Below are 288358 nucleotides of genomic sequence, written 5' to 3' on the forward strand. Positions count from 1 at the left end.
ACCCTGGGAGTGTTAGCCAGCGCCCCCACTCACAGACCTTGGCGGCGGACGTGGAACGTCCTTTTTGCCGCAGGCGTCACGAGAACGTGATCTTTTCGGGTGAAGGCAACTGTTTCGGTTCCCACCTGCGGCAAGTCGTTTTTTCATCCACTTTAATTTCCATTAATTTATCATTACTTTATTTCATTTATTAAGCACATGCAATTTCCGCTATGTTGTACTTGGTGTCAATGTTTGTTGGCTTCTCATTATATGACTAATAAATATCGGGCCCCTCGGTTAACCCCCTTTCTTCTCCTTTATATATATATATATATAGATATGCGTGTGTGTGAGTGTGTGTGTGTGTGCGCGCGCTTATGTCGTTTGCGCAGCATTTGCACATCAAATGGCGTGACAAGCAGGCAGGGTAGTTTTTCAATTAGTATAGCCGAGCCAGTCCTTGTAGCACGTGCGTGAGGGCCCTCCAGATGAAGGTATTAGCTTCTGTGACTATTCTTATTATTTTATCTTTGCTTACATAATGATAAAAGACTTTATAATTGTTGCCCCGCTAACAACTGGCAGTTTTTTTTTTCTATCTGAAAGCGGCACCGCTCAGCATACGTAGAAGCGACGGTTCTTAATAGACTAAAGATATCCAGACTCTCGAGCGATCCCAGCACGGGCGTGAAGTACTCACTGTGTGGGGGTTGCGTGTTTTTCAAAGAACACTACAGTGGAGAGGATATCACTGATAACGGGAGGGGCTCAGAATATTTCGTCATATTGTTGTTACAGAGTCGGGCATTTACTTCCCAACCGGTTGAATCCGCACTGCGGATACCAAGCCACGCGTGCTGAAATCGCCAGAGCTTTCGGCCTCGATAAGACGACTCCGCTGTGTCGTTTCGAACGGCAAGTGGAACATCATCGCTTGGCGGAGAAGCACGAGTCTCTGTTACTGCATATCTGAAGGGACATAATCGTGCCCACACTTGGTTCGGGCGCTACCGAAGGAGGCGAAGAGATGAGAGTCGCGCCGATGAAACAGGAGATGCCCGGTATCGGCTTACGCTTACGTGTTGGAGAGAAGGAGCTTCCCATCAGAAGGAGGGCCGGGAGGGGGATACAACTGCACGATGCGGAGAGCCTGGATTGAGGCAGCAAGGCAGCTTGTCAGTCAAACTGTGATCGCCTCTGCTCTGTACAGTGCAGAAACACACGGGACGGCTGAAGCAGGAACCTTCAAGAATGCGGACGAAAAGTTGGACTCTGGTAAGCGTCTCGCACTCACCGCATTCCTTTTGGCGTTGGCTTTCTCCAAGTGCATTCTTTATTCAGGATGGCCGCGCTGTAGCGGAAATGATTCCTGGTAGACTGGAAAATTATTATTAGGAATCTAATCCCACTTCTACATAAAATATTTCTGCAAAAGGCGTCGCCAAAGGAGCTGCGATGGAAGAGAGACATATTTTCGTTTATGTACGGCAGTTTTAGTAAGAATGCAACATGCTACATATTTCGCTCATACGGCGTTTATTTTCAGTATGAGTTTTAATATTCGAACATGTCTCTTTTGTTTTGGAATCCAGGCACATCATACTCTTTCACAATGCAGGCCCACACAAAAGCGAGATTCTAGCTTAGAAAGATTCTAACAAACAAAGTATCTATTCACAAAAGCACACTTGTTTTACAACAGTTCTTTTTTCAGCAACGGTAGTTGACCACAGGCGAACAGCTTCTAGAAATATATATAAAAAAAAAGTTGAATTTAGTATCAGCATTTTGACCAGCTTGTATATTTTCTGTTTAACCGGTTCCACATTCAGTGAGATTAGTTTAGGATACAGACCACTAAGGAGATGTAGTGCTCACTACATTTCGCATATTTCTTTGAAGCTTTCTTATTTATGAATTTTCCAGGAAGCAAAATAAGATTGAGAAGTAATAAAGTGGCACAGTTAAACGTGACTTAAGTTTTATCCGCTTCTTCTCGGCAAAGGTTCAGACACATTCTGCCTTTATGAATTTGTATCGAGCGTATTACGGAAAGAAATTCTTGTCGCCGTACTCGTATGTCCTTACGGTCAATTCCGTGATTCAAAGCTATCGCGGTTGTTTGCGCAAAACAGGCAGAAATCAGGCCAATGAATCAATTTATCTCTTAGCAGTGGAAACTTTCACCTTTTCTTTTTAAAGGTTACTCTATGGAAATATGCAAAGTGAATTTTGGCGTTGCTATCATTCAAACCTTTGTGGCATGGGACGCAGTTAGTATTTAGATGACAACTCTTCAATTTCCTATGTAGCGGTGACAACCTAAGAACAAAACGTTATCTGTATGCTGTGACACTGAAACACAATTTCCATAGATGCGCCATTCAACTAGCGTTGCTTGCTTCCGTCACGTCAAGGAGTTTCGCCTGTTTAAAACTCGTCATTTCTCCATGAAGATCTGATTTGTAGCACTAGTTTTTGGATGAAACCTGAACATTTCAGCAAATGGTTCTTTTCTATCGCAGCTTTGTGGCTTCGAACAACGAGGTTTCATCTTCCAATCGGCCTAGCGTGTACGTTAGCAGAGCAACGTCATTAAGCAGTGAGCGAACTCCAGCTGGCTCCGCTCTCTTTCGGAAGGGAAAGTGCACAGCGTACAACGCTGAGTTCGTACTGCATTCTTAGGCTGTCGCCGACTACATATCAATTGATCGCCATGATGGAGAGGAATCAAAACTGTGGACATCCAACGCACAGGGTGCAATCGATGCGAAGCGAAGCTTTCATGAATGGGCAATTAAATGGCGTAAAACTAAAAGCGAAGCCTACAATTGTCTTTATTCGCATCCTATAGGGTATTTAATTATTTGCAATGTTTATATTTATGCACCGCGATTGCGCAGCTTTAATGTCATGCCGTGTTTATTTATACCTGCTGCTTGCAAGAAAAGTTTAATGAATATTTGAAAAAAAAATTTCAGTAAGCACAGTTGCAATAGAGATGTGTTGTGAGTACTGGGAACCTTCCTTTGACGGTTGATACGAGGGGAATCGGTCGCGCATTAACAAAATAATTTACTTTCGACCTTTTACTTTCGTCAGAGTCATCGTAAGAGCCACAAATAAATTTTTCGACCAGGAAAAATGCTACCGCCCGCGGAACTGTGGCACGACGAACTTCGAATATCAGAACACCCGAAACAGAACCTGCAAAGTCGTAGCGCCCTCTTGGAACTCCACCCAGCGGCGAGAAGCCAGCGCGCTGCGACAGCGTGGAGCACGGAACCGGAACGTGCTCGCTGCCCGCCGCTGGGTGACGTAAGCAGAAAGTCGACTCGACAGTAATGGCGAGGAACTCTATTAGATGTGCAGCTATTGGGCTTTTTGCGCTAGAGAAGTGGTGGGTATTTGCTGGGCTATATTAAGGAATGCTCCTTTTTTGACGCGATATGGTTAGATAAAGGTTGGATTCAACTTCTATAAGGTTTGCTTATGAAACGCGTTAAGGCACTGAAAAGGTAAGGAGGGCAAAAATATCAGTATTAGATTGCTTTGTGAATACGTGCCTAAGAAGGCAGTGTCTTTAAAATGCGTTTCTCGCGTTCACAACGCATTCAGTAATAACCCAACTTGAAAAACGTTTGTGTACATTGGCTTTCTTTACGCGTCAGCAAGATCTTCGCAGTATCCAACGTGCAATGACTTGCTCGGCAACCGACGCAGGAATGTGAAGACGAACAGAAGTGTACGGACTATACTGAGATTCGAACAAATGACCCTTGGGCACACGGCGCTTGAGAGCTAGACGCGCTGGCCGCGGCGGTATCACGCAGCTATGGTACCTGATAATTTGTGAGGGTTATTGCATGCAACTAATATAATTCTAGTGGAGGCGTCTGTAAATGGACTTGAGGTGCCAGAGCAGGAAATACTGTAGCGTAGAAACATGACTGTGTGCGTATCCCACAGAGATGTTCGTGAGAAAATGGTGGTGTTGGCAGTCGGTCATTTGTGTCGACTAAGCGGTAATTTTCGCTGAAGTCATCTGATCGCTTTTATTTTTTTCTTTCTCGTGACACGTGGCATTCGATGCTTATGATGGTTTGGCGAATAAACAGCCGGAATCAGAGCGATGACCGTCGCATTCAACCTGTAAACTTGTTGAGGAGGGAATACGTGGAGGATGCCGTCCAGTATTGCGTAATGCGTACACTTCTTAGCAATCTAACACTGAAAACGCCGGTGCTCGAGTTTAAGTGAATCTGCTTATTCCAGGCCTGCATACAGTGAACTCCGGCTTAATGCGAAATACGATTTTGTAATCACATAAATGTACACTTACGGGACCGTAGGGATCTGTGGGTGGTCAGGCTGACAATGTTCGCGAATAACGCACCTTAGGTAACGCTGCCGCCATGACTTATCCCCAGAAAGACGCTTCAAGTATCCACTTGTACTGAATCAACGTTGTAGCTGTGCTGCATTCTTTCCGTCGTAGCGGCAACGCGTTGATGCGATTAGCTGCGAGTAGTATAGCCCCCGAAAACGCTGCTTACTCGTAGATGGTGGCATTGTGATCGAAAGGCTGGGAAGCTCGTGTCGTACGACCACTACCTTTTTACCACTGCGGTTCCGGTGCCGGTCGTGGCAGGTGAGTGACCGCCGCACGGAGAAGCCGGTGCACGTGATGTCACATGCATGCTATCTATGGCGGGTCAGAACTTTGATTCAAGCGCACCACCCAGTTGTTTTTATTGGTCTCTTCCGTGGCTCAGCGTGCGTACCCACGCTTTCATTTTCAGCGCCTAACCCAAGGTGAGAGTTTGTGAGTCGTCGCTTTCATTGGTCGCAGGAGCCTTGGGACGAGCCCTTGAAGAGCGTAGCCAAGAGCGATGAGTCGGCGGAGAAAAAGGAGGAGGCAGCGGATGCCGGAAGTTCTGCGCATGTCGCGCCCTCTGCCTGCCCCGACGGTGGCCTAAGCTGGTTCATCGCTGCGCTCTGCTTCCTGGTGAACCTGCTGTTCTCCTCCTTCTTCCGCTGCGGCGGTCTCTTCTTCACCTCGATCATGAGCACGTACGAGGCAACACGCGGCTATGCTTCTCTTCCGTTGAGCATGTACAGCGGATTCACCAACCTATCCGGTGAGACGGAGTTTTGGCCGCATTAAAGGACCGCCAAGGGGAGATTGTCTCTGATTAACACTCCTCTATCTCTCTCGGTGTCCTTCAGTTAGCTCTCTTTGCCTACAGGATGAAATATTATCTTAGAGGTCATTGTGCTCTATAGTTGCAAGAAACTGTTATGTGTAACACACGCCCGTGTGTGTGGCGGGGGGCGGGGGAGTGGAGCGTTGGCTGATACTGCTGTTGAGTGTGAGTGTAGGTGGCAGTTTGTGTTCCTCCGACCTGAAGACACGCTTAAGTCCTACGTTTCTAATAGAAAGCCGCAAAAAGGCTCTGGCGCTAATGCTATCGCTAAAGCTGTGTTAGCTAGTGTCCAATGATGCCGTGCGGAGCCTTCATAAATATATGGCAGCTAAACTTGCGTACAAGACGCCTCAGAGATTCGTATTGCTCTAATAACGTTTTGTTACAGTTCGAAAGCACTCGTACAGGCATAGCATCTCCGCTCTTCGCAATCGTGGCGCTGACAAAGATGGAAGGCTGTCAGAACTGCTGGGAAAAAGAGAAATCAACAGTTAAAATAAGCTTTGTCGTGTACTTCAGCTAATTGCAAGGTTGGTCAATTTCTGGAACCGCTTCAGTGTGCTTTTAAACCTTTTAACAAAACAACGCGCCACAGGAAATGCCTCAGCACCATGTTAGGGGCTTTATGCAAGCCAGCCGTTCATAACATTTAACAATGATAAATTCATGTATGCTTTGGACTGTGAGTTACGATTACTCTGCCCTGCTGTGAATACAGCTTATTTCCTGTGCGCCTGTCACGTGACCAATTAGGTCGCGTGTGTATGCTCACCAAAAAATTGCATATGTATCTATATTGACACGTGTACTTATCTTTATCTGGCAACCACGTTTCGCCGCCTAACAACTGTACTCGCAGAGCGAGGGACGCGCCTGCATGTATCCGACGTTTCTGGAAAGTTATCGACGCTTCTATCCGCGTGTCTGTTGTCGCCGAACCTTGTGTTATCAGATTTCATCGCGTGACACGAATGGTGTAGAGCTTTGTGGAAGACACGCGGGTCCCATCAGTTAATCTGGAACATTCGACGACTGAGCTATAAAAGCCGACGCGCTTGACTCGCTGATCAGATTTTCGACGATCGCCGAGCGTGTTCGCCGCTTTCGTTGTGCTATAAGTGTAGCCTGTTTTGTGGGCACAGGTTCGCCCAATAAAAGCTAGTTTTGTATTCCACCGTACTGCTTCTTTCTTCACCGTCACTACCACGTGACAATATGTCCGTGTCTATGCTTCACGCAAAATGAGTGGTCTGCATGTGTATTCTGTTTTAGCGCAAGTGGCATACACCTGCCATGGATTCCGCCAAGAGTTATTTGTGCAAAATTGTTTCAAGAGGTTCACAATATAGGAAGACTGATTTGCTGAGGAAAGACGTATTCTTGAACAGATAGCTCATTCTCAAATATTTTACTTCCAGCCAACTGAAATGTAATAGATATCAAAATGAGATAACAAATTAATTTTTCTAAGGAAGATGAGCCATGTGAGTCAAGAAATAAATATCTGATAGCCTTACAAGACATTCCGATACCTTTTCCCCAACCTGATTTTTCCAATGTAAAGCCGCACAGGAATTAATACTGATGAGCTCTGCACTATTTTCTGGTTCACGAATATGAATGAACTGCAACCCTTGCTGCCAACCTGTGATGCACAGGACAGTGCTGGAAAAATGATAACTTATAAAAATGGACTAGTTGGTATACCTTATCGAAGTGATTGCAGCGCAGAAATGAAGGACGAATAACAAGTGGGCTAGCATCTCTTAATGCTATTCGTCCTTCATCTGTTTCTGCGCTGTACTCCTTCAGTAATCGGTGCATCGGCTGACCTTACCTCCAGGTATTAAACCGACGTCACAGAGCTGCTTTTCTGATGCTTCCATGCCCCACCACTGTTGCATATTGTGTGCCGCTCCCAAGAGCTTATTACGGCACCGGATGATTTTTCGAATCAAAATATTTAGAGACGCGGTCAGGTAATCGCTTGCTAGCGCAAGAGTCTAAGCGGTACGAAGGAAACTTTGGCAAAATGGGTAAGTGTTCATTATTATACCTTGCAAAAAAGACGAGGACAGAGGCTAGTTAAGAGCATATATTTGTTAACCTGCCTCTGTCCTCGTCATTGCTGCGTGCTGCTGTGCGATAAGGAGCTTCAGCGGTGGAAGAAATCGCATGGCAGAGCAGAGAAGCTGGACGCGCTAATTTGGGCGATTGTGGCGCGCTTTCAAGGCTGTCCTTTGTATCGCAGGTCTCATTGCGGGGCCACTAATCCACTGGTTTGGTGTGCGGGCGGCGGCCGTGCTGGGCGGCTTCGTGATGGCCATGGGCTGCATGATTTCCTACTTTGCTACCGGCATACCTTTTCTCGTCGGTTCCCTGGGAGTTCTTGCTGGTGAGAACGTTTCCATTCGAGCTCGTGAAAAGAATATTTATTGCTTTATTAAGAAGCCTTTGACGTTATACTATATACTCATCCTTATAAGTTATACTGAAGTGGGAGGTAAATAATCAAGACAGCCAGTAGGTAAGCTATACCCAGTAACAAGGGACCTAATAAAGAAACGACAAATCATGAAAGTGTCCTACTCAGATAGAATTCGCTGAACTGCCAGAACAGATCAACAAAAATAAACGATGTTCGAAATTATAACGTGGGAATGAGAGAGCAAGCAGTGAAAAATGGCCGGAGCATGGAATCAGTGAGAAGAAAACTCGGCATAGGTCAAGGCGAGATGTATACACTGAAATATAAGCAAGGTAGTGTCATCAACAAATTCAATGATAGAGTAAAAGTAGCAGAATTCTATATTGACCTATACAGCACCCACAGTAACTAGCTGCCTTCATCCGACGTAGTGATGAACAGGATGTAGTGGCTCCTTCATTAAGTAGCGATGAAGTTAGGAAAGCCTTACAAGGCATGACCCAGAAACAGTCAGCATGACGAGATCGAATAACTGCAGATTTAATCAAAGATGGAGGATATATTATGGCTGAAATTTTTGAAGCGATTTCTACACAATGTCTCAGGGCATTAAGTGTACCACACAGCTCGAAGAATGTCAACATTGGCTCATTAGCGTGCTCTCAGTATCACATAAAATATTCACCAAGGTAATTTGCAAGAGAATTAAGGCAACACTTCACTTAAGCAACCTAGAGAACAGGATGGCTTGAGAAAAGTGATATTCTACAATGGATCAAACTCATGTCATCAATCAAGTAATCAAGAAACTGTGCAGCACAATCAACCTCTCTATGTGACTTTTATAAATTATGAAAAGGAATTTGATTCAGTAGGGATACCAGCAGTGATAGACACATTACCTAATCAAGGAGTACAATACACCTAAGTGAATATCTTGGGAAATATCTACAAATATACTGCAGCTACATTGGTTGACCAGAAGAAAAGTAGAAATTTACCAATCAAGAACGGGTGAGGCAAGAAGACCCAATCTCTCCCATGCTATTCAATCCATGCTTAGAATATTAGCGCCATTAGAGCGGGGAGGCTTAGGAGTGAGGATCAACGGCGAATATCTCAGCAGCCTTCGATTTGCAGATACAACGATTGATTGAGGACCTTAACAGAGAAAGTGTAAGAGTGGACTTAAAGATTATCATGCAGAAGACAAAGACATAGGCACTAACTCCGGGGGGGGGGGGAGCGTTTGAGGGCTTCTTGCGCCCCTCACCCCCCCGGAGATTAGCGATGGCGTCAAGGGTCATCGTGTATTCTTTTGCACGTTTTTGGACAAATTGACAGAACTACCGTTGCCTAAGTATTGAAAGAACAGTACAGCCTTAAGTTACCGCGGCTATATAAATTTATCTCGCATCAGCACAGGAGAAGGATGACAACACCATGAGGTTTGATGCAGTTCATCATCAGAGATTCCCACTGGCACCGGCAGCTATGCGATCGTCTACAGTTCGAAGACTGTGCGGAATCATATGAACGGCCACTAATTAAATGCAGGTGTTTGTATCGTTCACATTCCCTTCTAAGACCTCGAACCTTTCCCGAACACCTAAATCAACACTACTCAAAGCACTAACTATTAACCTACCTTTAAGAGTAAGCCCAGTGGAGACTACACGTCATCCTTGGGAATATAAATAAAATGTTTATAGAAAAATGAATCGGACTCAGAGATTCATAACAAACTCCGCAGCATTATACCCACCTTGAGCGAAAGGCGGAGGGCCATACTTTGGGAACGCTTCTACGAGTTGGTCTTGTGCCTTACTGGAAGTGGCCACACACACACATAAACCACAGGCACCACACAAGAAAGTGGGACCTAGTGGTCTGTGAAGAGTATTCGGACAGCTTATCATTGATACATTCCGGCGAGTTTTTCCCACAGTCTCTATGAGCTACAAGTCAGTTTTGGTAGCTGTGTGTGAAGCTTATGTTACTTCTGTTTGTAGTTACTGTTCTGTTTTTGAAGTCATATAAATCAAGTTCTGTTTCTCCGTGTGTCGTCCGTCGATCGTCTGCAAGTGTGTTTGTGGCATGTTCCACGCCAAATCAGTGTACACTTTGAGGTAGGTGCTCAAGTGAAGAATGAAGAACCTTGAACTTTATTCGACCTATTTGTTCTTTGCGTGTAAAGACTGCAACACTCTTAGTACGCACAAACAATTGGCCTTTTTGTTTTGTTTCCACATCGAAGCTGTTTACCTCTAGCCAGGCACGTACTCAGGGGGGGGGGGGCCCGGGGGGGCCCGGGCCCCCCCCCCGAAATCAAGTGGCATACCTCCCCCCCCCTCCCCACCCACGCTACCACTCCTCGCACATTCCTAAAGCGCCGCCAGATCAATGTTGAGACTTCGCAGCTGTTCATCGGTCAGCATTATGCTGCCTTTTTCACTCCTTTTAGATGGCGATAGTTATCGGCATCTCTTGTAATGTGAAGGACAGTTTTCTAGTAGATTCCGCACCCGCGCGATTAACTCGAGATGCGTTCAGTTGTCAACATCTATTCAACCGTCACGCGCATAGCTGTTGGTTTTGTTAGTTCAACCTTCTTTGTTTAGGCTCATCCTGGGACCAGGAGAGGGATGCGGCTGTTACTCAGCTGGTATGTACTCTCATGGAACGAGTTGCGGCCGGAGAAAACACCAATTGCGTTTAACTTATCCCTTTGCTTCATTGTTTCCTTGAGTTACGGCTCGCCCCGACGCTGACAGATGCCCGGAACCATATACACGTGATATTGGTTAGATAAGGTGGGAAATAAGACAATGTGAAAGAGCGTTCATCATGAAACTCTGCAATAACCCTTAAACCCATAAGCAAGATGACTGTCGCCCGTTACCTCGTCTGTTTTTCCCTAACTGTATAGCACTTTTCGTGCAAAATTGGCAACTGGAAACAAAAATCGCAAGGAGTTGAGAAAATAAACGATCTACTAAAGGAGAGAGCCAAGGCAACAACCAAACTGCAAGCAAAAGCGAATAATAAAAAAGGTTAACCGTTGTTTGTGAGGATATTTATGGATCAACATCTTTTTATTTAAAAAGGAAGTAGAGAAAAGGCCGCCGAAAGTGGAGAACAATTACTTGTTTTGAATAACGCTTCTACAGTTATCGGTCGAACCGCCTCACGTAGCCACTTCTCTGCTGTGCTTATGTGGGTGTTTTTTTAACCTTTCGCAGTGAACGCAGTACGTCTAGAATCGCAGAGTCCTGCGCTCTACGCGGTTGTATGGGACTGGCGGCCGCACAGCGTTATGCAATTGGCGGGACTGTCAAAACTGATCAACAAGGCGAAAATAACTGATATTCGACACTATAGCATGAGAAAGACTGAAGAAGCCGTAAAAAATGAACGCAGCCTGAAATCAGTAAAAAAGAAACCTGGAATAGGACAAACCATGATGTATGCACTAAAAGATAAGAAGGATAATATCATCAGCAATCTTGAAGATATAGTAAAAGCAGTGGAAAAATTCTAAGCTGACCTGTATACAGTACCCAGAGGAGTCACGATAGTTCACTTAGAAACATTAATGAACAGGATACAGAAACTCTCCTATAACTAGTGATGAGGTCAGAAGAGCCCTGCAAGACATGAAACGATGAAGAGCGGCAGGATAAGGTGGAATAACAGTCGATTTAATCAAAGATGGAGGAGACATAATGCTTGGAAAATTGGCGGCTCTTTATACGAAGTGTCTATCGACTGCAAGGGTCCCAGAAAACTGGAAGAATGCAGACATTATACTAATCCACAAAAAAAGGAGACGTTAAAGAATTCAACAATTATGAGACCATTACCTTGTTCCCAGTACTATATAAAATATTTACCAAAATAATCTCCAATAGAATAAAGTTGACACTGGATTTTGTCAGCCAAGGGAACAGGCTGCCTTCAGGAAGAGATACTTTACAATGGATCACATCCATGTCATCAACCAGGTTATCGCGAAATCTGCAGAGTACAATAAGCCTCTATATGTGGCTTATATAGATTACGAAAAGGTATTTGATTCAGTAGAGATACCAGCAATCGTAGAGGCACTACGTAATCAAGGCGTACAGAACGCTTACGTACAAAGCTTGGAAAATATTGTGGTGGTGGTGGTGGTGAATTGTAGCAACAGGCGGGTTTAGCCTGGCGAACAAGTTGGAAAATATTGCTACATGCGTGAGGTATCTGTTTGTTTGAACGAGGCGCGTAGGCGCCATCACTCCAGAAAAGAGGAAGAACGAACTGGGCTCGCGCTGTGAATCTAACCGGTCAGCGCTGCAACCGTTGTTGTAAATATAATCTGTAAATAGTTTCTCGTCTTACTGACTCGTCTTTCGCGTTAGAATATCTACGAGGTTCTACAGCTACCATAATTCTACACAAGAAAAGCAGGGAGATACCTATAGAGAAAGGGGTCAGACAGGGAGACACAATTTATCCAAAGCTATTTTCTGCGTGCTTAGAAGAATTCAAGCTATTAAACTGGGAAGGCTTAGCAGTAAAGATTCACGGCAAATATCTGAGTAACCTTCAGTTTGCCGATGACATTGTTCTATTCAACAACAATGCAGACGAGTTACAACAAATGATTGGAGACCTTAACAGAGAGAGTGTAAGAGTGGGGTTGAATATTATTATGAAGAAGATGAAGATAATGATAAATAGCCGGGCAAAGGAACAAGAGATCAGGATGGCCAGTCGGCCACTAGAGACTGTGAAGGAGCACGTTTACCTAGGTCAATTAATCAGAGGAACCCTGATCATGAGAAGGAAATTCACAGAAGAATAAAAATATGTTGGATCGCATACGGCGGACATTTCCAGCTCCTGACTGGAAGCTTACCATTATTATTGAAAAGTAAGGTGTGCAATCAGTGCATTTTGCCAGTGCAATATGTCCAGTTCCAATGCATTTGCCAGTGCATTTCCCAGTGCATTTTGCCAGTGCATATGGGGCGAGACTTGAGAGCAAGTTAAGGACCACGCAAAGAGCGATCGAACGAAGATTGCTAGGCATAACGTTAAGAGAGAAAGAGAGTGGTTTGGATCAGAGATCGAACGGCTATAGATGATATTCTAATTGACATCAAGAGGAAAAAATGTACCTGGGCAGGTCATGTAATGCGCCGGTTAGATAACCGTTGGACCATTAGGGTTACAGAATGGGTACCAAGAGAAGGGAAACGCAATCGAGGACGACAAAACACTAGGTGGAGCCATGAAATTAGGAAATTCGCGGGCGCTAGTTGGAATCGGTTGGCGCAGGACAGGGGTAATTGGAGATCGCAGGGAGAGGCCTTCGTCCTGCAGTGGACATAAAACGGGCTGATGATGATGATGATAATGATAGTGGGGGTGGTGGTGGGCACCCCCCGAAAAAAAATCCTGGGTACGTGCCTGCCTCTAGCCCTGGTATGAATGAGCCGCATGTGCGCTGTCGAAAGGCGGGAGGGATATCTGGTCTGGCAAAGCCAACATCCTCGTGAATGCTCTGCAGAACACGGCCGTAACTCTTTTTTATTAAGACTATCCCCACAAAATTATATGACAATTAGCCGCTAAGACGACTCTATCATTACGACGAGTTTTATTTAGTTCCCATAATTAGGTGAAGTCGTAAAGTTGTGGAACTCCCGTCTGCCTTCAGTACATGGGCTACTGTGGGATGGAGCCGGACAGCCCCACGTTTGTCTGCTGGGATAAAACTTTAGTCCTTCCATGTTTCATTAAGATAATTCACTAAAAAGTAAGCTTAGTGGTAAATTACCAAAGAACGTGTTTTGTTTCGTTAACCCCTTTAGACTGTATCCCGGTTAATCGTATTTTGTTTCGTGCACTCGTTCGGTTTTGCTGTCCTACCAGTTCACACCGTCGACTGTTGCCTAATTCGGGAGCACAAAGACAGCTTCGCTAGCATTACATCTTAACAGAGTGGATTGGCCCCCAAATTTTACAGCGAACTTTCTATGTCTAGGATCTGAAAAAAAAAAGCTCTCCTAGATGTTTACAAAAAGCAATGCGCCGGAGTGATCAGGCGTCCGCTTCCGCGTGATATTAACAGTCGCGGTGGTCGCTCTGAATGTAGTACTTTCTTAAGGCGGGCAAGTGGAGAGGGAGGGACAAGGAGGAAGGGGAGCGCACGAATTGTCGATTGTTATCTCGCTCGCTCGTTCGTCGCGGGGAGTGTTGGGAAAGGGCTTGTGCACTTGGACAAAGGCCCTCTGCCAGCCTTTCCCGCGATGACGGCAAATGGATTGTATCCTTTCTTCTGGAACGGTGTGTAATTGAGTGCTACATGGACGTCAATGTGCCGGCCACACGTGACCGGCCATTTATAGATTTGTTGGGAGCGCGGTTTAGCGGACAGAAGGAATATACCTTTCGACAGCCTGAGAACGGTGGGTCAACTGGACTTTATTGAAAAGCAAAAGTAGGTTTGCCGAGATGCTGCAGTGGCGTCTTACTCCGGGTAGCGGCTTCAGTTACAAGAAAGAGCAGGGGGTAATGACTCCCAAGGCGAGAGACACCGGCTTTCCGAGAAGCGTGAAGACAGATGGGAAGGACAGTCGTTACAACACCCTCCCCCTCCCCATCTAGAATGCCGGAAGTTTAGGGATGGATGGAGAAGGAAATGAAGAGGCAATGTTCAAGATAGGCTGGTTTCACGCGGTCGCACGACACTGTCTCTTCTTTGCCGCGAACGTCAATCTTCAAGGTCTTGTCTGAACGCGAAACCGCACGAAAGGAGCCTTCATAAGAAGGATTCAAGGGTGGCTTGACAGAGTCGCGTTTCAGGAAGACTAAAGTCCCTTGAAATTTGAAAGTAGCGACACTCTTTGAACTCTGCCGCCGCCGCACGACCTCCTCGCCTCCTCCTCGCCCCTTGCGCGTTCCCCACGCGGCAACCAGTTTTGACCCCGTTTTTCTGCACGACGATTGGTCTCCCTGCCGCTGCCCTTGAAAACGCGCGGATCTTGAGTTTTGCTTGTGTTTTTCTTTTTTGTTCGCGCCATTTTCCTCCTTAGCACGGCTGGCTCGGCGCTTTAAGGGCCGTTTATAGTCCGACGTAACGCGCGCGCGCGCGCACGCTACGTCACGTCGGCGAAAATGACCCCTCTATAGTCGGGCGCACCGGCGTAGCCAACGTAACCGGCGGCTTCCAACGCGCCCCGACGGGCCCGGCGCCGATATGGCTCCGGAGCCATTCGCGCGTCGAAGTCGGCGGAACTCTCGCACCACCATGCATTGCGCGCGAAGAAAAAGGCGCCAACTCCGTAGACGGCTCCGTAGACGACTATAAAACGGGCCCGTTTATAGTCCGACGTTATCGGCGCACGGGCGAGCGTCGTTCGCGGTCAGTCACGCCACGTCGGCTACGCTCCGCCAGCCGAGATACCATCCCCTCTATACTTCAACGCGCGCGCCGTAGGCTGCTATCTTCGGAGCATGCGCAGAAGGTTCGGCAAGTCGCGCGCCGTCCGCAAAAGCCGTCTGCGGAGTTGGCGCTTCTTCCTTCGCGCGCAATGCATTGTTGTGCCAGAGTTCCGCCGACTTCGACGCGCGAATGGCTCAGGAGCCATATCGGCGCCGGGCCCGTCGGGGCGCGTCGGAAGCCGCCGGTTACGTTGGCTGCGCCGGTGCGCCGGACTATCGGGAACCAGCGCTGGAGTTCTCACGACGCCTGCAGCGTCGCCCTGGCGGTCAGAACGTGCACAATGCAGCCTCCCCTGTGGTCGAAAATTGCGTTGCGTGCCCTTAAAGTCGAAGGAAAACAAAAGGGCGCCGACGATACTGTTGCGTATACAAGTGCCACAACTAAGTCGGGATGAGGGAGGATGTATCCTTCTGCGTCTTTCCATCTAAACCCTACGAACAAGAACGGAGACGGCGTTGGATCCAAGCAGTCAGGCGAGCGGAGTAAGCTCCCATCTTGTCGCCCTGTCAAGCGGTGTCGGGCTGGTTTCTAAATCAAATTTCGCGTGTATCCTTGGTTTATTCGATAGTGAAGACGGTCAGCCATGGCAGACAGTACCAAACAGCAGAATCTGCAGTCGGTATTTCGTCGGAAACAAAATGAGCAATAGCATGCACCATCCGGCATATGTACGATTTTTCCTTCCCAATGCCACCGCCAAGCCCCAATCCAACGCCACCGCACCAAGTGAACGATACGAAAGGTAAAAATTATCCATTCATTGCCAAGAATTATGTGGGAGGGAAGCTGCCTTGTAATACGAGTTGTACGCGCATAGAGCTGGCGCACGCGCGACTAAGCCACCTAAGTGTTTATAAAAATGCGCATGCGGATGAGGACTCGGCGCTGAGATGCATCCGGCAAATTTATGTAATTAGTGCTAAATGTAGCCAGGATTGTTACGAATCAAGCAGCGGAGCACTCAAAGATTTGCTTGCGCGAGTCAGCTGATGCGATAAAGCTTTCTTCTCCATTGACTGCTGTGGCGAAGTAACATCAGAATTTTTTATGTCTAGCCACAGAAATATGGAATATCTTCAGGCCAACTAATACTTACGAAACCATAGCGCAGCACGACCGGAGCCATAACTGCTAGATTTGCGAGGCAGGCAGCCACGCAAGCATGGCATCGATACACGATGCAACCGTTAAAGAAACACACGTGCTCGCCGCGACGCACTGTGAAAAATATATAGAGCTTAGAAAGCTTTTTTCGTCATTTCTTCACTTGATGGCGCTAGCTTCTTTACAAAAACTTCACTTGAAGCGGCGCGAAAACGGAAACATACGAACTATAATACGGCTGCGTGTGTGTGTGTGTCGTCTGGTTGTGTGGCTGCAATATACCGCGTTTCGTCGCCAGGGCGGCGTGCAACGCACTCTTTTCGACGCGCCGCCTATCCAGCGCTGGTTCCCCATAGAGGGGTCGTTTTCGCCGACGTGAGGTAGCGTGCGCGCACGCGCACGCTATGTCGGACGTAGCGTGCACGCGAGCGCGCACACTACGTCGGACTATAAACGGCCCTTGAACGGCCCTTTAGATAGGCGTAGCGAACGTTGTACGCTGTGTTTCCTGCTCAATGTGTTAGCGATATGCCGGGCTGTTGCGCATATAACTGCAGCAAGAAGCCTGAAGATGGTTCTGCCGTTTCTATGATACCGCAAGGAAAGCGTGAGGGCTTGCGCAGGAAGCAGCGGCTGCATGACATTGGCCGATATAACTTTGTTCCGAGATAGAACAGCGTTGTTTGCGAGCTGAGGCGTCTTTCTTATAGCTCGTAGCAAAGCATCCGGTAATGCTGCATTTTTTTTCATTATTCCGGCCTGCTCAACAGCGTTTTTGCTGCGGTTGTCCTCAGTATGCTTAATATTCTGGGATGGCTCCATCACCTCGCACGTCGCTAACTGTTGTTGTTCAGTCTGAAGTGCAGCATTAAAGATTCTCCTTTGCGCCCTGGAAAACTTAGTGGCAATTATACCCGTGGTATTGCAGGTGATGAGCGTTGGCTAGTCAACATCGAGTTTTTTTTAAGTTTTAAGGCGAAATGTTTAAATCTCTGTTTCAAATCGCGTTGTAAACTCTATCACGTGACCCAGGGAAGGCCAGAGGTGATCCAAAGCATGTCCACGCCTGTATAAGAGAATGATTACCCAATTTAATTAATGAATCATTAGTGATTGACATAAGGTGGATTAGGGAGGATTACGGTTGATAAGAGTGTAATAAACAAGATTAAGGTGGAATAGAGTGCATTAAGAAGGATTAAGATGCATGAACAAATATTAAGGTGGGTGGAGGAGGATTAAGGCGAATTATGGGGGATTAGGGGGAAGGGATGATGAAAGGGTATTAAGAGAGATTAGGGTAGATTAGGGTGCATTGACAAGAATTAGGGAGGATTAAGGTCGAATATAGTAGATTAAGGTGAATTAGGATTGATAAAGGAGGATTAAGACCGATTAGAATGGATTAGGGTATATAGAGGTGGATTAGGGACCATCGAGCTGGATTAGGTCTGGTAGAGGTAGATTAGGGTGAATTAAGGTAGATTGGGACTATTAGGCAGTATTAAGGTGGATTAAGGTGCATGAATAAGGATTAAGGTGGCTGAAGGAGGATTAAGGCGCGTCATGATGGATTAGGGTTGATAAAGGAGGATTAGGACCGTATAGGGTAGGCTAACGTGCATTAGGGGCGATGTAGGTTGATTATGTTGTATTAAGGTAGATAGGGAGCACTAAGCTGGATTAACGTGGATGAAGGAGCATTAAGGTGGATTAGGGTGGACTCAGGTGAATTAGGGTTCATTAAGTATTAAGACCGATTAGTCTGCCATAATCCTCCTAATGCACATTAATCCACCGAATCCGCATTCATCGACCTTAATACTCCTTCATTCATAATCCACGAAAGTACTCTTTAACGCACCCTCATCCACCTTCATCGACCTTAATCTACTCTAATCCTCCTTAATGCACTTTGGTCCTCCTTAATCAACCCTAATACTCCCTGATTCAATTTAATCCACGACAATCGTTCCTGATTCATCTTAATCCACCCGAATCCACATTCATCTACTTCTTGTCCACCCTAATCCTCCTTCATTCACTTTAATTCACCCTAGCCCACCATAATCCTCCTTAATGCACTTTAATCCACCCTTATCCTTCTTCATGCACTTTAATCCATTATAATTGTCCTTAATGCACCTCAACGCACCGTCATTCACCCTAATTCACCTTCATTAACCTTAATACAACCTAGTCCTCTTTATGTACGTTAATCCACCCTAATGCACATTCATCGACTTTATTCCACCTTAATCCTACCTAATACACCCGAACTCATCTTAATCCAACCACTAATCAACAATTACTTTAATAGTCATTAATCATCTCTTAACGCGGCTGCACATGCTTTAGTTCGCTTCCCGCCTTCCTTCGGTCACGTGATATTTTCTGTAGCTCACAACGGGACCTTGAAACAGAGGTCTAAGGCTTTCGCTTAATAAGCCACACACAAAGGGATGTGTCACGAGCAATACTAGATCAGACGCACGAAGTAAAGCATCGGGTCATGTGGCAGAAAAATTGTCTAGAGTATAGAACTCGCCTTAAAGCTCCCTTTACATCGGTATACCCCGTTCATATGGCTTTAACAAAAAACCAACCTCCTCATAAACGTTGCCTCCAGCATTATCGATGCTGTTATTAGCATTTCTCAAAATTTTCAACCCCATTCAGCCGCACAACTGGCCACAAATAACACGCCTACAAAGAATCCTGCGGCCCGTCCGCGGGAGCCCAGGAGGAAAAGCGCGCCGTGCGCAGCCGGCGGGCGAGGAGAATTGAGGAGGAAAGCGCCATGAGGAGGAGAGTGTCGCTACTTTCAAATTATCAAGGGGCTTTAAGGAAGACATGCGTTATTGTGTCCGTTGTCGGGAAACTAAACACATGCTGCCTGCGGGCGATAGGTAGGGCTGTAAGCCGAAGCTGGTCGAGTCAGGATGTAGCCTCTATAAGTGTGTGCGCCCGCTGGTGGAGTGCCCTGGTGGGTGTCGAAAAAGTGGCTTGGAACGCGGATTGATGATCCATAGAGCATCTAGAATGCGCTGACTCTGAGGTCATCCTTGATTGTTGTTCGCAGCCACAGTAGTATTAGGGGTAGCCTTTCCACCTAGTATTATCTTTTGTGCGTAGCATTTAGTGACGCCTTCATTTGTCGGCCAAGACACTAGACCATGCTGTTTCTCTGTGGGTGTTAAGCCATGGCGTTATGAAGGTGCGTGCCGAGCAATCTCGTCAGGGGAGAAAAAAACGAGCTTTAGAATTGCCTTGCTCGGTCAGTAGTTATACGCAAAGGACAAAGGTACCGCGACACCCAGGTAGCAACAAATCATTCCACCACTGTTTCGGCCGTGATGTCTTGTAGAGGGGTCCCCTTAGGTCACCTTAAGTACTCGTCGACACACGTGAGAAGGTACTTGAATGCTTGGCAGGGCGGAAGTGGCTCCACGGCTCTCTGGTGGTCGAAACGGCTGCACCGCTGAACACGCGTGCCGGATCACTTTCACGGCGTGGCAGGCTTGGCAGCTTCTTGCTTAGCTTCAAATATATTTGTTGATCCCTGTCCAGACAAATCGTCCGGGTTAAGCCTCTGCGTTGTTCTGATGCCGGGGCGGCTTAGCCCGTGCGGCCCGAATATTGGCTGCCGAAACGGACGGGGCAGGAACGGGCGAGGAGCTGCCTGCGATGTGTCGCACGTGACCAGTATTGTAGTGCAGGGAAGCGGCACCTCCGCAAGCTTGAGCCACGAGCCTTCTTCCCGCAAATGGCGCAGCTTGATGTAGTTTTGGTGGTCGGCGGCTAGAGCTCGAAAATCCCCATGACTAGCAGGCACAGCACCGATGCGCGGCAGTGTGTCCGCTGCCTGATTTTCGCTCCCAGAAATATGGCGGGTGTCCGTAGAAAATTTGTAAATAACGGAAAGTTCCAGAAGCTCATGTTCTGAGTACGAGGAGGTGCTGTTCTTGAAAACGGAAGTTAACGGCTTGTGCTCAGTCAAAATGTAAAAGCTACAGCCTTCAAGAAAGAAACGCAAATGCTTGACAGCGCAATAGATGGCCAAAATATCTCTTCCAAAGGGGCTGTAGTGTGCCTCTGTAGCTTTCAGCGGCTTTCAGAAGAAGCGCAGTGGCTTCTAGTCTATGTCATCGTGCCGTTAGAGTACTGCACCCATTGGTGTGTTCGACGTGTCTACCAGAAGGCGAGTTGGCGCGTCGGGCAACGGATGAGTCAGCAACACTGCAATCGCCAACCGCATTTAGTCTCCTGGAAGGAGTGTTCGTGCTCCGATGACCAATGGAAGGTAGTCGGTTTATTGGAGTCACGAAGCAACTGGTCGGTAAGCGGCTGAAGAACTTGCGCACGATGATATAAAGCACCTGGTAAAATTTATGGGCTGCATAAGCTCGCGAAACTTTCGGAAGGAGGTTGAAGAAGGGTAGTCCTCGATTGCCTGCACCAGTGATTCCGGTGGCCTGATGCCTTGGGGTGAAATGTGACGGCCAACGTAAACCATGGCTTGAACTACAAACGTGCATTTCTGGGGCTTTAGGACCAGGCCATGTGTCATCCGGTCGCTCAAATAGAAGGCGAATGTGCTGTTTCTGCTCTTCCTGTGTGCGACTTGCAACGCGAATGTCTTTAAGGTACACGAAAATGAAAGGGAGTGCGCACTTCACCTCTTCCAGGAACTTTTGAAAAGTTTGCGCCTCATTCTGCAAACCGTAAGGCATACGGCCGAACTCAAGTCGGCCAAATGGAGTAGTGATTGCTGCCTTTAGAGCATCGCTGGGTTCGACGGAAGTTTGGCCGTCAGCGGTAATCAAATCGATCTTTCTCTATACTTTCGTTCCTGCAAGATGACCGCCGAAGTCGTGTATGTAGGGAAGGGGATATTGATCCGGACTAGGTAGTGGAGGCATTGAAAGCTCGGTAACCAACAGAAAGCCGCCAGTCGCCACGCTCTTGCTTTGGAACCTGATGGAGAGGTGAGGACGAATTGTTGGAGGCAGGCCGAATAACGCTGAGGGAGACTTCCAACCGGCGTCCAGCAAGCCTCCCTGGCTGTGCGGCGACAAGTGGGCCGGTGGTAGTGACATTATGCGTCACCGTGTGTTTCGCGGGCAGCGTATCGTTTCAGGGCTTCCTTTCGTGCTACCTTTCCTTCTTGCCGTACATTGAGGCCTGCAGAAATCTACATATGCCAGATGAGGTGAGGTTGGACTGCAGGCCAAACACATTGAGGGACGTCGCATTATCCTTTAGGCGTTGATCACGAACACTCATATCTAGGTTAAAATAACTGAGTAAGAGCGCTCCCAGTATGGAAAAGCTAACATCGGTGATCACAAACAGCCATCTGTGCAAGCGCTGGTGTCCGTTGACTGGCGTCTTTGTCCGGAGCTCACACGACGCGATGGCCGTGAGCGTGGGCCTGTACTCGCCACGTTGGCGATATGCTGCCGTGGCGGGAACGATGGATAATTCGGCTTCGGTGTCGACGAGGAGGCGGGGGCTGATGATGCCGTCGACTACGAAGAATAGGTGGCTTACTCGAGGGCCGATGTCGCATGCCACCGTTAGCGACTGGCTGGTGCGTTTCCCGTTCATGAACAGGGCTGAGTGCAGTGAGTTGCTTGCTTGCGAATGCGATGGTGGTACCAGCACAACTGCCGCAGCGCGTTTCTAGGTGCGCTGTGCAACTGTGCAGCTGAATGGTTGCGGAAAAGTTGGTAATGAGCGTCGCCGCCTGTTGTCAACTTCTGAAGTGCACTTGTAAGGCGGTGGACTGTTTCTCCTGACGCCAGAGTCAGTCTCCTGGCTCTGAGACCCTCGCAGTACCGATAGGTAGCCGTGCCGAAGACGAGCCGTCGCAGATGCGGACAGCGAGTGCAGCTAGCCGATCCAGACACATATCGTCGAAACCCGCTAATACCTTGCGTAAAGACTGTGGGAGGCGTTCCAAGAACAACTTGGGCATAATTGGAAGCTGGCTCTCGTATGCGGGGTCCTCACCAAGTAGCTGAGGCAACAGGTGCAGCAGTTGTGATGGTCGTCGGTCCCAGAGTTCCTCGAAGAAGACCTGCTGGAGCCTACTCCGTTACGATGGCTCGAAGCGCTGCAAGACCGTGCGTTTCATGTATGCTGTGGCCGAAGGCGTAGACGCCAGCAAGTCGTCTACTGCATCGCCGTTGTCGGAGGGTAGCGCGGCAACGACGTGCTGGTACTTTGCTGTCCGTGAAGTGATGCACCGGAGTTAAAAACAGGCCTTTACTTGCATATACCGAACTAGGGGATTCTTGGGCCAAAAGCGGAGAAGTTGAAACCTTGCGTCGATGACAAGGGACGCAATCATGGCGTCGTCTCTTTCAGCACGAGTACTAGCAGCGTCTTTCATGGCTAGTGTTCGAACAAAAACGTACATGTCTTTAGACACCAATTGTTGACAGCTCGGTTTAGTGGAAGCAAGGAATACACGTTTTGACAACTTGAGAACGGAGAGTCAAGTGCCTTTTATTCAAAAGTAAAAGCAGCTTTGCCGAGTAGCTATGATGGTGTTTTAGTTAGTCCGTGGAGCTCCCTCGATTCCAAGAAAGAGCAGGAATAATCACCCCCAAGACGAGGGACACCGGCTTCCCGAGAAGCGTGGAGAAGGAAGGGAGGGATGGTCGCTACAGATTTAATCTTTTGCAAGAAGGTATCTGTCATAGAAGTACAACCGATCACGGTGTACCACAGCGATCACAAATCTATGGTCACTATGGTAACGAATGAGAGAAAATAAAGACGATAATAACCACAAACTTACGTGTATGTGTCTGTAGACAATCAATATAGCAATGAGCATTTAAGTAAATGTAGTTATCATATAGTCATCCCTATAAAGTGTCGCTGGTTATCCTTATTCACAGAGTGAAATGGCATCAAATTTTCTTCTCTTAAAGCCGGTACACGCTTGCGGCACTCAATTCTTTGGTGGTTTTACCTTCCTTATATTGTATTGCAGGAAACCGCGAAAAACGATGGACGGATATCTCGCGATGAACAGACTTCACAAAAATGATGACGAAAGTACACGCGATCCACCTGATATGGGACCATCAGCGTCCGCTTCGGAACCTACCGATGTTTGCCTTACCGGCACAAGCTGTAACCAGTGCCTCCGCACACGTACGAATTGTTTGTGAAGACCCAGTTCCTAGCGGTAAAGCGCAAAAGGGACATTACCGACCAGCTTGAAAACATGCGTACGAATGGCTTCTGTATGATGCGTCAGTGGTCAAAGTATTTTGCGAGACTTGTCGCCCTGCTTGTGAGGAGAACATTTACCTTCCAAATACTTCCAGGGATAAGGAATCTCGCGTGACGTTTGTGAAAAATGTTTTTTTAACTGTATTGAAGCTCTATTAGGATTTAAAATCATGGGGCCTCGAATCTACACAGTGTTTCCATGAGAGGAACCGCAGATGTGGAAACGGGGGTGAGTGCAGCAATTATTGTGTAACTGGGAAGCAAAAAGAAGCGGAAGACACAAGCTAAAGCACTGATGGCGACATCATCTTCATTTCAGTACCTAACGCACCAGGGATTGGCAGTGCGTGATCATGATAATGCAGAAAGCAACCTAAGACTACGTCTGGAACTTCGCACCAATGACATTCCATAACTGCAATCATGGCTTTCTCGAACCAAGGACAAGTGTCTCTTGAGAATATGTGGTTTTAGGTGCCAGTACCACGATAGGGTTATGAGGCACGCCGTAGCGTGGGACTCAGGAGTAATTTTCACCATCCGGGGTTGCTTAACGTTCATTTATATCAAAGTACAAGGGTGTTTTTGCATTTGGCCCCATGGAAATGTGGCCGTCCTGGCCGGGATTTTTTCCCGCCCCCTCGTGGTTAGCAGCGAAACACCAAAGCCACTAAGGAAGCACCGCAGGTCAACAAATGGCTCTCCTACGATATTTTAAACGAAATGTTAAACATTTTGGCTCATGATACTCTCTGCTCAGCAGTAAATGAGGTTCGTCAAGCGGAGCCTTATGCCTTGATCATGGATGAGACAGCGGACATATGGGCGAAGGAGCAAGTGTCAATCCGATTTCGTATTTTCCAAAACAACTTCGAAACACATCAGCTGTTCTGTGGATTTTATAGAATTGCGGACACGAGAGCGGCCTAACGTTCTGCCCTTCTAAAGGAAGTCCTCTGCCGTTTTAGTCTTACATTGACAATTGCTATGGGCAATGTTATGACGGCGCTGGAAATATGAGAGGGCAGCATGGTGGGCTGTAAACCCTGGTACAACAGGAGGAGACGCGAACACTGTACGTACCATGTCTTAGCCTGATGCTGCAGGACTGGGTCAGGAAGTGGAAATTTGTCGCTATCTCTTGGGCATGATATCAGAAATTATCAACTTTGTTACGTGCTGCCCAAAAGAGCCTGGAGATGGTCCAGACATATCAGAATGAGGAGAGCGTAAACTACCGGAAATTTTGTGCCGCAAGGTATGCGCCAAGGGCCACTTCTCTAAAGTCACTTGTTCAGAACTATAACGTAGTGTTTTAGACATGTTGGTATGACAACTATAGCCACCTGATCTCGTATCTTCATGGCATAGCACCAGAAAAACGTAACGATGTCGTACCCAAATCCAGTGAATCTTCACAATTTCACAATTTATTTGTTTATTAGTAAAAATACAGATAATTGCATGTGCGTAGTATACATAAGGAGTTCCCAAAGTCAAAGACTGTATTGGGACCTCCTGCTAAAGACACTTATGATGAAAAGCACTGTCAAAATTCGACACATACTTCATGCTCAAGCTCCTGACATTCGTGTTTTCTCGATTAAAAACAGTAAGTACTGCGTTGCAGAAAGGAGCACTGAGATTTCATGAAGAAGAAAAAATGATCATGGCAGTTAGGGAGACTCCTAGCGGACTTGGGAAGGAAGGATTTTGCCGATTTCGGAACGACACACACGCACAGACGCGTGAATTGGAAAGGAATGTTAAAGAAAAAGAAGTTCCTTCAAAGGAAGACTGCATGATGGTAGGATGAGGGATCTGTACCTAACGGATTTCATTCGGCCGAGCACATGTAACACCAGTGGTTGTACGAGGTATTGCACAGAGTAGATTCCTCGCTGGACGAAAGGTGTCCACCAGAAATGTGGCAGCAAATGACACAGATTGAGGAAATGTTAATTGGTGATGGAGAGAGCACGCACCCTTTGATGCTTTACGGGCAAGATATAGAACCTAAACGGCTCAACGTTCATCGCAGTGCGCTCATAGATATAGCAAGGCAGCGTAGTACACCCTTGAAAACGTTTCAGGACGTTGTAGAGATGCTTTCGTCTGTGAGGAGCTGCGAGATCTTTTGCCCGAAGTGGCTAAGCTTGTCAAAATTGCTTTGACCATTCCAGTCACGCCATGCACATATGAGAGATCGTTTTCATGCCTTCTTAGCGTCAAAGTCTAGCTGATGACAATAACAGGACAAACACGGTTAAATCACATGGCAGTTCTCCATGGCCACAAAGAGCTCGTCCGCAAAACAAAACTCAGGAACATCGTGGCTAAGATGGCGATGCATTCCTGTGAAGAGGGAACGACTCCGGCAGATGAAGCCATCCTTATGCAAAATAAAGATGTTTTCTCTCTCTCTCTCTCTCCCGTGAAGGAGTTAATTCAGAGATCAAATGTTCGTAGAAGACATTCTCGGTTCTGCGGTAGCCTTCGTATAAAAACGCAGTGAACTTTATCGGAGTATATTGCACCAGCTTTATTCAAGCTGTCACAGCCCCTTACTCTATTTATCCCTTCCTATAAAATCTCCATTTCGCCGCTTCCTTATTACAACCTCTGCCCTATGAGTATTGTTCTTGTCTTTTTGTTTCGTATCAAGTTTGGTACATCATTTACTGTTTTGAAAGGCGAAGATTTGTTCATCATTTTTTGTACAATACTGCCAGCTTCCTTATGGCAGCTAGGGAAGGAGTGGTTAACATTGAAGCAATAGCCTTAAATTAGGTACAGGTATGTACATTTCAGAGCAAAAGAGCAAAAAAGATTTTATGATCTGTCTTAATATTTTATATTGTAAGCTTATCTTGGACTTAGTTGTACTATCTAGTGTTTCTTAGACACGAAGAGTTTAATATCTCTTCTTAAAGTCTCTTCTTAAAATCTCTTAAAGTCTCTTCAAAATTTTTGAATTGTTAGCTTATTGTGGAAATCTTTGCATTGTCCAGTGGTTCTTTCAAACAAAGGGTTTGTAGTAAGTTTGCAATATTTGAATTGGAATTTGTTGAGGAAATTTTCCTGTTTCCCAGTGTTTTCTCTCAATTTGAATAAGGGCAGTATGAATTCCTACCAAGAGCTAACGTGTTTTTCAGTTCCTTTTTCATTTATTTACTAAGTACCTTAAGAAGCATATGGTCATACTTTATAGCATAATCGCTAAGCTTTAGAAACAAATAAAAATTATGTTTACATATATTAACCTCTCGGCCTCTGTATATCTCTTGCCAAGGAGCATGTGCGGGGTAGATAGAACGACTGCAAAAGAGAGGGTGCAAATTGGGCCGCAGTCCCTCCCCAACCCCGCACATTTAAAACTACGCGCCTATGGACAGTGATACTGTTCAATAGCCTGGCAAGGGAATCAGAATTCAATATGGCCAGTTAGCCTCTAGAGTCTGTGAATGAGTACATTCATCTAGTACAATTACTCACAGGGGACCCTCATCATGAGAAGGAAATTTACAGTAGAATCAAATTGGCTTGGAGTGCATAGGGCAGGCATTACCAAATCCTTACTGGGAGCTTACCACTGTCGTTGAAAAATGTACAATGACTGCATTCTACCGGCGCTAACGTAAGGGGAAGAAATTTGCAGGTTAACAAAGAAGCTCGAAGACAAATTAATGACTGCGCGAAGTTCGAAATAGCGAGAAACGTTAGGCATAACGCTAAGGAACAGTAAGAGAGTGGTGTAGATCAAAGAGAAAACAGGGATAGCTAGTATTTTAGCTGAGATTAAGACCAAAAAATAGAACTGGGCCGGCCGTGTAACGCGTAGGGCAGATAATTGGCGGACTAGAGAATGGGTAAAGAGGGGAGAAAAGCGGTCGATTACTGCAGAAAGTTAGGTGGGGTGATGAAACCAGGACATTTCCAGGCGCAAGATGGAATCAGGAAGCCAGGGGTAATCCGAGATCGAAGGAGGAAGCCTTCTTCGTGCAGTGTACTTAAAGATAGGCTGACGATGATTATTGTGATGATGCTTTACTAATAATCGGAGGCGTTTGGATTCATCTCTGCCAAGCGGAAGTCGAGTGCGAGTGGAATTGTGATAGCAGAAATGTCTGATTTGCCAGCAGCTTTGTTTCGTAAAAATGCATATTATTACTATTTTTCGCTTGCATACTGGGAGAGGACGTTGGGAGGAAAGAAACGGGCGAACAGTGCTCCGCAACCCTATTCTGCTGCCGCAGGAAATGGTAATGTCAATGTACTTTGTGGGCATTGACTTGTGGGTATTCATATTTAAAAAAAAAATGAGAGTATGCCGACTCACTGAGTGCCGCCTTCTAGGCTACGCAATTTATTTTTCGTGCACGCACACACTGTTGTTAGGCTGAATGTCACGGGACGCCCTATGTCATGGCTTGTGCGTTCTCTGAATAGGGCCAAGCTTCGATTTTGTTGGTTCGGGCTAGGTGGACGCTCGCTGCTTGCCTTTTTAAGCCAGTTTTATATGTCGACTTGCCAGGAAGTAGAATTGCTCACTGTACCGAAAACAGCACTGCAATATTTTAGAGAGCGATGTGAAGGAAGTGTCGACTTGTATGAAGCCCTATTCAGTCCACGCATGTTTTCATGTTTTTAACCATCTTTAATCTTTATTAGAAGTGCCTAGGATCGCACAATGTAAACCAATGTCGTTTCGATTTTATTGCCATCTCCTGACGTCAAATTTACGTAACCGTTGACACAAGTATTGGACTGTGATCCGCTGCGGAATCAAACTCTGGTTCACATCAAGTAATTAAATATCTAACATATTTTTATTAACTATGCATTGAAGTGATTGTCAGATGTTCTCAATTAGTCTCGTATTGGACAAAGTGGTGCATATTCATTCCTACCTTGAAACAGATACACAATTCAAAAGAAGTACAATAACAAAATAAAAAATGAGGACCTAACTTGCTTCAGCCCGTGCAAAGTTTTGAGGAAACGCCTGACTGGACGTGCAGGACAGCACCTTCACGCGGACGGCATCAGAGGCTCACAATAGTGCTCATGTCAGTCGCCTGTTCTTGTACTGGTCGCCTAATGACGAGTCACCAAGAAGTCCACCTTTTTACTGTCTAAGAAAGATGTCTTCCTGATAACCATGTGGAATGTGTTGGTTGACGTAGCCATACTATCAAGCGACAGGACTATGCTTCCTGCCGCAATCTATAGGTACCAGCTGTCACAAGTATGCTTTTCCATATATCTCCTTTATAGGTTCTGGTCATGGAATACTATACGGCTGCGTCATCGTCGCCATCAACGAGTACTTCGACAAACGGCGAGGTGTAGCTTTGGGCATCAACTTGACTGGTGCAACGGCAGCGTCCTTCGTCTTTCCAAGTATTTTCGATCTGCTCCTGTCAGAATATGGCTTGCATGGAACTTTGGCTATTACAGGAGCCCTGTTACTCAACATTCCCGTGCTAGGCTTCCTTTTTCGGAAACCGCCGTGGCACGAATCTGTGATTGATACAAGCGAGGCAGTTAAAAAGTGTGCACAGAAATTTAGCGCTGAACAGATTACGACATGTTCTCTCAAGAATCTCCACGCTGAAGATGGAAAGCCGTCCACCGTAGTTGCCCATCACACTATGTTATTAAAGCGCAGAGGGACACTTATGACCGTACCGGACGAGGAGGCAATAATTCAGAAGAGACTTACCTTATCCAGTCAGCCGGAAGGTTTGACTAAGAGAAAACCCACGGTCGAAAATGCTCTTCATGACACAACAACTGAAGATGCAATGAACATGGCGTGGTCGAGGAGAGGGACGCTTTTGAGCGTTGCTGGATCCTTGCTTGAAGAGGACAAAACCTTGTCTTCTTCGAGGCGAGGAACAGTTATAAGCCTAACACGAACGGGTTCTGCCATCGGCGATCTCGACCTTAGAAAAATCGCCCTTCTTCAAGAGGCGGTAGAGCACCTGACTTCTGTGAACACAGCTCCAACCGCGTTCGAGGAAAACGCAGCATTCCTCGGCAGCGCACAGATCCCAGAAGAGAGGGCTAGGGTTGGAAGCGAGCCAAGTTTTGTGGGAGACTGTGGTGGTGCCAGTCGCGCGGTCGCTTCAAGGCGTAGCACGGTCACAAGCCTAGCATCTCGATGTCAGATAGAATTGCCCTGCAAGACGGACGAGCCTATCCACATAGTCATCCATGCAGAGCAAGGCCGCTCATCCGATTCGGCTCTCATTAGCGCCAAAGAAGTCTTGCGACTACCACGTTTCTACTGCCACATGTTGAGCTATTTCTCCTACGTCTTCTTCCTGGACACATTCCTTGCCGTTGCAGTAGACTATGCTGTCGACGTCGGTATTGACAGTGCGAGTGCCGTGTTCGTGCTCACCTTCTTTTCGGTGACAGACACCATTGGCCGTCTATTCGTTCCCTTGCTCACGGACTATAAGCTCGTGTCACCGCTTAGCCTGATGTGCCTGTCGTACCTAGCGATGGCTGTCATAGCGCACTCGATGCCCTACGCGCAGAACCTCGTCCCTTTCTGGGCGTGCATGATTACCCTGGGATTGCCCGTCGGCTACATACTGGTGGCTGTCTCCGAAGCCATTGCCGTAGAAGTTGGCCTTCGCAACTTACCCATCGCATACGGCTTTGTGGCTGGATTGACTGGTGTCGGAGCCTTCTTTAGGCCAGTGGTCATAGGTAAGTGTACCAAAAAAATGAATTACTGTCATGAAACTCATGATTCACGTACGTGTGCTTACAACGCGTTATCAGCAAACCTTTAGTTCAACAACTGTTTTCGCTGTAAAATATTCAGCGGAAGTGCGGCCTGCCAGTAAAATTTCAAGTGTAATCGGTCCTCCAATATCCTTAGTTTATCTTTGCAACTGAGACTTGAGGGGCCAATATGGTAATCCACTACACAAGAAACTGAGTTTTCAGTGCACATTCGAAATCGAAATTTCAATTTCAAATCGCTGCCGCTAAGCCTCTCCCACCGATAGCGACTGCTGTTTTGGATTGACTGCGTGGCAAGAAAGTGCGCGTCATCATTCTGTTGCCTTTGAAACTGTCTGAAACCGCATGAGTCGTCTTGCTCTGTACTCTCTGGCGCCGAATGGCACAGCAAGGGCGTCGCCATTGCATTGGGCCCTCAATTCTTTCACTCGCATGATGAAGGCAGGATAAACCTGACAATACTTGCAGAAAATGTCTCGGCCTTCGCAGCGAAAGGGACACGAGAAAACAAAACCTATGGCGACCACGACGTATTTCCGGATTTTGCTGTCAATTTCGGTGCTTCCAGTGCACCGTAAGCAGCATTTGAGATTGACTTCTGTTACACCGAGAGAGCTTTACCTGGGTGTGTGATTCCTCTATTCATCAGTTAGTGTAGCCAGCCTGCTGTGTGCTGCAAGTACGCAAAAAAAATTCGAATGCAAATTTTCTACCTCTCCGAATGTGTTCAAATTTTACCATCTTGCTCCGGAACCGGTACGGCTTATCATGAAACGCGCAATTTAATCTCCAAAATTTGGTGTGAAGGCCCGTGAACAAACGTACGTTTTCAGTTTATCAGAGTTGAAGAAGCTCATCTGAGGAAAGGCGGTGTATGTCGATAATATTACCTGCACTGCTTAGTTTTCTGGACTGGCCCTTGTGTGTTTTGAGAAAAGGAATTAACTGCTAGTAGAAAAGGTAAATGTTGTCAGGTAAGCAGACTTGGAATGACACTATCTGGAATAAATATATAGTAGAAGAACAGCCGTGCTATCGTGCTGCACTTGCCTATAAAATTGAAGCGCACAAGAAGAGCATATCTATTTTTCCTAGCATTATTGTTCTCACTCTAGAAGTCTTCGCATGTGCTTTTTTTGTAGCAGAGATCATGAATATTAGTTCTTGCTACGGCTTGCTCAAAATGTTTTATCAGTAAGAAGTAGTGTATCAGTGCTTAATAAGACGCGTTTTTTGAACAGCGATACGTGTGATAAAGTGCTGTTATAATATAACTAAACATAGCTATACCCGCCGCGGTTGCTCAGTGGCTATGGTGTTCGGCTGCTGAGCACGAGGTCACGGGATCGAATCCCGGCCACGGCGGCGGCATTTCGATGGGGGCGAAATGCGAAAACACCCGTGTACTTAGATTTAGGTGCACGTTAAAGAACCCCAGGTGGTCAAAATTTCCGGAGACCCCACTACGGCGTGCGTCATAATCAGAAAGTGGTTTTGGCACGTAAAACCCGATATATTAAAAAAAAACATTGCTATAGTGTTTCAAGGCTTTCAATTTTCTAACGCGCCATCTAGAAAAGGCTAAAACAATGTGTTGAAACTGCAACTAAGAAGAAATGACTTTTCGGCTATGCGTTCTTGTAATGGTTCCCGTCATCCTTACTTAATATACACGCACTTATCACCCATTTAATTAAGTAACTGCTCACTGATCAATGTTCATATTAGGTCGCAACCGCATAATTCAAAGAAGCGATTGCTTAAAGCATGTCGATCAGTTGATTTCTTTATTCTAGCGCTACTTCTGGCGCGTTCATCTTACGCTACACAGTGAAAGAAGACTTTGTTGCCCTTAATATTTACTCTGAAATTATGGCCTTAAGCAATGAAACATGGACAGCTTACTAATTTCTGTGTTTGCGCCAGGACTGAATTATGTTCTCTAAAGCACCTTGGAACATCGTTTTTCCGGATTGTGAAATTCTGGTGACTCGTAAGTGAAATATGTCTATCGTGGCACCTATATATTGACTTTTCAAGAACAGTCACCCTTTACGCAGTACAGCGCTTTCTTCTGAAAGAGAGTCAATCCTCGTAACGTTTCTCAAGGTTTTTCCAAATAATATGCTTAGTTCACACAACGAAAGCTAGTCGCAGGCAACGCGTCGAGAATTAGTCTTTCCTTAAGCATACAGAACCAAAGATTCTTAGTACCGCGTACGATTCGACAGGGTAGCTGTAATCTGATTACTAACAGTCGAACACATCACAAGCTCGGACTCAAGGCGTGTTATTGAAATAAATATTTGAAGAAAGTTACTGAATAATGCACAATTAAGAAAGTAATATTAAATACACCGATAAATTCGGCAACACACATTTGCTTCACCTATAGCGCCTATATATGAAACATTGTGTGGCATATGTATGACTCATACCTCTGTTATCAGAAAGATGACTGCTTATGATTTCATTGCAATGTTCGAAAGGCTATTGCTGTCTGAATAAGATGCGACACTAGAACAAGAAAAGACAACATAGTTAATAAAAAGAACGCTGAAACTACACCAAGTAGCCACAATATAGTTTATTGTCTTCTTTACTGAAACGCTCTGTATGCACTGGAACATCTGCGCGCGTTCGATACGATTCTCGTGGAAATAAGTAGAATTTACATGGAATAATTAGAGAGGTTTAGCTTGGCCGGCATTCCGGTAAGACGTAGGCGGACAGGACGTTGGGGCATGGGGGCGGAGGCGTAAACGTGAGCGGTCTGCATGGAGCAGCCACCTCGTGGCGCAGTGCTCAGAGAGACAGAAACAACTAATGGTGCATTCACCGAGCGTGCTTCTTCGCTGCTGGTGTAAATTTGCAGGACTGGCGTAATCGTGTTGCTGCCAAAAATACCGGACAAACTAAACGCCTCTAATGTAGATTCCGTAAGAATTATGCGGTAAGCACACACACACACACACACACACACACACACACGCACGCACACACACACACACACACACACACACACACACACACACACACACACACACACACACACATATATATATATATATATCATACAATTAAATCTGCTACTGATCATATTTTCTTTAACGATTATTTGGCTGACTTCTGTAACTGGTCAAAGCATGGCGAATAAATATCAACTTTTCCAAGACGGTCTCCATAGATATTACACGACGCTCATGCCCGTCCTTCTTTGTCTACGCCTTTAGCAATATTACTTTAAATAGGGTCTTCGAATTAAAATGTTTAGGTATCCTGCTAACACACGATTTGTCACGGTCGAAACACATTGATGTCACCTGTAAAAAGATTCTTAAAAGACTAGGTTGCTGACATCGTACGCTGCGTCTTGCTCCTCAAGAAAGTAAACTACTTACGCATAAAAACTTCATTCGTCCCATCTTCGAATATGGCTGCGTTGTATGGAATCCATACAAACACTGTGACGTCAAAAAACTACAATCAGTGCAAAAAAACGTGGTGCGTTTTCTTTTTTTGCAAGAGATATGACAAGGAATTTTCACCGTCTAACTCTCTTCCCCTATTGGTCTCACTCCTCTTGCAGAGCGTCGCAAACTCGAATGCCTAAAATTATTTCACTCGTTAATCAATGCTCCTCGCCTCTCCTCTCTAGATAACTATTAAACTTTTTCCACACCCTCATGTATGAGGAGTCACCGTGCGCTAAATATCTCAACCTTTTTTGCCCACACTGGTTCCGTTAGAAACAGTTTTCTTCCATCAACAACTGAAGTCTGGAATCCATTACCGGACGACATCCGTTCACTACCACTGAAACAATTCACGCAAGCTTGTTTATAAATGTTAGTATGTTTGTTGTTCATCCCACTCCCGCAATAGCCTTATTGAGACTACAGTATGTGTAGATAAATAAATAAATAAATAAATAAATATAGTTGAAGCAAAAGTGAAATTTATATTGATAGCATGGCATCAAAGTTAAAACCGTTAATTAAATTATGGGGTTTACGTGCGAATACTACGATCTGATTATGAGGCACGCCGTAGTGGGGGACTCCGGATTGAATTTGACCACCTGGGGTTCTTTGCCGCGCACCGAAAGCTAAGTACACGGGGGTGTTCGCGTTTCCCCGCCATTGAAATGTGGCCCCCGTGGCCAGGACTAGATGCCGCTACCTTGTGCATACTAATGTAACACCAAAGCAGCTCAGCAACTACGTCGGGTGGCTACTTATTGTTTAGTGTAAATATATGAGTCGTTTTCATTGCCGCTAAATATGCACAGGTTCTGCTTGGACGGTTTGTCAACTCTTTGAAATTAGCAACTTCGAAGCATATTCGATGTCTGAATGCTTTCTCTCGTTTCTCCAGTAACGGTTGTTTATAAATTCTGACAGGATTTATTCGATACGTGTTTCCAAGAGTCGCCCGATTCTTTCGCCCTCGGAAATGGTTGATGCTGAGACCTCGCGAGATCGTCACAGTTTTTTCGCACGAAATAGGCCTTGCTGAGAAGGTTATAGTTTTAGTACCTAACCAGTGGTGCAAAGTCTGAAGTGGCTATCTGGATAAGCCTTTATTTTTGCTTCATTGCTGTTTTATGAGATAACAAGTGCTACAAAATATGTAACAAGCAAGCATACGATAACAAAGAGCAGACAAGTTCTGCAATATTTCATGGCCTACTGCCCTTCCAGAAGTATGGCAAAAGGTCATCGTTGCCGTTCCCCGATATTTATCGGCGCACTCGCGGACGCACTGCGTGCTCGAACGGCTATCGTTTGAACAACTTTGAAGTGTGGAGTGGACCCAGCCCGATAAGTGCAATCCCGAACCATATCAGCCTGAACACCTTACTGCCGCGTGTCCAGATAAATGCAGCTCTCGTGGTTTCTTGTTTGTTGTGCAGACGACTTGTCTTAATGTGTAATGTTTTCGTGAATACTAATGTTTTCATCGGGGCGTTTGTTTCGATATTGTTTCATTGTGTTTACTCTTCTCGTTCTGTTGCTTTTTAGCTGAATTATGAGAATAACCGGCCCATTCAGTGCCCCCCTTTCATAGCTAATAAATAAGTGGGTGTAGCGCAGAGACTTCTTCAAGCCGGCTGTCAAGATTGCGCGGACACTCTGGGAAGGACTTGTATTGCTATGAAGTATGCGATAGTGTTACTGGAATAAATGTTAGATATTGACGCTGCTAACTACCGAAGCACTGGCGAGTTGTCACAGGAGGGCTATAGCTTGTGACAACCCACACCGTACGAAACCACCGCTTTCCGAATGATTGTGAGACACGTCCGAGTGGCCACGCATGTCTACGGCTGCATTTATTATTACGACATGGTATATTGAAACGCTCGAGGCACTCTGGCGCGGCCGGCGCCGTGATGTCTCGGCGTCCGCGGTGCCAGTGTGGTTCATGCGTGAAGGGCCAAGTGTCCAGACAGGCCAGAGAAGCTCATTGCGTTTGCCTGCAAGAACAACGAACCCAAGTGGACGCACCCTGACACTTCGCTGACGGCTCGCGTCAGCGAAGTTGCGGTGCGTATAGTGAACTGAGCGAAACAGGTAGCGTTACTCCAGCTACAAACGCTCTCTTTTTTCCCCGTTTCATCTCATGCGACAGTGTGAGTGCCGCGCCTGCAGCACCGGTGGCGGCATTCCTCATCGTGCCACCATTGCGAGACGCCTGTTAGGTCTCAGTGCGCTGTTTCTGCTGCGCGAAAGCAGTTGCACCGCGTGCTTCATTGCGCCAACATGGGGCCCTTGCATATTCCAAAAGCAGCGTATTCGGAGCTTGAGCACAACGCTAAATCTTGGTATCACTTTGAACGCTTCGCCAAATTTTACTTTCAATTATTCTAGTTGTCAGTTTTAATAAATGTTTTCTGATAAGACCTACGCGCATTTCTTTTTTTTTCTTTTTTAACAGTTCACTTATCCTGTACTTATCGGGTCTCGCACGTTCGGACGGTAGTTAGCTTTCACCTTTTTAGACTGTTTCATTTGAATTTTTCGGCCCGCTCCGCTCAGCCGATGAGCGGGAGCACATGCGGCGTGCGCTTAGTAGCAAGCGAGCTGGCCGAGCGGTGAACGCGGTCCGCTTACAAGTTGCCTAAGCGGAGCGTCACCACTGTGTTCCGCTGGCGATCTCGATGCAAGATGGCTGCTGTCAGTGCTGCCGTGCCTTAGACTACTTTAAGTGCAGCTTCGTTTTCTACTACGCAGCGCGAGCCTCGGCTCACTTTCGCATAGACAAAGGCCTATCTCTGGTGCGAGAAATTGTGATTCTAACCCATTAGAACACCGCGCAGCGCGGGAAGACGACTTGCGGGATTTGATGCGCGCATTGCATTCGAGCACTTCGATGGAAAGCAGGCTTTCTATTTCTGGCTACTTCCACTTGAACATAAGAAAATAGTCATCTGTCGCACATCTCACTGGCTTCGCTTTTCGTTCGGGTGCGAATCACTGAACCAAATAGCCGCGCTAGAACAAAAACGTCACCAGCGAATTGGCACCAGGGCTACTCTGTAAGCGTCCACCTAGTTAACATGTCTATTTCGTCTGTTGCTGAAGCTCTGATTGGCTGGGCTGGGGTACGCCTGAGAAGAATATAGGCCTCACCAGTCAATCAGCACTTCGGCCGCAGATATAACGGACAAGTCCACTAGGTGGGCACCTACGTAATATTTCCCGCCTCTCTCTCTCTCTCGGCCACCACGGACTGGATTGAAAATGGAAGGCCCTCGTTGGCTATCACCAAGTCGATGCTTTATTTTCCATTTGGTAGAACGCACCATAAACGCGTTACAAGACCACGTCCACATGTTTTATAAGCAAATAGGTCCTGCATATTTTTTCACTTAGTGCAATTGACAAAACTGGTTCTCTTTTTGGTTTACTGCGCCGATTTCTACCAGAGGGCGCTGCAAATAAGAACGGCCTGGCTCCGCTAAGCTGAATGCATAGCTAAAACATGAAAGTTGCCCCGCTTCTCCGCTTTGGCTCTGCGGAGAAACATGGAGCGAAACGCCACGACGTTTATAGTCGGACGTTATCGGCGCGCGGGCGAGCGTCGTTCGCGGTCAGTCACGCTACGTAGGTTGCGCTGCGCCAGCCGAGATGCCATCCCCTCTAGACCTCAGACTCTGCCCAGGCGGCGCTGCGGAAAAACCCGTCACCAGCGCCCCCATCACAGCCTTGGCGTGAACTGAGTAGTGCAAGAAGAGCTGTCTGGCCAGCGAAGGTGCATATGCAACAATGGACCCTCCTCTTCCGGTTGTGTTGAGGCACGGTTTCCTCATAATCAAGGACCTGGAAAGCTTCTTCTGCCCATCCACGCTTTGGGAAGGGAGGAAGCTCTGCAGCGTGAAGTATGTGTACAATATAAAGAAAGTCTCAGGTGTTTTTTCGGCGTTCTGCAACTCGCAAGTACAGAGAGCATCAGGCTTGTTTATAGGCATATCAGCATAAAATCTAAGCATTTCAAATTGGGCAGCAAACAGCGTGTGAACATAGCGAAAGTAAGCTTCCTGCAGTGCCGGCGCGCCGCATCTTTCTGCCTCGCAGGAGCTATACAGCATCGCTCAGTACCTTTGAACTTTTCGCAGACGCTTCAAGCAACACGCGCGCACAAATAAATGTAAATAAACGCAACTTTTTTGTTACACACGTGCGTTACTTCGCAATTGTTCACCCAGTTTTCCTACAGCAACTTTATTATTCACATTTGAAAAACGTAGTCGAGCAGGCTCAGCCGATCGCGGAACGTGCTTGTTGTATCGGCGCAGGACATATAAAATACCGAAACTAGAAATGAGCTCGCGATACAACGATGCTCTAGATCAGGATTTTGAATTCATAAACGAACCGAATGTTTGGTTAAACTGACCTGTCAAATATCTCTGCTCTACCTGTTGAGTCAAGTGGAGGCGGACGTCTGTTAACAGGTGGAAATATCGACGGCACATACGCAGGGTGGTTCGCAACGTTGTTTTTTCTGCTGCCAACGAAGTGGCGGCTCCAGATTCTTGAGTTTCGCTTGGTCGCCACGGTCCTACGTCAGGGCTACGCACGTAGCACAATTACAGCAGAACAACATTATCGCACATTCTCATGCGACTCGCTGTGTTGTAGGGAATACAAGTAATTTGATTACCCAACACGTTGAACGGCCCGTATCCAGCGCTCTCGCCTTTCCCCTTCATACGATCGCGTTGGAAATCAGTAAAACTGAACGTTGTTGTTCAGTCCTTCACGTTCATGGCAATTTACAACACAACAGTGGCGTCGATTGCGGCGTTTCTTCGTAGCGCGCGGAGCTATTGAGGTTGCAGTCGTTTCCGCGATCAGTCTGACGAGTAAGCCAGCAAGTGGTTTATGGCAGTTCGGCGACGCGTCTGAGTAGCGGAGAAATTCAGAGCTCTCTGTCTGGGTGTGAAATGCGCAAAACACTGAAATATGGACCAAAATCTAGTTAAATCCTTGTTTCGCAGTCGCTAGCTGCATAGGCAACTTAGCAAGGGAGTCAGGCTTGGCACTACTCAATTACTGCCTCTTCACACTGGCAGGTGGCGCTAGGCGTCTTGCAAAACTCCTTAGAGACTCAGAAGAGCCACCAGTTATTGACAATTTTGTTTGGGAAGGGTGCAACAGAACTAAGTCGGAAAGAAAGGGAGGGGGAGTCGGTACGCTCATCCATCAGGGAGCCAAGTGGAAAAGAGTAAATTCACAATGTCAAGAGCATCTTTGGTTATCAGGTACAATGAGTGGGAAAGGAACTTGGCTGGGCGTTACGTATTTGTGGACCTGAAAAAAATGCACAGAGAAGAATAAAGAGTTAGTGGAATGCATAAGCGCTGATATTAAGGGTTTCGGGAGTGGTGCTGAAATTGTCCTATTAGGTGACATGAATGCCCACATACAGGATTTAGATGGCTATACCGACAATAACGGGAAGTCAATGCTGGACCTTTGTGAGCAAAATAACCTCGTGATCGTGAATACAGGGCCTAAGTGTGAAGGACAGATCACGTGGGAAGTGGGAAACCGGCAATCAACCATTGATTACTGTCTGATGACAGAAGGAATTCATGATAAGTTGAGAGAAATGATCATCGATGAGGAAGGGTTTAACAGCATAGGGAGTGGTCATAAACGCATCATATTGAAAATGGGATATGTAGTTGGGAAAGAGAGCAAGGAGAGCAAAATGGCCAGTCCAAATTTGAACGCTCAACAAATAGCAAATACAGTCACTAGAGTTGAGGAAGAACTTAACAAATGGCCAAGTAAAGAGTGGGAATATGGTGAGCTTATAAGTGTAATAAAGACAGAAATACGGAAAGAGAACCAAAATGTTCGTTGGAAAGGAAAAAAGAAACCGAAAAGCTGGTGGAACAAGGAGATACGAGAAGCGATCGCCGAGCGACAGAAAGCACCTCGAGAGCACAGGCAGGCAAAGAAGGCGCAGTTGCCACAGGATGAAGTAACTAGTAAATAGGAAATATACCGGGAGAAAAAGTCTATAGTTCAAATACTGGTGCAAGCAAAATTAAAAGGTGAAAGTGAACGTTGGTTGTCAGAAATACGTGAGAAACAGAAGGCCGCACCTAGAATATTTTGGAACCACATAAAATTATTGGGCAGGAGGTCAGCAACAATACAACAACATATCCTAGACGAAGATGAAAACAGACTCGAAGGAGAAGCGACAATAAATTACATCCGAAAAGCAACAGCCGAATCTTTCCAAGGCAATGACGAGGTTATACATGTTGAAAAAAAAGAACATGAAAGAGACCCAAGGGGAAAAGCAGCTGGTGCTGGCAAATTTAAACTGGAAGAAAGCGGAAGAGAAACTTCCTAAGCGTACAGCCACAGGGCTAGACGAGGTTCGCGTTAGGCTGATAAATGAACTAGGACCAAAAAGTAAGGAAGCTCTGGTGAAAGCAGTGGAAAGAACATTAAAAGACAGACGAATACCAGACAGTTGGCGACAAAGTAGAATGAATTTAATTTATAAAGGAAAGGGGGAGAAAGACAGAATTCACTCATATAGACCGTTGACCATTACATGGGTAATATACAGGCTAGCAATGCAGGCAATCAAATCAAAGCTTCAAGCATGGGCAGAGAATAATGGCATTTTGGGAGAGCTTCAGAATGGCTTTAGAATAGGTAGGCGTCCATCCATCCATCCAACCATCCATCCACTCCAGAGTCTGACGTCCATACTTCAACGCGCGCGCCGTCGGGTGCTATCTTCGGAGCATGCGCAGAACGTTCGCCAAGTCGCGCGCCGTCCGCAAAGGCCGTCTACCGAGTTGTGTTGGCGCCTTTTTCTTCGCGCGCAATGCATTGTGGTGCGAAAGTTCCGCCGACTCCGACGCGCGAATGGCTCAGCAGCCATAGAGGCGCCGGGCCCGTCGGGGCGCGTCGGAACCTGCCGGTTACGTTAGCTGCGCCGGTGCACCCGACTATGGAGGGGTCGTTTTCGACGACGTGACGTAGCATGCGCGCGCGCGGGCGTTACGTCGGACTATAAACGGCCCTTAAAACACTCTTCAATGCCGTTGTCGATGAGTGGGCGCAAGGTCGATCCAAACAGGCCGCGAAGCTTCGGGCGAAAAGCGGTTCAGTACAGATTGTCACCGACATCAGCACGGGCATTATGGGAGCAGCGATTGAAGCGCGACTATGTTTGCAGGGAACAAACATTGGGAAAGAAAGAAGCGTTTTTAATTCAAGCGAGACACAGTTAGATTCATTGAACGAAAATAAAATTCCTGTCAAATTTACATATTCGTGACGAGTTAAGAAAATGCAGTTTTATTAAATTTTATGATTATTAATAAATGTATTTATTTTCGGCGCCCATAGTTACGGGGGCGTTGACGCCACTATATCTCGCAATGCAATGCACACCTTGAAATGGGCAGAAAGGCACACTCGTAAAGTTCACCTGTTGAAATAGGGCCCCCTCACAGTTTGTGCTTTCTTGCTTGTCGAAGTTTGTCTGAATTTGGTGACGCGGGTAGCTTCATCGCTTCTTAATCTGTTCAGTCAAAAGCAGTGAGTTACGACCGCTAGATAATTGTGTAGTTGTTTTCGTGCGACTGCGCCGGCCAACAAGCTTGGCGTCCGACGATAGGATCAGCACTCTACACCTAAAGCTTTCGTTGGCCTCCAAAGAAAGTATGTTCTGTGCAGGGGTGCGATTTCGACAGCCGTACGGCTGTCTTTTCCTGCATCGCTTTCCGCGCTGAAAGCTCAAAACGCCTATAAAGTCGAATGGCGGGGCATTTGAATATATAGCTCCAATAGTAGGCCAACAAAACAAATTTCGCGCCTTCGTAAACAAAATGACGTCAGTTGTGCTTTTAACGGACATGGCGTCACATTATTTCTTTTTCCGCCGGAAGTGTTCCCACCACATACAGATGGCGCTAAGCCCCATGAACCGCCGATGGACCGCCATGTTTTGAACGTATGGGCTCGTATGGAAGTTTCGCTACCATGTATATTTACCTTGGTGGGCGTTCCCGATTCCCCCTCGTCTCGTTTGTTTAGCGCAGCGTAGCTGACGCAGCACGTCGCTTTGTTCGCCCTTCCAAAGGCTCATCGCCGGCATGAGTGAGAACGCAGAGCCTGGTAAACCCTCGATTCACCGCCGTTGCCGCGAACCTTGTGGTCGAGGACGTGGTCGAGGCGCGCCGATATGCGTGCAGGGCAACACTGGCAGGCGGTTTTTCAGGCAACTAACCCAGTGGGGGGAAACTCCCCGGTTTAGGTGGCAGAGGTAATTGGCGCCATCTCTGTATTGGGCGAACGCAAAAATCCATTTCCCTTGCATGGCATCGTAGATCGTCGCGCGCACGTGCGCCGATCCAGGTGGCCGAGCCCTTCCCCCTCCCCAACTCCTCTCCAATCGCCTTCCCTCGTTACCCCCTCGCAACTCCCTGACCTTCGATTGTCTCCGTGCGGCCCGCCGGCCTGGAGCCAGCTCAGCCCGCTGCATGACGTTTCATGTTGCCTTATCTGCTGTTATCGCGAAGCGTGCGCTGCTGTGCGTTGACCGGCGTGGCTAGCGTCGTCACTTTCGTGGTCCTCGGTAGCTGTGTGCTTGTGCTCCGCGATGTTTCACCCGTTTCACGACTCGCACCACTCGTGCATCGTGCAGTGGTGCACAAATACCTCAAAACAAGCCTTTCAAGGTTGTTCCGGGTGCCTAAATAAAGACAACAGGTGAGCGCTCAGACCCAAGGACATCAAAAGGCGCATGTACACGAACACAGCCCTGTCCATTTGTGTGCTCCATGAGGCTCCGGACGTCGTTGCGCCTTGATTATGCTACACTTGCCTCTTCCCGGCAGAGAAAGCTGACAAATAGATGTTCCTCCTCATTTTCACCTGGTCTATGACTTGTGGTTATCTGTGCGAAGTCTCATGCTGCAACTTCAGTAACTTGCCCAGCTTTCCATACTGCTCTCAGTGCTTTTCTGTGTATCACGTTTTACAAACGTACTAACAGCTGAAAAATTACTGTTAGTGTTTGTGCACTATTTCAGTAACCCCAGATGGGAAAACCGCGCGAACAACCTTCATGTAGGCATGATACACATTTTTTTTTCCTTCTGGAAAGCGTGAGCATTGCAAGTGTCCTACATGCAGATTTTTGCAGTTAGTGTTTATTATACAGAGGAGAGCGCAGTAGGTACGACTTAGGTACGACATGCTGACTTATGTATGCCTTAAGTGACGTAATTTTGTTGCTAAGCATTGCATTCGCGTCGAAAGAAAAGTCGTTTTCTTGGCTCATTTTACCTGGTCTTTGATTAAGGAATAAGCCTTTCTGCGAATGTTTTGTATGTGCTGCTGCAAAAGCCGACTACCTTCTGTTCCCCTTGCCACCGTTACTCAAGTTTTGGCCAAGTGCAAAATAATGTGATAATGTGTGTTTCAGTTTTTAGGACAATGTTATTTTTTTGTCCCATGTTTTCCCAACTTGTTCAGGAGTGATGAATATGTCACGCATTTCATGTACTTTCGTGCAGATTTATAAGTAAGCTCTATCTTTTGGTATGGCTCTCAATGAAACAATGTTAGCATTTAATTCTGTTTTTTGGGGTAATTTGGGTGTCATTGTTTTTGCCATTACCAGTGAGTTTTCCCTTTTTATAGTTGTCATGACTATGTCATACAAGTCGTCCAGTTTTGTGCAATATCTTAGTGCATATATCACAAGCTCGTCTACATTTCGGTCTTGAGGACGTTATATAAAAATGTTGTTTTATGTGTGTGTACATGAAATGGCCTTCGCGTTTTCTAGCGCTTTCTTTCGTTATTTCATCGTCTGTGAACATTTGGGCTCAGTACTCTTGTATATGTCATGCACCTTTCACTTTTGCTCATTTTTGGAGCGTGTATCACCACCACGTTATAAGAAAAATCTGTTTTCGGAAACGAAGTCAATAAGGCGAGACTAAACATCTGTTGTGTTGGAAGTGAAATTTTTTTTATGTCCAGGCACATGCTCGTATAATATAAGTATGGGCAAGACTGCGTGCGTGCCAACGCATAGCCCATGGCGCACCACGCGCCAGCTCGCAAGCAATGCCAATGCGCGGCGTAGCGCGCGCATTGCTTGCGAGCTGGCGCGTGGCGCGCCGTAACAAGCGCGCTATAAAAAAAAAAAAACACTCCGCTTAAAGGGCCCCTGAAACGGTTCGGTCAAATTTTGTTGACGCGTAGGGTACAGATTAAGTAGAACATTCGCACCACAATTTAGGTGAAGCGTTACGTATTAATGGAGTTACAAGCAATTAGAAGTTACCCTCCTCCCTAAGCATGCTTTTCCTCCTCAACTCGTTCGCCTAGCGAGCGGGGCTAAGCTCCGCCTTCACCGGTACTGCGTCACGATGCGAAGTCATATCGTCCACTTCCGGTTGTTTTGGCGCCCGCCCCCCGCCCGCGCGAGACCTCTCCGCAAGCCGCTTGGCCGTCGACCGAGAGCTATCAAAGCAGCGTGCGTTGCGAGCATTCTGTCGTAGCGCCGAACGTGTCTGGTATTCTGGTAACCACAGGCAAACTGGTCATTGCGGCAAATGACTGGAGGCATAAACTCAAGCTGATGAAGGAATTTTAGCGTAGACGTACGTGAGCGGCCTGATCGGTTTGCACGGTCCAGACACTTGTTGGCGCAGCGCTTAACCAGCCAAACAAAGCGCTAATTTGCTCTAACCGAGTGTGAAACATTTTAAACATTTTAAAAACAATGTGTTGATGATTACACTCCTGCGAAAAATACACACCAGCAGCAAAGAATACACTTCGCTGCTGCTACTGTGTATGGTTGAGCTCTGTGCCACCAGGTGGCTGCACCGTGCAGACCGTTCACATTTGCCCTTCTGCTCATCTCATGGCTCACCCCGTTATGGCACAGTCAAGCGGCCAGACCCTGTCCCCTTGTGCTTGCGTTTGCCCTAATACCGGGCTCGCGAAACGCTATTGCGTTATTGATCTTCCGGTATAAAGCGACGGCAACAAACGCGCAAATCCTGGCGCCGATCGGATAGCGGCAGTCTGATGCGCAGCAGCCAGTTCGCTCGTATGCTGCCTTGCAGGGGCACACGATGTCGCAGCTTGACATATTGGCAGTCGCTACGTTTGCAATCCACAAGGCAACAACGTCGAATCATAGTGTTCGCGAAAAGACTGATACCGAATCTGACCGCGGAGTTCTCGTCAAAATGGAGTACGTTGTAACACAAGCAGACGACGCTTGCTGTGTGCCGGAAGTGCTTAAGTGTACTCAAAAATTGTTCTTGTGCATTTTCTTTATGTTACTTTCTTTTTATAAAAACAAATGAACTAACATTCCAAGTATTACGAAGATCATTTGTTTACCATAAAGTTCGAAAAATTATCAATCACGCGCCCTGGTCAGCCAATCGGATAGCTCGCCCCACTGACGTCGTATGGGTCATTTCGCTCGCATGGGTAGGGGCGGCTAAAAATTCCGCCGAGCAGTGCGCTGCGATCAGCAGCGATGTGTATTTTTAAAACCTTATAATAAATTACACGCTTTACGCGGAGCACTTAGATGTGTCAACTAATGATCAGAAGGACCTACTCTAACAACTCAGTATGTTTGTAGAAAATCGTCAAAATCGTTTCAGGGTACTTTTAAGGGTAAAAAAAAAGAGCGGCGCGCGCGGCATGGGGGAAAGGGAGAAAGGGAGTGGAACGGGTCGGCATAATAAAAACAAAAAGGAAAGAAAAACGTTTAGGAAAGGAGGCGCTGCGCGGCTGCTATTCCTGTTGCCATAACAACGTAAACAATCGTGTGCGCCGCCATTTTGCTTCTGCGTTGCCCATTGGTTAGGGCCGTAACTGAAGGGGACCTTGGCGCTAGCGTCGAAAGAGCGTCTGCCATGGCGTCTGCTCAAAAACGGCCAATGGCAGCCATGCGGAGATTCGGTCCCCTGACTAACCTTCGCTTAAATTGACAGCGCCCTCCCGTGGCGTTGGTGGAAACTCGCCGGGGTTTTCTCCTTTCGGCCGCCTGTCGGCGTGGTACGGTGACCCGTGCGAGACAGACAGATGCCGCAAAACCACTGGGAGCATGAACGAAATAAATAATCTGTCAGGGAGCACGACGTAGAGCAGTCAGGTTTCGTAAGGGAACTCTTTATGAAGCCACCCCTTTAGCTTTTAAGGTTACCATTACAGCGATCATGCTAACGAAATTCAGTATGTCGGCCTGTGTCGCGCGAGAGCAAAATAAAAGTCCAGGTTTCCATCAGGTGGTTCCCGGCTTAGTAAAAACGCTTTCACGTAAAACGACACCTGAAGGAAGGGTGTCTTTCTATTGCTATTGTTCTTTCATGTGACGCTGTTAGCTTATCTGTGAGCCGCGGTATCTGTGATCCGAGGCCAATTCAGGATCAGACGCATTCTTTCACAGCTGCATTAAGTTTTTTCTTGCCCATTGCGAGGCAATACACTTGGCTGTGTTATAATTGGCGCAATTGTCGAATGCAGATGAAATGCAAAATTTTGAATTTTATCAATGTAACTGGCTTCACGTGACTCCTAAACGTGCAATGACGCCAGGAACGAAAACTGTACGGCCATCCTTTTGCATTTCACAATTCCTTGCTACCTAGTCGCCCAGCACACACTGAATTTAATTAGGCCAATATGTAATTGTATGAATGTGAAAAACGTCTTTTTGCGGTACTTTTATTCCACAATATGCACCTTACGATGCTAAACGTGTAATCATCGGAAAGCCAGTTTTAATGCTACTTGTAAATAGATGAAAAAACATTGAACGCTCACTAAGAATGTTTTGCAACGTTTGCTGAAGAACAACTTCCTTTGTTCCAAAGGATTCCTGCAGATTGTCTCTAGCGTTCCTTGCGAGATTGTTTTTCGGCGCCTTTTTACACTGTTGCTGCACCTTTTCAGACCTGCAGAAATGTTAGTAATTCGAGACCTATCAGGTGCCTTCGTATTATCGCAGTACACGAACTGCAAATTTCAGAGCAAGATGTAGCGTCGATGTTTTTTGGTGAACCAAATGACAACTTTCATAAACGGAAGTAGTTGTCACGAAAAAACTAAACTCTACTTACCCACCGTATGTTTCTGACGTCAATATTGAAGAAGTGTAGCAAAAAAAGAAGCAAACGATATGCAGAACATTTCTTTCGAACTTGCCGCCAGGGGCAACGCACTTGCGTTGGCCAATTGTATGCAGTGTGGCTCACATGTTCTCACTGCGACGTTTTCTTTCCTCGCCCCTCAGGTTTCTTCCGGGATAAGTACGGATCATACGACGGTCTTTTTCGAACGATGGGATCGATGGTGCTGTGCTCTTTCCTGCTCACTGCTCCACTCTGGGTCCTGGATCGACGGAGGACATCGTCGCCAGCCACCAGCAAAGCCATGGACTCGGACGACATCGTCACTGATGTTGGCTCCGCTCCGTCTGCAGACCACCATTCGTAACGAGCGAACCATGATTGCCCATGAATAACGACGATGAGGGCACAGAGCAAAGTGCCTTGCAAAATACAAGCGCATTCGAGCACGGCACTCAGGTTCTCCGAAATGGGAGTAGGCGAGCAGCAGTGTGAGGAAACGTCTCCACCGGCACCATCGAAATGAGGCGGGAAACAACTCCGCCCTCCCTCACCATGTGTTGAGGGCATAACCTATTCTTCTAATATAACAAATTATAATAAGAGCGCTTTTCATAATAGCGAAAATGTATGTGTAGCCCAAATAAACGAGTCAGCTCATACACCCCCCCCCCCCTTCCACTTCAGTTCAGTTCAGTTCAGTTCAGTTTATTCAGACATACATTGCCTGGGTTGAAAGGACTAAAAGGCAGATGAGCTCGTCATCGTCTTACCTTCGTCTTACTTACCTTACCTTTCGTCAGGAGCACAGGCTGCTGAGTTTTTTTAGCACAGGATGCCAATCACCGGTCAAGTGAGTTTTTTGTCACTCGGTCCATCTGGCCGAAGGAAGTAAGGTTGATAATCGCTGACGACTTGCCAGGCGGAACATTCCAGGTAATGCAAGAATGTTTTTTTTATTTATTACTTTTCTGTGTGTGTGCGGCCGTGTGCCAAATAAATATTGTCAGTGGGGATGACATCCTTGGGTTCGTGACATAGGCACTATGCCGTGCTACTACAGACAGTAAGGATATCCGGTTGGACTGTTCTACTTTCATCCATCACATTGAAATAAATGAGACCAAACACGGGTCCTACTAAAATTTTAATTATATTGCGGAGTTACGAAGTGCACAATGCAAACTTCGGTAAAATGTTCCTCGCACATCTCAGAAGCCCTCGCAAAATGTGTGCACCATTATGACGAGCCATGCCTATATTTAAGCTACAGCTCTCGTGGCCGAAATGCCCTCAGTGCACCGAGCGCATTTGAACGTAAGTTTACCAATTGTTTAATTCAGTACTGGGCACCTATGCATGCGTTTCGTCAGGAGCTAGCGCATAATGAAGCAACGTCTGCAAAATAACTAACACGTCCAATTTGAGAAGCTAACAGGAAGTTGTAGTAGAACATGATTATTACGCGCTGGGGACATATTGTTGCACCATGCTACCTAGCGTTGCCAGAAGGTGTGACAAAACACAAGGAGTTGCTTCAAATTGCTAATATTTTATTCGTAGAGATCAGTATTGCGCCAGGGCACTGCGCTTTTCACCGACGTTTCGACAAATTATTCACTTCAACTTTGTCATTAATGCAAGTCCTTGAAACGGCGTTCAGTTTGCACGATGATGGCGTGCAGATATTTTTCACGAAGAGGAACACTATGCACACCATAGAGCGCTCAGCAAATGAATACTGCACACGACGGAGCAAAAGAAATGTCGGCTCTAATGGTTTGCCAACCAGCCGCAAGGGAAATACAGCGCTTTTGATCTCTTGCATACAGTATTCAGCGATGACAAAGTGCAAATAGCAAAAAAAGACAGAAGAAAAGAAAATGAAACGACACTGCATATATTGAACGAGCACTGCTTGGGCACGGACGTAAACACGTTTAGTTCTCGCACGCCAATCGACTCAAAGCCGCAAGTATATCTAGATGACAAACACAAACTGTGTGTTAGGACTTGGCATCAGTGATGCTATTTCGCAACATTATCTGAATTCCAACCTACCGGATCCAAAATTGCCGGAATTTGAAATGATGGTGATGATGAAATACACTTTAGTTAAACATATAGAGCCGGAGATCTTGGGTGTGTCGCCCTCAGGTGGGTGGCCTTAGCCCGGGATGCCATGTCCCTCGGCTGTCCGCTTTGCTCGCTCCACCAGTCGTCGCTGGTGGCTTGAGTCAGCGCGGGTGAGCAGGTCCTCCCACTACTCTTCAGTTGGCGCTCCATTTGATGGCACCTACGTGACACCATTGCACCCCAAAACCATATGATAGAGCGTGTTGGGCATTCCGCGGAGCTGACAGATGTATTTCTATAGTTAGAGATCTATCTTATGCAATAATGTGGCGTGTGGGAAGGAATTTGTTTACAATATTCGTAGGTACATGGCCTCCTCAATCATTAGCGTGGGAAGAGGTGGTGGGTATTTCCTTCCGTGTAATCTGTAATGTTTCAGCATGTCTCTGTATCGTTTTGGGATGGGTACTCAACTACGACACCCTCTCGGAGATGCCTGGTTGGTGTGACCTCTGAATGCAGCATCAGCCGCTAAATTCCACGCAAGACAATCGTGTCCACACATCCACGCAATTTGAATATCTGGTGGGTTGTGTAGCTTGATTAGTACAATAAAAACCAGTGAGGAGATACTGCCCTTCTGAAAATTTCTGCATGCTGCTTGCGAGTCTTGAAAAACTGTAAATTGTCCCTGACAGATTGCTGTGGCGAGCGCAATCTCTTCTGCGGAGTCGGTGTCGCTCAGAATGAATGTTGCTGCACTAAGCTCTTTTCTGTTCTGTCTGTGACGCTTGCCGCGTGCGTCGTTTGCTCGGGTATTGAGCGGCGTCGCATATCATGTGGCGGCATCTTTCTCGTACGCCTTGAGTGCTTTGATTCTCCCGTCTGCCCCTGTGGTGCACTATATCTAGGTTGCGATGTGTGTTAGCAACTGTAACACGCTCTCTCAGTTGGAGAGGTATGCGTTTGTGTTCATTGCATTGCCCTAGCCCTTGTCTGCATCGAAGTCGGCGCAGATTGGCTCTAGCAGGTCCCGTAAGTTTGCGTCGCTCGATTTCGTTGACTCTGTGAGCTTCCGCTAACTCCTCCCAGGTGTTGTTGGAACAATCAGTTGGAGTAGCTTTTCGGTTGACGATTTTGCCGGGAGCGCCGACGCATTCTTATGCACTTGGCGGATGACAATGTTAAACTTCGTTTCTGCGGTCTTCAACCGGAGTTCCGTAGATGATGCGGCTGGTAGCTAGGGCTTGTGTTAGATTTAGGGCGTTTTCTTCCTTGAGCCCGTGTCGTTTGCTCGCCACTCATTTCATCAGGTGTGTGACCTACGTGATAGAACTTTGAACCTTCTGTAGGGTGACCGATCCCGCCCCCTCATTCTGGAGAACTAGCCCTAGTATGCGCAGAGTATCAACCGATGGGGCGATGGTACCACTAAGTTCGGTGTCAGAGTCAGCCGTTGAAGGTGGTGGTCGACCTCTTCTTCTTCTGCGCAGTACACGTGGTTCTGATTTTCCAGGGGCACACGAGTGGCCGCACGCATTTAGGTATGTCTCCGTGCAATCAATGCCGTCCTGTACGGCGTCTTGTCGTACCCCCCCTCTTTAGAGCCTTAGAGCGTCCTGTGGCACAGGATGTAATATGGCTGCGTTGCAGAAGTCACATGTACAGATGCATTTACAGTATTTACAGGACAGACAATGGCGCATAAACAAGAGAGCTATCGAGGCTGAAGCGACTTCTCACCTCAAGTCGTCTTCTCACTGGCGACACTCTCGGTCGCGCCGTAACATAACCCCCGCCAGTAAAGGCGCCGTCTCGGCGCTAGCTATAAGGGGGGTGAACTCGCGCCAAAATAAGGCTTCAGCTCGGACACATGCACAACGTCCGTGGGGACACGCGAGTCCAGCGGAGCGATCTCGTAGTTGACATCGCCAAGCTGACGCAATATCATGTAGGGCCATGTGTAGCGCGACAGCAGCTTTTCAGACAAACCGACGCGCGACATGGTGTCCATAGGAAGACAACGGAGCCAGGAGGAAATCGAACGTCCCGATGTCGGCTGTCGCACCGGAACATCCGCGCGGCCTGAAACTCAGTATAAGCCGAAAGCCGGCAATCTGACGTGTGCCGTGCGAGCCCAGGCGAACATGTCTTTAGCGCAGTCAGTGGGGGTGTTCTTCGAGGAAGGAAGCAGTGTGTCAAAGCGCAAAGAAGGGCGGGGCCGAACAGAAGGCTGAAAGCCCACGGCATCGTGACAAGACAAATCATAGGCGAAAGTGACTAATGGTAACGTCTTGCTTCAATCACTACGGTCGTCGGAAACGTACATAGACAGCATTTCTGTCAGCCTGTGATTGAGCCGCTCCGTCAGTCCGTTTGTCTGCGTGTGGTAGGCGATGGAAAGCGTGTGCTGGGAAGAACAGGAGCGAAGTAGGTCTTCAACTACTCGGGACAAGAAGGTGCTACCGCTATGAGTGAGGAGCTGGCGGGGTACGCGGTGATGGAGGATGACGTTATGTAAAATTAAATCTGCCACCTTAACCGCACAGTTTGTGTGCAGAGCTCGCGAGATCGCGTACCGGGTCGCGTAATCAGTCGCGACAACGATCGACTTATTGCCAAATTTCGACGTAGGAAAAGGGCCAAGGAGATTGAGACCGGCGCGAATGAATGGTTCTGAGGACGCATCGATGTGGTGAAGGTGTCCAGTGGGCAGGACGGCAGATTTTTTTGCGGCGCAGACAGAGCGGTACAGGTCTGGCAAGTAAAAGCGGCGCCGTACGCGGTCGTAAGCACGCGAAACGCCGAGGTTGCCTGCAGTAGGGGATCATGCAAGTGCTCAAAAACTGATTGATGTCCGGAAATGGCGTGGTACAAGAAGTGAAATTCTCGTCCTTCAGTGCGTAAGCTGGCATGGTAGAGAATGTCGTCGAGGAGCAGAAACATGCTGTGCGTGGTCTCCAAATGTCCAGAATTGAGACGGTTGATGAGAACGCGTAAGTAGATATCACGCCGTTGTTCAGTGTGGATGCCGTGCAGATCAGAATTGGCCAAGACGTAAGAATTGGTGTCATGCTTGTCGTATTCAGGGCAGTTGACAGGATGGCGGGAGAGGCAGTCGGTGTCCTTGTGCAAACAGCCTGAGTTGTATAAAATGGCAACTGACTATTTTTAGAGCCGTATAACCCATCTATCCAATGGTCCAGTGGTATCTTTAGGTGAGGAGAGCCAGCACAAGGCGTGGCGATTGATTACCTCGGAAAATGTGCGGCCGTACAGGTAGGGGCCGAATTTGGCAACTGCCCATACTAACGCCAGGCACTCGCATTTGGTATTTGAAAAAGTCCTGTCGGCAGTTGAAAGCAGGCGGCTGGGGTATGCAATTACGCGCTCTGCGTTGCGCTGCCATTGAACAAGTACAGCTCTTGGTTGCCCCGTAACAATATTGTCTGCATAAATGGCATGATTGAGTCCCGACATACCGCAAAGTAATCTCAGGTAGCTTCATCACTGCAAATTTGAAAAGTAATGAAGATACCAATGATCCCTCAGGAGTGCCCTTTGAGGGGCCTGCGAACTTGCCACTGCGCAATCTTCGAAGCCGTATGTGGTTGCTGTTCGGTTAGAGAGGCAGTCTCTGCCGTATCGGTAGACCCTTTTCCTGCAGTTTGTGTTGTGCGTGTTCAACACGGCCGTGTGCACTTTGTCCAAATGCGGTTTTAACGTCAAGAATAGCACTGTGTCGGGTAGCACTCATGTTGTCAATAAGGCGTTCTTTCATTTGCAGGAAGACATCTTGTGCCGGCAAGCCCGGTTGGGATCCAAACATGGTGTTTGCGATCTTTTGGTTATCTTCCAAGTACGAAGAGAGTCGATCGGGAGCCGCGTGCTCGAAAAGCTTTCTGGCGCACGACGTCGGTGAGCTGGGTCGAAGATTTTTATTGCGATGACTTTGTTTGATTTAGGAAACACCGTAATGTTGATGTACCTCACTAGCTCAGGTGTTATGCCGCTTTCGCAGCTTTCATTCACGGGACTTGGGAGACTCTCGTTGGCAGTGTCGGTGAAATTTCGAAGTGTTTTATTATTTAACCTATTTCTTCGGTGGAGTATTGTAGACCGTCTTTATCTTAGCTCGATTGCTTCTGTGCGATCAATGACCATTCGGGTAAACAATGAAAATGGACTATCTATGATGGGGGCTGCTCCTGGCGTTTTATTAATGCATGCAGACCAGCTGGAATGGAATGGAATGGAGAAACTTTAATTCTCTATATCTCAGAGAGATTGGCGGTGGGCCGGTGTCTTCATGTTTTGAGTCCTGGCCGCTTCACAAGGTCGGCGCCCCTATTCCAGGGCACCGCTGAGTCTTGCTGCTTCACAGGCGTGCTGCACAATTGCCCGTTGGGCTGCGAGCTCGCTGCTGATGAGCAGACCCTCCCATTGTTCCGCACTTGGGTTATTTACTTTATGGAATGCGAAATTACGCTTGCATTCCCACGTGATGTGATATAACGTGGGGGTTGTTCCGCACCACGGACATGTATCCCTGTACTGGGTAGGGAACATTTTGTGTAATGTGTGCAGGTTGAAGAACGTACCTGCTTGCAGTCTTCGCCAGCTTACTGCCTCATGTTGTGTGAGCGATGTGTGGGGTGGGGGGTATTTAAGTCTCCTTCCTCTGTAATGGTTAAGTATTTCTGCATACGTCGGCTCCACCGTTAAGGGGGCCTCTAGGGTTTCCGACTGCCCTGCTCGGTGCGTGAGTTCGCGAACTAGGTGGTCCACCCTTGAGTTGCCCTCTATACCGGTGTGTGCCGGTATCCAGAAGATCCTATGTTTTATCTTTTTGTTAGGAGGCTCTGTTTTGAGGAGGATTCTCAGTGCTTCCTTACTAACTCTGCCTTGTGTGTAGTTCCTGCATGTTGCTTTGGAGTCCGTTAGAATTATCAGAGATTTGATCCTGCGGTAACCTTCAGCCGCCGCTAGAGCTACGGCGACTTCCTCCCCCTCCGTTACAGTGCAGTTTCTCAGGGTCGCGCAGCTTATTGGTTCTCCCGTGTGGTTTACCACTGCTGCCGCGACTCTAAACATTCTAGTGTTGCGGTCCCATGGGTATACGGCCGCGTCTGTGTATACGGTGTTTTCTAGTGCGGCTAGGTTTCGTTCCACGAAATCTGCTCGTGCCTGCCTTCTGGCGGCGTGGAGATTCGGGTCCATGTTTCTAGGTAGGGGGCTAACCTCCAGTGTCTGGCGAACGCTGTCTGGGATGCTAGCAGCTCGATCCTCTAGTCCGTCTGTGTTATGCCCTATTCTTTTTAGGAGCTTGCGGCCGGTGGCAGTCTGCTGGAGCCTGGCGATCTGTGCAACGAGCTGCGCTTCCGCGAGTTCTTCGAAGGTGTTGCTCAGGCCCATCTGTAACAGTTTATCGTTGGGCGTGTTTCTAGGCAGATGTAGCGCCGTCTTATACGCTTTCCTTAGTAGCGTTTCCGTCTGTTCTTTTTCGTGCTTGGTCATGTTGTGGTACGGGAGCGAGTACGTGACTCTGCTGACCACTAGGCTTCTGACCAGCTTGATTGTGTCTTCTTCTCTCATTCCGCTTCTTCTATGAGACACCCTCGTTATCATTCGGCTTACTTGTTCTGTCGATTTTTGTAGTAAGCTGATTGTGTCGCTGCATTTCTTGCTTCCTTGAATCCACATGCCTAGGACGCGTATCATGCTCCTTTCAGGTATGTTTTGTCCCTCTAGCTTTACTATTAGTGCTTCCTTGGTGGGGTTTCTTCCCACTCTCAGGATTTCTGATTTTTCGGTAGAGCACGCCAGGCCCCTTTCTCTGACGTATTCTGCCACGCACTCGGCCGCTTCCTGCAATTTTTCTTGCTTCTGTCCCAGGGAGCCTCGATTGACCCAGACCGTGATGTCGTCAGCATATATTGCATGCTGGATGCCATCAATCTTGCTGAGTCTTCGAGCTAGTCCAATCATTGCGATGTTGAAGAGTATTGGTGAGATCACGGAGCCCTGCGGCGTGCCTTTGCGTTGGGTGGTAAAGATGTCGCTTCGCAGATCCCCCAATCCCACCGTTGCCGTGCGTTTGGTCAGAAAGGCCCTCACGTAGTCGTGGATTCTCTTGCCGCAGTTGGCGTTGTTCAGTCCTTCCATGATGGCTTCGTGGCTAACGTTGTCGGAGGCCCCTTTGATATCTAGGGCCATGATAACGTTTTCGCCTGCTCTGGGTGAGGTGTTTATGATTTCTTCTTTTATCTGTAGCAGGACGTCCTGTGTTGACAGGTGCGCCCGGAAGCCAAACATGCTGTGCGGGTATAGCTCCTTGTCCTCCAGGTGGTGTTGGATTCTTCTGGTGACTATCCTTTCGTAGAGTTTACCGAGGCACGAGGTGAGGGAGATGGGCCTCAGGTTTTCAATCTGAAGCTTTTTGCCGGGTTTAGGTATCATCACCACGACAGCGTGCTTCCATTCCTTCGGTATCGTGCCCTCTGCCCACAGTGTGTTGAGGTATGCTGTGAGCTGATCTATCGTCTCGTCGCTGAGGTTGCGTATTAGGGAGTTTCTGATCAGACCAGCTGGAACTTCTCTAGGTGGAACCTCGCTAGCTGGAACCTCTGTCAATATTACGAAGAAGTTACGTACACAAATTAAGTGCCGTTCGTTTTACTACTCACGGGATACGAATGTCACTTACGTAAAACTAACAATCCGTCCATCAAGACTGAAGTCCCGCCGCATCATATCGCGCATTTTCTATAGCCTCAGTCTGTCTAAATCAACGCTCATGGGACCGCTTGCTTAAAGCGTCATCCCAAACTTTCTGTGGCCTTCATCACAGCACTGAAACACCCCGTACTCCAGGCCACAAAATACAACATACAAAATTGCGTTTTTCTTCCCTGATGCAATAATACTTAGGAGTACGCTTACGAAAGACACTGATTCCTGCACTGAGCGCAATAACCGTGTAGCGCAACGCATTCCATGAAGGCCTAACAAAACGCCTTTTTAATGCGAATAATAACGTAGGTACGTTACATACTCGCGTCGTGTTGGGTTACCTTAAAAATAAAAATAAATCAAGTGTTCGGTCGTGAGCTCCCACCTCGGCCCCCAGCAGACCCGCCCCTTATGCCCTAAGCAATAGGTGACAGTTTATTGCTGCCTGATTTGCAATATAGTAGCATCTCTCAAATATATACATATTTCTTCAGTCTTTCGGCCATACTAGCACGCATGCTTCTTTCGTGCCAACAACACCTAGCTCTTTGAGGCGACTGGCTTGCGAGAGAAGTAGCACAGGACGAGCGACAGCATGGGAGCGCGCACGCCATTGTTTAGTCGGCTTTCTATCCGGACGTCACTTCGCATAGAAGCAAGCTTCTTGTAAAACCAAGTGGCAGCTAATGCCTTGAGACGCGGTGTCCAATGGCACTGCATTCAGGATCCGCCCACGTTTCTCAGTCCTTTCCAGTAGCAGCTAGTGCTATGCATAGACGCTGTGCGACATTGTAGCGCCTTCGCGTTCGGCCCAGCTCGTTGCGCAACAGGTTTCAAATTTAATTGGCCGGAGTGCAAAAAAAAAGAAAAAAAGAAATCCCCGCCCCTACCATTCCATGAACAGGCTTTCAAGAAGAGGTCATTACTATGCTAAGAAAAGTGAGCATTCCAGAAGACCTTGAAAGGGAGGACCCAGCGCCACAGTGAGTGTAAATACGTGTAAAAAGAGAGGAAAGATAGTAATGAAAGCTTACTGCTCGGCCCATTTCATTCGTTGTGGATTGCGAGATTGCTTATTTCCTCGGCTACAAACTATGACTTGTCATTCATTTTTAATATTTCTGCATCCATATTCATCCACACCCTTTCTAACTTATTCGCTTGTTTTTTCCAGTTTCTTTTTCTTTCTCTTGACGTTATATATTTCGGGACATGGGAGGGAGCGGGGGCTGTTTTCTCCACCACAACACATGTTATGTTCGTCTATAATTGTCCGTCCGTCCGTCCAACCGAGCGACTGACTGGATAAAGAAAGCAGAGACACTCAATTATACACTGTGAAGGAACTAGACGCACGCTTTGCCTACCCTAGGCTATTGCGCGAGTTTGACGCGCGGCTCATCTTGGCGTGTGGGCGTCAAATTACTGCTGCGTCGTAGCTACCCGTTTAGCCTCTGTAGGCAACAGTTCATCACATGTATACGCAATGAGTGAACACAAAGTTATTGAGAACCGTGGCGCCAGCGGTGCCACGAAAGTATCGACCATCTCGAAGAAGGCGTCATGACAAGAGAACATTTCCTGCGCTGCGTTTCTCGTGGATAACGAAAGGGTGAAACAACCCAAACGAAGGTACGAAAGCGATACCTACCAATTATTTTTTACAGGGCAAAAATGTGTTTCACAACTCCTGTTTTTCCTGTCTTTTCTTTCAGTTCGAAAACACGAGATCATGGGATCAAATCTCTGCCACGGCGCCCGCTTTTCCGTAGGAGCGAAATGCGAAAACAGTCATGTACTCAGGTTTAGGTGCACGTTAAAGAACCCCAGTGGTCAAAATTAAAGCGGAGTCCCCCCCTCAACCCCCCCCCCACCCTCCCGTATGGCGTGCCTCATAATTAGGTCGTGGGTTTGGCACGTAAAACCCCAGGCTTTAAACATTTTTTTTTGCAGTTCGAAAAAAAAATTATACGGTATTGCCTGACAAAGATAGCATCATTCGTCTTCTTGAACGAATTGCACGAGGACGTTACTTGCACGAGAAATCACAATATCCGTGTGGCTAATCCTACATGTTCACTAGTTATTATTTCATTATTCGGTTTGATTCATACATGTTTCAATAGCGAATTTGAAGCAGAGCGGTATTGAAGTCACGTTTCCCTATAGCAGGAATCGTAATACAAGCACCACTTTCGAGATATCCGGCATTGAAGCGTGCTTCGAAGTACGTTGCTGTTCCAATTGACGGTTTAGGAAAAAGGCGCGTCAAGGAATCCTGGATCATCTTAAATGTAACAGGGATTTTTTCTTCAGCAGAATTTCGGGACGGATATCTCCAATGTGCTGTTAGTTTAAGGGCTTCTGTGAAGCACGCAGGCATGACTTCAGTACTGCTCGTCTTCAAATTTGAAGCCGGCTTGTGTGCACCAAAATGATTAATTACGCGAATTACGATGCGCGCTACATTTCGATTCATCTACATTTGTTCGAACCAGAAACATCCCGCCGTGGTTGCATAATGGCGATGGTGTCGGGCTCCTAAGCTTGAGGTCGCGGGATCGAATCATTTCGGTGGGAGCGAAATGTGAACACACCCGTGTACTTGGATTTAGGTGCACGTCAATGAACCCCAGGTGGCTCAGATTCACAGAGAACCCCACTACGGCGTGCCTCGTAATCACATCGTAGTTTTGGCACATAGAACCTCATAATGATTTTTTTAAATATAAGAAAACGCAGCATATGGGCGTAAGCAGGTGGTGTGAGTAGCTTTTTGAACATTATAGGCCAAGGTAAATTTCGACAAGAACTTGTGAGGACTGGCAAGAAGGAAGGGCCAAATAACAGCACAAACACCTATCGGCAACAAAGTTACCTGTCTCTGCTGCATGGTTCATGGCATATGCAAATTTTTGTAAGCTCTATCTCGACGTCAGTAGCTTCGATAGTGCGCTTACGCATTCGTCTGTATGCAGTTGGCTGTTTTCGCTTTCATGCCATTGTTTACGTCTTTCCATGCTCTTGCCTTCTTGTGACACGGATCGCAAGATGGCTATAAATGTGCATCGACTACAGACCCGTTTTTTGCATTGCATAATCAGGATAGTGTCCTGCTTACTTGTTCCCCCCTTGGTTGTCGTCTTTACTTCCCACTCATTAATCTTGGTCAGTAAACACTCTGCTTGCTGCTTACAATACGCGTACAGAAAAGTGACTTGACAACAACGTACGTGGCTGTACTGTAGGCCTGGCCATATACGTTGTGGGCTTCGAGTCGGTTGCAGAGCGTGATTGAAACAGCCGTGATTGAAACTGCCCGGCACTGCAATAACATTTCCAATGACGCCGGGTACTATTCCGATACGCATTATTTCGAGGCTGCCATAGAGTCCGCACTTCACTGAAGTAATTACACATCCCTCATGTGATACGCCACACGGGGCCTTTCAGGTACTAATAAATAAATATAAAGTAAATAAATGCAAGCAGTCGCCAACAGTTATCTGCTCCTCTTTCTGAATAGTTGCAACTGTAAAGCGCACGGATAGATTGCTTCTTCCTTTTTTTCTTCTTGTTCTGTTGACTGTGTATTTACGTTTCTTGATTACTGTTCTCCCACTCGTCTTGTTCCTGGCCTTGACCAACAATACTGGTAAATAAATAATAAACAAAAATAAAGCAACTCCTTTTGCTTGCGTCTGAGGTTGAAGGCATGATGTCATATGGAATGGAAGCCTTATATCTCGTGTTACTCCTTTTTTTAGCTATTTTGAGTGCATTTCGCGCCAAGGAAGTTGCTTCCCGACCCTGTCTGCGCATTCGAAGGAGGTCGTACATCGTGTCCGGCTGGAAGAGACAACATTTATATATTGTGCGAGTTGCCCACACTTAACAAGTAGCAGCAAGGGAGATATCAAAGCCCACTCGGACTAATTACTAAAACTGGCCGCTTCCGTAATGTTGCGTATGTTGTGCCAAGATAAATGTCACGTGCCTTAGCACATTTACGTCATAGCGTGGGGTACGCTCGTAGTATCATGATGTTCGAGCATCACGAATGTTGTAGCTAGATTTAGCTATCAGTATCAGAGGGCCGTCTTGTCCGAGAGTTAGCCGGTCTACCAGGTGGCCAGCACCCGTCACTACTGCGGCATATATTTTGTGCTAGATGGAACAATTTACAATATATTCGGAAGAAGGACTTGTGCACTGAATATGCGTCACGTGTGTTTTATTCAGCAATTTAGCTTGGTGCAAGGACAACGCGTTCAACTGGCATTGTGCGCCGTGTGCATCAGGCTATCGGGGGGAGAGCTTCGTTCGAATATTTTTAGCACCCTAATTAAAGATTCCTATCTCCAGTATCTTTGCATGAATGCAACTCCGCACGCTCGTGCTCAGAGTCCTTACCGCCCGTTGTTGGTCCGTTAAGTGTCAGTGACATTTGCTCCTCGCCCGTAGGCAGAGGTCAGGCACGTGGCGGCGGCGGCGGCTGAGCCGGACGCGCGTGTACATCGCCGTCGTTCGCAATCGGGCATCCGTCATGCAAGCCGCCTCAGGAAAGCCCCGGCGCGAGTAGATATTCCAATGGCGAGCGCTTCCGAAGGCGAACCGACTTCCGCGTGCACGTACGCGATATTCTCAGCGAAACCCGGGGGCGCCGGTTGCGCTCGAAGCGTGCAACCTACCCGCTCGCCTGGGATGTCTAGCCGAGGTGGGTGCAGTTGCCGATGAGGCAAACAGCCCGAGATCTTTCGAGGCATAAATAGGGGCGAGCTACGGCACCTTCCGTCGTCGTCCGCATCTGCCATTTCCTTCCCCCTTGCGTTGCTTTACGGCCTCTACTAGTCAAGCATAGGAGATGTCTCGCCTTTGCCTCGTGCTCTTGATCGCCTTTGCCGGTAAGTGTGTAAACCAGCTTGTTGTGGCAGCCCGGTTGTGGGGCACCTGTGCCGAGCCCAGAAATTGATTAGGAACGGTTGAACTGTTCATCGGTGTAACGCTAAGTTTTTAGAGTGAAAACACTGGCGGTATCGCCCGACAAAGATTTGTCCAAGTGGCTACGGTAGTAAATAAGCCGTTTCTATGGATCCTTAGTGGCTATCACGATGCCTTTCTGCGCACGATATCATAGGTTCAATTGCCGACCGCGACCATTTTCCGAAGGTGGTCGAATGCCAAAGCGCTCGTGTCGCGAAACTTTGATGTCACATTACAGACTCCAAGTTGTCGCCATATGGAACGCTCAGCTTACCTCCCTTATCAACAACTTCTTTTTTTTTCTTTTAACTTAACAATGCTATATTGAAGAGCCGTTGTTATTAGTGGAAACGTTACAACCAGAGAATACCAGCAATAACCAAGGATGGCGTCGCATAGGCTTAGTAACGGTACATGCAAAATAGTGACAGGAATGCTGTGCAATAAACAACATGCAGAAAGCACATATACGACCAGGAATTCACTCTGCTTAAAGCCTTTATTGTGCACATAAAAATAGCAAATTCTAATAATGTACTTTTGCATACAAATGTTGCATAGGGGCTGCGAGATAAGCCTATATGAACGGCTCCGGTTTGATATTGACCGCCACGTATTCACTTTAATAACAGTCACATCCTTAGGAGCCACATAAAATAATAGTTATCCATATTGCGTCATCTACATTTATTCACCCCGCGCTTAGTATTAAGGCTACGCGCGTTATGAGCCTGACACAGTACTCTGAACAGAAAAGTTTCGAGCGAAGAATTTTCAATAAAGGATAGGATATTAAGACAGATTACGATCAATAATGTGTGAAAAAAAATGCGGTTTAAAGGTTTCAAGCTTTTTTAGAGTGTTGTCATATGCGAGTAGTCGAGCAAGCACATGGCTTCGTTGGTTTGATTTTGCTGTCGATTACCTCTGATTACTCCGATTACCTCTGTCTTTCGCCAGCTGGGCGTATATTATGCCTGAAAGTATCATAATTCCATCACGTGACCCAGTGCTATGCCATTGTCGGCCGCACTTGCTTTCTTGGAACCCATTCTGTAATTCTGACATGCCATCGCTTATCTGCCCCAGTACCCGCAGTGGTTGCCTAATGTATCTGGCATGGTGCTGCTAAAAACCAGGTCATGGGCTCAAATGCCGGCCGCGGCGGTCGCACTTCGATAGGGGCAACATACAAGAACGACCACATACCCATCGTTGCGTCCATGTTACAGAACACTAGGGGGTAGAAATTGTTTTGGATGCTTCCCCATACTACTGCATGCCTCATAATGAGATCGTGCTGTCCCGCACTTAAAACCCCAGAATATACTTTAATTTGGTTTCATCTGCCCGGTGCATTGCAAGCCCTGACCATCTTTAGCATTAACGCGGTAGCGTTAAGGGCCAGAAAAACCGGCGTCGTCGTCGACCGCGATGTCCGTATGAGAAAAATCCCGGTCCACGCAGGCCCTACGCGTGGAAGCAGGAGTTACTGAACTAATTAAATTTCTGAAATTAAAATGCGCGAGAAAATTCGTAAAGTACGACTTACACCTAGAAACGCCGCCAGCGTTTCCAGGAAAAAATTGCGGTTACATAAGCTGCAGTTGCTGGGAAGCATAAATGGTCAGGGGTCTTGGATTATAAAGGCGAAGCTTAAGCGTCCCCTAAAGTTTTTCTCTCCTAATGTCAACCATAATATCCGCTATACATGCGTTTTCTCGATAATCGACACTGCCCTCTGCCTTTCTCTTAAATATGCGTCTCGTTTTTTGGTCCATTGCATTTGTTTGCACACCAATAAATTACCCCCATCACTACAGCTTCCATTCACATAGATAAAAGCATGTGCGTTGAATACGCATTACTTGCTTCCGCAAATATTCTTTTCATAAGCCAAGTCTCCCGGGACTGATTGGAGTACTGTATGCATGTGCTCTTGGAGAGCCTCTAAAGGCTTACTGCCAAGTACAAATTCTTGACAGCATTAAATTACCCGCTTCACTATAGCTTTCATTTACATAGATAACAGCATGTGCGTTGAATCTGCACAACTTGCTTCTGTAAATATCTTTCTCATGACCCAAGTCTTGGAGAGCTCTCGGAGAGCTCCTAGGCTTACTGCCAAGAAGAAATTCTCGTTTTCTTACCATGCTCTTAAACCTTACTTTAGTCGGCTTTACGTTAATATTGAATTATGGTCCCAGTAGTTATTGCGTAATGCCTTTAATTAGTTGTTCATGGCATCTCAAGTGCGGCAGTAAAGGAAACTGTCCTCCACGAACCGCTTTGTGATGAATTTTTCTCCAAATACTAATGATCTCAATAATGAAACAGCTGTCGACATGGCGTGGGCTTCTTTAAATTTAGATTGCCATATCTGCACAGAGCGCACATATACTGAATTATTATTATGGCGCTAGGTGGCACGTATTTGAGATAACTAACTGAATTATTCTTCAAGGACCAGCTTAAAAGGTAGAGGCAGCACACACACGATACACCCCATGTACTTCCATGTACTTGTCGAACAATAGGTCAAAGGGTTCGCGATAGATAATAGTTTATAACTGTAAGCATGGCAAGTTAATTTACGTATTTGAATTAGTGTAACTGACTTTTATTCTTGTTAACTTCCCTGCCTTCTGCTTTTCTCTTTCCCTCCCTATAACTGACTTTACTCCGTTACCGACAGGAGTAGCATATTCACAAGTTATAGATAGTAGCTTTGAACGAAAAAGAATCTGGGTTACTAGTACAAGAGGCTGGAAAGTGATTCGATTCATGCAATGGCTTTTGGCATAAAGAAATAAAAAAAAGGAAGCGCCTTTGGCAACAGTGCTAATACAGTCTAAATTCTTGGTCAACATATAATGAAATACAGACAGCTGCACCAAGAACGGTGCGCACAGCTGAGTGTGGCTGAAGATTGTATGTAACAAAATATGGCGCAGTTCTTTTTTCTGCATGATGCATTAGGCAAGATGTGAGAATGCGAATGATTGGAAAGCTGCGTACAAAGGTAACGTATCATTTGTTTGTTTCGTTGGACACTTTAGTAACAATAGGGGTTGCAGTTCTTATTTACAGAGGCATTACCTTTATTTCAAAGGCAGCTTTTCAAGGGTGAAGGATGAAAGAGACTTCTCTATTGGAGATAATGTGTCTGTTGTGTTGAGTATTTCCCGCACTAGCAACACTTGATAGTAACCTCGCTTGGGGCACCGATGTCAGCAATAAACACGCTAATGCTGTAATCCCCGACATGAGTTCTTACGAATTTCGTTAAATGCTAAATCATAGTAAGAGTTCAGCGAAATAATGTTAAGAAAACAGGAGGAGGAGGAGGAGTAAAAAACTTTATTCTTGTCCTGTACAAGGTGTTGCCACCTGCCTGGCTTGTCCCGTGTTGGGACCGGGAGGTCAAGCCTCCTATACCTATCAAGGGGATACTGGACAGCCAGAACTTGAGGGATAGGATCTGGAGATCTGATCATTCCTAAAACCCGATTCCGGGAAATGCCAGGGCCGAGCAACCCACACTCCCAGAGCAGATGTTCAAGCGTGCATATCTCCTTTTTGCATGCTTTGCATATAATATTCATGTCTGCAATGTCATACCATTCCTTTATTTGTGCACGTGAATAATAAGACTCTGTTTGTAATTGCCTAATTGCAACTGCTTCTGCTCTGTTTAGCCTATAGTGAGGGGGTGGAAACTCCCTCCTTCCTATATAGTAATGTTTTGTAATTTCATTGTATGTAATGAGCGTATCTCTCTGTAAGTTCTCCAATCCAGCAGAATCAAAACCATATGTAAAAGCAGCCCGGTCTGTAAGGTGACGCTGTTGGCCGATTCAGTTGGATTGACAGGAATACCATCAAATGAACCAAGGTGCGCCGGGAACCAATAAATGTAACGTGTAACTTTGTTTGCCTTTTGTTAATTATTCTCGCAGCCTGTGGGGAAGTTTTTCCGCTATTGAAAGCTCAATTAGCTGTTATCGAGTCGCTATATATTTCTGTGAATCTATCGTCTGTTAGTGCCAATGCAATGGCAACTTGTTCAGCGACTTCAGGTTTGCTAGTGTAGACCGTGGCGCAGTTGGCGCAATTGCCCTGATGATCCACTGCCGCCGCCGCGAACTTAGTTCGATCCTTGTATGCAGCCGAATCAACAAAGCAGGCTCCTCTGCCCCCTTTATCCACTTTCTTGATTAACGCCCTGGCTCGTGCAACTCTCCTGTTGATGTTATGTTTTGGGCGCATATTCCTGGGTAGCAGTGCGACAATTACGTTGTTTGCGAAACACCCGTAGCCGCGCACACGTCATCTAGTAATAATTATTTCCCCGTATAAGTGAGCACTGCTACTCAGCGCAACAAATCCAAACTGCAAGAAAATGCACAGGTTGAAAAAAACAATGTTCTACTTCGTCAATGAAGCAGGACGGTGCAACAAGACATTTATTCGAAAACTAATATTCGTAAATGAATCACACTTTCGTATGCGAAGGCTACCTCAAACTTCGCAGCGCGCTTCAGCAACAAAGCTTGCCAGCTGCCATCAACTACAAAATATGACTGCCGAGTCAACTTTGCATCTAGACCATGTTTTTGATGTGAGCCACGCCAGTCCTGTCTTCATTCTTCACGCTGCCTGATGCTATGTGCATTCTGAAAAACATCAGTTTCCCCATAGCGTATTCAGCCTATCGCTTGCGAGACAAATACTGCTTTCGTCGAACCATCTACCCTGTGAATTTCGCGATAACTCATTCCGCCAAAGAAGCGAGAGCAAACAAAAAATAATAAGCGAGAGGGAGAGGGAAAGGAAACGTCCGACCCCAGGACGTCGTCAGCAATCACCGACTGCCACGCCTCGCCATACACAGCGGTTCCTCAGCACGTGTCGGGGAAGCCGTGCAGACATTCGCGAGCCATCATTTAGTCTTTTGCTTACCGCTTCGTTCATGCGTCGTGTCGTCGGTCATTCACGGGGGCCCCGGTGATCCGTCCGGAACTCGCGAGCGTCAGACGGCGTCCTTGGAGCTGGCTGCGCCGCAACCTCAACAACCCGCCATTTTCACTCAACCATAACATTCTCGTCTGCCCGATGCTACCTCGGCAGATTGTAAATAGAAAATTTTGCAGTTACGAACATAAATGTCTAGCTGTTGCAGGGCCGCCCTATTTTGGCAGAGTAAGGCGACGATACACGCTGGCATTGAAATGCCCGTGCGCTGACCTGAATACCTGCACTCTCAAGAGCTGTCCTGGAGCTTCGATTTAGGAGGCTGTTTTCGCCGTCCGTGATGCTGACAGGGGACTTCCAGGGTCGGAGCTCGCACGCGTGTTCGTGGGGGGTTTAGTAATGCTGCCTTAGGCAACTTCTTTTGTCGCACCTTTGCACGATCCTAAGAGTAGCGGGCGCAAAATCTGCGGAACGTTGAGCGACGTTAAAGGCCGTCGGCGGTAGTTCAATATTTATGTGCGCGCGCCTGTACAATGTCCACGAAACAAGCGTCACGTCTCGCCGAAGGAGTTTAATGAAAAGAAATTATTAGTGGATCAAAAGTTCGCTGGTAGGGGTTTTTCTCGAATACATTTTTTTTTGTATTTTAGCATGTGCATACAACATGTGCAGATACACGCTGCTTCCATGCGCACAGTTTTTTTTTCTTTTTTTATATATATGTTAAGCGTGAACCACTTTTTCCGTTTTTAAACAGAAGCCACAAAATGATTTCTGCTTGTTTAATTGGCTTGTGGCAGCCATTTCTTCATGTCTGTCCTGGTCAACCCCTGACAAACTTCCTTTTTTTTTACAGCTGCGGCGGTAATCAGCGCACAGGTAAGTCCTCTAAGAGGAGTTTTCCCTTTTTTTACTCTTATCGATTAAAGAGAGAACCAGGTAATTGCTACTCCTAATGCTGCTGTTGAAGTTATCCACATATAGCAAGAACAGTCGATCAAGCTTATGGTTTCCCAACATTCTTTCTGTTTAAAAATGTTTTGCCACCAGCAAGTAATAAAAAAAGCATGCTTGCAAGCTTCTCTGACAAAAACGCACTGGATCTTTCGCTTCGGTAGTCCTTTTGTGTGGTAGCCGTAGTAGTTGTACTACAAGTACTAACAACTACAGTAATAATAATGAAAGTAATCTTAACTTCAAATAAGCAATTAGTACAGGTTTCCTTTCTGTGCCTGCTCAAACCTTCAGTGGGCTTCTGTGGCATTATGGAAATAATAACATTAATGATGGTAATTCAATGTCAGCAACGACTTCTGTCTCAACCTCTGACTTCTTCTGTAGACTTTTCTATCTATGAATCCTTCATGGAGGAAGGAGGGGGGGATATCAAAAGCGGGAGCGCCATGTCTACTACTACGAAAATTTCGGGACACGTGCTGCTTGGATATTTACAATGAAGAATTACCTAAAATTTCAGTGGGCCGCAGCACTACAAGTCCATTGAAACAACACTAGACTACAGGTATTGAAAAAATTCCAGCATTTCGTGGAACTTGAGTGCCACCAAAACATAAATAAGATTTTAAACTTCGTTCCTGTCACCCCATTTTCTAATTGCGAGAGCACCCCAAAACAAGTTTTCGCCAGGTTACAGGCTTCCGCGTAATTTTTATTTTCGGCGTGTGAGTATCTGAAGCGATAACGAGAAAAGCGAAAGTAAGAACTTGACGACTGGTACGAACGCCCTCGTTTGAATTGGCAGCGTGATTTGGTAGTTACAGGTAAGTGTGACGCCGACGAGTAATCCACCTACCCGTAGCCGACGGTATTTCTCATCACGTAAAAAAAAATACATAGTTCAGTGCATTCACTGGTGTTATATTGTTTTGCGTGTAAACCCCTCTCGTTGTTTGATGGCCAATACATTTTATTCACCAAGAAAATGCACTTATTTTCTAGTAAATGCGTATTTCGCTCAATATTAGTAAATGTGAATATTAATAATAAGTAAATAAATAAAAAAATGTGATAAACAAAGGTAGCCTATGTAGCTTATTGTTTTTTGGTGTGTGATTAGTGGATATTCGACCGCTAAGAACTATAGCCAAGGATTCATTGAGAAAAAAAAAGTGGAGTATACCTACATTTGAAATGTTTTAATATCTGCACTAACTCTAAGAAAAGGAAGTTCTTTCTAGGTGTCATCCTTGTGAGAACTGTGAAGTCCGGACTCTAATCTGTTCACGCTGTGGTTTGTGGGTGTTGTATGCCCTGCCTTCGAAACAGGGTTCACTAACATTGATCTTACATAGAAAAAGATGTGCACAAAGAGGCTATGTACTAACGCCATTCATGGGTTAAAATGTTGAAAGTCCTGAATGCCGAGCCGAGAAAGTTAACGCGTCGGGGATGTAGCATATTTCAGAACAGTGGAATTCAGGTCTCCTTAGGCATGCCTTGCTCACTGATCCCTTTTGTCCTGGCTTCCAGAGGAGACTGCCCAAGTTCAACTTCAGACCGCAGCCCAGCCGTGTAAGTACCCGCTTTTATTGGCAAACATAACTTCCAGTCAATTAGATAACGTTTGACGGTAAGAACGAATAGCGGATTTTATTTGATACTGTAAAAGAAATAGCATCATTCACATAGTCAAAGAAATGTCGACATTTGCAAGACCCGTTCATATTTAATTCCGTGCTATCTCTTCTCAGCCGCCTCGGTACTGGTAAGACAAAGGCACCGTGTTGACTTGTCTGCCTTCTCAGAAATAGCGAAAGCATCTCAGAGTACAAAGGCTATTTAATATATTATTACGACGACAGAACCTAGCTCCGATAAGATGTGCAAAGGAGCAAATAAAAGAATTACACAATCCGGTATATTTGAAATTCTGCAAATGCGCTTTCCTACGCAACTAGCTTGACTCACATGAAATGGTGAACGTCGCCCTAGAAGTAGCAATAATGCAGGAGCGCATGTGCAGATGCCGCTATCCTTGCCACCATCTCTTCCTTGCTACATCCTGGCTGTTTGAAAACCTCCCCGGGCCTCATTGGCGTCATAAGCCGGTTGCCGGCCTTCCTATGTAGGGCAACCTAATAGCGCGGAAAAGCGTACTTAGTGTGTTTCGCATATCTCCTATTAAGCGAGGTATTTGAGAAAGCGAAAGGTGGCGTCTAGCAGAGTGTAACCTGAAGCCACAAAGTTCATCGGGCACTTGGCTTGAAGCTTACGCGCCATTGCGCCCTGCCTTGAGCGTACGCGAAATCATAAATGTGTGTCGCACACTATTTACAACAGTTGAAAAAGCAGCCTTATGCTCACACTGAACATTCATCCATGACTGAATGTTGCAGGAGCACTGAAGCGGAGGAGCACCTTACGAGTCACGAAATTTAACATCCATGACTGACATCCATTGAGCTAACATGTGTTCTTGGCCCGGGGCCTAACGCTGCCTGCGCACCTCACGCAATTAGCGGTCTTTTGACCCTTAATTGCATGGGGTGGAATTAACCTTTGTTTGTTGAGTGGTGTGATGTGCTTCGTGTATGTTGTGCATCTGTGTTCTACACTGTGCGCATGACTTCGCTTTGCATCATATTTATCTGGAGTCCGAGAAGCCAGGAAAGCCTCTCCAAAGCTCATTAAATAGATCTACTCTCGGTCTCTCTCTATCCTTTCATCATGTGGGCTTCCGCAGAAGTCATGTCCTGAAATGATAGTTCACGAGACCGCGCCTCTGGATGAATCCGCAGGGAACCGTTTGTACATGCAGGAAGAAAAAAGAGGTCTCATAAGTACTCCGAAAGGGAGGAATAAACACAGCCCCGTAAATAGTGCACAGGCCTGGTGACATATGCGTTAGTGGCTTGTATATGAGAAAGGTTGCAGACAGATGGGTTATCAGAAAAACAAACAGTACTTTTTTCATGATGGACTATGATTGTATAATATATATGAATGCATATTCTGGGCTTGATATATAAAGGCTACCATTCTTCAAATAAAATTTCAGGTGGCAGTCCGCGCTTCTTCTGTGGTGTACTTGGGTCTCTCTGTGTCCTTGTTGCAGTCCCGCTATTTGAATATATTGCTACCCATAATGTCGTTTCTCCTTATTCCGTTCATCATGCAGTGCCGACGAGCGTTGTTGAAATAAGCAAACTCGGTGTGCTTTTTGATAGCGCGTTGAGCTTCGATGCCCACTCTAAGGTCGTAGCATCACGAGGCCAGCGTGCGCCCAGTTCCGTCTGCTGACTTACAAGAAATTTCCACACCTTGATGCCCTCCCTCGAATTGTTTACGTCCGCCTACCTCCTATTACTCAAATATGCCTCAGTGATTTAGAATGGCACAAGCAAGTGAAACGGCATTCTATTTGGGCGTATGCATAAAAAGCTCGTGACTATATCCGAACATCATTTTCTCACTTCATGTACCAAGAATCTTTCAAATGTTAATAGTTATTCTGCACTTCCTTCGCATAGCTGGAGACGTAGTCGTACACACGTCCTCTACTTACATAAAAGCATTCGTAGAATTATCACTTGCACGTGTCTACTAGCTTCTGTTGCACTACAGGTTCCGCAGAAGGCTACCAAGGGGGAGGATTAAAGTTTACCAAGGAATTTCCTCAGCGACGCGTAATTCAGTTTCTTGACATTTCCTTGATCTTCGAACAAAATCATGTTTGTTGGCAGTACTCCCCAAGATCTTCGAAGCCGTTGCTAAACTTTCAATCCAAGCATTCTAAATTAGTAAAAAACGGAATTGCCATGTCGTGCATTAAGTCTTCCCTCACAAGATCTTGCATGCACAAAATGAGCGCCAGTTTTAATGCGCAGGTCCGGCGCCTATTAGAAGCAGGTTATCCTAGTGTAGCGGTGGCCACTGTAGCTGAGCGCCTAAAGAAGTCGGTTTCGAGAGGGACGGACGTAATTACAGAAAGCAGTAATCGCAAAAAAAGAGTAGTGGCTATTCCGTATATTCATTCAGTGTCGCACAGGTTTAAAAAAGTTGCTAGTAGATATGATGTTAATGTTGCTTTCACTGCTCCCAATAAGCTAGGTAAGATATGCGCTGCCGTACAGAATAAAAAGGAGCGGGTTAAAGGCAAAAAACGAACAGATATTTGTCCAGTGAAGCACAATAAGAACAACAGTTTTACTGAATGTTGTATGGGTGTGGTTTATCAAATTCCCCTTAGCTGTGGCCAGTTCTACGTAGGGCAAACGGGACGGTGTATCAATCAGAGGCTAATGGAGCATAAAAGGTCGTTAACTGGTGGATCGCCTTCTAATCTTTCGCTACATTGCCGAGATTGTAACTGCAAGCCAGAGTTAGATGAATGCGCGATATTGTACAGGCATAAGAATGAAGATACGCGTCTTATCGTAGAGGCATGGCATATCTATAATGGTGGAAGTGCATGCGTGAGTCAGCCTTCGATTACTTTACATAAGGAAGAGATTAAGTGCCTTAACAGTTATCTCTCACGTAGACCAGCACGTGTACCCGATTGACACGTGGTGTTACCATTCCTGAGCATGCGCAGATGAGTTTTGTGTCTTTCATTTTTTCGCCTCAGTGCTCCATTCAGTTGATAGTCGGCGTTCGTGTTGTCCACTTCTCTACTCTTGTGTCCTGTCTGCACGCCTCACTTCTATTTTGCATAATGAATCCTTACCAACTAGCTCAGCTTTCTGTCGTTCCAAGGACCACAGGCCCTTAAATGTTCCTGCCTTTCTTTAGCAGACACTCACTTCTAGACATAATGCGAATTTTATACAACGGTCATTTCCTCCATCGTGATATCTTTGAATGCGTGTATTCTTTCTGTTGGGAACTTCGCACTTTCTCTTGAGCCTTCTGTCTACCGACAGCCTTCTATTTATCCTCTCCTGTATTCTCGTAGTTTCGCTCTACATCCATGCATGTACTCTGGCTCTCAGTTGTGTTATGTTGTATTGTTAGCGATTGTGAAGCTGTTGATCCGTTTCCTTCTTCTGTTTCCATTCCATTGTTGTCGCGTAACGTTTAGTCGTAGTTGTGTTACCTACTGTGTTGTTTATCTGTGCGCCAGGATGTAGACCTCCGATTGTTCGTGACCACTTAAAATAAAGCTAATTGATTCATCCATTATCGCTTCTACCCAATGTCGCAAGGGCGAAAGCCAAGGTCTCACAACAACCATTTCTATGTTTTATTGCAGTTCCGCTATGACGTAAATGCGCAAGCTGGAGGTCGCAACCTGCGCAACTTCGCAGGCGGCGCCGAAGTGCGTGGAGAGTACGACGTCTACCGTGCCAATAACGGCGCCAAAGTTGTTCTGGGCGGCGGCGTCTCCCAGGACGTGCTGCGGCACGAAGGAAAGACGTACAAGGGCAAGCCAGAGGCTAACGTTGGCGTCGGAGTAGAGATACCCATTGGGAAATGAAGCACAGCTGTCTTGATCAAGTAATAACACCACCGCGCCAACGCTATTACTCAGTCAGCGAGACATTGTGGCTGTATAGGTTCTATGACAGTTTAATAAATTATATGGTCAAATAAAATGCGTGCGCCGCATATTGCTTTTTTATTGTTATAGGTAAGTGTTGCACTGTGAACAGAAGTTGGCAGTAGTGTCGTCGCTATTGGGCATTTTCTGTCGCCTTCCCTGAATGAGCCTCTTTTAAGGCGAGTCGGTTTCCGAGTCTCTCATTGGCTTTGCTACACAGCGCGGCACTGAGTGGTTGTTAGAAGGAAACGCTCGGTGAGACCTACAGGTATTTCAAAGTGATTTCGCTCTCGATGCAAGCAATTTTTTTCAAGCACCATGATTGGCCACAAAGCGTAGGTGCAGAGCAATCTGAGACACTTCTCACGTCGTTTGGGTCTATGAAGTTAAAATGAAGAAGTTTCATTAGCGATCATTCTGCGAATTTTACTCTGGCATGTTCATCGTATTTTAATAACCCGGGTGGAGGGGGTAAGGCAAATTTTTCTTCCTCAACCCCTGTACCATTCAACGTACGGCACCCCGTCTAGATGAGTATATACAATATAGAGATTAGCCCCGACATCAGGACTCAAAAGCTAGCTGGATCGCCAATGGCCTTTTCCTGTCGCCCATGAAAAGTCCGAAAAGGGCCATTCTAATACTATTCTTCAAGACGGGGTATACTGAGTAAAATTGCGTTAATTGGTGATATCTGAGGATATGTAGTGATCCCACCTCCCGGTTATCTGCTGATCGGCCGGCTATGTGAGCTTCTTCGTTACGCAGCTTCCTGGCATGATCTGGCACCCACATTAGACGGATAGTGTCCTGAGGTTTGATAAGTCTGCTTACAATGGGGTCGATTGCTCCAATGGAGTAGCTTCTTATGGAAGATTTATAGTCTGGCACAACGAATGTAACGTCATGTAGGGACACGCCCATGGCGATTGTGCCTTCCGCCACCACAATGGAGGATGTGTTCACCGTGGCGGAGCTATTATTCCGACCGCAGCCATCAACGGCAGCGATTCTGCAACGGCCATTGCCCGCAATGTAGATTGTCTGTTTGTTTGTAAGACCTCGACATAACGCGTCCGCCCTTGCTTTACGTCAATCCGTGTTGTCCTTTACCATGTTTTGGGGGAAAAGGGTAGTAGCAGTTGTGACGGGGTTGTTATTAGGAATTTGGCAGCGACGTCGGATGCATCAAACGGGAATGTATCCTAGGTCGCACAGATTCCCTCTCCTGTGGCAGTTCCGGACAGTCTGATCATCTGTAACCATAGCTGCGCTTCAATAATTTCATCTGCCATATTGTGGATGCCAAGAGCTAGCAGCCGATCACTGTTCGTCCATTTTGTCAGTCCAAGGGGGTGTTTCCAGACTGTGAGGAGGAGGCTGTTGATCTTGTCCAGCTCAGCTTTCCTAAGATGCAGATATGGACACACGCAAGCAATCCTGCTTATTAGAGAGGCTTGTGTTAGTTGATGTGCTTCTTTTTCTTTTATACCATGCCGCCTACTCGGCACCCTCTTGAGGAGATTATTTAGGTGCGTGTCTGTCGTCTGAATCCGTCTAATGGATTCGTGACTGTTAGTTTCAGTTGCGCCTATAGTCCGAGTATACGAATTTTGGGCACTGGTGGGACCGGGTTCCCTAGTCCTAGATGTAGGTTAGTGTGAGAAGGCATATCGTAGTCTGAGCCCGTTTTCCTTTTATTCCGAAATAATGAGTACCTCAGAATTTTTCGGCGAGCTGGTTAAGCCGTTTCGGCGTTCGTGTTTTTTGGATAATATCCGGCGCCACTTGGAAGGACTCAGTGATTGCACCGTTCCACCCTGTGCAGGTTCTGATCGTGACATCGTCGGCGTATCGGCGTATATTGCATGTTTGATGTGGGGGATCGTGTGAAGGAGGGCGCATAGGTCACTAATAGCGACACTGAAAAGAAACGGAGAAAGCACGGCGTCTTGTGGTTAGCCCAGTGTTCCCAGTTGCATGGTGTCGCTTTTGATCTCCCCATATGCAGAACAACGGTGCGCCCCTAGAGGAAGGTAAAGAGGCGGCACCTATAGGCCTTATTGCCAACGTTCATTCTGGAAAAGTGTTCGAGCACGGCCGTGTGCGAAACCTTGTCGAAGGCTTTGTGAATGTCAAGGCTAAGTATGGTTCTCGTCGCACGGATGTGTGCCGGATTGAGAATCTCTTTTTGAATTTGCCAGAGGGTGCGCTGCGTGGATAATTTAGGCAGAAATCTAATTATTGTTGCCGGAAAGAGCTGGTTAATTTCCGAGTAATCCACTAGTCTCTTGAGGACCACATGTTCCATTGCCTTTCCTAAACAAGAGGTCAGTAAAATTGCCCTCAAGTTTTTCAGGTTGAGTTATTTCCCGAGTTTCGGAATGAAGATTACCTTGACATCCTTCCATTTTTGTTGTCGAGTGCCTTCCTGCCAATGTTTGTTGAATAATTTGGTGATGTTTGCAATTGATTCATCGTCAAGATTAGCGAGCATCTTGCTTGTAATTGTGTCCTTCCCGGCGGCTTATGTCGTGCGTAGTGGGCAGAGTGCTGCTCGAACCAGCACCTCCGTGAGATCCTCGCGCAAAGCTGCATTTGCCTCTCCGTTATACTCTATGTACACAATGTCCTACTTATCCCTGTTAAGATAGCGTGCTGCTAAAAGGTGGATTAGAACCATGTCACCATCAGGGAAAATACGCCGAATTTTCTGGATTCTTTTCTGAATGCGCTTTTCGAGTGATCATAGTTCAGCGTGTGCTTATGGAAGGCCCATGAGTCCTTTTCCAGGTTACCATTGATGTTATCACAAGGCTGTCGCCATTGCTTATTGTATAGTTGGTTGAATAGTCCTGTATTTCTTTTTCCAATGTAGCAAGTTGTTTCCTAAGCTCGCGGTTGAATTTGTTCCACATCCACCTGCTCTGAAGATCCTGCAGTTTCTCCCATAACGTTACTAATTTTAAATCTGGCAAGGCCCTCCTCCTGAAGGGGTGATTCTACCGTTGGATTTCCCGCATCTTGTCCGTGAGCGACTTGCGATTACGCACGTATTGGAAGACATCCCACTTGGTGTGCTTAACCAATTGTGTTTCCTCATATCCTTTGGAGAGGACGGTGATGGTAATGAGATAATGGTCACTGCCGATGCATGTTTCCGTGTTGAACCAGTTGACCTCGTTCGCACTGCTTACAAGACATACAGCAGGTGTAGTATTTCGGCTCACACTATTGCCGATGTGGGTGGGGCGGTCGGGGTCTGTAACCAGTGTGAGTTCCAATTTGTTGATTGCGAAAAGTAGGGCATCGCACTTTTGACTGCACTTTTGATACCCCCATACACTGTGGGGGGCTTTGAAATCTCCGGTAATGACAAATTGGGCTGTGCTAATTGACTTTCTGGCGTTATTCACTAGGGTGGAGATTTTAACACTTTCGTCCCGTGAAGTTCTCGAAACATTAAGAATGTATATACACCTGTCCTGTTTCCGTTTGGGAAGGAGTTGTATGAATGGGTGTATGGAATTTTCTTTTCCTCCAGGTCGATTTGCATAGCCGGGAATTTGCGCAGCACTGCAATTTCTGTGGAGGGCGTACCGGCCGGGTTGTTGATTTCATTAAAGGTGCCATATCCTTTAATTTTAACTTATGTGCGAACCTCCTGAAGGGCCACATCGGTTTTGGTGTCGAAAGTGGCTAAGGCGAATTGCAGGGCGGCTTTCTTACGTGTGAACGACCTGAAGTTCCCCTGGACAATCTTAACAGCCGCAGCCATCTTTCTTACTGTATGGTTTTGCCCTGACCAAGATTGCCTAGCTCACCTTAAGGCCCTTGACATTGTATGTCTTGGCGGGTGCGGTGCTGAACTGTTCCAGCACCGAAGTGTGCGTACTGCTTGGGAAGCACCCGTGTTCTTTTGAGTGTTATATTAATCTTGACCAACTCATAAGTAAACATTCGCTGAAGACTGGCCAAGTAGGCTGCTGAAGATTTTATGTACTCGGAGAGGGTGAGGCCCGTTGAGCGCTGACCGCCTCTAGTCTGTCCACTCTATTCGCGAGCTTGGGGTATCGAGTACAGCCGGTTAATCGCGCTCCTGTGCTTTTCTCTTTGGGCATCTGGTGTGTTCAACGTCCTTGGTGTCACTGCTGTCTCAACTGATGGAGGCCACGATCTCTCTATCATCCTGTGTTCTCTAGCTTTCACATTTTTTGCGTTTGTAGCTGCCAATTGCTGTTTCAGGTGCTTAATCTCTTCGTCAAGCTCCTGTTCTTGCAGGGGCTGCTGTGCCTTGGGCCCAGGCTTGTCCCAAAAGCCGAATCTCTTAGTCGGCGTCTGGTTTCCTCGCGGTCAGGAGTTGGAGCGGCTCGGCTGCCGGCGGCCTCTTCGGCTACTTGAATTTTCGCGGCGGCCGTCGCGCGTCATGAAGCGGCTGCTCCGCATCGGTTCACGGTATTGAGTTCCGCTGTTAGTTCCGCTCTTGGATATCCGATTCCCGCTCGCATAAGTGCTTGCCAGTGACGCGTCAATCCCAGGTGGCGTGAGCGCTCCTCATTTCTCTCCTTCGGCGGACTTCCATTTCATTTCATTTCATTTTTATTTCCTTAAAGTCCCACGAGGGGGTATTACATAAGGGGTGGGTTTTTTTGTTAGAAAGAATATTGTTGATACCGATCAGTGTGATGTTATATTTGATATGCTATGCATGAAGCTTGATGGGCAGGTGATAATGGCGATGTTGCGAGAAGGGCTGTTCCAGTCTTTTGCTGCTCTGGGAAAAAATGAAGCAGAAAATGTTTTAGTGCGGGCACGTGGGCGAGAAACTTGCAAGGAATGACCAGTGCGGTGAGATATGTGAGATGCAGGGATAATGTAAGGTTGCGCTTGCGCCCGCGTTGAGCTTGCGCGTAAAGCGGTATAGGGATCTGCGCGCACCGGCAGAGTGGCCGCCTCGGCAGATAATGCAACTTGTCATGCACCTTGCCTCATTTCCACGTGGCGGTGTCTCAAGGTCTTCCTCGCCGCATCTGCGGCATCGTTGCTTGCGTGGGGCCGGACAAACGTCTGAGCGATGCCCAACGCGCCAACTATTAATGAAGCCTTCAATCCTCTCTCTAAAAGGATAAATATTGAATGTGGAAGCCCAGAAACGGACGCGTCTCGGCAGCTTGTGCCCAACGAATGTTACTAAAATATGTCGCCACGATCCGAATCTTCTTGCTCCGGCTAGCTCAAGAAAGGGATTTCTCGTGCAGATTTCTTGGAGAATCTCTGCGTCGCTCTCATCCGTGTCGCCGTAATAAATAGTGCCTTCAGTACAACTGTCGATTTTTACTTTTGCTGTACCTGATTTGCATTGGCTAGCTGCTCTCCTTAGCCCCGACATAATAATTCTAGCAACGAACGAGGCTTACACCGGATAAAATCTTTCGTTTGAAGTACTGATGCGATTAGCATTTTTAGGCAACTTAACGCTCTCTCTCGAGAGCGTTCTCTATGTCTCTAACCGTTTTCTCGCCAACCTGGTTCACTTGGTAGTACGCGGTCGAATGGGTAGCACATAAGGGTTTTTGCGCTAAAGGAACACGGTGTTTTATTAACCGTTGGCCCAACTGGTATCGCTTGGTATGTGAGGCGCTTCAGCGAACATTTTTGACGCAGACGTGGGCCACTGGTAATGAGGCACTGTGGCATTGGATATATACCACACTTCAAATAAATACTGTCTCTGGCTTTAAGCACTGAGTATGTGCCGCCCGGTATATACTGCTCGTCATTGACCCTCTCTGTTCAGCTTGATTCACTGGGTACGAACCAGTAGGTGTCTGCCGCGCTTCGACAAACCTCTTCGACGTTGACTTGGGTAACTGGGTATGTGCCGCTCTACAATGACAAAATTTGCCCTTAAATCTCGCCGATACCCCGCGAGAATGGAACCCGTGCCACGCGGACAATTTGTGGCGGCGCCGCTAGGTGGCTCCATGTCTGAAGTAAGAAGCGCGAGAGAGGGGAATTAGGCTGTGCACACGTCATGACGTTGGAAATACCGTGTTTCGCTACGTTGCTTAAATGCTAATCGGTTTAACGTAGAAGTTCCTCGAGATATGAGTTCTGCCGGACTTTTCGTTAGATGCTTTCGTTTAGACCAACTTTCATAGGAATTACTTATTGACACTTCTTTCCACTAAAGCTATTTATAAAGCTAAAATATGTTTTTCGGATTAGTGGTTTCTAATTATGAAATCTCGCCAATCGATTCTAGCCCGGCCTCGGAATGTCCGCCGCTCCGGTGGCAGAGGTAATTCGCACCCTCCACCCGGCGGGCAGGAAAGCAAATCCACTTCCCTTCCACGGCCTCCTGGATCGGCGCACGCGGATGCGCACCGAACCAGCCAGCCGTGCCCTTCCGCGCCTGCTCTCAGCTCTTCTACCATTGGGCTCACTCACGACTGCCTCATTACCCCCTTACTTTCTACTGTCTCCGCGCGCGTCCGTCACCGCTTAGCCCGCCGCATGAAGCTTCGTGTTTCCGTATCTACTCTTATCGGAAAACATGAGCTGCGTGCGTTGACCGGCGGGGCAAGTTTCGTCAATTTCGTGGTCCTCGATAGCTGTGTGTTTGTGCGGCTTGTTCTCTGCGATATTTCACATGTTTCACCCGTTTCACGACTCGCACCGCCCGTGCATCGTGCACTGGTGCACGAATATCTCAAAAACAAGTCCTGCAAGGTTCTTCCGGGTGCCTAAAGACACCAGGAGAGCGCGCAGACCCAAGGACATAAGAAGGCGCATATACACGAACACGGCCCTAGGCATGTGTGTGTTCCACGAGTCACTGGACGTCGTTGCGCCTTGCTTGTGCTACACTCTGCTCTTACCAGTAGGCAAAGCTGACAAATAGATATTCCTCCTCATTGTCACCTGGTATATGACGTGTTTTTCTGTGCCAAGTCTCATTCTGCAACTTCAGTAACCGGCATAGCTTTCCAATCCGCCCTCAGTGCTTTTTCTGTATCACCGTTCTACAAACGTGCTAACAGCTGAAAAATTACTGTTCATGATTATGTATTACCTCAATAACTGCGGATGGTAAAACCGCACGAACAACAATCATGTGTAGAAATGATACGCTTTCTTTTTCTAGAAAGCATGAGCATTGCAAGTGTCCTACATGCAGATTTTTGCAGTTCGTGTTTATTAAACAAACAGTGCCTAATGACATCGATAAACAAACAAAACACCTCAAACAAACAAAAGGAACCTCAAATGATGTCGATAACAGAACTCTCGTAACTATACTTTAAGGGGCGGGGGACGACGTAGGCTTTGGCATAGCCGAGGGCAAAGCTGTGCCTCCCCCCCCCCCCCGCCTGTTTCCGCGGAACACTTCAGAGGGGCTCGGGCCCCGGAGTCTCTCAGCACTCGGCGCCTGTGAGGGCGGCCATAGAACTCACAGTGCGCGCGTTTCACGGCGCAGTTTTTGTTTATGTGCTACGCTTTCGGCAGAATATGTGCTTCGCGTATTACAAATACAACGTGTGGACGTAATGTAACGTCAAGTCGCTCATTATCTGTGCATCTTAGTGCTTTGCGTATGGGACGTGGCATGCTTTGGTTGCGAGCGAAAGCAATGCAAAGTGGCCGCTGGCGGCTCAAACTTGCCGCTCTGCACGTTCGGCGGGTATGGTCTCTCTTTGAGTTTCTGAAAAAAATAAGTGTTCTACGCACTGCGCTTTAATTGTGATATTTTTATGTGCACATCAAACTCTAATGGCCGAAATATATGTTGAGTGAACAGTGGCACTCAAATAAGCAAATTATACGAAGGCTATATAGAAACAAAAACAAAACAGGAATACGCTCGCAAGCAACCGAGACAACAGAGTGCAGAAATGTAAGCATTTAAATAAATACATAAATCAAAAGAAAAGAAACACTCAGAAAGCGCTTGCTACATGCTTGCGTCGTTACGTGGGAGAAAGTAAGATGAATGCGGTTCATACATGAGCTGACGCTTCGTTAATTTCTCCTCTTCACCTCCGCTTCGTGACTTGCGAGCGTTATTCTCGCCATTTTCCCTCGTCATTGTAGCGTGGCTCACATAGTTCTCACTCTCGCAGACGCCTTCTTTCGGCATGTGGAAAGTTTCTCCTTTAATAGTGTTCTTCAAGCACCGGAATGAAAATGTCGCCGTTTTACGCGTTACCTGGCTCCACGCACCATCTTCCTTGTGGCGTGAGTATCTCCTATCTCCCAGTCATTTTGCAACGTATTTTTTAAAAATTCTTTTTCAATTTTCTTATGGCTCGGGTATAGACACGGTACTTGTACATACGCTTGTCCTGTCCCCCTAGCTATATTTCTTCATCAGCCCGCTTACTCTCCTCCCGTCCACTCCTCCCTCTCGGAAGGGCATTTAGGCTGCGAAGTTCGTCGTAGTCCACCTCAGTGATTGGACTCTCCCCTATCTACGCGTCCTCACCCCCCCTCCCCCTTCGGCACCCAAATTGAGTCCTCGACCGGACCGGCTGACCTTGACGGAGGAGTGCGCATGGCCTGGCGTCGCTTGCAACGCGCTCCAGGGCATCCCCCACTACTGCGACGTGGAAAAAGGCCTCGGCGGAGGCTGAGGAGAACGCTATTTCGGCCGGAGGGTCACGCGAGCCGTGAAATGGAAGTGAACGCTCCCCCGCAGCAAAAGCTGCGGGAGTGTTGGGGTTGCGTGCCGTGGTCTGAGAGCAGGCCACCGAAGATGCCGGTGGACAGGCTGCGCTCGTGATGTTCAGCGGCGAAGAATAGAGGGAGAGGGGGACATGGCGGAAACCCGCTGCCTCTCTCTTTCTGTCTCTCGCTGGCGTTATCATTTATTTTCTCGTCTCTGCCCGCACGAAATCGGGTAGCCGCATCGCTCCTACGATTCACCACTAGCTCGCGAGGCTTGCTCCCACACCCAGCGTCCTTTGTCTGCTGCTTGTGCTCCATGGAAAGCTCTTCGCTAAGCGTGTGGCCCGTCTCGCTTCCCGGATACTTACCGCACAGACCATCCGCATCCCAAACAGGAGCGCTTTAAGCAAGGAACATCGTGACCGCACTGGGAAATCGAAGGTTTGTTTTCGAAACATCCTGTTGCATTGTTGCCATTGCTAATGTCAAAGAGTACAACGACTAACCGCCCTGATGGGGTAATGGTTTTGGTTTTGCGCTGGTAGATCCAAGACTGTTGGATGAAATCTCAGCCGCGGCGGCCGCTTTTCCGTGAGAGCGAAATGCGAATGCGCACGTGAATTGGGTACACGTTAAATAACCCCAGGTGGTCGAACTTATTGTAGAGTCGCCACTATGGTGTGTGTCGTAATCTAATCTTGATGTTGGCACGTTAACCACCCGAATAATTTTTTTTAACGAGTGGGAGTCATTATGTCAGCAATGCATCTATTACGCAAGCTAAAAAATGACAAAATAGAGTGACAAAATACAGTGACAAAATGCGATACACCCAAGTAAACGATGCGCTCGTATTAGTCCCAACATGTTATACAGCCTTGCTTCTGCTCCCACTAATGCATGTGTTTCGCATCTGTCATCTGCGACCGTCATTGAACTGTGGAATACGTTGCCAAGCGTTTGCGAATATTCCAAACTTCCGAATATATACGGATGGAATACTCTCTTATTCGATTCGGTTCTCCAACCGAATAACCGCTATTCGAATACCTCATTATTTTTCAAATATTTTTCGAATATTTTGCGTCTTCCGCTGCACACGATCAAGCGTGACATTGAAGAAAAAATATGATAACCTTTATTCCTTGTACAGCACATACAATGCACCAGAGCACGCTGGCTCCCAGGTAGCCGGGCTTTTCCGGGGAAAATCATGATCAAGTCCAATGAAATTTTGTCTAGACATGACATTCGACAGTGGGCATTGTATAGATGCTATTTATAGATGCATGACTTGTCTGGTTCAGTCGTATTAAATATGAATACTTTTTATTGCAGCATGCTTGATACAATAGTTACACCTTCTGCGGTGACAATTCGAAATAGAGATTTTGTTTTACTTTCGCTCGCTCTGCCGTTGCGGCAGATAACCCACATTTATGGTTCGGACGCCAAAATACAAACAAATGTTATCTGTGCAAGCAAGGCTGCCTTTGTGAAATTAACTTGACAATGCATGACGGCGCATGATGTGAAGAGCGCTCAATTTGCGAACAAACTACTCATTCTTTAGGCTTCCTTTGTGCTTTTAAAGTAGAGCATGCCATTAAACGTGCTGTGTAATGACAGAAACTTGCTAATATCGAGAATACCGCGAAGGTATTGCTGGTGAGGAGCCTGTATATAATTCGAAAACTATTAGCAAATATTCGATAATCGAACCTGTTGGCTTGTGGCACTGTTTGATTAGTATTCGATTTGGTTCCAAAAACTACTATTCGCACACTCATACGGAGCTTCCTAACGAATACAAGCGATATTCCTTCATTTCAACACTACTTAGATGTGGATTTGAAAGATTGTGCGGCATCTTGGTGTCTCCATAAGCCTGGGAGGCATGTTCCTTTTCCGTTGTTTTTCCTTCCTGTAAGAAGCCTCACGAGAGGGTTGTCAGTATATATAATGACTAAATAAAAAGAATACAGAAAGACAGAGAAGAAAGCTTTTCTTGATGCTCACGTGTAGGCACCTTTGCTGTAATAGCCTTGCTTCGTGTATATGCTCTTTGTTTCGCGTATATTTATATTTACTTTGCGACCCATGTCGTTGAATAGACACCACGTCTAGCACTTCACCTTCGTACCCTTAAATGTGATTGTGTTCATTTGGGCTGCGCTGTCTTACAAGCGTGACTCATAGCCCTTGCGTCTTCCTTCGGTTCATACACAGCGCTATGCTCGCGTACATTAGTTTGTACCTGGGTATTTACTGTTGACATAGCTGCCCTGTTCTGGTTTCGCTACGATGCTTCGATAGAGAGTAAACGTGCAGCAGAGTGTGCGCGTGCGTGCATGTGGCAAATGAAGGTGCTGCTCATAAACTATAGTTTTGAAGCAGACAACACCGATGCACGCAAGATACAACATGTCTAATAAGAGCTACGGAAACATCAACGCGAAAAATAACAGCACAAAAATCGCAAGCAGAACTGCGACATTATCAGCGCTCTGTTGCATAACGGCTTACAACTTCTGAAGAATTTCTGCGTGAAGACTTCCACAAAAATAGTCTTAGGGTGATGAACTTTCCAAATCGCCTGTGCACTACAAGCCAGAGAGGATTGACGCAACTTGAGAAAGATCACCTGTAACCAGGAGTGTAGGCGCCTTCAGTTCTTTCTCAGTGTTTGCAAAAAAAGAAAAGGAGAGAAGCGTAATATTTTTTACTTAGCTGCTGGCCAAGAGAGCGGAAACGAATTTGAAAAATAGGTGGACAGGTATGCCAAGTATGTTTGGCACACGGCTTTTTGTTTTAAGCGTCGTCGGTGGCACACGTCAAGCGGTGCTGCTTCATTGGGAAATTAGCTCAATAGGCGCAGTTCTAATCAGAGATAAAATCTAAAAAGAAATATACACATGGTGTGCAACCTAACTTGAGCCAAAATTTAAAAATATTCAAGTGCCACGTAGCTGCACAGAACCAAAGTAACGTTGTTTCCCATCGCTTGGAGATACTCTGTTTTTTTTCATTCCGCGCAGCTACATAATTAGCGCTAATAAATTATTCAACCAATTTCTCAAATGGTTTTTTTTACATGAAAACTGTCAATGAGAAAATAGTTGTGCAACAAAAAACTCCCGATACAGCTTTCTGTTGCTTAATGTGTGCTACATAAACGTGTTTTTCCGATTGTGAAATAAGCCCGCAAATACGCGCAAAATTGCCGTGCAAAATTGCCGTGCCGTATTTGCGGGCTTCTTTCACGCTTTGAAAAACACTTTTATGTAGCACTTATTGAAGAACAAAAAGCTTTTTTTGGATTTTCCATATTGCTCTGCAATTTTCTCATTGTCACTTTTTATCTAATTATAATATTTGAGAAATTCATTGAATAATGAATTCACACTAATTATGCAATTAGGCGCTATGGAAAAAGTCTGAGTATCTCCAAGCGATGGCAAAGTACATTACCGTAGTTCTCTCCTGCCACGTGGCATTTGCATATATTTAATGTTTGGCTCAGACTACGTTGGACACCATGTACAGTACGTGGATGCTGTGAAGAAGAGGTTACAGAGGGTCGTAACGGGGAAGACAAAGTTTGAGTGGGTTCGGAATAAAGTAGATGGCTGACATCATAGCCTGGCCGCCTACTGTCTGTGCCGACATTGACGCCGAGATGTGGGTGTACTTAATCTTCGGAGCAATGAACGCTGTGGCATCCGAATCTTGACTGCAACGCCTAAGGATGGAGAGGAACACACCCTTCCGGAAGCAGTGAGCACCGACGCATTTTGCTCCTATATAAGCACTAGAACGAAGCTCAGTTCAGGTGGTTTAATTGCGAATAGGAAGGTGAAGCTTAATAGGAAATTTCAAAATTATGAAAATTTTGTTTTGACCCCACTTTGAAAGGGCGCGAAGCCTGCTACCGTTGCTTCATCTGACAGCGGCGTCAACCTGATCACTAAGTTTCTTGAAGTGCGACACGAACAGAACAGGCAGCAAAGTGAATTAACGCATTTGCTTGTAAACGCGACCGAAAAAGGAATGAACAAACCCAGTCTCGAACATGTGAAGCCAGACATGTTTGATGGCAAGTCCAATAAGCCTGTGTCCTGGCAAACATTTTATGAATATGTGTGCAATAAAAATAGTGGCACAGTGATGAAGATAAAGTGAGAAACGTGCGAATATTCTTATCAGAAATACCCAGGAGTAGGTACAAATTGCGTGTCGATGCTCACAACAAGCCATAGACGGAGTGGAAGGAAAGTTTTTTCGGCTCTTCTAGCGAGAACAAAGTATTATGAAGGGACCAAGCCATCACACTCAAGTACAGATCTGGATTTGAATTCAGCTATTTTTATGAGAAAAACGAGGTTACACCAGCTGGCTCACTCAGCCTTGCCTGAGATGTCCGCGGTTCCGCTTATCATTCATGGTTCGAGTCCGGACCTTCGGAAGCAACTACAAGGGAGAGGGGCCAAAGCAGTTGAAGAACGTCGGCATGGAATGCGAAACCCACGAGACTCAAGACCCCGGCAGCAAAGCATGATGCCTCGTGCAGGTGTCCAGCTGCTACACAAGCTGAAGAAATGCGCCCCCAAGCTAACTGGAAGTCCACCGCTACTACTTATTTTGCTTCACTAGACAAATATCTGTTCTTTCTTTTTTGCCTTTTACCTGCTCCTTCTTCCTCTGTACGGCAGCGCATATATTACCTAGCTTATTGGGAGCAGTGAAAGCAACATTAACATGATATCTACTTGCAGCTTTTTTACGCCTGTGCGACATTCAATGAATGTACGGAATAACCACTACTCCTTTGTTCCTATTACTGCTTTCTGTAATCACGTCCGTCCCCCTCGAAACCGACTTTTTTAGGCGCTCAGCCACATGGCTGAGCACCTAAAGAAGAATTGTCATGTGCCTTAACTCTTTTCTCACCAGATTCTGCAAGCACAAAATGAGCGCCACTTTTAATGCGCAGGTCCGGTGCCTATTAGAAGCAGGTTATCCTAGTGCAGCAGTGGCCACTGTGGCTGACCGCTACTACTGTGTCCTTTCTGACTAAGCAGGAGGCTCAAGCCAATATGAAGAGACACATGATGTGATAACTTAAGACAGAGGGCCTCGGCGTCCGCCTGACGACAACAAGCGAAGCTGTTTATTTGTCGCACGTAAGCCTCTTGTAGCTATGTGTTTTTGTGACTGGAAAAGAAAGAAGCGGTATCGGGACAATAAATGCCAGTACTGTTCAGAGTCAGAATGTACGACAGGGACGGCCTCTAGATGCACAGGGATACGACGGAAGACGAGATGTTCACGATAAATGGACATGTGTAACCATACCACGTCTCGGCAACAGCGCTGCTGCGCATGCGGTAGTATTCGAATGAATACCATATCAATTATTCCTTTCACGTCCAGCCGTCAATGCAGTTCGCCTTAACATCTACTGGATTGCAGAAGTAACCGCAGAAGAAAATTGCCACAGTCTCAGCGTTTCGTTAGCTTCGTCTTCGAGGAGCCAACGGAAGCCGTCGGTAGTTGAAGATATTACGATGATTTGTTTAGAACTGCTATGCTTGTAGGGATATCTATTCATTTAAACATACTGCAGGCACTTTTCGGGCCCATGTAGGAGTGTTTACAAGGATTATTGTGTTGAAAATAGAAAATACAGAAAAAATACAGAACATAAGGTCGGTGTTCTCCCATCTAAAGAAGAAAAGAAGCAGATGAGAAGCCACGAAGTCAATTTTCTGAATGGAGTTAACAAGTTAATCTACGGACATACACGCTACCACACCTTCTGGGAATTTATGCCCTAATGAAATGGCACTTGGAAACAGGGAATACTTGTGCATATTTACCCCGCTGATTGGTTGACAAAACACTTTATTATGGTTCGTTCTTGATGACTGTTCGAAGGGAGGCTGTAAGTATCGTGAATTTCTGATGTTAAGATGACCGTGAAAAAGTACGTACAAAATCTTTAACCTCTATATGATTCGGCGTTGTGACAGTGTTCGTAAATTAGGTCGGTTACGTAATTAGTAGCACTAGTTTGATGTCAATAGTCCGAGTAAACAAACGTTACAGGTAAATTCTGGAGGCGCTCTGATTTGTCGATTAAGATATTTTGATGGGGGCTCCAGATAATATCCGCATACTCAAACGTAGGTAACGTAGGTGCGCTACGCAGTTTTCTCCTTACATAGTTTAGTTTACCTTCAGCTTCAGAACAAACGGATTTAATGTTGGGTTCCAAATGAAGGTTAGATGTTAGGGTGAGCCCCCCGTACTTCACTTGATGATGTTGCTACGGAAGAGCCGCCACACTATGGCTGCACTGAGGAGGACGAAGACGACGTGTGGGCCGGCTTGATATAGCGTCGCCATTTTGGCCTCCGTGAGCTTCCCAGTAAATAAATTGTAAATAGTATTCGGCTTCAGCTTCCCGTAACATTAATTTGGTGGAGGTGGGCGTTCCCCGTACCCGTCATGGACCTTCGCAGCGGTCAACTTCAACTCCTGCTGGCGGCACTTCATCTACGTAAGCATCTCCGCCTGCAGCCCCGACCTACGTCACCGTTTCCCCACCTAGGGATCCTGGTGTTTTCAACGGAGTCGGCAGTCCTGATGTTGACGACTGGCTCATGTCAGCACCAGTCACAGGTGGGATCCGACTATTATGCTTGCCAACGTACTTTTCTACCTCGACGGTGCTCCATTGGCGTGGTTCCAGACTCACGAAGAGGAGATCTCGAGCTGGGAACTCTTCAAAGACAAGCTACGCGACCTTTTTGGCAATCCGTTCGGTCGACAAGTGAATGTCAAGAAAGCCCTTGCCACACGTGTACAGACGTCGGCCGAGTCCTACGTGTCGTACATTCTCGACGTGTTGGCCCTTTGTGCCAAGGCTGACCCGGACATGACTGAGGACGATGAGGTTAATCAAGTCCTCAAAGGCATTGCTGACGACGCCTTCAATTTACTGGTGTTTACGAACGTCACCAGCATCGATACCATCCTCAAGGAGTGCCGCCGTCTCGAGCATGCTGAAAGCCGCCGGCTATCCCAGCACATCACGCGACTTCCCAACACAGCTGCTACGTCATCCTGTGACGACCTCTTCCACCAGCCGTCGCGATGTGACAACTTGACCCGCATCATTCGTCGTGAGGTCGAAGCGGCACAACTGGCGGCCCTTTCATTCCCGTCACCTGATCATTGTCCGTTGACAATCTCCTTGATCAAGGCCGCCGTCCGTCGAGAGTTCTCCAACGTCCGCGTGCAATCCATTTGTTCCGTACGCTCGGAACCTCTCTCTCCACGCACGTCCCCGCCGCGCTCTTCTTACTCCTCTTATACACAGCGCAACCCCTCCGAATGGCGAACCGTGGACGACAAGCCGATCTTTTTTAACTGCCGACGCATTGGACATGTCGCTCGCCACTGCCGCAGCCACTGAACCTCTCCGACGCGCTATTATCCTGGTTACCCCCCTCGCCCCTCTAGCGCATTCTTTTCCTTCACCCCTTCTATGCCCGCTCCATCATCTGACCCTGCGACACCTTTGACACGACCCCGCTACTCCCGCTCGCCTTCTCCCTCCCGCCGCCAATCTCGCTCGCCCCCGTCACGCCGTGCTCCTTCTCCGGCCTACTCGCCGCACCCCAACCGGAAAACTAGACAGTGCAGCTTCTAGAAGTGAAGCTGCATTGACGACATTGGCACGACATCCTCGCTTCACCTTACCCACGAAGAAGAATCTTTTGGACATTCTCGTCGACAATGTTCCTGTGTGCGCGTTGACTGACACCGGGGCGCATGTGTCCATTATGAGTGCTGCTCTTCGCCGTCGGCTCAAGAGAGTTCTCACGCCTGCCCCGAACCGAGTTGTAGAAGTCGCGGACGGAGGGACTGTCGCTATCGTTGGCATGTGTTCTGCCCGACTTACCATTGCTGAGACACACCGTCGTTCTCTTCACCGTCATCGAGCATTACCCTCACGAACTCATTCTCGGTCTGGATTTTTTGCCCATCATTCTGACCTCATTGACTGTTCGGCCGGCTCACTTCGCCTTGACTTGCCACTTCTTGCCGACCCTGTGGACCCGCCTCCAAGCCATCTGAGCTGCATGAATTTTATTCGCCTACCACCTCACTGTGTGACACACGTCGACTTGTTGTGCTTACCAGCTGTACCTGACGGCAATGACGTGGCCGCACCAATTCCAGCCGTTATGCTTCCACATGGTGTTACTGTGCCGCACACTGTGCTGAAAATTACTGGCAACCGAACCTACCTTCCACTTGTCAATTTCGCGCTAACCGCGCAAGTTCTGCCTCAGGGAATCTCCTTGGCTATAATTAGCGCTTTGCAGGATGATGAGGTCGTGCCATTCATAGTGGAAGATCGTTACAGATCAGCCCATACCGTGACGTCATCGCACGGTACTGACGTCGACATTGAGAAGATGGTCTCCTCTGACCTTACACCTGCTGAAGCTGGAACTCTTTGCCGCGTTCTTGAAGGCTATCACGACATTTTTGACTTTGACAATAGACCCTTAGGCCAAACGTCCGTCGTGACCCACCGCTTAAATACTGGCGATGCGAACTCTATTCACCGACGTCCATATCGTGTTTCTGCGTCGGAACGAGCTGTTATCCAAGAGGAAGTCAAAAAGATGCTTGTAAAGGACATTATCGAGCCCTCCTGTAGTCCCTGGGCGTCTCGCGTCGTACCTGTCAAAAAGAAGGATGGAACGTGGCGCTTTTGTGTAGATTATCACCACCTGAATAAAATCACAAAAAGGACATGTGCCCTTTGCCACGCATTCATGACGCTGTAGACTGCCTGTACGGTGGCACCTATTTTTCTTCTGTCGACTTACGGTCCGGCTACTGGCAGATATCCGTCAATGACATGGACCGAGAGAACGCTGCATTTGTTACCCCTGACGGCCTTTATCAGTTCAAGGTGATGTCTTTCGGTCTCTGTAACGCGCCCGCCACCTTCGAACGAATGATGAACTCTTTACTTCAGGGGTTCAAGTGGTCCACCTGTTAGTGCTATCTGGAAGACGTCCTCGTTTATTCGCCCACATTCGTCACGCATCTAAACCGTCTTTACGCGATTCTTGACGTGGTCCGCCGCGCCGGTCTCCAGTTGAACTCGTCAAAATGTCATTTCGCTCGTCGCCAAATCGCGTTTCTTGGATACTTCGTAGGCGCCAAAGGCGTGCGACCCGATCCGGACAAAATTCGCTCCGTTACGAATTTTCCTGTTCCGAAGTCTACCAAGGACGTTCGTAGTTTCGTAGGGCTGTGCTCTTATTTCCGACGCTTTGTGAAGGATTTTGCGACCATCGCACGTCCCCTTACCGGCCTCTTGAAGAAAGACGCCTCTTTTTCTTGGGGTCCTGACCATGCCGCTTCTTTCTTGCAGCTGACTACTCTCCTTACCACGCCTACAATTTTGGCCCACTTTGACCCGTCTGCATCAATGGAAGTTCGAATTGATGCCAGTGGTCACGGCATAGGAGCAGTGTTAGCCGAGCGCCAGTGCGGACATGATCGCGTTATAGCCTATGCCAGCCGACTTCTATCACCCGCCAAGCGCAATTATTCAATCACAGAGTGCGAGTGCCTCGCTCTTGTGTGGGCTGTTGCACAATTTCGTCCATACTCGTACGGACAACCCTTCTGTGTCATCACTGATCACCACGCTCTCTACTGGCTATCCTCGCTCAAGGACCCCACGGGACGACTCGCTCTCTGGGCGTTACGCCTGCAAGAATATACCTTCTCCGTGGTATATAAGACGGGACGCTTGCACCAGGATGCCGATTGTTTGTCCCGCTACCCCGTCGACAAACCGGCTGATGCGGACGCCATCGCTTGCGTTTTTTCTGTGCCCCAGTTGCTTCAAATCGGCAACGAGCAACGGCGAGATATTTCATTAAGCGCCCTCATCTACCGTCTGGAGTCAACTCCTGGCGACGCCTCTCTCCGTATGTTTCTCCTTAAGGAGGGAGCATTAAACCACCGCGATTTTGATCCACACGGCCTTGACCTTCTGCTCGTCATTCCATCGCACCTGCGTTCGAGTGTCCTCCAGCAACTTCACGATGCTCCCTTGGCTGGACACTTAGGCGTCTGGCGCACCTTAGACCGTGGACGCAGTCGATTGGTTTGGTCGGGTCTCGCCCGCTCCCTGCGGCGCTACGTTGCCGCTTGTGAGCCCTGCCAGAGCCGGAACCAGCCCTCCACACCTCCAGCTGGGTGTCTCCAGCCGATCGACATCCCATCCGAATCCTTTTTCCGTATTGGTCTAGACCTTCTTGGACCATTTCCTCTCTCGGGCTCCAGAAATAAATGGGTCACCGTCGCTACCGATTATGCTACGCGGTACGCAATCACCAGAGCCCTCCCGACAAGTTTCGCTACTGACGTTGCTGACTTGCTGCTCTATGACATCATTTTAGTGCACGGTGCTCCGCGCCGATTACTTACTCACCGTGGCCGCAGCTTTCTGTCGGCAGTCGTCGAGGACATCCTCCGCTCCTGCTCGACAAAGCACAAGTTCGGTGCGTCCTACCACCCACAAACTAACGGCCTCACGGAGCGCCTTAACCTGACCATCACAGACATGCTTTCGAAGTACGTTGCAACCGAATGGGATCTTTGCTTACCATATGTGACGTTCGCGTATAAGTCATCGCGTCACGACACCGCCGGCTATTCACCATTCTATCTCCTATATGCCCGAATACGCCCGCGACGCGATCGCACACGCCGACCACGCGCGCCATCTCGCCCGCACCCGTCTCGAGGCCTCATAGGAGCACCAAAGATGCCTCTATGATTGCCACCGTCGTGACGTGCACTTTTCTCCGGGTTCTCTGGTGCTTCTCTGGTCACCCGTTCGACGTGGCCTTTCCGAAAAGCTGCTGTCGCGCTACTCGGGCCCTTACAGTGTGGTATGACAAGTGACCGATGTCACGTATGAAATCACCCCCGCCGATCTCTCAGCGTCAACATCAGCTGCAAGTGACATCGTTCACGTGGCAAGACTAAAACCGTACGACACACCTTTCACCACGGATGTGTAGATTAAGCACCGGGACGGTGCTTCTACAGCCGGGGGTGATGCTGCCGAACATCCGCCACAGTGTGGCTGCACTGAGGAAGACGACGTGTGGGCCGGCTTGATAAAGCGTCGCCATTTTGGCCTCCCTGAGCTTCCCTGTAAATCAATTGCAAATGGTATTCGGCTTCAGCTTCACATAACAATATTTTGAATAGGTCTGTCGCCAATCATGTACGTAAAATATATAGAGGACGCTCGTTATTGGTGAACGTGATGTTACGCGTCTTGCTCGCATTTTGCTGCAATCCCGAAGTCTTACAACTAGCATAGATTGAATGTAGGGAGTTGTTAAGGAGAATTTGGTCTGCAAGTTTTTTCAAGAATTTGTAAATGACACAATCGTTTGCATGCAAACGAATTTCAATAGATGAAGGGACACAGAAGTGAATATCATTTGTGTAAATGAGAAAAAAAATAGGCGCAAGAACTGAACCGGTTACACCTTAATACACATCCAGCTGTGAAACGTATTCACCTATTTTAACACATTGTTTCCTTTGCTTTAGATAGCAGGAAATACATGACGCTTTGTTATAATCAATACCGAACGCTAATACTTTTGGTATAAGGCCATCGTGAGGAACAACTCATTGATGTAACCGATGTAACTGATGTAATCAGTAATTTCGGCTAGCTGCGTCACATTCGAAAGTCGTGTTCTCAAACGGTGTTGTTTTTCATAAATCAGGTATTTTCTTAACTGTGAGATGATGTCTTTAGAAATAATGAATTGCATCGCTTCGCAGCTTTTGCAAGTTAATGATATTGATGGACAGTTATTTAGTACAGTTTTAGAACCAGATTTGTTTATTAGAATCATTTTTGCACTGGCATTACGACTCGGTATTACTGCATCTGTATTACTAATCCGGTATTACTACTGTTTGAAAGGACCTTGTGTAGATTATATGTAGGTATCTAGACACCCAGTTAACATATCAGGTTTAAAATGTGTTTGAGATGGAATCTGGACCAGGTGATTGTTTAGTGTCAAGATTATATGAAAGAGAAAGGATCCCAGATGCACTCAAAGTCAGTTTCATCATGAGCGGTTCGATTGCGCTTGTGGGTAGCGAAACGTGGGAGGCTATTCTAGTGAAAAATCATAGGAAGAACTTTTTGAATTCGTTTGCAATGTCATGTTAACTGATAGTTTCATCAGTATTTGCAATGTTAGCAACGGTTGAGTAGTCTTCTAATCAATAGCGCAGAACTTATGTGGGTTGTGGGCGATAAAGGAGGTAATGTCGCATCAAAGAAATTGAATTTTGTTTCTTGGACGTTACTCTGTAAACTGTTGACGAGACTTCCGATGTGGTCCTTGTGTCGTTTTTTTCACCGCCGTTTTATTTTCCTGTAAAGTTGAATTACCTCGCGCCTTATCAACGGGTACTCACTGTATATGCCCTTTCTTGGGAGCGAAACGAAGCTCTTTTCGCAAGCATGTACAATCTTTCTAAAGTAAGACCACAGCTCGCTCACATTCTTGAGTCATCATCATCATCATCATTTATTATTCCCTTAAGGGTCCCTTCGGGGACATTACATAAGGGGGGGGAAACATCGATGTGAAAGTGCCATACATCAGCTCAAAAGAAAAAAAAAGCAAACAAAGGCAATAGAAAAGTAAATAATGAACTATAGAATGCATCAGGTATAAACAGAACAATGAAAATATCTCAAAACTGAGTAGCAATAGATAAATAAAAAAAGTACACGTAAATGTGGAACATGCTAAACATAAGCGGCAAGAAATAAGAAAAGGAAAAATAGGCGATGACAAGCAAGACGGATTGCTGGGAGAGGAAACGCGAGGAAAAGTGGCTATTTTGGGTTGAAATGGTCTGATAGTAACTGTCTAAATTTGGAGGGATTTGACTCGAAAACCACGGTTTCGGGAAGATTGTTCCATTCTTTTATGGCGATGGGGAGGAAGGATTTATTGAAGGCGTTGGAAGAACCATGCAAACGCTGTATACTAAGGGAGTTAAACAAACGGCGAGATGAGCGTATCGGAGCATGTAATAAGTTCTCGCGCAGTGCAGGAAAGTTAAAGTATAGTTTATGAAAGAGACAGAGCATTGCCAGTTTTCGGCGGAGTGCTAGAGGTTCGAGTCCGAGAGTCAATTTTATGTCGGTAACGCTGTGCCAGGGTGAGTACTGGGAAGTTATGAAGCGGGCTGCCCGGTTCTGAATGGCTTCGAGCGACTGACTCAAGTAAACCTGGTGAGGGTTCCATATGGCTGAGGCATACTCCATTTTAGAGCGGACGTATGTTTCGTATGCTAATTGCCTGATGGATGGAGGGGACATAGCCAGAGATCTTCGGATGAAACCAAGTGTTCTGGAAGTGTTTGCGCAGAGTTTCGTGATATGGTCCACCCAAGTTAGCTTGTTAGTTATTTCGACTCCTAGGTACCTGTATGAGTTTGTTACTGATAGCGCCGTGGAGTTCAGCGAGTACGGGAAAAGGGTAGTGGAAAGTTTACGAGAAATGTGCATGCATTTACATTTTGAAATATTAAGCTGCATTAGCCAATCAGAACACCATTTCTGGATTTTGTTTAGGTCGTCTTGTAATGATTCCTGGTCGGTATTATCGGAGATGCGGCGATAAATGACGCAATCGTCCGCAAAAAGACGGACGGATGACGAAATCCCAGATGGCAGGTCGTTGATGAAAACTAGGAAGAGAAGCGGAGCAGGGACGGAACCCTGGGGAACTCCAGAGATAACGTCAGTAGTTTTAGACGCATGGCTGGCGATGACTGTGAACTGTGAGCGGTTAGTTAAAAAGCAGCGAATCTAGGATAAGATAAGAGGGTCGAGTGATAAGCATGCAAGTTTACGCAATAGACGTTGGTGAGGAACGCGGTCAAATGCTTTTGAAAAATCTAAGTAGATGACGTCTGTTTGGAATGAAGAATCTAAATTAAGGTGAAGATCGGTTGTAAATTCGAAAAGTTGGGTTTCGCACGAGAAGCCTGCTCTGAAACCATGCTGCTTGGGGAAGAAGAAAGAATTGTGATCGAGGTGATTAGCAATATGGGAGTAGAGTATATGTTCGAAGAGCTTACATGAGATGCATGTTAGTGAAATGGGCGATAATTAGAAGGGTCAGCGCGGTCGCCGCTCTTAAAAATTGGCACAACCTTGCTTGATTTCCAGTCATCCGGAATTTGACTGGTATTGAGGGACTGCGTGAAGATGAGCTGCAGGATTTGGCTTGTGAAATGTTTCGTGCCTCTAAGTATTTTAGCAGGAATGTTATCAGGTCCTGGTGCATTAAATTCAGCAAAGTTGTACGCAGGAGCATTTGAAATTGCGAGGTGATCACCACGCTCATAGTCGGTGGTTTCTTTCTTTTGCATGTGCTTGATATAGATGGATGGATGGATACAACTTTCTTGTACGTCCGGCAAGGTTTAACGCGACCCAGGCTCAGGTCTCCCACGGGGGAACGTGAAGGCCCTGCCTCAACACCGCCTCACGGGCTTGCTGGACTGCTCACGTCTGGATTCCGAGGTCTGAGCTGCGCAGAGAAGCGGCCCACCTCGATGACATGGTCTCCGGAGTAACTGATATCTCTCCTATAACTACATTGCACTTCCACAACATGTGTTCGAGTGTTGCTGGTCCTTCCTGGCACAATTTGCACGTACCGTCCTGATGCTGATCTGGGAAGATACGTTTCAGACGGAATGGATTAGGGAAGGTTTTCGTCTGGAATTGCCTCCAAGCGATGGCCTGCCTGCTGTTCACTTTAGGACACGGTGGTGGGTATGTCCTTCTGGCGTTCAAATAGGCACTGGTTATGTCGTTGTATCTGGTGACGCTGTCCCGTTCTGCTCGAGAAGCGTTCGCTATCGTGCGAGAGGCGTTGCACTGTTCGGCGCAGCGGGTCGCGTCTCGCGCCGTCCGGTGCGCCGTCTCGTTTAGGTTCGAAAGCGCGTCGCCTTCCGTGGTGACGTGCGCAGGAAACCATATGATCCTCGAGCTCGCGGTTTTTGATCTGCCCGCTTTGGCCAGAATGGACAGGGCTTCCTTGGAAATTCGACCTTCGGCGTAATTCTTTACTGCCGTTTGCGAGTCACTTGGTACGACTTCGCCTTCCTGTTCTGTGAGGGCCAGCGCAATCGCTACTTCCTCCGCTATTTCCGAGTGTTTGGTGTATACACTGCATGTGGTTCTGATTTTGGACTCTGCGTCTGTGACTACGGCGGTGTATTTTTGGCCATTCGTATATTCGGCTGCGTCGACAAAGCGCGCGTTTCTGTCCCTGCCGAATGAACAGAGCAGAGCCTCGGCTGTTGCCTTTCTTCTACCTCGGTTGTAATCGGGGGGCACGTTTCTTGGGATGGTTGCTACCGTATTGGTGTCTCTGATTTTGTTGGGGATTTGCATTTTCTGGCCGTGCTGGTTGTGGTACGTTATGCCGAACGTGTTCATACTGTACCTTCCCGGTGTAGTAGTCGACAGGCGTTCGCGGTGCGAGATGCGTTGTGCTTCGGTTATTTGTTTTAGGGTGTTGTATATGCCCAGCTGAGCCAGGAGCTCGGTGCTCGTCGATTCCGGTAGGCCCAGGGCTATCTTGTACGTTTTCCTTATGAGCGTGTTAATCTTGTTCTTTTCCGCGACGTACCAGTTGTGGAAGGCGGCTACGTAGGTGATGTGGCTGACAATGAATGAGTGGATCAGTCGAATGACGTTTTCTTCCTTCATGCCCACGTGTCTATTGGTTATTCTCTTTATGAGTCTCGTGGCGCTGGCGACTTTGCCTTCGATCTTCCTCACTGTTTTGCCGTTAGCTCCGTTGGCCTCAATGATCATTCCGAGGATTTTGGTCTTGTTTACTTTGGGGATTGCGTTTCCGTCTTGGCTGTATAGGCCGATTTCTTCGTACTCCCGGGGTCTTGTGTAGCTCTTTGGTGGCATGCCTCTGCGCGTGGGCCGGTAAAGGAGTAGTTCGGACTTGCACGGGGAGCATTTGGGTCCCGTTCCTTGGAGGTACTCTTCGACTTTGTAAATGGCCGTTTGTAGTGCGTGTTCAATTTGGCCGCCACTGCCGCGGTCCGCCCAAATCGTTATATCGTCTGTGTATATAGCGTGGGGGATTCCTTCGATTTCCCGTAGTTTGCTGGGGAGACCCAGCATGACTAAGTTGAAAAGGAGCGGAGCTATACCTGAGCCCTGGGGGCGGGGTACATGCACTTCCGTGGGTTGGTTCTTCGGACTCGAGGTCGCCAACTGTAAGGGTGGCTTTGCGATCGCTCAGAAAGTCCCTCACGTTGTTGTAGGCCCTTTCCCACAGGTTCAGATTAGACACTTTTTTAAGGATCGACTCGTGAGCGACGTTGTCGAATGCTTTCTCCCGTTCTAGTCCTAGGATGGCTCTGGTGTTTCTTGTCTTGTCGTCAGGGATCTCGTTCTTTAGTTGTAACGTGACGTCCTGCGTGGACAGGGTGGCTCGGAAGCCCATCATAGTGTGGGGGTAGGCTTCCGTCTCTTCTAGATGGCTGTTGATACGGTTCAGGAAGGCGTGTTACAAGACCTTACCCACGCATTGGATTAAAAACCTTACCCAAGACCATAGCCACGCATTGGATAAAATAAATCCAGGGCCTAGCTTTTAAAAAGCTAGGCCCTGGATTTATTTTGATGCCACTGGACGACAGCAGTAATATCGTAATGACACTATAGCAATCATGAAGCATGCTTAGGAGAAATTGCGGACTTGGTAGCACCATGGAGCGTCACATCATCGTCTCGAACTGAGTAAACTAAGTATTTTCGACCAACCTGTACGATAAGAACAGCGAAATTGAACATGTGTCTCTGTTCGGTGCCACCAAGTACAATGAAGTACGCGGCTTGCGGGTTTTTGGTTACATCCCTCCATAGGCATGGTTCCGTCGATGTCACAGCGGCACCTCGGTAATAGCGGTCCGCCAGGCTTGCTTCAATATGGCGCAGATGACACGCATTTCCTTGTAATAGCAGCTGCCTTGCCGCGAGTGCCGATGAACTGCCTTCCAACGGGGCATGTGCGTCCGGGCTAGTGATGAGGCCAGTGGGCCGCAGAGCAACCTGTATGACAAAAACGACGAAATTGAGCATGTGTCTCTGGTCGGTGGCACCAAGTCCACCATCCCAAGGCAACTACAAAGTTTGAGGTACCATTCATGTTAAGCGATACTACAGCAGTGACAAAAAAGCCCTGTATCACAAGACAAGATAATGTTATTGAAGAGCGAGTTTCAAAAGATTTTCGATGCACAGGTCATTCGTCCATCCATGTCTACCTTCGCGTCGTCTATCACTATTGCACCAAAGGACCATGGAAGTCTCCGACTCTGCACGCACTACAGGCAAATTAATGAACTGACGAAGCTTTTCCCTTTTTCTATGCCACGAATAGCCTCCAATACAGACAAGGCGAGTGGCTGCAGAGTGTTTTCGAGTATTGATTTCTGTAAAGAATTTTGGCAAGTTCCACTTTCTGAAAAATACAAGAGATACTGTGGCTTCGCAATGCCCTTTGGCATCTACGAATATACTAGAATCCCGTTTGGATTGAAGGACTCACCCTCGTGTGTCCAGAACATGATGAAAGATGTCTTGAGACCGTTTCTTGGGCACATTGTAGCGTGTACATTGATGATATTGTCACCCAGCTATGGTAACTAAAACAGTTTAGCACCGACAGACTGGGACAAAACGTCTGCCTTTAGCGATGGCTGGTCCTCGGAGAGCCCGCGCGCAACCACGAACTTCGTCGTTCTCGCCTTAAGGGTCCGGTGTCAACACGTGCAAACCTATTTCGCTTCATTGCTCCCCTCTCAAAGCGACCGGCCCGGTCGCTTCAAGGGCAGCGGGCGCGCACTATGGGCAAGAGTGTCAACATGAAAAGACAAAAAAAAACACATAAAGGAATGTACACAATGCTGAACCGGTTTGTGAGGGTTGCTTAGCCCTGGCGTGCGTAGTACGGCTTCATCCGTACTACGTGGACGACTTCAGCACGTGGACGGCGTCGGTTCGAACCAGGATCAGAGGTTCGAGGCACCACCTCGTAGTTCACATCACTGAGGCGGCGTACGACTTCGTAGGGGCCACAACAATTTCTCTGAGAGCCCGCGGTGCCGGATAGGCGTCCACACCCACACGCGGTCGCCTGGTAAGTACTGGACATTCCGTCGGGTCCGGTTGTAACGGCAGGCGTCGGCATTCTGCTGGGTGCGGATGCGATTCCGAGCAAGCTGGCGAGCTTCCTCGGCTTTCTCGACGAAATCTTCAGTGTTGTCATTCCTTGTGGTTCCTTGGTCTACCGGCAGCATGGCGTCTAAGGGGGTTGTAACGCGACGTCCGTAAACAAGCTCGAATGGTGTAAACTCGGTGGTCTCCTGCACAGCGGTATTGTAAGCAAACGTGACGTATGGCAAAATTTCATCCCATGTTTTGTGTTCCACATCAATGTACATGGAGAGCATGTCGGCTAATGTTCTGTTTAGGCGCTCTGTTAAGCCGTTAGTTTGGGGATGATAGGCTGTGGTCTTTCGGTGGTCGGTGTGCGTCAGTGTGACGACTTGTTGCAATAACTCCGCTGTAAACGCTGCACCGCGGTCAGTAATGAGTACAGCGGGTGCACCGTGGCGAAGCACGATGTTGTGGACGAAGAAGCTGGCGACTTCAGCAGCAGTTCCCCGCGGCACAGCTTTTGTCTCCGCATAGCGAGTTAAATAGTCAGTTGCCACGATTATCCACTTATTTTGCAAGGAGGACGTGGGTAACGGCCCAAGAAGGTCCATTCCGACTTGCTGGAACGGCGCCGGAGGCGGATCCAAAGGCTGGAGGAGGTCGGCAGGCTTGACGGGTGGAACTTTACGCCTCTGACAGTCACGGCATGTTCGCACATAGCGCTGAACCGATGAAAATAGGTGTGGCCAATAGTATTTTTGCCGTATGCGCGCTAATGTCCTCGCGAAGCCTAAGTGGCCGGCACAGGGATCGTCGTGACACGCCTGTAAAACTTCCTCGCGCAGTGTCGTCGGAACGACGAGAAGGAACGTTTCCTGGCTGTTCTCGAAATTTTTCTTGTACAGGACATCGTTTCGCAGGCAGTACGACGTCAATCCTCGTGAAAGTGGGCGTGGGACAACAACGTCAGCTCCCTCGAGATATCGGATGACTGGAAGCAGCTCAGAGTCTGCACGTTGATAGTCAGCCATGCGCACCACGTCGACGACACCAAGAAACGGCAAATCTAGCTCCAAGTCGGAGGATGTCAAGGGAATAGGAGAACGTGACAAGCAGTCAGCGTCGCTATGCTTATGGCCGGATCTGTAGACAACAGTTATGTCGTATTCCTGGAGGCGGAGGCTCCAACGAGCGAGGCGACCTGACGGGTCTCGTAGATTGGCAAGCCAGCAGAGCGAGTGGTGGTCACTGATCGCTCGAAATGGCCGGCCGTATAAGTAGGGTCGGAACTTGCTGATGGCCCACACGACTGCTAAGCATTCTTTTTCGGTCGTTGAATAATTAGCTTCTGCTTTTGTCAGACTACGACTGGCGTACGCAATTACACGTTCTGCGCCATCTTGCCATTGAACCAGAATGGCCCCGAGTCCTACGTTGCTGGCGTCGGTGTGTATTTCAGTTGCCGCGGTGGCATCAAAATGCGCCAGCACTGGAGCGGATTGAAGGCGTTTACGCAATTCGGTGAAGGCCTGCTCTTGTTCTTCCGTCCACGCAAAGGGCACATCTTGTCGCGTCAGTCTCGTGAGCGGTTCAGCAATCCTTGAGAAGCCTTCAACGAAACGACGGTAGTAAGCGCAGAGGCCCAGGAACCGCTGAACAGACTTTTTGTCTTTAGGACGAGGAAACTCGGCAACGGCAGCGAGTTTTTCTGGGTCTGGTCGTACTCCTTGGGCGCTGACCACGTGGCCTAGAAACTTGAGTTCCTGGAAGGCAAAGTAACATTTTTCAGGCTTGATGGTGAGGTTGGCCTTGCGTATTGCGGTAAGAACACTTCGTAGCCGGCCGAGATGTTCATCGAACGTGCTGGAAAACACAATAACGTCGTCTAGGTACACTAGACACGTCTGCCACTTTAGTCCAACGAGTACCGTGTCCATCATTCGTTGGAACGTAGCAGGGGCGCAACAGAGACCGAAAGGCAGCACTTTAAATTCGTACAGCCCATCGGGAGTCACGAAGGCGGTTTTTTCACGGTCACGCTCGTCCACTTCGATTTGCCAGTAGCCTGACTTTAGGTCTAACGAAGTGAAGAACTGAGCATGACGCAGACGGTCCAAAGCGTCATCGATCCGTGGCAGGGAATAAACGTCGCGTTTGGTGACTCGGTTAAGCCGTCTGTAGTCAACGCAGAAGCGGAGTGTGTTGTCTTTCTTTTTTACTAGTACGACAGGCGATGCCCACGGACTTGTCGACGGCTGGATGACGTCATCATTTAGCATTTCTTGAACTTGACGCTTAATCGCCTCCCGCTCCATAGGTGACACGCGATACGGATGCTGACGAACAGGCCGCGCCGACTCCTCTGTAACTATCCGGTGTTGCGTAACGGAAGTGCGCTGGACTTTGGATTCCGTGGAAAAACAGCCGGAGAATTCTGTCAGTAGGCCCAGCAGCTGATCCTTCTGGACATCTGCTAAGTCAGCATTAATGTGGACGCGGGTATTCAGGCTGGCGTGAGCTGTTGCGTCCAGTGAAGTCACTTGTAACGTGCCGATATCGGAGAAGTCAGCAATTTCGTTCAGGAATGCCACAGCTGTACCTTGAGGGACGTGCTGATACTCATGGCTGAAGTTTGTCAACAACACTTGCGAGCACTTATGCTGTATTCGAACAAGGCCGCGGGCGATGCAGATGTGTTTTGCAAGCAGCAGCTGGATATTTGCCTCGGCAATACCTTCATAGCCGTCGAATGCGCCGCAGGTGACGAGGGTCAATACGCTGCTCCTTGGCGGCACCGTGATGTTCTCATCAACAATCCTCAAGGCGTTGACATACGTGTCGTCAGTGCTGCTCCCTGCTAAGGCCTGCGCCGTCGAAAACGTTACCCGCGACTTTTGTAAGTTGATTACAGCTCCATTAGCCTGCAGAAAGTCCATTCCCAGAATTAGGTCCCTCGAGCAGCTTGGGAGGATAACGAAATCTCCGAGGTACGTAAACCCACGAATGCTCACTCGGGCTGTGCATCTTCCTACCGGGGTTAGCAGATGTCCTCCTGCAGTTCGAATCTGCGACCCTGTCCACTCGGTAGAAACTTTCTTCAGCTTGCAGGCAAGGTCCATGCTCATAACTGAGGTGTCCGCTCCAGTGTCGATTAACGCCGTTATTTCTTCGTCGTCTATGGTGACGGGAATGTTCGACGTTACTACCTCTCGTAAGGTGTTCGACCCCGTCTGTACGTCTGCGTCGTTCTGTTTTCGTCGTTGTCGTCGTAGTGGAGGATATTGCGTACAGTCGTCGTCAGCGGCCTCACCTCCGGAGGTCGCTGAACTCAGTTTTCCCGACCCGCCGGGCTAGGCGAGCGGCGTCTCAGAGCGCCGCGAGGAAAGGATTGGCTTGGTGATGGAGACCTGTAACGAGCAGGAGACGACGAACGGGGCTCCGGCCATCGCTGATCAACATTGCGACGATTTGCGACGAAACTCTCTATATCCGGCGGCCGCTCACCAGGTCGTGGACGAGGTGCATTGGGCGAGAATCCACGAAGCCCCACATGACGATAAGGACACATTCTGTAGATGTGCCCGGCTTCGCCACAATGAAAACAAAGAGGTTTGTAGTCTGGGGTGCGCCAGACGTCGCTCTTCCTAGTCCTTGCTTCGGCGATGTGTGGTGGGTTGCAAGGCGGCCTGAAGCTTACGTCCATTTGTTGAGTGGGGTGTACCATGCTGCATGCACTTGAGGGTGGCGGACGGCGTACTGCTTCAGCGTAACTCATTTCGGCGTGCGGTACCTGCTGTGGTGCCTCGTACTGTCCAGGAACATGGACGGCCTGTCGGACCTCGGCGCGCACCATTTCCGCAATGGAAAGTTGTCCCACAGGGGCCGTGGTCGTCTGCATCTTCTGCAGTTCCTCCTTGACGACAGCCCTGATGAGTTCTCGCAAGGCGCCAACGTCGTTACCGAGGGTAACCGCAGAGAGCTCCCTTGAAATCACGGCGTCGCGGTTGTTTTGCCTGGCCCGCCGTTGAAGGGCCTTTTCCATAGTAGTGGCTTCGTCATGGAACTCTGCAAGTGTCGTCGGCGGATTTCGAATTAGGCCAGCAAAGATTTCCTCTTTGACGCCGCGCATGAGATGGCGCACCTTCTTTGTTTCAGTCATCAAAGGGTCCGCACGTCTGAACAGCCGATTCATGTCTTCTACGTACGCAGTCACTCGCTCATTGGGGCCTTGAATTCTTGCCTCCAACGCTAACTCCGCTCTCTCCTTCCTGTCCGCCCTGGCGAAGGCATTGAGGAACTGCCTACGAAATTCTTCCCATGACGTCAGTGTCGCCTCGTGGTTCTCAAACCATATTTTCGCGGAATCTTCAAGAGCGAAGTACACGTAACGTAGCTTACGCTCGTGGTTCCAGTCGTTGAGGTTGGCAACCCGGTCAAAATGGTCAAGCCAGTCATCGGCGTCCTCGGAAGCACTTCCGTGGAACAGATTCGGCGTCCGGATGTGATTGACGACAAAGTGCGATGCTGCAGGAGTGGCGGGAGGTGGTTGGGTCGTCATTTTAGTTCCTTCAGGTAGCAGACCGTGCTGTGGCTGGAGTCCCTGGAGGCGTCGGCTGGCACGTACGTGCACAGGGGTAAGCTCGGTTGAACTACTCGCCGGGCTTAGGTCTGGGGTATGCTCCGGAGATCTTAGCATCGACCGTACCCAGCACCTCCACCAGAAATGTCACCCAGCTATGGTAACTAAAACAGTTTAGCACCGACAGACTGGGACAAAACGTCTGCCTTTAGCGATGGCTGGTCCTCGGAGAGCCCGCGCGCAACCACGAACTTCGTCGTTCTCGCCTTAAGGGTCCGGTGTCAACACGTGCAAACTTATTTCGCTTCAATATAATACTACTCTCGGAATGAGGAGGAGCACTCACAGAATCTCTCTAGTGTACTTCAAGCACTGAGTAATGCGGAGCTCATCATTAATTACAAGATACATAAACTTTGGCCTAGAAAAGTTGTGTTCCTAGGCAGAATGTATCATGGCTAAACCAAGACACCTAAACACGACTCGGTTGAACGAATCTCAAAAATGCAGCAGCCATATGACCTACACTCTTTGCGGGTATTTCTCGGCTTCTCTAGGAATTTTCGGTTATTCATTCCAGATTAAGCGACGAAAGCAAAATGCCTCACAGAAATTATCAAGAAGCGTATGCTATTTCGGTGGAAAGCGTAGCTTGATTTCCTTAAACAAAGCCTTGTGAGCATCATTTCATCTGACCCAATTCTGATGCTTCCAGACTTCAAGTTGCCGTTCGAGCTAAACATGAACCCCTATTATTAGTGCAAGGCTGCAGTGCTTCACCATAGGGATATAGAAGCTTCACGGAGCCGGCAACGAAAAGTTACGGGATATTTTTCATATACAGTCCTGAAGGCCATTTGCTTTTTTAGACCTTACCTGGACGGCAGGAGCTTCACGGTGCTTAACGAACAACAAGCCTTAAATGTATATCCTTAACCTCGAAGAGCCTCGAAAAAAATTGTGATGTGGGTGACTGAACTACAGTAGTTTATGTTCGTGATCCATCACAGACCTGGGGAACACCTCTAGGTTTGAGACGCACTTTCGTGACTTAAGGTAATCCCGCAACACGAAAACATCACCGCAACTCTGCTCTAGGAAGAAACTGAATAACTGGAGGTACACGATGGAAAGTTCGTAGTCCCGTAAGCAATGGTGTCTCATTGAAGGACTTCTTGGAGGACCAGTCATTTTATTGGGAACATTGGTTGCGCTTACTAGACAATCACATGAAAGAAGACAGGACAGGACATGTGATTGGACAGGGCATGTGATTGGACAGGACATGTGATTGTCTAGTAAGCGCAACCAATGTTCCCAATTACAATGAACCAACTTGCCCAACAACGCATCCTGCTCAACAGTCATTTTATGTTCTAGCGGATCACGAGCCTCTGGCGGATGTCTTCAGTACAAGCTCTTCCGAGTACGTCACACGCGAATTTCGTTAACTGGTCTGTATATCGGAATTCACTACGAATGTCCGATGCATCAAAGGCACCCAAAAGGAGGCAGCTGATACATTCTCCCGCATCACCTCCCTCGGCGCTTCTACATCAACTGTAGATTGGGAATGTCTAGCTCGGGCGCAGATGGAAAACCACGAGCTCCAAGCGCTGCGTGACCATCCCCGTTCGCTCCGTCTACAATTCCTTCCTCACCCGTTCGTGCCTGGCACATTATGGTGTGACATGACAGCGGCTGCGCCGCGTTCCTTCATTCCGGCTGCCCTCCGTCGTGTGGTGTTCTTATCCCTTCACAGCATCTGCCACCTCAGTATCCGAGTCACGCAGCGTCTCGTTACACAGCGCTAAGTCTGGCCAAGCATTAACACCGATTTACGCCAGAACTCCATTGTGACCCACCACCACTCCCATGCAGTCTTTCTTGCCACCTGGCTGTTGGTTTTCTCGCGTCCATCATGATTTGGTTGCACCACTTCCTCCTTCTGACGACTGCCGTTACATCCAACAATGATTGACAGTTTAAGACATTGGCCCGAAACGGTTCCCATTCCGGACATCAGTGCGAAAGCGGTCGCCAATGCCTTCATTTCAGCTTGGGTCTCCCGCTTCGGCTGCCCCAGAATCATAACCACTGATCGCACTGTACCCTCTTCACTTCCCTCAACCGCCTGCTTGGCACCGAACACTTACGTACCACTGCACATCATCTATGTGCCAATGGCATGCTTGAACGGCTCCACCGCCAGCTCAAGGCTGCGCTTACTGCGAACCTGGTGCTGGGTCGACTACCTTCATATGTTTCGTGGTCTACATGCTGTTCTTCGTCGCAACCTTGAATCTTCTCCCGCCAAATTCGTCTATGGTGCACCTCTGCGGCTTTCTGGAGACTTCTTCGGTCCTTCGGTACCCTCGCCCCAGACGCTACAGTACCTCGAGTGCCTACAAGACCGCATTAAGCAAGTGCGCCCCATCCCGCCTCGATCATCGGACCACAGAATTTTTGTGCATCAGGACCTTGCGTCTTCGACCCACGTATTTCTCAGACGAGACGCTGTAAAGGCACCTGTTACACCTTCATACGATAGGGCGTACCATATCCTGCACAAGACGCCAAAATCCGCCATCATCCTATTGAATGGTCGCGAAAACTCAGTCTCATTAGACCGCCTCAAACCGGCATACCTCGAGATGCCGCCCATGGAGCTCCCTCCAGATGAAGGTGGCGTATCCACCTTTTTGCATGCAACCAAGTCAGCGCCTTCACTTCGTCGACGACTACATTTCGCCGTTTCATCTGGGCGTGGCGTCTCCTAGCGCCCGCCAACGCCGCCACGCGCGGACGCTAAAGGTCGGCGCTCTCCGTGGGTGCTGCAAAAGATGAGGAAAATAAAGCCGGGCGGAGCGTGCACGCGGCGCTAGCACGGTACGCGCTAGTCCATTCAAAGAGCCTGATACGCTGGTCCTCTTTGTTGCTCCATTGCAACGCCTCGGTTCGCGACAACTTATTGCGAAAACATCTCCAGTGCTGGCCAAGGGTATTAGGACCGGTGTTTCCTTTACAGCTAGAATGAAGGAATTTCGCATTTTGTGATGTTCTAACAAGAAAATCTGTTAAATATATTTCGTGAACTAAGAGACCAAGTTTAGAACTCTTTTTTACGCTTCTTGTTGCAGGTAATCGTCAGCGATATTGAAGTAGTGGTATAGAGGGCCCGTATCAAAGGCCGTGGAATATTTCTTTCGAAACAAGCGAACCACGAACATCGCCACTGGCTATGTAGTGTTTTTTCCTGGCTGCTTTTCCTTTCCTCCATTTTTTTGCGTGATTCCTCATTCGACGCAGAATAGCTATGGGGAATAAAAGAAATGTCAATGGGGGTAAGGAAAGACATTATGTTGCACCACTGTACCTTGACAGGTGACTGACTCGATGATTTTTCTTTGCTTGCGCGTTCTCTACATTGCTACATGACGACGGCTGCCGTCATTATCGTTAGAGGCCATCCCGTCATCCTTTCTAACCTGTTCGCCTGAACGCAATGAAGAGGAAAACTTTGTCCGCCGCCGGCACTGCGTTTCAGGCTCCTGCCTCTGCAGTATTTTGTTTGGAGCTGAAAACAGTCTTCTTGGCGGTATCACTAATGGCAGTTGCTTTGTAATTTGGGCGGCGTCTCGCGCTGAAGATATGCGAGAGTGGATGTACACAATTCAGCGGCTACAAAAAAGCAATACTGTAGCGGACGAAGATGAAGTGTACGTCGAAAAGAAGCTGCGGTTCTTGAGAGGGTGCAGTGTCTGTTATGTCTCACTGCTGGGCCGTGATTTCGTAGCGATGCATTCCGCTCGATTCTATGCCACTCTAATAATCAAACTGACCGAGTGGTCTCATTGACAAAGCAGGCGGAGGGTCGTTGTGACCACTGAGGAAGCATGCAAAGGAATAGCATCGAAAAAGGCATAGCTACCGAATTGCAGCCTTGTGAATAAAGTTAGAAATGCTGGAAGCGGCGAGGTCTGCATGCTTGCCTCCTTTCTTTTTCCTTCTCTCAGCTTGAACGATCCTTGAAACCCGCTAGGCCCGCGTCCCCCCTTGGTGTGCGGGAAATTCAGCAGCTCCCAAATCCTCTCAAAGCTGGCTATCTCTGATGATGGGGTGCTGATGTCGACACAGGCGGTGTTAGCCTGGCATACCTGGCCAGCAGTTGCGACAACAAGATGTGTGATGCCATCGCTCGACGGTTGTCGCTTCTTCGAGCGAGAAGCGATTTCCAGGGTTGGGCACTATTGCTTTTGCGTAGCTACAGCTGCAAGGTCAGATAGCTGGCCATAGGCGGGGGCTTGGGGGAGGATTAAATGATGGGGTTTAACGTGCCAAGACCACTTTCTGATTATGAGGCCGTAGTGGAGGATTCCGGAAATTTCGACCATCTGGGGTTCTTTGACGTGCACCTAAATTTAAGCACACATGTGCTTTCGCATTTCGCCCCCATCGAAATTCGGCCGTCGCGGCCGGGATTCTATCCCGCGACCTCATGTTCAGCAGCCCAACACCATAGCCACTGACATGGGGGAGGATTGCAAATGAATCCTGTCGTATTATATCGAGTTACTATGAATTACGGAACATTAAAGAGACCAACAACCGTCCGGAATGTGTCTTGGAATTATCGTGCCGATGGAAAGATTGTGACCCAGAATGATACTTGAACAAACTCAGTTTTATGCCTTGTAAGGAGTCATTTCTTTTTTAAATTGGGGCTGAAACTCAAGCAAACATCACGTGGGGCGACACTCCGCTGTGAAATACTCGTTACACTCTTGAAAAAATGTGCCAATTCCTAAATATATATGCGAGCCTGTATTAATTTCAAATGCTATAAGCAGAAAGTCACAAAAATATTTATATCCTAATGTAGAAAATTACGTGAATTTATATACGTAACTATGATCTGCAAGTAGCTTGATTGAAAAGAGACACTGCCTGGGCGCAAGGAAACGTAGCCGTTGATTGACGGAGCGCCACCGTCTTGCAAGGAGTGCCGGCGAGCTTCTTCCACGTACAAAACCAACCACTGTACTGTACCAACTATACCGCAACGGCGTGCAGATTTCTGCATGCCAGCCAACAGCGAGTTTTCGGGATGACCATACTAGAGTGCACGATGCAACGTGCATCGCCACAGTCGACTCTCGACTCGGTGAACTGGAAACCGCAGTGAATTGCGGCAACAGTCGGTGTCGATCATGAAATTTTTACTTGCGCACCGCCCGGCTCAAGCTATTGGGGGCTGGCCTTGCCTCTGTGGTGACGTAACACAGCATCGCGGTCATCCATTGATCGTACGTGGTGCCACTGAGCACCTGCTCCTGTGCACATGATCAACTGGCACGGGCGATATTAGAAGCGCTTGAGATCAAGAAGCTTGATCATGTTTGTATCAATGACACCTCGGTTTCTCTATCGACAAAGTAACTATCGTATCTTGGGAGCGGCGATTAGAAGCTGTCCTGTTTTGTTCTTCATTGCCTGATACAGATGACAGCAGTAATTTTAGAGCGAAGCTGCTTACCTCTACCAACAGCGATTCTTTCGTGGCGGTCAGCAGAAAACTCGGCTTTCTAAAAACCGACGATTTAGCTCAAAAACACATGTAGCACACGCGCACACTGGTGGCATGGTGTCACCGTGCGTGACGGGTCGCGGCGAGAGTCGCCGAACAATCGTTTGGCGCTGCTATAATGTTCCTGCGTATATCCGATGTGCCCTCTTCCCCCATTGATGAGGGCCACTATGTTGTACTCTACAATATTCTTCCGCGCGTTAATGAAAGTAAGTCAAGAAACATCGTACGCGTTCATATAATGAATATTATACGTAAACATATTTTATTTCGCTAAATAAAGACGTTCGCGTTAGACTTCTGACAAATATCCTCCTATCCATACGCGTGGAGTTGCTTCCTTAGCTAAGGAAAGCGTTCGTTTCGTGAGAACAGGTGAATAGAGGTTTCAGATAGAATTAACTTGCTTCCTCGATGTAACCTTCGTGGTAAGAAAGCATACATAAGAGAGTCTTACATAAGACCAGGAAGTGGCTCAAGAAAAACGAACGCTTTAGAATTTCTCTCGAGAGCTTTCACAGAGCCAGAAGCGTTCAATAAAATTCAGAGGTTTCACGTGCTAAAAACCACAATCTGGCCAAGAAGTATGCCGTAGTGAAGCATTGCGGATTATGTTTGACCACCTGAGCTTGCTTATCGTGCACTTGAATCTAAGTACACAACCGTTCTGGCATTGAATCTCCATCGGCCGTCGCGGCCGTGACCGAAGCCGCGACCTCGAGCCCACCACCAGCACCACGCCGTAGCCACGGAGCTATTGTGGCGGGTTTGTGCGCGTGTTTCCCTACCTGCATATTACCTATATGTTCGTTTAGAGTTGGCATGCCTCTTCGCTGACTTTTTCAGGCAAGAAAGAACAAATATTCCGCCTCAGCGGCGTAGTCGGTTGGAGCGCCAATACACTTAGAGGAATTCCGAGTTGGGTGTCTGACGGGGCGTTCTTTTCTTGGAACATTCTTATCGCAACTTTATGGAAATGAATACGCTGATAATTACTTATCATGGCGAATGTAGCACGACCAGATAGCCGTGACGCGTTGTGACTCATTCCTCAGATGTAAGCAGCAGCGGAGGATGCGTTGGGCAAACATCACCGGCCTGCAGCACTTCGGCCATACTTGGTCCTTGCGCCACAAAACACCACGTTTATCATCATCATCATCGTAGTGCAGACTGGTCAAGGCCACCCACCAGGGGCAGAGGGAAGTAAAATGAAAATACCAAAGCGTTGACTTTAAAAAGACATCACCCGTCACCCCAAGGGGAAGATGCAGGAAAGAACCTTCGCTAAGCGCATAAATATCGTCATTGTAATTCAAATGAAAAGCTCTACTCGCACGGCCGCGTCAACGTAAGGGTACAGGAGAGAGAAAAAAAAAATACATGTTCCGGCTAGAGATAATATTTACGCAGTACAGTTGAAGCACGTCATTATACGCAGGCAACCAATATCGTAAAATTTGTTTTGGTTATATCTATGGAAAATATAACATTCCGTGGAAGGTGCACTGCATTAGCCTAATAAAAAAAACCCCGCGATATGCATATTGTCGGAAGCACGGACCGTAATAACGTGACGTCAAATTGGCGGCGCATCGCTTGTTATTGCCGGGTAGCGCACTTGGATGGTTGTGAGCAAATCGCGCAACAATAGTCCTTGCTTGCACACGCTCCAATAAAGCCGGGGGAATAAAGCTGTATCGGGAGTTTTTGCCGCTCTACAATTTTCTCATTGACACATTTCATCTAATTATAATATTTTAGAAACTGATAAATAATTAAGTATAATTCTCAAATTAGGCTGAATGAAAAAAATGTTTGAGTACTTCCAAGCGACGGCAAACAACAATACCTTTGTTCTTTCTAGCTGCGTGACATTTCATATTTTTAAACTCTGGCTAAAATTAGCTGGGACCCACTGTATATTAAACCATTAACAACTAGACACAGCCGGCCCCACCAAACTGACACTTGAACCCCATACTTGGCACGTACTAAAATGTTCAAGAATTCGTTTTCTCCGCGAACTATTAACGACATGAACTCGATGGCGTCCTTAATACTACCGACGACTGATTTACATATGTAAATTCTTTTCTGGCGTCTACTCAAATGCTTTTGTACACACCCTGTTTCGATATATGCAACTCCGCAGTATTGTATAGATAAATAATAAAATAAATAAATTACTCAAGAAACACAGAGTCACATTAACCACTCAGATTCACAACTGACCACAAAGCACAAGCAGCGTTAAGGAAGGGAGCGATGTTCGCTGCGAAAACTGGTGCCAGTCCAGTGAGGCTGATTGGAAGGCTTCTTTCTTTTACCTGTTGTTGTTCTGAGCGGCAAAGAGAAACCACAATCTCGTCAGGCCTGGAATGCATCACGTAGTACTCAAAACGAAGAAGCAGGGGATATGCTGTTGAAGATACAGTAAAGGTTCTGGTACAAACCAATGTGAACCAGTTTCTAAATGACAAGACTGCAAGGTTTGTAGTTAAGGACAAGTACGAACATGACTACGAAGTTAGAGAAACAATAGCCATATATATATATACATATATATATATATATATATATATATATATATATATATATATATATATATATATATATATATATATATATATATATATACACACACATACATAAATACATATATATTCGGGGCTACGAACATAGACGCAAGCATCTTAAGTGGTGCCAAACTTGGCAGCGAAGACGCGTGAAAGGCCGCGTCCTGGGATGTTTGAATAGACGTAAAAAGAAGTAACCAACAAACTGCAACACCGATCATGGGCATAAAAATTAGTGAAAGAGCTGCTCATTCTCAATGATCTTTGAGGACAAAGCAACGTATCAGAGACGTGTGGCAGTGTCCCTATAGGCACAATTCTCTGTAATAACAATCCAGGACCTCTGCATGGTGCGAGCCTTCGATCAACTAATCCCCTACTTCAATGACGTTGGTGATTATAGGCATATGTGCCGGCATATGATGCTGTGCATACTACGTGGAATGTAATGTATGACATCGGCAGCGCATTTGTTCTATGTATGGAGATTTGTTAGAATTTGCTATGCTTGTTTTTATTACGTGTGCACTTTTTCTTGCGCTGACTGCCTTGCACTTCCCCAGATCACACACACACACACACACACACACACACACACACATATATATATATATATATATATATATATATATATATATAGCGTGTGCTTTCTTTTCTATTCATATATCCCTCCCCCACCGTGTAATTCCCGTGTAGGCGTTCGCTTAAGTAAATGAAATGAAATGAACAGTGAGCCAGTTACATGCATATACTATCGACCCAAAAAGTAAAGGGCCTACGGCTTAGCTGACTGAAGCGCTGCTATCTCGCTACGCGCGCTGACGGAGAGAGTGCCCCGAGTAACGCCAGATTTCGCCTTCCATCTCATGTGGAGCCTCATCAAGCTTGATGTGCCTCATAATCCGAAAGTTGTTTTTGCACGTAAAACCCCATAATTTCTTTTTAAATCAAGCTTGATAAATTTCATGCGCACCGTTCGGTTGCTCTGCTGCTAACGGTAGTTACGAAGGGCCCCGTGCGTCGCCGGTAGTCCATCACATGGCACTGTCGTGCAGTGGTAAGTATTGTCCTTGTATATGCTCCCACAGGGGGCATATACAGGAACACTAGTAGCGGGCGGCCGCAGGGCATTAAACTGCGACATTGAGAAGGAACGAAGACCAGTTCTGATTGCTGTTTTGCTTATGTTCACCTTATCTTTCATATTAGTGCACGTCGCAGGCGTCCACCGCTGCTCCATTTTAGGCAACATCGCGCAAGTAGCCGTTCATGGCGGCTACGGCGACGCGTGCTCTTTGGTGTCGGCGCGATAAGTTAGAGAGTGGGAAGCGCTCCGCGGATGTCCGAAGCTATAGCGGTGACGCTCAAGACTCGATGCCAAGACGAGTAAGCCAAGTTATTGCGCTCGACGGCAACTTTTCATTGCACTGAGGAGCCTTTCAAGCCATGGAATGCTTCCGTGAATAAACTTTCATGACTGACTAGTTATTCCGACTGGTCTTCCCAATTATTTCTTCCTGGCCGTACTTTTGTAATGTTTCGTAACACCCTATGCATTGTAGTAGCTAATTAAAGCAGTTTTGAGAGGCGTCGTTGACATAAATATTAAACGCATGCTGGAGACAATCCCGGAAAGGTAATCTCCACAGAAAAGCCGTACCCTCAGTAAAGCTTGGCGCCTGTAACTTATCGCGTCGGCGTAAAAGAGCGCGCGTCACCGTAGCCACCGTTGCGGCTACTTGCGCGACGTTGGCTAAAATCCAGCAGCGGTGTACGCCGACCACATGCACCAATATGACAGATAAGGTGACTATAAGCAAAAGAACAATGAGAATGGGTCTTCGTTCCGTCTCAGTGCCGCGGTTTGATGGCCCGTTGCCTCCGCTACTGCGCGACAGCGCCATGTGTTGGACTACCGGCAATACACGGTACCCTTCGTCGCAACCGTCAGCACCAGAACAACCGGAAGGCGCACTAGAGATTGGTCAAGCATGACAAGGCCCCGCGTGATGGTGATGGCGAAGTCTGGCGTCACTCGGGGCACCCTTGTCGTCTGCGCGGAGCGAGATATAGCTGCGCCCCGGTGTGGCCCCACAGCCGCTCTGGCCACCTAAGCCGTGGTCCATTTACTTTTTTGGCCCACAGTACATTATTGTTCGGGAGTTTTAAGCTATCCCATGAAAAGCTGATATGCAAGCTGTAGAAGAGTGCCTTGAGACATTTAGTGAAACAGACTTCGGGAGACAATGTGGCAGCAGTGTGCTTGATTTTCTGCAAATGCTACGGATTTCTTCACACTCACTGCTTGCATAACATGGAAATGTTGGGAACGCGCAGCGAGAAAGAATTGGTAAGAGATCTTGCTTAGCCACTGTACTATGTAACCTTCGCGTGGAGAAGGGTGAACGACTTCTAATGCCATGTTGAAGATTCCTATGTAGAGGCTTACTTTAGCCATGTCAATAATTTTCTACTGTGCTTGTCTTACGGAAAAGCAATGTGTGTTATTGTGACAGCAATCCTTTTCAACAGTTCAGGGATGTTTTCATCCGGCTAGATCACACGTGCTAACTGCCATGCGAATCGTCTTTGATGTTTTTAGACATTAAGGTCTGCCTAAATTTTGAGCACATCTGTCCAGTGTGTCTAACTAAGGTGCAGAAGCATTCAAACGATACGATTCCGTGCAGTCAAAGCTTGTGTAAGCAGGCGCAGCGATTGCTTGCCTCACGCAAAGTACACACAAATCTTGTATCTATAAAGCTGCGCGAAGTCTTAACACCCAGGTGGAAAGACAGAAGAACAGAAAGGTCGCTGACAGCCTGTGATTCCGTCAGTGACAGGGAAAAGTGTAAGGAGACAGAATGGCAAGAAAAAATATTGAAGACAATGATTCAAGTAAAGAGAAAGCAATATCTGTAGTACTTGGATAAATACATAAAGTTGCGCGCAAGCTTGAAAAGAGAGCCAATAAGGAAGAAGTAGATGTAGGGTTTGCTTCCCCCAAAATGACCTGAATGATATGTATAAACGATTAAATGGCTTCAATGGCCAATTTACAAAATATAGAATGTCCGGTGTAAACCATCTTCGGAAGTTTGTGAACCGCAATAAAGAAGGAACTTACAATATTCTTTTCATCTGCTGGAAACGTTCGAAGGCTATTCAACCTCCAATTTAAATTCAATGAAAGTCCGGCCTGTGCGACTTCGGTGTGACATAGGGGAGGAGTCACTGAACACTGTACATTATGGGAGCAATCCTTCGCGTTATGGGAGTAGTGCAAGGAGTGACGCGGCGTAAGAGGAGCGTCGGATTGAAATTTTATACAGGTAAGCATTTCTATGCCTACCCAACGGGGGGAAATCGCTCGTCGGTCAGTTCGTTCATCTATCATGCAAGACGAAGCACTATAAATCACTAGAGAGAATCACTGTAAAGAAGCAATTGTGTAAAACAAATGAATTTCTTAAGGAAGAACCTTGGCGGTGGTGGGTGCCGCGTGCATTATCCACTGAAAAAAAAGTGACGGTCACCTAAGTATTGTTTCGCGATTCGAATGCGAAAGTGTTAGGACTTGTCTAAGTTATCACCACAAATTAAAATTGCACCTTAATCTACATTGGTCTAGTTTCTACCAACGTTATTTCACTTTGACCCACCTTGCTCTAATATTTACAAAGCGTAATCCGGTTTTCTGCAACTTAATCCACTTTATTTCAATTTATTCCAACCACGGCGTCCGTATGATGCCGTGGTTGTTTACAGTGGGGTTTCTCAATGCAGGCAGCAGCACAGTCAGCGCCGGTAACCAGACGTTGTCACTTGGTGACGCGTTTCTTTTTTTTTTTTTGCCATGCGATGCTAACGCCAGGTGCTCGCCGGATTTTCCGCCTCAGGGGGGATATCACGCTTTTCCTTTAAAAAAATGGTTTCTAATCCACGATGTAAAGGTGCTTGGCCTGATAAGCTTTGCTATCACTTGATCCGATAGATTCATATGTCGTAGCCTATGCTTGGTCTTGCCGAGCAGAGCACGATACCTTTGTGCATATTGACGTCGCTGTTCATTTCATCGCTCCCCGTGTTCACGCTGCTCTTCCAGAGTACTAACTATGCGTGGCCTTTTCATAGCGCTATCAGAACACAAACGAAATCAATTTTTACACCTGTTCTTCTTTCACATATAATAGTGTAGTTACGTTATTATGTGTAAACTCATATGCATCTATTATATCATATGATAGCGTAATTACGCTATCATATAACATTATATGACTCTGAGTGCTTATGCACTGCCGGCTTCGTATGCTACATTTACCGCTTCCCAGAAACTGCAGCTTATGCAACCGCAATCTTAACCGAGAAACGCTTGGTGCGAACGCTATGCGCGAAGGCGAGCTTTCTTATTCTTTTTTTCGACACACGACTGACGCCGCCACTGCCTCGGATGCACGCGCCATCTGGTGGTGCTTGCCTCCCGCTGTGATTGGTTGAGTTTTTGACTGCAGAGACGAAGCAATGCCGCGGTCTTAGTCACACAGGTTCGCTGTAGAAAGACTCCGCTACACGCCCACGCTTGCTGAAGGTGAACATACATGAATCATATGAATACGTTGTACCAGGGGTACAAAACAAATGTGACAAGTGAACTTTTTTTATGAAGGTTTTGTTCAAATGTTTCGTGATGGTGGAATAAAAGCTATCTCTAGGACCACATGTGGCGCCGACTTGGAACACTGTAGACATCAGTAAAATTACGATATTGCGAAAATATAATGCCGAACAGGCCACATTCCCGATGCCTGTCGGTGTTCGTGCGATGCGCATTCCACTGGGGCGTTCCTTCAACGACTGAAGTGCCACCGATCTCTGAGTGCTTCTGCGCTTCACGTCGCGCAACACAGAGATAAGCAGTCAATGAGTTGATAAGGATTATAAAGAGTGATGATGGATTATATGGATCTCATGACGGTTGATAATGCTTCCAAGCGGAAGGGATATGCTGCTAGGGAGCGATATGATCTCATAATTGTCGGACAATTCTGATAAGGTTAATGCGCACGGATAAGGGTAGTATCAATTGCGATAAGGTTGATACCAACCGATAAGCATTGAAAATGCGCTATTCAACACTGAAAGGTTGATAACAACCGATAGCGGTTGCTAAGGGTAGGATCTTGTCAGACAAAGTTGATAGCGGCAGATAAGGGTTGATAAGGGCTTATGCTCGTCGGATCAAGTCTCATAGCATTGGTAATGATACCGGGCCGCGGGGAGATGTGCAAGTGGCATAATGCTTGCCCGTACCTAGAGCAGTTCCTGCGTGATTTTTTTTTTGCAGCACTATCGTAGCAGTCGGCGCATTTTGATGTACAGTGACATTTTAATGAAGTTTATATTGCTTCCCGGATTCGACATGTCAAAACTACAATACGAATGAGGCACGCCGTTAGTGGGAAGGCATCCGTGGCATAATGGAGGCTCCTGTGCTAGATGTCCTGTATTGGAATCCGGCCGTTTGACAATTTATTTAATTCATTTATTTACTTTAAAGCAATCACAATTTCTCCATAAGGGCGAATCAGTGCAATAGTAACATGCTGGAATGTTGCACAAAGTAAGACTCGTAACTAAAGTGGCAGTATGAACTGCAGTAAACATAAGCTGGCTGAGTAAACATGCGTGGCGTGACGTGAGCAGACACACGTCGGCACGAAGACATCGATGACCACACGAGCATCATCGGTTAGAACAGTGTCTTGCCGTCGTTGTCGCCTCGCATCGGCCTCGCGTTACTGTACTGCGGGATGCACACAGTGGGCGCGATGTACGTGCGCTTCGCGCTTTTGAACGGCAGGGTTGATGGGCGCGAAAACATCCGTGCACTTAGATTTGAGTGCACGTTAGAGAACCCCAGGTAGTCGAAATTTCCGGATTCCCCCATTTAATTTAATTAACTGCATGGTTTTTCAGGCGCTGTCTCTGCATCTTGTTCCCCCAGCACCGCGTCTGGGTGCCCCGACCTTGGGCGTGCGCCGCCCACGTAACAGTAGACTGTTTCGGCATAGAGGTCGACGGATTGGCCTTCAGCGCCTATGCGAGCCCTCCTTCATCATCATCATCATCATCAGCTTGGTTACGCCCACTGCAGGGCAAAGGCCTCTCCCATACTTCTCCAATAACCCCGGTCATGTACTAACTGTGGCCATGCCGTCCCTGAAAACTTCTTAATCTCATCCGCCCACCTAACTTTCTGCCGCCCCCTGCTACGCTTCCCTTTCTTTGGGATCCAGTCCGTAACCCTTAATGACCATCGGTTATCCTCCCTCCTCATTACATGTCCTGCCCACGCCCATTTATTTTTCATGATTTCAACTAAGATGTCATTACCTCGCGTTTGTTCCCTCACCCAATCTACTCTTTTCTTATCCCTTAACGTTACACCTATCATTCTTCTTTCCATAGCTCGTTGCGTCGTCCTCAACTTAAGTAGAACCCTTTTCGTAAGCCTCCAGGTTTTTGCCCCGTACGTGAGTCCTGGTAAGACACAGCTGTTATACACTTTTCTCTTGAGGGATGATGGCAACATGCTGCTCATGATCTGAGAATGCCTGCCAAACGCACCCCAGCCCATTCTTATTCTTCTGATTATTTCCGTCTCATGATCCGGATTCGCCGCCACTACCTGCCCTAAGTAGATGTATTCCCTTACTACTTCCAGTGCCTCGCCGCCTATTGTAAATTGCTGTTCTCTTCCGACATTGTTAAACATGCCCTCCTTGTTTTGGTGCAATTAGCGTTTCGATGGGGCTTCACGGCTGGCGTTCTGATAGTTAACACGCGGAGGTATGTTTGCGCGGCGAGAGGGACGCGGCGCTGCGCTGCAGAAACCCCCGCACTGACAGCTGCTACCATGGCTGCTAAGGGTGCGAAAACTTTAAGAGGATCTGAGCTTGATGATGCATCCAGCGGAGGGGACACAGAACACAAGAAAGGCGAGAAGAACAAGTGCTGAATTTCAAAAAGGCATGAATATATAACCTCGCGCACTTGACCACAACCAAAATCATCGTGGAAGGTAACATCAACAGCACAAATAAACAAGAGCGCGCCAAGGCCTGAGGTGGCCCCCCGCGTACAGACCCCAACTAGCCCGGTTGCACACCTTGCTTCTGAGCTTGAGCTTGCTCGTACGGCATCATTACGGCGAAACAGTTCGAAGAAACGGGACACACAAAACGGGTCGATGGGACATGCGCGGTCCTGTCCGTCTTTTTGTTTCTCTTTTTTTTGCACTGTTCCACCGTAGTGTGGGAGAATGATGGCACAAGCTCGTAATATCTGCGTTGCTGTGTTACAATTCGTACCTGGAGGAAAAGCTCTTAGAATATAGATGCTTCTGTGCAGCAATCTAAGCGATATGAACATCAGTACGCCTAGAGACATTTCGCCACGTGGCGTTTAAATTCTGACGCAAAAGGAAAGCTTATAGTTAATGTGAGTAATGTTCCTGAGCTAAATCTGAACTAAAGAAATCAGTATTTTTATGTGGAGTTATCGACAACGACTAAAGGTCGCATGGAGCGCTCATATAACTGATATTGTCCTGCAACGCGCCAAGCACCTCAACGCGCTGTCTCGAACGCGGGAAATGCCTTAAGGGTGCTGTATTCTGCCCACTCATGAAAGCACCTGTGGTGAAGTAGCGTTAAATATATATATATATATATATATATATATATATATATATATATATATATATATATATATATATATATATATATATATATATATATATATATATATATATATACGTGATGCAGCGGTGGCGTAGGTGTATATAAAGAGCATCGGCCTCACGCGCAAGAAGAGCGTAGTTCGAATACCGGCGCCGTGCAATTTTCCACTGGATTAATGAAAAGCGCGTGTTGCTAAAATTGCATAAACAGGCCTAGAGTGCGGCCTGATCCCTATGACCAGAACCCGTGACGCAACCCCTCATTAGAGCAGGATTGGCCACTCTGGTGCACTACATGGCCACTAACTCCTATATGAATAAACAGAAGTATGGGAGAGGCTTTTGCCCTGCAGTGGGCGTAGCCAGGCTGATGATGATATATACATAGATATACTCGGCGACCAGTGCAGTAGAACATATCAACCCACATTGGCTTGATATGCGGTTGCGATAAGAGGCTAGGGAGATATCCGATACGGAACACGTAAGTTGGGCAGAGCGCAAAGTGTGCTAGTACAAGGTGACGAGAACGTGAAAATAATTACGAACATAAATATAAGCAATTTAGGTAGCCTAGCATCTTGTGTATCGCACTGTACGTGTACGCCACAGTTCCAAACAACTGTATGATGAGACGTCCACTAAAGCATGAAAAAAATTTTCTGGCTCTCCCGTAATCAAGTGTAGATGTAAGCATGAAATGGCAACGGGCAAATGAGGTTGGTTGGAGATGATAGTAGCCACAATCTTAAAATAGGTGCAGTGCATCTTCGCAACGGCACATCACACCGCACCACGCCATACTGTGCACTGGTACATATGTAGCTGCCCAGCTAGAAAATGAAAACCGGCTGAAGGCTGCGTGAAAGGCAGTGAAAAATGCGAGGCAGCGAAATATGCCAGAGAGACAGAGCGCACGGCCCAGTTTGAGGAATAATGCATTGAATTCTGGGGTTTTACTCTAGAAAACCACGATACGATTACGAGGAACTTCGTAGTCGGGCAATCAGGATTAATTTTGACCATCAGGGGATGTGTAACGTGCCCCCTATGTACGGGACGCGGGCGTTTACTTATTTCGCCTCCATCGAAATCCCGCCGGGATTTGTTCCCGCAGCCTCGTGTTCAGCAGTGCGCCACCACAACCGGTAAGCCACCGCGGCAGGTAGAAACCCCAGAAGGCGATACCATGCAGCGTGGCGTGATCTATCGAGGCGACGTAAAACCTGCGCCGTGGAACTCACGTACCACTGGCGGTCAAAAAGCGCTCAGTACCAAAAGATGGCAGGGAAGTGCCCGATGCCCTGTACCTGCCTTCTGAACGTCGCTATAGGAAAGGACAAATAAAACCAGCCTAATAGAAGTTACAGCTTGAGTAACAATGTGAACGAGCGTTAGGGAGAAATTGGAAGCAATACTTTTTGTCACGGCGGCCGCTTTTCGATGGGGTCGAAATGCGAAAACACCCGTGCACTTAGATTTAGGTGCACGTTAAAAAAACCCCAGATGGTCAAAATTTCCGGAATCCTCCACTACGGCTTGCCTCATAATGAGAAAGTTATTTGCGCACTTAAAACTCCATAATTTAATTTTTTTATACCTTTTGTAACTTGTTTGTGTAGAAATTAGTGTGGGTAATGCGGTCCTGTAGAACGCTGTAAAATAAAAGTTACTCAATCAATCAATCAATCAATGCGGTCCTGTACAAAGGATGGGGGGCCAGAGACCGCATTTTCTGAAGTTTCGACGGGTTGCCCGGATGTTCTCGTTCGAGTGCCGGGATAACAGATCTAAATTTTAGCTCAAGGTCACGTGAAGGACCCTGACCACGGGAGCTAAAAGTATTGCATGCTTAAAAATGACAGACGAGGGGCGTAGAACATGGCAAACGCAGTTGCACGGGAATGTGTGAGCGCGCTTTGGGTAGGTTTGTTTTCTAAAGAAATTCATGTATGGAAAGTAGGAAAAAGTGTTCATCATTGGCCTGACTGGTCTTGGAGAAGCAAAACGAATGCGGATGTGCAGCGTAGTTGTACCCTCGTCTGTCTACTATACAAACGTGTTAACACGTTTGTGTATGTTTCAACAAAGCGTCTGAAATCAACCGTTTTTTGTTCGCGCTCTGTGTAGTGGGTGATCCGTCCATTTCTTTCCCTGTGCATAACGTCGCGCGTTTACAAGACAATATAAAAACCTTCTGCGCGATTAGTGCTCAGTCGCGCAAGTTGCTAAGCACCAGTGGCACATGGTGTCTTCCTGCGCATGGTACCACAAGGTTGCCTTCTTTTACAGCGAAGCTGTATACAGCTACCTTCCAGCGGTGGTCGATATCCCTCCGTCTACGCGTCGCGTCGACACGAAAAACTGTTCGTCGCTAATTTCTCGCGAATGCTCTGTAGCTCTCAATCCAATGGAGGCATCTTGGAAAACTTTATACCGAAATTTGCCGCTACACGACTCTATCACTATCCCGAATTTCATATACATGTCGTAATTAGTCCACAGTGAAGATGTAAACGTTAAGGTAATTCCGTCTACTGTCAAGACATCGCCGTCTATGAAGGGACTGTGGTTACAGAAAACGACTGTAATTTTTTTATCGTATATATCCCGAAGCAAATTACATAATAATTATCCGCTAAGACGGCTCTAACATTAAGTCGAGTTTCATATACTTTTCATTATTACATAGTTCAAGGTCAAGCTGTAGATTTTGTGGAAGTACCGTCTGGCCATGCGGCAGTATTTGCACACGTCAGTACTTTATAAAAGAATCAGAATACCCCGCAGGGGCGTCTGCGCAAGCAGGCGTTTGGTGTGTTGCGACACCACGTACCCGAGCACACGAGTGTTGGACTCTCCCGCGTGTAGCCGTGCGCGGCTTAGCCGTGTCCGGGGAAAGGGGGATCCTGGAGGTTGAGCCGATGCCGGGTGTTTGGACCTTTAAGGCCCCCCGGCGGAGGCAACACCCCTCTTTGGCCTCTGCTTCACGTAGACGGCACCTCCAGGTTGACCCACCTGGAGGAAATCGGCAGTCGCCTTTTCCTGTCTCTCTCTTCGCACATCTTCGTATTTCCCTCTCCCGTTTAGTCTTTCCTGTCTTCTTTTTCTTCTGATAACTTCCAACATTCCTGGGGGCGAGGGTTAACCTGGTGTGGTATGACCTACCTTGGTTATAGCATATGTGGTTATAGCGACGACGTACAGTTGGCATGGCGGGGCTTGTTTCACCACATGCCTTGCCTTGTCCCCTTGTTGGGCTCGGTGGTGGGTGACTGGCATCGTCGCTGAAAACTCAACACATTTCATGGGAACCTCCAACCCTTTTTCAACCGATCGTCCCTCTAAAAGGGGGCGCACCGATGCTACATTTCAGTTTTCTCTCAAACCCACTCAGACTTTCCCGAAATTTCACGTTGTACACAGTGATAAACCTTACAAGAAGGCAAGAAGGATTTCACCATTCATTGTGGCGAAGTACCTCACAGAGACCATTGGAGGCGGCTATAAAATCACCAAGCTGGCCAGTGGCGACCTGTTACTCGAATTGAAAGACAAAGCACAACACGACAAGCTAACGAACCTTGTACAACTTGGAGACATCCCCGTCAGTGTAACAGCACACCGAACCATGAATACGGCCAAAGGCGTAATTTCTGACATTGACTTGATGTATTTGACCGAAGAAGAACTCCTGGAAGGATGAAAATGTAATAAACGTACGAAGAATAAAGATCAGACGGGACAATAAGGAGCTGCCAACTAAACACCTGATAGTTACCTTTGGCTCTAGCACGTTACCAGAGACCATAGAAACTGGATATATAAAAATCAGAGTACGACCCTACATCCCCAACCCGCGACGCTGTTTTAAATGCCAGAGGTTTGGCCATGCTTCCCAGAGCTGCCGAGGGCGGCTAACATGTGCAAAATGCGGCATCAATGATCACTCTGCAGATGACTGTAAGGCTGAGCCCCGTTGTAGCAATTGCAACGGTGGCCACCCTGCATATTCTCGATCATGCGCTGTCTGGAAAAACAGAAAAAAGAAATAATTACGATAAAGGTAAAAGAAAACATACCTTTCAGAGAAGCACGACAACGCATCTCACCAACATTTGCACAGAGCTCATCTTTCGCCGAAGTGGTACGTCGGGGGGCAGTACCACAACGGCACTTGGCGGACGCCAGCGCCACGCATAGCGAGCGTGCGGCAACGCCACCCGCCCCCACGGTGGGAGCAGCGAAGGCTGCCCTACCTCTCTCGAAATTGTCCACAGTGGAGGCCTCTGCTGGTGCTGGCACCAGTCAGCCGAGCTCCGAGGTCAAGATAAGCCCACCAACCACCAGGACGGTGGGCTCCAAGGCCTTGTCTTCAGAGACAAGGCCTTCGCGGAAAACACACCGCTCGCAAGAGCGCGTGTCCAGTGCCTCTCAAGAGGCCATGGACACAACACCCAGTCAGAAGGCGCAGTTGACGCCTAAAGAGCGGCGCGACTTTGTCGACCGCTCTAGGAAAGACAAAACTCCAATTACAGGGCCTCAAAAGGGCGCTGTAAGCTAAATCAAATCCATTCTCTTTGACACATAGCACAACATTTATTCAATATGGATACACTAATTATTCAGTGGAATATCAGAGGCCTGCTTTGAAACCTCGATGATGTCCAAGAAATCCTTAAAGAACTAACTCCAAAAGTGCTGTGTGTTCAAGAGACTCACTTGAAATCCAATCATAAAAACTTCCTACGTCAGTATGTTATTTTTCGGAAGGATCGCAATGATGCCCTCGCATCATCCGGCGGCGTAGCCATCATAGCTGACAAATCTATAGCCTGTCAACACCTACGGCTACTAACACCCCATGAGGCAGTGGCCGTTCGTGCTGTACTTTTAAATAAACTGATAACCATTTGCTCTTTATACATAGCACCGCATTTTCAGCCTCACAAACAAGAATTCCAAACATTAATAGATCAGTTACCCGAATCATATCTTGTGCTTGGAGATTTAAATGCACACAGCAACCTATGGGGCGACTCGCGCTGCGACGCGAGAGGTCGCCTGATTGAACAATTCCTTTTTTCTTCAGGTGCATGTCTTTTGAATGGGAAGGAGCCCACGTACTACAATCTGGCAAACAAAACATACTCCTCAATAGATCTTAGCATTGGATCTCCGACTATTCTACCTTACTTTAAATGGAAAGTTATTAAAAACCCTTATGGGAGTGACCATTTCCCTGTAGCTCTATGCACACCAAGGTCTAATGAACGTCCCCCACAATTACCTCGCTGGAAAACTGACTCAGCTGACTGGGAAAAGTTCCAAAAACTTGCTTCTCTATCCTGGGAAGACATGAGTGCTTTAAGCATAGATGCTGCGGTTAAATATTTTACAGTTTTTCTCCTGGACACCTCCACCAAATGTATCGCTGTAACAAGTGCATTGTCCACAAAACGCCGTCTTCCGTGGTGGAGTGATGACTGTCGAATAGCGCGTAAAAAGCAGAACAAGGCATGGGGTTTACTTCGGGACTCTCCGACTGCAGAAAATCTAGTCAATTTCAAGCAGGTCAAATCCCAGGGTCGAAGAACGCGGCGACAAGCTAGAAGAGAGAGTTGGAGAAAGTATATATCGGGCATTAACTCTTACGCTGACGAAACAAAGGTTTGGAATAGAGTGAATAGAATAAAGGGCCGACAGTCTTACTCTCTGCCTTTAGTGAATACTCAAGGCGACAGCATGGAAGATCAGGCGAACTTTCTTGGCGCACATTTCGAACATATATCCAGCTCGTCGCACTACTCTGAAACATTCCAAAGATACAAAAGGCAAATAGAAGGACAACCATTAGAACGGAAAAGTACAAAATGCGAGGCATACAATAGACCTTTTTGCATGGCAGAGCTTCAGGCAGCCTTAAACAGCTGCAAGAAATCTGCCCCAGGTTCTGTCCGCATCCTATATGAAATGCTAAAACACCTGCCGCCTGAATCACAAAAAACCCTTCTTTGTCTCTACAATTCTATATGGTCTTCCGGCCACATTCCCTCTGCTTGGAAAGAGGCCATCATAATTCCTATTTTGAAACAGGGTAAGGACCCTTCTTTGCCAAATAGTTATAGGCCTATTGCATTGACGAGCTGCTTATGCAAAGTTTTTGAAAAGATGGTAAACAGTCGCCTGATTCACTACCTAGAAATAAACAAGAAATTAGACCCATATCAATGTGGTTTCAGAGAAGGCAGATCGACGACAGATCAGCTTGTTCGCATGGAAATGTATATCAGGGATGCCTTTATCCACAAACAGCTTGTATTATCAGTATTTCTCGACATGGAGAAGGCTTATGATACTACGTGGCGCTTCGGGATCCTTCGGGATCTTTATACAATGGGCATTCGCGGCAACTTGCTGAGAATAGTTGAAAGTTATCTCTCTGACAGGACATTCGGTGTTAGAGTTGGCAACGTGCAATCTCGACCATTCATACAGGAGACAGGTGTATTGCAGGGTGGAGTACTGAGCTGCACGTTATTTATTGTTAAAATGAATTCCCTCCACACCGTATTCCCTCGCACACTCTTCTATTCCGTCTATGTGGACGATGTACAGATAGGGTTCAGGTCGTGCAATCTTAGCATTTGCGAGCGGCAGCTACAACTTGGCTTGAATAGATTCTCAAGGTGCGCGGACGAGAATGGTTCCAAATTGAACCCGCAAAAGAGCACATGTGTCCTGTTTTCAAACAAGAGAGGTGTACTACCACAACCCGATATTAACCTTAATGGAGAAAGACTAACTTTCAGCCCTGAACACAAATTATTAGGTGTTATCCTGGACACAAAACTTAACTTCATCCCCCACCTAAAATATCTTAAAGAAAAGTGCCTTAAGACCATGAACCTCCTCAAGCTGCTCTCTCGAACAACCTGGGGCAGTGACAGGAAGTGTCTGCTTAGCCTGTATAAGAGTCTCGTACAATCACGCCTCGACTACGGAGCCGTGGTGTACCATTCGGCAACTGAGAGTGCGCTAAAGATTCTCGACCCAATCCACAACCTCGATATACGACTGGCAACAGGCGCCTTTAGAACTAGCCCTGTTGAAAGTCTGTACGTTGAAGCCAACGAATGGTCCTTACACCAACGCAGAACATTCCTAAGTTTTGCATACTACACTAAGGTAAAATCAGACACCGAGCATCCATGTCATTCCATAGTTAGCGACCTGTCCGCTTCCAGACTTTACACTAACCGCCCACGTATTAGAACTCCTTTGAGCCTACGCTTGGAAGCAATGGTAGAAGAAACAGACACCCATATCCCGGAAAATATCCTTATGCCTCCCACTAGCCTTCCACCTCCTTGGGAATGGCAGACCATGCAATGCGATATCTCTTTTGTCGAAATAACAAAACATGCTTTAGTAGAACTTGTTGTTTAGTAGAACTTGAACAAGACATGTACCAGAGGCACACTTACGGTCACACTTCTTCGAACTACAAGTGAAATACTGCTGTGCCGAGTTTTATACAGATGCTTCCAAGTCATCTGCAGGTGTCGCGTATGCAGCTCTTGGGCCATCTTTTTCCACCTCCGGTACTCTAAATCCCAACACAAGTATTTTTACGGCTGAAGCGTACGCAATACATTCAGCTGTAAAGTACATCAGACATACAAACCTGAATAAGGCGATCATCTTCACAGATTCACTAAGCGTAGTAAGGGCGTTAATGAGTTTTCGAAAACATAAAAACCCTATTTTTAATAATCTATACACAGAACTATGCCTAGGCTTAACATACAACCAAAACATAGTCATATGTTGGGTGCCTGGCCATAGGGGTATAAAAGGTAATGTAGCTGCTGACGAAAGTGCAACGTCAGTCGTCTTTAATGAAACGGATGTGAATAAACCCATAGCAGCTACAGAACTTAAGCCATTCTTACGCCACAAACTGAGGAAGCACTGGCAGGACCAATGGGATAATGCAGTAGAGAATAAGTTACACCTTATCAAACCAAAATTAGGGAACTGGATATCTGAAAGAACAGCAAGACATAAGGAAGTTCTTCTTTGTAGGTTAAGAAGAGGACATACTTACGCCACTCACTCCTACCTTTTGGCGGGAAGCGAACCTCCGACATGTACCAAATGTGGCAAGAGGCTTACAGTTGTCCATGTTCTTATACAATGCACAGAAATAGAGGCAGAAAGAAAAAAGCACTTTCCCTCTGCTTATCTCCAACACACACCGTTACACCCAGCATTCTTTCTCAGCAATGAACCCCTTTTTACTCGTCAATCAGTATTAGACTTTCTAACTGAAACGGACACCTTACAAGTGACTTGGCCAGGCTACTTGTAGCACGGCCTCCACCTGGAGGTCGTAGCTGCAACGAAACCATTACTTAGAGCACGTGTCTCCCAGCCCTTGCTTTCAAGGCCTTGCTGAGGCACTAGTGCTACAGATTCTACATATTTTACTGATCATCCCTATCTCGTGGAACATCTATTGTCATCGGAGAAACGATCAATCACTGTCATTTTTAATATGTAGATATTCTTATTTTACGCACTTTAGAGCGAATAAATTTTCGGTCCTTATACATCTTCATTGCACCACATGCATGTTTTGCACAATTTAGTGAATATTTTAGGCCACTATACAGCCGTGTTTTATTACTCCTCGCAATTAACACTCGCATATCATTGAGAAGCACTGATCATCGACTTGGCGCTCTTTGGCCACATCTGGCCCTTGCGCCAATAAACTCTACTAATCAATCAATCAAGAATCAGAATAAATCACTGCACAGTCACAATATATATTGGTTGTCCGGGTCGTTCAATAATAATAATAATAATAATAATAATAATAATAATAATAATAATAATAATAATAATAATAATAATAAAACCTACTTATACATAGATGAGACGAATCAGATAAAATACATCACAGCTTCGCTGATTATCCTTCTTTACAGAGTGGAAAGGCTGACGATTTTTTTTTCTTTGTAGGAGGCCTCATTAAAGAAAAAATTCTGCCATGAATTGTACAGAACAATGTTGCATCCCGTACAGCTGCAGCGCAAGTTAAATGAGAGCGCAGAAACGGAAATTCTGAATTGAAAAGTGCATTATACACTCCGCCATGAATAAGGCGTGGCGCTCTGCCTTTTCACGTGGTACCTAAACTGTGCAGCTGTTGTATGCAGGCCGAACTCCCAGGACGCGTAGAGAATGACATCATTTCTTTTCGTAGCTTTGAGAACCGCTGTTATCTGCGGTACAGAATGCCCTCGCTGTATATCCACTGACACCGTTATGCTCGCATTTTGCAGCCATGTCCCTCAGAGGAAAGTACAATGGTTCTGCGGCCCCGGACAATTCGGTGACTGGAATCGCGACGTCACCTAAGGAACGGGCCAGGATGCCACGGTATGGCCCGGACAGTGTGCACAGTTGGATGACAGCCGGTAAGCCCACAGGACTCGCATACTCTGAAACGAAGTATTTAGACGGGAAATTGTCCACAACATCCTTTTACGATATATACCAATGCAAAAAGAAAGTAGGAAATCGTGCACACCACTTCAGACAGAAAAACACAAGCTTGAAATGGGGCACAAATGAAACTTAAGAAACAATAACCCGATAACACAGACATTAATGTGATTTTCTTCCGTAGTGACTCCTGCCTGCCACCTCCGAAAATTCCAGGCAGGTCGCCCACTATACTGGCGATTGCTGGCTCGTTCTCCTTGTTTAGCGTCTTTAATGACCCGAATGGACACACAGGCATCTAATATATTTATTAAATAACAAGTTGTGCATTTTATACTTTCATAGCTAATGCAATGCCGCCTTTTCACATTCCCGTGTTTAGGAGGAACTGAGGCCCTCTAGAAAGCGGATAAAGTGGCGCAACAGCTTACGTTGAGCTATGTAAGCAACCACTGATTGCGGCCCCTTGCACTTCTTGTGCAATTTCTAAACAAACAACACCTGCGTCAATCACACCAAGTTTTTCTTTTTCGTTGTGCACAGTCGATCGTGGCGAGACCGTGGGTGCAGCACATTGGTTGCACAATCTCATGAGAACTCAACGTTTTCTGTTGCACACGTAACGAATGACTTTGCTTCCTGGTGGTTCGCCTTAGTACTATTGGTTCCGTGATCCACCTACAAGCTCCGATGGCGGATTGCTGAAGAAGAATCGCTTGTGAAATGCACCTTTAGTGAGCAAGCACTTGTTTTAATGCGTAAGCATTCCATGGTGAGCTGCCGAGCCCTGTCACGCGAAAAGTGTAATGCGTTGTGTCTGCAAAGAAAAGCGTAATTTGCAAAGACATTTATTCGTTATGATAGCGAAACGTGTACTTGTTTTACTCGGGAAGCCGCTTTTTCACCGGCTAACAAACGTTAAACGTTTCCGCTCAGTGCAGGACGCGCTTGCATGTATCGGATGTTTCTCGGATGTTACGACGGCTCTATCCGTTGCGTGTTGTCACCGAACCTTGTGTATTCTGACCGTATGCATGATGCCAATCGTGCAGTACTTGCTGGAAGACACGTGGGCACCAGCGATTATTCTGAAACCTCCCATGACTCATGTATAAAAGCCGACGCGCTTGCTGTGCAGATCAGATATCGATGATTGTTGGCTGTGTTCGCCGCTATCATTGTGCTTTGGGTGTTTAACTTACTTTGTGGGCACAGGTTCGCCCAATAAAAAGTTTGTTATTCAAAGCTTAGCGACTGTTTCTATGGCGTCGCTACTACGTGACAGTAGTGTAAATGCAGATGATTGAAGCTTTTGAATGATCAGGCACCATTTAAAAAATAATAAGAAAAGCAGAAATCCCACAGAGATACATAAGAATCCTTAGCAAATGCATGGGGAAGCTTACAGTAGGCGTGGGCCAAATGAAATTTGGGGATAGGTTGATTTAAAATTAGGGGTTTGGTCAACTTGAAATTTGGAGGTGGGGTAATTGTAAATTGGGTATGGGCCAGCTTAAATTTGGGGGTGATCCAACTTGAAATTTGTGGGTGGGTCAACTTGAAATTTGTGGGTGTGTCAACTTCAAAATGGGGTGAGCCAACTTGATTTAGGAGGTGGATAAACTTAATATTTGGTGGTGGGCCAACATGAAACTTGGGTATGGGTCAAATTAATTAGGCGGTGGCCCAACTGAAATTTGAAGGGGGCAAGTTGAAATCTGCGGGTGGGCCAACTGAAATTTTAGGTATGGCCAACTTGAAATTTTGATTTGCGCCAACTGAAATTCGGAGGTGGGCCAACATGTAATTTCAGGGTGGGACAATATGACATCGGGGGGGGGGGGTAACTTGAAATCTGGAGGCGCGCCAAGTTAAATTTGGGTGTAAGCCGATTGGAAATTTGAGGGCGGGCCAACTCAATTTCGCGATGGGCCGACTTAAGATTGGTTAGGGGAAAATTAAAATTTGATGGTAGACCAACTGAAATGGGGGATGGGCCAACTTGAAATTTGCACTCGGCCAAGCTAAATTTATAGGTGGACCAACCTGAAGTTTGGGGTGGGAGTGGCCCAACTGAAGTTTCTGGGTGGGCCAACATAAATTAGGGGGTGGACAAACCAACTTCAAATTTAGGGGTGGGCATACTTGAAATTTGGGTATGAGCCAAAATAAATTTGGGGTTGGGCCAGGTTGAACTCTGTGGGTGGGACAGCTGAAATTTATCAGCAGACCAAGTCAAGCTTTCGGGCGGGCCCACTTGAAATTTCAGGTTGGGTCAACTTAAATTTGTGGGTGGGTCTAGTTGAAACATGGAGGTACTCCAAGTTAAATTTGGGGTGGACCAACTTAAATTTTGGGGTGGCCAATTCAAGTTTGGGTGCGGGCCCACTTTAAATTTTTTGGCGCATTATAGTCTGCACGGCTGCTGCGCCATAAAAATCCCAAATCATCATCACCACTTTAAATTTGCATTTGGACCAACATTAAATTCGCATGCGGGCCATCTTAAATTCAGGGGTGGGTCAGTTTGATGTTTGGAGGTGGCCCAACTGGAAATTAGGGGTGTACCAAATTAAATTTTGGCGTAGGCCTACTTGGGATTTGAGTTGGCACAACTGAAATGTTGGTTGGGCCGAATTGAAATTTGGGGGTGGACCTACCTGAATTTAGGGTTTCTTGAACTTGAAATTTGGATTTGGGCCAACTAGAGATTTTGGAGTGGCCCAACGTCCAAATATGCGCTGCTGAGCGTCCTTCAAGTTATGAACACCTCGCGGGCAAGCGAGCGTGTTGAGACGCTTGGCGCGTTTTCATTGAGTATTACCGAAGCACAGTCAGAATGCAGACGAGAGCTTGCATGGACAAGCAATGTGCGCATGACGCAGCATTGAGAGAGTGACAGCGAGGGTGACATCTGCCAAGTGCATCAGTTTCAGGTTTGAGGCCTGATACTGTCGTGTAATTTTCATATTTTTAGTCTTAAAAAATTTAAAATACAAGGCATGTGTTGTCATTGTTACGTTTGATGACCTTTGTTTGCGGGCTGTCATTCTCAAAATTCTTGGCAATAATTTTGTGAAGAATGTCAAACATGGCATGACCAACTTTAGAGATTGAACAGTGTAGCAATACAACCGGCTGGCGACATAACATGGTATGGCATATAGCCAGCTGGAGTCTGTCGTTTTCAAGTGTCTTTGGAAATATTCTACTTTAGTTCGTCCACCCCCAAAATAAGTTGGCCCATCCCGAAATTTCACTCCGCCCACCTCCTTATTTTAGCTGAGCTTACCCCTAAATTTCAAGTTTGCCCAAACCCAAATTTTAAGTTGGCCTACCCCTGAATTTAAAGCTGACCCACCCCCAAGTTCCAGGTTGAGACACCCCCAAATTCTAGGTTGAGACACCCACCAATTTCAATTTGTGCAGTCCAAAATTTTTAATTGGCTCAACCCCAAATTTCATCTCGCCAAAACCTATATAGGCTTTCCCGTGCATTTTCTACGGAGCCCTGCTATACCTATGGGTATGCATAAATCTGATCATGTTAATATTCTTTCTAATGAATTCTTTTTTGGTATAGATTCATCCTTATCACTCATAGAGCTACCAATAATCCACATTTACACTATTATAACGAGTCAATATCTTCGCAAATACGAGACATTATATCTTTGGCGTGACGGACAGATTTTGCCGGGGCACTCGCCAAAGAATCATTATGCATTAACACGGTGATTGAGGATTTCATTATTAGGTGACATGTCGAAGTTTTACCCGTCAAAACATGGAACCGTGATAAGACTCATTTTATGCCGTGCTCCACGGACAGCGTGTTCTCCTCCTGTCCAGAATCGATGCAGCACATCTTTTTGTTTTTTGCAGATGCGGCATACTTTTGGGGCAACATAACAATTGTGTTTGAGGTACAGATATACCCAAACGGCACGACGTAAAGCTTGTTACATTGAAATGCAACCAGTGGCGTAGCAACAGGGGGGGCCGGGGGGCCGTGGGCCCCGGGTGCACGGGGCCAGTGGGGGGAGGGGGGGGGGGTGTCATATACGTCTGAAGACATCCCTCTTTCCGCCGGCTACACCCCCGGGGGGGGGGGGGTGACGGAAGACCTATGGGCCCCGGGTGCCAGACGACCTAGCTACGCCACTGAATGCAACGAAAATAATAGAAGAGGTAGAACCGTGACATCACTATATATATATATATATATATATATATATATATATATATATATATATATATATATATATATATATATATATATATATATATATATATATATTATATATATATATATATATATATATATATATATATATATATATATATATATATATATATATATGTTACGAACTGACTACATCCTAGCTCTAGAAAACGCGAAGCCGCCTTGCACCTACTGTTTTTGGTGCTGTTGCATATACAAGTTGACTGCGTGACGGCGAAGATGAGTTTAGCAAGATATCGAGGCAGAAGCGCCTGCAGCAGGAAATGGTCCTTAATTAGATGTCTGATTCAATCTCTTTCTGTGTTAGTAAACACGTAAAACGCTTCAATGCACACCACTTGCTATGAAAAAGAGGATCTGCAAAAAAAAAAAAAATATGCAGATTCTAAGCACTATGGGAATCGATGTAAGTGAGCTTTGTCTGCTGTTTCGGTTCACTGACATTATTTGGTGGCGATATATTGACGGCATACGAAAGTCATGACAACAAATGCCACGTTACCTGCTCCACTTGTGTTTGTAGTTCTTGCCTCGATAGACCCTTTATGCGCGCCTCCGTTTCCTTGGCACTAAGTGCACGCTTCGTGCCATTCTTGGTTGTAGCGTTGTAACTCGCAAAACTGCCTTCTCTCTCTCTTTATTCTCTCTCTAACATTCTACCCACCTCCTCCCTCCACTGCCGTTGCGGGTGGGCCAGGAGACAAGCGCGACAGCTCCTGCACTGTTTTTGTGGGTGGAGGTGACGCGCAATTACGGTGTCCAGGGGGCATTGTACCCATACGACGCAGCGTAAAGGCTGACACGAGCTTCTCCGGTCATGTACTAAGGCAATAGCGTATCCCGGAAAATCCGCTCTCGGTGCCAGGCGTCGTTTGGCGGATAATCATTCTGAACCTCAACCACGCACGCCCTCCTGGTGGCTCACAACTTGTCTTGCATTCCTTACAAGGTTATTCTTCGGGCGTTTGAGAACGGCAGCTCATAAACCAATGTCATGAAAGGAAACACCAACAGCGTATGCATTTTATGTTCTTAGTGACATGGCTACATCGCAATCCCATCCCGACAAGGCCGGCGTTAGTAATGTGCGTGTCAACCACGCCCTACTGTGGCCGGCGTTAGTGGCGTCCAAGACCAGAGCAGTAGCAGCAGCAGCAGCAGTAGCAGGAAAGTCGAAGGAAGAAGCAAAATAAGCTTCGCTTAAGTAATGCTGCATTCATACCTAGGGTAATGTCTAGAAGAGAGCCACTCAGATTTGCGATACAAGTTTCTCCTGGTTATAATAATAATAATAATAATAATAATAATAATAATAATAATGAAATGCACGCATCAATACGATGCTCCCTTATGTGAAATTTTAGCGCAAGTATACACGTGTTTTCATTTGGCGGTATATTGGCTGCCGCGGACGATCTGTCTCGTGCTCCACATTGAAAAGCGAGAGAAGGTTGGCGTGACTGCCTCACTGAACGGGAGATCACGAGAGGCAGCGCGTGGGTGACAGGCGGGCGCAATTCCCAGCGACCGCCGCAGACAGACCTCCGCTCTTGCAGGGCTTTGTTTTCATGTACGGTATCGGTCGATCTGCTCACCACATGTCATCGGTGAACATACGATGGCGCGCTACTCTGGCGCCATCTCGTAGCGGTCATCACCGCAGAGCCCGTCTAGCGCGGCCCTACGCTTTCCTCCTCACCCATTCATCATACTCTCATCCTTCGCCCTTTGCCTCAAACTTTCACTGTAGCCTCATTCGCCGCTTTTCTCATCGTGCTCTCTTCAGTATCGCCGGAATTCATCACCCGCTGCGCCTAGCGTTCCCTTTAATACCTGGCTGTGCTCGTTCGCTCGGATACGCCGCGGGAGGCCGAGCGATGCCGAGGCACGCCGACGTTCAACACAGGAACGGGCAGCTAAGGGTAGCGCTCGAAAAGAAAGCATGGCATGGCATATACCATACATAGACCTAAATGTATACGGAGCCTCATGGCAACGGCGACGGTGAAAATTCGCTTGGTGTATCCATATAATAGAGATCTAAAAATTCAAGCAGAAACTCATATGAGAGTTGTCTAAGTATGCGTAAGCATTGTTCCACTTGCTTATGTCTACGCAGCCTCGCGGAACGTCATGAGCGTAGACATACGAAACGTGATCCTCCTGTGCAAACGGCAGCGCTTAGGCCACACGAGCTGGTGCGGACAGCGGCGCAAGGTGCATTGATAACGCAAGCAACATACTGATTCTGGCTGCACCAAGTGCGCTCATGACGTTCCACTCATTATCAGCTGTCATTGCTATTTAGCACCTTAGCCATCCGCGTCAAGCCATTATGAACACTGATGAAACGTGCTCCAGCAGCGGCTGAGCATGGCACAGCCGCGCGAACTGCATGGGCCCTATAACGTAAAGCCATGGCGCTATAACGTAAAACTATTGCAAACTTTTCTATTCCAATTCTGCTATCAGCCCTCCACGATTGGTCAAAAACTTGTTTCGACCCCCCCCCCCTTCACCTGTCTCTCACGCAACGTCACGAAAACCGCGATAGCTCCCCATGTGACGTGACGTGTACGCACTGATTATGCATAATTTGACCGAACGAAAGAAACATAGTTATTTCTCATTCAACGACTTTGCGCCATTAGCCCTCGGCTGTTGGTTAAAAGTTTTCGGGCTGCACCCAATTCACCTGCCTCTCACGCTACGTCACAAAAACGCAAAAACTCACGGCGTCAGTGTGACGTGTACGCGTTAAAGATGCATTAATATGCCGAACAAAACTGAATTTTCTTCGGAATAGCCTCCGGCTGTCCCGTTCCGAAAGGAATAAAAGATGGCTGCCGCCGATGGCTCAGGCACTGGCTACTCCACCTGCTAGAGAACATGGGTTTATTTGCATGTAATAAAGCTTTTACCGCGGCCGTGTAACGTTTTTGAGCATTTTGACACGTTTAGACCTCGCTCAGCCAACTTTCTTTTTGCCGAGGATACTTTTCAGCGGAATTATTAATCTTCTGTTGCGTGCTGCCCCGATTATTGACCATCCATCGCAAGCTAAGTAAGGGAGAACGGACCAATCGCAGATGCCGGCACCACGCTTTTCATCCGATTACCGATTTTTAGTGCACTTCTCCACTTGAGCGTCTCCTCGCCTCTTATCAGCCCATTCGATAAGACAAGCCGCTCAGTGTAGGCAATGTTATTCGTTTATCAAGAAAAAAAAAGTGACCTCCTAAAAACCAGGAGAGCATTTGATTGGTCTGTTCAGACAACCCTGCGGGTGACCGCCCGATGCTTGCGTGGGCAGTAAGCAAATTTGACGTCAGGAGAATGGAATACAAACATATTGGAATAGTTCTACGTTATACGGCCCCAGTTCTCGAACAGAATAGAATATTACACACTAATTATTCATATTACATTCGAAGATGAACTAGTCCATATCTTGGAATATCGAAACTATCCAAATATTTGACAACAGACTAATAAAGTATGGTTACTCTTCTCTAGGATAAAACAAAGTATCTAAAATTGGCAGAAATGAACTATGGAGAAAAATTTTGCAAGCGATGCCGGAACAAAGTAGGTAATACAAGGTGTGCTTTCGGTTTCGCGGCGGAAGCCTACTTTATCAAAACCTGTGATTTATTGCTTGTAGTCTGCAAATTATTGTTTCTTGCAGTCTATTCACGTAGCTGGTTTGTGCTTTACGCCACAACCAGTGATGTTCTTCTGGGAACGTCCCCTTTTGCATGTGCGTACAGTACACAAGTCCTTCAGCAGGTTTTTTTTAGTAAAAATGTTTGTAACTCTTTTAACAACAACTCATTCAGAATTTTAAGACAGCTAGTCATATAGTAGCAATTCATTAGTGAAAAAAATCCGCTGGCGACCAAGGTCTAAAGATGTTGAGAGGCTACTTGTGTAGTTCTCTTATTGACAGTTAGTCACTCTGTGTTTGAAACTCATCCTAATTGTCCGTGATAGCATGCTGTCTTGTTTTCACTATTCATTAGAAACGTGGTACCTAATTACACACAAAAACGTTCCTGCTATAAATATGTGTGTCGGCGTTCGACTATTCAATATTTGATTCGACATTCTGTATTAGTATTTGTATTCGACTCCTATGTGAACATTTTTTCGTTCGCACACTTCGAATTCTCAGCGAAGGCAGTCAGCCAATCGCAAAGAGCACTTACGAACGAAAAGGTTTGTGAATTCAGCGCAGGAAATGTAAGGTTTCCACACAGGTTACTGGATCGCGAAAACACAGTGTAATGCTTGATATATTTTTCGTTGAGATTCCATATATACATTAGGAGCAGGCAGGGCAAATAACCTGCAAACGGCTTGACGGGCTCCTACCTTGCTAAAATCAAGGCAGACAGCCAGCGCCAGCCAGCATTTTTTGAAAAACACGAAATAAATATGCATAATGCTTGCCAATTGTAATTGTCGCAATGCCGGAAAACATAAAGAAAGGTTAATTTCTCGTATATCTTACTAAGAACACCGTGTGCATAATGACACTAATTCTCGAACACATAGAAATGTTTCAGAACAGTGTGGCTGCTCACAGAAGAAAGCAAGAAATAAAAGAAAAAAACGTTAAGCATCTATTTGCTACAAATCGTACGCAAAAGCAACAAGCCAAATATACAGGATGATACCTGTTAAGTTTCACGGAATCTTTAAATATGGCCTATGGCAGATAGCATATTTCTTGTCGTTTAGCTGGATTATTTTAAAATAGCACTAGAAATCTAAATAGATATTCAACTACTTAACCAAAATTGACTAGTTCACTTCTTAACTATTTACTTTACGTCACATACTACAATTTACGAAGTGTAGCTGGTGAGCTTGCAAGACGATGCATCCACTTGAAATGAATTTGCAAGATGACACCACCTCAAAAATATTATTTCCGGAAGTATCTGATGAAATACATCGGCGTTCCAGTTCCTTTAGTGCTTCAATGGATAAAAGAGCGTCTTGTTAGTAAAGAGACGAAAGCTCATTTTTACGGCGAGTTTGATTGCGCATATCTCCAAGCTGGTCTCATTATAGAAATGCTTTCCAAGTGGGTACGCCTCAAAATTGCACCAGCTGCAGTTCGTAATTTACAATATGGGTCGTAAAGTACTTTTTTAAGAAGTTAATTAGTAAAACGTCGTTAATTATTTGAACATGCATTTATGTTTTTTCTGCAAGTAATGTCCGCCTCTCTGAACAATCCAGCTGAAGGACTAGAATTGCGTTATCCGCAACAGTCACCATATTTAAAAAGTTCATAAAGTATAAAATTGATCACCCCGTACGATATATCTCTTTTTAAGAGTTCAGTTCTAACGAGGGCGAAAATGTGGAAATGTAATGTAGCATTATAGTATAAGAAATGTTGGCGACGCTCGTTTCTTCAAAGCGATAATATATCAATACGTCCAATCATTTAATGGTGAGGAGCGACTCTGTGCAGGCACCGGTCAATGTTTACGATTACGTATTGCATTCGTGTTTCAATACGTATCGAATTCTGTTTTGATGATTCGTCATGTTAATCTCGCAAGAGAACTCCGGCCGGTTGCCCGAGTGGTTGAGCGGAGGTGAGAGCAAGAGTGTGTGCACACAGTACTGCTTTGACTGACATAGAATACGTGCTGGGGCAAGAAGTTCAGGCAAACGGGAGGAAGGGGCTCGGGGTACAAGGTGTGGTACGCCTTAGACCACTGACCGCTTTGCAAATTTTACAACCGTGGTGCGCCTTTAGTGTGAAACAAGTTATAAAACCCTTCCTTGAGTCTAGAATCCTCACGTCACCAATATTCTGCCATGTCGAAGGACGTATATACTGAACGTCGTTTGCAGTAGTGGCGTCCCTGCGCCGTCAGATGCTGATACCGTCTTCTTTCATTCATGCACGCAAGCTGTAGACAAGGAGACGAGTTATAAGCCGCAAGTAACGAGCCAGAGCAAGCGACATGATAGTGCGCAGAAGCGCGATAAAAAGTGCAAATTGTAAGCGGGAGAGGCAATATAAACAATGGCGAAATTAAAACACGGAACATGGATGGCGGCGAGTGGAATTGCGAAATTCCATGTGGCGTAAGAGAGCGAATCTCGTGGTCATTTCGTTCACGTTCGCTCGTTCGCGTGTGACCGAACCCGTACCACATGCCAAGCACATGTTGGGACGCGAGTACGTGTGGGGAATAGAGACGACTCCACGGCGTGAATCCCAACTGGCAACTGGTTTTATGTTGTTTTAGCCCGCCTTCAGCTCGCCCTCAACTTTCCTCTCCATCGGTGCAGAGTGGAGACGGGAGGGGGGAGAGAGAAACCAGTTCCCCGTTGTGGCCTGCTCGCGGCCACAATACCACTCCCCGCCTAGTGAGTTGCCGATGGAAAGGTCCAGGCGAGTAGGGGTTCTTGAGCATCGTTCGCTGTGCGTACGTCGCATGAGAACCTCGGGAGCTGGCGCTGCAGATGGGGACTCTGGCGAAGGTGGGTGCTCCCTTGGCGGAGACACCGCACCGTCGTCACTGTCCGTGTGTGCTGGCTTGACGCGTTCTAGCGAAACAACCTCTTGACGACCGCATCTATGGATGGCGATACGGTTGTCCCCACGGAAATCCGCCAAATTCCTGAAACACGCAATTCATGCAGACATTCACACAATCCCATGCAGCATTATGCGATCATATCAGCATATAGGAGACACCTTGTTAGTGGTGACCACCGTGCAAGTTGCGCTGATGAGCTATAGAGTCAGCGAGTCAGCTTCCACCGCTGAAGCCTTCAAAAAAATCTAGATTGCCTACGACATAACACGGCGCAAAGAAGCAAGAATTACGAATTACTGAGTAAAAAAAAAATTTTGTATAAATTATTGCCTAGTCGAATGAGATACACACCAAGTAAGTTACATTTTACAATTGCCGATCATTACGTTGTAAGGTAAATACAAGGCTTCGACACATGTTGCGTTGCATTTGCAAATACGCATTTGGTATCCCTATCCCACGCTGGACTTCACTGCCGCGTGAAAGGTGCTGCGGAAGTCTCCTTAACCCGTCCCTTGCAAATTTCATAATGCTTTGATTCAATTCAATTGCGCCTGAAATAGGTAAGCAGGTAATCGAAGTAAATTGAGAGGGAAATACGCTTTCAGTGTTAAGGTTAGTTTGGTGCTAGGAAAGGCGTGCGGCTCACGTAGCTAATCTGAGGATGTGACCAGAGAGAAAGGAATAGCCTGTCTCTGCGCGAGAAAAATAAGAAATACCAGATCAACAGAGAAATAAATAACAATAGATAAATAATAGGAAGGCTACGCGACATAATGCGGGTTCCAATGTAGCGGGCAACATGCGGAAGCCCTCTCTGAATGGATACTTTCTGCAGCTGCCGGCAGGCGGCGACACAAGTTTATAAAATGTATCATTTCAAACACTTTACGCCAAATATGTACGTCCCTGTACGCACAGTGGGTCAGCAAGAACGTTATTGTTTTATTTGGGGTTTTACGTGCCAAAACCACTTTCTGATTATGAGGCACGCCGTAGTGGAGGACTCCGGAAATTTTGACCACCTGGGGTTCTTTAACGTGCACCTAAATCTAAGCACACGGGTGTTTTCGCATTTCGCCCCCATCGAAATGCGGCCGCCGTGGCCGGGATTCGATCCCGCGACCTCGTGCTCAGCAGCCCAACACCATAGCCACTGAGCAACCACGGCGGGGTGCAAGGACGTTAGTTCTCTTGTAATCAAGCTGCTTAACTTATCTAAAGAAAAAAGAAAGCAAGAAACACGGATTACTTCAGAGTGATGTTGTGGGTATTGGTGTTACAAAAGAGAAAAGTAAATTAGCTGCCAAATGTCCTTGACGTCACCAAGCACGCTTCAGTGGTGCGAAGAGTCGGGCAGACGAGGCAAATTCACATGCATGTTACGGTTAACTCAATACTTTGTGCTCTTTATTACTAGTACAGTCATGATGTAAAAGGGGCCCAAGCTGCGATAAACAAGGATGCGACGCCCAGGTCGCGAACGTACGCCATATATTTTTTGCACTTTACGTCACTGAGGCGTGCCTTTCACCGAATGCTTGCCGAAATTCCCTGGTTCCCGCAGCGGCTAGCTCAAGTTTACTGCAACTTACGTGTTAGCAATTGTTCTTTTTTAAGGCGAAAACCTTTATAGGCTAATGGTGAAGTTTGTGTCAGCAGACCTGAAGCCGGAGTGTCCGCTGAAATGTCATCACGCTATTTTAAGACAGATTAAAGACAGATGAAAAGCAGAATGAAAAATGATTGATAGTGACAGTGAATGATAATATTATAATAGAGATTGTTAGAGGTTAATAATGACTAGTAATGACTACTAATGACTCCGAAACGAACACTATGTCTAACGACGACTTGTAATGGTCACAATTGATTAGAAATGATTATAAATAACTAATAATGAGCATTAATGACTGAAATGACTACTAATGACTACGAAATGACCAATATGTCTAACGACAGCTTGTAATGACTACAATTGATTACGAATGACTAAAGTGCTTACTAGTGAGCAGTAATGACTAATAATGACTGAAATCACTTGTAATGACTAGTAATAACTACGAAATGACCAAGGTGTATAACGACGAATTGTAATGACTAAAATTTATTAGAAATGGCTAGAAATGCTTAGTAAGGACAGTAATGACTAATAATAACTGAAATGACTTGAAATGACTACTGATGACGAAGATATGACCAACATATCTGACGATGGCTTGTAGTGACCACATTTGATTACAAATGATTAAAAGCGCTTAGTGCTGAGTAGTAATGACTAAAAGAAAGAGGAAGAGATAAGAGGAGGAGGGGTAGGATTTCGCCGTTCACCTCTTAAGAAAGATCTTAAGAGACCGTGTAACTTTTTTTTTAACGCATCTCTCAAGCACCCGTTCCCGTGGCGATCGTCAGCCTCGGCGTAACCAAGTGAACGAGCGCTGCGAAAGATGAAAGCGAACGTGGTGGGCCATGCGTGGATGAAAGGCGTGAGGAGGAAAGCAGAGAGGAGGGTGCAGTGGAACAATGAGGCCGAAAACGGACGAAGATATGGCAGAAAGGTCGAGAAAAAAAGCGGAGTGCCGGCACGACCAGGCATGCGGCGAGGGCGGAAACTAAGCGCTGGCGTGGGCTTCTGACCCAGTGCGCATGCGCCACTTTGCTTGCAGCGCCGCCGCCTCTAGAGAATGCGCTATGCGCGAACCACACGTTCTTGTGCCCAGCTTTTCTTTCTGAATAATGAGTGACGCCACCGGTGGAAGTGCTTCCTGTGCCGCTGCTGCTAAACGAGCTGTCTGAGCACAGGCTCAGCGCCGTCGCCGAAAGCACCCTGTCATTCGGAATCAAATTATTTTCAATAATATATCTCCAACTCAAAGTGCCTGAACAGCAGCGTTCGAAATTCACATTAGTGAGTATTGTAAGGTTTGGAGACGATCTCGCCGCTGCCACCATTTGTAGGATTTGGAGTCCGGCTTGTAGGACGACCGGAGGAACTTGGGGCGACAGGATTAGGCGAGCAGGGTTTATTTACATTATTTACAGTTTAAACAAGACATACATCGACAGTCTAGCGCGATTCCCAAATGGAGCCCGCAAGATGAAGCATACAGAAAACGAGCACACAGCTAACGAGTACATTGACGAGCACAGAGCACGACGACGAGCACACACTAGCAGCCGACAACCGCTGCTTATAAGCACTCTATTTGTCCCTAGTTCCCTAGGTGAGGAGAACGTTCGACCATTCAATTTGTAGAAAGTCATCGTGGTCGCTTTTGTGAGAAGGGGGTAGGTAGGGGTTTTACACACACACATGCCGCACAGGTTGCGGTGCTCTCTCCGAGGGCCGACAACCTTTGCAGCGCAGTCGTCGGGGTTTCCATTGTCTGGCGTCCCCGTAGTCAAGTGGTCACGCCCGACCCCAGCTGGCGCCTCTAAATTCCAGAGCTGCCTTTTTCCTCTAGTCGCGACGTGTTTCGGCAGACTGAGACTAATCCTGGTGCCCCCGTACCGCAAAGCACCCTTTTGCCAGGGAGGCTCCCCCTGCCGCAGAGAGACCATGACGGCCTGGCAAATTAACCAACAATGCACAGGGCACCAAACGTGGCCAGCCCTACTGTCGTCACCGATCCTGCAAACGAGGCGCATGGTCGGTTAGCGCTGTCCTCGCTGGTTCTCTTTGGGGAAGATCGCAACGCTCGCAGCTGGCTGAGAAAACCTGCAGGACCGCAACTCGGCAGGCCATTCCTAACAGTATCGTAATCATCGGTGAATTTTTTTTTCATAGTGTTCAGCAATATGTGAAGCGGTTTTCGCATTTATTTCGTATGCAGCGTGCCAGCTCAATAGCAGTGGGCTTCAGATCTGTGGTAAACATAAATCATAATCAAACTCATAATTATAATTAAACTCATATTCTGGCAATAAAATTGCCACAGCTACAAACGCAAGCAAGGATCACTGAGACAGTACATAAGTAACTCCAAAACGACACCAAGCGTAATCGCACTACAGGAAACAGGCACACACCCAACTCAACCTGGCTGCAACACACATACGACCACGCCTGAAAGCCGCGTGGCCACACTTACAGCTAAAACGCTCACAACCACACAACACACAATAGACGGCAGTGACGTCGATCATAACCTAATTGAGATCCTGCCGCTCCAACGAGGCCGAACGAGTCTTTTCATACTGAATATATGCAGCCCACCCAAGCAGAAGCAGGACAAGTTCGACTACTTGATCACTAAAGCGATTGGCATAGCCAAAAATAATAGTCTGCTGATTGTAGGCGACTTCAACGCTGCTCACCAGGCATGGGGCTACACGACAGCCACATCAAAACGCACTGCACTCCAGTGCACGATACAGCAGCACCGTCTCACCATACTCACAGACCCCGCATACCCCACACGTCTAGGAAACAGCGTCTCCCGAGATACATGCCCTGACCTGACCCTCACTAAAGGGATACAGCAAGCTGCCTGGCACAACACGGAGGGAACTCTGGGCAGTGACCACTGCATACTTGCCACCACATTGAACGTTACGCATGCACGCCACCCGATAAAAAAGACAACACTCACAGAATGGACAGCTTTTCGCAAAGAGCGAGCGGATGACTCCTCAACGGGTATTACGGATATCGAGCAGTGGGTACGAGAGCTCCATCAAAACGTAGCCAGACATTCAAAACAGATCGCACTCACCACAGACATACCGGCCGTAGACCCACGCCTTCTTCACCTCTGGGAAGCACGTCGAGGTCTTGTTAGGAGATGGAAGCGCCCAAAACATAATCGTAAATTGAAACTACGTATAGCGAAACTCACGGCGACCGCGGAATTTTATGCTACGGAGCTCACCCGTCACAACTGGCGACAACTATGCAACAAGTCGCAGGGTTATCTTAGCACAGCCAAAACATGGTCGCTGCTACGCCATCTTCTTGACCCCACACAAAGCAAGGCAATTAGCCAGCAAATAATCCAACGTATCCTCCACAACCATCCGGGTTCTGATGACGAAATACTGGAGGAGTTGCGGGTGCGGTACATAGGCGATTTCGAACCCGCACAAGGACAACCTCCAACCTACAGCAGGAGCGACAATTACGACCTCGACAGGCCGATCACTATCACTGAGGTGCAACAAGCAATCCATGCACTCACACGAAACACCACCCCAGGCAAGGACAAAATAAATAACAAGCACCTGCGCAATCTGGATGATGGCACCATTCAATCTCTTACTGACCTCTTTAATCATCACTGGGAAGAGGGTACACTTCCAGCTGACTGGAAGCACGCGGACATCATACTCATTCCGAAGCCAGGCAAACTCTCCAGCTTAGAAAATATGAGACCAATCTCACTGACTTCATGCCTAGGCAAGCTTCTGGAACATGTCATTCTGAACCGGCTTCAACCTTAGCTAGAATCCAGCGACCTCTTTCCCGAAACAATGTTCGGATTCCGGCCCCACCTTCCTACCCACGACATCCTTCTTCAGTTGAAGGAACAAGTCCTTGAACACATCTCACCGCACAACACCGGAGCGATTTTAGCACTCGATCTCAAAGGTGCTTTCGACAATGTGGCTCACCATACCATCCTTACAAACCTAAGCCTCACGAACTGTGGTCGTAATACTTACAATTAAATACGCGCCTTTCTAAGCAACCGCACGGCCACAATAGGCATTGACTCACTCAGAACCCCGACGTTACCTACCCGCAATACAGGAACCGCACAAAGTGCTGTTCTATCACCCACCCTCTTTAATATTGCTATGATGAAATTACCTGACAAACTCAACGCAATACCAGGCATCAGGCATGCAATATACGCCGATGACATCACTATCTGGACCACCGCTGGTTCCGAAGGAGAGAAACAGTACGCCCTTCAACAAGCGACCGACGTCGTCCAGTAATATGCAAAAACAAGTGCTCTCCAGTGCTCCCTCGAGAAGTCAGAACTATTAGTCGTTCGACAGAAATCCCGAAGAAAACTCAATGAACTACGAAACATCACACTCACCCTCGACGACAAAGAAATACCCACAGTAAACCGCGTCCGCATTCTCGGACTCCACATACAACAGGACGGTGGAGGCGCATACACCATCCAGCGTCTCAAGCAGACCACCTTCCAGATCATGCGAATGGTCAGCCGTATCACCACCAAACAATACGGACTGAAAGAAGACGACACAATACAGCTCGTCCAGGCCCTAATAATCAGTTGCATTGCCTACACTGACCCGTACTTGCCCCTCACTCCCAAGAAGATAGATCAATTAGACGTACTTCTTCGGAAAGCCTACAAGCAAGCGCTCGGCCTACCCCCGGGAACAGCGACACTCAAGCTTGAAGCCCTAGGAGTCCATAATACTAAAAGAGAAATTATAGACGCCCATCTCACAAGCCAACGAGACCGACTAGCCCTCACGCCAACAGGAAGAACAGTCCTAGCGCGCCTAGACTACCCCACACACAGCAAAGGCCACGAACAAGCAATCCATCTGGCCCCCAACTTCCGGGAGCACATCAAGGTAGCCCTTATCCCCAGAAGCATGCACCCGGAACATCATGCCCATCGTCGCCAAGCTCGCGCAAAAAACTCTACAGAGAAGATATGGCAGTCTCCCCACCACACTATACACAGATGCCGCGCAGTACCCCCCAAAAGCAGCCATGACGCCCAGCGTTGTCGACTATAACCTACAAGAGGTGTTCTCAGTGACGTTCCGCACTGCCAGCGCCCTCGTAGTGGAGAAGACAGCCATCGCCTTGGCCATCACCTCTAGTCTGACCAACGAGTACATAACAATTATTACCGACTCCCAGGCAGCTTGCCGTAGCTACGCGAGAGGTCGAATATCTTCAATCGCCCACCGACTCCTCAAAGAAACCTCCGAATTCCCGGACGTTGAAATAATGTGGACTCCAGGACACGAGTCCTTCCGTGGAAATCAGCATGCGCACGCTGTAGCCGGGCGTCACAAGAGAGGGATACGGACGCATCCATGGAGCCTGTACCTTTACAATACAACGCCATACTACAACACCACAGATTGAACAGACGACAATACCCACCTCCACACAAGACCCCCTCACGTGAAGACGCCGTAACATGGAGACAACTACAAACCAATACATACCCACATTTAAGCAGACTACACGCAATCCACCTTACCCTATATTCATACAAATGTCCCCTTTGTAATGATTACGCCTCCCTATATCACACCACATGGGCGTGCCCCACCGTGAAGGCGGCCCCGCAAATACCCAACCCCACACCCGAGCAGTGGGAGGCCGTGCTGACTAGTTCGGACTTTCGTAACCAGCAGCAACTGGTGCGGCGGGCCCGGGAGACAGCAAAAGCCGCAGGAGCCCTGGACTAAGGGCACCTCCCGCACAAGCAGAAAGACACCTGCTTGTCCTTTCTTCTTTTAAATAAATGTTTCTCCTCCTCCTCCTAAAGAAAGCACGTGGTGAAATTACAAAGAAAAAGCCCCGACAAAATTAATTATGCAGCATATTTTTGCGGCGTTTTTCCTGGACAAGATGTCGCTGTGCCAATTGAAAAACGCCATCGCTCAGTCAAGTATCCATCGAATGCTCCAACTGGTCAAATCCCGAATCCTTAGGGTATGGATGGTCTGAACGCTGATGAGGAATCCACAACCACTGAATTAAGACGGTAAATTCGAAGTGAACAACTTCGCAGTGGGAGGGGCCCTATATGGTGATCATCGCGTTTGATGCGTCTGGTGTATTCAGTTTTGTTTTCATTTTCTTTTGGGCTGCATGGTCACAGCTTATTTTCTCAAATTATTTCGTATGTACCTCTCTTTTCCTAAACTTTTTTGTTCTTCACTAAAAAAAAAAACTATTTACTCCCTGTACGTCCATGTTATGATTTCCTTTTTGTTCACATTTTCCTTAAAGCGCGCAGACTTATGTTGTTATGCACCTATATTACTGCTGCACACTGTCGAATTGCACCATAGGGGGCCGAGCTTAGTGAAGCTGCAGTTCGGAGATGAAATAAAATTTTGATTTGATTGTATTTACAACTGCACAGCATGTGGTACAACAAAACGCTGCACACAAGCCAGTTGCTTCCAATGCAATCTACAATGGACTGATCATGCCCATCTTATCACATTTCTTATGACGTATATGCACCATAGCAATTAATGCACGATATGTATATATATATATATATATATATATATATATATATATATATATATATATATATATATATATATATATATATTGTAACGAGATATAAGCTATTCTTTGTCATCTGTACATGATCATCATCATGTGGGGCTCATATGGGGTTCTTCATCATCGCTTGTGGGGCTGGGTCTCGAGTGTGGTCCGTGCTGTGGGCGTGATCGCTTCGCCGTATCTTCGAGTCGGAATAAACGTAGTGACGACTGCTACGTCACAAGTGGTGGAGGTGCGGGGTAGCCGAGGCCGAGATGGTGGAAGTAGAAGTGCCTGTTGGCTCGTCCTGCGACATCGTGGCGGACAGCTGGCACAATCGGCGACCCGATCGAAGCTCCAGGAGGTTGAGCGGGGAGTCAGAGGACGGAGGACCGAAAAGCCACCTTCAAGGACCACCTTCAAGGAGCTTCGCGCCCACCTAACGCCCGCCTTCGTCGACAGCTGACGCGATTTAAGATTGATAACCGCGTCCTGTACCGTCATGTCTATCACCCTGACGTTCAGCGCTGGGTTCCTGTCCTGCCACGCTCTCTACGTGCTCATGTCCTGCAGGCTTCTCACGACGACATGACTGCTGGTCACCTTGGTTTCCAGAAAACCTATGACCGCATCAAAGGTCGCTTCTACTGGCCTGGATTGTCCGCCAGTGTAGCGAGGTATGTCGCTTCCTGCGCCCTATGTCAGCGTCGAAAGCTCCCTACATCAGCTCCAAGCGGACAACTGCAACCGGTTCCTTGTCCGTCGCTACCATTTGAAATCGTTGGCATTGACCTGTATGGTCCTCTTCCCGTGACTCCCACCGGTAAACGATGGATTGTGACAGCCGTTGATCACTTGACACGCTACGCCGAAACAACTTGTGTGAGCTCTGCCTCAGCCTCTGAAGTTGCTGCATTCATACTTCAATCCTTAATACTGCGCCACGGTGCTCCTCGCGTCCTCCTGAGCGACCGTGGAAAAGCATTCCTTTCGCAACTAGTAGACGAAGTACTCAGAGCCTCCGGAACCACCCACAAGACTACCTCCAGTTACTATCCGCAAACTACCGGCCTCACAGAGCGATTTCATCGCACGCTGTCAGACATGCTGGCCATGTACATCGAACCGGATCACAGAAACTGGGACGCAATTTTGCCATTCGTGACTTTTGCGTATAATACCGCCGTTCAACGCACGACCGGTTACTCGCCATTCTACCTTGTCTTTGGTCGTTCGCCCAGTTCCTGTCTTGACGCCTCTTTCTTCGCGCCAACTGTCAATGTCCATCCTCCTGTGAAGAATATGTGTCCCGCATTCTGTGTTGTCGCCAGCTCGCTCGCATCAACACCGAAGCACAGCAACAGGACCGCAAGCAGCATTACGACGCCTCTCATCGCGTCGTGTGCTTCCGCCCTGGCGACGAAGTGCTACTCCGGACACCAGTTCGTACTCCTGGCTTCTGTGACAAGTTTCAACTTCGGTTCATCGGCCCCTACAAAGTCTTGGAGCAGACTTCCCCGGTTAACTATCGCGTGGTACCAGTTATTGTTCCAAGTGACCGCCGCTGCCGCGCTGCTGAGGTTGTCCACGTGTCTCGTATGAAGCCTTTCACGAGGCGTTCGCCGCCCCTTTGAATTGCGGCCAGGATGGCCGCTCCCGCGCGAGGGGACATTAGTGTAGCGAGATATAAGCTATTCTTTGTCATCTGTACATGATCATCATCATGTGGGGCTCATATGGGGTACTTCTTCATCATCGCTTGTGGGGCTGGCTCTCGAGTGTGGTCCGTGCTGTGGGCGTGATCGCTTCGCCGTATCTTCGAGTCGGAATAAACGTAGTGACGACTGCTACGTCACAATATATATATAATATGCGTGTGTGTGTGCGCGTGTCTTTGTGTATCCATAGGGGAAAAGTGGATGGGTGCCATATTTGTCATACGACATTTTTTGGTATGACAGTAAGCAATAAAACACCTTAATCATAGTGTCAGATGACTGGGGCCGCTCCTCCTCTGAGAGGAGGCCTACGATTACGGTGCATCACCCACGGTGCTTCCTCTGAACTGGTCGGAAGTGCTCTTTTCAAGTAAACAATAAAAAGCCTCTTTGCTGCATCCGTGAATATCACGAAGTGAGAACACTCAGAAACGATTCTCTCACTGAACACAATGTCGGCGACAGAAGCAGGTTGACACAGCCGACACAGCTGTCTTCTCGGGAACAACTACACTGACATGAGCAAAACGTCTTCGTCCGCTTGAGTATCATGTGCGGTGGTCTTCGACGTGCTTGCATAGACAGCGCCTCACTCAAGTCTGCGTGGTGCGCAAAACACCGCGCGTGGGAATGCTGTGCGGCAAGCTGAGTGGTTTGCACATCCGGCTTCCAATCGCATAGTGGTGTCAACGACGTTTACGTTATGTCTTCCCTTGTGGGTTCGCGGCGAAACTGATACTGAGAAGTGGGGTGGGGGAGGGGTGTAAACGACAACGGAAGCATCACGAGAGCTTAACCGAAAGAATAAATGGGCACCGTATACCCAGTTTTGATCTTCTAACCCTGCGTGCAGGACTTCAGGCGGCACTGAGGAAAGGCAGTAAGTTCAAAATAGTTCACTGGGCGAGTTGGATTACATTGACTGTGTAGCAGTGCAACTTGCGGACAAAAACTAGAAGCCGCGACGCTAGCGCTGTCTTTCAACTAAATAGGTAATGACACGTGGTAGATATGCGTCATACGTGACAATAAATAAGTCCAGTTCAGAATCTGAGCACAGGGCGCTAACGTACCATTGATGAGGCTGCATAAGTCTGCGTCCATGTACGGGTCCAAATAACTATCGCCTCAATCCGCCCACGTCCCTACCACGCGAAATGACGGAGCATATCGTATATTTGCAAATCGTCACATATCTAGCAAGCAACAAGTTCTTCACACCAGCATAACGTGGCTTCCGTAAGTTAGTTTCATGTGGAACTGAGTTACTGGCTTACAGCGCCAATTTATATATATATATATATATATATATATATATATATATATATATATATATATATATATATATATATATATATATTGCTACGGAATAGTATATTACCGATGACGAAGAGGCGAGCAGTACGAAGACGACGACAACGATTGGAGGCTAGCGCGGGCTGTTGCCTCTTGGCCAAGTGCGGCGTATTACGTTGTAAATATACTTGTATATAGCTTTTCATTTGCGTCTTCTTACGTAACATATCTGGTGGAGGTGGACGTTCCCTGTACCTCGTCACGGAGCTTCGCAGTGGACGGTACGTCGAGCCTAGCTTCATGGCTCCCGGCGATGACAATTCGACTCAGCCGCCTCCGACCCCTCCTGCCACTTCGACGACCTACATCTCTCTCCCTGCTCCTCGTGATCCTGGCGTATTCTCGGGCAAAGATGGGGACGACGTCGACGACTGGATCTGCCTGTACGAACACATCAGCCGCAATAACCGGTGGGACCCTACTCTCATGCTCGCCAACGTAGTCTTTTACCTCGGTGGCACACCTCGAGTTTGGTTTCGGACGCACGAAGAGGAGCTCACCAGTTGGGATTCGCTCAAGCAAAAGCTCCGAGACTTGTTCGGCAACCCCTACGGTCACAAACTTGCCGCGCAGAAGGCGCTTTCCGGCCGTGTGCAGACGTCAACAGAGCCCTATGTCACGTACATTCAGGATGTCCTGGCTCTGTGCCCCAAAGTTGATGCACACGTGCCTGAGTCAGACAAGGTATCCCACATACTCCAAGGCATTGCCGATGACGCCTTCAACTTGCTCGTGTTCAACAACGTCGCGACGGTGGATGCTGTTATCAAAGAGTGCCGCCGCCTGGAACTCGCTAAAAGCAGACGTATCGATCAGCAGTTTGCCCGTTTGCCCAACACCCCAGCGACTTCTTCCTGTGCCGACGCTCCTCGTCCCAACAACACCGGCGATATTACCAAGATCGTTCGGCGTGAGATTGAGGCCGCCTATCCGGCTGCCTTCGACTCCAGCCCCACCAACGCACCGGCAGTAACGGTTTCCCTGATCCAGGCAGTTGTCCGCCAGGAGTTCGAAAACATGGGCCTTCACACCATCTGCTCGGCCCATCACCCTGATACCCATCCGGCTTCTTCGATTCCGCCCCGTCCCGCATCGTCTTACCCACCACGTTTCCGCAACCCAGCTGAATGGCGCACTGCTGACGACAAGCCCATTTGTTTTCACTGCCGTCGCATCGGGCACATTTCTCGGCACTGTCGAAGTCGCTGGACTTCCCCGACCCGGTCTGCTTATACTGCCTATTCTCGACCCTCGGGTGGCCCTTCTCGTCCTTATGCCGCACGCTCCGATAATGCCGCCACTGACTCTCCTGCGCCGAACCGCCCCTATTCTCGTTCACCTTCGCCCCAAGGACGACAATCTCGCTCTCCCCAGCCCCGTCGCTCCTTTTCGCCGACTCCCTTCGGACGCCGCTCCCAGCCGGAAAACTGAATGATGCAGCGACTCAAGGTGACGCTGCATTGCTCCCTACGCCGCCAAATCCTCCACTGACGTTGCGCACTCATCTGAACCTTCTTGACGTGCAAGTCGACGGTGTTCCTGTATCTGCTCTTATAGACACTGGGGCGCATTTGTCGGTAATGAGCGCGGACTTTCGTACCCGCCTGAAAAAAATAATCATGCCCGCCACGACGCTTGTTGTCCGTGTCGCCGATGGCGGAACAGCCCCCGTAATTGGTATGTGTGCCGCCCGCGTCTCCTTCGCCGATCGCTCAACAGTCGTGCTATTCACGGTCATCGCCCACTGTCCCCATGACATCATCCTCGGCTTAGACTTCCTCTCCGCACATTCTGCTCTAATTGATTGTCCCGCTAGTACTCTCCGCCTTGACCTGCCTGTTCTGGATCCCGCTGAACCACACCCCAGTCGCCTCAGTTCCGTCGACTTTGTTCGCTTGCCACCTACGGCACTGACTTACGTTGACCTAGTGTCATCCCCACCAGTGCCCGACGGTCACTATATCGCGGCTCCTATACAAGACGTCCTCCTTACACACGGGATCACGGTGCCTCATACCGTTTTATCTATTACGGCTAATTGCGTCTGCCTGCCCGTGGTCAATTTTGGCTTGACGACACACGTGCTGCCACGCGGGATGTCTCTGGCCCAGCTTTGCTCATTCGAAGATCACTCAATAGCATCTATTGAGGTAGACAGCCATTCAGCCCATCCTCCTATACCATCTCAGTCGACAACTTGCACCATCGCCGACTTACAGAAAATGATTGCGCCCGACATGCCGTCCGAGCACGCTCGTGAGCTCTACCGCGTTCTGTTTTCCTACAACGATATTTTTGACTTTCACGATCGTCCTTTGGCCCAAACTACAACTGTTAAACATCGCATTAATACCGGCGATGCCCCTCCTATTCATCGCCGCCCGTATCGAGTGTCACCGGTTGAGCGTCAAGTTATTCACGCTGAAGTTCGCAAAATGCTTGCCAATAACATCATAGAACCGTCATGTAGTCCATGGGCGTCACCGGTTGTACTGGTAAAAAAGAAGGATGGCTCATGGCGCTTTTGCGTGGATTATCGGCACCTTAACAGGGTTACCAAAAAGGACGTGTATCCCCTACCTCGGATCGATGACGCCCTTGACTGCCTCCATGGTGCTCGCTACTTCTCTTCTATTGACCTCCGCTCCGGCTACTGGCAGATTGCTGTGGACGATCTCGACCGCGAGAAGACTGCTTTTGTAACTCCGGATGGTCTTTATCAATTCAAAGTGATGCCGTTTGGTCTATGTAACGCTCCTGCCACTTTTGAACGCATGATGGACTCCCTTCTTCACGGCTTCAAATGGTCCATATGCCTGTGCTACTTGGACGACGTCATAGTATTCTCCCCAACGTTCGCTACGCACCTCGAGCGCCTCTCGGCAGTCCTGGACGTTTTTCGTCGCGCCGGTCTGCAACTGAACGCATCGAAGTGCCAATTCGGCCGTCGCCAGATTACCGTCCTTGGGCATCTCGTTGACGCGAACGGAGTGCAACCGGACCCAGGCAAGATCCATGCTGTTACGCACTTTCCTGTTCCGAAGTGTGTCAAGGATGTGCGCAGCTTCATCGGCCTTTGTTCCTACTTCCGCCGTTTCGTGAAAAATTTCGCGGCCATCGCACGACCACTAACCGAGCTTTTGAAAAAAGACGCTTCTTTCCAGTGGGGCGATAACGAGGCCTCTGCATTCTCGCATCTAATCGACGTTCTCACAACGCCGCCCGTTCTGGCCCATTTCGATCCTTCTGCGCCTACCGAAGTTCGTACTGATGCCAGCGGTCACGGAATTGGCGCAGTACTGGCACAACGCCAGCGCGGCAACGACCGTGTTACCGCTTACGCCAGCAGGCTCCTCTCACCCGCGGAGCGCAACTATTCCATCACTGAGCGTGAGTGTCTGGCCCTAGTTTGGGCGGTTGCGAAGTTTCGCCCATACTTATATGGCCGACCCTTTTCCGTTATCACCGACCATCACGCGCTTTGTTGGTTATGCTCATTGAAAGACCCTTCAGGAAGACTTGGTCGCTGGGCCTTACGCCTCCAAGAATATTCGTTCTCTGTCACCTACAAATCTGGCCGACTACACAAGGACGCTGACTGCCTGTCTCGCTACCCGGTAGACGAGCCTGACGACGCCGACAGTAGTACCGCCGACGGCATTTTCTCTGTGTCTGCCTTCGCTAACATCGCCGATGAGCAGTACCGAGACCTATCGCTGCGAGTACTCATCGAGCGTCTGCGCTCTACACCTACCGACGCATCCGTTCGCCGATATGTCCTCCAGGGCGGCATTCTGTACCGAAGGAACTTCCTTCCTGACGGATCTGATCTTGTTCTTGTCGTGCCAAAACATCTACGACAGACTGTGCTCTTTGAGATGCATGACGCACCTACTGCAGGACATCTTGGCGTAGCCCGCACGTACGACCGCGTCCGCCGCCGCTTCTATTGGCCTGGCCTCGCTCGCACCGTCCGACAGTATGTTGCTGCCTGCGATACCTGCCAGCGTCGGAAAACACCTCAGGTGCTACCTGCCGGTCATCTCCAGCCGATCCCCGTCCCTGTGGAACCGTTCTTTCGTGTTGGATTAGACCTCCTCGGTCCCTTTCCCACGTCATCCTCTGGGAACAAATGGGTAGCCGTCGCAACTGATTACGCCACCCGATACGCTATCACGCGGGCTCTCCCTACCAGTTGCGCCACTGACGTCGCGGACTTTCTCTTGCGTGACATTATCTTACTTCATGGCGCCCCGCGACAGCTGCTCACTGACCGTGGTCGTAACTTCCTCTCGAAAGTTATCGCCGACATTGTACGTTCCTGCTCCACTCAACACAAGCTGACTACCTCATACCATCCTCAAACCAATGGCCTGACAGAGCGGTTAAACCGTACTCTTACCGATATGCTGTCAAAGTACGTTTCCAAGGACCACCGCGACTGGGACATTGCCCTTCCTTACGTCACATTCGCTTATAATTCTTCCCGGCACGACACCGCCGGATTTTCTCCCTTTTATCTGCTCTACGGTCGCGAACCGACCTTGCCCCTTGACACGGCACTTCCTCCTGCTTCGATCTCAACAAGCGAGTATGCGCGCGATGCTATCGCTCTCGCCGACCATGCACGCCAGCTTGCCCGTGCTCGACTGACGGACTCGCAAACCACTCAGCAGCGTCAGTACAACGCCCGCCACCGTGGCGTACAGTTTTCGCCTGGTGCGCTCGTGCTCCTCTGGTCGCCCTCCCGTCACGTCGGACTTTCAGAGAAGCTCCTTTCGCAATACACAGGGCCCTACCGCGTGCTGCGCCAGGTGACGCCTGTGACGTACGAAATTGCCCCTGTGAGCTCAACCTCGTCATCTACTGTGGCACCTAGTGATGTTGTGCACGTCAGTAGGCTCAAGGCCTACTACACTGTTTCCAAGTCCGGCCTTTAGTCGCTCCGGGACGGCGCTTTTGCCGCCGGGGGTAGTGCTACGGAATAGTATTACCGATGACGAAGAGGCGAGCAGTACGAAGACGACGACAACGATTGGAGGCTAGCGCGGGCTGTTGCCACTTGGCCAAGTGCGGCGTATTACGTTGTAAATATACTTGTATATAGCTTTTCATTTGCGTCTTCTTACGTACCAATATATATATATATATATATATATATATATATATGTCAATTCGAGCATAATAACTGGTTGCAGATTTCTGAAGTTCACGTAAGCCTTTTGATGAACCCACCGGCTCTTCAAAAAATTTTTTTGAGTTAGCTCTTCTCCAGATCGATCCAATAGTCAGTTGGATTAGTGATTTCCTTGCTAAGCATACTTAGCTCTTGTTTTTCTAACGGATTTGGCACTTCCGCAATACCTGTGCTTTCTGGTGTCCTGCAATGTTAAGCCTAGGCATTTGATTGTCTTTGATTTATAATATTGATTGTCGAACTAATATGGCATATAAAGGGCGCTTTTTTGGGCACGATTAATAATTGTGTCATTTACAGGAAAATTGTAACCCCGAGCGAGGTTCTTTGTATCCAGGCTGATCTTGATAACACAGTTAGCTGGTTCCAGGCACAGTAGATGGAATTGAACACGTCAACCTAAAGTCAGGGCGCTTCTACTTTCATGCATCAACAAACATGCACTACTTAATTGACAACACGGTTCTTGATGCGTTATCATTGTACGCAAGTTTACGTATAACCCTTCATCTACATTGGAAGTTCATTGTTCATTCAGTCATCACAAATAGGACGCTTTCGTCAACGAAATCAATAGCGCGTCTCTTAAGTGTACCATCTTGTTTGCACACTCATGAAAGTTTTGCCTGCACTGATATTTACACAGCTCGCGGGATGTGCTAAATTTTGCGCAGCGGAAGGTGGTTGTTGCGGCACTGCTCCACCACACGGCTTGCGGGTCGCGATGTCTCATTCGAAGGAAGGACATATAGGCCCGTTTTCACTACATACAGTACATAGAAACTGGGCGGAGCTTTTGGGAACTGGTTTCAACAAATCTTAAAGGGAAGCTGAAAGCTTTTCCAAGAAAAATGAGTAAAGAGCAGTGCGCCGTGGTTTTCAACCCTCTGAATTCAAATATCGCATCGAAATTGAGCGAAAGAAAGCGCAAACATATCTTATTTCGATGAAAAGAGCAGCAGCAGACACGCCCAGCTCGCGCGCCTCGTTTCCGACTGTGATTGGTCGAGCGCCTCGTGACGTCAACAATGGTGTTCGTCCGGACCGACTGCTGCCGCTACACACGAAGCACGGTGCAACGTAGTTTGGTGGTGTTTTGCTGAGGCGGTCATGGAAATTTTCGAGAGCTTGCGTTTCTCTGAGGAGTTTGGCGTTAAGTCCAAACTCTACGAGTGCGATTTTGCGCGCGACGGTGACGGGCGACGGCCTCGAGCGACAAAACGGGCCGTCGCTTGAACAAATTGCTCGGTGTTGTCGCTCGATCGCTCGTTTCTAGAAATCTGGAACTCGTGGCTCGTCGCCCGGAAATACTATGAGCGACTAGCCAATTGTTCGAAGCCGAAACTGGATGTACATAACTCAAATACTGCTGTTTGTCGCACGGAACGAGCAAACCATTGAATTTTACACGTGCAAGAATAAGAACCTAGTGCAAAACCTTCAGAAATATTTTATACTCCTTCTTCAGTAAAATACATCACCTTAAATTGATAAAGCATTCGTCACGCTAGTTTCGGCGCGTATATTGCTGCCCTCATACCGGGAAGTCGTCGCTCAAAGCCGTCGCTCGCGTGGAGTTCGGCTTGCAGACGACGAGTGAACGCGACAGCCATGGCCTCGCTTGTAGCGCTGTCGCTGTCGCGTGCAAGATCACTTGTAAGGGGTTTATACTTGTATATACTACACGTACGTTATACTTGTACATACTTCATGTACGAGCCGATTGCGACGAGCCGGCCTCTAAGAAGCAAAAAATGCTGGTGCAAGCAGTGCTTTCCACGCGAACGAAGGCGAAGTGTTAGCATCTCCTTGTGTTGGAAATGTTCGTTGGCAAGTATGTTGTTTGCTAAGCTGCATTCAGCGTTCCAGTGAGTACGTTTCTGGGCAAACAACTGTAGTGTTATGTGCCTGCATGCCTCCTCGTAGAACGTAAGCGGTGATGCGATCTTCAGCATTTGTGCGCTGCCCCAAAGCTGTCGGCAACCTGCACAGCCGGTTTAAACGCGGGAAAAGTTCACCGGCTGCTGTAGTACGTGTAGTATAGAACCTTCATCAGCGCGCCATCCGCACGCTACTCGTAACCGGCGAATTCCGTCGGCTACGTGAGGTGGTCGGTTTCCTATGTGTGCGAGAGAAGGGGGAGCGCAGCGTCTTGGCGTGAGCAGGCTTTCCAACGCACGCAAACTTTAAGCTTGCACTGCGTTATGGTAGCTGCATGCAGGCTGTTACACAATACACGAGCGAATAGAAAATTCGCGGCGCTTGGCGATAAAACCTGCGTCAAGGGTGGGCGATAAACATGCGCCTTCCGTTCAGCGTGCTAAATGTATATATATATTTAGGAGAACCCAAAGCACGCATTATTGATAAACTCCGGTAGTAATCGTCACGGAAGCGGTTAGAGCACAACACTTGTTCTTAAGTGCTTGAAGCTGTTTCGCTTCACAGCAGCCTCCCACTTAGCTGAAAGCTTCTTGTCTTGCAAGAACTAATGGAACATCGGAACATCGTCGTGGCCGCTGGTGTTCGTGCAAGCGTAGGCTGCACAGAACGCCAGCATGATCGGCCTACAAGTTCAATTGATGCTGCGCACGTCAACTACTACTCCTATATACACACAAATAAAGGAATGTAGGGTCGAGCGAAGCAGATTAGGACGGCACGCACGCATAAATAAGCCCGGTCAGGCACGGTCGCGGAGACTGCGAAGGAGCGGAACACCAGTGTTGACGTCACTAAGCCGCGGTTTCCGGTCTCCGCTCGCATCGTCAGCGTCAGCAGCAGCGCGCGGCGCTCGACGGGGCCGGAGCTACAGCGCAATTTTAACCGACGATTGCGTCGCTCCTAAGTGAAAAATCCCCCCCAAAATTTCACCTTCAAGGTTTATAAGGTTCCTGCATCCATATATGAGCGTCTTTTTGAATTCGAGAGACTCTTCAGCTTCCCTTTAATGAAGAAGGAATATACGTATCGGTGATGTGAGAAGGCAGGTGCTGCCTTACTTATTTTTATGTGGATTTCATGTGCTGTGTCTCTGTACTTCTCTTTCCAGCGGCTTGCAGTTTGTCCACGTTCTTCGGTGTAGCCGCCCGCCGGTCAGCTGGCTTCCTGTACGTGGCCATCCTACACACGTTTCACGCCAGCCGAAGCGAGGCCGCGTGGGCGGTCATCATCATGACCGGCATTATATCGCTAGCAGGTGAGGTGAAACCCTTATAACACAGCAGCCTTGGCAGCTAGCTAGGCTGACAGAGGGCGCTTTCGTTTCAGCACTGATCTGCTTTTGACGAACGGAAGAGGGATAACGCATTGATAGTTGGGGTGGTAGGCGGAAGCCTTTGCCCGGACCCTAGGTCGGTTTTTCCATCTGACTTGTTGGGTATTTTTATAATAGGCACTGAACAGCCCCACCACATAAATATGGGCAGTATTGCTTATGAAGGTTTTATGTGTACTGGTATAATGCACCATCCCTAATGCGCCACTACTGTAATAAATATCGTGCAATAAATTACTCGTAACCTACAACAGCTGTGGCACTTTTGATTTTTCGATTACGTTTTTACTCGGTAATGCGCAATCTTATTCAAATTACCGTTTGCAGTAACAAATTACATTTAATTAGGAGCTTTATTGACAGCACAAGCAGCAACAGGCGATGCTGCTTTCAGCGCTTGAATTTAACCCGAGCTACAGTAGAACTCCTGCGATCGTGTCACGTAGAAGTGGGGCGCATGCGTGTGTTTTGACGTGCAAACCCTAGTAGTCAGCACATGGTTCTTCATCTTAAGAGGAAGCTTTAGATGAGGGCCAACTCCCATGCCACTTATTCAAATACATGAAAAATGTAGAAAAGTCTTTGTGCGAAAAGCACAGGATGGATGTGAACGAAATTCGTTCCATTGGCGAATAAAAGGTGAAATCAAGCGACTACAGTGAGCAAAACCTTGGTTTAGGGAAATGAACGCCTTACAGAAATTTCCAAAGATGAGTGAGTTTCAGAAAAAGAAGCACTAAATTTGCTAGCTCGTCACACTGCACCACAAGCCGATATCACGCTCTGTGCAGTGCGTCCCTTTCGATGCGTGAATTCGCAGCTCACGTGAATACGTTACAACGTACACGAAGGTACTGCAAAAGTCTGACTAAGGAATCAGCAGTAGCTTTCTGACGGCTGCATAAAACATCAATTTTGCCTGTTTAATATGTATTCTTAGGTTCAGCTTACAGATTTATGAATGTTTTTCGTTGTCGCTTTACAACGTTGTAAACTAGATAGTATCGCTTTTCAACAATTTTTATAACAAAATGGACGACCTAAAGAAACAGTCTGCTTACTGCAGCGACTTGATTTTACGTCTCTCTTTTAAATGGAACAAATCCTATAACATAAGGTGCAGTGGTTGTCGAGAAACACAATTTCGCCGTACGCACGCATTTAGATAGCAAACCCCGAGGTAATGCTTCCACTTGACACTCCACCAGATTCTGGGATCGACAAATTGAATCGATGGACATCTTGAACGCTGGCGCCGGGAGATCACCTACTGCGACTTTTTTTTTCAGCTTTTCGCAGGCCCTACCCTGAGCGCCTCCTGGGAGGCCGCTGAGTCACTGAGCCTCAGCAAGGAAGCACAGCGCTTCATTGCTGGCCGTAGACGTGGGCGTTGTGGCGTTGAGCCACCGCGATCTTTTGCGCAAAGTGTCCGTACGTTAGAACACCGCCGTACCCTCAAGCATGTACGTCTAGTGAGTTTTCATTAGCGCAGCGGATACCTACAGAAGAAAACGAGGGAAGATGACCGACGATAAATCTGAAAGTTATTTATTAGCGAAGATGTAGGACGCCTAAAGGGCGGCAAAGGATACACTTAAAGAGCCAAGGCAGTTTGTTCTCTTCGCTTTATTTGAACAGCCACGATGAATTGCTTTGGAAATTCTGCAGTTACTTTTGTAGGGCAGGGGTTAGATACTGTAATCGATTACATGTTTATTACACCAATTAATTTGTTGCCGGTTAATTAATTCTGCAATGCGTAAATGTATGTGCACCAGTCATGCACCACAGCTGTAGCTGTATGAACTTCGCACCTTTATGAAACTGACCTAACTTAATCCTTATAATTCAGGACTCCGGCTGTGTCTTCTCTAAACATTAGCGCTGGTATGCCGTTATCGTGAGTTGGGTGAGCCAAAATCGCTAATTTCTTTCGAGAGGAATATGTAGCGCAGCCTCAGATACCACTCCTTATTTTAAGCATTTGTTATGCTTGGTCCAATAAATTAATTATAGCTTTAACGTTCCGAGACGGCTTCCTTTACCAGAGACATCGTAATAGATGTCTCTGAATAGTCTTTGCTTCGTTGATTTCTTTAACGTGCGCGCGAATCACGGTGCACCTGCAATTTCGCCTTCCACAAAGTCCTCTAGAAGGCGACAGCCGCGCCGGGGAACAAGCTCACGACCTTGTGATCAGCTACGCGACGTCATAACCAATGAGACGCCATGTTGTTTGCTTCCTGTATAAGGGGAGTGACTTCCGTTCGGTTGTTTTTTGTATAAGCAGGGAAGGATAAAATCTGCTGGTATTTATCACATAAAGAAGGCTATGGTGGGACACAGAGTGGTTGCGTTCGCGGCCAGCGTACGCTAGATTATTGGATTTTGCACTGTGAATTCGAAATCGTGTTTGATTGCTTTGCTTATAGACTTTAATTTGAGCAGATACGTTGGTGAGCACCTAGTGATCATGTTTCATTATTATCTTACGGGCAATGTAGAAGGGACTTAAGAACATTTAATAGAAACGAAGGAAAGCAGAAGCTCACAAACAATTCACAGTTCTTTAAATGTGCAGATATGAAGTACAAAAGGCCAAATATATGTGTGCATACACTTCAATCCGAAACCTTTGAAAAAATATGTGTCGCACTCAATAAGCGCAATAGAACGGGTTGATACGCAATCATAGGGGCACTTTTCGGAGCCCGCATTGACCTTTTTCTATTTTTGCTACGTTCTTAAAAAAAGTTGCATGTTGTTCAGCGGACGCCCTGTATGTATCGTATGCCAACGTTCTTCATTATTTGCAAGCGGAATTAAAGTCAGACAAGCAACTAGTACAAGTGTGCACCTTGCTGCGTTTTTCGATCACTCGGGAATGCCTATCGTCTTTGTATTGTCGCAGGACTGATCTCTGGTCCAATGGCACACAAGTACACAGCCAGACCCGTGGCCATCACGGGAGGCGTGATAGCGGCGTTGGGACTCATGCTATGTTTCTTTGCAACGCGAATTGAACACCTCATCATGAGCCTCGGAATACTCCACGGTGAGTTGTAGCTCTTTGGGCACGTGCTAATATTGTACGCTCGATTGTCGCCTAAACTTAGACATCTCTTCCCGGAACCAGCCATACAATTTCTCAGCCTTACATAACTCCCCGGAACAAATAGGAAGTAAGTGATGCAGGCATGAATTATGGAAAAAAAGAAAGCTATGCCGAGCCCGTGCAGATGTTGAAATATATGTGAAGCAGAGCTTTAGTCAATCAGTTGATAAAACGCTTTACAACTAAAGGCGATACGTGCAACTTTGTTTACTTTCATCCTACGCAGTGAGTAATCTAACGGAATGCTTTTATTTAACCTCAGAAAAGGTTATAACTTTCTGTCGTGCATTTTTTTTTGCGTATATGCACTGCATCGTTTACAAGCTATGGCTAAACGCGAGCGGTTGTACAGCGCGAGTCGTCTGCGCAGCCATGCCATATTGACGACGGCGATGTACGAACCTTCTGGAGAGATGTATGGGGATGTCAGGTTTGTGCACAGAAAAGCACGACACGTATCGGGCAGCATCTAGATGCCGCACCTTATGTATCATAGCGGAATGTGCCCATTCCGGTGGATTTGCAAAGAACGGGCACGTTGCCAGGAGCGCGTACCAAATGGTTCGCGGACACATGCGGCGTTTAGGAACGCAGCTTCAAATCACGGAACGCGTCCGGATCCCCGAAGTGAAACGCAGCGGCTGCCCTAGCACCACTTCCCGAGAAGGTGTTGGAGGACTTTTGATAAGTGAAAGAACCCAAGGCTCAGTGTCTGGACGCACTCTGAAGAGATTAGAAAAGCAGAAACACCTGGTGACGCTCTTTTTTTTCTGGGAGCAAGGTTGTACAGTATTCAAATAGGCCTTGTACATAGTGTTATGTTTTTTCAACTTTCGCACTTCCACTCAAAGGACCACCTCATAAACATCATTGAAAATAGCTGTGGGGTTGCACGTGAGTTCCGGAGGGACAGTGTGCGCCGTCTCGATGTTCTGCTCCGCGAGAAAAATTTTTCATGCAGGCTGTGGTGAGTGAGCTGTACATGTTTTTCGTGGATTAACTGTTCCGGTGTCCTTTCCTATGCGTCATTGAGACCTCGTGAAAAGAATGTCTTGGGCGTCACACAATGTAGTGAACTATTGGAGAATCGAAATCATCCAGCTGGTTTCAAGCGTGGTGCCTTCATTCACGTAACCAAGCCAAACCACGTGTCGCAACGGGGCATTGGCTAAGGGCCAGTGGTTTGGGTACTAGTCGTTTCTAAAGGGACTGCTAAGAAAGTTGACGTAACTTGCCGTTAGGAAGGGAATCATAGGATTTAATAGACGAAAGAAGAAAAATTACTAGTTAGCAAGACGCCACAAGGCTTGTGGTCGGACATTAGTCATGAACGATGCACTAGAGTATGTGATGTTGAGCACGTCATTCACGTGTACATTTTATGCCTGCGCTATTTCTGATGTCCACTTCGTTACGAGTAGTGTTCTTCGTAGCGGCCACGTCGTGTATTACTTAGAGTGACAAACGCTGGAGTAGTTCATGCGTAATACAGGATGGCTGGATGCTGGATGGAGTAAAGGTGGCGATAATCCACGATAAACATTTTTATACGCATACTTTCAAAGAAGGTATGCCGGCAGGGCTGACGAAGATTGGTGCTACGCATTCACTCTGCGGCTCTGTCGTATCGTCCTAGAGGACTATAATTCGCATATGGTTCGGGCCCACGGTGCCACCGCTACCCGCATACTTTCATAACGAGGTGAAAGGTATACACGAACCACAGATGGGACGATAGTACGATGTGTACAACGTAGTTAAGGAAATTTTCGTATTTAGTTGTTTATTGAGTTGTTTTAGCATCCATGCTACAACTACTGAATTGAAAGGAGGGCAAGAATTGAAGGAAATGCGCTAAATTTGAGAACAACGCAAATTATGTCCAACGTCACTTGGCAGATACACTGTTAATAAAAATGAAGGCCATAACTTTTGCCAAGTGCTCAAGATAAGCTTATTAGGAACACAACTAATGGAAGGAAAACGCCTATCCACGAAAGCTATCTCAAGAAAATTCCAAAAGCGGGTCTAGCTTCGTAGTGCAGCTCCCAGGTCTACGTGCGCTCGTATGACGAGCACAGGCACCAGCGAGCATGTGGCATGACGCAAGCCATTATGCTGACGTAGTCGAACGCTGGTCTTGCAGAGGACCAGCGGCGTGGATGGCTTAACGATGACCCTTTCGAAATGCAGTTGTGCTCGTGAAGAGGAGGCCGGTGATCTTTAAAGACGCGAATGCAAGTTCTTGACTCTCCTTTGCAAATGACTGCAAGATCAGCAGCCGCTGGCAGACATTGGAAATGTAGCCTGCAGCGGGCGAATCGACAATTACATGCATGGGTGATCCCATCTCTACATGCCTTTAGCAAATGGATGGCTTTAATTTCGCATTTGGAATGAACGCCTCAAAATGAATAACTTTAGAAATTTCGCATTACGCAAACAACACACTTTCTAACGTCGTCTTGCACCAATAATAATGTCTCTCCGAAAACGTAATCTCTCAATGTGCTCTCTAGTATTTTAGTAAGAACTGCTCAAAGAGACACTGAGGAGGAGTGCTAAATCTCTTTAGGCTGGTGGAGTGTCACCTTAATGCTCTGTTTTCGTCATCCTCACGAAGGAAGTTGGTCATTGATAATAAACGTACACCTGAATCTTCCATTGTCAAGGTTATAGCACCGAGATGTAGACATCAGTGCATCACATTGACGTCATCGATCTTGTACGTGCGCGTGTTTGGGCGTCTCGCCGCAAAAACAATACGAAAACAAATCGCTATCCTCTTTGGGTTGGCTCTCTCATTCTGGCAGAATGAAAATAGCCTTCGTTGCCAATAAATATAGGCAACGATGTAACCTCAAGTAACCTGCTGGCATTTCCCAAACTGCGACTAGGTGTGGGACGGTGCGTTTTCTTGCTGCATAATTTAAGAGTTTGCCACGCGTCGTCGCATTTTAAGAATGGCCGCGTCGTCCCTACAGAAACCTGATTTACTATTACAACTTCATACAACTGCTTACTACCGGTTGTACACATTCGCTCACTCATCGTGCGCAGCCACCGCCGTAGTTGTTTGTGCGGCTCGCCATGAAATTCCTTATGTTCGGAGTGCAGAGATTTCGCCTTAGTGCCACCGTTTAGGGATACCTTTTCGTGCTTTTCCTTTCTCCCTTTCTTTCTCTCGGCCTGCCCCGACTCCAGCAATTGGGAGCGGCTTGGTGTTCGTCGTAATTCCGACGGTTATCAACGAGCACTTCGTCCGCTATAGGGGTCTGGCCATGGGCATCAACTTCGCTGGCTCCACCATGGCGACGTTCGCATTCCCCAAGATGCTGGAGGTGCTCACGGACACGTACGGCTTCCGGGCTGCCATGCTGCTGTTTGGTGCCATCAGCCTCAACTCCGTCGCCTTCAGCCTCTTCCTGAGGCAGCCGGCGTGGTTAAAAAGGCGCATGGAGGTTCAAGCGAAAGCAGCAGCCGCAGCAGCTACGATAGCCGTGGATGCTCAAGCAATGTGCGACGCTCGCAATGACTCGCCGGGAGTTGTCAGTGGTGTCTCGTACGTATTATGGTATCTTGTAACTCACGCCAATGTTTCGGCAGCGTACGTCCGCAGTCATCGAGTGTGATGTGTTCATATTTGTGCGTGCGCGCTGACACCATGCTTGTTAATTTACTTCGTAACGAATGTTTCTATGTTTATACGGCTGATAAAACTACTATCGTTACTTCGTGTAGCTGTCGACTAACTAGCTGTCGCAATTTATGTTCAGCCTTTCGGACAAAACTGCGACTTTTTTGTGGAGTGAACGCACCAGTAAAGTGGGTTCACTACAACAAAAAAAAGCCTACTATAGCTGGTGATTATGGCGCTAAGGATGCCCTCGATGTGAAGCGTATTGACACCGGCAGTGGATTACTTGCAACATATGCACTATTTTATTAGGCACAAAAACGGGACGCAAAAGGGTCAGTGCTTTTCTTCATGACTAGGTGCTTCACTGTACCCTGCATGAATCTCATTTCTCGTACTGCGCTATGGAACAGAAGCCTAGCTGCCGCTCTTTCTATTGCGATAGCAATTATATGGACACTTCAGGCGAATTTTTGCCGTCGCCGTCGCCGTGGTGCTTCGTGCAAAATCCAAGAGCCATAACGTCGTCGCCGCGGGCTGTATGCTGTATGTGTGACTGAAAGCTTGAGAGGGTTAGCCGATGATGGTAACTTCATCTTGCGCGCGCGAGGAAAGCAGGGAAGAAGTGGGCAAGGCACGGTGGGTGGGGGGTTCTTCTCCGGCAGTGGCCGTGTGGACCCTATCTTGAAAGCTATCTGCGATTGGGACAGAGTGCGTCGATTGCTGATAGCCTCGTGTGCGCTGTGTTCTCGCAGCTTAGGTCGCGCTAATGCGAGAGGTAGCACAAAGGTAAAATCGCTCGCTGCTGCTGCCGAGCTTCTTCACTGCAGTTTTGACGGCTTTCAATGGCTTCCAGGACATCGCAACATCGACGGGAATGACTACGCCAACGAAGCCGCCCGATCTGCACATATAAGTGTTCAATGTGTCTTCATTTCATTTGCGCGCGCAGACGCTGCGGCTGGCCGGTGATTCATGTCCCTGTACTCTACCTTTCACATGCGGGACTCAAAGGTTTTCGAACACAAATGACTCGAATGTCGTTTGCGTTCGTTGACTCCGGATATAAGGATGCGTTTACCGCCGGACTTACCACGACGTGAACAGACCATGCTGTACCGTCTGTTCCTAGGCGTAGCGTTTACAAACTCTTATACCTTGGTTATTCTGATGACCAAAAGCTCCACGTGCGACATATGCAGCTGTTAAGATACGCTCGCATACATTAACAATTTCTGCCCGTGCAATATTGCCGAGAGGCAAGTGATGTGCAGAGTGATGGACTAATTGGACAATCGTCGACTATCAGAACTCAAAGCCCTCCCGCCGGGCAGGCTAAGCAACCGGAACTGCCTCTTGTTAAGCTCTCTGCCTTTTTTTTCCACCCTTTCTCTCTTTCTCTTCCTCTCTTCACAGCGAGTATACGGGGTCATCGAGTGAGATGTGTTCACGTTTGCGTGTGGGCGAATGAGACCAAGCTTGCTAATTTAATTAGAAAGCGAATGCATGCAAGTCTATTCGGCCGATAAAACTACTAGCCTTATTTCATATAGCTGTCTACGAATTTGCGACCGCAGTCAATGCTTCGCCGCCAGAACGGCGACTTTTGATGCATGGCTTTTACTATAGTGTATTGGTATGAAGTCTTTCTTTATTGCTGCGGAAGATGAAGTGAATTTCTCCTTTGCTTGACTAAGTGATTTCACAAAGAAACCTGCATGGTTTCGATGGCTCAACGTGAGCACCCCATGCATTTTTTAGAAAGTCTACAGATAGTCTATAGACATGTGCCTAGGAATATATTTTGTACAGATATTTCTTTAGATTAGTCTATAGAGGGTCGTGGACATATGGCCTTACACTTTTTCTAGACTAGTCTATAAAATGCCCGAGTCAATAGATTAATGAAAATTCATGTTTTTAGACAAAAGTGTGTAGGCGTATACAGTTCTACTTTTGTAGACTCAAGTGTATGAAAAGTCTATAGACTATTCTTATAGAGCATTCTGTAGTGTGTCTATGTACTTATAGCCTTACACTTCATGTAGTCTAGCCTACAAAATGTCTGAGTCTATGCACTTTCTATAGATCAATGAACATTCACCTTTTACGTAAATGTCTGCAGAATGTCTATAGACAAAACTGTATAGGCATATACAGTGCTACTTTTGTAGACTGAAGTCTATGGTATGCATATAGGCAGATGTCTAAAAACTGTCTAGACTATTCCTATAGACCAGTCTATAGCCTGTCTATAAACTTATGGCCTTACACTTTTTGTAGACAAGTCTACAATTTGCCTCACTCTATATACCGACAATAGAATGTCTATAGAGTAATGAAAATTCACTTTTGTAGGCAGATGTTAGACCAAACTGTATACGCGTGTACAGTTCTACTTTTGTAGACTAAAGTGTATGGAATGTATACAAGCAAATGTCTAAACACTATTTATAGACTTTTCCTACAGACCAATCTATAGTCTGTCTACGGTATTATTGCCTTACACTTTTGTAAGCTAGTCTACAAAATGTCTGAGTCTATTGACGGAATAATATACATTAATAAAAATTCACTTTCATAGACAAATGTGTGCAGACTGTCATAGACAAATGTTCATTGGCTCATACAGTTGTACTTTTGTGGAATGAAGTCTATGATATGTCTATAGGCTATATAAAGACTATTCTTATGGATTAGTCTAGTCTCACTGTGGACTTGCGGCCCTACATTTTTTGTAAATTATGGTCTACGGAACGCCTGTAGACAATTCCTGTAGACCTGTCTGTAATTTATACAGGATTTTTAGGCTAACTTGAGCCAAGTATTAAAGAAGGTAAACACAGGCGCTACGCGTGTCGAATCGGCGCAGTGTTGTTATGAGCCATAAGGAACACGTCATATTTTTTTCCACGCTGCCAGGCTGGGTAAATAATAAAGATTGCTTAATATACTTTTTCAATAGAACTCCAGTGAAAAATCTTCAATACAGAACTTCTAGAGTTTGTACAGAAACATCTGAATATTTCATCTATGCTAACTGTCCCGCTAAATTTTTTCCCAGCTTTCTTTACAGTGCATGGAATTTGGAAAATACCAAGTGACTGCCAGATAACGTGCCGCGTTTTTAGTGCCCTCAAATGTAAGTTGAACGTATTAGCAAAGGCTGCTCCGCGTACAGAGATCGATTGAACAGGCTGTCGGTGACTCCGATGGACGTTAAGTGAAATAAAGGGCGTGCCGTATTAAGAAAAAAATTCTTCCACAAATATGCGGCCGCCACGTGCGAATGCGATATGCGACTATCGAATTGAATGAACTCTTCTTATTACGTGTTATAAAATATTACTTTTATTGAAATGCAGGTGTTACGCCATAATCGAAAGAGACCACAAATTTACATACTTCCCCTTGGCAAGCAAAGGCCGGCCTTGATCTTCGTGTCGCATGTTCCAAAGGCACTGGAAGTGTGTGCTGCAATAAGTAGATGCTAGAATGCGAGGCAAAAATAAAATTGTGTAATTCTTTTTATGTTCATTCAGCAGCTCAATATATTTGCTCGAAGCACTTAAGTCGATACTCAATGCTGTTTAAGTATGTCTCATGGCTGCTTGCCAATACAAATCAACACTCCTTCACTAAGTTTTATTGTGTGGCATGATGAACAATTAAACAGTCACAACTGCTGCTGGTGCTGCAGTAACAGTATGTTCCTTTTACGACGAGTTCAGATATGACACATTGCTGCACTTATCCCAAATTATCTCTTATGAATTGCTGAAACGACATTATCCAGTTGGACTGTCTGTACACTCTTTGGCTGCTAATTAAATATGCTCGCGCAGAATGATATGCTCAGAAGAGTAACTGGAGTGTTGACAGCATCGTGTCAAAGATGGTTATTTTCCTTAATACACCTTTAAATGTCTTTCCCATACTGTTAAATGAATGCATCATTGGCCATGACTTCAATAGAAGGCAGATGGATTGACTGCATTGATAAGGTGACTTCTTAATTTCTTATAGATAATGAGGCCTCTTGGGCATGCTTACACGGTTGCCTGTTAGGTATACTACACGGGCACCAGAAGTGCCACGTGAGCACTTTCTGTGTCATGGCACGACAGATATCCACCTTCTGGGATGCAAAATTGAAACTACAGTTCGAATTAATGTCATCACAGTAAATTATTTGGGGTGCTTTCAAACATGAGTCATTTTTCTTGAGTTTCGAGGTTGAACATATCTAGTTGGGAAAAAAAAAGAAATGCCATGTCAGTATGCCTGACTTTCATGTTTTTTTCAATGAATGTTATCAATCTGTCTCAAATTTTTGTGAGGCGAAACGTTTCAAAAATTTCTTTGACAGATAAATTATCTGGAAACATTGTATGGCATATAACAAGACAACGTATCTATGTCGACATTTTCACAATGCCTGACTTTTTCCCAAGTCTGGTTGTTTCCATAAAAATTTCCTAGCATTGTATGACATCCGCAGCTTAAGTGTAATAAAAAAGTATTGTGGTTTAATGCTTGCCAAGTTACTGCGAGTCCATAATTTTTAGACAAAATGAATAACATGTCAGTCACTTGACATGCACCATTACATTAAACTGAATTGAATTCCTTGTTCAGTAAAGCTCACAAGGGCTTAGGAAAGTTCGTAATGTAATGGCGATACGAGCACAACACGGAAGACAAGGATACAGAAAGACACGCACGTAAAGCAGGTGCAACGGTTCGAAGGAAAACTATTCAATGAATATTCATGTTGCGGCTCATTAGTAGCTTTATATATAATTTGCTCTCTTCACTTATGTCGCTACTGAACTTGGTTTACCTCTGACTAAAAACTACATGCCAATAGAAATAAGTACCATTATGTTTCATCTTGTTACATTATGGTGAGCAGTTAGACAACCGTAATGGTAGCTGGTGCCAGCAACGGTACGTTTCCTTTCAAGACAGGTTCATATGAAACATAGTGTACTTATCAAAATAAGAAACAAATGCGAGAATCCCAAACGGTTCCCATTATAATAATTGCTGAAAGGATGATACCCGGCTGGACGGTGCTCACTTTTCCCGTGTCAATGCAATATGCCCGTGCCGAACGTGCATGCTCAGAATAGTGACTGTAGTTCTGAAAAATCACATTAAGGAATGAAATTCATTTCCACTTAGAAGAGTCTGCAATGACCTTTTTCTGATACTTCGAGTTGAATACATTATTTACCGCACTTTCACTAGAATTTCCGTAGATGAGGTCTGTAGATTATGTTACTTATCAGTTAAAACATGTTACGATCTCTTAGGTGTGTTGATAAGGGTAGAACAAATGCAATATACACTAAGTTATTTGGATAATCTGTGCATTATCTATTAATAAAATACCACCAAATGGATAATGTGGCGTTTATTTTTGTACAGCTCATGTAGTTACAGTCTGTCTGAGACAATGGCACTAAATGCAACAGTAATGAAAACCATAAAACTTAGCCATCGATTGTCGTACAACTTTCCATATAGTAGAAGCGAGAAGAAGAGCGTGTTATCAAATCATGTAAAATACAAACCGACACTTACATTTAGCCGGTTCGCACTAGGAAATGCTCTCGCCTAATCATGAGCTATTGACAGAAAACATCTTTGCTAAAACCAACTGTTCAGTGTAGTTCACATGTGATGCCACAAAGAAGGCATGCATATTCAGACACCTCACACCGCTGTAACAAGAGTTGACCTACCTGGCACAGTCGTTGAGGATTCAAGTTGACGCGGACAGATGGCGCCTCCGTTGCTGCCATTGCGCATGCGCAGGCGCTCAGGTCGATGAGGGCGTGCGCGCTCCGAGAAGTTCAGGCGCCTTTTACCTTTTCATTCTCTCTCTCTCTCTCTCTGCATGCCACGCGCGCTAAACGAATTGCTTTTACTTTCCATTTGAACAGGGCCCCGTGTCGCAGAAGACTGGCGTAGGCGGCCCGCGTCGGCGTCCCGCGTCGCACGTCTTATCGGCAAAAATATTTTAGAACCACCCATGCACAGTCCCTCCATGTCGCACGAGGACGTGTTTTCACATGAAAGTGTTTTCCGAAATAATTGAATTTATCAAGCTAAAGTACGTAGAAAAATTATGAAGTGCGACTTAGAAACAACGTACACACATGATAGCGTCGGATTGTAATTTGAATATACGAGAAAAACAAAATTCTGTTTCGCGAAAACTCAAACAAACCCATTTTCCAGCGTTTCTACCAGCCATAGACCGCCCACGGCGTCTGCCATTCGCGCGCGCCGGCACGCGAATATCTCGGAGGCCGTTTAGCGGCGCGCCCCTTTCTTTGAAAGGCTTCCAGATGGGGCTTGTCTCCGCCACATCAGGGCCCAAGCAAGAAGCCGCGTTTCTCACAGAAAGCCCGCCGTCGGGCATAGCGTTCGCCGCGAGAGTTTCCCGGTAAACATTACGGTTACATGCGCTGCAACTGCCGGGAGCGTGACAAGCAGACAGGGATCTTTGAATGATATGGCGTTCCACTCTTAAAGGCGAAGCTTTAGCCTGGTACAAATTTTTGCAGTTCATTTCCATGGATGAAAGAAATACGTTAGCGCGCTGTATTACAAACGCTGTGGGCTATCGTATGGCACTGCAACGCACACTTGGATGAATGCACTGTTTGTAAAAGCCGTTACAAGGCCCGTCAGGCGCCTGCATTATTGCTGTCGGTTATGTGTAATACAGCGCACTTCTAGCATATCTTCCAGCATGCCGCCAAATGGGATACCTTAACACATGTTCGTGCAGATTTTCTGTTCCGATGTTCGATTAAAGCAACCAATACAGTACTAGCGTACGCATATGCTCAGCCGTGCAGGCATACCGCCTGCGAAGAAGTGGGCGGACTCGGGATTTGGCACATATTTTAAGTGAACGATAAACTTTGATGAGCTTATATTGCAGGATATCAGTCAACGAAAAACCACCCCATGTTAGTCATGCAGCCCAAATATAGGGACAACGTGAAAAGTATCTGAGTATTGCATGACACACAACACGCACGCCGCATGCGCGACATTGGTTCATTGCACACTCGCAATGTCTGCGTTGTCAGCTACAAACATTACGAGTCTCTGTGCTGTTTGCTTGAGGCATGTTGAGAATCCGCTTGTAACTAAAGTTGGCGTTCATAACATCTATTATCACAATTCGATCAGCGTTTGTTTTCTTTGTTCTTCTGCCACAAAAATCATGCTATGAGAACTGTGAAGACTGTCTTGGGACTGTCGAGAGCGACTACGTAGGTCATATCATGTGGTCAACGAATGCAGAGGTATGCGCTGTGTATATTGAAGTCTACAAATACACTCTAAAGCAAGTTCGGCAGTATACAACTGCAGTGGTAATACCTAACGTAGCTTCATATTATCCGCCGGTACCTGCGCTTGGTTACAGCGTACATCGCTTGGGCCAAGATCAACGACTTTTGTCTGTTGCCAATCTATAGACGGCATGTGAACCTGAAGCACTAAGACCTTTACAGTATCAGCTGTCTTCTGATCCATCGATTGTGGTAAGGCATGAGCCTTACCGCAACCGGTATACGGGCTGTTCGCTCTGCTTAACATGACCTTTGGTGACGTCCCACCCTATGACCTTCATCGACGGTGATATAGGAAAGCGTGAAGAATAAATAGAAGTGTGAAGTATACAGGGTATTTCACTTAATTTGAGTCAAACTTTATAATATTCAAATGCTCCCTAGCTGGACACAACCAAGGTATTGTTTGCCGCCTCTTGGAGATACTCAGATTATTTTTCTGCATTCTCCGTGATTTCACAATTAGCCTTAATAATTTAATCAACTTTTCAATTACCATGATTCGAGGAAAAGTCTCAGTGAAATATTGTAGAGCAACATGAGAAACTCCCCATACAACTTTCTGTTGCTCAATGCGTGCTACATGAAAGTGTTTTCCGAACTTGAAAAAAGCCCGCGAATACACGCAATGTGCATCGAGCGGCCAGTCACGCGACAATAATGCGTGTGTTTGCGGGCTTCTTTCACGCTCGGAAAAACACTTTTACAGTCTTCTACAAGAAGTCTATAGACACTCTATAGACGGACCCTGAGAGCTTGTGGCTTTGTTTTATGCGAAGCATATTACGAGAGCTCAACCCAGCTCCTCAGGCGCGGCGGTGTCGCCTTGAAACCACGTGACACCGTGACGTCACGACAGAGGAGAAGTGACTTTGGCTCAACTCTTGCAAGACGGGCTGGGTGGGAATCGAACCAGGGTCTCCGGAGTGTGGGACGGAGACGCTACCACTAAGCCACGAGTACGATGCTTCAAAGCGGTACAAAAGCGCCTCTAGTGAATGCGGTGTTGCCTTAGAAACGAGCTGTTTCTAAGGCGTGCGTCTCTTGCTCAGGCGCACATTTCGTTGCCGCGCCGAACGCTGCTTTGCTCGACGCTCACCGCGTCCAATGCGGGGCGCGTAGTCGCTGCCCTGTAGCCCATTGTCTTACACCCCTTGGCGGGTCGACGGGAACGCTGTCGCGTTCCACTCTTGAAGGCGAAGCAGTAATGCATGAGTTGTTTCTTCGTCTAGCCGAACCAAATATAGCCAAGCAACAGCAGTTCACCAGGCTAAACAGTGGTTCAACAACTAAAATAAAGGCTAGTATGCTTCGCATCCTGGGCTTAACCTTACCTAAGCCACAGCCATTTTTTTGCAGACCAAAGAAGAAAGCTCGCAGTGCACCAGCATTAGGCTCGTTCCGGCACGCGCTGACGGTGTTCTCTTGCCCCATGTTTTACTTGGTCGCCTACTCGTACATCGCCTTCATCTTCGCCTTCGAATGTTACATCTCGCTTCTGGTGGACTTCGCCACAGACAAGGGCGTCAGCTTTTCTCGAGCCATCACCATGCTCTCCATGAGCTCGGTTGCAGACTTGGTGGGCCGTCTCACGCTACCTCTGGCAGCAGATAGGTAAGTCTCCTGTACACATTTTCAACCTATGTTGTTCCTAACCTTTCAGGAAGTGCTGCTTGAGAGTTCTTATGTTGGTAGGAGCTGGACAATACCGCACGTTGATGGCACCGTACATTACTAAATGCGCAGCATTTCATAGCGAACGTTTGCCACTTTGAGAGTATCTATCTAACCGCTTATGTCTTCATGCTCTCATGGTAGCTTCGTTATCTTGGTATGTACCGAAATTCCCGTAATGTGACAAAAGTGTATGACGACCATAAATGATAGGTCATGACATGTGCTTCATATAGTCCATGAAACAGCCGCCTCTGTCTTGGTGCTCTCATGGTCGTTTCGTTAACTTGGCGTGTACCAAAATTGGCATAGTAGGGCAAGAGTGTATGACGAACATAAATGATAGGTCATGACATGCGTGTCATGCAGGTCATGAAACAACTGCCTAAGTCTTTGTATGCACAGATATTGGCATAATATGACAAGAGTGTATGACGAACGTAAATGATCGGTCATGACATGAATATCATGACATATATGTCATGTAGGTCATGAAACAGCCCTCTACGTCTAAGTGCTCTCGTAATCAGTTCGTTAACTCGGTATGTAGGAAAATTGGCATAGCATGAGAAGCATGTATGACGAACATGAATGATAGGTCATGACATGCGTGTCATGTAGTTCACGAAGCAGTCGCCTACGTCTTGCCGCTGTCATGGTCGTTTCGTTAACTTGGTGTGTGCCAAAACTGGCATCGTATGACAAGGGTGTATGGTCAACATAAATGATAGATCATGAAACAGCCGCCTACGTCTTGGTATGTACCAAGATTGGCATAGTATAACAACAGTGTATAACGAACATAAATAATCGGTTGTAACATGAATATCATGATATGCGTGTCATGTAGGTCATGAAACAGCCGCCTGCGTCTTGGTATGTACCGGAATTTCCATAGTATAACCATAGTCTATGACGAACATAAATGACGGGTCGTGACAAAAATGCCACGACATGCGTGTCAAGGTCATAAATCAGTCGCCTGCGTTATAGTGCTCTCATGGTCATTTCGTTAACTTGGCAGGCTTCACATAACCTCGATTCCCAGAAGATGCGGGATCTGCCGTTTTTTTTTTCAAGAACGACATATCTAAGCCCTTTGCGAAACGTAATATTAGGAAAGGAAAGCATGAAGTCTTTCCTTGAATATTCTCTAACGCAAGCCTATATTTAAGGCTGTGAGCTGGCGCCTAACAGAATCATGTATATAGCCACATCCTACTGTTTGTCTTTATCACTCCCCGTCACCCTTTTTAAAGCGAAACTTTCTGTGCCTCTGCCTTCAACTTTTTCACTGCTCCTTCTGGTGCTGCTGCTTCTGCTGACTCGCAGGTCACGTCGCGGGTGTTTTAGAGCGTCTACATAATAGAAGGAGCGTGATAGAGAAGAAAGGAGACGTGAGAAACTCGTTTGACTTTTGCACCGCGTCAAATCTGCCGAATACCCTCTGGAGCTCCCTGGGCATCGCCACATTATTCTCCTGACAGTTGCAATTATCTCTTACCACTTTCTACCAACGTGCAAGTCCAGAGGGAAACTGGATAGAATGGTTAGGAGGGGGAGAGGAGGCAGAGAATGGGTAGAAGCGACGCAGTCGAGAAACGATGGAATAACAGCCTTTTCACTTTTCGCTCTAAAAAGGGTGTGCGGATAAAGAAAAGGTGTCGTGAGAAGACAAGGAAACGCTACTACTAGACACGACAGCGCTTAAGGAGAAACAGGATAAATTTAAGTTCAAGGTGCGGTACGGTACGTTTCTGTTATATATGAAAAAATAAACACCATACAAATATGGCAAGCGAACAACTTATGCAGGGACTGCAGAAGCAGAGCTCCCTTAATTAAAGCGCCCCACAGTGTCTATGCGACCATACGCAAGCGGTCGCACGCAATATCAACACTTCTGTGACCCCGTGGCAGCTCTGCGGCTATGTCATTGCTCAAGGTCGCGGATGGCATCTCGACCGCGGAAGCCGCAATTCGGCGGGGGCGAAATAAACAAATGCTCAAGCACCCAAATTTAGGGGTACGCTAAGAGAAAAGCATGGCGTGAAAATTAATCCGGAATCCGCCACTATGGGGTGCCTCATAATTCGATTGTGATTTTGGGACGTACCTCCCCATAATTCAATTAAAGTTGCTTCTTAATAGAGCTGTTGATACTTCTGCCAAGATGCGATGTACCATGTGAGGCAATGACAATGCTCAACCCTCTTAGAGATTATGAAATGTGGTACACAATAGCATCCCAAGCAACCCCCCCTTCCTCCTGTGTGTTCTGTGTACTACGCAGACAAGCAGCAGTGGTGCACGCAAGGCAACGTCGAACAACTCATCACTCTTAATTAAACATTCGCCGTCAACATCACTGCTAATTACCGTCAGTCGAAATTAACACCACAGAAAGCATTGCTGCCATCGATTCCCACAGTGCGTGGGATCCGCATAATTTTTTTCTCTCATTTTTGATCTGATTAGAGGAGCAGGTCAGTAAAATAATGATGCCTGTGCGCTTCTCCTAATACATTTTCCTGTCACATATATTAGCTACATGCCAGCATTTCAAGGCCAACTGCAGCGTAATTCTGAACTGCGTCACAAGCCCCATTTCAGACAATTTAGACATACAGTAGTCTTTGTGAAAAATCTGGCGCTTGAAATGCGAAGGGATGCTCCGCAAAATGCTCGGAAAATTCGTGGATTTTCATACGGGAACTGAAAAAAAAAACACCGCCATTACCACTTACCAGAAAGGACATACTATTCAGACTAGAGAACCAGCGCCTGGGTCGTCTACATGCTTGTGTACCGTAGCAGTGTATTAGCGAACAGTCCCGCATATCTGCTAGCCACGATGTTTATATCGTCTGCTAGCTGCTTCGTGTGCTGTGCCAGCACCGTTGTGCGTGCGCGTTCTTTCTGAGTCAAGCCGGTTATGTTTAGAGCGCAGGTCTTAGGCGCATGCTTTCCTGTGGCTAGCGTAGGCGTCCTACCTCGTAAACCGAGCGAACGAGCACAGCGAAAGATGATAGCGAACGCGGCGCGCAGCCAGCGATGAAAGACGCGAGAGCGAAGATAGCGCGAGGAGAAAAGCGGAGGAGGAGGCTGCGACATAACCATGAGGCGGAAAGCGGAGGAGGGTATGGCGAAAGCGTAAGAACAGCGTAGTGCTAAGCAAGACGGACTCTGGCGACGATGGATAGGAGATGGCGCCGGAGTAGCGCGCGTCTTTAGGGCGCCTCGATTGGCTCACTCGCCTCACCTCCCTTCGCTCCGATGCGCTCATTGGGGCACTCTACGCGTCGCCTATTTACGAAAGCGCAACATGAGTGTACGTCTGTCCGCGGTGTGAATCGCGCTCACGCGTCAGCTATGCGCTGCCTCTGGCGGTCTCCGAGGCAGTGGCGCCACACTTCGCTACGTTTGCAACGTGCTGCACACACGAGACCATAGAGTTTCTCACTATAACACATAGAGGGAAATCTGGCGCCACTTTCTATGGGAGTTCCCAAAGGGGCGCTGTGCCGCCATGGGAATGACCTCATATGTGTCTGCGAGGCTTGCATTGGCTGGTGTTGTAAGAGGCTTCTTCTAAACGCGGATATGGCTACAGAAATAACGCGTTCTTAAAATGAAATCTTCATAAAATGTTTTCATTCATGCATATTACATCTTCCAGTGAAGTTTGCTCACCTGCAATGCATAACCAAGCGAAGAAAAGCAAGAACAGACGACAAACTGTTCGAAAGCGAGCACGAATCTTGTCGTCTGTCCTCCAACTTTAGCGGCCTGCTGATAACCTTTACGTTTCATATAATCGTACATGCAATAAGTTCTCATAGTTAAACAAAACATGTTTTGGGTAATAATAAAGCTAAAACAGCTTTTTACGCGCTGTTTTAGTAGAAAATTCATCATTGTGACAGACGGAACAATGCTTGCCTGGCTCTCCGAGAACGATGCCAACCCGAAGTAACAATATACCGGCATTCCCATCCATACCGCAGCGCCAGATTTCCCTCTAAGCAATATAGTGAGAAACTCTATGCACGAGAAAGATTCGATGGTTTTAGTTGGGCGCCCGCAACCAACCACGTACACAGCCCGCGAGGTCGTGCATACGCAGCGAAGCGCGCACGCACGTAGGGACAATAGTTGGCCGGAAGCAAAATTTCAGAAGGCGATTCCTGACTTGCACGCGCAGGAGCCGGTAGCGTGAAACTCAGCGCCGCCGTATGTCAGCTTCTGAAACTGTGTAGCCAATATTTGTTCCCGCTCTGCCTGCACAGCGGGAGCACTAAAACCAACCGCGCACATTGACGTGCGATCACGTGTTAGGCCACGACTGGCGCAGCAGATCTCGGCTTCAATCGCGTTGTGGTATGCTCGCTGCTCTGGTTTGCTTCATCCATGACTAGTGGGAACCCTGGCGCTGCAACCGTTAAGCCACCATGGGAATGACGGGAGGTACAGGGATTTGCCTGATCTTCGTGCTTGTGGATTTAGACGTTCTTGTGGATTCGCTTACTACGCTTTGTGTACCTTCGTTGCCGTAAATTTCAGAGCAATCCATGCTGTTCGAAGTGCAGAAGACGCTGCCAACACGCACAATCGCTACTACTTGAAATGGATCAGCTTGTCGAGGTGGCCAAATCAAAACGCGCCATACGTCTCAAGGCACTGGCTTTTCCGCGATGAATTCATAAGGGCCTTATATGTCGCTTGTCCAGGCATGCGTCCGTTGCGTTAAATATGGCACCACATTCAGCGTTTTTACCGGCGTTTTCTGGTGTTGCGCGTCTATGCGTCGTCGCATGACCGCCGCCAGAGAGAGCATCCAGCCACGCGAGCGGCACGCAGACCAAGGCTGATTGGTCCGCGCTCATCGACCCTCTTCCAGCGGCGGCGGCGAACACATAGGACGAATAAGAAAGCTGAATTGTTCTAACAGCCGACAGTTTATTGAACATGCGGAGTAAATGCTGGATGACAAGCAATAACCCGAACATACATAAAAAGGGGAAGCAAAAACTAATGCGCGTTTCCTGACAGGAAACGCAATCATATCTAACTTAGGGCATGCTGAGACAAGGTTCTCCCAGTGTTCTTGGATCTACAGCTTTCATAGTTTTTCTAGGCAGCTGGTCAGCAGGTCTGCACAGAATGCTAGCTTCTTCCTCTACAAATTCTTCATCTTGATTTCTAGCAGTAAAGTGCTCATTCTTTTTTCTGTTATTGTTTGTACGTATTATATAAGGTTGTACCCTTCTTCCTTTGTTAACTAGATTTTAGTCCCCCCTCCACTAATTCTGCAACCTTGCAGCCTGCGAGGTATATATATGAATAAATAAATAGACAAGCAAGTGTCATTCATTTCATTGCATACAACTTTCACCATCCCTCACTGATTTGATTTTTCTGTGTCACTGTGTTAACATCTCGCACTGCGCATTTACATTAACTGCGGTTTCTGGTATAGTTTGCGAACAGTGTTGTGCATAAGCCTTACATGACATCAAGGTGGTGACCTATGCGGTGCATGAACAAACCTTCTAAAATATGACATATTGTGTTGTTGAAAATAAGGACAATTGTATATGTCACGCTTACTTTAACTGCATTTTACTGAGCAATTGACAAGAACTTCACTTCGCATAGATTCAAACACGTGCACTCAAACTGCATCTTTTTTCTAATTAATGTGATCGTTACTGCGTGGTCACATTTTGCGTATTTGAAAATAAAGGTAAATGAATTACTCAGTTCAAGAATATTTAATAGAATCCTTATATGAGTGCGATTGCAACACCAGAACATGACACAAACACGATCACTATATGATCCGGAAGAATGCTCAACACAAACTCCAGAATGTTGAGATCTGGAAAGTTATGAAAGTGAACGGTTTCATTCCATGGGTGTTAATGAGAGGGTGAAAGAAAAACTTGATTTTGTTCATGAGACAAAATCGCATTGATAAGCTTTGCGATATAGTCATGGCTTAACCCTTTACTGCACCTTGTTGCATTTACGCAACATTCTGATGAACGACGTTAAAAACCGAAGCAAAGTCAGTTTGGAGCTGCCTGTACACGTTGTTGCATATCCGCAACACTTGTCTGTAAAACGCACCACCTTGTGCTGCAATCTGTGCTAATCCTTCGCATCTTCTACCAAAACAAATGTGGTGGAGGCTGCGCGCGCCCGCGAGCAGTGATATAGGTAAGTTTTACAAATTGTAAATGTATTTCTCCATAAGACAAAGCACAAAAAAAATTCTTACGCTATGCTAAACATCCTTCTGACTCTGTAGGTTCAAGAAAACATTGTCATTTCGGAATAGTTTGTTCCTGGCGATAGAACGTTGCTATGTTGCACAAATGCAACAACGTGTACATGGTTTATTTTCTTCGGAAAAGTGAAATGACTACGAAACGCTGGTATGGCCCAGCAATTCCTCCTTATAGTGAAGGCAGTGACTATTAAATTAGTCACGAAAGCCACGAGTGTAAGTCCGTTTCGATTCAACACGTGGACGAGATGTTCTCTTGTCGAATTTCCTTTTTTTCTTTTCAAAAGTACGCTGTGCCTCCGCACATTGCCATGTCACGTCGTCACGGGCACAGCTTTACGTCTGTGCTTCGATGTTCTACATTTTGACAATAACCCGAAAACACTGCATTGTTTCCTGGCTGCCCGAGAATCTGCATGACGTACTGCATGAAGTGTGGGAACCACCTGTGCTGCACAGGCATGTACAAGTGCTTCTCTTTGTTCCACACTAAATCATAGGTGCACCAATGGTTGTCTCGTGCAAATAAGCATCTGAGTATGAATCGCACTAAATGTATCTTTTACTTTCAACTTCGTCTTTATTTGCACATTGTTGCAAATATGCAACATACCCTTTTTCTTCAAATTGAAACCACAGACATTCGCTAAAGTAAGTGTCCATGGGAGTACAGGTACTGTTATGCTTCCCTACAACTCCATGAATAATATCTTGAGGAAGCAAAAAATTGTGCAGTAAAGGGTTAACATTTTCAATAATTTTCGCTTGCTGTTAAGAGTGAAGCAGCCTTTCGACACCAAGAAAAGGAATCACTTTTTACCACCATTGAGCATTGAACTGTAGGCAATTCAAGTGGACATAAAATCATCCAAATAGAATCTGTTCGGGAATACCATATAGCAGTGAACATTGAGGTTTTGCTTTGTACTTTCTTACTTTGGCTGAGTAATCTAGATTGAAAGGACTCCGATTAGCATGTCATAACGATGCTGATCCAATGCTGGGTAAATACATGACTAGCTTAGGAAATTAGATGACAGCTATAAATTACAGCGGAGGAACTATAACTTCTAATAACATTGATAATATAATAATAACATTTATTTGCACAATACAGGCTAACCGTGAGCAGCGTGCTAGGCTTAGCAGAAAGGTGGAAAACACTACAAGTGCGCCGGCCACGGGCCTACGTTCCTGCATTTTTCATAGCATGTAATCATATGACTTCTTGTTACAGGTTCACAGTATAATAACAGCTCGAGACACGGGGCGACAAACTGGACGACAGGCGTATCTCTTATAATGCCATGATGCCACGTACAGGTTTCAACACAGATGGCGGTAGTAGCTAAAAAAATTTTGTGTGCCAACTTTTGCACCTTTAGAAATATGAAGAGAAGACTTCTGTATGAATTCTCAGCACGCGCACGACGATGGACAAGCCAGGATAGCGCTAATGTTGAATTTCACATCATTTCTATTTCCACGTTCAGTAATCACTAGGATCGCTTGCGGCTTCCTTTAGGGGGAGACGTGTGCTTTCGGATTGGGGCTTGTTGTTGCGCTTGGTGCAAGAACGTGGTTAGGAGCAGGAACCACTTATGTGCAGTCACGAGCGATATACACGCATTTCCCCAGCAGCTGACGCCGAGCACGGGTAGCGAGCGTCACGAACTCGCTGCTCTGACGCGACGACTTCGATGCAGCCGACTTCCGAATACTTAATATGCTGTGAAGGTAGCTATATGGACTTGTTGGTAGGCCATGTTGTAATTTGTTGTAGCCCCGGCCAAACGACATGGACCTAGAAAGCACATGAAACGGCACAAAGCGCTGAACAATTAGCGGCGAACAGCTGTCGTGTACACGTGCGCCGTCTCTATTCGCACTCAAATTCAGAAACCGCCGTTGCGTGCTCCGAAACAAATCGAAGCTTCAAAACGTTTTTAAATTAAAAAAAACACGCATATTATTTGCTCCTTATAAAGACAGGTCAACAATATTATAACGTACACGCCTTCTTCATTACATTAAAAGAGTTATGCGGCTAGTGCGGAGAAACCTGGCAGCAAGCAATCCTGCACGTCGCGCCAGTTGTGCTGCTGAAACGGCCACCGCGAGAAATGGACGCTCTAACAACCGCATTACTGCGCGTGCGACCGCACCGATTTTCGTCCTTCCATCCGCAGCATTTGAAAAAGCCTTCCTAATCACACCGAGAAAGCGTTTGGCAAGCAGATGTTGCGTGGGTAGGGTGACTGCGCTCGTGAAAGCGTTCGACAAAGTACCCCATAAATGCCTTCTACTCAAACTTTCACTGTTGAATCTCCACGCCGACATCTGAAATTGGATCCGTGAATTTTAAATAACCGCTCTCAGGCTGTTTTTGTGAACAATGCTACCTCTGCTTCCCTTCCAGTAACATCAGGCGTTCCGCAAGGGTCCGTCCTTGGCACGCTTTTATTCCTTATTTACATTAACGACCTATGAACTCATGTATCTTGTAATATCCGAATGTTTGCCGATGACTGTGTTATTTATCGCACTGTTTCCAACGCCTCTGATAAATTAACCCTTCAAAGTGATCTTAACCATGTAAAGCAATGGTGCGATGATTGGCTCATGGAACTTAACCCTCACAAATGCAAAACCTTATCTTTCAACTGCCGCCACTTTCCACTTGTTTTTTCTTATGCCATTAGCAGCGTTCCTGTCGAAGCTGTTCAACCGTTTAAGTATCTGGGAGTCACTTTCTGCCATGATCTTTCTCGGGCTTTGCACGTCACTAACGTCATATCATCTCCAAATAAAACACTTGGATATTTGCGACGTCATCTACATAACGCACCTAAGAACGTAAAATTGCTAGCTTATAAAACTCTCGTGCGAACAAAATTGGAATATGCTTCACCAATTTGGAACCCGCGACAAGCTTATATTCAAGACGCCCTTGAGTCACTTCAAAACCGTGCCACTAGATTCATTCATCGTTCGTATTCTTATTATGTGAGTGTGTCATCACTAAAATTAGAATCTAATTTACCCCTTCTCTCATGTCGCCGCCGTATCGCCAGCCTTTCTTTATTCTATAAACTTTTTCATAGCTGGATTGGCATCCCGCCTTACATTGTTCCACCAATACGCATATCTAACCGCACTGGTCACCCTCTTCAAGTGGCGCGCCCACGGGCACGCACCGTTACCTTTTCTACGTTATTTTTTCCTCGTACAGCTGCTGACTGGAATGGCCTTCCGGGCGACGCCGCTGCCATCCCTTGTCCATCTACCTTCATAGAAAGCGTCACGAATCAGCTTTCACCATAGATTAACACATGGTTTCTCCTTATTTCTGTGTAACCCACCCCTTATGTAATACCCCGTTACGGGGTCTTTAAGGAATTGTATATATATTGTACCTTGCTCAGCTTCACCAAGTGCAGCTTACATGCTTTGTGCGCGTTAGCTGGTCCTTGTCGCACTTTGCTGCTTGGCGCTCTTTGGCCATATCTTGCCCTTGCGCCACTAAACCACACACATCATCATTTTCTGCTGCCGCGTTGTGCTCGGCCTTCCTCTGCGCAGCGTTGTGTAGTGCATAGTCATCTGTCGCGTTCGAGTACGTGTTCGAGCACCCGACGGCCACGCGACGCGTCAGTTCTCTTGAAACAGCTCAAAGCACGGGCGAGGCGAGGAAACGCGCCGGGGAGACGCCTATTAACTTACAAATGTTGATCGAGTGGCGCGCCTGGGCCTCTTGGTGCTATTGAGAGATCACGAGTTGTGTAGGGTTCCGAAACGTTCGCCATATCCGCATCGGTACCGCTCACTGCCACGTGCAGGCGTCCTTTGCTTAGGCGATAATTAGAAAATTATACATTTAGCAGCCGTGCAGCTTTGCCAAGATTTGCTATGCATTTATAGGCAATTTAGCCGAAGTGAAGCTTCTCTGCAGTCGGCGTTTAAGCTCTACGGCTTTGTAGGTAAGCATCGTCATTTCTTTCTTCACCGAAAACAACCGTAAGGAACTGACGCTTGCTGCCAGAGCTGAATTTGAGTCTAAACAGGTATCTGTGTCCATGAGTGCTCCCCTTGATTTCAGTAGAAATCAAAGGAAAGGAAACCTGAAAATAATTGTGCATTGTCTCAGAGTTAAAAGCAGCCACGCATACAGGTCTGGCCAAACGTACGTTGCAATTGTATCATGATACCATACAAGATACTCGGTCACCAAGTATCTCAGCTAAAGATACAAGATACTACCCCAATTATTGTATCCGCTAGGATACTTTCCATTTATCTCTTAAAGTACTTTAATACATTCGTGAGAAGCCAACTGACAACGACACGAAGGAATACATAGGGGAAATGACTTGTACTTACTAAGTGAATGTAAGAAATGATAAAATAATGGCAATGAAAATGGATGAAAAAACTATTTGCCGCAGGTGGGGAACGATCCCATGTCATTGCATTAGGCGTGCGATGCTCTAACCAAATGAGGTACCGCGGCGCGACTTCCCCAACCACTTTATTGGGTATTTATGTCTTAATACCATAACTAGGCTTGGGAGTGTTAGCCAGTGCCACCACTCACACACCTTGACGGCGGATGTGGAACATCCTCTCTGCCGCAGGCGTCACGAGTGCATGATCTTTCTGGGGGAAGGCAACTGGTCAATAAACCCGCACATGCTACCTTCAGGCATCAATGTTGTCGGATTCGAGACCCTCGTTATGTAAGAACGAGAATAAAGGGGGTTAACCGAGGGACCCGATTTTTATTAATCATATTATGAGAAGCCAAGCAGCAAAGGCACCAAGGAAAGCATAGGAGAAATTACTTATACTTACTAAGTGAATTGAATAAATTATAAATTAATAGCAATGAAAGTGGATGAAAAAACTTGCCGCAGGTGGGGAACGATCCGACGTCTTCGCATTACGCGTGCGATGCTCTAACTAATGGAGGTACCGCGGCGCGGTTTCCTGCGGCAAGTTGTTTTTTCATCCACGTTCATGGCCGTTAATTTATCATTAATTCAATTTACTTAGTAAGTACAAGTAATTTCCCCTATGTTTCCCTTAGCATCCTTGCTTGTTGGCTTCTCATCACATGATTAATTAAATTCACGCCCCTCAGTTAACCCCCTTCTGCTCATTCTTACATAACGAGGGTCTCGAATCCGGCAACATTGATACCTTTAGGTAACACGTCAGGGTTGATTGACCAGTTGCCTTCACCCAGAAAGATCATGTACTCGTTACACCTTCGACAGAAAGGATGTTCCACATCAGGCGCCGAGGTTGGTGAGTGGTGGCGCTGGCTAACAGTCGCAAGGTTAGTTCTAGTAGTAACACATAAATATCCAATAAAGTGGATGGGGAAGCCGCGCCGGGGCAGCTCAATTGGTTAGAGCATCGCACGCGTAATGCAAACACGTGGGATCGTTCCCCAACTGCGGCAAGTTGTTTTTTTCAAATACTTTCATTGCAATTAATTCATAATCGCTAAAATTAACTTAGTGAGTACAAGTAATTTCCCCTAAGTTTTCATTGGTCTCGTTGTTGGTTTCTCATTATATGAATAATAAAAATCGGGCCCCTCGGTTAACCCCTTTGTTCTTGTTCGATACGTTCGCAAATTTCTAAATGTATATAAATTATAGCCTCAGACGCGATCGCACAAGAATGAGTGTGGGAAATTGGTTAACTCCGACAAAGCTTGTTTCATTTGAATGAAATGTCTGTTAGCATCTAAACATTTTTGTCTTTCTTGCTCAAGTATATTTTCATTCTGAAACCATTTATTGCGGCTGCTTTAGCAGCTTGACATCCTGCGCTGTCATCAGTTTTTGCTTCTCGCTTTTGTAATTGAAGGGAGGCGTTACTCTGCTTGCCGACCAGCTAGCGGGTCACCACCAGCCCAAGCACATCAATAAGAAGCCTCTGCACGATAGCACAAATACTGCTTTGGAGTTTTGCCTTGCTCGTAAACATATTACCGTTTATGCATGCAACGTAATCCAAAAAATTCACCGACGATTACGATATTCCGCAATGTGAAATTTGAGCACAGCTCTATACGTGTTTTCATTTCGCGATATATTGAGGCAAATAATTGAGAGAGAATAGCCGGAGATCGTCGAAAATTTGATCTGTGGGTCAAGCGCGTCAGCTTTTCTAATGGCTCGTCGAATGTTCCAGTGTAATCGCTGGTGCCGCGTGGCTTCCAGAAAGTACTACATAATTCGCATCGCGCTTACAGTCAGATTAGAAACCAATCACAAACCATAACAATCGAAACAAGCGCGAACGAGACCAAGCCAATTAAACCAAGCAAGTGCGAGCCAGTGCTGCCGCGATAAGACGATAGTACAAAACGAGTGGTCCGGCTCAGACCATGTAGTTAAGGCTCACTCACACTAGGCCGACCCGACATCAATTTCGGACTGCCGACTGTCGGCGACAGCGACGGTCGGCGGAGAGGTAGGCGTCGGTCGATGTCGCGTCGGCCTAGTGTGAGTGAGCATTCAGGAGTAGGCAGCGAGCAGTTGAGCGGCTCTGCATGACACCAGTTTCCCAGCGCTGCTGACTGATAGGGCCACTCTCATTGGTCTCCACTGTTTTCTGTGCTAGCGAGCTACAATCATGTACAAAAAATAGCCGCCTTACGCCATATCTTACGGAAGCAGCGCCATCCACGCTTTGGTTCACATCAGTCAAACTTGCATCCACGAAATCCTTCAAATCGCTGCGTGTGAAAGCCACTAGACGCAAGGCAACCCCAGTGTTACATTCTTCAGACTTCGTAACAAAAGCACCACGCAATGGAACTTCGATAACGACAATAGAGCGGCATCAGATTTTGCACGAAAGACGCCGTACGCATTGGGGTACGCAGAGCAGTACTGTGGCTTGCAGGAAGTGTCATGGCAGCGACGCAACTAAAAACAAGAAATCAAGAAACCAAAAGGTCCGCTGCTGGCAGACGTTCGCGCGCTTGTTTTTGTCGAGACGACATGAGTGTGAACGCACGACTCTGCCCCACCAATAAGGACACGTGGACCTCATCGCCTGCCGTCGCTCGAGGGCTCTGGCGGAAAGAAAAAAGAATATCACTGTCTGTAGTTTTATTGAGGTGCCTTAGTGGCAGCAGTATCAGCTTGAGAAAAAGGAGTTCAGCCAGCGTTTATATAATTTCTCACGGTGATGTTGCGATAGCAGTATCTTGTATCTTAAGATACACAATACATTATTTCGTGTATCGAAAATGCAGATACGGATACAGGCCTTGCCAGATGTATCATGATACAGATAGAAGATACCCAAAGAATATCTAAAATAGTATCTAAGATACATGCATTTTAGATACTGCCCAGCACTATATATAGGGAGAGACCGAGAGAGCTTAAACTTTGTTTTCAAATCAAAGAGGTTAGAGTCCGGTGTCCTTTTAGTGGGTCTGGGCACCCGCCGTGGATGCGGTTCCGAAACCTTGACTTGAAGCGGCTTCCTCGGCTCGCTGGACGGCCCACAGTTGTGCTGTCAGGTTCGAGCTGAGCAGTGCGTTCGAAGAGATGGAGGGGTCGGCACTGCCCGACTTGTTTGTTAAATCCTGACATCCCCATAACATGTGATTGTGGCAACCTTGCCAGACTATGTGGATCTGTTTGTACATGTAGTGTACATGTCTTGATACATCGCGTGCATGAGTATGGGGTAGCTGTAAAAATCCGTTTGTAATTGTCTGAAGTGAACTGCTTGCGTCCTGTCTACCCTAGCATGAGGGAATGGGTATACGCGTCTTTGTAAGCGGTAGTGTGTCGTGATGTCGTGGAACCTGGTCATACGATCCTCCCCCGCCCAGACGGTTGCAGTACCACGTGGGGGCTTTTCCTCCGATGATGCTCAGTGAATGAGGCCTCAAGCAACGCGGTGAGCCTCTTCGTTGGGTGTGCTCAATCCAGTGTGTGCCGGGATCCATAGCAAATTCCTTCGGTTATCGAAGTCGGCCTCTCCCTGGTGCATGAGATGTCGCTGGAGTATGTGATACGCCTCTTGCGAGATGCGCCTATTTGCAAGATTGCGAACTGCCGTTTGCGAATCGCAGATCACGTATGTAGCTTTTGTTTGTGTGAGGGCCAGTGCTATGGCCGCCCTGTTCACGGTGACGCTTGTGAGGTGCTTGCCTCGGTGGCTAGTAAATACCGCCACGAAACTGTTCCTGTCTCGATAAAGAGCTGCGTCGGTGAAGATCGCCTCCTTGTCGGTGGAGTAACTTTGTTTCATGTGTTGTGCCCGGGCTTTACGTCTCCCCGAGTGGTGCTGGGGGTGCATGTTGCGAGGCAATGGCGGTACCTATAGCTGCTCGCGTATGATTCTTGAAATTTCTACTTTGATGCCCTGCTGCGTGTGGTATGTGATACCGAGCTTTTCGAGCACATGTCTGCCCAGGCGGGTCTTGGATAGGCGCTCGAGCTGGTACACTTGTTGCGCCCCCACGAGTTCCTCGAGCGTGTTGCGTAAGCCTAGTTCTAAGAGCTTGGTGGTGCTGACTCTGGGCGCAAGTCCCAAGGCACATTTTTACGCCTTGCGTATGACGTCATTGAGCTTGTTTCTTTCAGCAACTGTCCAGTTATGAAACGCTGCTGTGTACCTCAGTGTACATTATTTGAGAAATAACGAAGGCTTGTATGAATCGTATCACGCTGCCTTCGCACATGCCCACGTGTTTGTTGGTGATGCTTCGAATGAGCTGCATCGTGCTGGTGGCCTCTTCCGGTATCTTGCGAAGTGCATCGCCATTGCCGCCATTGTGTTCTATCGTCATTCCTAGTACCCGGATCTTGTCTGCCATCGGGATGTGTAGGCCGTTTGATGCCGTTAATTGGATATCTTCCTTTTCCGGGGGGGGGGGGGGAGAGGAGGTGTAGCTTTTAGATGGGTACCCCTTTCTGACCGGTCTATATAGCAGCAGTTCGGATTTTCCGGGCGAGCAGAATGGCTCTTAAAATTCCAAGGAAGGTCGTACTGTGTGATCTTCATCTAAGCTAGAGAAAGTCGATGCAGGGCTTGGTGTCTCTGTAGTGCTCGATGCCTGTGATCCCCATAGGATATTATTTGTTATGTGTCAAAGATTGAATGCTCCATACGAATCACTGTGGTGGTGGCCGCTGCATGAGTGGTGGCGCCTTGCAGCTATGAGCCTATCGATGAATGGATGCTATGAGCGTCCTCTCTGAAACGGGGTGTTGGTTCGTGCCTCCAAGTTCTTTGCCTGTAGTTTCCGTGGTTAATGTCATTTATAGGTGAATGGTGGCGCTAATGCGGCAGTGATTCTCATTGGTCTCAATGTGACAACTTCGGCTCATATGCATCCAGAATTATTTGGTTGCTACCTCTTGGACGAAAATTCGGAATCTGCGGTAGAGTTCGACCACTGCACTGCAAGGCACTGCGCTTCATCTTATCAAAATAAAATAAAGCGCAATAATGCAAGCACTTCGCTGTCGGCAGATAGCCCATGACCGATCACTGAAATGGGCATTGGATATATGCACGGATATACATTAAACAACAAAAGCGCCGGAAACAAAGCACCATACATAGGGCTATTGCAACAAAAAATAGCAAGTCTAGTATTTCATAGCTCAGAGGCACTGGTCGAGTGAGCACGGATTTACGGGACCTGGCCTATTCACTGTTCATGGCACTTCGCGACCCTACTCCTAAGCTGATAATTTCTATGAACTGCTTCGTATTTCCAAGGTGGACTGATATACTAAGTTTAAAACAGAATCTTGGAGCACAACATTAACTGTAAGTTCTACATGAAATAGATTGTTGCCCTCTACTCAAAATTCAGAGGGTAACACCAACATTTGGTGCTATACCGCGTCACAAATGCAAATACTGGTATGACCAAGGGGTCCACTCGGGCATGTCACGAAAGCGCTGCTTCGCGCATTACTTCCGGGCCCTGGGTGCTCAGTACTGAGACAATTCTGATACCCAAAAAGGGCGACAGCCGTCTCAGTCATATGTGGGGTCCTGCAAGTTATTCTAATTTTCGTACCAAATGCATGTACTATATGTGTGGCGTACGTTTTTTGGTGGTTTCTTTTTCTTGTGTTGACTCTCAGTTGAATCACAACCATACGATGTAACAGCCAATAAAGCCAGAGAAGACACAGGGGAAGTTAATCGGTATGTTTAACTGAAAAGCAGAAATAATAGGGCAAAGCGAAATGAAAGTGGACGAAGAGCTAACTTGTAGTTGGTGGGAACCGAAGACGCATCCTCCGCATTACACACTCGGTGCTTTACCACTTATGCTTCCTCACGTCCACTCCCTTGATTGTTTGCTTTTCTGTGCAAGACTAGCCCTGAAAATACGTGGAGTGAAATTTGAAGTCGATTTTATTTCGAATGATGGAATAAATAAAGCAATGCGATCGTAAATTCTCTGTTTTTCCTCAACAGGGGCTACATAAGTCGCCAGACGCTACTGACTGTCTCGTTCCTGTGTCTCGGGTCGCTGTTCGTGCTGCTTCCCTTGGCCTCGAGCTACGTCACCGTGTTTGCCTTCGCCACGGCAATCGCCTTCTGCATCGGCGTTGCAATCTGCCTGTTCTCGGTGCTACTGGCGGAATACGTGGGCCTCGATCGTGTCTCCATGGCCTACGGCATGGTGTCAGGATTATCCGGTGTCACGTCGCTCTTCAAGCCATTGATAATCGGTGAGTGTTAGAGGCCCGGCTACGCACATTTAACTCCGAATCATCCCCTTCTTTCGAGATTGTGCCAAACGCTATATGCCTCCAAGGCCCACATCCGTTGCGTTTATTTCGCATGCAGTGTCCGCCATCTATTTGGTTCAACTTTCTCTCCCCCTCCCTTCTCAGGCTTTTATATGGCTTTGTTGTGCTTTTTATCCTATGCTTCAAGCTTAATTTTGTACTTTTTAGACTATCTTGCTTTTGCTTTTAACAAATGTGCTATGGTTCCGCCATAGCACATGTGGTTCAACTTTCTCTCCCCCTCCCTTCTCAGGCTTTTATATGGCTTTGTTGTGCTTTTTATCCTATGCTTCAAGCTTAATTTTGTACTTTTTAGACTATCTTGCTTTTGCTTTTAACAAATGTGCTATGGTTTCTGCCTGAGACCACACGAACAGTACCGAAACCTGTAGCGTAACGTATCGTGACATCTTGCTTACATTTTATTTCCTTTTATAACTACTCGGAAACTGAACTTATTGAGTGGTGTAAAGAAATTGCTCATAGAGGGTCTAGCTCCTTCGGTTACGTGTTTCGGTTCTGCAAAGAACGATACTATATCTCATCACTCCAGCATCTTATTAAGTTTTTCTGTATAGTAGGGCTACTTCGGTATTTGGTATAAAGTATATTTGGATAGTAATGCATTTATAGCAAGATATGCGAATCCAGTGAAATTCCGCAAACTTAATCATTTTGAAGTAGGATAAACCGAAAGTTTTATTTGGTAAAAGGGCTTACTATATTTCACGCTTGCAATGATCTTTGTGATGACCTACGTGCAGGCAAATAAGCCGGTCATAAATCAGGAATTGAAAACTGTTTATGCTGCATCGTGGAAGTAACAGATGAAAGACGCGAAGTGTTGTGCAGTAATTAATTGATAGCGTTCATTTGTGTAATTATCTAAATTAAACGAATAAACGTTTTTGTTTCTCATAGAAGTAACGGCGGCTTCATCAAGTAGTTTAATTCAAGGTTTAGAACAGTGCTATCTGCCACAGCAATTTTTTTTAAACTTTGGTAGTGGTACAAAATTACGCCCCATATACTTAGGCACCATTGTCTTATCACTTCACGTCTAAATTAAATTAATACGCTAGCGTTGTACAGATCCTTCTACTGGCCGTAACTTACTCATCGGCACGTTATCAGATGGGCAGATCTCAGAAACGTTGTAGATTGATAGATCCTGATACCAGTGCGCTACGTGACCAAACAAGCTTTAACGTGAAAGCTTTATTCAAGTCACAAAGGCATTCAGTGATGTTGAGAGGTGTGTCTACGGCGGAGCAGCTGGTCGGGCGAGAGCAATGGACTGAGGAACAAGGAGCGGCGAAGTGAGTTAACCTAGACAAGGCACGTGCATGGCAGAAGCATTCGATTGCTCGATGCTCTCCACCTCAGTGCTTGGAGGTGGTTCCTGTAAGTTGCAGTTTCGCCCGAAAGGCGAAGCATCGATTGCGATAGCATTTTAGTCGACAACTATATGCAGTAAGGGTAGTAGCTTTTTTCGTCGTATAAACTTGTAAAGAATCGATTACTGAATAAATTAACAAATATACATGTGCGCCTGCAAATTGAAGGTACAAATTGAAGGTCGTACAAGTCTACGCCCCTACATCCAGTCATGATGACCAGGAAGGCGAAAGCTTCCACGAAGCCATGGAATCGGCGATGGGTAGAGTCGAAACAAAATGCAGTATACTGAAGGGCGACTTCAATGCCAGGGTTGCAAGAAGCAGGCTGGAGACAAGTCAGCGGGAGAAAATGGCATAGGCTCTAGGAATAGCAGAGAAGAGTTATTAGTAGAGTTTGCAGAACAGGATTATATGCCGATAATGAATATCTTCTTGCGCAAGCGGCATAGCCGAAAGTGGACGTGGAGGAGCCCGAATGGCGGGACTAGAAATGAAATAGACCTTATACTCAGCGCTAACCCTGGCATCATACAATATGTGGACGTGCTCGGCAAGGTGCGCTGCAGGGACTATAGGATAATAAGAACTCGAATTAGCCTAGACTTGGGGAGGGAACGGAAGAAACTGGTACATAAGAAGCCGGTCAATGAGATAGCAGCAAGAGGGAAAATAGAGGAATTCCGGATCAAGCTACAGAACAGGCATTCGGCTCTAACTCAGGAAGAGGACCTTAGTATTGAAGTAATGAACGACGATATTATGGGCATCATTAAGGAGTGTGCAATATAAATGGTAGTAACTTCGTTAGACAGGATACCAATCAGCTATCGCTGGAGAGGAAAGGTCTGATCAAGAAAAGCCAATGTATGAAAGCCTCTAACCCTACAGCTAGAATAGAACTTACAGAAATTTTCAGGTTAATCAACAAGCGTAAAACAGCTGACATAAGGAAGTATAATAACGATATAATTGAACATGCTCTCAGGAACTGAGGTAGCCTAAAAGCAGTGATGAAGAAACTAGGAATAGGCGAGAATGAGATGTATGTGTTAAAAGACAAAGCCGGCAATATCATTACTAATATGGATGAGATAGTTCAAGTGGCTGAGGAGTTCTATAGAGATTTATACAGTACCAGAGAAAAAAGTCTAGAGGTATTTGAAATACCACAAGTAACGTCGGAAGAAGTGAAGAAAGCCTTGGGAGCTATGCAAAGGTGGAAGGCAGCTGGGGAGGATCAGGTTACAGCAGATTTGTTGAAGGATGGTGCGCAGATTGTTCTAGAAAACTTACACCCTGTATACGCAATGCCTCATGACCTGGAGCGTACCGGAATCTTGGAAGAACACTAACCTAATCCTAACCCATAAGAAAGGGGACGCCAAAGACTTTAACAATTATAGACCCATGAGCTTACTGTGCATTTCCTACAAAGTATTTACTAAGGTAATCGCAATTATATTCAGGAACACCTTGCACTTATGTCAAGCAAGGGACCAGGGCGGATTCCTTAAAGTCTACTCAACAGTTCACCATATGCACACTATCAGTCAGGTGATAGAGAAATGTGCGGAATATAACCAACCCGTATATATAGCTTTCATTGATTACGAGAAAGCGGTTTATTCAGTCGAAATCTCAGCAGTCATGCAGGCATTACGGAATCAGGGTGTAGACGAGCCGTATGTAAAAATACTCAAAAATATCTATGGCGGCTCCACAGTCACCGTAGTCCTCCATATAGAAAGCAACAAAATCCCACTTAAATATGGGCGTCAGGCAGGGAGATACGATCTGTCTAATGCTATTCACAGCGTGTTTACAGGATGGATTCTGAGACCTTGTTTGGGAAGAATCGGGGATAAGACTTAATACAGAATACCTTATTAACTTGCGATTCGCTGATCATATTGCCTTCCTTAGTAACTCATGGTACCAATTGCAATGCATGATCACTGACCTGGAGAGGCAAAGTAGCAAAGTGGGTCTAAAAATTAATTTGCCGAAAACTAAAGTAATGTTTAACAGTCTCGGAGTAGAACAGCATTTTACGATAGGTAGCTAGGCACTGGAAGTGGTAAGGGAATACGTCTACTTAGCGCAGGTAGTGGCCGCTGATCCCGATCATGAGTCTGAAATACTCAGAAGAATAAGAATGGGCTGGGGTGCGTTTCGCAGGCATTCTCAGATCACGAACAGCAGGTTGGCATTATCCCTCAAGAGAAAAATGTATAACAGCTGTGTCTTACCAGTACTCACGTACTGGTAAAGAAACCAAAGTTCCCGTTAGTGGTTCAGAAACTGGAATGTTGTGAATTCTTTGTGTGTTTGTGTGCGCGTATTTGTTTTAAAGAAGATAGCTGGGACATTAGGTAATATAATAAGAGCTTGGCGGCGCAACCAATTGCCCCGTTTCAAAGAGAGACTCGTAGCATTCATTCATCACCTATCCATCCATTTATGACCACGTGAAGATGGAATGGCGTTGGCGTGATAGAAGTAATAGATTCAATCTCTGTGCGGCTAGCAAAGAAGAATGCGAAAATACGCCATAGTGGCTGTCGTAGCGATGACTAATGGGAAGGTTTGACGCAAGTCAGAATATCTGGAAATGTATTCCATTGAGACACAGTCAATTCATAGAATATGTATTTAATCGATTGGCGTTGTAATCCGCTCCCCACATAGTCAGCGCGAAATGAGATTTTTTCTGTACTTTAGAGCACATAACTGAATAATTCAATAACGTCCTCCGTTATTTGCAGGTTATTTCAGGGACGTCGTCGGGGCATATGACAAGCTCTTCATAATCTGTGGATCTGGAGTCATCCTGGGCGGTCTTATTTGGATCACTGTTCGCCTAGTAGACATGAGCAAGCGGTTCAGGCGATGGGATCTTGGCGATTCTGAGAGCAACATCACTGTACAAGTTCTTTCTGTTCTACCAAAGTATACCTGCAATGCAACAGAACTTCCCCCTATGTACTCTCTTTGACAAGCCCAGTGCATGTCGTGCACCAGTGCGACTTCACTCGGCATACACGAAAGACAATGTGAATTTTTGTGCCACCCGAAGAGCTTCGTGTGATTGCTTTGCCCACTTGAATGCTATGAGACCCCTGGATTGAACACAAGTTCCAACCGCCACACTCATTATACATCATTTTTTAAGAGCTAGCTTTGTGTGGTTTCTCCCCTATTTTGGCGATCTGTCAGTTTCTGTTTGTTTGCTGTCGGCTTCGTCAACACTGGATTTCACAATGTGTTTCTAGGCGCCGAATGAAAGTACCACCGGACGGCACTATATAACGATTTTATGATGACTAAGTATGGTGCACCCTAGGTCTACGCTAGGGAAAATTAATTCCTACATAAAACCAGAACGTATAAGGTCGGCTCACAGGCATTTCTAAAGCATAGCCATCGGTTAATAGTATGGTAAAATATATTTAAGAGACTCTTCTAGTTACTCGTTTTTTTATTGAGCCATTCAGTTAGTGCTTTTTGGGTGTTAGCACGTTCTTTGCCAATTTTCGTGACTGCGCAAGTCCTACTGCGATTCCAACATAAAACTCATCAAAGTAAACCAAACCAAATCACTCTTAATGTTCCATTACATATGCACCACGAATTATTAGAATAAGTCACAGGCAGTTAACAGAAGAAAATGTCACGCAACAAAAAAGAAGAAAGAAGGCATGGCTATTTATTGATGACTACTGTAAAAAGCAAGAACCATGTACCTATTTAAATATCTTATATTTACTTCTATGTTATGTGTGGGTATGTCTCCGTTACTGATATAATGTGTTGAGGGATGTTTAGATTGCTATCGCTTGCAAAGCATAGAACGCACTGTTTACTCTACCAGAACGTTTTATTTGCGATTTCCGTATATACAGTCAACATTTAATCACGAAACAAATTTTGTAATATATGCAGACGCAGACAAACAAAGTATGTGTGGGAGAGTTACGTGTAGTCCGGTGGCAGAGCTGTACCTTCCCTAGTTCTCAGGATATGGCAATTTTTTTTTTGTACAAAATGTAATGCAGTCCACGTACTAGGAAACCATGAATACTCTATTTTAGTGTTCGTGGTTACTGCTCTTGGTTTGTCACTATCGCGAAATATAAAGCAGCAGTAATATGTCATTAACATGTGTTTCCTTAATAACTCTGTCTTGTTGAAATGCTGTTTTATGCTGTTCAAATGAGAAATTTGGCTATTATCTTCTGGAGGACTTCTATACTCAGAATAGGTTAGTAAATAAGTCTTATCGATACGCAGCATTAACAGCTACGGCGCATACTGGCAATAAAGCAGCGCGTCCAAACGAATACACTCGTTCGATAATAAAAAACAGCAACAAACTGCTGCATACTGAAGTATATGCGAATGCACGAAAATATATAGCATCCGCCGTAGAACTCCATGAATAAGTAGGTCAATATAGCACCTAGGGTAGGGCGCGGCAAAATTAGACACAAGGCAAGACGCGTCATTTTGAACTTACCGCTCTCTATACTCTAACTGCGCCATGCAAGTGGCGCGATATTGTGCATACAGGTGTTCCTCCATATCTAGTTTACTTGAGTAGAAAACTGCTGTGATGTACGACAGACATCAGAGCGAAAACTGCCGATCGAGCGACAGTGTGGACGAAGTCCCACAAATAAGGACAGATATTTCCTCACTTATTTATTCTAACAATTAGGCAGCAGTCCCCCGTACTGTTCTCAATCAATAGAAGAATTTGTTAAAATTTTTTCCATCACGTGCTGAAGTTTCGCGAAGTTCTTGCTCGGTGCATTCTAATATTGCCTTTGGCAGTAGTGTTTCAGCAATATAATAAGAGAGCGAAAAACGCATCACAGCGATCTTCGTGAGTTCTGATATAATATTGATGTATACCTTTATTTGGGGCTACTCAATACCATTTCTGTCGTCTTGTATGGTCGTGGCGCACGAGGGAAAGCCATTCAGGGCTGCTTTGGACAAAAATGACCCGCATTGAGCACATGAAGCCATTCACCAAAGGATCTGCTTTATTCCAACAGCGACAAAGGCTTTTCATATGCCAGCCAGGCGTTAGTGAAAGTACGTTGACTCTACTGAACATGATAAAAGATGCCATGAAATTTCTCTAGAACCGAGAGTCAAAAAGGGTAAAGCATGAAATATAGAGGTGAGCGCCATTATCACTGCAACTCCCTACAAGGCGATATCAGGAGTCTGGCACGCCCAGAAAATGAGACAACAATTTAAACGAAATATCACCACCGTTTTGAAGATTTGCATAATTTTGCACTGCCTCACCCAACGTGCAAACGACACACACACACACACACACACACACCCTTCTGCAACACTTTGAGCCATTGGTAGGCAAACGCAGGAGTCGACTCGTTAGGCTCGGGCGAACCCATAAAGGTTAGTTTTAGTGAGGCTGAGTGAGTTCCAGTGTTGTGAGTCTGAGTCAGTCGAGCTGACTCCGAGTAGGCGGGAGCATGAGCGAATCTTGTTGAGTCGGGCAGGGCATGCGCAGGGGAACGATTAAACAGTAGCCGGTGCAATTATCGTAAATTTGGGTACCTCTGACTTGCGTATGATTGTATTTGCTTCGGAATGCATCAAACTGCATACAATGATGACTCCATATAATTTATAGCGTACATAGTTTTCTATTTACCAGTGGTTCTCTTTGAAAACTAAGCATGCGTGACGACATGCCGACAATAAAGTCATGTATGTCTAATAAACGAAAGTACAGAAATGTAAGGTGCCAGTATATACCCTGCTGTAAATTTGTAAACGTATTTTTTTTTAACAAGAGCTTCGTCTTATGATTCTAGGTCATAAGCTGGTCAACATCAGGGGCGCTCCTTACTTCTATCTCCTGGTTCTCCTGCGGCCTAAGCTAGATCGGCATCATCAATCATCAGTATGTTGACTCATGTTTACACTCATTTCGCACACATGATGTGTGAGTGCAAGTGACGAAGGGAGTGGGTAGACGGCAGTACAAACCTAATCTAGGCGGTGAGCACGCGTAGGCATGAATATGAATCACCGTTGGCGAGTGTGAATAGATGATGGTGTCAATGCAAGTGTCGCTGAGAGGACGCGTCTATGTGCGCGAGTGAATGCAGGTAAGTGGGCGGACATGAGTGTGAACCTCAGTTAGGTGCATCGTAGTTAATGTATGAACTTGGGTCAGTGCCGGTGAATGGGAATGGAGGTGAGTGTGAACCTGCGTGCGTGCGTCCTTGTCAACAAATGTTAGGTTTAGTGAAAGTGAGTGTGAACGTGAGTGCCGATCTGATGAGTGTAAATGCACAAGAGTGCTACTCTATGGCGCCGTGTGCGTAACGTGAGGGATTTCCTGTGGCAATAGTCCATGAACTGTTGTTGGTACGAGGTTGGTAGCTTATACTATCGGATTCGCGCATGTTTGTTATTCCGGTGAGCGAGCCAAAGTGAGTTCGAGAGCCCAAGTGCTAGTTGGAGGCCCAACCGTGCGTGCTTACACGCTTTCCCGTTACTTTCGGGAAACAGTTACTGTCCCACTTCTTTTCACACTGCGTGGTGCTTGTAAATGTTGACCTGAATGATAAAAACAATATTGCAGTGAACTTTTCTTTCTTTAAGGAAAGCGTTTAAGTCTCCTGGTCGAAAGAGTGGACAGTGAGGTTTAAAAGAATGTTCGTACTGCGCGTCCTGTCAAAACATGTTTTGTCATGCAGCTCAGCTGGTATGGCCCAGTTCAAAACTACTGCGTACCTGTCGAGTTTCCGGAAGCTTGCTGATGCTAAGCATTCTCTGTAAATACTTGCCTATTTGATGTTGGTAGGTTCCTGTCTGGCATCGATTCAAGAAAAATAATATGATGTGTGTCAATGCGGGAATTGAACCTCTGCCGTCGATCACAACAGCCGGGTGCTAAAAATATTAGACCACATTAGACCTGTTCGCGAAACTATTTGGGAATCTGTGCGCCGTTCGGTCGAAGTGCAGAAGGTGCAGACATATGTATTGGAGGGGGTTCCTAGATTGGAACTTTCGTTAAAAATGCCGACGTGCTAATAACATGAAGTTGGCCGTTAACAGTAACGTCATGACTTGCCCTTTCTAACGATCCACAAAGGAGGAGGTTCCAGGGTGCTCGCTAATGATACCTGTAGAAAGGCATTGGAAGCCATGTAAAAACTCTTTAAGGCCTCGGGCATTTCACTTAAGGCAAAAAACGTCTGCTGTGAAGAAGTTGAACGAGTTAAACCTGGTGAATCTTGCAAAAGCAGTGAAGAAAACTGATGTAATAGAATTCAAAGTTTTTCGCCATCATGACACATAAAGCGAACTGCCCGCTCAGAGCGATAGTGATAGAAGATAGATCATGAAAGAAGGTACTCCGGCAATGCCCACAGAGCCAACTCATTTTCCTGGAGGCACATGACCCGTTCGAAACTCGTAGCTCGATGGACAGGGTTGCAGCTTTATAAAAAGGACTGCTGGGTCAACCAGTGCTGTATCAATTGACATTGAAGGCCTGAATTATTTTGTGCACCACTACAAATTGTTCCGCGTCATTAGCGGATTGATTGATAAAGCTGGTGTGGTCAAATTTCGAACAAATGTGGTGTGAGCGCCGATGTGTTTCTTGCGTAGCTGACTAAGTAATTACCGTCGACTATAGTTAAATTCCGAGAGCGCCACTTTATACAGAAACAAGACACTCGTATTGGTTCCTCAATGATCCCTGTGTTATGGAAGATATTTGTGACTACATTTCACCAAATGATTAAGGAGATCATCGCTAATGACGATAGAGCGCTGCGCACGTTCCCATAGGTAGATGATTTCTTGATCTTTTTAAGGTTCCCTCTCGTGATCATCTTAGTTGGCACTGTTCCTTCCTAATTCAAGTATGCACCAGCTAGCCCAAATGAATGTTGTCCTGAAGGTTGTTGCCTACTGACATTTCGGAAGCTAACACGATGCAACGCGTAACATGATGCGCCACATAACGAAAACTAGAAGAAATTTGGAAGGAGAGAGTTGGTGGTCTTCAGTTTAGAAATTACGACCCCACGCTCAGAAGTCGCGTCTCCTACCCACTGGCCTACACGCCAGCGCTTGCAGTAGGTGAATATGTCTGTACCATTTGAATCGGTTGTAGGGAGGGTTCAAAAATGCAAAAGGAATAACAGTTTATATGAAGGCTTTGTTGAAAGTTTCGCTGAACATACGTTCAGCGCACTAATAGCCCTGTATACATTTGGAAAATAATGGTTTTACCAAAATTTAATGCCAAACACGTCCCATACCCTACGCGTTTCGGTGGTCGCCGGACGCGCCTTCCGTTGGTGCGTTCCTTCACGGTTCGAAATGCCACCGATCCTTGAGGGTTCATGCGCTTCGCGTCGCGCAACACAGACGGATAAGCAGTCAATGCGTTGATAAGGATGATAAGGAGTGCTGAGGCGTTATATCCGGATCATCACGGTTGATAATGGTTTAACGCGGATCTATAAGGTGCAAAGACCTATAAGGGCCTATAATAGTCGCAGCAATATTTATAAGGACCGATAAGGATAGAAGGAAATTCGATAAGGTTGATAAGCACCGTAAAGGGCAGGATCATGTCCGAAAAGTTGATTAGGACAGATTAGCGTTGATAAAAATAAGTTAGATTTCTACAAGGGGGATAACGAGCGATAAGGGTTAATATTGGTCAGGTCAAGTTTGATGAAGATTGGTGATGACACCAAGCTGCATGGAGATGAGCACGTCGCCGTATGCTTACGCATACTTAGATAAACTCCAGTGGAGTATCTGCATATTTTTTGTTTACTTTGTGGACCACGAAAAATTGCAATGAAACTAGAGGCGAAAACGGCGACATAAACGGCCACCTGAATAGGCCTCTAGCATCACAGTAAGCCGCCACCTTACAATGGCATTGAATAAAAAGAACAACATAATATATAAATGATAAGAAACAGTACTAGAAGAGAAACTTGGGCGCATTGGTGATGAAAGAGCTCGTTATTTATATTATTAGGATATTATCGGTAGATACCCGAGAGACGAGCCTCCGTGAGAACGACGACGAAGTGGGTCTGTGCCCTTGGCGCGAGTGAATGTCGGCCTGGCGCTCTGGCTCCAGTCTAGTGTAAATAGTCTGTAAATAGCGTCTTTTGTCTGTGTCTTTCTACACGTAACAATATCAAAGCAGAATTCAACCTTCTTTAGTAAAAAGTTACCGGCATGTGCCCAGTACTTCCACGTTCTTGCCTACAACGCAGTGTGCCAATCGCAAGAATCCGTTGTGGGAGAGTGAGGTGGGAAAGGGCGCTGACTGGAGAACAGGTTAGCTTACTGCACAGCAAATTTATTGACTACAGATGTCTCCGGAATGCTTCAACTGTTCCGACTAGTATATGTTTTCTTCTGTTTAATTTCGGGTTCAGCTCGGGTACAGTTTTAGGGCCTGAGAAAATTTATGTTCGGGAACATTTTCCATTTCGGTTCTGTTCATCCCAGGTTCATAGTGAGCGCTAAACTTGTCCTTGTCTCACCTTTCGTCCTTATTTATCGCGCGCGGCCCACGCCAATTTGTGACTGCCGTTGGGTTATAAGCACTTCCATAGAATATGATATGTTGACAGTGAGTCACCTGAGCGCTATTTATTCTGTAGCATGCTTGTCAGTCAAATAGCCAAAGATGATACTATGTTACTAGAGAACACAGCAACTAGCAGTTCACTCATCATCATCATCATATCATCAGCCTGGCTACGCCCACTGCAGAGCAAAGGCCTCACCCATACTTCTCCAACTACCCCGTTCATGTACTAATTGTGGCCATGTTGTCCCTGCAAACTTCTTAATCTCCTCCGCCCGCCTTACTTTCTGCCGCCCCGTGCTACGCTTCCCTTCCCTTGGAATCCAGTCCGTAACCATTAATGACCATCGATTATCTTCCATCCTCATTACATGTCCTGCCCATGCCCCATTTCTTTTTCTTGATTTCAACTAAGATGACATTAACTCGCATTTGTTCCCTCACCCAATCTGCTCTTTTCTTATCCCTTAACATTACACCCATCATTATTGTTTCCATTGCTCGTTTCGTCGTCCTCAATTTAAGTAGAACCATTTTCGTAAGCGTCCAGGTTTCAACCGTACGTGAGTACTGGTAGGACACAGCTGTCAATAAAGTACCACTTCATGAATGTTTTTTTTAGCATTCACGACATTTCTACTCTCGAAACGTAGGTTTATGGAAGGGCAGCTTGCTCTAACTTAACTGATTTCAATTTGTATGCGATTTAGCCCATACACTATATTATATCATCATCATCATCATCATCATCATCATCTTCTTCTTCTTCTTCTTTTATGTTTACTGCAGGACGAAGGCCTCTCCCTGCCATTTCTAATATTATCCCTGTCCCGCGCTAACCAATTGCACGTAGCACATGCGAATTTTCCAATTTCATCACCCCACCTAGCCTTCTTCCGTTCTGGACTGTGCTTCCCTTCTCTTGGTACCCATTCTGTAACCCTAATGGTCCAGCGGGTATATAACCTACGCATCGTCTGGGCTGCCCAGCTTTATTTTTATCTCCTAATGTCAATTAGAGTATCGGCTATCCCCGTTTGCTCTCTAATCCACACCGCTCTCCTCCTGTCTCTTAACGTTACGCCTAACATTATTTGTACCATCGCTCTTTACGCGGTCCTTAACTCATTCTCGAGCTTCTTTGTCAATCTACAAGTTTGTACTCAATATCTTAGCCCCGGCAGAATGCATTGATTGTACACCTTTCTCTTCAATGATAGTGGTAAGCTTCCAGTAAGAATCTTACAACGTCTGCCGTACGCACTCCAACCCATTTTTTTTCTCCTGTAAATTTCCTTCTCCTGATCAGGGTCACCTGTGAGTAATTCACCTAGATACCGCTTCACCGCTTGGAATTCACCGCTTGGAGTGGCACTTCACTCCGGCGAAAAATGCCGAGAGCAAGTCGGGCTGTACTAATCCAGCTACAACCAAATTAGGAAGGCCCACTAAGCTCCAACAAGGCGCTTCCTCGCCAGAACAGGAATTGGCCTCCCTTGTGCAGTATTTGGCCACTACCTCCTTCATGACTCTTTAGATCCACCAATTGCCCTCAGTCCCTAGCAGCTGCGGAGCACCTGACCGAGGTGGTGGTCAGACCTGCGACGCGGCAAAGGGTGCTGAGAATCTCTGGACCCGTACAAGCCACCAATGGAAACTGACCTTCGCACCGTATAACGCCCGAACTCTCTCGATTGTGGCTATCTTATCAGGACTCTTTGAGGAACTATCAGGCATTGTTAGGGATATCAATGGTCTTAGTGAAATTAGAAGAAGTGGTGAGTCTTATACAGTGCTAACTCCCACGTTCTCTGCCATAGATGACTCCCAGATAAGAAGCAATACATCACACCAGTCCAAGCGGTATGCTCATTAATTGACCCATCAGGTATTAAAACCTATCATTTCGCGCAAGTGTGCGTGCTGTCCTTAACTTTCATCTACCATGGAAGATGAGGACGACATAGTTCCGATACTTTTAGCTAGCTGTTTTTCTTAAAAGTGGACAATGAACAGCGGCAGATGTTGAATTTTACAACCGAATGTTTACATGCTAGTGCAGCTTCCCGTCAAGCGGAACGGCTTTCCTCTTGGCCGTGGCGAAAAAATCGGCCCGAGACCGATCGAGCTCGCCGCCTTGTTTGCCGCCCATTTCGCCGCCCAGGTAGGCGAACTTTCTCAAGTTTTTGCCGCGTCCGCCTGCTCTGAGACCAAGTGCGAACGTAGCCTTTTTCTTGTAAGCGGAAAGCGATCTTTTCCTCTATTTTCCTTGCTTTTTATCTTCTTATTTTTAACTTTCAAATAAACATAACAGTTATTTCCCACTATGTTTTTTCTTGCTTAACCTCGTGTTAGCTTCACATCTTATCCTCCTGGTTTTCTTTCCTAGTTGCGATCTTGAAGCGTCGGTACAATAGAAAACTGCTTCCTTCGGTGCCTTGCCAATGCCTTTGCGGAGACTGTTCTGCGCCACTTTTTTTTTTGGACCTGCGCCATTCATTTTCATGCAAATAATTCTTGAGATTGTCTATGCGAACTGCTCGCTTGACCATTTATTTCATGATACATTTCACCTGGCATTTTTTTCGATCACGACAGTTTAACACTGTGGAGAATGCGGCGATAGATTTATTTTCAATATCTTCAATACAGTGGCAAATTGAACACGGAACCACGAGGCTCCTGCAGTCATATATGCACAAGAGGACTTGATATTTGAGGCAATTCGCTACAGCCCCTGCTTAGTGTTTGCACAACTACTGAGGCATGGCAAGTCTACTGAATAGAAAATATTAAGTAATGTAGTTATGATGGGTTGAAATGGAAATTTCAGGTGTCTTCCTGAAGAGGCAATAGTGAAATATACTATGTTTGAAAATTTTGAATAAATAAATAAATCATTGGAAGGATTTTATTCTCAAGATAATAGTTGGGAGTCATCTCAGGCGAAAAGCGGCAAAATGCAGCTTGAAGGCTCCTGGGAGCCCCTGCAGAAGGCATCAATACAAAAAATATATAGATGACATGCAAAATACATATGCATATATATAGCATGCATAACAAACAAGCATGTTCAGACAAGTATAGAAAATTTAATGACCTAAAATGCTGATAAAACATAACCAATATATACATTTAAAATGATTCGCGCTGCAAGGAGTAATAAACTCAATAAAGACACCACCTAGTTACAGCATAGTAGTAATTGGCGAAAGGCGGCAAAAAATAATAAAGACACATATGGTACTTAAATATGTACGGCAAAAAAAAGAAACATGGCAGTCAGGTATATGAAATGAAATTGTCGGGCTATGAAATGGATGGGAACGCTCACTACTGTTCTGAAATAAAGTATTCGCGCAACTGTTTTTTAGAAACGTTGTCGAAGTCAATCCTGTTCTGCTGATATTTGTTCAAAAGATATGGGAATTTGAAAGTCAGTGAGAGTTTGCCATAAGATGTGTGCCATCGCTGTACCAGCATATCTCTCGTGGCCTCTAGTTCGAGGATCACCTATATGTTTTTCCATTTCCAATGAATGTGAAACAAAATGTTAATCTACGCAAAAGGAGTTTTTATACGCTTACTCCTATTTCCTACGAAGTCTACTACGTTTCCGATAGATAAATGCTAAGGCATAGTCCACTTTCGGTGTGTACGAGCAAAAAGCCATGTCTCTCTCTCTCTATCTTTCGTATTATTTCTGTATTCTTTTTGGCTTAAGCACAGCCCTCAGCATAACGAACACTAGAGCTTTCACATTGGAGATGTCATATGAGGCCCTTCTAAAGCTCGTTGCAAGGTTGAAACAAGATGTCCTTTTAGCAGTTCAGGTATGCGAAATTCGCTGAGCGCCATTTGGTTATTCACAAGGACGAGAATTTCGGAGGGTATGCTACAATAATCACTAAAAATAAGCGCTGGATCCTGGCCGCGAAAAAAATTTATTAACATGCTTGTATTGCCAGAGTAAATATTCTGTTGATTTTCGCAGATTTCTCAAGAATAAATATACTGCCATTTTCATTGACCTGTGACAACACTGAGTGCTGCTAGCTTGAGCCAACTCGCTTCCAGAGAAACTTCAGCCACCGGAAGGTTCAACGCACGGACGAAGGAAACTAAGGAAAGGCCCTGACGTCACTCTTTGTGAAGCTAAAGTGAAGCCGGAAGTTGGCGTTGCTCATGGTGTTGCTCCGCCTATCGGGCCAGCTCTCCTCTCTTGTTTGCATTTCTCGCGAAACCACGCCGCGCTGCGCGCAGCCGTGCTGCTCGGACACGCGCGCTCCGCAGCAACTAAGCAATCGTTAGCACGTTAGCATGATTCCGCGAAAAAGGGCAACATTTCCCGCGGATATTCCTTCGTCCCCAGCCATCGCCGTGGCGTGGTACATTGCGTACAGCGCTGCATGCGCGTTCATTTCACGAACTTTAGTTCCTCCTGTCCCACCTGGCCACAGCAACATCCGGTAGAGCATGGTCCAGATAACGCAGTGTAACAAAACACGGAGACCAACGCAAACCTGCCTGCGCGGCGCCTTTGCCACGGTACGAAACGTACTGAGCAACACGTGTGAGCGCACAGAACCAAAACAAAGCCGCCATTGTGGCCCGAAAGGCGTGGCCGCTACTGCAAAGAAATAAAAAAATGAGCGAAAAAGAGGAGAACCTACTACGTCATTTCCTCCACACTTTTCTCCTAGCGAGCGGAGGGGGTAGGGCCTCTCCTCAGTTTCCTTCCTCCATGGTTCAACGCTTCGGCCACCGCGCCATCTACGAGAGTGCGGTGGAAGGTAACGCGTTTACACCGATGATCGGAGCAGGTAGCGAAAGCAGGCTCAAAGAGCCTGCTTTCGCTACCTGCTGGTAGTTGGCGCCAGAAGCGGAGGAATTGTGGAATAGTTCGCGAACGCCGGTTTCCAGTGGTAGCAGCAGTCGTAGCGGAGCTAGATCGTACGCCCAGGGTTGCCAGGTCCAAAATTTGAAAAGTAGCCAAAAAATCACGGGAAGTAGACAGAAAACTAGCCAGCTTTGGCCACATACAGAAATGTAGCCAAAAATGTAGCCACGTTATGTAAAAACGTTGCATTATTATTTATTGCGCATCTCTGAAGACTTTATTACAGCCAACACTTAAAGCTGCTTTTAGTAAATGTGGGAACATAAAAAAATATGAAACGTGTATAAATGACTACAGCTAAGAGCGCTTTGATCAGCATGTAATATAACTGGAATATTCTCACAAATGAGAATCACAGCTCCAGTTCAGTTGTAAATGTCTGAGTTAATCATGGCACACATTTCTCGAAGAATGTCAAAGCTCGAGGCATCCTCGAGCAATCGCTTTCGCGATTATTTACGTGCGATTTTGCGTCTTGCCATCGGACGCGTCGCACTCGTTTTGTTACGCTTTGCAAAGTGAGATGCCCAGCCGCGCGAAATCTCGCAAAAGTGATCGTATTCCCGAATACAGCTGTATATTTTCAAGCTGGGAACCATAAATGTACCGACTACGTCGAGAGCGCGCCAGCCAGACCGGCCGCTGACATGCTGGTAGCATGTTTACGTTTATCCCGCGGCCAGCTGTCCAAGTGTTCGATTTTGCAAACTTCGGGCAGCTTCGGTTTTTCTTAGGATCCCACCTCACGTGACTACCCATCAGGACCGGCACTAGCTGGCTGCCGTCTGGCTGCCAGCGGGCAGCCATAACTCCGAAAATCGAAGAAGCCCAATGTGCGGAAGGCCTGACGTGGAACGTCAATGCGAAGATGGAACACGCTGTGACGTCACCATTGCGAAATCCTTTGCTTGAAATAAAGGCACCCGAGTAAGATTGACGATGATGAAGGACCAGCTTAAAAAGATTTGAAGTGTCGCCGTCGTGCGTTAGCCGAAATATTTGCTAATGTTGGTGCATAATATGAGCTACACAAGTTTATATCCAATTTTTACAATAGTCAAGCTATTTCAAAAGTAGCCAAGTAGCCAAGGCATTTTTTTCCCCGACAACAGCCTCAACAACTAGTCAATTTCACGCGAAGTAGCCAAATCTGGCAACCCTGCGCACGCCTACAAAAAAGTCAAGCGAACTTGGACTTGCAAGCCAGGATCCTAGTCGTTCTGATCGTAATTTAAAATTTTGCGGACTCATGGTTTCTGCGTAGATGAAGCTGGAAAAACAATTCAACGGTTTGGGTACGAAGGTGCAGACCGCCACCGAACTGTCCTGCCGATTATTACAGGTCGGCAGATATGATACCCGCTGGTCATATGTCTAAGCACTCGCGTGTCGAGGCCGTCTGCACACGCCGCAGCGGATTCAAAGTGTAATGGCATGTCCAGAAAGCGGAAGAAAAAGAATACGCGAGAACGTCAGAACACCGAGAGCAGCTTTATATTTTAATCGTCGCCTTAACAATAGAGTGATTCAGGCTTAAGCAGTGACTGTTATATGAAAGTGCGCAAGAATGTTCCAGCTTGGGCGATCTCGGATACCACAGCATGCTCATGTGCAGTGAGATGGAAAGTATACCTAATTCTCCGTTGTAGTTAGTCGTTATTAACCAGGGTACGACGCACTGTTACGATCAGACACGTCGCACATGCCAATACTTAAGCGCTTTTTAAATATTTCATACTTTAGTAGCACCTAACCAAATTGAGAACACGCGTGTGTCGCTGCATGAGAAAGAAGTAAAAGAAAGTTCGTTGCAGGTCTTGTTCTCAAAACCTGTATTTAAATAAGTTATAATGAGAAAATGATTTCACTACAGAAAGTGGATCCGTCAGGGCAAAACAGCTGGCATGAATTGGCATACGGATCATTTTACTCCACTGGCTGCAGACGCATCTTTCGACAGCTTCTGCTTCTTTTAAGAAAGGTTATGGTACTTTAATTCACTGCTCAGGGTTCTTAGCTGAAACATACATCTTTCTCGCGAGAAAAATTATGCCATCACGTGACGACCTCTCCAAATTCACTGGTCTCAAGGTTCTAAGAAAATAATTACATAGAGAAATGAGTGATGTGATAGCTCTAACAAAGCCGTCAATAGAATACAGTGCCTACGCCAGTATACAAAACGATTCACTTTGCATAATGCCGCACAATTACTCCTTACGCGTCGCAAAATCTTAAGAGGAAGCCTTAGCTCGGGGAATCGTGTATACATAAAAGGGAAAAGCGAAATTGCTTTTCTTGGTTTCCACTGCACCACATTTCACAATATTTGTTACATTTAAAGGAAACACTGAAAATTTAGTAGCCGAAACAGGAGGGAGGGAAGAGAAAAGTAGAAGGCAGGGAGGTTAAGTAGCCGAAACAAGGAATGTTTCAGTTATGGCGTAAACACTGAAAATATAGTATCCGAAACAGGAGGGAAGGAAGAGAAAACTAGAAGGCAGGGAGATTAAGTAGCCGAAACAAGCGAATGTTTCAGTTATGGCGTAAAGTTTTCAGTCTATATTGTTGACATCTTGTGAGAACAATTAAAGCCATAAAATATACACCTGCGCAACTCAGCAATACAAAATTAAATCACAATTATGTAAACAACTCCTCATAATACATATAAAGTCTACAAAATTGATATCTTATGCATCCCTGTATGTGAAAGCAATTACTGAATTGTGAATACGACTTTTGTAAAACGCTTGTAAACTTTGTGACAGATTCATGTAAGATATAAAATGATCCATAAAATTGGTCCCCTTTGTGTGCCCTAACGGATGCAGTTGACAGACTTGTGATACTTGCTTTTGGTCAAGAGTTACGAATTTGTATCATATATCTAGTTTCTTCAAACTTAACCAACTTTTCGCAATTTTCGTAAGAGCACTCAGGCCCTAAATTGCAATTCTGCATGAGAGGTGAACTTTCTCTCACAAATGCAACGGATTTAATTAAAAGAGGTTCCAGGTTTGTCTTATAAAGGCATTTGTTCATTTTACGTGTACTTGTATAGGCGGCACAGCAGTTTGACCTGAACTAACGCTCCCTCTTAAGGCGTAATGCCAATTTCATATTCATGCCGACAAATGACACTTCTGTTGTCTTTCACATAACAACAGCAATGTTAATTTTCGAAATATGCATTTCCCAGTAAACGTGACCCAAGGCTAGCATCTCGTAAGTTGTTTCAGTCAGAAATTGAGTGATCTGCCAAAGTGGAAATGCAGGATTTCAAGCATGCATGGAAATTGAGCGGTGGAACCAGGCTAAATGATTAAGAACTGAAACCACACTGATCCTAATTGTGAAACTAGTGCACTGGATCTTGTTGACGCTACATCAGCTTAACTTCAATGGCAGTTAACCTATAGGCAGAAGGAAGCAAGTGCATTGGTGGACGATGAACCGAATTTTCTTTACATGAACGGTACAAATGAGCAGCGTGGATATACAAGGGCTGCAGATGTGTCGCTAGACGAGTTGATTAACCCCTACGGCCGTGTGTCGCTCACGAAAGACACGTTGCAAATATTATTCTATATGTGCTCAACGCACAGAATCTTTCCTGCCGGAACTAATTGATGCGCCCAGTACCGAAATAGGCCGACCTGGCCTTTCTATTGGGAAGATAGAGAGGAAGTATTTATTGAAATAAAGGGAAACCGCAGGGTCCATAGACGAGACCTGGGCGTGGGTGGAGCCCTTTGTCGAGGACGTCATGTGCAGCGGCCCCCCGGCACGCTCTCAAGAACAGACCGAGATGGTGCCGGTAGTTGTCGCTAGACAGTGATGCTTCCCACCGTTGTGTGGTGGAGCGTTAGATTCTAGCGCTGGCGTTCGTGAGCTGGCAAGTCGAAGTGGCGTGGTAGAGCGCAGCCGAAGCATTGCAAATATGGGCATTGTAGCGGATACTGTGTGGGGTAAATGGCGTGATGTATTGGGAGGTGCAGAAAGGTGATTGTCTGTAGCTGCCTCCACGAAATTGCATCGGCGCGCCTGAGGGATATTTCCTGTGCTGCGGTCTGTATAGCGTTTTAGTATGGCGCGAAATTGTTTTGGAATCGGTTAAACACTATCCTCGTCACGGTTGCATCGCTGTGAGGCTCTGTGAGTGGTTGCTTGAACCGAGCCGTGTCGCTGATATTTCGCGTACTGGGGCTTTTTCTGGCCTGCACGTTTGAGCCTGTGCAGTGTGCGATACTTGTACGAATTGCGATGCCATCACACACACAAAAAAGAACACATGGGAATGTACCCATGACAAACTGCCCGAGCACTCTTCACAGACCGGTGGGTCTCCCTTTCTTAAGAAGTAGCTGTGGGTTGAGTGTGTGTGGCCAATTCCTGGGGAGCTATAACGTAAAGCTATTCCAAACTTTTCTATTCCAATTCTGCAGTGAGCTCTCCAGGATTGCTTATAAAGTTTTTAGACACCCCTATTTCGCCTGTCTGCATTGCGACGTCACGAAAACCGGGTTAGCTCCTAATCTGGCATGACGTGCACACACTAATTATGCATCATTCAACTGAAGAAAAGAAAAATCATTATTCCGGTTCGGCGACTTTCCGCCATTACCATTCTGCTATTGGTCAAAAGGTTTCAGGCTGCACCTACTTCTGATATGTTTTTACTCCAATCTCCTGACGTCAAATTTACGTAACCGCAGACAGAAGCAATGGGCGGTAACCCGTAGTGTTGCCTGAACAGCCCAATCAAACGTCCTCCTCCTTTATAGGAGGTCACTTTTCTTTGCTTTCAAAACGAAGAACGTTGCTTACGTTGAGCGGGTTTTCTGATCTAATTGGCTGACAAGAGGCGAGGAGCACGCTCAAGTAGAGAGCGTGTTGATGGGGCGGAGCCAGCGCACTGAAAATAGATAACCGGATGAAGAGGCAAGTGCCGGCGTCTGCGATTGGTCCGCTTTCCCTCACTTAGCTTGCGGTGGCTTGTCCAAAATTAAACTTAAAACATAAATTGTTGGGTTGTACGTGCCAAAACCACTTTCTGATTATGAGGCACGCCGTAGTGGAGGACTCCGGAAATTTCGACCACTTGGGGTTCTTTAACGTGCACCTAAATCTAAGTACACGGATGTTTTCGCATTTCGCGCCCATCGAAATGCGGCCGCCATGGCCGTGATTCAATCCCGCGACCTCGCGCTCAGCAGCCCAACACCATAGACACTGAGCAACCACGGAGGGTGTCTAAATTCGCGGCGGCATGCAACTTAGTGTTGCAAATTCCGCTAAAATAGATCCTCAGCAAAGATGAGTTGGCAGAGCGATGTCGCATACATGTCGAGAGAGCACGATTACGTTTTACGGCCATGAGAAAAGTTTTGTTATACGCGAATAAACCCATGCTCTCCGGCAGGTGCGAGTAGTTAGTGCCTGAGTGATCGGCGGGCAGCCATCTACTAGTCCTTGCGCAACCGAGAAGCCTGCGGCTATTCAGAAAAAAAAAACTGTTTGTTCGGCATATTAATGCGTCTTTAAAGCTACATATCACTTTGACGCAAGGAGTTTTCGCGGTTTTGTGACGTCGAGTGATAGACAGGTGAAGTGGATGCAGCCTGAAACCTTTTGAGCGATAACAGAGGGTTAACGGAAAAAAAGTGTCGAATCATTAAAAAAAATATTTTTCTTTTGTTCCGTCAAATCATTCATAATCAGTGTGTACATGTCATGTCGGATCGGGAGCTACCGCGGACTTCGTGATGTCGCTTGACATACAGGAGAAGTTTTTGACCAATTGCGGAGGGACGATTGCAGAATTGGAATAGAAAAGTTGGAATAGCTTTACGTTATAGCACCCGCGCATTGGATGCTGCTCGGATAATTAGATTATCCGTGATGATGCCAGTAGTCTGTTTTATGCATACGGGCTTAAATTGACACTAAAGAGAAAAATGATTTCGTCTGTCAGAAAATTGCCTTTCCACGGCACCAAAAACACCACTCTTCCCACGATAACACGCTTGGTAAGCCAGAAAAAGCGCAGTAACGAAAGACGGGTGGTGACACCTCTTTGAAGCTCCCACACCTGGTCGCTGTGTCGTCATGGATTTTGATAGCATCTTCTAGGGCCTACTTAAGTATACAGCGGTACAGACTGATTACATTCTGTTCTAAAGGAACGAGATATTAAGCATGGCAAGTTTCGGGAACCTATGCCCAGCTAACGGGGCCCACATGCGAAAACATACTTGGGAATCCATGACGTCACAATGACGTGTCGGCGTCGGGGTTTCGGCGCGAAATTCAAATACTGATACTTCGACCTTCATTTAATCATCTAATAATCAAACTATTATTTTGAAATTACTGCCTTGCCTGCGGAGTTCTAAAAGGACGCTTTATTAGTCTTAACTGATTTAGTGTTTTACTTTAGTGTCCTGTTAAGCAAGGGAAGTTGATTATTCGGCAAGAAGTAGTGCCCCCTCATGAGGCAGGCCGCATCGGTGCCGTTTGGAAATTGCAGCTATTTTGCACCATTGGATGGTTTAATATTAAGCCAAAAAGTGAACGTTCTCGCCTAATTTACATACCGCGGCTGTCCGCAATTTCTAAATCTGGAGAGGGGTTCTTTAGAATTTCTAGCCACTCACTGAAACACAAGTATGATCATACCTAGACATTAGTTTAATATTTCATAAATATTTCTGTAGACAAACAAGTTTCCTTTTGAAAACACGCTTTCCAGGACATTTGTTTTTGGTAAACTTAGAAAATATATCCGGAGTGCAGTAGGCATAAGGCCTGCAGAGCATGCGGTAGTTTTCAAACCCATTCGAAGATTTATGTGAAGTTGTAAGGGACAACCATCAGGAGTACCTGAACTACGAGGGAATTGAAAAGTTGCACGCATAACTTATTTATTGATAACAACTCTCTGTTTGAAGAAATTCGAACACATCCACTTATATACATTTCTGCTACATCAAGGGTATGGGCATAGAAAGGTGCAATTGAGAGAGTTTGGTATGTATTTCATAGACGGGCTGTTTGAAATAAATGCAAGCACGGATTCAGAAATATCCCATACGAATAATAAGCAATACAGCTCAATTCGATATGCTAATCGCTAATCGTTCTTGTTGCTTTGCAGTTTGCCAGTTCTCGTGGTTGGCCGCTGTTCATGCTTTGCAAGTACTTGGACTCAATATTTTGCCCGAAGCAAAGTATCAGTGCATGTATATTGGGCAGCTAAATGCACAGAAACCACATACCCGCGCACACGAGGGTTGGACCCTCCCGCGTGTAGCCGTGCGCGGCTTAGCCGTGTCTGGGGAAAGGGGGATCCTGGGGGTTGAGCCGATGCTGGGTGTTTGGACCTTTAAGGCCCCCGGCGGAGGCAACACACCCCTTTGGCCTCTGCTTCGCATAGACGGCACCTCCAGATGACCCACCTGGAGGAAACCGGCAGTCGCCTTTTCCTGTCTCTCACTTCACACATCTTCGTCTTTCCCTCTCACTTTTAGTCTTTCCTGTCTTCTTTTTCTTCTGATAACTTCCAACATTCCTGGCGGCGAGGGTTAACCTGGTGTGCTATGACCTACCTTGGTTATAACATATGTGGTTATAGCGACGATGTACAGTTGGCATGGTAGGGTTTGCTTAGTGCCTCTCAAGAGGCCATGGACACAACATCGAGTCAGAAGGCGCAGTTGACGCCTAAGGAGCGGCGCGGTTTTGCCGATCGCTCCAAAAAAGACAAAACTCCAATTACAGGGCCCCAAAAGGGCATCATAAGCTAAACCAAGTTCATTCTCTTTGACACATAGCACAACATTTATTTTAATATGGATACACTGATTATTCAGTGGAATATCAGAGGCCTCCTTTGCAACCTCGATGATATCCAAGAACTCCTTAATCAACTAACTCCTAAAGTGCTGTGTGTCCAAGAGACTCATTTGAAATCTAAACACAAACACTTCCTACGTCAGTATGTTATTTTTCGGAAGGATCGCGATGATGCCCTCGCATCATCCGGCGGCGTAGCCATCATAGCTGACAAATCTATAGCCTGCCAACACTTACAGCTACAAACACCCCTTGAGGCAGTGGCCATTCGAGCTGTACTGTTAAATAAGCTGATAACCATCTGCTCCCTATATATACCACCGCATTTTCAGCTCCACGAACAAGAATTCCAAACACTAATAGATCAGTTGCCTCAACCATATCTTCTGCTTGGAGATTTAAATGCCCACAGCAACCTATGGGGCGACTCGCGCTGCGACGCGAGAGGTCGCTTGATTGAACAGTTCCTTTTTTCTTCAGGTGCATGTCTTTTGAATGGGAAGGAGCCCATGTATTATAACATGGCAAACAAAACATATTCCTCAATATATCTTAGCATAGCATCTCCTACTCTTCTACCTTACTTTCAAGGGAAAGTTATTAAAAACCCATACGGGAGTGATCATTTCCCTGTAGTTCTAAGCACACCTATGGCTAATGAATGCCTTCCACAATTACCTCGCTGGAGAACTGACTCGGCTGACTGGGAAACGTTCAGAAAGCTTGCTTGTTTATCCTGGGACGACATTTGTGCTTTAAGCATAGACGCTGCGATTGAATATTTTACGGCTTTTCTCCTTGACACCTCCTCCAAATGTGTCCCTGTAACAAGTGGATTGTCCACAAAACGCCGTCTTCGATGGTGGAACGATGAGTGTCGAAAAGCGCGAAAGAAGCAAAACAAGGCATGGGGTTTACTTCGGGATTCTCCGACAGCAGAAACTCTAGTCAATTTCAAGCAGGTCAAATCCCAGGGTCGAAGAACGCGGCGACAAGCTAGAAGAGAGAGTTGGAGAAAGTATATATCAGGCATTAACTTCTACACTGACGAAACAAAGGTTTGGAATAGAGTTAATAGAATAAAGGGTCGACAGTCTTACTCTCTGCCTTCAGTGAATACTCAAGGCGACAGCATGGAAGATCAGGCGAACTTTCTTGGCGCACATTTCGAAAAGATATCCAGCTCGTCGCACTACTCTGAAACATTCCAAAGGTACAAAAGGCAAATAGAAGGACAACCATTAGAACGGAAAAGCACAAAATACGAGGCATACAATAGACCCTTTTGCATGGCAGAGCTTCAGGCAGCCCTAAACAGCTGCAACCAATCTGCCTCCGGATCTGACCGCATACTATATGAAATGCTTAAACACCTGCCGCCTGAAACACAAAAAACACTTCTTTGTCTCTACAATTCTATATGGTCGTCCGGCCGCATTCCCTCTGCTTGGAAAGAGGCCATCATAATTCCTATTTTGAAACAGGGTAAGGACCCTTCTTTGGCAAATAGTTATAGGCCTATAGCATTGACGAGCAGCTTATGCAAAGTTTTTGAAAAGATGGTAAACAGTCGCCTGGTACATTATCTAGAAATTAACAAGAAATTAGATCCATATCAATGTGGCTTTAGAGAAGGCAGATCAACGACAGATCAGCTTGTACGCATGGAAATGTATATCAGGGAAGTTTGTCCGCAAAGAGCTTGTGTTGTCCGTGTTTCTTGACATGGAGAAGGCGTATGATACCACGTGGCGCTTCGGGATCCTTCGGGATCTTTCTGCAATGGGCATTCGCGGCAACCTGCTGAGAATCATTGAAAGCTATCTCTCTAACAGGACATTTCGTGTTATATTTGGCAACGTGCAATCTCGACCATTCATACAGGAGACAGGCGTACCGCAGGGTGGAGTACTGAGCTGTACGTTATTTATTGTCAAAATGAATTCCCTCCACACCGTATTACCTCGCACACTCTTCTATTCCGTCTATGTAGACGACGTACAGATAGGGTTCAGGTCATGCAATCTTAGCATTTGCGAGAGGCAGCTACAACTTGGCTTGAATAGATTCTCAAGGTGGGCGGACGAAAATGGTTTCAAATTGAACCCCCAAAAGAGCACATGTGTCCTGTTTTCTAACAAAAGAAGTGTACTACCACAACCCGATATTAGCCTTAATGGAGAAAGACTAACTGTTAGCCCTGAACACAAATTCTTAGGTGTTATCCTGGACACAAAGCTTAACTTCGTTCCCCACTTAAAATATCTTAAAGAAAAATGCCTCAAGACCATGAACCTCCTCAAGCTGCTCTCTCGAACAACCTGGGGCAGTGACAGGAAGTGTCTGCTGAGCCTGTATAAGAGTCTCGTACAATCACGCCTCGATTACGGAGCCGTGGTGTACCACTCCGCAACTGAGAATGCGCTAAAGATTCTCGACCCAGTCCACAACCTCGGTATACGACTGGCAACAGGCGCCTTTAGAACTAGCCCTGTTGAAAGTTTGTACGTCGAGGCCGACGAATGGTCCTTACATCTACGCAGAACATTCTTAAGTTTTTCATACTACACTAAGGTAAAATCAGACACTGAGCATCTGTGTCATTCCAATGTTAGCGACCTGTGAGTTGCCAGACTTTACAGTAACCGCCCACGTATTAGAACTCCTTTGAGCCTACGTTTGGAAGCAATGGCAGAAGAAACAAACATCCATCTCCCAGAAAATATCTTAATGCCTGCCACTCGCCTTCCACCGCCTTGGGAATGGCAGACCATGGAGTGCGATATCTCTTTTGTTGCAATAACGAAACATGCACCTCCTCGAACGTGCAACGTGCAATCACACATCACACTTCCTCGAACTCCAAGCGAAGTACTCCTGTGCCGAGTATTATACAGATGCTTCTAAATCATCTGCTGGTGTCGCGTATGCAGCTCTTGGACCAGTTTTTTCCACCTCCGGTACTCTAAATCCTAACACAAGTATTTTTATGGCTGAAGCGTACGCAGTACTCTCAGCCGTAAAGCACATCAGAAAAACAAATCTGAATAAGGCCATCATTTTCACAGATTCATTAAGCGTAATAAGGGCCTTAATGAGTTTTCGAAAACATGAGAACCCTGTTTTTAATGAACTATACACACAACTATAACCAGCATTAATGTACAACCAGAACATCATCCTATGTTGGGTACCTGGCCAGAGGGGCATAAAAGGCAATGTAGCTGCTGACGAAAGTGCAACGTCAGTCACCTTTAATGAAACGGATATGAATAAACCTATATCAGCAAAAGAACTTAAGCCCTTCTTACGCAACAAACTGAGGAAGTACTGGCAGGACCAATGGGATAATGCAGTATTGAATAAGCTACACATTATCAAGCCAAAATTAGGGAACTGGATAACTGAAAGAACAACAAGACATAAGGAAGTGCTTCTGTGTAGATTAAGAATAGGACATACGTACGCCACTCACTCCTACCTTTTGACGGGAAGCGAACCTCCGACATGTAGCAAATGTGGCAACAGGCTTACAGTTATTCATGTTCTTATCCAATGCACTGAAATAGAGGCAGAAAGAAAAAGCACTTTCTCTCTGCTTATATCCAACACATATCCAATGCACTGAAATAGAGGCAGAAAGAAAAAAGCACTTTCCCTCTGCTTATATCCAACACATACCGTTACATCCAGCATTTTTTCTTAGCAATGAACCCCTTTTTACTTTTCAATCACTATTCAACTTTTTATTTGAAACTGACACCCTAAATGTGATTTGGCCAGGCTACTTGCAGCGCGGCCTCCACCTGGAGGTCGTAGCTGCAATGAAAACATTTTCTAGAGCACCTGCCTCCCAGCCCTTGCTTTGAAGGCTTTGCTGAGGCACTAGTGCTACAGATTTTACGTAATTTACTGAACATCCCCATCTTGTGAAACATCTATTGTCATCGCAGAAACGATCAATCACTGTCATTTTTTATATTATGTATATACTTGTATTTTACGCACTTTAGAGCAAATAAATTTTAGGCCCTTTTACAGCCACATCGCACCATTTTAGGCCACTATACAGCAGTGTTTCATTACTCCCCGCAATTAACACCCATAGATCATTCAGAAGTACAGATCATCAACTTGGCGCTCTTTGGTCACATCTGGCCCTTGCGCCAAAAAACCCTACTACTCAATCAAATGCACAGAAAGTGGAATTCGCGGAAATTTTCACGCGTAAGCGCTGTTTGCTATATTCCGACCACGTTCACTGAGAATAAACGCAACCTTAAAATGGTTGGCGGCAGCTTTAAGGAACGTATAAGGACGCTTTTTGCAATAAGGACTTCCATGCATGAAAATTCTATTGCATGGCCTACGTGATCAGATATTCGTGAATGACGGTGCTTCAGCGCTTTTTGCGAACTCGATGTTACAAGCAGGGCTTGTCATCGATGATATGCTAAAGGTTGGGCGTCGCTATCGGCAACAAAAACATAAATGAGGTAGGATAATAACCAGATCCCAGGGGCGTAATTATTGTACAGGCTCATCTGAGAAGCCCGAGCCCTGAAGACTAGCATCGTCTGGTGAGAAGGGCCAAACTCAGGCCCATGGCACCGTTAACTAAGGACGCCGTGATCCTCGGACGGTTCCACCGCCAGTTCGTTCTATAAATAATTTTTATTCCTCCCCTAAACCGTACGAAGCGACAGAGAATGAAAGCAACAAGAGAATATGGGAAGCTAATTGTGTTTATTTGCATTGCAATGTATAACAATAATAAGGTGAAGCGAAAATAGAACTGCTTGCAGGAGGGAGCCGAGCCCACATTTCACGCATTACGCGTGCTGTGCTGTAAGCATTGGTAATGTTCCACACGTACAGTTCTTCTGCTCTACAGCTTCCATTAACATGATTATTTAGACATTTCGATTAACCAGACAAATTCTTTTTTTATGCTTTCTCCAGTTTCGTTGTCTGTTACTTCGCATGGTTGAGATTAACGACATTTCATTCCGTTTAATTTAACTAGATACTCCCTGTCCGACTCTCCAGCTGTCCTTCTTAAAAAGAGCTCAGTTCTCTTCCACTTTGTGAAAAAGGATGACCAGCGAAGCTGTATAAGTGGGCCCCTTAATGGGGAACTGCACCTCCGCCGCGGCTCGTCCCGGCATTGCTCTATCTTCGGGATATTTTTTCACACGCCGACACGACAGTGTGAAATGTAGCGCCTAATGGCTTCGCTATAAAAACGATGATGTGAAAATAGTCGCACAGAAAAAATGTAGATTGAAGTTTGCTTTATGGTTTCGTAAGAAGAAACGTTCACTAGACACCACCCTGCACAGTCGAGCGCCTTTACAATAAATGCGTCGACAACAAAATGACCCGCATAACTAAGGAATAATGCTCTCCCGGATCTGTATAACGCATGATTTCGGAGGCCCCAAGCGGTCCGATATAATGGCATTCGCCTGCGTGTACCACCATTAGAGCCCAGACAAAGAACAAAAGTTCGCCCTATAGCTTGCTAAGAGCAGCTCTTCAAGAAAAAACACGAAAAATATATTTTTTTTTTGTTTGCCGCGATATTCAGGTGACTTAAATAAGCGAAAATTTGACTCCTTTTCTCAACGCGAATGAGTTGTACCGTTCGCAAAAGTTGAGAGCATATTTTTTTTTTATCTTGGCATTCATGTGTTTGTGTTTCTTGTTTAATATGGCTGATAATTTTAAGTGTGAATGCTTACACATGTTGCGGGCGCTGATCTTCTTATACCTCATTGAAACCTAACCGTTCGGATAACGTGCTTGCGTTACCTTTTAAATAAATAAATAAATAAGTAAATAAATAAATAAATAAATAAATAAATGTCGCTTGCTTCGCGATGCTATAAGAAAACTGTGAATTCGTAATTTGAGGACAGGTATCGTAGATATACTGTGTTGCATTAAATTTTTTAAAAAGCTTATAGGCAGCTTTATAATAATGGATTATCACGCCAATAATCCTGTGCACATAGGTTAAATAAATGCCAACATGCTGGTGCCTCTGCATGCTCTGTAAGGTGGACTCCGCCGCATCCTCCAAAATCTAGTGCTCGTAACTTTTGCTCATACATGCGTTGGGACCATTGGCAGAGGCTCACTGCGTAAACAAGCAGCAGCAGTAAAGAGAACCTTGAATTCAGTTCTGTCTTTAAATACCGCGTTTTTAATGGGCCGTTGAAGTTTTGCAACGAGAACAATAATTTTGTTTTTACCAACTACAGGGTGGCCGGCGTCGTGCATGCTCCATGGAAACGAGAAAGCTCCGAAGTGAGCGCTTTCGCATTTAACGATTGACCGCGACGGGATGGTGCCAGCTTGTTTATCAGCAGGAGGAGGCTGTCAGGTCCTTAAATGTGACGCACAGCTGGGCTTCCTCGTCAAGCGGTTCATGCTTTTGGAATCTCATGCGGAAGTTGTACCTATTGAATTGTGTTTACCTACTCTAGAATTCTTTCATTTTGCAGAAAGAAGGCAACCATTTAGGAGACTATAATATTGCCAGCACAGCGATAAATGCAGAATTATATGGTTGAAAGAAAGCGACGTACGTTCATTTCTACAACATGTTTACGCGGACGGGTTCGTTGGTAAAACTTAGGGTGTTCCCGTAATTTTCTCCAAATAATACCTTTTAACAGACAGACAGACAGACAAGAAACTTTAATTGGTCCTAAGGAACTACCGTGTCGTAGTCGCGGGCCGCACCTGCGCCGGGGGCGGAAGACCGTGATCTTCAGCCCTGTCGCAGGCCCTTTGGACAGCCCGAAGCTGGACTTGAAGGTCGGTGCTCTTGACGGCTTCATCCCAGTCCTCTTGCCGGTTTAAAGGCGAGTGGCGCAAAGCAGAACATTGCCACAGCATGTGGTTCAAGGTCGACCGTTCCTCGCCGCAGTCTGGGCAGCGGGGATCCACACCTGGAGAGTAGTGGCTCAGCCTCGAGCGAGACGGAAAGGAGCCCGTCTGCAGCATTCTCAGCACCGAGGCCTGGGGTCTGCCCAGCTTCGGGTGAGGAGCCGGATACTGTCTGCGTCCCAGCTGGTAATGAGTAGTGATCTCGTGGAAAGTAAGCAGCGGGTCCGTGGTTCGGTCGATCCCCTGCGAAGCCGGGCTCCTCGGACTGGCGCGGTTGATGAGACCTCGCGCCTGGTCGTGGGCCAGCTCATTAGGGTTGATCGAGCCGGGGGAGACGTTCCGGCCCATGTGAGCCGGGAACCAAGTGATGACATGACCGGCCGTGCCTGTCTTACGGGTCCTCAGCACCGCCGCAGCCTCGGCCGAGACAGAGCCGGCGAGAAAGGCCATCGCCGCCGACCTGGAGTCCGTGAAGATATGCGTGCGCCCGGGTTCGCACAGAGCCAGCGCCACTGCGACTTGCTCTGCGACGGACGCCGTCGAACGTTGTATAGACGCCGCATTCAGGATCTTGCCCTGGGGGTCAACCACCGTGGCCACGTACGAGTTTGATCCGGGATACCGCGCCGCGTCGACAAAGGACGAGCGCTCTGGGGTTTGCAGGGCAGTCTTGATGAGTGCTCGGGCTCTGGCTGCGCGCCGGGCCTCGTTGTGTTGTGGATGAACATTCCTCGGGAAGGGGGAGACTCGAAAGGTTTCCCTTTCACTCTGGCAAAGCGGGACGGCGCACGACTCCTCGGCCATGGCTGCCAGACCCGCCATCTCGAGTATTCGGCGGCCGGCCTTGGTGGTAGAGAGGCGAACGATCTGTGCCGTTTTCTGCGCTTCGACCACTTCGCTCAGGGTGTTGTGGACCCCGAGTTGCATCAACTTCTCCGTGCTGGTCGTCACGGGGATGCCGAGGACTCGTTTGATACTCTTCCTCATGAGTGCGTCGATCTTGTTCTCCTCCGAACGTGACCAGTTTAGCGCAGAAGCCACGTAGTTGATATGGCTCATAAGGAAGGCGTGGTAGATCCTTATGAGGTTGGCTTCGCTGATGCCCCCCCTCCTGCTCGTCACTCGCGAAACAAGTCGAAGCATGTTCTCCGTCTTCGCACTCAGGCGCGCGATCGTTTGCGCGTTGTTGCCCTTTGCATTGAGGACCAGTCCGAGCACTCTGAGAGAATCCACCCTCGGGATGCGCTGACCCGTCTTCGTTCTGAGTTCGATCGGTACTTGGTCCAGCGTCGTGTCGAACTTGCGGCCTTTTCTGTCGGGTCGATAGAGCAAGAGTTCCGACTTAGTCGGCGAGAGGACGAGTCCCGTGCCCTCGAGGAATTCTTCCGTGACTTGCAAGGCCTCTTGCAGGGCCCGCTCCACCGCTGCGTCCGACCCACCGCCGCACCAGATGGTGATGTCGTCCGCGTAGATAGCGTGATTGAGATTGACGGCCCCGATGCGCTCGAGTCGGACTGATAGGTCTCTCATGGAGATGTTGAAAAGCAGTGGAGATAACACCGCACCCTGCGGCGTGCCGCAGGCTCCCAGCGCGTATCCGTCCGACTTGACCTGGCCCAATTTGATCGTGGCCTTGCGATCCCTTAGGAAAGAGCTCACGAACGCGTGAAAACGTTCGCCGAGGTTCAATCTCGTCACAGAGTCGAGGACGTGCTTGTGCTTGACCGTGTCGAAGGCCTTGGCGATGTCCAGCGCCAAGATGCCTCGGACGTCTCTCGTGACCACGTCGACTATCTGCCTCTTGATCAGCAGCATGACCTCTTGAGTGGACAGGGAGGGTCTGAAGCCGACTATATTCGGCGGGAGGAGGTGTCGTTCCTCGACATGCCTCGATATTCTGTTGTGGATGACATGCTCCGCCACCTTGCCCACGCAAGACGTGAGCGAAATGGGTCGCAGGCTGTCCATGGCTGGTGTCTTGCCCGGCTTCGGAATTAGGATCACCGAGGCTTCCTTCCAGGCATCCGGTACGATGCCGGCCTCCCAGACATTGTTTATTTCTTTGGTGAGCAGTTCGATCGAGCCTTCGTCTAAATTTCGAAGGAGTCTGTTCGAGATTCCATCCGGCCCGGGCGCCGATCTTCCGTTGAGGCCTTGAAGGGCCGCTCTGACTTCCGAGACGGAGAAGGGGGCGTCGAGCTCCTCGTCCGCCTTGCCGCCGTAGGCCGGGTAATCTTCTGGCCCGGACTGCCCGATGGGGAGGTAGCGACGCGCGACTTCGTCCATCACTTCGGTCATAGATGCGCCTTCGCTGTTAAGCTTGTGGACCAGCCTATCGATAGCCAGAGTGTGGTTTCTCTTAGACTGGGTGTCGTCCAATAACTGCTTGAGGAGGTTCCACTTGCCTCCCGCACGCATCTGGCCGTCGACGGACGCGCACACTTCGTTCCATTGCTGCTGGCCGAGCTCCTTGCAGTGCGATTCGATCTCGCGGTTGAGGGTCGCAATCCTCCTCCGGAGGTTGCGATTCAGCTTCTGCGTCTTCCATCTGGCCGTGAGGGAATTCTTAGCTTCGAGCAGGTGCGCCAATCGAGCGTCCATGCGATCGAGCTTGAGGTCTGTTTCAACGGTCCTGGTGACCGCAGCTACATCCTTCTTGAGCTGCGCCACGAGGTCCGCAAACGACTCGTATTTCGCGTGGTCGTCCTTCCTTCTCTTTCGGAAGGCGTCCCAGTCGACTATTTCGAAGGACCTCTGCGGGGCCGCGCTGACCGGTAGGGAGATTTCCACGATGTAGTGGTCACTTCCCAGGTTCTCTTGTAAGTTGTGCCACTCTGCTCCCGGCGCGTTCTTGACGAAGGCCAGATCTGGGGTGGTGTCTCTCGAGACCGAATTTCCCATGCGTGTGGGGTAATGGGGGTCGGTTATCAGTTCTAGGGAGCTGTCAGTCGCTGCCTGCAGGAGTCTGCAGCCTTTGGGAATGCTTCTCACGTAGCCCCAGGCTTCGTGCGGCGCGTTGAAATCTCCAGCCAGAACAAGCGGCGTCTCCCTCGCCTTGGACGATGCCTTGGTTGTTAGGCTGTAGAAGGTCTGCCGGTTGTCCCTAGGCGAGCAGTACACATTGATAACGTAGACGCTGTTCTTGAGCCAACTGTTTGGTATGATCTCGACGAGCAACGCTTCCAGCTTGGTGTTGCCAAGACGGAGATCGTGCTCCTGGAAGGCGCACTTATTTGCAATAAGTATCGCGATGCCGAGCCCGTTCTCCGCCAACGACGAGACAGCTCGGTACCCCTGGAGGGAAATTGTTTCCATTCCCGTTTCCTGTAGCAAAATGACGTGGGGCCTCTCTTGCGGCTCCCGGGCCTTGATGAACTGCACCAGTTGAGGCCTGCGCCTTTGGCCTGCGCCACCTTTTAAGAAAAATGTATATGTCAAAAAGGTAATAATGCTCACAAGGAAATCTTTCACAGAAACAATATTGCCACCTGTCACGCGATCAATGCACTTTTTATGCCCCTGGTCTAAGCAGTACTGCGTGGTGAAATTGGGTGCCAGTCCAAAGAGAATGCAGAATTTTGCAAGGGTGTTGTGGAGCAGAGAGAACTAGCCACCTTCGCTGTGGTCGCGAAAGTTCGGGGATATCAGCACTCCAAGCAGGACAGCCTTCACGTAATGTGGCGTGTGCGTTTGCTTTTCGTTTATGAGAACGCACTGAACGTGAAAGAATGGTACAATTAGATTGGCAGCACCAAAAGTGAAGGAAAGTGCGAATAAAAGCCGAATCAACGTTCTCCTCGAAGTGTAGGTGGCCAAGCAGAACTGCGATGCCGCAAGCTGGTCCATTGTGTTGCGAGAGCGGGTACGTTTTCCTGATTATTTATTAAGCGTTATGTTGATCAATGAGCCATCCAGCTACCTTTATAGGCGTTTATCCGAGCGGAAATGCTTTCATGTGTGCAAATGAAACAGTTTCGCAATCTCAGCACGCACATCGCTCCTGTCCAAGCCGATTGCCATTTAGAGAAGTTTGGGACGCTTCTTTCTCATGTTTCTCTTAATGTGCGACTGCTGCAAACTCTTTCCTTCATATCTGCCTTCCATCTATCGCCTTTGACACTTGATTTTTATTGCTCTTTTTGATATGATTAAACGAGGAATGCTGCGTGCTCCGCAATTTTCGCCGCGCCACCTTCACTATATCTGGCCACTTGGTTCAAACCTCATATTCTTTGCCGATATGAGACGGGAAGGTATGCCCCGTGTATTTTGTTTTACATGAGGAGTGCAAAGTGTTAAGTTTTCTTTCAAAATTGTGTGAACATTTGTACTTCTATGTACCCTTAGCCATATATAGCAGTAGCGATCACTAAACAGAAATAGTCAATGCTCTGCAGCGTCAATAGATAATTGGTCGTATTGCACTTCGGGTGAGTTGCTTAGACACGCTACGTATCTGATGGCACTTAACTGAGGTGGGCGCCTCCCATCCTGTCGCACATGGTTTAAACACCCCCTCCCCCCCAAATTACTTTCCTTTAAGCATTTGGTTTAGTGTACTTATTCATGTAACTTTGCAAAAGCTCTGAAATAACAAGTATAGCAGTGACATGACTAGCATTAGCGAGATAATTTAGGTGAGCCGATTGACTCGATTTTCAGTAGTTAGCATAACAAGCAACCAGACAAAAAAATGTTAAACCAAGTACTGGAGGCGTTAGCATTTTCAATACATCTAATTCTGTATGATTTTTATATTTGTAATAATGCTCATCTTATTACCCATATAAATAGGAAATTGGTGAAATAATGTCGCAGTTTAGCCCAGCCGATACTCCTAAGTTTGGTAAACGTACGAACATTCCCAAGAAATTGGACAAATGAAGAGCGTTCTCAGTTGCCTAATTAGTAAAGCATCACATGCCTAATGTGGAAGTTGTAGGTTTGGCTTCCACATGGGGCGAGTTGCGTTTATTTTACTGATATTTCACTTTCTCATGAAGTATTTTTCATTTTTGATTCCCCTTACCTCCCTCTCCAAGCGTTGGCTACGCCACATAGTTTCACCCCAGTTCCCCATCGAGTGCGATTGGAGAGGTTTGCAAACGGAAGAAGAGTGAACTTTTATCTGCAGGAAGTAGCAGTGCTATTGAAATTGCACATAGTTATTTGAAACACAGTTACCGCCGCATACTGCTATACTAAAGCTCTGATCACAGACTGTTGAAGCCAATCAGAACCTCTTACCTCCTCAAACACTACCGCTATCGCTGTTCTCAATTTTGTCGATAGAAAGTGCCCAGAAAATGAGATGCGAAAGTTACAATCGTAGGACGTCATAAATAGCTGAGAATGCTGTAACTCAGCTTTTCAGGAATGAAAAATTGCAGAGTACAGTCATGGAAACAAATTTAAAAGTAACGTTCTGAAAGAAAACAGCCTCAGTGGATTAATTTTCATCATGATTTTTTCCATGCCTTTATACTAAAAAAAAAGGTATGCAAAGCTATGGTTTCGTTTGGTACAGCAATAGAGGGCTCAACAATAGGTCCCCTCGCACATTTGTTATTACGCACGGCAAGTCATAAAATGCTGTAAAGTTAGAATCCTAAAAGTTTATTATTGACGCAGATAGAAGCACATAAAATGTTACCAGCCGATAGTGCCAGGAGGCGAGCTACCCTACCCGAGGCACATGCTTTCTCTCCCATCGCCTCGACCAGCGTTCGCAAGAGAATTTTTACCTCTGCTTTTCTTTGTGTAGAAGCCGTGAGCTAATGTGACGTTTACGTCACAAGTAATGCCTATGGTTTTTTTCTTCGTTCTACCCTTGTTTGTGTTTATTTTTAGTGCGTTAGCATTAGGAATATCGAAGTTGGAAAAATGTGTGAGTGTGAAGTGTGGCAAACATGTCACGAGATATGTATATATATTGTGAGCATTAGATTCAACCTTCATATTCGTTCTTATATATTGTCGCGTCCATATCTGTGCCCAACGACGCTGACGACGAAGACGACTACTTGGAGAGTGCAACCGTGGTGCTAGAAAAGAAGCCTGAGCTGAGCCCTTGTTCTATCTCCATTAAATACGTCTCCACACTCTTGTCGCCAGTGAACCGCGACACTGATGGAAGTGCTGGGTGTCGCATAATCGACAAATGATTGGGACGACTCTTGCGAGCAGCCGTATACAGCCCTTCAAGACATCGTCCATGGGTCGAGACACCTGTACACCACGCAAGCCGACTCCCGGAAGGTCTGGGTCCAGAATTCGGTCTCTTGCAAGGAACTTTGTCATCGACTTCACCGACTCAGGAAATGGTGCTTGCAAGTCCAACACAGGTGTCTGTTCACAACAATCCAGTCCCCACAACCTTCCAAAGTGACACACATAAAGACGCTGAAGACTCGCTGCATAAGTACGAGCGCGTAGCTAAGATAACTCAGTGGCGTCCCGACCAGAAGCTTTGCAACGTGTAGTTCGCTCTTGAAGGTAGCGCAAGGCCGTGATTTCAAAACCACGAGGCACACTTACTCACGTAGGACGAGTTTTGCCATCGGCTACTTGATACCTTCGAAAGCACTGATCACCGCCGAGGTAATGCCCAACATCTTCTGGAGTTGCGAATTCAAAAGCCCAACGAGACTGTTTTCATGTTTGACAAAGACATGTCTCGTTTGCGCGCATGGCCTCACCGCTCACCAGCCTAACAAGAGAACACGATGTCACGTTTGTGCGGGGAGAGAAGCAAGAAGCGGTATTTAACGAGGCTAAGCAAAAGCGGTTTACACAGTCACTTGCTAGGAACGAGGTGAACTCTACAAAAGCAGGGCCAAATTTAGTTCGAAGTGGGCAGGCCACTTCGCCTGCCTGTCACGGGACGCCCTGATATGACGTGTACCCACTGATTATGCATGATTACGCCGAACAAAATAAAAAGAACAATTAGAATTCCATGCTTTTTTTGCCATTGGCCCTGTGGGGTTGGCAAAATTAATTTTGGGCTGGGCCCGCGTTCTATTTTTCTCATGCGACACCACAAAATGGCGATAGCTCACTGAGTCGAAGTAGCGTGTGTGCTACAGCTCAACACAAGACAGGACCAAAGAAGGTATAAAATGACGACACGGCGCTGTCACGTTTATACCTTCTTTTGTCCTGCCTTGTGGTGCGCTGTAACGCACCTTACTATGAATCCCAACCAACTGGCCCAACTTGCCGTCTTGAAGCGTGTGTCCCTTTATGCATGATGCACAAAACTTAAAATTTTTCGGAATTGCCGGGGAGTGGCGCCGTTCCACTGTGAATGGAAAATGGCTGCCCACCAATCGCTCTTGCACAAGCTAGTCGAAGCTGCCGGGGAGAATGGTACTTGTGTATAATAAATCTTTTTGCTTGGGCGTATTACGTTGTTGGCCACTTTAGGCACGTATACGAGAACACGCTGGCAACGCTTCTTCGCTCAGGACCCGTTCTAGAGGCATTTTTAATCCTCCGTTGTACAACACCATCATTTTGACCATCCACTGAGAGCTAAACAAAGGAAGCTGATCAATTGTAGACTCCGGCATCACGCTTCCTGATGAAGGCATCTAATGATGCAAATAGCATTCTTTCGCTACTTCAGTCATTTTTAGCCTATCTATCTATCTATCTATCTATCTATCTATCTATCTATCTATCTATCTATCTATCTATCTATCTATCTATCTATCTATCTATCTATCTATCTATCTATCTATCTATCTATCTATCTATCTATCTATCTATCCGACCAAATCGCCTAAGTTCTCTACCTGCTTGGGCCACTAGGTATGTTTTCCTGGTCGTCGTGATGCGTTGTGGTTTTTCCATTGCCGTCAGTCCTGCTTCTGGGTATGTTACCCTCCTCATGACGTTGCCGCCATGCCTTCTTCCCTGACCCGGTGGCACAAGTTGTCCAATAGTTTTGACCCCTAGGTATGGGCTCGTGGTCATTGGATCGCTGTCATTCCAGTTTTGTCATCCGCCACCCGTTATGGCGTCGTCGTTACGCCACAGTCGTCGTACAGTCATCATGCTTTTGTTCTCTCACAACAATAGTGATGCCATCGTGCTCGTTCAATCGTCGTCATTCCAGCTTCATGATTTGACAATCGTCTTTCTGGCATCGTCACGCATTCTACGGCAACGCAGTGGTCCATGTTGTCTAATAGCTTCGGTCACTATGTGGTGGGGACCAGGATGCCGTCGTGGTTCTTGCGTCGTCGTTATTCCAGCTTTGTCATCAGACTATCACCACGCCCTCTTTATTGCACCCTTGTCATCACACACTCATAGTCATTCTGTGGTTGTCTAGATGTCATTTCATCATTGTCACGAATTCAGTAACGCTATTCACTTGTCGTCATGCCGTCGTCATGCCGCCTTTGTCGTTTCATCGACATCAACATTTCCTCGTCACTGTGTTGCAATTATACTATGGTCATTCAGTGGGATTACGCGGTCCTTGTTACGCTGTCATCGCCAGAGAGTCGCTATAAGCGCCCCCCCCCCCCCTTATCCTAAGACCCTCGTGGGAATGCCGTGGTAGTCTTCGCATCATCGTCACTTCAGCTTCGTCCTACGACTTTCGTCATGCCATCGTTTGGAAATTTTCGCCTGCCGTAGTCGCTTAGCGGCTATGGTGCTGCATTGGTAGGCACGTGGTGTGAAATCAAACTCCGGCCGCGGTGGCTGCATTTCGACTGGGGTAAAATACAAAAAAAAGAAAACTGTGTGCCGCGCTTTGGGGACACGTTAAAGATCACGTAGCGGTGAGAATTAATCCGGAGTCCCTCACTACGGCATGCCTCATAATCCAATCGTGGTATTGAGAAGTAAAACCCCAGAAATCAATTAAATTCTCATAATATCGTCGTCGTCATTGAGGTTATGCGATACAGTCATCGTCACGTCATTGCGATCATGCACGCGTCTTCATCCCATTTTACTCATGCCGTTGTCAGGCTATCGACGTCATTGCATCGTCGTCGGTTGTTATTTGTTGTTATGCCATCGCGGTCGTTCCATCGTCATCAGTGTAACTTTCACATCTGACCCTCCTCATGCTGTCATCATCATAGTGCCGTCGTCAAGCCATCGTCGTCACGCTGTCATTTCATCATCTTCATTACTTCGGTATCATCCTCCCATTGTGTTCATGCCGTCCTCGTCGTACCCCCTTCGTCCTAATTTAAGTGGTCATACCCATGCAGTTACACCGCCTTGCTGCCGGAACGAAATCATTGCTTCTTTACTCCATTGTCACGGCGTCGACGTCATAGAGTCGTTGTCATGTCTCAATGTTCATTGGCGAACTTGGCAAGTGAGTTCCGTAACATCATCATCATCATCATCAGCCTGGTTACGCCCACTGCAGGGCAAAAGCCTCTCCCATACTTCTCCAACAACCGCGGTCATGTACTAATTGTGGCCATGCCGTCCCTGCAAACTTCTTAATCTCATCCGCCCACCTAACTTTCTGCCGCCCCCTGCTACGCTTCCCTTCCCTTGGAATCCACTCCGTAACCCTTAATGACCATCGGTTATCTTCCCTCCTCATTACATGTCCTGCCCACGCCCATTTCTTTTTCTTGATTTCAACTAAGATGTCATTAACTCGCGTTTGTTCCCTCACCCAATCTGCTCTTTTCTTATCCCTTAACGTCACACCTATCATTCTTCTTTCCATAGCTCGTTGCGTCGTCCTCAATTCCTCAACCTCAAGTCCTCAACACAGTCAGATGATATTATGTGTTTTATGGCCAATGCAACGAATATATCAGAATTACCACTAAACATGTTATATTAACGTGACTATAGGAATATCATCTCCTCGCTTCATTGCTCGATTACTCTTCGCATTACCGTCGACAGTCACCGTGAGAGTTCTACCTTTATTTTATCACTGCGCTAGATGGGCCCCACCGAAATGGTCTACACACCTGCGAGCACCTCGCCTATTTTAAGCCATCTCGATGAAAACACGTCTAAGTAGGCAATGCTATCTGCTTCGAAAGCCAACAAAAGTCACCTATAAAGGTGGACAGCACTTGATTGTGCTATTGAGACAACGATGCAGGTCTCCGCCCGATGCATACGTTGGCGGTTGCGTAAGTTTGACAAGAGCAAATAGGAATAAAATGAAAAAACGGAGTACCTTAATGTTATGCGGCCCCTGATGCCGAAGGAGTTAAACTTTAGCGCTGCATGAAGAAAAATGTTATGGGCACATATTAGTCGTACTATGACGACTACGAATATACCACGCAATCAGTTATAATCGGATGAGCCGCTTTTCTCTGGTAGTTGTGTAAGAAGAGTTTTGTTAATGGTTGATTTACGAAATGAAGGGGCTGTTATAATCGCGATATTCGTAGTTCTTTGAAAATTGAGAACGAGCTCCTCTGACGCTGTGTCATAATTACACGTGGGAGCAATACGTTGGCGTGAGTCCGCACGCAAGGCAGTTCTTGCTGAGAACAAGAGCGCCCTGGCAGCTACCAAGGATTTCAGAATGCCGGCATGATGAGGAGCATGGCCAGTGGCGTTCGATGGGCCGCAGACAGCGCCGCCTGAATCTTTCGGTAACGTTAGCTTGACGCTCATTCACACCGGCGATTAGCAATTTTGCATGGATCCCCGACCATCAGTTGTTTTCACTGCCGGCACAGTGAGGCTTAGCTACATTTTGTCAAGTGATCACCGCTCATTACGAAAGCATAGAGTCAACTTTTACAGCTGCGGTGATGCCTTCATGTTCCCTTTGGCGTCTACGACAGGCTAAAGGGTATCGGGCTGTTCATGAAATTACTAAGAAGGGCAGTCAATGGAGCTGGAGGGCTTGATGCTGCTATGGTTCCAAGAAACATAGGGATATCGGACGCAAACTTGAAATGATCATTTGGCCTAACCTAGAGCTCAGTAGCGGTTGTTGTCGCTCCTAGAAGAGGCCTCAGAATCTAATGAAAGGCCTCGCAGATTGCGACATCCACAGCGACAGAATTTTGGGCCCTCCGTGCTGCTGTGAACCATGTCACTGAGGAACCAGCACAGAAATTAGTCGCATTCTATGGCTCAATAGTAACTCTTCAGAGTCTCATATCTGCATTACATCGCAGTACAGACGAGCAGATGATATCTGAAATAAGAAAAATAACCGCCACGCTCTGGAAACGGGCTACAATATCTGTAGGTGGTTTGTGCGTCAATGTGGCACTGCCGACTATGAATGTTATCAAAAAGCTACCAGGTCTACCCACGAAGGCACCAGATGATTTCAATTAAATTGTCCAGGACAGATGGTGCAAGATAACTTCGTTTGCTGGGTCATACAACGGCACAGGCTTACTGGAGTTCTCCAACCGCCTCTAACTACACCTTTCGTGCCGAGAATGAGAAAGTAAATGATGAGATATTTAAAGGACATTCAGAAGAAATAAGAAATTCACCTTTATTAGCAAGCTGCGCGTCCGGACTAGCAATACGGCCACTGGTACCGCTGCGGAAGGCTTGGAGTGGAAGAAAGATTGAGGAACTAAAAATGGTTGTTGAAGCCCCCTTTATGTCCCCGTAGCAGCTTGAATTGACGTCACAGGTATTGACAACGTCTTCTTGATTGAACTGGTCTATTGGTAAACAATAAATACGTGTAATGCCGAAGAGCCAACGATTTAAACACAGAAGTTGCAAAAATATTTCTTGCGTGAGAGCAAGTTCCGAAAATGACAATTGTTTTAAAACCCGCGACATCACTACCGTACGGGCATGGAAGTTCCGCCGCGAGATTCGAGTAAAGTAACTGGCCGTATTTCCTTTTTACGATTTGTTCACATGTTTACCGAATACCAATGAAAATAGTGTTTGGGAAGTCTGACATAAAATAGTCAACTTTTTGTTTTTAGTATATCCCTTAAACGATTACTTAGCCCCATTACCGAGAGCTTTCGCACTCTCCCATAAAGTTGACCCCGTTCAATTCGAAACAGAATGAGGGCACTCCATTATGGGGTTCAAGAACCATAAAAATAAATTTCAAAGGATTGCTTTGTTCTCAGTTCCAGCTGTTCTTAAAATGCATGGTGCAATTAGCGGAAATGGACCTGCTGAAGCGCGTTACCTACATGAAGAGGCGTACTTAGGTTTTACCATTCAGGGTATGGAGTACTTCGCCAATTAAAACGATTCACTGCTTAAGTTTTTAATTGTTCTATTTAACACACCTGTTTCAACCGTAGAATTAAAGCCGAGGAATAGTCAAATCATGTCTACGTATTAGGATATATAAGACGAGCACCACATTCAGGACCTACGCGTTCCAAAAATACGAAAAAAATGCATTGGTGTTTTAGTCATCATCATTACGGACAGCTTTCCGCACCCACCTGGTAAACAGTTTGCTCGTGCGTGAGTGTACCCTGTAGCCCATTTTGAGGCCGGATATCTGGAAGGTGGTCTTGTACTCGCGATTCCTTATACGCGAAAGTGACTGTACTACTGAACGATTCATGTTTATTTAGTTGAGACCACCAACACCTCGTGTTCAATAAATAAGAAGCCATTTTTTTACTTGGCCAACTGCACATTGCGATCGATCATTCAAGTAATGTCCCCTTCAGGCCTGAGCCTGAGCCTTCGCTCCTGAGCACCTGAATTTGTGCTACGTACTTGGCCTGCATTAAAAAAAATTTGCCAGTCAAAGAAAACAAGAAGAAACGGAGGTATACAATGGGGATAGGAGTTACGGGAGGGAAAAGAGCGGTCAGGACTTTCATTGTTCTTACACAATGCAGAGCAGGTGGCTTATTTTACGTCTTATATCGTTCGCTCCCGCGCTCCTAGCAGAGTAGACAGCTTTGGTTCATCGTTCGAGCATCACTCATTAAGTCTGGTCTCAAAGTACGTCTGTTTAAAGGCACCAACTGTCTGAGTTCATATAACGGCCACTGCTGTACCAGAAATAGCTCTCTTTTTACCACCGGCAAAACTGCCGCAGCGCGTGCATGATTGACGACACCGCTTTTGTTGCCTCGTAGCGTGCGCCGGTGGTTGTCCTGGTGCAGCAGCTCATTCAGCGCATGCGGCTACCTCAATGACTCCACAGTGAAACTATGCACGAATGTACGGTGATTGGTCACGCGAGCACCTCTTGTACGCATTAATGTGCGACGTTGGCGCTGCGCCTAGAAGGGTTCGTGAGCGCGGGGTTCTTTCTTTGACGGCAACAAAACTATTGCACTCGACAGTATAAGCATACGAAAACTATGCGGTGATAAACTAGTCAGATAACATGACCACCCTTTGTATGGTGATCGCTGTTATCGTCTGTTCGGATTGGGAAGTGAGCTTTTTGCACTAGCATGTGGCCCTCACCTTCATTGTATTTATAGCTGGTCAGTGAAGTAATTCGCGTGAAGTGATGCTTGAACAACTTGGTTCATATCGCTGGTTGTCACAGGCAAATAAAAAGAGACTTAAAGTAGTGACAAGCGACTGGTTTTATTTAAGTGAATTGCTTATTATACCCCCTTGTGGAAAGAAAACAAGACAAATAAAAGTGACTAATATACTACATCAAACGCCAAGTTTTAAACATATGTGCACAGTTTTCTGCGGAACCCGACGACTTATTCACATTCATTTTTCGGGAGTGCCAACGGAAGGTGCGCTAATAGAAGTATAACCAAAATTATGTGTCATTTCAGCCTCAGTAAGTTAACGCGTTTGACGAGTCCTATGCTTAGGGATCCCTTTGCATTGAATAGGAAGAGGTGGTCGACCTTAGTCACGGCAGTAAATGTCGAGATGTTCAGGATTGGATGCATAAGATGCACATGATTGCGAGTGTTATTGCGATGTTCATACAAATGGTCGTTAATGCATTCGCGTTTGAACGCCGCCTTATCCACCATGACGGTGTTATTGAATGTGTTACACCCCTTGCGGAGGGTACAACACATGACCTATACTTAAATGAACAGGCTGATGTATGGACATCAGATGCATTCCAGAACTCACACACCTACTAAAGTTTCTGCTAGGATAAAGAAATCGGATTCACGCGCTGTCGATTTTTTTTGCAGCCTGTACGACATAGTGCATACAGGACAGACAGTAGAAAGCTCCAGCTCAGGTTTCATTACTCTGCCTCCGTTGAACGAGCTTCCGCAGCCTTTCGACCACAGCAGACAGCAGAGCTTCATGGCAACCAGCGTTCACCTACTGACGGTGGCGTACCAAATATTTTTGGAGTGGGGGCAAGCCATCTCTCTCTCTCTCATCATATATATATATATATATATATATATATATATATATATATATGGCTGGCCGTGCCCGTCTCCTCTTCTCTTTTCTTAAAATTACCCCTGTACAAAGGCGGAGCCATCCTGCCGACTTACGACATGGAGATGAGCGGGTCATAGTATGTCGTTTCAGGTCGTGAACGTTTACAGCATCTCGACCATGGCGGCGCCTGACAGATGTTAGTGTAAACGGCTCTATAATATAGTTGACCGGGGAGGTGCGTTTGACGATGCGGTATGGTCTGTCATACTTCGACAGGAGTTTTGTCGAAATTCCAGGTGTGGCACAAGGCACGGACAGCAAGACAAGCGTACCAAGGATGAAGTTCGGGTTGGTAGTGTGGCCATAACGATTGTTTTGTTGCCATTGTTGATTGTCGGAGGGGAAATTTCGGGCTAACTGACAGCATTCCTCGTCATATCTGGTGACGGCTGAAACAGGAGCACATTCTGACGCGTTTGTTTGACAAGGTAAAACCGTATCAACGGTAGGGGAAAAACCGCGACCGTAAAAGAGAAAGTATGGAGATAATCCGCTATTACTTTGTGCAGACGTATTAGATGCGTGCATGACAAACCGGAGAATGATGTCAGAGTTTGTATGACCCAATGAAACGTAGATGGCGAGCATGTCACCAAAGGTTTGAGTGAACGCTCCGTGAGCCCATTAGTCTGGTTATGATACGGCATCGTTTTCTGATTATCAATGCGGCACTGAGCAAGCACAGCTTTAACCTCCTGCGACAAAAACATGTGGCTTCTACCTCTCACTGGTTCCCAATGTAAGCCATGACGAAGAATGATACAACGGAGCAGAAAGGATGCAACGTCACTGGCTGTGGCTGCAGGTATCATCATCATCTTCACCAAAAACATTTATTGGTCTCTGCAGGATCTTTTCGATTACTCCATCAGAGTTTTCTTTGACGCTCTTGACTGGGTTCTCTGCGTGCTGACTGGGTTCTCTGATAGGACCAATTTGATCCTCTCAGCGGTCGCAAGGGAGCAGTGCCACCCATTGCTCCGCACTTGAATTTATGAATAAGCCAAAGCGCCGTGACTGAAGCTGAGGATCTAGCTGTCGCTCTAGCAGCGGCGTAGTGCTTCATAACTAGCAAATCTCTAACAATTTTAACTGATTCTCAAGACGCCTGCTGGAATTTTCTGAACCGTAGAATAAGCCACCACGCACTCCATGTATTCTTCGAGACGACAGGTGGCGTAACACACCACACAACACAACTACAGCCGATGCAAGACGAGATATTGTGGGTGCCGGGACATGCAGCAATAGCGTGGAACGAAGAGGCATACATGATAACTCGTGGGCTTGCAATTCGAGCCCTCGAGGAATCCACACTACAATGTCTACCGTCTGTTCCAAATGAATACTCGGCTTTATTGGTACACTACAGGCGAACCAGAATACGATATCCTCCCCCACATAAATCACTCACGAGGGCGGAGGCCACTGATTGGAGACAGCTCCAGACAGGAACTTTCCCCAACTTAAACCTACTGAGTAAATGTACCCCACCAGATACACAGCTAAATGCCCAGGGTGCGGGCAAAAGCCAACCATGTATCCGCCACATGGGAATGCCAACTTATAACAGCAGTCCCAGCAGCGGTTTTGGTATGCTCTGTAAGGTGATTAACTGCGACAATAATCCATGGTTTGCCAGCAGGTGTTAGCAGTAGCGGCCCATAACGGTCAATTCCCACATGGTCGAAGGTACGAGCGTGGCACGGAAGCGGCTGTAAGAATCCGAGGGCCGGATGAGGTGGGTATTTGCGCCATTGGCTTTGCGGGCACGACCACACAAATTGTTTAGCAAATCTAAACATTCTTCACCAGAAGTAAAGTTGCCGCAGGCGCTCATACGTCTTGAAGATGCTTGCGTGGGCACATTTGGGGTCGGTGTGGCAAGACGAGCACATATCGGAAAGCTAAGCGCTCGGGGTAACAAAGAGCCACTTGCGACCATCAAGGTGGTAGTTGCATCGATACAAGAGGCTGTTCCAGACGGCGAAATGAGCAGCTTGACGACGCAGGGAACGGGAGATGGGAAGTACAGGTAAACCACAAAGGAGATCCAAAAGAGAGGCCACCCAAAGATATGTGCGCTGTTCGGATGCGAAGGTGTCGATGTCTACCCACGACACCGCCTGAAACGTAGAGAGGGAGGCCGTGTTGGCTGGCAGCGGAGAGCGTGACAGACCGTCGGCGTCAATGTCCTTGCGGCTGGAGCGGTAGACTACGTCTATGACGTCTTGAATGCGAAGAGCCCAGCGGGCAAGGCGTCCAGGCGGGTCTTTTAAAAAGGATAACCCACAAAGGTCATGATGGTCAGTTAACGCGCTGAATGGCCGGCGGTGTAAATGAGGGTAGAGCTTTCCGAGTGCAAACCATAGCCAGAGGCCACAGTAACTGCGTTACGCTTTGGTCAGTACACGATTGGCGCAAGCAACAACGTACTCAGAGTAGCCAGTTTCGTGCTGTGCAAGGACAGCGCCAAGGCCAATACCGCTGGCATCGGTATGAACTTCAGTTGGGGCGGTGGGGTCGTAGTGTCGCAGTCTAGACGTAGACGTGAGGAGACGGCTTAAGGTCATGAACGCGGCGTCGCATGCAGGAGACCAGGAGGATAGGTAGTTGGCTCCACTTAAGTGTTGTGTCAGAGGTGATAAAATTGAGGGAAATTTGTGAACAAAGTGTCTTAAGTAAGAATAGAGGTCGATGAAGGCGCGGCGTTCTTCGAGTGTCTTAGGTTTTGGAAGCTCCAGCACAGTCCGAAGTTTTGTTGTGTCGGCCAGATTCTGTCTTGGAATACAACGTCACCTAGAATCATGACCTTGTGCGGCGCGAACTGGCGCGTTTTCAGGTTCAGTTATAGGCCTGCGTTGGTCAAGGACGTCAACAGTTGCCTAAGCCGAAGAAAGTGCTTGCTAAAATCGGGGGCAGACACAAAGATGTCGTCGAGGTAACACGTGCTCCAAAACACGTGCTTCATTTTAGAACACGCAAGATATTGTCCATCATTCATTCAAACGTTGCAGGCGGGTTCCATAGTCCAAATGGCATCACGTCAAATTTGTGTAAACCATCTGGAGTAAAGAACGCAGATTTAGGGCGATCAACTGCTGACATCGGCACCTGCCAGGAGTTCCAGCGTAAATCCTACGAAGAGTAGAATTTAGAGCCTTGCAAGCTGTCCAGTGCGTCGTGAATGCGCCATAGAGGGTGCACGTATTTTCTTATCTTTTTAAGACGGCGATAGTGAATGCCAAACATAATGGGACCGCATTTTTTGTGACGGGAACCACCGGTGATGCCTACGGACTATTGGAAGGTAGACTGATGCTGTGCTGAAACATGTCGTCAACGTGCTTACTGATGATCTGATGCTCCTTGGCTTAGACACGGTACAGGCGCTGCCTCGATTGCGGGTTGGAGACAGGGTCGATGTGATGGCTAATGGTCGATTTGCGGCCCAGAGTAGCCTGAGCGACGTCAAAAGAAGAGCGAAAAGGGGCAAGCAGGTGAAGATACTGGGTGCGTTGCTCGGATGTGAGGTCATCGGCAATGAAAGGAGCGAACACGTCATGTGATGGCGGAGTAGAAGAAGAAAGTGAGCTCTGTATCCGAAGCATGCGGCACGTCGATAATAATAATTTTATCAAGGGACTGAACACAGCCAAGTGCTTCGCTGCAGAGAGCGGTAAGTAGTGTAAGAAGTGGATTGCAGACAGCTATGAGACTGAGACCGGCTGAAATGCGAAGCGTGGCGAAAGGGAGGGGAGTATGTTTGCTGGTTATGATGAGTTCCGAAGGAGTGAAGAGGACAGAGCCTTCAGACAGAGCGGCGCAGAAAACGGCAACACCTTTAGACGAGTACGGCGGTATTGCGTTGCCTTCCCGAAGGGCCAGCTTAACTAGAAAAGAAGTGGCGCCTGTGAGGGGCACATCACACAGAGGGGATAGCTTGACTTCAGCACGTGGGCAGTTGATGATGGCTTGATTTCGCGCGAGGAAGTCCGAAGTATAACGTCGTCAGAGCAGGACGGGAGCACCATTAATCCGACAATCTAGAGAACGCCCTAAATAAGAACTCTTGCTGTGCATGCTGTTGAAGGCTGAACTGGCTGGGCGCTTGCTGTGCGGATAGATAGCCAAGAAAGCGGCATCGTAACTCTTCGTAAAGCGCGATAGAGGCGTTTGTTGAGTACACACACGGCTGCTGCAGTACCAATTAGCGCAACGGTAGGTACGTAGTAAACAGTGAGGTTGACAACGTTCAAAGGCGACAACCAAGGACTTGTAAAGATCGATGGCGACGCAGTTCCTGCCTCCTGAACTGCGGTGCTTAGTTCTAATATTGCGCTGGGAAGGACGCCGACGCATGGGACACAACGAGCTGCGTCGCGGGGAAGGTAAACGACGTGCAAGTAACGGGTGTTCGGCTGCTGGCCTGCTCCACTGCAGATTAAAATAAGCGCCGTGGAAAGGTTGCGCGTCGGTCTAGGGAGGTTACTATACAACGCCATTAGAGTACCACATGCCGCGCCGGCAGAAGCATGCGACATGTCCTGGTATACCGCAGGCATTACATGTGGGTCTGTTTTCCTGCGTGCTCCAAGGATTTGCAAGGGTGGGGTCAGGCCGGTTAACGGGATGATGAACGGGTGGAAGTGGCCGTGAATGTATCGCAGCGAGGGTTGGTGAGGATGCTGCGCGGTGACGGAGGCTTGAGGGGTATCGGTGACAAGATACTGCTGATGGCGCATTAGTAGAGCCTCAGCAACCTGCTCTTCAATAGCCCGCCCGAAAGGCGAGGCGAGCTCTGTGGGCGGTGGTTGCGGCAGCAGCTGTTGTTAGGGCAGCTCAGCGAAGGGTAGTAGAGAAAGCTGACTTGCAACTTCCTCTCGCACGAATGCTTGGATTTGTGTGAGCAGGGTTGAGTGATCAGAGCGGACGGCCATGGCAGAGAAGGTGCCCTCAGCCACTGAGGTTTTCGTGGTGAAATCTCGCTGCCTCCGCAACTCGTTTTAGCTTTGCCACAAGTTTATGAGCTCAGCTATCGTACGCGGATTCTTGGCGATGAACATGTGAAAAATGTCATTGGCGATGCCTTTCAGTTGAAAGAGTATCCGACCTTATTTTTTGCGAACACCTGATGGATATGAAACAAGCGCGCACGCATCAGCCGACCTTGAACCTTCGTGCGCATGCGCGAATTTTTTCCCGCTTGCCGATACCGCCAGTCGCTAGCACGCAGCGTTTGAGTGAGGTAGTGCGTAGTGCTCTCATCAGTTTTTTATTGCAAGGAAAATGGGGGAGCAACTGGAGCAGCGCTATTGCATCAAATTTTGCCAGAAACTGAGCGACAGCCAAGTGGAAACCACTCGGAAGATTTAGACGGCTTTCGCTGACGATGCTATGGGCAGGACACAGATTAAGGAGTGGTACAACCTGTTTAAAGACGGCCGCACATCGGTGGAGAGCGAGCCATGCCCCCGTTGGCCATCCACATGCCGAAATAACCAGATCAACGCCGCAGTGAACGCTGTGGCGATGCGGGATCGTCGTGTGACTATCCGAAAAATTGCGGAGGAGGTGGGCGTCAGCAGTTTTTCTGCACATTCCATCGTGACGGAAGCTTTGGCCATAAAGAGAGTTGCCGCGAAATTCATGCCGAAGCTGCTCACGGTGGAGCAAAAGCAACGTCATGTTGAAGTATGACAGAACTTGCTGGATTCCACAAACAGTGACTCTAACTTCATGAACGACATAATCACTGGTGACGAGTCTTGGGTGTACGGGCACGACCCGGATACCAAATCCCAGTCGTCACAGTGGAAGCATTCCACGTCACCAAGACCAAAGAAGGCGTGCCAAGTGCGCAGCAACGTCGGTGGTGTGGCACATCACGAGTACGCACAACGGGGACAAACAATCACCAAAGAGTACTTCAGAGATGTCCTCCGTCGCCTACGTGATGCTGTGCAGCGCAAGAGACCGGTGTTGTGGTGAACAGGAAATTGGCGCATTCATGCCGACAGTGCTCCTGCACATTCCTCTCACTTGATTCAGACTTTTTTGGTGAAAGACCAGACTCCTGTAGTTCAACAAGCTCCTTACTCTCTTGATATGGCCCCCTGCGACTTCTGCCTGTTTCCCAAAATCAAGAGTCCATTGAAAGGAACGCGATTTCAGACAAAGAGAGGACATTATGGCTGCAACGACACCTGAGCTAAACTCCATTCCGAAAGAGGCCTTTTCAGAATGCTTCCAACAATGGCAGCACCGCTGGGAGAAGTGCATGGAGTCTCAAGGAGACTACTTACTTTGAAGGTGATTAGGTTTCCAACGCTCCAGTTATGCCAGTTTTTTTTTTCTTCGGCCAAAGGTCGTATACTTTTCTAACAGACCTCGTGTGTGTTCAGCTTGTTATCTTCGGGCACAGCAGCATCCACACGTTTGCACAGGTCTATAACCTCTGCATTATAACTGGTAAACGTTTTACCCGGTTCTTGCGCGTGGTCTTGTATCCGCTGATCGGCGCCCAACTGGCGGACAGCGGGGCGACTGAAAGCTTCAGCGACACTCATCTTAAACACTGACCAGAAGTCAAAGTCGGCTTCGTGATTTTTTATACAATAGGTGAGCCACACCAGCAAGGTACAAGATAATGTTATTTACCTTAGAGGTATCCTCTCAGCGATTGTGCTAGCTCACCCGATCGTATGAAGACAGCCAGTCGTTGACGTTATGCTCAATCGCACCTTTGAAAACCGCTGGATCTCTGCGCCGAAGAGCACCGGAGCAGGCTACTGATGGTGGCCGCGATGTCTGCGGGATAGAGTCAGGCATTACTGGTGGCAGAGTCCGAGACTGGACTTGAGGTTGGAGATGTGCTTGAAGACTCACATATATATATATATATATATATATATATATATATATATATATATATATATATATATATATATATATATATATATATATATATATATATATATATGTTGCTCCAAGAACGAGAGATGCAATAATAAAGACTACTGGCAATGTATCTGTACAAAAGAAAATTGGGGCTCAATCCATTCTGTGAAGATGGTATGCCAGTGAAGCTGTCGTACTCCCAAATTCGCTCCCGATCCATGATGTGAACGTGGTTGGAGAGCAATGCCAAACGAGTGTACGAAACTAAACACATTTGCTTGCCATTTTTGATTGCACATACTTCTAAGGTAATTTGCTTTATTAAACTTCGAAGGACTGGAGTTTTATTCTAGCAAAGAAAACAGCGCTCCCCGTTTCGCTCCCGTAGAAGCCCATGTATTGACAGCAGACGGGAATTCCACAACTTTTACAACTTCACTTTGAACTACCTGATTATGAGAAGTAAATGAAATTCGGCATAATGATAGAGTCGTCTATGTTACCAATTCTGATTTAATTTTTTCGGATAGTGTTGAAAAAGATGAGGTATGATAAGTACGCACACACATCATCATATCACCTCTGTTTTTAAATGCGCAAGCATTTCTCTGCCCACCCAACGAGAAATTTTCCGTCACATCAGGCAAAAAGTTGGTAGGTGACCCCAGTCGTTGACTTAGGTGGCTCTTAGAAGCACTTTAGGTTAACTTTAGGCGAAGGCAACGCACGAACCGCACTCGGAGGCAGGTGTTTCCAATAATTAGCCGGTTAAAGATCACACACCCCCTTCTTGTGTGTGGCAGCATTTGTGACGTCATTACTACCACTATCTACTTCCAAGTTTCCAGGAATTTCGCCAAAGTCATGATTACGTGGCGGGTCTCTAAAGTCTATGGTCCTGTGCTTTGGTGTGCGGTAACCGGTGCTTTCTAATTATTTCTAATTATTACAGACACTTTAGTAACTCAACTTGTAACTAAACCTATGGTCTGATATCATATATATAATGAATCCCATTAACTTTGTACAGTACTATATTGCCTGATGTATCTTGAATTGCGTCTCCGCTCGTCTCAGTGATATATAATTATTTCTAATTATCCCAGACGCTTCAGCAACTCAACTTACAACTAAACTTATTCTCTCATATCAAATCTATAAACACGTGTACTTGTTCACCTTTGTTCACCTACTTGTCCACCGTGTTTCACCGTGTAAACAAATGTTATCGCTCGGCGCAGGACGCGCCTGTATGTATAGGAAGTTTCTCGAATGTTATTCATAGGTCTATCCGCTGTCTGTTGTCACCGAAGTTTGTGTAATCTGATTAAATGGATGTGCAATCACCTCAAATGGCTTGCGACAGTACTAGAGGCCATCAAGTCATCAGGGCTCACTCTGAAGCTGGAAAAGTGCCGCTTCGATTAGGACGAGCTTCTATTCCTGGGCCACGTCATCAGCAAACCTGGAGTCCGCCCTGACCCGCAGAAGAAAGCTGTCATCGTGAAGTTCCAGCAGCCCATCGACAAGAAGGCAGTACGTATGTTCCTTGGAATGTGTGCCTACTACATATGCTTTCTCGAGGGCCAAGCCGCTCACAATTCTAAATGTAATGTGCACTTCAAGTAGGAAATGCCGCAGGCCGACGCATTTGAAGAACTCAAACGACGTTAGCAGTCTGCACTGGTACTTGGGCACTTCCACGACGACGCCGAAAGAGGAATCCACCCTGACGCCACTAGCCTAGGCTCGGTGCGGTCCTAGTCCAGGACCGCACCGAGCCGAGTTATTATATAACCTAGAACGAGTTATAACTTACGCTAGCTGGTCGCTGTCAAAAGCGGAAAGGAATTATTGTACAACCGAAAAGGAATGCCTCGCGGCCATTTCGGCTACTGCAAACTTCCACCCTTACCCATATGGCAGGCCACTCAGAGTCGTCAGCGACCACCACGCATTATGTTGGCTAACGACATTAAAGGATCCTTCAGCACGCCTTGCGCGGTACAGCATGAAACTTCCTGTCTAGCGCTCCCGTGGACGCGCCGGCCCAAGATGGCGAAGACGAGGACGCCTTTTAACCCGACAACATTAAGGGCCCGTGTCGCAGAAATACCGGTGTCGGCATCCAACGTCGGACGGCTGTTCGGCGAAAGATTTTCGTACCACCTATACCTAGGTCCTCCATGTGGCGCAAGGAAGTTACTGAACTAATTATCTTTCTAGAGCTAAAATACGTAGATCAATCGTAAAGTAGGACTTACGTATAACCTACAGACATGGTAGCGTAGACTGCCATTTGATTATATGCGAAAACATTATTCTGCTACGCGAATGAGTGAAAGAAACAACACTGATCACGCCGTTAAAACTGCCTTATGAAATACCTCTACAATGACTCTCGACGCCATGCTGCCGCGCGTCACCGACGAAAAAAATGTCGACGTCGCCGCCTAGCTACAGCGCGCCGAAGAAGTGCGACAGCTCGCCCGCCTACGCATCAAGAACCAGCCGTGGACTCACAGCCGGCACTACAATCTTTGACAACGCTGCGTCGAATACCAGCACGGCAACCGCGCTTGGGTTGGGACCCAGGTACGCCGATGATAGTTGTACGGGTTGGGGTCGAGCATGTAAAAAGTGGTCACTGGCCCTTACCGTTGTCCGACTCATCCACGCTAAGGATGTGGCTGAAGAAAGCACTTGTCCTCATCGAGAACAGGGAGTATGGGATTTGTTGACAATATCTACAAGCAGTGCGCAGAAGGTTACATTTAATCAGTCTAGCCTGGCTGAAAACGAACCACACACAGCAGCCGAAAAAGGGCTTCTTAAAACCCGCTCTGTCTACCCTGCCGCCCAACCTTCGTCCAATCTGAACTGTCAAAGCCGTCGAAGGACCCGCCTTTGAGGTCTATAGCTCACACACTCGCTCCTGCACTTTTGTGTAACTGAACACACCGAACGGAGAGGATCCTTGTAGACAGGGGTTGTCACGCTTGACTCAAGCTGGCGCTTTTTGATTCCAGAGCTGACTCCGAAGTTAGCAGCAGCGTATATGAAATGACCGTGACCATTACCGGAGTCCGTGGGAGAACGCGATAAAACACCCTTTCCAGGAGTTATGTTGCTCCAATTAGACCGTGAAGGCGACAGCGAAAGAACTAACAACGCTCGGTCCGCCAAACGTGGATAGTCTTGCTGGCGCCGTGGCGGTGTCCGAAGGACGCGCATTGTTGGCTGCACGAAGCGATTCGTCGCAGCGGGCTCGGAGAGGTTTGAAGTTTACTACTCCCTCAGGCTGATCGTAACAGGATTCAGTCAGAAACAATTGCGATGCTTTCAGACCATTCCAGATTATCCGACGCATTGGCGCACTGGACTACTAGGTCGTGCCAGACGGTATTTCGCAATAACAGCGTAGACGCTTGCGACCCAGATGAGCCCATGTTTAGCACCTTACGCTGTTCTACCAGCGCTAATGAAGTTTTGGACATTTTTTTATTGCTTTGTTACTTTTTTTTACTAACTGTGCTTCTTACAGCATCAGGACGACGTTTTTTAAGAGGGGTGTATTGACGCATGTACTTATTCATCTTTAGCGGGTGACCGCGTTTCACCGTCTAAACAAAAGTTATGGCTCAGCGAAGGACGCGTCTGTATGTATCGGAAATTTCTCGACTGTTATCGATATGTCTATCCGATGTCGTCACCGAATTTTGTGTAAATTGGCTGCGTGTATGCGCAGCGCGAATTGTGTAGCACTTTCTAGAAGAGACGCGGGCAACACCTATTTCTCTGGAACCTTCAATGATTCGCGTATAAAAGCCGACGCGCTTGACCCGCTGTTCAGATTTTTACGATCACCGACCATGTTCGCTGCTATCGCAGCGCTTTGAGTGTAACTTGTTTTCGTGGGTGCAAGTTCGCCCAATAAATCTTAGTTTTGTCATTCCCAGACTTGCTATTGCATTATTCACCATCACTAATAGGCGAGACCATAATCAAACCCATAAATTTTCCACCGATCTCCTGCTTCAATTTTTTTCTGATTTATTAAGATTTTTCCCCGGTCGTCTTAGTGATTTCTAACAAATTATAATGATTGCGGATGCTTTAGTAACTGAAATTGTAACAAAAGGTATGCTGTGATATCATATATATAATGAAACCCAATGAATCTTGTACTGTACCGTTTTTTTTTAGGTTTATTTTGAATTTCCTTCCCGGTCGCCTCCGCGGAGGTGAACTGGAAGTGCTACGCAAGAAAGAAGAGTGTTAGTCGATGCTCGTTCCAATCCTAAATGGCCCATACACCCTTAAGGAATGGCTCATAAACCTGTAAGCAAGAAAAAATTGAGAGGACTCTTGACTGACTGACTGAATAAACTTTATTGAAACCAGCAAGAGATGGTGGCTGGGCCTAGGCCTCCCACGTGGGGACGTCGAGGTGTTGCCTCTTCGCCGCCTCGCAGGCCTGCTGGGTCGCCCAGAGTTGGTCGCCAAGGTTGGGGCTACGCAGGGCAGCGTGCCATCTCGACGAGAGGGTCGTGGGGTTGGTGTCGGGGTATTGGCGTGTACAGTCCCAAAGCATGTGTGGAAGTGTGGCTGGCTGTGTCTTGCAGATATGGCACGTGGGATTGGGGTAAATGTCTGGGTAGATCTTGTTGTAAAGTTGTAACGAGGGGTAAGTATTGGTTTGTAGCAGGCGGAAAGTTGTAGCCTGCGCTCGGGATAGTTTGTTGTGTGGGCCGGGGAAGGTTCTGCGCTCTAAGTAGAAGGACTTCACAAGATCTTTGTAGCGTGTCAGGCGATCCCTACCGGTGGGGGCAGCCTCCCCTTCTCCCGCGCGGTTAATTAGGCCTCGCGCTAGGGAGTGGGTAACCTCGTTGAGGTTGGGGAGGTGCGGGTGGACGGTGCCTACATGAGCCGGGAACCAGACGAGTGTAACCTGATGGTCGGTTGAGCGGGGCGCTTGTTGCAAGATGCGCAAGGCTTGGTGTGAAATACGGCCGTTGATATAGTTGATAACGGCGGAGCGGGAGTCAGAGACGATGGTATGGCATGTTGGGTCTAGTGTGGCTAGCGCGATGGCCACTTCTTCAGCTTCCTCAGCGTGTGGGGTTACTAGGCTGATAGCATGGTGGAGAGAGCCTTCACGCGTGGTGACGGCTGCAAAGCGGGTACCATCGGGATACTCGGCGGCGTCGACGAAACTCACACCGTCGTGCCGAGTAAGGTTGGTGAGAGCCGTGGCACGTGCTGTGCGACGTGCGTGGTTGTGTTCGGGGTGCATATTTCTGGGGATAGGATCGGCGCGAATCCAAGCTCGTATGGTGGAGGGGATCTGGTGCTTATGGCCGTGTTGATGGTGGTAGGTGATACCATGCGAGGTGAGGATATGGCGACCCGTCGCTGTGAGAGTGAGTCTCTCCAGCTGAGAGCGACGTTGGGCCTCGATGAGCTCGTCCAGTGTGTTGTGGACGCCTAGTTGAAGGAGGAGGTCAGTGCTGGTGCAACCGGGGAGGCCCAGGGCTTGCTTATAGACACCGCGTATAAGTATGTTGATCTTGGTGTGTTCAGCCTTGTACTTGTACCAGTTTAGATACGCAGCAACGTAGGTGATGTGGCAAATTACGAATGACTGGATTAATCGGAGCAGATTCTCCTCTTTCATACCCCCACGGCGGTTGGAGACCCGCTTCAAAAGTCTCATGGTGTTGGCTGTATTCATCTGGGATTTTGGCGAGGGCCATGCCATTCGCCTTCAAATTTAAAGGGCCCCCTCACCAGCCCTCATAGCAAATTTTGATTATACGCTGGAATGTGTTACGTGTACTCTAAGAAGCGTTCAGCCACAAAATGTTTTTTAAAAATCGGCTCATTCATAGCCGAGATCGAAATATTTCAGTGCCGCGAGCCCATGATTTCAGCAGGCGGGCCCCACTGTCAAGCATAACGTTTTCTCTACTCGCCCCGTCTAGCCTCCGCAAGCGAAATTCCTTCCCTGCGTTCTGCCATACCGGATCTCGAGGATCGCGTGACGCATACGTCACAGGCCCCTCATTTTATTTTCCTGGCTTTTCTTTTCGGCGCTACGGACTTCCGCTGATGGCGTCGCGTTAGAGTTGTCTCTATCGCGCAGCGCACGATTTTGCGGGCTGGGCACAAGGAAACATTGCTAGTGGTATAATTCAGTGCTACAAGAATGCTGAGGCAGAACAATTATTATTATTATCTGTTTTGAACACATATATACAATTAACAGGAAAGGGAAAGTGAGGAACAGACTGGTAACTGCCACCAGAAGAGGCACAACGCTTGCCTGCTCTTCAGAAGGGAGGCGACAACAACACAGAAGTGGAATATAGGAAGGAGGGGAGGAAAGTGGAAAGGAAGAGCAAAATGACAAACCTAACGAATAAAGCAGAACACACCGTACAGATCACATACAGTCGGGCCGGTCACTGAAGGGCACGCTACTACTGAATGTTGAATAGAATAGTTTTGACGCTACAAGCGTGAACCTTAGTCAACTAAAAAAAGCAAGTAGAGCGGATCGCAGAGCATGATCGCGCGCTGGAACACGGTAGAAAATGGCATAGTTTCGGTACCTGCGCACGTGAGCGCACGACCGTGGGGACAAGCAGACGAAGCGGAAGCACATCTCTCTTGCTTCGGTGCGAAGTAAAACAAAGAACAGGCAGATATTCCGTTCGTATGTTTTATTATTTCTCTAAACTTCAATTCGTAAATTCAAGCAACAGATCGCACAAATAACAGATGTTGTCTTGAATGGTTCTTGAAGTCACGTGTCACCACGAACGACGTCGCACTGCGCATACCAGTACGTAGGCGCCGGCACACAAGTACGTCATCCTCCGCCTTGGAGCGCGGCGCCGGCGAGGAGAAGGAAAAACGGCGTTCGGTTTGAAATTTGAGATATTTCCGCGGTGCGTGGCGATGTAATAATTTGCAGACACGATCGCTATCTCGAAATGTATGCTCGACGCTTGTCACCTCAAAATGACCACACCTGGTGAGGGGCCCTTTAAGAGTAGAACGGGATGGCAATCAAACATCCCTGACTGCTTCACACGATTCCCGGCAACTGCAGCGTATGTAACCGTAATGTTTACCTGGAAACGCTTGCGGCGAACGCTATGCATGAAGGCGGACTTGTAGAAACGCGGCGTCGGCGTCTTGCGTGGGCTGCGATTCGGCGGAAGCGAGCACCATCTTGAATCGTTTCAAGGAAACTGCCGCACCACTCTGTGGACTCCGAGATATTCACGAGATGGCGCGCGTAAGTGCCATACTCTGTTGCTGGTATATGCATGGTAGGAACTCTGGAAAAGGGTGTGTTTGAGTTTTTGCGTAAATGAGTTATGTTTTCTCGTATATTCAAATTACATTCCGACGCTATCACGTCTGTAGGTTGTGTGTAAGTCGCACATTACAACTGTTTTACGCATTTGAGCTTGACAAATACAGTTGGTTCAGTAACTTCCATGCGCCACATGGATGGCCTGGGTGTTGGTGGTTCAAAAATCCTTTTGCCGAAACGGGCCGCGACGCTCGACGCTGACAATGATACCAGATTTTCTGCGACAGGGGCCCTAAACGCTCTCGCGTTAAAAATATCTGCCTGACAGATTACTGATCATGGAAATACAGTCTATTAATAATTAAATTACTAAAAATGCACATCCAAATGATGAGACGTGCAAGCTTTTTTATAGAAAGCGAGTTTGCAACTAATTCGGCAGTTGGTATTTTGCGCACGAATATTTGATTACGGACACGAAAAATCCACGGAACGCCAGCCGTAAAGAGCATCGCGGTAATAACTTTGGCACTTGCCAGTTCAGCCGCCAACTCGAGAGCCAGGAGCTGTCTTTATTAGCCTTTATTATGGTAATGAGAGGTGTGAGTCACATACTAGTGCTCTACGTACTAGGTGCAGTACCTAGTCCGGGAACCCGTTTGTCGAAGCCGTCGGCCAGGCTCTCTGGGCCAAGGCCCTTTGGGCCTGAAGGTCTGAGCAACCAAGCAGCGCTGCCTCCCAGTCCTCACGGGTAGGGTTAGGGTTGGGGGTTAGAGCTGGAAAACATTGACAGGGATAGACCATGCGGTAGGTATTGGCTGCCTCTTCACAGTGCTGGCACCTGCTATTCACTATAGGGTCAAAATTATTCATGATTGCCGGGCAGAATATCGTGTTAGTCTCAGGAAGACGCGTTCGTTCGCCTCACCTAAATATTTAGTCGGGTTGGGATACTGGTGGTGAATAGCCTTATAATAGGTCACAATTTCATTGGGCCTAAGAAGGAGGCCTCCTTCTTCTTGGTCAGGAGGTTTGTTGGGAGGTACCCTGGAAATGAATGCGCGGGAAGCCACATTGGCGGCCTCATTACCCCTTAAGCCGTGATGACCTGCAGTCTAGACTGTTTGTTTGTGGGAGGAATCAGTGGCCTTCATGAAAGCTTGCAGTATTCTTTTGCCGAATGGGGTGACCCACCCTGCTTCATAGTTGGGGCACGCCTTGCGTGAGTCCGTGATAAATTGCTTGGAGCGAGTATCCGAGGTAGCGAGTGCAATAGCTTCCTCTTTTGCCTGTGTTGGCCCTGGTGCTCTGAAACAGAGTCCATCCACCTGACTCCGGTTGCAGATAACCGCTGCCATGTGCCACCCTGTGGGCTTAGGCCAGCGATGCCACGTAGTAGACACCGTCTCTCTGCCCGTAGTGCCTTTCTAGCGCCAATGTACCTGATTTCCGGCGAACGCTGTGATCATGGCAATGCATCTTTGTCGGTGTCAACAGGAGAGTAATAAGGCTTGGTGCGCGACATGCACAACGTCAGTAGAATAGGGCGCAGATGAGGAACTGGCATTGACAGGGGCAACTTTGTACGTAACTGGAGTCACGGGATGCAGCACTCGCTATGGGGAAGGAATGTGTGCAGTGGTAATGTTGGTTGCCTGCCGAATGACAGAAAGAACGGGGAAGAACCGGCAGTGTCGTAGCGAGAAGAATTATAGGCAAATTTCAGATAGGATTGATCAAGATCTCTATCAGTATGGTCGGACTAGACATACTTCGCAAGAGTGTCTCTCAGGGTTCAATTCAGGCGCTCAGTGAGATCATTAGTTCGTGGATATCAAAATTTAGTCAACTTGTGCCTGGTTGATCAGGATGGCAGGATGTCGGCGATGACTTTCGAAAAGAATTTCCGGCCACACTCAGTGAGCAGTTGGTGTGATGCTCCAGGTTGTAAAATGATGTCGTGTAAAAGATTAGCGTCGAGGTGACTGGCGCAGCTTGTGGAAAGCGCGCTGGTGATCGCGTAGCGAGTGGCGTAATCTGTGGCCACAGCCAATCACTTGTTGCCAGACGTGTATATAGGAAAAAGTCCACGTAAGTAGAACGCGAAAGAACGGCCCCGACAGCACGTCGAGTGGTTGAAGGCACCCGACAGGGAGCGTCAACGGTGTTTGTCGGCGCCTGCAGTTTTTCGTATTTCCGTATTTCCGGACGGAGCGGGCAAGGCCTGGCCAGAAAAAGCGTCGGCAAACCCGGTCGTAAGTGGGGGAGACGCCGAGGTAACCGGCAGTTTGTAAGTCATGCAGAACAACGGACCGAAGGTCCTTAGGAATGTCTAGGAGCACGGCAGGACAGTCGTGATGAACGTTGTGGTGGCCTAATACACGATCCCGGCGGACAAACAAGTGAAGGGAAGAATCAGAACTTGAAGATTCCAAGCGATCCATGATGGCGCGCAAGGAGGCCCCACAGCTCTGCTCGTCGGCGATGTGGAGCATTTGAGAAACGGAGAAAACCCAAGGGTGCGTATCGGTGCCAGGGACGGCGGGTGGCTCATCCAATGGATAACGCGATAAATAGTCTTTGTCTTGATGTAGGCGGCCCGAGTTGCACACTATTATATAGGAATACACGTCTAGTCGCAGAGCCCAGCGACCAAGACGGCCGATAGGATCATTGAATGACGAAAGCCAGCAGAGCGCGTGTTAATCTGTGATTACAGAGAAGTGCGTGCCATACAAAGGCGGGCAACTAAATTCAAGACATGCACTTCTACTGTGTAATCGAATAGTTGCGCTCCGCTCTTGTAAGGAGGCGTGAGAAGAAGCATCGAAGTATATGGAGAAAGGTCGACTCCCGCTTTCAACGTGGGTTTTGACCCGTTAATCAGAGTGTATCCTTGGTTCGGTACATCAATCGACGCTTAGCATCGAGAGGATCACGGCGAGAGCAGGATTTCTACGGTGGGTCGACTATTTGCATCTTAAGAGACATTTTGAGCCGCCACTATAGCCGCCGCGCTAGGCCAGGTGTTGCCTGAGTGTGGCGATTGGAGGCGAGTCAGACATGCAAGTCATGATGGAAGGGGAGGAACTATCTCCCGATGAGTGCACCGAAGAGTACGGATGGCAGGCAGCAGTTTCTAGGCGAATTTCGACCAGATCCGCTGTTAGCGGCAATTCAGCCGGAGCTAGGCCTTATATGGCTATGTCGCCTAGAACATACCAGAACGGCAGTCGAGTCAATAACAGGGTCGCCAGAGCGTCCCAAATGCGATACATGCCGAAAGATCACTTAAAAATCATACTCCGACCGCGCGGTGGCCTCAATATTAGCAAGATTGGCTCCACCAAGATAGGTAAAACCATCGTTGAAGCAGCTGGTCTAAGCTCCGACCACATTGCATCAGAAATCATATGCCCGAACGTCAACCAAAGCATAATTGTGGCGAGTATGCCTCAAGGAGAGAATGCTGAGAAATATGTGACAATAAGGTCAATTAACCTGGATGGGTGCAGCTTCGAGATCAATGCATATGAGGCTGCACCTCACAACACGTGCAAGGGAGTGATAAGGAACATTGACGTAGCAGATGGCCCGACGGTGCTGGAGCAGAACATAGTAGACTCAAGAAACCCTTTGGGTATCGCCGTTAAAAGAATCAAGAATACCGGTACGGTGATCATCGCCTTTGATGGGCACAAGGTTCCGAATTTCGTCAGATACGGCCCGGTCCTTGTAAGGTACTCACTATACAGGAAACAAGTCGACGTATGCTACGCTTGTGGTCAGCTCGGTCACAGAGCTGACGTGTGCCGGTCTCTGCAATAGAGAATATGCCGAAGCTGTGGTGCAGTGAATCCGTCTGACAAACATCTGTGCCAACCCAGGTGTGAACTGTGTGGTGGCCCACACCCAACGGCGGACAAAATGTGTAATCGGCGCTATACAACTCCATACGTAGTCAGAAAACGGAGAAACGAAGGAGCACTAGCAACCAACGTCAACAAAGACAATAACGACCCGCAGCCAAGATGAAAGTCCCGCGGCAGGTCCAGGTCCCACAGTCGCTCGCGCTCCAGGGGAAGAAGCGTGCTCAGATCCCGACCCAGATCCATATCCCAATCCACGGCGCCATCCGGATCAAGCGATCGGAGTCAACAGGCTGCATCGAAACTCGGGGAAGGAAGCAACGGATCCACGTGGGCCGACAAAGTCAAGGGAACGGCCATAGCGGACAAGACACCTCCTCACCGGGACACCAATAAAACAAGACTTATCTGGGCCGACGACGCGCGTACCGATCCGGTAAGTGCCATGCTTTGTGACCCACCCCCAGAGCAAAGTAAGGATCGTGAAATAGAAAGACTCCAGAAAGAGAATGTAGAACTAAAGGAAATGAATCAGAACATCATTAGAGAGATGACGGCAATAAGGAAACTCTTAATAGAGGCTAAACAAACAGAAAACAAAGATAGCACTAATACACGCAAAGAAGCCCCAGTCCCCGCGCCTGCTGGTGAGGGACCCATGTCAGCCAAGCGTTGGGCTGTTGAAAGTAAGCTCAAGAACACTGAAACACAGATGGAGGAAGTCAAACAAGCGCTGGTGTCTTTCAAAGACAACATGCAGATGCTTATGGACAGTGTCCCAGAGTTGACAGTGAGTGCAGGCCAAATACAGAGGGCACTGAATCACCCTAAAGAGGGACTGAAGGCTTTTGGTGAAAGAATCAAAACCCTGGAAATGATGACTATGTCAATGGACGTAAGGGAACAATGCGGGTCGTCATTCCTCAGAGCTACACTACCTCCCCAGGTGGGGGAGATGAATATACAATATGGCTCTCAATAAGAAGGAATTTCGAATATGGCAGTAGAATTGCGGTGGGTACAATAACAAACGTAACATCATCCAGCAATACCTTAGGTCACTTCAGTCTAAACCGGATATTATCGCACTTCAAGAGACAGGATATGGACATGTCACACTCCCTGGATACAGAGCCATGGAGTGTCAAACCTTCGGTGGGGGCCTGTACGTGCTTATAAATAAGCAGCTTACACACATCCCACATGACTTAGGCATCGTAGGCAAAAACCTAGAGTACCCCATGATTGAGGTTCTAGTACCAACTTCACACAAAAAACAAAGGAACAATAGCTTATTCGTACTCAACATCTACAGCGATCCGAAAAACCAGAAACAACACTTGAAGAGATTATTCGAAAAGGCTACTAACATAGCTGGAAGTAGGCCTCTGATTATATTAGGCGACTTCAATGCAGCCCACAAGCTATGGGGCTACGTTACGACGAATGCCAAGGGCAGGAATCTGTGGAACCACGTGGATGAGCTAGACCTGGTCTTAATCACGGATAAGGCACATCCTACAAGGGCTGGCGATTCTGCCTGCAGAGACGCCACACCTGACCTTACGTTCATTAAGAACACAGATCATGTTTCGTGGACTAACACATACATGAATTTTGGCAGCGATCATTGCGTAATAGAAGTCAAACTGGAAGTAGAGAACGTCCGAACTCGAGAATTTGAGGTCGTAGATTGGGACCTTTTTCGTAAGTTATGAGCCCAAAGCGGAAAAGACACCGCCAAACTCAGTCTCAGAGACTGGTGTGAGGGCAGCAGAAGGGGCATTAAAACAGCGCCCAAAAGAATTGTTACAGACACTAATGTAGAGGCAATGGCCTCGAAACTTGCCCACTTAACAGAAGCCAAGGAAGCCATAACCCGAAGGTGGCGGGCCCAAAGACTAAATCGTAGGCTGAGAAAAATAATCGTAGAAATTAATAAACAAATCGAACAATACTGTAACACCCTCTGCCAGCAACAGTGGGACGAGTTTTGTGAGTCAATCGATGGGCAAATAAGGAACGGCAAGGCGCGGAAATTGATCAAGCATCTGCTGGATGAAAAAGGCACTAAATCCAACCAGAGACACAGCCTTGCCCGAGCTATGCACATAGCCCTTAAGGATCAGCCGATCGAAACAGTAACCAAGGAACTAATTGACAAATACCTACCAGTTAGAAATGAGCAGGACCCGCCACTTCCATCAGAATACAGAGGAGCCGCTCAACCTGAACTCGACCAACACTTCACCACATCCGAAATCCGGAGGGTGTTAAGTGAACTAAATCGAAAGTCAGCCCCCGGTCCTGATGGAGTAACAAACAGATCCCTTAGCAATCTCGATGAGCCGTCAATTGAATCGCCGACAGACTTCATCAATGAAGCATGGATCTCAGGCGAAGTGCCAGAAGAATGGAAAACTTCACAAGTCATACTAATACCGAAACCGGGTAAACCTGGAAGCTTGGACAACTTAAGGCCAAATCACTTACATCATGCATGGGGAAGGTCGCTGAACACGCAATCCTTATAGGCTAAAGGACCACTTACAGGAGAATAATATATACACCCACAACATGCTGGGTTTTAGGTCCGCACTTTCCACGCAGGATGCCATGCAGCAAATTCAACACCACATACTCGACGGATATTCTAGAAATACTAAGGCCATACTGGGATTAGACTTGGAAAAAGCGTTCGATAGCATCAAGCATGAGTACATCCTCAAAACAATAGAAGACATTGGACTCAGGTTGAGGATGTTTAAATACATCAAATCCTTTCTCGAAGCACGCACGGTGAAGACAAAGGTCGGAGACACATACTCGGAAGTGGTTCAGCTCGGGGATCGAGCAACCCCCCAAGGATCGGTGGTCTCTCCCGTCCTTTTCAACCTGTGCATGATTGGTCTGTCCAGAAAGCTGGGCAACATTAAGGGCATTGACCATACTATTTGTGCTTATGACCTCACTGTATGGTGTGCTGGTGGCAGTGAAGGGCAGATACAGGACGCATTGACTGAAGCAATCAAGACGGTGGAAGAATACCTGAGACCCACTGGACTCAGGTGCTCCCCACATAAATCGCAGTTGCTACTTTATAGACGTGAAAAAGGGGGCAGGCCTAAGAGCTGGAAACCTCTATCGGAAAGCTATATACACCTACATACAGAAAATTGTGCCAATATACCCAGAGTCAACGTGATCAGGGTAGTAGGCTTTTTCATTGATGCAAACGGTGGAAACCATACAGAGGTCAAGAAAATCACCCTTAAAACGGATAATGCGTGCAGGATGATCAGACGCCTTGCAGGAAGACACAAGGGCATGAAAGAAGATAACCTCATCAGGTTAATCAACTCTTTCGTGCTCTGTCATATTTCATACTCCGCTGCCATTTACAACTGGACGCCAATTCAACTCAAGAAGCTTGACTCAGCGATAAAGAAAGTTGTTAAAAGCCCATTGGGGCTCCCAATTCGAACCAACACTGCAAAATTGCTCAAGTCAGGAATACATAACACGACCATGGAAATCGCGGTGGCTCAAGAAACATCACAAATAGCGAGACTATCTACAACCAGCACGGGAAGATCAATCCTGGACAAGATCATGATCAACCCGATTACGGATCCAGCACAGTACACTTAAGTTAATCAAGAATTCGCAGACAACATAATTGTCGCACCCATACCCAGGAATATGCACCCAAAACATAACATCAACAGGAGAGTTGCGCGAGCCAGGGCGTTAATCAAGAAAATGGATTAAGGGAGCAGAGGAGCCTGCTTTGTTGATTCGGCTGCCTACAACGATCGAACTGAGTTCGTGGCGGCAGTAGTGGATCATCAGCGCAATTGCAACAACTGCGCCACGGTCTACACTAGCAAACCTGAAGTCGCTGAACAAGTTGCCATTGCATTGCCACTAACAGACGGTAGATTTACAGAAATTTATAGCGGCTCGAAAACAGCTATTAGAGCTTTCAATAGGAGAAAAATTGCCCTACAGGCTGCGAAAATAATTAACAAAAGGCAAACAAATATTACACGTTACATTTATTGGTTCCCGGCGCACCTTGGTTCACTTGATGGTATTCCTGTCAATCCAAATGAATCGGCCAACAGCGTTGCCCACGACCTTACAGACCGGGCCGCTTTTACATATGGTTTTGATTCTGCTCGATTGGAGAACTTACAGAGAGATACGCTCATTACATACAATGAAGTTACAAAACATTACTACATGGGAAGGAGGGAGTTTCCACCCCCTCACTATAGACTAAACAGGGCACAAGCAGTTACACTTAAGCAATTACAAACAGAGTCTTATTATTCACCTGCACAAATAAAGGAATGGTATGACATTGCAGACATGAATATTATATGCAAAGCATGCAAAAAGGAGATATGCACGCTTGAACATATGCTCTGGGAGTATGGGTGGCTCAGCCCTGGCATTTCCCGGAATCGGGTTTTAGGAATGATCAGATCTCCAGATCATATCCCTCAAGTCCTGGCTGTCCAGTACGTCCGTGATAGGGCTAGGAGGCTTGACCTCCCCGTCCCAACATGGGACTAGCCAGGCAGGTGGCAACACCTTGTACAGAAGAAGAATAAAGTTTTTTCCTCCCTCCTCCTTCTTGTAAGGAGGCGGCTTGCGTAGGCGCTAACACGATCTTGTTAACGTTGGTATTGGGCTAAGACGGCTCCGATCCCGTGACGACTGACATCGGTAGGGACTTCTGTAGTAGACGACGGGTCGAAGTGGGCTAGTAAAGGTAGCGCGGTGAGAATAGTGGTGAGGCAGGCAAAACCGGCAGCATAGGGGCGACGCCACATAAACGGCACATCTTTCTTCCAAAGATTAATAAGTGGTCGGGCAGTCGCCACAATATCTTTCACGAGCCATCAGAAGTAGGAGCATAGTCCTATAAAGCTTCAGATGCCTTTCACAGATTGAGGTACAAGAAATGACGTGACAGCACGAATTTTCTCCCGGCCTCTTTGAATACCGGAAGTGTCAACGAGGTGGCCCAGCACTGTAATCTGCCGCCGAAGCAACACTTCGATCAATTAAGTTGGAGCCTAGCCTTGCGGAATTCTTGAAGAATATCTCATAAGCTCTAAAGATGTGTCTCAAATATAGGTGAAATTACGAGAACGGCATCTAGGTAGCAAATGCATCGTAGCTATTTCAACCCATGAAGAAATGAGTCCATCACGAGCTCGACCGTTGCTGGTGCAGTGCAGAGACCGGATGACATAACCTTGAATTGATATAGGTCATCAGGAGTGACGAACGCGGTCTTCTCTTGATTATTGACGTCGACAAAATCTGCCAATAACCAGACCGAAGATCTATTCATGAAAAGTAAGCGGCACCACGTAGGCAATCGAGGGTGTTGTCAATGCGAGGCAAGGCGTAGACGTCCTTTTCTGTAATTTGTTGTAGATGACAATCTACACCAAAACACTGGTTGCCATTTTTCTTTTTTCCAAGCACAACAGGGTTTAACAAGCACAAGGCCGGGGTTTAACAATGCCTTTGGCAAGCATCTTGTTCACTTCAGCTTGAATAATTTTGCGCCCTGATGCAGACACTGGATATGGGATGAAGTGGACTAGCATCACACACAACATGAATGGAACTAGCATCACCAGTGTTTATGTTATGCCTAACTAGAGAATTATGACTGAATTATCGATTGTTTAAGTCGAAGATGTCGCAGTAGGAACGGAAAAGGTGGCATAGAACTACTGCTTGTTCAGGCAACAGGTCCTGAGCTATCATTGAACTAAAGGTGGCGTCGAGGCAACTTACAGCCCGTAGACTTGCTGAATAATCAGAGCACACGTCTACTGAACAGATCGTGACGTTGTCATCTGCTATAGCGCGCAGTGTGGCAAGTGATATGCCTTGGGGTAAAGCTTGCTTTTTCAGCCCAAATTTGACGAGGGGAGGCGTGTCCGTTTGTTAGCAATGGTTGGAATTGCGCCCGCAGTGAAATTGCGCATGAAAAGGACATCAGAAGGAGGTGTCACGACGAAATCACCATCGGGCACAGGAAAAGATGATAGCAAATTGGCGAAAGTCAAGGTTTTGGGCGCCAGGCGGACAAAGACGGTCGTACTAAAGTTGTTCGGGAGTTCGGCATTATTATGCGCGAGAAGAGGAAGTTCGAGGCAAAGAGTCCGGCAGGACAGTCGATCAGAGCGGAATGTGTTGTAAGAAAATCTAGTGCGAGCATAAGGTCATGAGGACAATTGATAAGCACTGCAAAAAACACTGGAACGTGGATAGCCGGCGACGCTTCGACAGGCAGTACACATTCCAGTTACGGCAACACTGCTGCCTCTCGGCGACGTGCACGGCTCGTGTAGTAGCAGGCGTGAGAACCCTCTACAGTCGACGACGGAGCTTACTACTCATTATGGACACCTGCGCTATCGCTTCAATTAACGCGGTCAAAGGAGCACCCCGTCGATTTGAAAATCAAGTAAATTCTGGTTCGTCTGGAGCGTATATGGATGACTTCTTCACGATGAAAATATTTTGAGCACTAACCCATAGGTGCATGGCCTAGTTTTTCGTCCGGGATGTCCATATCTCGTTGACGACTAATAGCGCCGTGGCTAGGGTGACGGCGACCGACGGCGCTGAGGTGACCGCGAGCGAGCGGGTCGAGTGTCATCAACAGTAACGTCAGAGGTAGGACGGCGATGTGAGTAGCGGTGAGGATAGGAATATAGCCGAGGACAGGGATAAAAGTAGTTTCAATACGGGGACAACCAGCAGGTGCGACACTGCAGAGCTACATGGCAAGTTCGCTTGCAAAGGACACATGTTGGCGTGTTGTCCGGTGTTCTCCACTCGGCAGGGTTACGGAATCTGGGAGGAGAATATAGGTCGCTGCGAGGCACAGCTGATGGCACCGGTCTGGAATCAGGTCGGCAGACCGGATTCCAGACCTGTGCCGAACTTCGGAACATCAAAACCTGAGTTTTCCAGGCAGCAGGAAAACTGAGGCTGGCAAATTCTTGCCGCATAACAGCATGAATGAGGGAGATCGCTGATCTAATTGGTCAGTAGGGGTGTTAAGCGGGCGTGGATAGAACGTGGCTGACTTGCAGCCTCAAACTCGCGGTAAACGATACACCTCACGTCCCATTGTAGGAGGGTGCAGTTATATGGCTGACGCAGGAGGACATCACACCCGGGTTGCGGAGACGAGAGAAGTGTAGAATGAAGGGGTGGCTTTTCGCCTGCTTGAAGCTGTGGCATTCCTTGACAATTACGTCTATGGTGGAAAGATGGTTGCAGATAAACTGTTGGAACGCGTCAAGGCCGATCACTTTAAAGGCGTGGTCTGATTTGTCAATGCCGGCCATTTTCTTGTCAACGTTCCGAAAAAGAGCGAGCACGTCTTGTATGCGCGACGTACGACTCAGTGGAAGAATGCACTCTAATAGCTCTTTGCTTGCAGCCAGTTGGAGACCGCTCGGGTTGTCATAGAGGTCGCGGAACCTCTCCTTGAAGGCATCCCAACGAGACAGCTCGTTCTTGTGTGTCCAGAGCCGCGCGCGCGGTGTTCCGCCCAAGTAGAACATTACATTTGCTAGTAATATGGTAGGGTCCCAGCGGTTCTTCTCGCTAAGACGCGTATACATGCTGAGCGTCAACGTTATCTTGGCCGTGGAATATGACGGGATGGCGGGCATCAGTAGCCATTGCACACGTTGTTGTTCGATGATGGCGAATATGCATGCTGCTGGCCGAGCGCTGCCGCGGAGATAAAAAACGCCGTGCCGCTTCCCCGTCGCCAATAACGATGCAGCCGACCTTTTTAACCAAACGAATGCTTGATAGCAGCACAATAGCTGCCAGACACGTGGCTTTTTGCATATTTCGCGATATTTCTTTGCAATCCGGAAAAAAGGCCTACGTAAGAGATATCGTAAAGAAAGCAACTGGATCGGTGGTTTCTGAAGGTGCTCGACAAACCTGGAAATCATACTTGGCGTCCTCCGCCAATATTTAAAAAGTTGGGTAATTAAGCTTATATAGTGAGTTATGGGGAAAACTAAAATTGCCGAGTTACTATTGGCTATTGTGAATAGTATGCGTCCGCTTCAATCCGTTTCCGACGCACCTTTCATTTTTAAATTCTTGGCTGAAGTTATGTGGGAGTCCCTGTATATACCGGTTGTCTCACATAACTTGAGCCAAAGTTTTTAAAATAAAAGGCACTCCGGGCGCGAGTTGAACCGAATGCATAATGTTGGCACTGGCCTAGAGTTACTCAGGCTATTTTTATTTCCCGCTTAACTAATGGATTAATTATATTTGATTAATCAACTATTTAGGTAATGGCTGCAGACACTAAGTGTGATACGCAACGTTGTAGAGCACTTTGAGAAACCTCTCAATAAATTCTTTCCAACACGATGTATCTCACGTCATCCTTTTTCCGCGTTCCAGAGAAAGCCCGCGAAATATGAAAAAATACCACGTGACGGGGCGCTTGCGCACTGTTATTGGGCTGCTCTCAAACGTGCGATGGATTAACAAGGTCGGCTGCTGCCGAGACTGGCCCACGACAGGGCATACCCAAATATTCCGCAACAACAGAGGGTTGAAAGTAAAGTTACTGCTCCCCACCTGCTGAGCACAGTATCGCGAGTTATGAGATTTAAAATAACGACACAGTCTTCAAAGCAATGCAGAAAGAAAATGTCTAATGCAAAATTTGTTTTCGCTATTGTAGTGGAAGTGCGGCGCAGGTTAACACTCGTTGTGGTGGTGGTGATGGTGAATTGTAGCAACAGGCGGTTTTAGCTTGGCGATCAAGGCCAGTAATTGCCCCACCCGAGCGTCCCGCACAATACCGCTGAATGGTTTCACCATATGTCCATCAGATCAGTCTCTCAGGAATTGGATAAGGAGACGTGAAGTTTCGTTGCGGGCTATAACTGATCCCTCGGGAAATATAAGGTGTTGCAGGCACGCATGCGGAAGGTCCTTTTTTGCAGATTCTTCAGGAGAACGTCCCTTTCATCTTGGAATTTGTGGCAGGACCACAAAAAGTGCTCAATGTCTCCTGTCTCGATGCATGTCCTACAGTTCGGAGAATTGATTCGCCCCGCCTTAAATAACCAGGCTGGTGTATTGGTAGATCCTTATTCGATATAGGATATATTCCTCTAGGTGCAATCTCTTGGTTACGCAGGGCATATGCGGTGGAACCCAAAGTGACGCAAAGTGATTTCCAATGTCAGATTTTAGCACTTGATTACTCTTTGCAGCCTTGACTTTGGGAGGATGATAGAGGGCTGCGTATGCAAGCGCATCAACTTTTTCGTTTCCAGAGATACCAATATGGGAGGGAATCCACTGAAACTATACTGTGAAGCCTTTCTTGTTGAGTTTTTTCATGGCGGCTAGTGATTTGCGTGGGACCTTGAGGGATGGCAGACCACGGTATACTTGTTGTAACGCGCCCTTTGAGGCCGTAAGGACAACCACATTCTGCGGAGGCAAAGTCTTTAGTTTGTGCAGAGCTGAAGCTATTGCTACGCCTTCCACAACTGTCGACGAGGCTATACAGTCCAGACGGCCAGACCATGTATATCTTAGTGAGCGAATATAGAATGCGGCTGCGCAGCGGTCTTCGTCTGCCTTGACAGAGCCATCTGTGCATACTTGTAGGTGATTCGGGTAAGTCGTGTTCAGATGTTCCAGGACTAATGATTTGGCTTCTGCAGATAGAATGCAACTCTTTGAATACAATAGTGATACAATTAGGTTGCATGTGATGTCCTCGAATGTCCAGGGTGGTTCTATCCTTTCCCTCTTTCTCGAGCAGCGCAATACTAATACGCGAAGCATGTTCAGTGCCGCACAAAATGTGAGTGCGGCCTGTTACCTATACGTCGTAACAGGGCTTTGCCGGGCGTAGACTCGCTCTATCGTAGTAGCTGGATCATGAGAGCCTGGGAAGCCTGAAGTCGCAGATGGCATGACTCAGCTTCGTAGAGCACTTTCTTGTTTGACGCTGGCTGAGGGACTCCAAGACAAAGTCGGGGACCTTTTCTGTGGATGGCTTATAAGCGCTCGTATTGGCTGTCTGAGGGTGACATCAGAGGTAGTTGATACCGGATGCGACTGGTAACCAACGCTGTATGTAGCCGTAGCATCGACGTCGAGTGGTTAGCTCAGCTTATGCCAGCGACTCGCTTGAGCCCATGTAGCCTGAGTGACGATGACGCCACAACGTGGTCAACACCGCGGCGCCAGAGTAGCCTGTGGTCTAAGATAACGCCAAGAAATCGGACGTTGGTGACTTGTCGATTCTGGTATCCGTTCAAATTCAGCGTCAAGCGTGTAGATTTTGTTTTCACTCCAGCAAATAGTACGAATGATGATTTCTCTGTTGATAGTGATAATCCAGTCATTGCCAAGTGGCCCTGAATGGGTTTTACTGCTGCCTGGGCTATTCGTGCGGGGCGGCGAAGATGGTAGCCGGAGACCCATATGCAGATATCATCGGCATATATAGATATCTTCACTGGTGTAGGATGCTTTTGTACTCTTGGGAGGCAACTCATGGCAACATTAAATAATAAGGGAAGTAAAATACTCCCTTGTGGCACGCCGTGAAATATACGTATTTAATCGCTCCAAGTGTCGCCAAGACGAACTCTGATGCGGTGATCATTGAGGAACGTATGTATGAAGTGCAAGAGATGAGCCGTGACACCTATAACTTGTCTCTGGCTGATGACGGCTCTTTGATACACGTAGCCGTAAGCCTTGGAAAGATCAATGAAAACAGCAAGTGTCGACAGGCCATCCGCACTGTAATGTTCTATGTGGCTTAGCAGGTCCAGCACATTGTCTTGAGCGCTTAGACGCTGCCGAAACCCAGTCATGCACGATGGTAGTTTTCGACCCTGCTCGACATACCAAGTGAGTCTTGTGCACGCCATCTTCTCCGTTTGCTTCGCTGCACAGGAGATCAGCGATACCGGTCTGTATGAGTCCAGAGTTGCAGAAGTATTTCCAGGCTTCAGAACCGGTACCACGCATGCTAACTTCCATAAATGTGGGATATCTCCACTGGCCCACACTTGGTTGAAAATGCCAACACATCACGTCGTCTTTTAACCGGTAGGTTAGTCAGCATCTGATTACTGATAAGGTCAGGTCCCAGTGCACAGCGACATCGGAGGCTGCTCATAGCTAGTTCCAACTCTCTGAGTGTGAAAGAAGCATCAATTACAGACGACGATAGAAACGAGGCAGGTTGGTTGTGCCGGCTGACCTGCCGGAAGAGTATAGTTCAGCAAAGGCCTTCGCAAGATAAGCCAGCGTCTTGCCTAACTTCAAGGCTAGGGCTTCAAATGGCTTGTTTGGTCGAAAGTTTGCAGCAAGGTTATTAACCACCCACCATATCCTTGGAACTGGCGTGAAGACCGATAGGCTTGCACAAAATGTTGTCCATTGATCTCTTCTTAGTTTCCTTGTGTAACGTTGAATCACTGCGTTAATCCTATTATATAGACTTCATTGGTGGGTCGCCCTTCGCCCTCATCAGCCTCCGTTCCGCTCTTCTACGGGCAGCGCATAGATTTTTTAGCTTTAGAACCGGGGCGGGGAAGTAGTCGGGTAGGTTCAGCTCAGCGGTACCTAATCTATTGCTACGTAGCATGTCCGCGAACAGGTCTCCAGATGATTCGCTTAGGCCGTCCCTGTACGTATTATTCGGCCGTTGGTTCTATATCCAGCAATGTTAACGAAGACAGGAAAATGGTCGCTGTCCATTCTATCTTTACTCGCGTTGATGCGAGGATGTGCGCTGAGTGTAACGTCAAGTCAATGACACTGTAAGAGGACGGTGGTCAAAAAACGTTGGCTGTTTGTCATTTGCCACGCAGAGTCCCTCGGTGTTTAAAGCACTAAGAATTTGCTTCCCACGTGCATCAAACGCCTTCTCACCCCAGAGAGTATGGTGCGCATTAAAGTCCCCAAATATAATCCTCGGAGCTGGGCAGCGGCTGCAGAGGTCTCTTATAATTTCTCCAGTCGAGACCTTCAGGCGAGAGCTCACATATACAGAGGCCACGCTGAGGCTTCGGTTTCCCAGCCGCTTCCAAAGTTACTTCCAAAGAACTGCTGCAAAGGTCTTGGACTGGTAGAACGTAATGTGGTATTTCACGTATTACATGTAGCATGGCGCCTCCGTTCGGAAATGTCGGAATACCTTAGTTTCCATGTGCAACATAACCAGCAATTGATCTGGAACATGGAAGACCAGCCTCGGCCAGGGCCAATATTGGCACAGACATGTTGCGTAAGAAAAGCGACAGTTCAGGTAAATGGCACGCAAGACCCGCACAGTTCCATTGCATAATAAGTGGCATCTTTGGGCGAGAAAAACATTGTGTCCTGACCGCATCCATATTTATTTATTTATTTATTTCATGTACCCTCAGGGCCATTGGCATTGGAGAGGGGAGTGGTTACAGGCATACAAAACAAGAAAAATAGGAAATGTGATACAAGGAATAGGAGTATTGCAATAAAAGTTAACAAGTGTGTCTACTCATACAATATTAGCTAAGGCGTTCTTGAAAAGCTGGTAATCTTTGATGGTGGCTGTCAGTGCGGGAAGGTGATTCCACTCTGCTGCTGTACGAGGTATAAATGACTGGAAGAAAGCGTTAGTTCTACAAAATGGAACACCGACCTTGTAGGCATAATCTAATCGAGATGATAGGTGACGTGGGGGAGGGATTAATTCGCTACGCAGGTGTGGATGATGAAACATCTTATGGAACAGACAGATACGAAACGCTTTGCGACGTGAGGCTAGAGATGGTAGATTAAGGCTTGATTTCATTGAAGATATGCTAGCGGTCCTGTTATAGTTGGAAAGAATGAAGCGAACCGAGTTATTTTGGACCATTTCTAGTGAATGTATTAGGTTTTCATGATGAGGGTCCCAGATGGATGCGGCGTACTCTAGTTTCGGACGTATTAATGTTTTGTACAACAGCAGTTTGAGGGATGATGGCGCTTTAGAAAAGTTGCGGCGGATGTAACCGAGCATACAATTAGCATTGTTAATTATGTATGTGATATGTGCAGACCAAGTGAGAGTGGAAATGATGTGTACACCAAGGTACTTGTACGAGCCTACCGATTCTAAGAGGACATGATCCAAGGAATAAGTGGGGATACTGTTGCAAGTTCTTGATACACGAAGAGATTTACATTTTGCGATGTTAAGTTCCATTAGCCATGTTTTACACCACAATGAAATAGCGTTCAGGTCAGTCTGAAGAGCGGTTACATCGTCACTGCTTGTTATTTCTCTGAAGATTACGCAGTCATCCGCAAATAAATGGATATGAGAGGAAACAGAAGAAGGCAAGTCGTTGATGTAGATTAGAAAAAGAAGAGGCCCGAGGACGGAGCCTTGTGGGACGCCGGAATGGACAGGGTTTGAGTGGGAGTTAAGATTATTAGCTGACACGTATTGCGAACGGTTTTTAAGGAAACACTCAATCCAAGCAAGAAGTTTGGGGTCAATGTTCATGAGCTGTAGTTTGTGAAGTAGCAGTTTGTGAGACACTTTATCGAAAGCTTTGGAGTAGTCTAGGAAAATGCAATCCGCCATTGAACGAGTATCAAGAAATAGGTGTAGCTTATGTATGAAAGAAGCCAGCTGCGTTTCACAAGAATATGCTTTTCGAAAGCCATGCTGTGAACTTGAAAAAAATGAATTGGACTCAAGAAAGTTAGCAAGCTGTGAATATAGGATGTGTTCTAGTATTTTGCATGGGATACTGGTTAGTGAAATAGGCCGATAATTGAGAGGAGAATGCTTGTCACCTGATTTATAAAGTGGGATCACCTTACCGACTTTCCAATCAAGGGGCAGGTATCCTGTGTCAAGTGACTGTTGAAAAAGTTTGCTAGTAAAATAGATGAATAAACAACAGTGCTGTGCAAAAATTTCACGGAAATTAGGTCATGGCCAGGAGCAGAGGACAGACGCAACGATTTAATCACGGTTTCAATGCCACAGGGTTCAATTGTAATTGGAAACATAGCCTGGTAATCATAACAAGGTGCAGTGGGTGGGGAAACATTACAGGTTACAGAAAAGTTTTGGATAAATGTTTCATTGAGGACGGATGCGATATGATCACAGGGTATGGCATTCCCCGAGTTATCTACAAGAGTTATGGTGTCATCATCTTTTTGGTTAATAACGCGCCAGAATTTCTTGGTATCATTTGTTAACATGGATGGCAGTGTGTGACATAAAAAATTGTTTCTGGCGTTTCTTAGCGCTGATACATATTCGCTTGAAGCCAATCGGTAGGCGCTCCAACGAGCTTCACTCGAGGAAAACTTTGCCGACCTGTACAATCGACTCTTTTTATTTGATAATCGTCTTATATGAACATTATACCAGGGAGCATCTGACTTGCTAGTTACGATGCGAATGGGAATGTACTTGTTGGTTAGGTAAATGACTTTTTCTGCGAAGATTGCCCAGTTAGTTTCTACTGTGCGGCTGTCGAAATCCTGGAGGAAAACATCAAGGAATGAACATAATTCTCTATTAATCGCGTCAAAGTCTGCGTTATTGTAATTACGGATGGTTACAGTCCTTTTGGTGTGTTTAGGTTGTGTGAGATTTAAGTGAAAAAAGAGTAAAGAGTGGTCGCTCATTCCTGGAACGTGAGTGATGTTGGAAACTAGGTCGGGCTGTGAAGCGAGAACAAGGTCAAGGGTATTCGCAGCAGAGTCTGTGGTTCTAGTCGGTTCAGTTACAAGCTGTTCGAGAGAAAAAACGGAGCACATTTCTAAAAATTCTTTAGCTAGCGTGGAAGGTGGGTGTACCGTGGGGACAGTGTTAGACCAGGTTATGTTTGGCATATTAAAATCACCAAGCAAAAGTAATGGGCAGTTTGTGTAACGGGATGAAACGATGTTAACAATATCGTGTAATTCATTTACGAAGTTCTGTGTATAGGTAGGGGGCCGATAACAGACCCCAATAATAATTTTTTATGATTCAGGGCGACGCATGCCCAGACAGTTTCTAAAGGGGAGTTGACGTGGATGCACTGTGAAGCGCAATTTTTCGTGATAGCGAGCAGTACGCCTCCTCCTTGTCGCCCAATGCGATCGCAGCGATAGACAGAGAAATTATTTGCAACAAGAAAAAGTTCGTGGTCTTGAATTTCAGGACGTAACCAGGTTTCAGTTAATACTATGATGTCAGCGCTGCAGGTGTCGATGGCGGAGTTAAGGCAGTCACGTTTGCTGATGATACTGCGGATGTTAGTAAAAAGAACGGATATCTGCGAAAAAGAGCGTCCACATCCCCTCGCGCGTCCCTACGGACTGCCGTGGTAGGTGCTTGGTAGGTGCTTATATATATATATATATATATATATATATATATATATATATATATATATATATATATATATATGTGTGTATATATATATATATATATATATATATATATATATATATATATATATATACATATATATTGGTAGGTGCTTTAAGAAGAGGCAGGTCTTAGAATCCCTGACTCGAGAGGCAGTAATACTTCGAGCATGTCCTTCATCGAGCTCGCCGGCATCTTCTCTATGTGTGATCGCAAGGCCTTGAAGACGGCATGTAGCACCTGCTGACAGTTCTCCTGTGGTGTTTTTTTTTCATCGTAACGCGATAGGGGTCTCTGCAGTGAAGACGCATAACTTCACTGTTCCGGTTGTTCAGCAGTCTTCTCGACTACGGGACCTCTCTTCATTGATTTGACTGCTTTAGACGGTCCGCTGCGCGATGGCACCAGTGTGCCCTGCATTCCCGGAGAAGGCTTCAGGCTTGGAAAATCAGCTTCACTCTTTGAGCTCCATCTGATTTCTCCGTCTTTTTCTTCGTCGTATTTTTCTCATCCTTTCTTGTTGGCCCCAAGATAAACATTTCCTTTCGCTTTATTGCCGCTGCCCGCGTAGGACACTTGCTATATATAGCTGGATGACCACCACTACAGTTTGCACATAAAAAGTGCTCGCTGCACGCGCATGTTTCGAAATCATGCGGTCATCCGCATCTCTTACACCGCTGCTCACCATGGCAGTACATGGCCACATGTCCACAGCGCTTACACTTGAAGCACCGAGGTGGTGTCTCAATGTAGTCAATGGTCTCGTGTCTTGTGAAGCCCAAGTTGATCTTCTCTGGGCGGTCTGTATTTGGAGCGAACGTAAGAACAACGGAGCTGGTTCGCCTGGACTCCCAATCGGATTCGGAAATTTGAACGCGTCGCCTGACTCTGCTTGCATGGTAAACACCATGTGGCTTTAGGTATACCAACAGTTCCTCGTCAGTGTACCAAATCGGTACTCCTCTAATAATGCGCGTGTTTTGCAGGTACGAATTCGGCACTCGTGCTGAGATTGCAGTCCCTGAGATTGACTTGCAGCTGAGAAGGGAATTCACATGCTCGTCTGTCTGCACATCTAGAAGCAGCGCTCCTTGAGCTGTAAATCGGCTCCCAACTGGCGATGCGCCAAGAATGTTTTTCAATTTCCGTGGACCCAACAATGGGATTTACTTTATTCAGGTCGGCTCCTTCTGCGGCAGGGGTAATAATCACTGGGATTCCGACGGTCCTCTTCTTGCCGTGACGCACAAGCCTGAAGCCTTCACCGTCCAGATCTCTGGTGTCAGCTATGTCACAATCATCAATAAGCGTAGACTTGTCGTCTCTTTCTGTAGCCTTACATCGCTTACATTCACGGTTGCTCTCAGGATCAGTCGGTGGCCTCTGACCCGGTGTTGGGTAAGGCGCAGTGATGACGGAGCTCTTGCCGCTACCACATCGGGCTCTTCTGCAGGCTCCTATCGAAGCGAAGGGAGGCGAAGGCCCCCCCCCCCCCCCCTGGCCTCCGGTAGGGAAGGTATCTTGGCGAGCCGTCCGACGTCTTCGACAAATCTATTTGACAAAACGTCGAGAAAATGCGAAAACACTAGACAGCGAGACAGCAGTGCGAGTGTGTCGAACCAAACTTCTTCCTCCTCTTAACACTCTTTGGATTAGATCTTGTGCACATAGATAAATACCCAATGTGGACGCGAGAACAGCCGTCGCTGTCGCACAATTGGCAGTGCACCCGCGCGTAATATGGAGGTTGTGAGTTTGGCTCCCACCGTCAGAAAGTTTACTTTACCTCCATTTTGTTTTATCTTCTAAGTTTTACATTTCAGTCGAAAACTGCAAGTTTCGACTGAAGCTTTCTAATCTTTCTAATGATTCTTTTTCTTCATTATCTGTCGGCTTGTTATATTTTTGACTAATAATTAATCGGGTCCCTCGGTGATTCTTCTCTTCCTTTACGAAAAAAGAACTTATTCTTGCTTCGGCTTTTCCAATGAGGTTTTCATGCAGTCTAGTCATGTAGCCGTTTGATATCTGATGTTACCAGCAGTGCTTTTTTTCTTTGTAACAGGCCCTGTATTGTGTATACGGCATACAAATACTGCATGGAATTTTGCTGTCATTTTCCGTAACTTCTGATGTTTTTTCGGCAACTGTTTATTGAGCGCTGTTGGAAAGCTGGTCATACAGCAGCCTGTCATTCTTGGTACGCTTATTGGCGACCGGGCACTAAAGGTGTCAAACAGCTATTCGTGTAGTACTTTTCATCACAGTTGTGATCTTGTGCCTAAAACGATCGTAATTACCCGTGATAGTTGAGTCTCTATTCAGTATCTACAACGTGTTACCTAAATATACCGCAATAAATATTCCTATCAAAAAATGTTGGTCTGTGTAAGTGTATTTGATAGGCGATACTTAATATTCGTATTCGATTCGTATTTGAAAGAATTAATAGTCACCCACATCGGATATTCATTATATAACGAATGAAAACTGCATAAATTTTTCGTTACGGTCAGATAGGGAGGTTACAAATGCGGCACGATTCAAAGGAACACAATAACATAGTTTTCCTAGCATGAAAATGCACTTAAAATCTACGTTATCGCTGAATTTCTTGTGGTTCTCGACGTTCGTGGCAGGAGAACTAAATTCTGGGTAACGTCCTTGGCCGCGTACTGTTAGCATGGCGATGACAATTGCCAGAGTATTGTACAGGTCATATACCACATTTTCGCCTTTGGTCTACCTGAAATCCACCGTGAAGTACGGACAAGTGCGTAAGACATGAGAAATGGCAGCGATTTGTTCAGGCGCGCGCAAACGAGCTCAGCCATTCCGATATCTACGCTTCTTCTTGTGTGTGTGCAGTCGATATATGTTATTCACCGGCTGTCTTCTAAAGCTGAACGTAAAATTTATTCCATTTGGCTTGGGAAAGTAGCTTGCTTGCGCGCTTTTGCGCGTCCACGAATCCAATGCATTTAGTGACACCACTGAAACCACACCATTTCAAGGCAGCGAAATAGGGTTTATAAATAGTGAAGAACATCAGTTTTGTGTCCAAAATATGAACGGTATCATGACCACCGGGTTGTAAAGCACAATCACAATGTGAAGGCTACCAATGTTAAGATAACCGTTGCTAGCTGGTGACGGAGCCTATGCATCAGCCGTTTCGGCAGTTTCGGCCGCTTACATGTTGCTTTTGAATATTAAACAGCGTTCTAGAGGGCCATTTTTCACAAAAAAATTTCTATCTTGAAAGTCCGCAACGCATTGCCAAAGGGGCATTCAATGGACTCTAAATATCGCCGATTACTAAAAAGAAAACTTTGACCTAAACAGAGAAAAATGTCGCTAAATCTAAGGACAATATGACTAAAATACCAACGCTGATTAAATACAGGTTAATTACTAAAGCAGACATGATTTCGTGTTTTCAAAGATGGTTAGGTTAGACAGCCCCAACAAACACTGGACGATGCAAGAAATGGTAGGTTAAATTTGTTTTGGGCTGCTTATTTGCAAGGCGCACCCCGCAGGTGACTCTCACCGCGAAGCACCGTACTCTTAACTGGTAAGTGCGGCCGGCTGAGCGTCATCTGCGACAGCATGTGGCGGCGCGGCTCGAAAAGCAATGATAGCTGCCCAAGCGTAATAATAAAAAAATAGAAAACGGTCGACGCTTAAGCTTCGCCCTCAGGAGTGGCATGTCCGATAGCGTTCAAAGATCCCTGACTGCTTCTCACGCTTCTCGGTATCTGCTGCTTAATTAACCGCAATGTTTACCTGGAAACGCTGGCCGCGAATATTATGCACGAAGGCGAGTTTTATGTTGGAGACGCGGCCTCTTGCGTGGGGCGATCCCGGAGGTAGTTCCCAGCCGCGCGAAAGCTCAAACCGCAGCTGGAAAAGGGGTTTGCGTTTGATGTTCTGTGTACCACAATTACGTTTTCTCGTATATTCAAAGTACAGTCCGACGCTAACATTTCTGCAGGTGGTGTGTAAGTCGTACTTTACGAATTTTCTGACGGATGTTACTTTGAGAAATTCAATTAGTTCAGTAAACCCCATTTGCCAGGCAGAGGGCCTGCGTGGCGCGTTATGCGTTGTTCGCGATGATTTTTCTCTCAGAGACAACGCCGCCGAAGTCGACACCGTAATAGAAGCGACACGGTGCCCTTAACGCTGTCGCAATAAATATCGTGCTTATGTGGGCGATATTCTGAGAGAAAGCTTGGCATCAGCTGTTTTGTTAAATTTTGCACTGCGCAACCGCCAGCGCCCGCTTTCATAAGTGTTGGGAGGGGGGAGGGGGGGAGGAGGGGCAGGCGAATGGCCTACTTTGCCCATCTTGTAACTGCGGGGGGGGGGGGGGGAGGGGGCATATTCGTCTATGATAAGCACGGTGTCACGGGCGCACACGCAAAAGTAACATATACCACCCGATGACCACGAGCGCTCGATGTCGCCAAGACGGAGTGATGAAGAGCGCCGGCAGCCATGAACGCTTCGTGCTGCCCCTTGTTTCACCGAGACAAAACGTTTTACGGCCTATTTCAACGCAAGCAGTCTTGAAAGTACTGAGATGGCGCCATCGATGTTCCCAACAATGACATAGTGACCAGCCCTAATCAATGCCTTTATGGAGTCTCGAAAGACTACTGCCAATGTGTAGAGGTGAGAAAATTTAACAGCTGGAGTCGAGTAGGACCTGTATGCTGTACACATACCTGTGATGAGTACCTTGAAGAACCAATATGGCCGAAATTTTGTGTGCAGCAAGTGGAGAGGATAGACCACCATTATCAGGGCTTCTAGCGACTTTCTGTAGACTCGATAGATGTTGGTCGGGACTCCAAGTGCCGTATTTCCGGTTTGAAAGGGGGGATGGAGTGCTCACCCCCGATATCTATGAGTGGAGGAGAAGGAGGAGGAAAAACATTTACTAAAAATGAAAAGACAAGCAGGTGTTCTTCTGCTTGTGTGTGGAGGCGCCCTTAGTCCAGGGCTCCTGCTGCTCTTGCTGTCTCCCGGGCCGGCCGCACCAGTTGCTGCTGGTTACGAGGGTCCGAAATATATATAGTCAGCACGGCCTTCCACTGCTCGGGTGTGAGGTTGTGTATTTGCGGGGTTGCCTTCTCGTTGGGCGCCCTTAGTGCAGGCCTCCTGCTGCTCTTGCTGTCTCTCGGGCCCAACGCGGCAGTTTCTGCTGGTTACGAGGGTCCAAACTAGTCAGTACGGCCTCCCACTGCTCGGGTGTGACGTTGGGTATTTGCGGGGTTGCCTTCTCGGTGGGGCACGCCCATGGGGTGTGATATATGCAGGCGTAGTCGTTAAAAAGGGTACGTTTGAGATAGTATAGTGTAGGGTGTATTGCGTGTAGTTTGCTGAAATGGGTGTGTGTGTTGGTTTGTAATTGTCGCCATGCTACGGCGCCTTCGCGTGAGGGGGTCTTGTGTGGAGGTAAGTATTGTCTGTTCAATCTGTGGTGTGTTAGTATGGCGTTGTATTGTAAAGGTACGGGCTCCATAGCGGCGGCCGTATCCTTCTCTCGTGGCACCCGGAAGCCATGAGTTCGGGCTACAGCGTGCGCATGCTGATTTCCACGGTAGGACTCGTACCTGGAGTCCATAATATTTCAACGTCCGGGAATTGGGAGGCTTGCTGAAGGAATTGGCGGGCGATTGAAGACATTCTGCCTCTTGCGTAGATACAGCAAGCTGCCTGCGAGTCAGTAATAATTGTGACGTGGTCGTTGGTGAGACTAGAGGTGATGGCCAAGGCGATGGCCGTCTCCTCCGCTACCAGGGCGCTGGCAGTGTGGACCGTCATCGAGACCACCTGCTGAAGGTTATGGTCGGCAATGCTTTCTTTATTTGTTTAGTGCCCACATCGCCTATTCAGGCATTACAGGGGGGGGGGGGGGCACGGATGAAAAAACGAGCATAAAAGTTGCAGGTTTGAATAAATTCGTGTAAGTTAAAAACAGATTATTATGCGCCGACGCAAAAGCGCACACCACGTTGCACGCAACGGCGTCGGACACAGGCACGTTTCAGGTGTCACATGTCACATGTGGAAAAAAGTACATAAAGCACAATAATTACAAAGACTACTAATGAAAAAGCAAAAAAAACAAAGCGAATAATAGGTTGCAAAAAAAACAGAATGTGGTGATTAAGATACACTGCGACAAGTTGAAAAAAAAAGGCAATAAAAGAAAATGTCATTTTCAACCGGGATATTTTATAGGTCATGATGATTGCTAGACGTACACGCGATATTTATCAAGCCTTAGGGATCAAAAGATTATGCTGTGGTTGCTCAGTGGCTATGGTGTTGGGCTGCTGAGCACGAGGTCACGCGATGGAATCCCGGCCACAGCGGCCGCATTTCGATGGGGGCGAAATGCGAACACACCCGTGTACTTAGATTTAGGGGCACGTTAAAGAACCCCAGATGGTCGAAATTTCCGGAGTCCTCCACTACAGCGTGCCTCATAATCAGAAAGTGGTTTTGGCACTTAAACCCCCATAATTTAGGGACCAAAAGATTATATCGTTTTAATGCAGAAAAGAACTTGTGAGGACAAGAAATTTCTACAACTGAGGAAGGAAGTTGGTTCCACTAACTGATGGTTCTTGGGAAAAAAGAGCTGCTAATGGCAGATGTATTACATTTGTATTCTCTTATCTTGTGTTCATGATTTTTGCGTGCTGATGTGTAGTGAGGCTGGTTTATGTACACGTCACGCGGAATTCAAATATGAGAATGATATATGCTGTGTAAAAGCTTCAGTCGAAACGATGTTCTTCCGCGCTGGAGAGATTGCTATTTTAGCATTGCCTTATATTTATTTGCACTAAACTGCCTGTCATACATTACTATATCTAGTAGATATCTTGCCGCCATGGACTGAACTTTTTCTAGTCTTTCTTTGTTAGTTACTGATGAAAGGTCCCACACAGAGCATGCGTATTCGAGCGCAGATCTTACATATGATTTATATAGTACCTCCTCCCGGGTTTGTTGTGGAAACGCACGTGTATTTCGTTGTAAAAATCCCAAGCTCTGGCAAGCTTTGCCTGCGGTATAATCCACATGCCGATTCCATGATAAAGAGGGGCAAAAGTAAACGCCTAAGTATTTACATTCAGACAACATTTTCACTGGAGAGCAGTTTATCGTGTATTCAAATTTTCCAGGATTTTTTGTCTGGAGAGCCTCACACACACCGTTTTCTCGAGATTCATTTCCCATCGTTCACTCTACTCGTGTATGGTCTATATGTCGTTTTCAATTATGAAGCAGTCACTTTCAGATGTAACTTTGCGGTATAATATGGTCATCTGCAAATAACCTAATATAGGACTGTACATTTTAATTAATGTCCTTGATATCAAGTACGAAGACAAGGTGCCCCAGAAGGGATCCCTGAGGTACCCCTGACGTAACATTAGTTTTTGCAGATTGTTCGCCGTTTACGACTACATATCGTCGCCTCTCGCGTAAATATTGAGAATTGGGGGCGGTTCAGATCAGGGGCAGGCAAATGGCCTGCCCCTCATGGCCGTCATGACCGTCAAATGGCCGTCATGACTGCTTTTGGGGGCTATTGCGCGGCATCTGTGTTAAGTGCGGTCAGGAGATCTACCATACTTTGTCTGGAGAGTCTTTGCGCGAGCTTGGCGACGACCGGAATGACGTTCCGTGTGCATGCTTCTCGCGACAGGGGCTACCTCGATGTGCTCCCGGATGTTGTCGGCCAGATAGTTTGCTTGTTCGGGGCCTTTGCCGTGTGTGGGGTAGCCTAGGCGCGCCAGCACTGTTCTTCCTGTTGGTGTGAGGGCTAGGCGTTCTCGTTGACTTGTGAGGTGGGCGTCTTTGATTTCTCTTACTGTATTATGGACTCCCAGGGCTTCGAGCTTGAGTGTCACTGTTCCCGGTGGTAGGCCGAGTGTTTGCTTGTATGCCTTCCGCATAAATAGGTCTAATTAATCTTTCTCCTTGTGAGTGAGGGGTAAGTACGGGGCAGCGTACGCAATGCGGCTGATTATCAGGGCCTGGAAGAGCTGTGCTATGTTGTCTTTTTTCAGTCCGTATTGTTTGGTGTTGATGCCGCTGGCCATTTGCATGATTTCGAAGGTGGTCTGCTTGAGACACTGGAGGGTGTATACGCCTCCGCCGTCCTGTTGTACACTCTTAGGCAAAGTGACACCCTTTGGCTTGCATCTCTGCCACACAACAATAATCGTCATCTGCCTTGCTTGCGTTTCTTTCTTGAAAACGCCGAGCCCGCTACATTCCTGTCGGGAATGCTATGTCATGCTAATAGAAAGGAAATGCGGAGAAGACAGATGACGATTATTGTTGTGTGGCAAAAGGGTGCCATTTTGCTTAAAAGGACACTAAAGCGAAACAATAAATCAGTTTAGACTAATAAAGAATTGTTTGAGAACCCTACAGGCAGTCATTTAGAAAAAATAGTTTGATTATTAGATGACAAAATGAAGGTCTAAGTATCAGTATTTGAATTTTGCACCGCAACCTCAGCGCCGGTACGTCAGCGCGACGTCAGGGATTCCAAAGTATGTTTTAGCACTTGGGCCGCGTAGGCTGAATAAAGATTCCCGAAGCTTGCCATGTTTAATATGTGGTTCCTTTAGAACACAATGTAGTCAATCTGTACCGCTATATATAGTTAGTAAGCCCTAGAAGATGCCATCAAAATCCAAGATGTCACAGCCCCCAAGTGTGGGAACTTAAATAGGCGTCGCCACCCGTATTTCGTTTTCCGCCTTTTCTGGATTACCAAACGTCTTATCGTTGTAAGAGTGGGGTTTTTGGTGTTGTAGAACGGTAATTTACTGATGCAGAAGAAATCATGTTTTACTTTAGTGTCCCTTTAAGAGTGTATGAGGAAGGTGAGGAGGCCGACGCGATTTGCTGCGGGTATTTCTTTGCCGTCGTGGGTGAGCGTGATGTGGGCATCTCAGTGAGTTTCCTTCGTAATTTGTGTGATCCCAAAACTTTCGCGGGAAGGTTGTGAGATCGTTCCACACCTTCGGCAAGTTGTTTTTTTCATCTGCGTTAATTTGCATTAATTTATTGTTTCTTTACTTCATTTATGAAGCACAGGTAATTTCTGTTGGCTTCTTATGATATGACTAATAAAAATCAGGCCCCTCTGTTAACCCCCTTCCTTCTCGTATATATATATATATATATATATATGTAAATATATATATTGTAACGAGAACGTTCCGAGAACTTTATTGTAAAGAACTTTCCGCTTGGTCTCCCGCCTGTGATGACGCCTTCACGAAATTACGCCGCCTGCAACCTCGCCACCTATACTCCGCCACTTCGATCCTGCAGCGTCCACAGAGGTCCAAACCGATGCCAGCGGCGTCGGACTTGGCGCCGTACTCGCGCAACGAAAAGTGGGGTTTGATGAATAACTGTTACAGAGAAAGAGTGTTTAGCCATTATTTGGGCCCTTGGAAAATTCCGTCCTTATCTGTATGGTCACCCTTTCGATGTCGTCACTGACCATCACGCCCTTTGTTGGCTGTCTACCCTTAAGGACCCATCTGGACGACTTGCTCGCTGGGCCCTTAAGCTACAGGAGCACGACATCCGCGTTCTTTACCGTTCCGGCCGCAAACACACGGACGCTGACGCCCTTTCTCGCTCACCGGTCTCCGCTGACAGCGCTTGCCTATCCGCCCTTGAGCCCACAGTCCCATCTCATGCACTGCGCAACATGCCGTCGGAGCAGCGCAAGGATCCCTGGATCAGTGCTCTCATCAGCATCCTTTCTGATCCATCCACCTCTTCACCATCTCGCGCTCTTCGCCGCCAGGCTACCCACTTCTGCATTCGCGACGGCCTTCTTGATCGTCGTAATTACCTCTCTGACGGTCTCAAGTGGCTTCTCGTGATACCCCGCCATTTCCGTGACCTTATCTGCGACGCTTTCCACGCAGACCCTCAGTGCGCACATGCCGGCCTCTTCAAGACCTATGCTCGACTACGCACCCGATTTTATCGGCGCGGCATGCATAACTACGTCAGAAAGTTCATTCGCTCCTGTGCTGTTACGTTTCGCCTATGACGCGCGGTGTAGCCGGCGCGAATTCAACGGACGCCGGGGCTTCGTTCAAAGCGGCGGACATTTTGGCCCGCTCGGAGCGGCCGCGACGCATCCCCGCCGAGCGCGTCCCGGCATGTTCAGTGCCACGTGTCTTTGTGTGTGCGTGTGTGTGTGTGCCCACGCTTGTCAAAGCGCGGCAGCTGGGGAGAGGAGCTCCCCCAGTGTGAAGCGAGGAGGTCTGACCGGCGCCGGCACGGCTGATGCGTCACCTCCTTGTCTCTACATGTCTGTCAGTCCGTCCGTGCCTCGCTGTCACGTGGTGTCATCTCGTGACCTTCCTTCTTGCCCGCGACGCCAAGAGTATAAGAGCAGCTGCCCCCGGACGCCAGGAGAGAGGCTCCGATTTCTGCTGTTGAGTAACGTGCTCTCCCGTCTCTCTACTTCGGTCGACCTGACCGCCCGCTCTTTGCGATGCTAGAATAAACAAGTTGTTCTGTTAGCAGTCGCCTCATGCTTTGCTGGGACCTTCGGATGCTTCCAGTGTGCCCCAGGCCGCCAGGCCAACGCTCCCCTTGGGGCTTGCGACCCAGTTGCAATAACGGGCGTCAGCACTGAGGTTCCAACAGCTGGTGGCCGCGCTGAGATTCCAACAGCCGGTGCCATCGGTGCGGTTCAAACTGTGCTCAGTGCGAACGCCGAAAATTACCTCCCGGACAAGTCTATCCGTCACAGCCCCTTCTCTGCCCTAGTCGGCCCTTTGATCGTGTTGGTATAGACATATACGGACCGCTACACTCCACTTCAGCAGGCAACCGCTGGATTATTGTTGCAGTGGATCACTTGACGCGCTATGCTGAAACAGCTGATCTGCCGACTGCCACCGCCCTCGACGTTGCATCGTTTCTGTTACGTAATCTCGTTCTTCGCCACGGTGCCCCTCGCGAACTTCGGAGCGATAGAGGCTGCGCCGTTCTTTCCGAGGCTTTGAAGGCACTACTCGACGAATGCCGAATTGTTCACCGCACCAGTACAGCGTACCATCCGCAAACTAACGGCATGACCGAGCGCTTCAACCGTACTATTGGCGATATGCTCTCCATGTACGTCGCCTCTGATCATTCAAACTGGGACCAAGTTCTCCCTTTCGTGACGTATGCGTACAATACTGCGGCCCAAGCAACTACTGGTTTTTCCCCTTACTTTCTCCTATATGGACGAGAACCTACTACTACTCTCGATACCATTCTGTCATATAGACCTGACGCGCCCGAAAGTACTCCGCTATCTGAAGCTGCTCGTCATGCCGAGGAATGCCGCCAGCTTTCCCGCTCCTTTTCCACCGAGGACCAGTGGCAGCAGCAATCCCGTCAACCTGCCGGCCGTTCTGCACCAACTTTTTTGCCTGGCTCTCTCGTATGGCTTCGGGTGCCCGCTACTACACCCGGCCTCTCCTCAAAACTTGTCGCAAAGTACCTAGGACCCTACCGCGTTCTCGAGCAAACGTCCTCTGTCAATTACATCGTGGAGCCCCTCACGCCATCGATGGACCTACGCCATCGCGGCCGCGAACTTGTCCACGTCTCTCGCATTAAGCCGTACTACGACCCAATAGTGGTCTCTTCGCCTTAGGCCGCTAGGATAGCGCCTTTTTCTGCGGAGGGCGATTATTGTAACGAAGAAAAGTAGCCTGCCTGCGCCACAGCACCATCGTCGCTACCGGCATGAGCTCGTGGTTGCTGTCTTTTGCCGAACGCTTGTGACGGCTACCCGTTCGCGCCCGTTGCTAATAAATCTCTTAGCAAGATATATATTGTTACGCTCTTAGGTGCATAGTGGGTTCACGCCTTAACAACCAGTATGCCGGGGCACCGAAGAGTGGTGAACGAAGAAGACGACGTGTGGCTGGCTGGCTGAATCTCGACAGGCGCTCAGCTGACCAAGGCCATCGCTTCGAACTCTACCCGGCTTCAAAGTAACGCCTTTTGTGGGCGCAACTGAGTGGTGGAGGTGCGGGGTACGACACGACGTACCACGGAGTCGCAACATCCAGAACTTCGCCGGAGCCGTCGTCTTGCCGGTCTCTTGCCAACGACCTTCCCTATGGCTCAGGACGGAGGTGGACAAATGCCAGCTCTAGTTTCACCTTCTCAAAGGTCAGTGCCAGTTGGACCTTTGCGGCACTACATGAAACCACGCTCGTTCGCGGGAAAAGTGGGCGAAGACGTCGGCGAGTGGCTGATGCACTACGCAAGGGTGAGCCGCTACAACCGTTGGGATTCTGTCACTCAGCTTGAATATGTCGCGCTCTTTCTGAGTGAGGCAGCGCTGATGTGGTATGAAAACCACGAAGACTCCCTAACAACGTGGGAGCACTTTGTCGAGGAAATTAATAAGTGTTTTGGCGACACCCACGCCGAACAGAAACGCGCCGAGAGAACACTTGCTCAAAGAGCTCAAGCTCCTGGAGAAACATGCACGATATACATAGAGGAAATCCTCAAGCTGTGCAAAATCGTAAATCCGCAGATGTCCGAGGAAGACCAAGTCGGATATCTCCTCAAAGGAATTGCAGAAGATGTATACAATTTCCTCATAAGTCGGGAACACGTTGATTCCGTCTCAGATGTCGTGCGTCATTGCCGTACGTTTGAGACGTTGAAAACACGTCGCATTGTGCCAAAGTTTGGACGCCCGGCGAATGTGACAACCATTGCCAGCGTCGATGAGAGCCCGTCTGCCGATCTTTCGTCTACTATACGGCAGATCGTGCGTGAAGAACTGCTGCGGCACCAGGAACTTGCGCGCGACGTCATACGACAACCTGACGCTTATTACCCGCAACACATGGCACCTGCCGCACCCTGCGCTTCCTGGCAACCGGCGGTATGTGTCACAGAGGTCAACCGCAGAGGTTCTCCATGGCCACGTGAGGACACATTTACGCCCGAACACCGACCTGCAGAACACCCTCGCCCCAGCAGGTTTGCACGCAGACCGACCGTTCCTCCTGTGCAGCAGGTTCAGCCGCTTCGCTCTGCTACACGACCCCCCACGGCTGAGCGCTTCGAAGGGCAGTTCATCGATCGTCGTTTACCTGTGTGCTATAGCTGTGGCGACTTAGGTCACATTGCCAGGTACTGCAATCGCCGCCAACCACCGAGGTTCGAGCGATCGACGATGTCTAGGCGCTACCGCGCTCCTCTGGGCGAGACATACTCGCCCTCGCACACATACTTAGGAAGCTTGCCTTACCAGCACCCGGAGCCGCTGCGGAACAGTTCTCCAGCATCCGATCGCAGCTTGACACCACCACCCGCTCCTCGTGTAAGCCGATCGCCCTCTCCGCGGCGTCGATACCCGTCGCCACCTCCGGAAAACTAGCCAGTGCGGCCGTTGGAGGTGAGGTCGCTGGATAATCAATCTTCGCTGTCGACAGAGATACCTCCAACCATTTGTATGTTTAAGAATAAGGTGTTTGTATTAATTGACGGGGTTCCATCCATGGCCTTAGTGGACACGGGAGCAACCGTTTCAGTGATGAGTCTGGCGTTTAAAAGCCTCCTAGGACGAAAGGTGATGTTTCGCTGGGACCGTGCCGATACGTTTCGCGGAGTGAGTGGGGAGTTGTTGTATCCTGTGGGCGTGTGTAATGTAGACGTAACCTTGGGTGGTCAAATATTTAACGCGGAGTTCGCTGTTCTACCTCATTCTACGCATGACGTAATCCTGGGCCTTGATTTTTTGAAACTGTGTGGTGCCACCGTCGACTGCGAAACGGGTGAAATCAGTGTAGGTACGAGCTTTTCTGCTGCGTTTATAGAAGGCCCACCGTATCGTGAAAGTGTGCTTTGTGTATCCCGGGATACCGTTGTGCCATCGGTTATCCACAATGTGTGTTTCAGTCGCCTGTTTCCCCACCACCGACGGAACGTTTGACGCTACCGTGGAGCCCGTTCACCTGAGTTGCATTAAGAGGAATGTACTGATACCGTATTGCACGCTGTCAGCCGTTCAGGGACGCACCAACTTATGGGCCTAAACTGTTCCAGTGAACCTGTAATACTACCACAGGGTCTGAAACTTGCCGCCTACCATGAAGATCACGTGCTATCGCTCGCCATTCTTACAGAGGCCCTTGATTCTGTGGATGAGCGCCATTTCGCTAACGTCTGCCCTGCGGCGCACTCCTCATTTCTGACTATGGTAAACAAGTCGCTCAGCACTAAGCAGCGTCACGAAGTGGCGAATATTCTGCTAAAACATGCCCGACTGTTTGACTTCTCCCAGCAAGAGGGACCACCATTGTTTCCTCCTTCTCGTATACACCATCGCATAGATACGGGATCTGCCCAACCGCTGCGACAGAAACCATACAGAGTCTCACCATCGGAACGCAAGGTGATCAATGACCAAGTCCACGAAATGCTAAATAAGAATATAATCCAAGACTCCTGTAGTCCGTGGGCAGCGCCAGTGATCCTGGTCAGAAAGAAAGATGGTTCATGGCGATTTTGTGTTGACTACCGCCGCCTCAACACCATCGCTAAAAAGGACGTATATCCTCTTCTATTGATGATGCTATCGACTGCCTCTCATCAGCGTCTTACTTTTCATCAGTTGACTTGAGGTCGGCGTACTGGCAGATTCCTATGCACGAGGCAGACAAGGAGAAAACGGCATTTGTAGCACCAGATGGACTTTTTGAATTTAATGTGATGCCGTTCGGGCTCTGTAATGCGCCTGCAACTTTCGAACGCTTCATGGGCAACATCCTCCGTGGTTTGAAGTGGCAAGTATGCATGTGCTATCTAGATGATGTAGTGATTTTCGGGCGCACGTTCAGTGAGCACAACGCACGTCTCGATCTTGTGCTAGACTGCTTGCACAAAGCGGGTTTGGTCCTCAACTCGAAGAAGTGCCATTTTGGAGAGCGCCAAACACTCGTTCTGGGACACCTAGTGGATAAGGACGGTATACGACCTGATCCAGCGAAGACTGCTACGGTGGAAGCCTTCAAGCAACCTCGCCATCTAAAAGAGCTACGCAGTTTCCTAGGGCTTTGCTCGTACTTCCGCCGTTTTATTCGTGGATTTGCCAACATCGCGTATCTGCTCACATGCCTCCTCCAGAAGGGCGTTCCCTTTGAATGGACTCCTGAATGTGAAGCTAGTTTTCGTGAGCTGAAGTCTCGTCTGACGTCTCACTACGAACATTGCGCTAATTCTCCATGCACAGCAAAGAATCGCCGCCGTTCCTGAAAGACTAGTAGCCGAAAAGGCACGTGCGGAGTTTTAATCGGTCTTGGACCAGAACGAAGGGTTTTCTTTCATTAAAAAAGTTTCAGGAGTCCTTGCTGGTGAGCACTCTAGAATCCCAGTGTCGGTCAAGCCATCGAATGTTCTCAAGTACTACTACGCTTCAATAACATCTGTCAATGTCGAGCGTTCCTTCTCAGTGTGCAAGCTCATTCTCAGTGACAAGAGGCACAATTTTGAATCGAAAAACCTGGAGCTGGTGGTAGTTTGCTATTGTTTCCACAATTTTCATAATGATTCTTAGACTACGTTCCGCGTGCTCTGCAGAGAGATTTCCTCAAACATGTGCAATTCAAAATGGGTGGTACTGTATTTGGCAGTGTTCGGACGTCTTGCCTGTACAATTCGGAGGGTGTCATTGTATGTGAGCAAATTGCCAGAGTTGTAACTAAACAATCCTTATGTAAGAACATGTTAATTGCTTAACAAATCGTCGTGTCTCTTGCATATATTATTTGTCCGTTTTGTTGTGTGTTCATTTAACTGCGTCAGGCAGACATCACGTAGCGCTTTCCTTAATGAGTATTTCCAGCTTTCAATTGCTTTTTTTCATGCCTGTTTCACTATATGCAATGCTCAATTATGCTACAGTGGCCATTGAACATGAATATGAACAGCGTGCTTGTTGAATTAAGGCAATTGACCGTCATTACTCCATCTGTTTTATGAGACAATTCCACGGCTTTCTTCAACTGCTGGGGCCATTGTGACATCATAAACAATAATAGTTCTTGTTTTCCTGTCGTAGATACAGGTCGCGCACGTCTTCGTGTGAAATTATTTGCATTTATGTAAACATTTATTCGGCCTACATGTACGACGTTGGAGGCCTAAAACGTTGTTTGGCTATTTCTGGCGCCTAAAACGCGCTTCGTTAATGCCTAAAAATCCGGCCTCTAGTAATGTATATGCACTGAATCCTCTCTTGCACCGATCCTCCATCAAGTGTTTCACTTGAGTCAAAGTTTAATAATATGCCGATGTTACGCAGCTGGACAAAACCAAACCACCGTTGTTTGCCGTGGCTTGGAGATACTCGGATTACACTATTGGATAATTACCCTTAATTAATTGTTCGACTTCACAGTTCATATAACTAGATAAAAAACGTCTAGGAGAGAATTCTAGAGCAACATGAAAAACTCCAGATACAGCTTTCTGTTGGTGAATAGGCGCTACATAAAAGTGTTCGTTTTTTGTGAGCGTGAAAGTAGCCCGCGAATATAACGCAAAGTGCCTCGAACGGCCAGTTGCGCGTGGCAATTTTGGACGTGACCGCGGGCTTCTTTCACGCTCGGTAAAACACATTTGTGCAGCACGTCTTGAGCAACAGAAAGCTGTATCGGGAGCTTTTCATGTTGCTTTGCAATTTTGACATTGACTCTTTTCATCTAATTGTAATATTTGGGAACTTAATTATTGGATACTAATTATGAGAGCAGGTGGAATGCAAAAAATCATCTGAGTATCTCCAAGCGACGGGAAACAACATTACCTTGGTTCGGTCCAGCAACGTGGCATCTGCATATATACGATATATACGTCATATATGGAGTCACTAGTTTTTTGAACCAAAAATAGATGGCTCTATAAGACATTGTTCATAAAAGGAAATCATAAGTACTTTTGAATTTGTA

The 288358-nt window shown here is 47.0% G+C and overlaps 3 protein-coding genes across 5 annotated transcripts; all 3 read left to right on the top strand.

Moving 5' to 3' along the window:
• The first annotated feature begins 1096 nt into the window (after positions 1-1096).
• On the top strand, positions 1097-47905 carry LOC135904265 (uncharacterized). Of its 2 annotated transcripts, XM_065434884.1 has the most exons (6): positions 1097-1257; positions 4545-4633; positions 4835-5123; positions 7441-7584; positions 28742-30187; positions 47051-47905. In XM_065434884.1, the coding sequence occupies exons 1-6, from the start codon at positions 1122-1124 to the stop codon at positions 47251-47253; spliced, it is 2307 nt and encodes a 768-aa protein (XP_065290956.1). In that variant the 5' UTR covers positions 1097-1121; the 3' UTR covers positions 47254-47905. The 2 variants fall into 2 exon arrangements, with proteins under 2 accessions (XP_065290956.1, XP_065290957.1); XM_065434885.1 differs by lacking the exon at positions 4545-4633 and having other exon boundaries at positions 1104-1257.
• Positions 47906-60365: 12460 nt separating this feature from the next.
• Positions 60366-72221, top strand: LOC135904267 (uncharacterized). Its single transcript, XM_065434887.1, has 4 exons — positions 60366-60598; positions 66508-66530; positions 68142-68183; positions 71866-72221. The coding sequence occupies exons 1-4, from the start codon at positions 60559-60561 to the stop codon at positions 72088-72090; spliced, it is 330 nt and encodes a 109-aa protein (XP_065290959.1). The 5' UTR covers positions 60366-60558; the 3' UTR covers positions 72091-72221.
• An 8059-nt stretch (positions 72222-80280) lies between these two features.
• LOC135904268 (monocarboxylate transporter 13-like) lies at positions 80281-199872 on the top strand. 2 transcript variants are annotated; one of them, XM_065434888.1, is made up of 8 exons: positions 80281-80391; positions 129024-129158; positions 159561-159707; positions 162697-162840; positions 166105-166462; positions 175276-175530; positions 192365-192621; positions 196847-199872. In XM_065434888.1, the coding sequence occupies exons 1-8, from the start codon at positions 80292-80294 to the stop codon at positions 197074-197076; spliced, it is 1626 nt and encodes a 541-aa protein (XP_065290960.1). In that variant the 5' UTR covers positions 80281-80291; the 3' UTR covers positions 197077-199872. The 2 variants fall into 2 exon arrangements, with proteins under 2 accessions (XP_065290960.1, XP_065290961.1); XM_065434889.1 differs by lacking the exon at positions 80281-80391 and adding an exon at positions 80681-81261.
• The last annotated feature ends 88486 nt before the right edge of the window (positions 199873-288358 follow it).

This window comes from Dermacentor albipictus, chromosome 2 (genome assembly GCF_038994185.2).
Source record: "Dermacentor albipictus isolate Rhodes 1998 colony chromosome 2, USDA_Dalb.pri_finalv2, whole genome shotgun sequence".
Classification (NCBI taxonomy): Eukaryota; Metazoa; Arthropoda; class Arachnida; order Ixodida; family Ixodidae; genus Dermacentor; species Dermacentor albipictus.

What these genes read in the sequence shown, in the direction of transcription:
- LOC135904265 (XM_065434884.1), top strand. Translation starts at nt 1,122, where the DNA reads ATGCGGAGAGCCTGGATTGAGGCAGCAAGGCAGCTTGTCAGTCAAACT. An exon ending in CGGATTCACCAACCTATCCG is followed by an intron (nt 5,124 to 7,440) that starts GTGAGACGGAGT and finishes TTTGTATCGCAG; the next exon opens with GTCTCATTGCGGGGCCACTA. An exon ending in CTTTAGGCCAGTGGTCATAG is followed by an intron (nt 30,188 to 47,050) that starts GTAAGTGTACCA and finishes CTCGCCCCTCAG; the next exon opens with GTTTCTTCCGGGATAAGTAC.
- LOC135904267 (XM_065434887.1), top strand. Translation starts at nt 60,559, where the DNA reads ATGTCTCGCCTTTGCCTCGTGCTCTTGATCGCCTTTGCCG. An exon ending in GCTCTTGATCGCCTTTGCCG is followed by an intron (nt 60,599 to 66,507) that starts GTAAGTGTGTAA and finishes TTTTTTTTACAG; the next exon opens with CTGCGGCGGTAATCAGCGCA. An exon ending in TCAGACCGCAGCCCAGCCGT is followed by an intron (nt 68,184 to 71,865) that starts GTAAGTACCCGC and finishes GTTTTATTGCAG; the next exon opens with TTCCGCTATGACGTAAATGC.
- LOC135904268 (XM_065434888.1), top strand. Translation starts at nt 80,292, where the DNA reads ATGTGGAAAGTTTCTCCTTTAATAGTGTTCTTCAAGCACCGGAATGAA. An exon ending in CGGCATTATATCGCTAGCAG is followed by an intron (nt 159,708 to 162,696) that starts GTGAGGTGAAAC and finishes GTATTGTCGCAG; the next exon opens with GACTGATCTCTGGTCCAATG. An exon ending in GAGCCTCGGAATACTCCACG is followed by an intron (nt 162,841 to 166,104) that starts GTGAGTTGTAGC and finishes CCCCGACTCCAG; the next exon opens with CAATTGGGAGCGGCTTGGTG.